General features: G+C 37.6%; 3 protein-coding genes across 10 annotated transcripts; 1 reads left to right on the forward strand and 2 right to left on the reverse strand.

Annotated features, from left to right (window-relative positions):
* Positions 1–78,781: 78,781 nt before the first annotated feature.
* agtpbp1.S (ATP/GTP binding carboxypeptidase 1 S homeolog) lies at positions 78,782–147,999 on the reverse strand. Of its 5 annotated transcripts, none has more exons than XM_041580156.1 (26): positions 147,590–147,999; positions 139,581–139,646; positions 126,326–126,456; positions 124,491–124,558; positions 123,353–123,416; positions 122,249–122,395; positions 120,984–121,115; positions 119,966–120,059; positions 118,621–118,658; positions 117,597–117,805; positions 115,004–115,181; positions 114,069–114,175; positions 112,923–113,039; positions 110,336–111,021; positions 109,286–109,369; positions 107,677–107,763; positions 107,449–107,597; positions 105,450–105,537; positions 102,617–102,761; positions 101,993–102,146; positions 100,826–101,006; positions 99,839–99,968; positions 96,464–96,595; positions 95,650–95,826; positions 90,569–90,729; positions 78,782–79,514 (listed from the first exon to the last, which is right to left on the reverse strand). In XM_041580156.1, the coding sequence occupies exons 2-26, from the start codon at positions 139,610–139,612 to the stop codon at positions 79,322–79,324; spliced, it is 3,684 nt and encodes a 1,227-aa protein (XP_041436090.1). In that variant the 5' UTR covers positions 139,613–139,646; positions 147,590–147,999; the 3' UTR covers positions 78,782–79,321. The 5 variants fall into 5 exon arrangements, with proteins under 5 accessions (XP_041436090.1, XP_041436089.1, XP_018099358.1 ...); XM_041580155.1 differs by having other exon boundaries at positions 112,914–113,039; XM_018243869.2 differs by having other exon boundaries at positions 114,069–114,163; positions 147,590–147,997.
* A 10,631-nt stretch (positions 148,000–158,630) lies between these two features.
* naa35.S (N(alpha)-acetyltransferase 35, NatC auxiliary subunit S homeolog) lies at positions 158,631–186,297 on the forward strand. The gene is made up of 23 exons (XM_018243870.2): positions 158,631–158,787; positions 162,755–162,888; positions 163,208–163,241; positions 163,675–163,789; positions 164,134–164,208; positions 164,384–164,551; positions 164,639–164,705; positions 165,035–165,078; positions 166,762–166,812; positions 167,714–167,797; positions 167,979–168,093; positions 168,307–168,485; positions 171,853–171,912; positions 175,390–175,496; positions 175,590–175,656; positions 175,737–175,835; positions 177,214–177,392; positions 182,854–182,990; positions 183,309–183,376; positions 183,937–184,077; positions 184,447–184,569; positions 185,159–185,239; positions 186,042–186,297. Exons 2-23 carry the CDS (start codon positions 162,765–162,767, stop codon positions 186,099–186,101), a joined length of 2,178 nt encoding a protein of 725 aa, XP_018099359.1. The 5' UTR covers positions 158,631–158,787; positions 162,755–162,764; the 3' UTR covers positions 186,102–186,297.
* An 839-nt stretch (positions 186,298–187,136) lies between these two features.
* On the reverse strand, positions 187,137–226,105 carry golm1.S (golgi membrane protein 1 S homeolog). Of its 4 annotated transcripts, XM_041580158.1 has the most exons (12): positions 225,452–225,493; positions 210,297–210,443; positions 206,728–206,907; positions 203,874–203,928; positions 202,494–202,587; positions 198,791–198,920; positions 197,381–197,447; positions 196,277–196,516; positions 194,938–195,063; positions 193,905–193,940; positions 192,544–192,685; positions 187,137–189,442 (listed from the first exon to the last, which is right to left on the reverse strand). In XM_041580158.1, the coding sequence occupies exons 1-11, from the start codon at positions 225,476–225,478 to the stop codon at positions 192,546–192,548; spliced, it is 1,242 nt and encodes a 413-aa protein (XP_041436092.1). In that variant the 5' UTR covers positions 225,479–225,493; the 3' UTR covers positions 187,137–189,442; positions 192,544–192,545. The 4 variants fall into 4 exon arrangements, with proteins under 4 accessions (XP_041436092.1, XP_018099362.1, XP_018099361.1 ...); XM_018243873.2 differs by lacking the exons at positions 187,137–189,442; positions 225,452–225,493 and adding an exon at positions 225,915–226,105 and having other exon boundaries at positions 191,855–192,685; XM_018243872.2 differs by lacking the exon at positions 187,137–189,442 and having other exon boundaries at positions 191,855–192,682.
* Positions 226,106–235,577: the final 9,472 nt, after the last annotated feature.

Below are 235,577 nucleotides of genomic sequence, written 5' to 3' on the forward strand. Positions count from 1 at the left end.
ATCAGTGACATCAAATTTTTTTTTACAAAAAATTAATTAGTATACATAGAAAAAAAACCACCAAGACAAATTAAACTTTAAAAACATAAGCCTTTATTAAGAAATAACTTACTGAAACTCCTCTTCAGAAAAGGACAAAGTGACGATCCATCGCGCGCTGCTCGATTTCCCTCCCTGGCTATCTCCTATAAGGAGAGCAGGGAGGAGAAATTGAGTGCCGCACGATGGATCAACCGATCGCTTTCTGAAGCGGAGTTTTGGTAAGTTATTTCTTAATAAAGACTTTGTGATTTTAAAGTTTAATTTGTCTTGATGTATTTTTTCTTTGTATACTAAAGAATTTTTGATGTTACTGGTCCTTTAAGTTTAGAATATGGTAGAAGCCTGAGTCTGAAGAATTCTAGTAGTCATATATTTACTATATATTATTACATGTGTATAAATATCTCTTTTCTTTACCAGGAGGAGTCAACACCGTGAGACCAGCTCAGTCTCTCTGTGCTGGGAACAGGAGTCTTTGGCAAAGTGAGTAACTGGTTCCCATTAGGCACAGCTCTTTTGTGTAAGTTTTAAATACTAAATGATGTAGGAAGTGAAAGGAATGAGAGTTCAGCGGACTATTTCCAATAATGGGACAGATTCAATTCAGTAAAAAGAAAGGTATCTCTTGGTTTATCATGTGAAAATGTATATACAATATTCAATTTGAGGAGAAAAAATGTTTCTACTAGTTTAGTTCCAGTGTGTACCATCGAATTCAATAGAGTTATAAATAGTGACATGTTTTTCTGAATTAAATTGCATCTCAAATTGAATTTCACCCATAGGTTTTCATGCAATAAACCTTATTCTTGCTGAATTGAATCTGGCCCAATGTACACAAAAAAAAATGCAAAACTTATTTGCAACTATGTATCAATGTATTTTCCATCTTAGTGATCTAAATTCAGTATATATTGACTCTTTTCTTGCCTTTCTCAAGTAATGCTGGCCAAGTTAAAAGACAGGGGGCCATATGTGGCTCTCAAGTACATCAGAAAAATAGAGACAGAATACGAGAGCATTGTCATGGAGGTATTAAACATCTTAAGGAACTGAGAATTCCTTTGCCAAGGCTATGCCGCCTTTTAAACCCAGGTACAACATTGACTCAGTATTTACTATTTAGTCCCATAGATACAGGATTGTATTGGTCTGCCAGACTAGCAGAGGATCACCCGGTTGGTCCCAGGCAGGTTACCCATCAACTGCCCATAATATTAATGAACTGATGCAATTATTCATATTGGATATTCAATTCACTGCATATAATATATATAACAATGTTTGTTTTACTGATAAAACCCAAAGGCCTCTTTGTTCAATCCTATTTGGTTTTATATATCTGTGTACCAACTTGTATGTGTTATTTGTCTGTGTAACCAGTGGCATGCCTTTTTCGTAATGGAGTTCCTGAGCGGGGGAAGCCTGGAAGATGAGTTGTAGCAGCCTAGACATGGAGTCCTGTAAGTAGCACATGTGGTAAATGGTACTGATATAATATCACTAAGAAATACTTTTATATCAATTAAACCTATAGGAGTTAAATAATAAATGGCCTAAAGTTTGCAACTTGGCTAAAACTAATAACTAGACAGCAATAGCTAGGCAACACTTCTGATTGGTTGCTGTGAGTTACTGGATCGGGAAAAATGCTTTCTATTACCCCATATATATTTGCTCCTTTTTTATTCCATAAAGCACATTTAGCAATACTGGGCAAATGTGCACCTGGGCATTTACCCATAGCGATCAAACCGTGAGGGTTGAACAATAAAAGCAATAATTTGATTGGTTTCCATGGGTTACTTTCAGGTGCAAGTGATCAGAAAAGTCTCTTTGCAAGAAGGAAAGAATAATATATGTACATTTTCACTCTAGGAAGCATCATATTCAAATTTAATAGTCATTTTTTTCTGAAATGAACATATTATAGCATAATCTTTATGGGGTTAACCATTATTTAATTGTTTAAAAGTTTCTATACAGTAGAGATGGTATGTGCCCTGCAATCAATCCACAGCAAGGGGATCATCCATTGGTCAGTATAGATTTCTTCATCTCTGTAACATTCTACAGCAGAGACCACTCTCAGCTTGCTCTGCAGATCAGCAGCACTTGCCTTCTTCTGTGTAACTCCTTTAATCTCAATATTACAGAGACATCAAACCCTCAACACCTTATTGGATCTCCAAGGCCATGTTAGGATCTCAGACTTCAGCCTGGCTGTACAAAATGTCTTCAAAGATGATACCATCATGGCCGGGCCGGAACTATGGGATACATTGCCCTAGAGGTGAGACATGTAAATACAGTATATTTACAGTGGAAACCAAGGCAAAGACAACAGAGCTGTATTTAGCTGATAATGACATATATACTAATATGTTAAACAAATAGGCACATTTGGCTTTATCAATAGCAAAATATCAACTGTCATACAGTGTGTAGTAAAAGGCACAACAATTGAACAGGTCCGTAACCCATAGCAACCAAAGAGATGTTTAGTTTTAGTGGCTTCTGCTGATTGGTTGCTACAGGTGACTAGACTATGCTTTTTACATCATATCACATTACTTTCATGATAATTTATAGTTTTATGCCAACCATGTTGTGTCAGTCATTGTCCACACTGCACGTGACAATACAGGTGTTTCTACTCATACCCCTCTTATTGGGACACATGCATTTCTCATTGCACACAATGGTCAGCTAAATCTATTGACTTCTGTTGTTAAAGGACCAGTAACATCAAAATTAATGTAAAAAAATTCGTTAGTATACATTGAAAAAAAACACTAAGACAAATTAAACTTTATTAAGAAATAACTTACTGAATCTCCGTTTGCGCTCCTCTTCAGAAAAGGTGATCACGATCCATCGTGTGGTGCTCAATTTCTCCTCCCTCTCCTTCCTTATAGGAGATAGGCAGGGAGGAGAAATCAGCGTCGCACGATGGATCATCGCCCTGTTACCTTTTCTGAAGAGGAGCGGAAGCTGAGTTTCAGTACGTTATTTCTTAATAAAGGCTTTGCGATTTTAAAGTTTCATTTTCTTGGTGTTTTTTTTTTAATGATCAGATTGTGGTTCTCTGCACAGGTTCCTATCAGCAACAGTGGGCCATTCTATCTGATTGGAATTCAGATATAATAGGGTACAACCAAATTCAACAAAACATGTACCTTGATGCTGACCTTAATATGCAACCTTTTTAAAGGGATACTGTCATGGGAAAACATGTTTTTTTTCAAAATGCATTAGTTAATAGTGCTGCTCCAGCAAACTTCTGCACCGAAATCCAAACTTAAATCCATTTCTCAAAGGATCAAACAGATTGTTTTATATTTAATTTTAAAATCTAACATTGGGCTAGACATATTGTCAGTTTCCCAGCTGCCCACAGTCATGTGACTTGTGCTCTGATAAACTTCAGTCACTCTTTACTGCTGTACTGCAAGTTGGAGTGATTTTACCCCCTTTCTTCCTTTCCCCCAGCAGCCTAACAACAGAACAATAGGAAGGTAACCAGATAGCAGCTCCCTAACACAAGATAACAGCTGCCTGGTAGATCTAAGAATAGCACTCAGTAGTAAATTCCAGGTCCCACTGCAACACATCCGGTTACATTGAGTAGGAGAAACAACAGCCTGCTAGAAAGCAGTTCCATCCTAAAGTACTGGCTCTTTCTGAAAGTACATGACCAGGCAAAATGACCTGAGATGGCTGCCTACACAGTAATATTACAACTTGAAAAAAATATACTTGGTTCTGGAATTAAATTTTATATTGTAGCAATAATTATATGCAGAATAAAATTTACACAAAAAATAGACAACGCAGATAATTTACTAATAACTATCTCTATGGGGCCGATTCACTAACTTCGAGTGAAGGATTCGAAGTAAAAAAACTTCGAATTTCGAAGTGTTTTTTGGGCTACTTCGACCATGGAATGGGCTACTTCGACCTTCGACTACGACTACGACTTCGAACCGAAGGATTCGAACTAAAAATCGTTCGACCATTCGACCATTTGATAGTCGAAGTACTGTCTCTTTAAAAAAAACTTCAACCCCCTAGTTCGCCATCTAAAAGCTACCAAACTCAATGTTAGCCTATGGGGAAGGTCCCCATAGGCTTTCCTAAGTTTTTTTGATCGAAGGTTATCCTTCGATCATTGGATTGAAATCCTTCGAATCATTCGATTCGAAGGATTCAATCGTTCGATTGAAGGAATAATCCTTCGATCGAACTATTTGCGCAAAAATCATTCGACATCGATATTCGAAGTCGAAGGATTTTAATTCCCAGTCGAATATCGAGGGTTAATTAACCCTCGATATTCGACCCTTGGTGAATCGGCCCCTTCAAGTGTGTTTTAGTAGAGGCAATTCTTTCAATGCTACCAAACTTTACTATACCATACACATTTCAAAATAACTGCATTGACTAAAAACAACACAGGTTTCAGCATAAAATTAATTAAGACACTATAAAGAAAAATAGTATTGCATCCCGGAAATATTGCCTTTTTTTAAGCATCTGAACTCCACTTTTATATGGAAAACATGTCTTATCTATACTTTCTGTACTATAAAATTATTGCCTTTATTTTTCTACAGTGCTGAGAGTTTGCCCTTTTCTACTTCAAACGTTTCATTATGTTCACCTACACAATAAAAAAAAAAAAATTCCAAGATGACTCAGTGTCCTTTTCTGCCATGCCACAAGCTGTTGCTTAGTTGCAAGTCTGAGTCCAAGCATTTAACAATCAGTCATGCTTATGTAGTTAGAAACAAGCCTGGACTCTGTTCAGAAGATTTCTAGTGGAATTTAAGAGCGATATTTCCTTGGGAATCAATGACAGATGGGAATTTAAGTAATGGACCTACCAAATTGCTTATCAGAGATGAGCCATTAATATTTCTATAATCTAGTATATAGCATTAGTAAACAAAGTAATTCGGAAATAAAATATTGATGTCTTGATCATAACGGCTCTAATAACTTAGTTTGCAGACTATTTTTGTATGCAGCAGTTCAATATAGATGTATTTCCAGGAATTCTGTACATCGGTATTCTAATCGCATTGCAATATTTATAGAATAGAATTAACCCTAACGCATTATTCACTAACATATTTTAAGCAATAAAAGCATAAAATAGTGCGATGATTACAGTGAAATTTAACACCTCCCAGGAGTAGGCGTTACTAAACAACATCAGATGGATTAATAGAGGAAGATGTAGTGAGGAGCTGTAGGGCAGCAATTAGTGATGGACGAATTTGCGCGTTTCGATTCGCCGAAAAATTTGCAGCGAATCACGAAATTCGAGCCTGTCGAATAAATTCGTCCATCACTAGCAGCAATTAAAGACCTTTATGAGGAACTGGAGCCTTACCTACAGCCACTAACACATTTTCATGATACCTTGGGCAGATCCAGAATGCACTACTTCTGTGTCATGGAATTATATTAAGTTTCCCAGGGAAAGGAATGGCTAGAATACTGTAAAAAGAGACTTCTACTATGCCAGTGGCATCCCGAATGTCTTAGGTAATAATAATTTCGCCTGGCACAAATTTGCAGCAAATTTCCAACGTTCGTATTCTCAGTTTTTTCGTGAAAACTTTAGAATTGGTCGATTTTTTTGTGAAAACGTTCGAATTGCTTGATTTTAGTGAAAACTTTCTTATTGCACGATTTTTTGTGAAAACGTTCGAATTGTACGATTTTTTTGTGAAAACGTTCGAAATTCACGATTTTTTCGTGAAAACGTTCTAATTTCACGATTTTTTAAATCACAAATCAACTGCAAAAGGAACAGGGTGGGAATAAAAGGTATGTCTTGTGAGATTTATTTACTTATATATGAGAAGCATTTAGCAGCTCCTTGTCACAGCCTTCACATCAGTCAATTACAGATGATCCCAAAATAAAACCGTGCCCAAAAAGTTAATCAGCTGATCCAGACCCAAGTTAATTTCAGATTATAGAACAACTGCTTAAATTAAATTAAAAAAAATAATTTAATCACCAGGGTGTCAGGCATTTTGGGTGATATTTTAAAACCACTATCATTTTATGACCACATTCTTAATTCCTTATGCCACAGCACATTGTCATTACAGTGTACTACCCTATGCAAAATAATCAGGAATCTATGCTGAAATAAAGCTACACCAAGCCTTTTGAAATACAAAGAATTTTATTTTTTCATTTGCATTTATTAATTTTCTATGTATTCCAGAAGACTTGTTAAATAATGTCTGCTAACATATTATTAATAAATCAAAATGGCACTGTTTAATAGAGGTATGAGATCTATTATCCAGAATGCTCAGGATCTGGGGTTTTCTGGATAAGGGACCTTTCCAAAATTTGGATCTCCATACTTTCAAGTCTAATATAAAATAGTTTAAACCTTAAATAAACCCAATAGGATTGGTTTCCCTCCAATAAGGATTAATTATATCTTAGGTGGGATCAAGTACATGCACTGTTTTTGAGAAACAGGAATAAAGGAAACATGTTTAAACATTTTGAATTATTTGATTAAAATAGAGTCTATGGGACATAACCTTCCCGTAATTCAGAGATTTCTGGAAAATGGATCCCATGCTTGTAATAATAAAACAACGAGAAATAACTTATACATTTGAGGTATTTGAGTGTTTTCCCACAATTTTATAAATTCGAGGTTTTTTATATGTGCATTTTTTAATAAATAAGCAAACATTTAAGTTTTTTTTTAAATTTTAGTTTCTGTGACGTAGAAAAAAACACTAAAATTACACAAATTTGAATTTCGATAAATGGGCCTCTATATGTAAGCAAATAAATTGCATTCCTCTAGGTAGAAAGAAGCAATATACTTGACAATATATATATTTGGCAATTTAGACATCCTAACAGAGCACTGGCATTTTAAATTCCAAAATTTCTTGCTTGGATGAGGCATTATCCATAGACACCAAGAGAAATATGCCCATGTGGTCAGCAAATGCCATAGATACATAGGCAATACGTACTGATCCATAATACAGTTTGGTAAGATTCTTTAAAAATTTATTTAATATAATATAAACTATCTCTTGTTCAGTATTAATTCTGGGGGTATAGTTTTACTTTAATACTAAAGCAGTACCTTGGTGATAACTAAACTGTTATAAATTTATTTTGTTAGCAAAACAATCCTGCTATGTTTTTAATGTTTAAATGTTTTTAGTAGCCTTAAGGAATGATGTTCCAAATGACAGATTTTGTATCTGAAAAACCCAAGTCCCAAGTATTCCAGATTATAAATCTCATACCTGTATCTAGAGATGAAGGTAATAAAGGTACCACTTTCATTTTAAATGTTGTCTTGGAAGGACAACCACAATTATAGTATAATAATAAGCACAAAAACAAATTTGCTATATTTGTTAACTGGCACTATGACAGTTGTAAAGAAATGTCCGGATGTCATATATTTGTTCTCTCTGTACTTGAAAACAAAGAAATGGTATTAAACCCTACTAATAAATTAGTCATATTTTCCTAAAATTAAAATAGTTTCTTTTTTACAATTCACATGCAATGGGTTATTCACAAGATTACAACAAGCAAAATCCACATCTATTTAAGTTTACCCGTCCAAGTAATAATTCAAATGTCAACATTAATGTCATGTTAAGAGTCTTTTAAAAAATAAAATTTGTTGTCTGGTGGGTTGATCAATCATTCTTACTCCTGCTCTTAGACAGGCATTGAAAGACAATGCATTATGACCTATATTTGTCGAACTAAGATCTTTGTGACCACATATATTATTTAAAAAGAAATAAAATGATTAATAATAGATATTTAGCTACACGGTTCTATAGAGCGATTGGCACCTTTTATTGCCTTGTGTCTATGCTTTGTAATATTACTCCTTTGTTTCACTTTGCACATTATTTCTATACTTTTATGGAGAAAATATTAAAGTTAAGTATAATTTAGCTTAAAAAAAGTTACGTTTAAAGTTAAAGTTTTAACAAGTTAAAAAAAATTATATGATGCCATCTTAATCTCACAAGCCCTATGACAATGTCCCTTATGAATGTCCCCAGAATATAAACATTTTGCAAGTATACTGTAACAATGGAATCCACCGTAAGACATGTAATGGAGTATGTGAATCAGCTCATCTTCCTCAAGGGGCACTAATAGAGGTTCTAATAGATTTCATAGTGGCGCCCATAAATTTCTAGCTATGCTGTAGAGACAAATGATCGATATGATAAACAGACAGATACCCAGGATCCAGCAACCTATTAATTATTTTTAAAAAGTTGGCTGGCATCATGGCTTCTCACTTTCTGAGAGTGAGTGCCTATATGTTCACAAGGATAAACCAAAAGCATATCAGTATTCTGATTTCTCATATAACACAGCCAAATGCAAAAAGTATCAGCAAACACATTTTACGAAACTTTGTTCCCATCATTTCATCTTAAAAAAAATCTATAGGGAGGTTAGTTCCCTTTTAAATAAAAAATAATAAGTGAAAGGGATTCTCCTGAAGATGAAATTAAGAGAGAATTAAAGGCTATAATACGTTTCATGTAAATACTGAAAAATGCTTGTGACCTGTTTCATGCCTCTCAGAAATCTCCTGGCTTGGAAGCCATCCCATCCAGCATTGTAAGCCTAGGGGTCCATTTACTTAGCTCGAGTGAAGGAATAGAATAAAAAAAACTTCGAATTTCGAATGTTTTTTTTTGGCTACTTCGACCATCGAATTGGCTACTTCGACTACGACTTCGACTTTGAATCAAAAAATCGTTCGAATATTCGACCATTCGATAATCGAAGTACTGTCTTCAACCCCCTACTTCGCCACCTAAAACCTACCGAGGTGCAATGTTAGCCTATAGGGAAGGTCCCCATAGGCTTCCTGGCAATTTTTTGGTCGAAGAAAAATCGTTCGATCGATGGATTAAAATACTCCGAATGGAACGATTCAAAGGATTTAATCGTTCGATCGAACGATTTTTTGTTCGATCTTTCGATCAAACTATTTGCGGTAAATCCTTCGACTTCGATATTCAATGTCGAAGGATTTACATTCGGCAGTCGAATATCGAGGGTTAATTAACCCTCGATTTTCGACCCTAAATCTGCCCCCTAGTGTTGTTGTTTTTTATAGCTGTACCCCACCCCTAGAACCCACTATATATATATATATATATATATATATATATTTGATGAGCCTGAAGTGGAATAAAACAAAATACGATTGTATATAGACTTATTTACTCTTGCCAAATGATCTGAGATATTGAATTATAGGTTAATGCACTGATTATAATTTGGATAAAGTGCACTGATATTTGGTCAAATACCCCAGTTCAGCATATCACATGGCCCAAAATAAAAAAGGGCCAGAAACTCCCATGCTGCTTATCTTTAGGCCTCCTAAAGTGTAGTGGTTCCGTTTCAAGAAGCCAGGAGTGGTCTATTGGTACCAGGCCCAAATTTCTAATTTTGCTGCCCCTAGGCTAAAGGGTCCCTCCCCCCCTCCCCCACATGCCGGAGTACTGGGGATTAGGTTCTTCAGAGATTTAAAGAGCTGTGCATCCCCAGTGCTTCCAACAAAACCTATAATGTGGTTGGGCTGCAATTCGCCCCTTACTTCTTGCCGCCCTTGTGCTTTCCCACAAATCTGGGCCTGATTGGTAAAGTGGGCATGGTCTGATATCACTGGTAACATGACCAGTTGTGATCTCAGAAGAGAAGGTCAAAATAAGTAAAGAACTATGTTAGTGTGGACCATGCACAAACTGTCATACTGGATGTAACCTTCCTTCAGTTCAACATGACTATGAAAAAAAACAGAGACAACAGAATTTACACACCATAAACATAATTGTTTCAATAGAAAACCTCATACAATTATTGTCTAAACCACAAAGCACTACAATTAGCTGTAATCCCATTAGGTTAGAATGCTATTGCACAGTAAGCATCACTTTAGCATTTTATTTACATTGTAACTGAAGTAAGCATAGTTTTATTTATTAGACAATTGAAAAACAAACAGCTAATAACATGATTTACACAGTTCCAGTAAAAGGCATCACTACTATTGTTTCATTTATTAGGTCTCAGTGGCTACATATCAAAAATAGGTGGAGTATGCAAAGAGTAATATTGGGCATATGTTTTGCCAAATATTTTACCATGTTTTTACCCACAATGCATTATTTCCCTTATAATTTCAGCAAAATATCCTCATCCTGCGTGGTCCACCATGTGTTGGCAAAATGGGCAACCGACTATATTGTCTGAAGGCCAAACGAAGAAATTTCACAGTATATGACCATTTTATGTGACCAAAGGGCAACATTGCTGCTGTGGATAATTTTAAAAAATCATTTAAAATGTCATGATTTTTTTTTTAGTAGCAAAGCCAAACTCTCTTTCTTTTCATGAAGTGGTTTTGGTTATCTTAATAAAAACATTTTTTCTTTACTGTATTCTAACAAGAGTAGGCTCAATGCAATTCTTTGTTACAAAAAGTTGGTTTATCCTAGAAGAATACAGAGCACATTCCTTTGTGCATTAATGACATGCAAGTGATTGCATTTAGGCAGCTTTCTTTCTGTCTACCGACTTGTCCAGCTTCTAAATAAACAAAGCAGGTACATACTAAATTGTTTAGGAATAAAAAAGGCCAATATTTAAGAAAAAAAAAAACTTGTGAGAGCTGTTTCACTCAATATGTTCCCAGAACACTGTAGTATTTCTAATTATCCTGTTCTCTGCAATCCTAAAAAACAACAAATGAATAGCAGATGTCAACGTCTATTGAAGGCTACTTACTGAGTACTAGCAGCTCTTGCTATTGGAAACCTGTTTTAAGTGATTCCTTTTCTTTCTGTTACCATGACAATCTTTGGACTAATCCCATGGTTTCTCAGATCTAAAGAACACTGTGTAGGCAAGTGGAATTATCATTAAAAAGAATGCCATTCACAGGTCATAATGAAAGTCTTACTCTTAAATCTGTTATTCTTAATATTGTCTTGCCACTCTGATATTTTAAAGTATAACGATAAAATAACTGTATAAGCCACTAGAATTTGATACGTTATCAGCAACTGTAGTGTTTGGTTAATCCTTTTGGAAAATTTTGCTATGACATTTATAGCTGTGAAACGTCCATCGTAAACAAGTGTGGTCATGCTTGCTTGGTCTTGAAAGGAGCTGAATTTGGAATTTCTCCAGTTTATACAAATGACAGATTTGAAAAACATGAACAGTCCAAGTTCATGCAATTACTGGATATATTTTTTCATATCAAAGGACATTTTAAAAAACTATTGCAAATACAATTATTTTGTGTGTCTTATGAATGGGATGTTAAATTGTAAGCTCTACTGAGGCAGGCATTGATGATGACCATCTATGTAAAGCACTATAAATGAAGCATAGTAAACACATGTGCAAGTAAAACCAAATAGCCCTCCCTGCATCTCTAAGGGCAGAGACAGACAAGAAGATTCAGGGAGATTTAGTCGCTGAACCTCATGAGCAAACTTCGGACGACTTTGGAAAACAAAGCACTCCTAGTTGCTTCCCGTTGGCAATTTAGATTCTAGACTGTGGGGAGGCATTTCGGGGATATTAGCCGCCCGAAGAAGAGGCGATTTGTCGCGAATAATCTCCCCGAATCTTCTTGCCTGTCTCTGCCCTAAGGATAGAGGCACACAATACTATTTGGGGAAGATTAGTCCCCCGATTAAGGGGCGATTTGTCACCAGGCGACTAAACTCCCCTAATCTCTACGTGTGTCGATTCCCAAAATTCTCCACCTATGGGTGAAGGTAAATTGAAAAACAATCAAATGAATGCATTCTGTCATTGCTCCTTGCTTTCCTGGCTGAAAAGCAGAAAATAAGCCTGCTAAATTTATCTAGTACAAGTATTGCCGTTTAGGTTTAAATATCTTCTTAAATATCAAGTGTAAATATAGCAAATATACAAGGTTGTTTTTAACACTACTATTTATTGCTCTAAAATCACCAGACAGGTCAAAATTAACTTTGTATTTCTTTTAATTTATGAAACGATATACATTTTTTTAAGTAAAACAATTAACATATAGGGGGTTATTTATCAAAGTCCAAATTTATCTCAATATTTCCTTAAAAAAACTCAGACCAAATCCGCACAGGTTTTTTCCAAAAAATTTGTGATTTTTCTAAAAGTCCGATTTTATTTAAAAAAAAATTTTTGCCTTCAGAGTTTAGTAAATAACCCCCATAGAGTCACTAAGGAAGAGACATGAAAGATATTGCCCATGACTCAGACCCCCAACCCAATAGAGATAAACTTATGACTTTTAAGAGTGGTCATCAGTCTTCAGTGCATCTCTCCTCTGTGACACAAATGATTTATAGAAATACAGTACTTTTAGCTAAACAGAAATTATGATTCTCTCAATATAAATCTCTGTTCTCTGTTCTCTTATTTGAGCAAACCATTTCTGAGAGTGGTTTATTATAGTGGTTTGTTAATTATGAGCTTTGATTTAATATTTGGCAGCACTTGAATATTTACCTCTTAACTGATGAATGCTTACTTGACTTTTGTCTAAATGTCACAAACTAATTTTATGCTCAGATTAAAATGCCCCATTTTTGCATTTCCAAGATGTATTTATTTTTTGCCCTTAAGATATGTATAAATAACTTGATAAAGAGAAATTGGCTAAAATAACTAGCAAATTTTTCATTTTTATTCTGTGTTTTAGCACGTTTTACTTACGCATTTTGATTCTTCTGTCAAATGAGCTACTCCCAATAAGTGTTTTTTTTCCTAGTGATTACAGTTTTCTTCCTAATCCCCCTTAGCATTAGTCATATTTTACAGCACTCCTTTATGTAATGTATCTTTGCATTAAAAGAGACCACTGTATTTGGTATCAAATATGTTTGGAATACAAGCAGCCAGAACACTATATCTACAGTCTTTGTATAACAGCCTCTATATAACTCAATTTGTGAGTAAATGTTACATGTGCCCAGTTAGGTGTAGTTTTTGGTAATTAGTCTACAAATATTTAAGTAAATAACTTAAGGAGGCCAAAAACAGATTGCGCGAATTTAAGAAGGCAGACTACAAACTAGTCCTGTGCAGGTCCCATCAGGCAGATCAGTACCTGACTCAGACCCACTGACCAGCAACTCAACCTGCACCTGCCACCCACTATTTTTCCCTACCTAGACCCACTACTAGACCCAGCATACAAATAGTTAAAATACCTTCTGACAGGGCACGTGAAACTGGAAGTTGTGGCACTGTGAACCGGAAGTAACGACATACAACAGGCTAATTGGATCATCAAGGGGGAAAATTGTACAATGAACTCAGAAGAAGGGTGGAAGTAACCAGTCCCGAACCTTGAAACCCAAACGGGTTGCCGGCAGACTATCCACCTGCAAAGGGAATCTGAACTTTCTGCCAAAAACCTGGCCACTTTGTGAGTATTCCGTGGGTACCTGACCAGTGGCAAAACTATAACACAGTAAACCCCAAAGTCACGTGGGGGGATCGAGCAGGGGACTAGGGGGGGGCTGGGCACACTGTTAGAAAGATCAAAGATCACTACCCACCACAATTAATTGAGCAACGGGGGTGGCTTTCCAACAAGATCTGGATGGGAGGATAGGGTGGCATGTGTGCATGAGATTAAACTAGGCCCCCTGAAGATTTTTTTTTTGAAGGGGGGGCTGGTTAGCTCTTGTTATGCCCCTGTACCCGAGCTAATGCAAGACTTTACTACAAACCCATTAACTCCCATAAACTGTCCTTTATAACCCCTTTTGGTAATATATGTCTTCTTGGAAGCAATAAGGCACCCAGGTTGGGATTTAAAGGCCAAGCTTTATTAACAGACAAGATAAAGTAATATACATAATAACAATATGTTTCCACTTACAGAATGCTCCGCAAAAATTACAAAATTACAGGCACCTTCCTCAGCAGCGCTGGCTGAGCAAGTAGAAGCAAGCAACTATGAATACCATACTCCTGGGACCCTAACAGAGGAGCTAAAACCCACCACTGACACAACTATCGAAACACTGGCCCCAACCCTAGCAAGCATTTTTTCTGCAAGCTATGACTAGTGGGATTTAGCTCATCCCTAGCAACCCTATACCTAGGGTGGATGGGGGGATGCTGCTCCTTCCACCAGTGATAACAAAGGGGGTTACTTCCATCTATCTTACACATACATATATATATATATATATATATATATATATATATATATATATATCTTACACTGTCTCCCTACATAACATCCTGTTATGACCTACTTCCCCTTTCACTCACCCCAACTACCTTGACCTAAACCCTTGATCCCCCTTCACTTCCTGTCTGCCTCTTCATAGCTCTGCCAAGGTTCCTTTCTTCTTATAGAGACAGCACCTCTAGTCATATATAGAATTTTTTGCCAGAGTTGTCGAGTTCATCATTTTGTCTACACAAACTACACCATGGCTTATTGTGTGCATTGTTGGCGTAGATAATACCCATTCCTGTATTATCAGATGTTAAATGGCGTATTACCAACTCCACACCTATTTATATATGCATATAACAACACGCAGTTCAAAATATTCTTAGTCAGTTATCTAGAAGTATCTGAAACCCTGCCCCACAGCAAAATTAGGAAAACCTAGTGAAAATGATGCATATACCTTTCTAGCAACACTAAGTCAAGGGAATTGAACATTTTAAAGGAAAAAGAAAATATGAAACATTTTTTGTTTAACAGTGAGTTCGTAAACTATCTTATTCCAGAAGCATCTGAGACAACAGCAGAAAAATAACTGCCTTTCAAATAGGTATGCGTCTTTACAGAGGACATTTTTATGCTGATTCACACAAGGGAGTAAGCTATAAATATTTCAGCATAACTTTATGCTATAAAGCCTCTTCATTTATAAGCAGTTAATAAAAAAAGCATAACATCATTGTGATACATCAATACATATAATAGCTACAGCCATTATTGGATATTATGCTGTTTTATTTGCTTTTAAGGTAAGGTTACACTGCAACAAATGCCCAGTTGTTTATTTTACATTTGCTCTTGAATCAGAAGGTGATTATTTGCTGAATATGTTGAACATTGAAGGGGGCCATTTCAATGAAAGAAGGGAGACATCCCACGGAAAACTATGGTACACTAAGTAGGCCATATTCATGAGTGCTTTCACAATTGCACATTGCCACTCAGGCAAATAAAGTGCAACCTACAACACACAATGAGCGGGGATACATGCTCAGAGCATATACATTTATCTGAACCAAAGTCTTTGGGCGTTATTTACTAAACTCCAATTTTTTATTGTCAGAGATTTAAAGAGGAAAACACAATTTTTTGTAGGATAAGAAAAACTCGATTTTTCATGAATTATTAAACCCCAATGCTGTTAAAAAGCTGTCAAACCTGCTGAGGTCATGTAGAAGTCAATGGCAGATGTCCCGTTCTACAACTGGAAGATGGAAGAATAGGAGCACTGGCCCAGGGTATCAGGTAATTAAATACAGTCACTTGGGGTGCCTAACTTTTGGAATGACAACAGGGATATGAGCTACTCTAGTAATTCTATATCCTGACTCACTGCACTAACTCAGGTATGTGCTGTATAATGATATCTGCAATGAATGATATCTGCAATGAATCACATTATTATTATTATGTACTTTACAAACCCATCAAAATAATGTGTTTTACAATCTTAGGTCATCAAGTTTTCATCCAAGTTCCCACCCAGTTCAATTCCCAAAGTCAATGTTGAGCTAGATACCCACAACATTTCAAGTATTACATAGAAATTATTGCGAAAAAAGTTTTGCAATACAGTTTTTTGCATTTCATGTATAAATCAAAGCACCATTATTTAAAATGTCATAATCAGACATCTCAAGTGCTTTTAACAAGCCATTATATTTTCACAGTTCCTCGTTTTCATTTCGATGAAAAAAAAAGGTCAGCAAATTGTTCTCTTGATGATAATTGAGTGGTGAAAAATCCATTCTGATGACAGAGATTCAGTTAGCAGCATCATGCTCTAGTTTCAGAGAATAATGGGGTCTATTGAGATGATAGATGTGCCTTGTGTGGTCAGAAATGTTAATCTTCATGTGGCACTCACTGATAATGCTGAAAAGTGATTTGAACGAAAACAAAGGCTTCTAAACTCTTTTATTTTCTATAAATATAGACCCAAGTATAGCTAGCAACTTCTCATGGATTCATTTGGCTACAGTGGGTACAGTGGTAATATTCTTTAACATAAGACAACTTGATGGGTGCAAATAATTTGACATTTCCAACAGAGGAAATATGATGATACATTTTCCCAAGAAATGTATCCGAAATGTGTCAGCCTATAAAAGAATGAACAGAGAGGAATAAGTAGGACCATAATATGGGGTTTATTTTTATGTGGTGTATTAGCCTCACAACATTATAATACTAACATTTTAACTAAAAACTTGTTTGGTTTTTTAATGCACTTGTAATGAATGAATACTAGTATAAAATGGGGCTATGAAATATCAATTGATTGATTCAATTTTTCATATGTTGCATATATGTTTTAACTGAATTGGGAATACAAAACTGATGATCAGCTGCCATATTAGTGGGAGATAAGAGGGAGGCCCCTTTGCCTTTGCATCTTTTTCAAAAGATTTTTGTTTTTACTCTTTTTTCATTTTGTGTTTCACTGGGGAGTGCGAATAGTCATGTGTTTGGAAAATAAAACCAAGAATATTATAAATATGCATGTCAAATATTTCCAATTCAAAACAATGTTTAGGACACAAAGCATTGTATGCATATGCTGCTTGGGTTTATGTAAGGTTAACACAGAACCTGGTTTGAGTCAGTGATTATCACCTTGGGTTCATATATAGATGACAGATCCCACTGATTTCCAAAATACAATAAAATCCAGTAAAGCCTACTGGACACTATAATCGCAAACAAAATGTCTTCAGCTTAGGGGAGAAGACAATCGCAAACAAAAGCCTACTGGACACCATACTTCAGCAATGAGTGAACCCAGGTCTTAACTTAACTTGCAGCAGGAAAAAAATGAATTATTAGGATATCAGCCTGGGAATTTTATTCAGACCCCAGCAGTAGTGCTGAGTGGCCTTGATATAACCATATCATATTAGCAGGGCCCTGAAAAGAGTGCCCTTGGCATTAAGTAGAGGGCTCTGGCCTGTGAGCATTGCTACAGCCATATCTGCCTCATATGCCAATTGCTCTAGACCCATTTAAAACCTTTGAAATTGATGCAGAAATGGGTGCAAGAACAGGCCGCTGTTGATATTAATAAACAGTATAAAATATAGGACTACATAAAGGGGCCGATTCACTAAGCTCGAGTGAAGGATTCGAATGAAAAAAATTTGAATTTCGAAGTATTCTTTGGGTACTTCGACCATCGAATTGGTTAAATTCGTTCGATTTCGAACGAAATCGAACGATTCGAAGTAAAAAACGTTCGACTATTCGACCATTCGATAGTCGAAGTACTTTCTCTTTAAAAAAAACTTCGACCCCCTACTTCGGCAGATAAAACCTACCGAAGTCAATGTTAGCCTATGGGGAAGGTCCCCATAGGCTTGCTAAACTTTTTTTGATCGAAGGATTTTCCTTCGATCGTTGAATTAAAATCCTTCGAATCGTTCGATTCGAAGGATTTAATCGTTCGATCGAACGAAAAATCCTTCGATCGATCGAACGAACGTTTAGCGCTAAATCCTTCGACTTCGATATTCGAAGTCGAAGGATTTCAATTCGAGGGTCGAATTTCGAAGTATTTTTTACTTCGAAATTCGACCCTTAGTGAATCGGCCCCCTAATATACTGAATTGAACTATATGCTGGTTTCCAGAACCCCAATATTAAACTATCTTTGTAGATATAATATAACATAAATAATAATAAAATCTTAGCTTTCTGTTAAAACTAAATGAATTGGCAATTTTTACAGAATTGCACAGAACATATCAGCCCCAAATCTCATTTTAAATGTAATCTTGGTAAAATCTTTATTCTAGAGCTATGTTGAATTCCTGGTCCATGAATCAATTTTGCGTTTTCTCCTGGGTTTTTCTCATGTGAAGCTGATTCCAGTAATTGATTGTTATAGTCTCATCTGGAACAGAAGTATGCACTCATTGTTCTATAGCTTGCAGTGGTCCATCATGAGCACTTAATAGCCGACGTCTGATTAGACTTCATAAATTGCATTGTAAAATTTCATGCTCATTATTGTCATGTGATATATTTTAGCATTAACTTGTCTAGACCTTAGATATCTAACAATTCTTCCAGGCCTTTAACTGGACTACAATTTCTTGGAACTCACTTAGGCAGTAGGGGCCTAATGCTAAAAAAATGAAGACATGATTTTAATAGCAGTAGCATTTTACACACAATACAACTTTAGTTGTAATTCAAATGAATAGATTAAATTGGTGAATACAGGCTTTTGATTTCATTTAGTTGTCTCTGTGCAGGCTGGTGAAGCTATTCCTCTTCCATCTAAGCCAGTGCTCCCCAACCAGTGGTTGGGAAGCAACATGTTGCTTAACAACCCCTTGGATATTGCTCCCAGTGGGCCCAAAGAGGGCCTCCTTTAGGCTGCCAGTCTACATAGAGCTACCAAGTAGCCAATCACAGCCCTTATTATAAATCACCCAGAAACATTTTAATGATTGCGTTTCTCCCCAGCTCTTTTTATATCTGAATGTGGTACATAGGTAAGAAAAGGTTGGGGACCCCTGATCTAAGAAAATCAATTCTGTTCTTGCTTTTTACTCAGGGGTCTCATAATGCTAAAACAGGGAAGGTCCTTCTTCAAACTAGAAGAAGCCAGAAATAGTTAAAGTGGATCTGTCACCCAGACACAACAATCTGTATAATAAAAGTCCTTTTCAAATTAAACATGAAATCCAATCCTATTTTTTATTAAAGCATTCATAGCTGTTGTAAGCTCATTTAAAAATCTCAGCTGTCAATCAAATATTGTCTGCCCCTCCTCGACAACTTAGGCATAGAGTTGGGGCAGACAATTACTTTACATTCAGCACTTCCTAGATGTCACTGCTCTCCACGCATTCCCCCGTTCTCTTCACCATTTAATTGTGTAGCCAGGGCATGGGGATGGACATCGGTCCCCCATTCTGGTGCACAAACAAGATTGTGAGATGATGCAAGACTTGCCTTAATAACAGTGTCCACAAAATGGCTCCTGACTGCTTGCTGTAATTATGAATTCCCAGACTGAAAGAAACAAGATTCAAATAATTTATATTGTGTGATTAAAGTTCATTTTGATTAACTAATGTGATTAAATCGAATTTGGAATTTTTTTTTGGGTGACGGATGCCCTTTAAGAATGAAATTATATGGTGTAGGTTTGAAGATTGCTTTCATGGGAACCAGGGAGTCAACCCCAAACTATGAAGAACAACCGTCCTAAGGCAATGATTCTTCCTCCACCAAACTTTACAATGAGTGTTACAGACAGGCAGCATTCTCCAGGCATCCTTCATATAAATACAGACTAGGTGAAGCATGGCAAGCATGAATTACTTATTAGCCTTGTTTTGTGAATTTTATATTGTATATAAATATACTGTATATTTTGAGTCAGTCCTTAAGCTCAGGTAGCGGACACCAGCCCAAAGCATGTGTTGCGAATCAGTTGAAATGAAAATGCAGTGTATCTTTTAAAGGACAGATTGTTACTGGTACATTGCTGTGGCTGTCATGGGCTCGGACAGAATTTCAGACTTAAGTGTAGCATTTCTAATCTAATTTATTGTTAAGCACTTAGTCCTTTAAACCATTCATATACACTTCATTCATTCAGAGGCTGAAGGTTGCTGTGTCATACATAATTTGCTTAGCACTACACATAGTGGCAATTTTGTCTTGCACAACCAGTAATGTTGCATTGTGATGTGAGAATAAAAGGAAATAGAGAAAACCCTTTGCACATTCATTAAACTAAAGTAATTTAGCTGCAATTAAACTTAGCAGGAAGACACCAAAAATCAATAGGTGGTCAACACAAGGCCAGGGATAGCTAATTAGAGGTCTTTTCTAAGGCTGAGTTACCCTTTAAGATTGCCTAAAGTTATCCACATTCTCTCTCATGCGTCCGGCATCCATTTCAATGATATGTTCAATGATATGTTGAATGATACTTTATTCATACTTCGGTGTCAGTGCAGACAGTTACAGCATCTGTTATATAACTTCTAGAGTTGGATTGAGCTTTCATGTCCTATCAGACGTTACCATTCATTTGAAATATTTTTTGATAAAATACAAAAGAAGTATTTTATTTAAAGGGGTTATTCACCTTCCAACACTTTTTCATTTCAGTTGGTTTCAGATAATTCACTGACTCTGTAACTGTTCTAAATTGATACATTTCTTATCTTTGTCTCTGGGTTTCATTACAGGCAGGTGTTAGAATTGATCCAATAGTTGCTAATACTCCACAGATGCTGCTGAGAAATGTATCAACTAAATGTTGCAAAATTGTAACAGTTCAGAATCAGCTCCTGGATCACTGAGCTGCCAGACTCAAACACCAGAGACTTGGAAATTAAACATTATAACAACACCTCGTATAGCCAAAGTGTCTACTTACAAACTAGCACTTGTCAATTCACCTATCAAAACATGTAACTTAAATGAACATTAAAACATAGGCACATGGCCCATAGTGCAAAAGCTTTAATTTATATAAAATAACGCACTAACAATTATTCTTTTAAAATCAGATTTAGAGCTGAAGCGATGCCTTCTGGGAGCAACCTGAGTAATTTTAGACCACTGTTGGCAGAACGTATTTTGATGGGCGAATTGAAAAGTGCTAGTTTGTACGTAGGTACTTTGGCTATACGAGGTGTTGGTGGAAGTAATTTTCACCATGAGGATACAAACATTTAACACTGGTTCCCACACAGTGCATGGGGTTTCCTCCTGTTTTTGAAATTAATGCCAATTTAAAGGGCAACTAAACCTACATTTATTGAATGCTTTCGATTAAAATTGACACTGTCTGCAAAATGAGTTCAACCATAAGAACTGCACTATATGCTCCTACTTTTTCTGTCTTGTTGTTTATTTCTCTATTAGCTTTAAAGGACAAGGAAAGTTAAAATAAAAAAGTAGGCTAGAAATTTTGCACATTATGTTTTGGGCTTCTGTACCAGCCCCAGGCAATCGAAGCCCTTTAGCAGGGAAGTTGTGTGTCTCCAAAGATGCCCCAGTAGCTCCCCATCTTCTTTTCTGCTGATTCACTGCACATGCTCTGTGCTGATGTCAGTTACTGAGCTTAGGGACCCACTCACAATATACAGTACACATAACCATCACAGTATAAGGCAGATCAGTAAATAATATGAATAATTACTACATGACAGCAGAGAAACCAGTGCAACTAGCATCAGAATTGAATAATCAGCCCTGTAACTTATGACAGGCCAACCTCATTTTGTGCTTGTTAATTTGCGATGACCCCTAAGTTCATAGCTTCTCAACAGCTGCTCAGAGCCCACTGAGCATGTGAGTGTCACAGACACTTTCCAAGATGGTGACCTCCTGTGACAAGTTTGAAGCCCTGGATCATTGCTGCTATTAAGAAACTGAAACTTTAGGCTGGTGCAATAAGTTCAGTATATAAAACATGGCATTTTAAGCCATATAAAATTTATTTCTCCGTTAGCCTCATAGTTGGATGTGCATTTTGAACCATAGTAAAGAGACTGTGAAGATCATCAGGGAAAAGGACTGTGATGCTTTAAAAAGTGGCATGTTGCATTCACAAAAAATGCTAAAACGCATGAAGGGATATTACACAATTTATTACAGTTGCACAATTAAGAGATTAAGAAAGGTTCAGTTAAAAACATTTGTACTTCTGGGTCCTGTCACCCAAAATAATTATCCCAAATACTATTTTATCATGTTAGTCAAGCTAAATGAACTTTAATTACACTGTATAAATTACTTGAATTTAGTTTCCCTCAGTCTGGGAAATCATAATTATAGCAAGCAGGCAGGAGCCATTTTGTGCACACTGTTATTGAGGCAATCCTTCCAATTCCTTCAGCTCAGAATCTTGTTTGTGCACCAGAATGGGCGACCTGATGTCCATCCCCATTCTCTGAACTAGGGAAATGTGGGAAGAGCAGTGACATCTATGAAATGCTAAATGAAAAGTGAAAGTAATAGCACAGAGGAGGGGCAGACGATATTTGATTGACAGCTGAGATTTTTACAACAGCTATGAATGCTTTAATAAAAAAAAATTAGCATTTCATGTTTCATTTGAAAGAGACTTAATTCTGTGACAATTTCATCCTATAATGTATTAGCAAAACATATTGCATTTAAATAGTAATTGTGATATTGCATTTAAATAGTAATTTGTGATGAAAAGCCCATTATAAACAATTAGGATAATTTAAAAATGTTCTGAGGTTTGTTGTACTGGCACATTCAAATAAGCCATACTTTCTAAAAAGCCGAACTATATATTGTGTTTATGCATTATTTACAACTAATACTACTGCTACACTGAGTCCTGTACCTGACTTACAAAACAGTGTTTGACCCCAATAGACTATGTCCTAGTCCAACAAAATGTTGGCCAAATGTTCGGCACCCCCAAGTGATTGTATTAACTTACCTGAAACCCCGGGCCATTTCTCCTCTCAGCAGAAAACTGCACCAGCCAGGTGTTGTTCCAGTGAGCACAACAAAGTGATCCTCTTCCGGGTTCTTCTTTCTTCTAGGGGCTGCACATGTGCAGTAGAGCAGAAAGCCATACTTTATCTTAAAAAGTCTGCTATTTCGTTCTACTGCGCATGCATCTGTCCTGGGAAATTTGAAGCAAGAAGAATACGGAAGGAAGAGGATCACTCTGTGGTGCTCACTGGAAGAACCCCTGCCCGGTGCAGTTTTCTGCTGATAGGAGCACCAGCCCAGGGGTTTCAGGTAAGTAAATACAATCACTTGGAGGTGCCTAACATTTGGCAGCCCCAAGTGGAAGTAGACTTTCCTTCTCCTTTAAGCACTGAATTCTCATTTTTCCATTATATGAAGCTATAGACTATTTCTTAGGTCAAGGCCGGGTATTTTGTGTAGCTAAAAATCCTTTAGTAACCCATTTTGCAGAATCATGCCTGCAGTCACAAGAGTGAATGTTACAGGTAATGTAATAGGCCTTTTTTCTTTCAAAAGGAAGTAGGAAAAATGAGGCCACATAGGAAAGGCCATTGCCTAGCTGGAACTAGGTACAATGCTGCCCATAGCTGGTTATAGACATAAATAATGTGTGGCTTTCCCAGCAACAAGCAGCTGTGTGACTGTGGGGAAATGTTGCCTGTGGGATTTACTAGCATGTGCCTCTAATGACACTTACTAAGGCTTCAAGGATGCAATGATCAATAGGGGGCCGGCTACAGACAATTGAACTGCTTTCCTATGTCAGCTAAACACAGTAGGAAAGTAGCTAATCTGGCCACAGCCCTACCCTTACATAGAACCCAAAATAAAATCTATCCCATACACTGTTTTGGTTCAACTGCCATTGTACATGGGGACACAATTTAATTACAGAAAGGATTTTATGGATTTTTCCATGTGTCTAGACTATTCAGTTCATTATTTACTCTGTCACTTTTCAAATAGCTTTTACAATGATTGATTCCAACTGTTTATTCTACAAAAGAATCATAGGCGGAGATGTATTAGATACAGACTATTTAAGAAAAGTTTAATTTCTCTTTCTGACTATAGATATTTATTGAGCTCATGATTATCCTATAGAATGCAAGCATGTACACATCCTTTTGAAAATCATGACTCAGCCCTTGTCTTCTGTAGGCCATTAAAATGCTTATAGTACATTAAATACTACTGCAATATTTTCACCTGTGCACAGGCGCAGGGATGTGCATTCTTTTGCGAATTCGCTGCCCATGCGTGTGTCTAGGTGTGCGTGCGACTAGGCATACGCCGGTGCAGCTCATCTGACGCAATCATGTCATGCTCTGCACAATTGATGCCAAGCCCTCTCCCTTAAATAGACGCCAAAGGAAACAAACATTGCTTGCTTATATTGATTCTGACTTCCAGCCCGTTTTTGACTACACTTGTACTCAGACTGCCCAAGACCTCAGCTTGCCTCTGACCTCAGCTTGACTCTCCATACACTAGACTCTATCTGCCTCCTGACATAGAGATAACCTGAAATTAAGTAACATGATCTCAAATTTAACCTGATATGAAAAATGTTATAATCTCAGGTAATGAAGTGAAATAGTTTACTAGTTTAGGTATAACCTAAATAACCAGATCAGGGCAATGGGGCCTTTCATATATAAGACAGGATTATTCATTAGGGAGTAGTTATCTCATTTAGACTTTAGTTTAGAACCAAATAACAGTTTTGCCATTCAATGGCACAATTCTTTTATAAATGATATTATATATTTTAAATAGTGTTGTTCTTTATCTTCTTGATCACTAGCAGAAGCCTCAGGGATATTATCTTAAATGACTATTATATTTGTATCTCAGGGCAGCATTTAATTTTTACTGTCTTTAGTTCAACATGTCAAAAATAATCTGCGTACTGAATATATCTATCAGAGTTGGCGGATTTGCATTGCCTCTTTGTACTGATAAAATGCTAATTACTGATGTATTGTAACTGAGACCGCATTTTAGAGGATGCAGCACATATTGTCCCCATCCTCTTTTTTTCTCTCTGAATGTAAAATCCTAACATTAACATTTTGCCAACAATCCCAGAAGCTGTAGTACAGGAAGGAAACTGATAGTAGCCATCATGAGCTATGTTATCTGATCTGCTTTTGCTCTTGCCAAGGGCAACTTAACCTTGAGCTTGGCTGACAAGCCTCAGGGATGCACCTCCAAGTTCTTTTTTTTTTTTGTTCACTGCAGCTCTTTTTTTCTACATTAATATCTTTCTCATCTCACCTTCAAGGAGACCTTTCTGCTATAACCTTTCACTGGGATGCATTTTACTTTAAAATCCACTTGTTCTAAACTTTTCTTTTCTTGATCATTTGTCTGTATTTTGTAAATTATAACCAGCTCATGAAAGTAATATATGGGATTATAAAAGCAAGCTTTCTTGGAGTTTATTTTCCCCAAGGTACAAAAGAACACATACAAATATACCTGTTTATCCTCTAAGTGGGATTCTTGAGATCAAAATTAAGAACCACATCTTTCCTTGGAAACTGTCATAGCCTTGAATAACCTACTAATTACAACACATAATAAACTGCAAACTAGTAAAATTAATTGTTTTAATGTACAAACATTTCAGCCTCTAGTCAAGTGGTGCATAGTCAAAGGAAAAATATAGTTAGTTTCCCCTTACACCATCCCAGAGTTCTATAAATGTGTGCAAAATGTATATGAGCTCGGCAAGGTGTACACAAATATTTGCAACATGATCTAATGCCTTGATACAAGATCATTTGTTCTGGAGTAGAAAGAATATCTGAGCCCATAAACTTCCAGGTTAACATTAACCTAACATTAACTAAAGCTTTTAAGATCATGAACTTTAAGAAGCAAGTGAGGCCTGGGTGAAAATTCATTGAAAACCCTTTGCCTTGTAACATGGATTGTTGAAAAAAGTATCAGATTCTACTGGAGTGCATGTTGTAGTCTTCTTGCTACTTTGGTGTAAATGTGTTCTTATTTTGTGAATTTTTACTTCTACTAGGAGTATTGCTGTTTTCAGCATATCTAATTAATTCAACAGATCTAAAAACTTCTATATTATCAGTGAATGTACAATGTTCAACACTCTGTATACTATAATGGTGTACTTATATACAAAGATCCATTTATTGTACAAAAAAATTGCTTTGGTTAAACCTCAATTTTAAATTTCCATGTTTCAAACTTTTATTATTATTATTTACAATTGGCCTCTGTGAAAAATATTGTTTGTGCCATGTATTAGTTTCTACTGCTATCCACATGAATATATTGCCTTGGGCCTTTCTGTAAACGATGAGTCCAGCTAGTTGGCACCTTTTATTACCATTCATAAATTACAAATTGTGCAGAGTGGTCCTGCAAATATTGTCTCAAATTATACCATTAATGCTAAACTTCTTTAGCCTTGTCATTAACACAGACATGTATTATTTTTCTTATACAAGAAACATAAGGAAGATATAAAGAAAATTGATTCTGTGCTTATATAATTTGAAAACTTAGAGGCCCGTTTATAAACATTCTGATTTTAGTGGTTTTAGAAACAACAGAAATAACCCAATTTTCTCTAAAACCACAACACCAAGTGATTTATTATAACAGCCTAATATAAAAAGCACAGCAAATAAAAATGTGGAACTTATCCAAATACTAATATGAAAAGCTTGAATACCTCTAAAAGCTTGAAATAAAGAGAGATTTTTCAATTGGAAAAAGGCAAATCCCACTGACATCTACACAACCTGATCAGCTTTTAGGTGGCAACGTTCTGTATTAATTTTTGTGGCAATTAGAGTATTCCAAATACTAATATGAAAAGCTTGGAGTCCTCTAATTGTAAAAAAAAAATACAAAAGTTGCTTTATAACATTTCCTAATTTTAAATTTTGATAGATTTTACAGCTTTTTTTTCCTGGTCCCCTAAAAAATAATAAAGGGCTTCTACTGTACATTCTACATTTTCAGTTATTAAAATGATAAGTGATAAATAAAATATGTTTGACCCCCCCAAATGTTTGACCCTAGAGGAAAGACAAAAGTGCTGGAGAGATAAATTGTTGAGGAGACATACTGTGGGGAGAATGTTTAGACAGGCCTCAGGGGAAACAGCTGCAGGGAAAACAAAATGGCAAGAAAAAAACACTCATATTAGAACCAAATGATGGTGGTGAGCTGAAGTTGAAGGAAGATGGGGTTGCGGGCACTAATGCTTTCATGAGGTCTTTGGAAGGAACATATGAGAAGAAAAGAAATAAGGTAGAACTGAATATAGGAGGATGTGTACAGAAAGACACAGCCGGGTTCAAGGACGCTGAAAGATTCTAGAAAGAGCAGTGACAAAAACATGAGTGATTTTTTTTTCAGTTTTTCACAACATCTTGAAAAATAGCATATTTATCACAGTGACACATAACATCGTGGCTTAAGAGTGATTTACCTGGAGAAAAGTAAGAGTGATTTACCTGTAAGGGAGAAAAGTCCTTAATTTGTTATTGATAAAGATATTAGAAGTAATCTTAAAGTAGTGTATACTGTACTTTATACTATACTTTATTTAGTCACCTTGTTATAAACGTTTGCAAGTGCCTGAAAAAACAGTATGCTTAGAAAACCAGAAATAATATAGCAGTGTGTTCTAACTGTATAATTCTGTTTCCAACCACAACCACTGCTATTGATTTTTTTAGTTGCAATTATTGTTGTCACAATATTTATGCTCTAATTATAACATAATGCAATTATAATGGCCTCTGATTGAAGCGGTTCTTGAGATGCTAAAAAGATACTAAAACATACCAATAGTGCTAGGTGTCAGGTTTTGTCTGCAGTTCTCTGCTAACTATCCAGGGAGAACATGATACTCTGACATATATTGGTTGCAGAGTATAAGAAAATGAACATTAAGGGAGATATGAGAAGCCACATTTTATCACAGAGACAAGGATCTTCCATATGTAAAATTATTTAGCATTAGCAGGATTTTGCATGAAGTTCCAAGAAATAATTTACCCACTGTTCCTATGTTGAAGCTTCATTCTTAATGAACTAATTCTGAGTCATTGTGGATAAAGGGGGCACAATGTGTATACTACTGCTATTCTCCAGCCAAGACTTTAGTTCTAATGGTGCATTGTACTAAAACCCTAAAGGCCCTAAATGTGTTCTACTGCTTAAAGTAGCTCATTATTAATGATGTATGTCTGTATATTTATTGGGCCAGATTCTGTTTAAAGTGCATGGTGAATGTATGTCTTTATCCTAATTACCATGCAGGGCTGCCAAAATGAATTTGGCCATTTTTAGGACTATACAATTTATCAAATTTTAGATTAACCAGGTCCTCTGTACCGAGAGATTACTGATGCCGGATACCTAAACCAAATACTGATTGTTTAAATGCCTCACATATCTGAAGATCAACCCTGCTACGTGTAAAATTCCTGTTATTTTAATCATGTGTTTCAGGCTACAGTATTATTCATAATCCCTCAATGGAAATGTTCTTTAACCAGACATATGTGGGGGAAATTAGACCTGATTTACAAATTCAAAAAGTTCTAAAATGGATGCAAAAGTGCTGACACTATTCAGATACTTGTGTCTATATGTGTTTCTTTGTAACTTATAATGAGTGGCAATGCATCCATTCAGCCTGCTTTAATGAATTATGAACAAATGCAGGTCCTGGTGCAAGGGAACCCTGGAATTATAAGCAACCTGGACTTTTCTATATACACTTGCCTATATGGGTATATATGGTAAACATGACCCTGCAGCTAAAACTGAAATGTGAGAAGAAATGAACATAGGAAACTCTAACATGTATTCTGGAGTCAAACAGTGCATTCGTGAGGAAGGTCCCTGTGGGGGACTGAAACGTTGACTCAAATAAATCTTTATCATTATTCAGCAAATCTTGTGAGTACTGTTCTTCTGCTCTTCTTCTGTTTATGTTTATATATAGATATATAGCTATATATATATATATATAAATATATGCACAGACACGATGCAATAATAAAGTAATTGGCTTTTATAACAGGGAGTGCTGGTCTCAGAATAATTGGTATATATATTTATATATATATATTGAAATAGGGGGTTGTGGGAGCACTCAAAAGGCTAAGTTAAAGTATATTTAAGTTTAATGGAAGTGCTACTTTTCAATGCACATTCCCTGGTCCCCTGTCTCATAAGTAATTCAGTATAAATGCAAGTGCATATGTTTACGAAACAGGGGTAAACCCCATACGATGGTCATTGTATAAAAAGTCTTTTACTTCTCTGCATATTAGCATTACTTGTAATCAGTGTCTGTTGAACCTTGGTGCAAGAAAAAATATCCATTGAGTCCTATACAAGAATTTGCAAAAAAAAAAATGCTGCATATTTGCTCATCATTAGGAACACTAACTTTATAGCTATTATAGTTTTATTTTTGTGTAGATGTTTAAAATGCAAGATGTTAACAGATGTTGACAATACAATTTCAAGAAATATATTATCATGGTATTATCTTAATTTCATTGTTCTTATAATTTCCATATTTCTACATACAGTAGATGAGTGGGCTGCCTCAGAGATCAGATCAAGTTTTTACAGAATTAGAAAATACAGTATAACTAAAGTACTGCAAATGTGTTTGCTAGCCCTAGTTATTTTTAAGAACCTTTTCAGGCTTTGAGTAGATAACATTGTAGTGGTCAACCATGCCTACACAGAATTTGTTTATAGGAGATAAATACACATCAAAAGCCCTTTTCATGCAAGTATTAAGGCCAGGGCCACACAACACAGATCTGCTCTGCACCACTGCTCCTCTTCTGTTCAGCTACCTACACTGGTGCAGGCAGATACGGCAGATTTCGGCACCAAAACACAAGATTTTGCATTTCATGCCGAAATCCACCCCTCCTGCAGTGCAGCAGAAGAAAAAAAGCAGTGGGCAGAGTATCCGTGTCAAAAAGTTTATTTTACAACAGGCTCCAGAACTCCTCTCATGGTGCTTTTTCATTTGCCTTTACAAAATGTAAATTGTAAAAATTGCTTGGAAGGAGGGACATGTTTTACATTTTTCAGTCTTGGTCAATGTTTACACCCTTTGTTAAATGTAGCCCTAAAACCTTTTAAAATGTATTTCCATTTTCTGAAAGTTTTGTCAGAAAACAACTTAAGAACTACATCAACAGGGGAGTGGCCTATACCCACTTAAATGACAAGAGGGGAATTTTGGCAGCAGTATTTAATACAGACTATAGAGGGGAGAGATGGGAGTTAGTGAGGCCAGTTAGTAGCAGGTTACAGTAATCTAGTCAGGGTAGTCTTGGCTGTAGCAATTGAAAGAAAGGGACGGATTTTGGCAATATTGCATATGAAAAAGAGACAGGTTTTGACAGTGGTGTCAATATGATCAGAGAAAGAGAGAGAGGAGTCAAAGATTACCCCCAGACAGCGAGCTGAGTTGGCAGGGTAAATGACCATGCTATTAATAGATATAGTAAATGGGGGAGAAGGATCAGGCTCAGGAGAAAAGATGATACGTTCTATACTTCAATATAAATAGCAGCTGTATTAAACTTATACCAGCTTCTTGGGGGTAATTATGGCATAGATTTAAATAGCTAAAATGGGGCAGAACACTCACTTCATAAATACAAGGGCACCAGTTTCAAATAAAGGACAGATTGGTCTACTACTGACAGCTTTATTTTTATTTCACATAAGAGAAATAATATTGTTATACCCTTGTTTAGAATTCAGCATAACTGTCTGTGTAGAATGTAGACAGTTCTTGGTAAGAACCAGAAATATCATCCCAGTTTTAGGTAACTACATGTAATAATTATGTGGTGTCTGAAACACAAGATCTCCGACAAATAATATCTTGGTGTACCCTCTACTTGAAAGTTAATTAAGGCCAGAAAAATCTTAAAAGCCATTGAACGAACTGTCTCCTCTGTATCAACTTCAATGAGCTGGCCGGCTCTCCTTGCTGTCTGGCTCCCTTGAACTGTACTTCCTTCCATATTTACAGTGACTGTATATACATTTCCTACAACTGCTGATGTCATCTCTTTAGACTGCCCTGTCTAACTGCTGTTTTGTACTATAGAATGTTACTAGGTATTGAGAATTATTTTTTTATTATGCTTATTTGAACATAGTATATAGTTTAAAAAAGAACCAAATATATATATATATATATATATATATATATATATATATATATATATATATATATATCTTCCAAACGAGTATCCGCACTCCAAGATCAATCTTGATAAGGGCAGGGGTGCACGGTAAATCTTGCATGCACCAATATTTCACAGACCAGCACTCCCTTTGATATAAGACAAACAATCTTTTATTGCATCTTTAAAGATGCAATAAAAGATTGTTTGTCTTATATCAAAGGGAGTGCTGGTCTGTGAAATATTGGTATATATATATATATATATATATATATATATATATATATATATATATATATATATATATAATATCTTGAGAAAGGTTCTAGACAAGAGCCGATACTGACATGAATCAAAAAGTGTTTTATTATATGAAGATGCAGGAGTGCACTAATAACTTGCTTGTCTTTCTATGGTATTTACCTCATTAAACAGCACAACATACAGCATATTGCTTGTTTTACTAAAGGGAGAAATGGCCATCGCTAGCAGAAATTTGCCAAGAAGGCAATTCGCAAGGACGTCGCCAATTTACTAACAGGCGTAGAGGACAATTCACAAACGACAGAGCGCTAACAGACAGAGTGCTAACGAAGTTTTGCATCCTTTAGCCAGACAAATTTTCCCTCAGGCGAATGATTGTTCATCAAAGTGTGAATTTTCCACTACTATACCCTTTTTGGCAGAGTCTGCTTCGCTTCATTATCAAAACTATATGAATAAATGAGCCCCCATGGTATTTATGAAAATGCACAAATAGTAGTTAATTATTTAGGATCTGGTTTCATTTCCAATTAAACACCTACTTAGGAATCTATTGGAATATACTACCTTCATTATCTATCATCTATCTATCTATCTATCAATCATCTATCTATCAATTATCTATCTATCTATCTATCTATCAATTATATATCTATCTATCTATCAATTATCTATCTATCTATCAATTATATATCTATCTATCAATCATCTATCTATCTATCTATCAATTATCTATCTATCTATCTATCTATCTATCTATCTATCTATCTATCATCTATCATGTATCTATCTATCTATCTATCTATCTATCTATCTATCTATCTATCTATCAATCATCTATCTATTATCTATCTATCTATCTATCTATTATCTATCTATCTATCTATCTATCTATCTATCTAGTATCTATCTATCTATCATCTATCTATCTATCTATCTATCTATCTATCTATCATCTATCTATCTATATATTGTGCATTATCATCATCATCATCATCATCTATATATCACTCTCTTTTCTGTTCTTATTTATTTCTACTATTCTTGAGGAAGTATGCATAAATATAAAATATCCATCTAATTGCTCAAATGTGAGTGCAAGCAATGTAAATGTCCATTTGTATCTGCTAGGCAGAAATTAGGTCTTTCTCAGGTGTTTGTAGAAGGATAATGGGATCTGTAGTTCTACATCAAATGGAAGGTTGAGGAATAAGGAGCTTTACCTTCACATATGGAAAAACTATCTTGGAGTACAGTGATGGAAGACTGGTGTATAAATAGAACAATTTATTCTGTACAACAGAATTTTCTTTCTATGAAAAATACAATAGCCTTTATATTGTAGAATCATGTGCAATAATAAAGCTATATATTGTTCCATTAGAAATACAATACATTGTGCCATTAGGACTCCCTGCACTCTAAACTTTCATTAATGATTGATTTACTATTTTTTTCACTGAAACCACCATTCCATCCATGACTTTAAGTGCATGTTCCTTTTTTTCCCATCTGTAGTTTTTGCCATGTAAGCATGTTAGATTCCCCCAGCTTCTTTCCCTCTATTACATATACAGTACTTTTGTCTCCTGCAGTATCAAACTGCAATCCTTCCTGCAGGAACATCATTTTCTTGGCAAATAAGCAACAGAACCATCTACTACTTTGATATTATTTGTTTCCAGTGTAAGTGGTGTGTTTATTGCCATTTTCTTATTGCATCTTTCCCCAAACATATACATTTGTAGTCATTAGTAAACTTTGGATGCTTTTTGTTGTTATTTGTGCTTTTTGTTGTTATTTGTATGTGTTATTTGAAACACGATAAAGGGCATATACTAACCAGAGGCAGTGTGCAAAGTTTACATTTTGGAGGGAGAGCACTTTTAAAAATCATTTAAAAATTATTTTCTTTTTCTCTGTAATAAAAAAAGGACCTTGTACTTGGGATTATTTCATGTCTATTTTAATTTCTAGTAGACTTAAGGCATGAAGATCCAAACTATGGAAAGATCCGTTATCTGGAAAACCCCAGGTCCCAAGCATTCTGGATAACATGTCCCATACCTGTACTGGATTTTTTATTTATGCATTTATTTATTTTAAAAATCTCCCACTGTCATTATCTGTAATACCTTTCAAAATGAGCTCCTTGGTAACACGAATACATATTTTTTTTGGTGTGACAATGGGTTATTATACTGTACATACAAATTTTATTTGTTTCAGCCCAGTAGAACAATTTAACAATGATTTATCTGGAGAGGAGTATTTATGCTATTCCTCCTTTTAGACCCATGAAAAGTTATGAATTTCATTTAACTGTTAAATATGATCCTCTCCGTAACAAACTTGGAATATTGGACGGCACTTCTGGAGAAGGCTTTATTGTAGCAGGCTGCTGGTCAAACACCTTGGTGCGCTGACCTGGGGAGCTAGAGAATGATAGAATTGTATACCTGCACTAATACCCAATAGATTTATAAGTTCTTACCAACATATTCAAGGACATATACCCCCTCCCCAAAGAAATTCTCCAAATCGTCTATATTTGTCCAAATATTGTAATTGTATTTATCCCCCTGGATGTGTCTACCTCTGTCTACTTCTGCAGCTCCAGAGCAGGTTATTTGTGGGAAGCAAAGACAACAGACCATGTGGACGGTTTTAACTTTTAATGAAGAATAGAATGTCATGTCCTATACATTTCATATCTGAAGTTAGCATCCATAGCTGTAAATCTAATCTCTAGTAATGTTACCTAGTACATCTGCAACCTTGCCTCATTGGGAAGTACATTTTAAGAAATCATAGGAAGAAATCCCCTTGGGACGTGTATGATACATGAGAAGTGAGAAGTGAGAACCTAATATTTACTTATCATGATGGATTTTCAAAGTTCGTCATTTATGCATTAGCCAGCTTAAAATATCCAGCAATCATATCGATCTCTTGAGCAGAATAAAATAACTAATGTAATGCAATATTGAGCCTTATACATTTTAAAATGCATTTTCTGGCTTCTAAATCATCCCTGCAGTTTACAAAGTCAGACAATTCCAACCAAATTTCCTGGCACCAAAGGTGCAAATTTAAAACCTAGAAGAATGAGCTGGGGGCTCTTAATATTCTAATGTTGCTGCTCACCTCTTCTAATCCTGATACTTGGTAAGTAACCTTGTACAGGATAACTAAAATTGAGTGATAAGCCTAGATAGGTAGGTTTCAATAACATTGGAATCTGAAGAAATTAATTCAAATACCCTTAAGGATACCGTCATGGAAATTTTTTCAAAACACAACATTCTATTGGTCCAGGGCCCGCACCCCCTCAGGGCCCCCCGGCAGCTCATGTGCCACTGAGTTCTTCAGTAATTGCGGCAATTTCTGGGCATACGGAGGGGGCGGGGGCCTGGCTGCACGTCCCGAGCCAGGGCCCGTCCCGAGCCAGGGCCCGTCCCCTCTAGTTACGTTACTGTACGTTCCTAACGCCCCCCTCAATGTTGTGCCCCAGGAGTGTGCCTCTTCTGCCTAACCCTAATTCCAGCCCTGTACATACTGCTCCAATATGGCTACATATTCATATCCAGTTTGGTAAACTACATGCATATTATAGCACATGTTTTTTCCCCCTGCGCTTATGTTTAATTGTGCCAGTTTTTTGTGTGCAGCATTAACAACACTATTCGCATAAGGATAGGATATGACCTGTCTCGTAAAACTGTGTTATAAAACTGGAAATAAATTGCATTTCTTTACTTTCTGGAGTTTGGTACAATTTCCAGAATTAAGGAAGGATGCAATTTGTTGTAAAAGTGGAATAAACTATCATTCTGTACTTGGGCAAACAGTATTCATGAATGAGTTGCTGCAGCTAAGAGGACCTTCCAGCTTCAGGGACTCTTGGAGAAAGTGGAGCCTTGACATTCACTACAGATGAGACCACTTTCAACACCCTTTTGAATGAGTCTATGTCTGACAGGCACTTTACCTTGTTTAAGCAGTTGTCAATCTCTCCCTAAATACCATATACTTAGCAGGTAGCAGCTAAGTGGATTTTGTGGACTTTGTTTCTTCTAGAGGAGCTTCCACACATTTTGTTTGCTTTTTGCAACAACAAACTTTCAGGAAGAAAGTTTATTGTGAAGTAGCTCAACCTTTTTTTAATGCTGGTGGATACATTGTTAGTTACCTTTAGGAGAAGGCCAGACGTGGCGTTTTTGCAGCGTTTTTACGTTGCATTTTTAAAAAAGAACAGCCAGGCGTAAAGACACCACTGAAACCACATGCGACCATCAACATGCGTTTTTCATGCGTTTTTCAGCACGTAGGATTCTTTTCCCACCATGCACTTCTCATTGTTCTCATTGTTTTCATTGAGAATTTGGACGCAATGTTTAAAATACGCTGCATATTTACGCAAAGTGTGATTTGGTAGTTTCTTGACGTATTGGCGTTTCTGCTAAAAAACGCCAATACTGGCGTCCTGTGCCGGATTTCAGCTTGCAAGCGCCCTGTGTGAATTGCCATAGTGCGTTTTCCATTAGTTTCAGTGGTAGTGCAGTTTATATGTATTTACGTCTGGCTGTTCTTTTTTGAAAATGCAACGTAAAAACGCCACAAAAACGCCACGTCTGGCCTTGCCCTTATAGGTACGCAAAACTGTAGCAAAAGCTGAATGGTCCAATGTGTTTATGTAAGAAACCTCAGCCTCAACCTCAGTCATAGGGTTTAAACAGCTCAGAGATGTTTAAACCCTATAGGAGCAATATATTAATCTACAGTAACCTACTCAATGTTTGCTTTCAAACAAGAGACCTGGTTAATGCCACCTGCTGATTGGTTGCTTTTCTTTTACTATATTACTATACTATTTTTACTATATTACCTTTACTATATTACACTCAATGAAAAATGTACAGGTCTATAACGGTCTTTGGCTTTAGGACTGTGTCATATAAGTTAAGCGCAACTTTAGTGGCAGTGCCTATAATTACATTAATTCACCCATTAATAAACATAGGCTCTATAAAGCTGTTCAGCAGCCTTAGACTGATATTACTCAATAGTGTGTCAAAAAGAGCATGCAGAAAAGGACTTTCTTTATGTGCTAGGAGCCTGACAAAGTTGCTTATTTTAATTTGTAATATCTAGGTGTGGTGAAAGTGTAACGTTATAGCTAACAAGCTCACTCAATGATTTTTATTACGCCTGAATAAAAAAGGATTTTTTAGTTTAGCTAAACACATGGACCTCAGCCACATCAAATATGTGGAGGAAATAATGAACCAATTGATCAATTAAAGGATCAATAGCTGTGTTTTGACATTCTGCATTAAGCAGAAACTAATTGCTCGAACCTAAAGGCTTTTTAAAACATATCTGTGAAATCAATAATGCAGTAGCTGCATCTTAAACAGAAGGACTCCCTGTACAATGGCGGAAATGGACAATAAAAATAAACTGCGCTAACAAAGTCCTTTCCTCTTTTCGTATTATAATCCCTTTATACGGTAAGAGTGTATCTATTTCGTATTTGTTTTTGCTTCTGTCTGATAAATAAGTTACTGTAGATGTTCCTGTTGCTCAATAAAAGGTGTGTGCTAACTCCTAAAGTAAATTAGTCGGGTTTTAAAGAAAGCTTAGTCCAGATTTTTTTTGATGCAAGATTTATTTTCGGCTAAAATTCTAACTTCTGGCCAAAGTAAGACAAAATTCATGTTATCTAGTGACTTTACTTTGCCGAACAACTAAAGAAAACATTCAGAATAGTTTTGATTATCACATTGCATATGCAGCTGAATTTTGTTCAGTATTGAAATATTTTTTATTGCATACAACTTTGTCATTGTTTGAATATAAAAATGATGGATTTGGTGCACCCCTTGGTGTTCATTTAATTTCATGGTATAGTGGATATCAGACACTAATAATGAAAGATGAAATAATGTAACGTGGGGGAAAATCTTTTGCCCACAAACATATAAAACTTGTTTGCCTAGTTATTCTGAAGTGTGAGCATGCCTGTTTACTGATTTGAACCTGACTATTGAAACAGATATACATCATATTCCTGCATTTTCATCACCAAAGAAAGACACAAGGCTGCAGGCCAAGAGTTTTGACACAGGTTAAAGAATTCAGAACTTCTAACAATCATTATATTTTTATACAAGGTTTTATTATTATTATTCCATAGATAAGGTATTTTTTGGTGTAGGTATGTGTTGTGTGAAGGGGTGGGCTAAGAGTGTTTAAAGTCAAAGGGCTTCTCATTATGCACAATCATGTTACAGTCCATAATCTGCATGCATGATATTGTACACATCACACATACTGTACACCTATTTGAAGTAGAGTTAGATGGACTCCCTTACTCTATATTTAGGGAAACCTTGTCATCTGTGATATACATTTTTATATTTCTCACACGTTAACATGTATTATACAGCAATAATTCTTCCTCCCTCGTACATCAGATAGGTATATTAATCATGATCAAGTGTCTGCAAATATAATTTACCTATTGCACTACATCTCAATCTAGAAACCTGTTGAAATCTTTATGACAATTGCTTGTGACCCTGATGGGGAGCAAGAGCTGTGTTCTGCACTGAGTGCTGGATGAAAAATCCATTGCTCAGTACAGAAAGCAGTGTCTGGACACACAGCACAGCCCTGTCATTAATGTGTGCTTTAGGACAAGCTGGTGCGGGTTGCATGTCTTTTGCTCCATACCCTACACAAATGACACACAAGATAGGGGCAGTCAGAGGTGCACAAGGTAGAGAGGGGCAAGGGAGTCCCAACATGCCTCCCCCTGCTCCCCTTTCTTAGTTCCTGTGCTTACTGATGGAGTCAGTGCTGGATACAACAGCACAGAGGCCTGCCAAGGTCTTCCAAGATCTTAAATGAGCCTCACAAGAGGTAGAGTGGGCTTGCCATACAATGTGTACAGATAGTTGAAATATCTTACTATAGGCAGACAGTTAACAGCCATAGTTAATTGAGTATTGCAGCTACCTGGTACACTCACTATGTTGTTTTGTATTTATGAACTATTAGAAGAACATCATGCTGTATTATTCATCAAGTGCTTAGAATTGTACTGATTTAAAATACATGGAAGCTTCAGTTTTATAACCAGTGAGACAGCATTTTGGATTTGTAGGATAGTGATTTGTTGTGAAAGAATGACAGCACATACACCAACAGATAATGGACTGTTATTTTTTCTACTGTCAGCTGCAAGACAAGATGTAACTTCTCCTGTATTCCGTCTTAATGCAGGTAGTTGTGAACTATAAGGGTTATTTATTACGACCCTGGAATCAAGTGCTGCAACAAAGGCACAAAAGCATTCTAAAATAACTGCACCTAGTCGCTGGAAATAGATGGGGCAGATTCCCTATAGGGCAAAGTGACTAACGCTATCGAAAATTCGCCAGCGTGATGTAATTTCGTAAATACGCCGATTCCCTAACGGGCGCAGGCACCACTTTACTAGCAAAGGAGATAGATGCTAGCATTGCTTCGCACTCTAACGCCACAAATTCACTAAGATGCTGATTTTATTGAACGTTACCTCTTGCGCCAGACTTGCCTTCGCCACCTCAGACCAGGTGAAGTGCAGTGGAGTGGATAGGACTTCCACTTAGATTTGCTTGCCTAAGTAACGCTAGCGTAACTTTGCATTTTATGGAATTAGCCTGGTGAAGTGTTGCGAATTCGCTAGCAAATTTGTTCCGCTTAGGGAATTTGCCCCATGGTGCTTGGTGCAGAGTTAGAGAAGGTGAAAAGTACAGGGCTCTGTTGTGACATGCAGGGCCGCCATTAGAAATCACGGGGCTCCACCCCATATCCCGCCCACTCCACATCGCAGTTAAAAGACCACACAGACGTCAGCACTAAAAAAGAAAGCCCCCCCACACAAGTTGTAAAAAGCTATTGATGGTCAGGGCCCCCTTATAAAAAATTGGGGCCCCAATTTTTTTTTTTTTTTTTTAAAAACATTGGTGGCAGGGGCCCCCTTATAAGTTAAAAAAAACTTGGGGCCCCAACAAAAATTTTTTAAAAAAACTAAAAAATAAACAAACATTGGTGGCAGGGGCCCCCTTATAAGTTAAAAACAAATTGGGGCCCCAAAAAAAATTTGAAAAAAAAAAAAATTTTTTTTGAAAAAAAAAACCATTGGCGGCAGGGGCCCCCTTATAAGTTAAAAACAAATTGGGGCCCCAAAAAAAATTTTGAAAAAAACATTTTTTTTTGAAAAAAAAAAAAAACTGGTGGCAGGGGCCCCCTTACAAGTTAAAAAAATTAAAAAAAATTTAAATTTAAAAAAAAAAAAAACAATGGTGGCAAGGGGCCCCTTACGAGTTAAAAAAAAAAATTGGGGCCCCAAAAAAAAAGTTTTAAAAAAAAGATTGGAGGCAGGGGCCTATAGAATATTAAAATAATACATTGGTGGCCAGGGGATTAAAAAAAAAAAAAAAACACAAACTGGTGTTCAGTAGGATTGAACTCATGGCTTCAGTACTTCCACTTCGCCTCCTTTCGTGACTTCGGGTCTTTTCACCGCTTCAGGACTTCAATTTCGGCTCTTTTCGTGACTTCGGGTCTTTGCGCTGCTTCAGGACTTCGGCTTCGGCTGTTTTCGTGACTTCGGTTCTTTTCGGCGCTTCGTGACATCGGCTTTTTCCGTGACTTCGGGTCTTTTCGGCGCATCGGCTTCGGCTTTTCGGCACTTACGCATTCGGCACGCAAGAGGCAAGACGTACGGCTCGGGCGCTCGTAAGGGGGGCCCGGATCTTCAAAAAATGCAGCGCTGCCGGGCCACCCTTCATGCCCGGGCCCGGTACGCTTGTCCCCCCTGTCCCCCCCTGATGGCGGCCCTGGTGACATGCGCCCAATGCTGCTCCCTATCTTGTGCATCTGGATGACATTAGCAGGATGTAAAATTCTTTAGAAGGGGTGTGCATGACATATTTCAGAACGATAGTTTGGTCATAATTTCATCTTAGACCTTGAAGTTACATCTTCAGCAACTTTTTTATTATGTTCATGTAATGAACCTTTACGTTAAAAGCATTGTCCCTCTCTGACAGAAACCCTATAAATGGCTTGGTCACCTCCATATTTAGAACTACAGTCAGACATAGTTTTACAGGGTGCAGTCTATATACTAAATATTATCCAGTGAAACATCCATAATATGCAGTGTCGGTATTTTGAATAGAGAAGTAAATATCAATCTGAAAACAAATTGTGCTAGGTCAGTGCTGCCTTTCCTGTTCATCAAGAAGATTTTAGAAAACTCAGAACGGTGTGTCTAAATATATCGCTGTGTAGCCACGAGGGCAGACATTTAATTTGTAACAGGAGAAAGGGCACAGGAAACACAGAGATAACAGATAAGCTCTGTAAAGGAATACAGTGAAATTCTGCAGATTGCATCTGTTATCTACTGTGTATCCTGTGCTTGTTTAAATAAATTATAGTAGAGTTTCTTAAGCAAACCCAGCAATTGCGCCAGTGCAGGGCAACAGAGCATTATATTTGAATTACTTTAATAGACTTTTGGTGTTACTATTACTTTAACAACACCACTGCTCTTAAAAAGACAATTCCCAAGGGCCGTGCCCATGAGTAAGTCCATATTCTACATCCAACTTCACCATGGCTACTGACCTTAGGGGTTGCAATAAAATACCTACCGCCCAATAACACACCACCACACCAGCAGACTGACAAGGAAGCTGCCATGCAAAGCTGTGACTAAAAGGATAAGCTATCCAGCTGTCCTAACTCAACGCCTAATTTAAGACATTTGCTGTGACTAGTGGATCCGGGACTATCTTGTTACCTAATTAACAACTAATATTAACCACAAATGGTAACCAGTCTTCTATCCCCAAACTAGGAAGAGTGAGTGTGGAACTTGTGATAGAGTTGCCCTTGCCTAAATGGAAAACCATTTCTTGCTCTGCATTAACCTTATTTAGGTATCCAGCCCACAAAATACCAATACCATTTTAATTTGAAAGGACAATTATTAATGGCTTTCTGGTCACATTTTCCTCACTGTATTACATATCTGGAATAAAGTGATTTTACTGAAGACTATGTGGAAACTCCACACTATCATAATATTCCTCGTGCTATCCACCCAGTGCTGCAGCTTCCAAATGATATGACTAAATCACTTCCATTACTAAATCAAGCCAACACAGGGACCTACGCCAGACAGAAATACACATGGTCTAAGCTGAGCCAGATTACTGAAAAACAACTCAAACCTTCCAAATCCTAAGTGAATATAAAAACATGATCATGTCATTTCTAATTCACTTGATGGCTATAGCATACTGGTTGTCTAGTGTGACTTCATTTCAATGGAAAAAGATTAGCTTGTGTGATTACTATTAGTAATTGAAACCACAAAGTTAGTGTTTTTTTTTAAATAAAATGAAAATCAGACATATACAGTGATAGATAACCCACATGAGTAGGATGGAATTCTTAGTATTAAAGAAACAGTAACACCAAAAAATGAAAGTGTTTTGAAGTAATGATATCATAATGTGCCGTTCTGCTGCACTTGTACAACAGATGTATTTGCTTCAGAAACTCTAAACCAGCTGCTATGTAGCAATGGGGGCAGCTATTCAAAGCTGAAAATGAGAAAAGACACAGGATACACAGCAGATAACAGATAAACTCTGTAGTATACAATGTAAGTATTTAGAATGTATCCGTTATCTACTGTGTATCTTGTGCTTGAATAGCTGCCCTCGTGTCTAAACAGCAGCTTGTTTATATAAACTAAAGGAGTGTTCTGAAGCAAACACACCAGTTTTACCAATGCAGGGCAACAATACATTATACTGTCATTCCTTTAAAACACATTTATTTTTTTGGTGTTACTGTTCCTTTAAATGGACCAGCTCTCAGCTGAAGTCATATTGATAGACAATTTTTTTCATATTGATAAAAATGTAAATAAAATAATTCATTAAAAGTAAATAATTAATGTGCCAATTATTACTCCAATCAGGTAAATGCAGAATACAGACCCTATGTTGTATAATTCAGATCCCCAACCTAATATACATATTCATACCCTATCATAACATATTACTCAGATTTGGTTCTGTGTTGCACTGAGCATATACACTACTTATACCATTATCATTAGAGGTTCCCTCATTTTAAATCAGAGAACATAAGATGACTTTTACACTATAAGTACACTGTTTATTCAGACTGTTCTTGATACTAGTGTTGGATTGCCCCACTAGGATACATTGCAACAGGCAAATTCGTATTCACAAAGTTTAGCTCTTTTTGAATTTATATTACATTCCCCCCTATGAGTACAGCAGATAATGGTTCTGATCTGTTACCAAGAACAGTTTTAATGGTTGTGTGTTTCATTCTATAGCATGTGCATGTCATCTTATAAATATTTTCTGACTTGTATTGCGGCTGCTTCTTGGATATATCAAAATTAAACTCACTTTAAGACTCCTTGCTTCTCCACATTAAAATGGTTGCCCCAAGGTTTGAATACAGCAAGTAACCCTGGACCTAAATGGGTATAGGAAATTGTAGCCAAAATTGTTAGCATACACTATTTTGTATCACAACTTAAAGTATTATTTGCTAATATTCTCATATATTTTGGAGGAATTTCTCTCTGTATGCATCTGTGAAAATAAAGAGAAAAAGAACCATAACTTAAAAATTATCCATAAAGAAGTAAAGCAAAGAACTGTTCTTCGTGCTATTACAAAATATGGAGGCTGAAAAATATATTAGAAAAATTTGATGTGTTAACTGTTTTGGTTGTTGCTGTTAAAGCTTATACAGTAAAATGGTCCCAGATTAATAATGCATGGAAACCAAAACAATGGTTGTAATGGGTTCTATGTCCATGAGAAAATCAATTTGTATCAAAAGCAAAGCAAAAAAAGTGTCTTTTTTTGACAATTTTTTTTTATTTTTTCAATATCAATAAAGAATAAGGAAACTTATTATAACAAAATCTGTTGCAGGGACATTATCACAAAAATAATGTCAAAATAGCAAATCCTGTTAAATGGAATGTAACTATAGTTTGAATATATCTAGGGTGTAAGTATGTATTCCTTAATTTGTGTGTTCTTTCAGTATTTAAAGACAAGCTCACTGCAATTTTTTTTCTGATTATGTTGTTGTAGCTTGCAGTGTAAGGTAGAGTCCATACACTATTTTGTATCACAACTTAAAATATTATTTTCTAATATTCTGATATATTTTGGAGGCATTTTCTCTATGTATGCATCTGTCAAAATAAAGAGAAAAAGAACCATAACTTAGAAAAATAACCATAAAGAAGTAAAGCAAAGAACTGTTCTATCTAGGGCGTAAGTATGTATTCCTTAATTTGTGTGTTCTTTCAGTATATAAAGACAATCATAATGACATTTTTTTCTGATTATGTTGTTGTAGCTTGCAGTGTAAGGTAGAGTCTTGCAGTGGGTTGGGTACCCGCGAGTTATCCCTCAAAAAAGAAGGCACCCTGCGGAATGAGGTGAGGATTTTCAGGTGCAGGTATAGATGCTGGTCTGAGGGTCGCGGGTCTGCAGGTTGCGGGTCTGCAGGTCGTGGGTAGGGTTGGGGGTCCCATCTAAATTTCTTATCTTATGTAATATTTTCTATATTTTACTTGTTTTAAAGTTTTACAAAACTTATTTCTGTCCCCAAAAATACATCTATGGTGTTAGGGTCTCCAAGGAGTATGAAGGTTACTCACCACTCAGGGGAAGTGGCCCAGGTGCACCACCCTGAGCCCTCAGCACGGGGGGAGGACAAACCGACGAAACCAATATGGAGCAGGCACTCAATAAGGCAAACTTCCACCAGGCAAATGTTCAAAAGTGAAAAAGGTTTATTGTGTCCACAACCTGACGCGTTTTGTGTCACCAACACTTAATCATAGGCTAAACTCCTAGAGCCATGCCTCAAATATGCAAACAAAAGGGAACCAATCAGATCAGCACATCAATTAACTACCCACCCAATGCGTCAGGCTGTGGACACAATAAACCTTTTTCACTTTTAAACATTTGCCTGGTGGAAGTTTGCCTTATTGAGTGCCTGCTCCATATTGGTTTCGTTGTTTCTGTCCCCACCCACTTTTGATGCCGCCACTTCCGGTTTGCGGCACCATCACTTCCTGTTTGATGGTGGTCGGCAGGTTGCAGGTTGGGTTGCGGATAAGGCAGTTGCGGGTCCGAGTCAGGTAGCAGATAAAAGTGGGTAAATATGCAAGTTGTGGTTTTGGGTCCGGTCCGGGTCTTAGAAATTGGTTCCGCGATCAACTTATAGATGAATGCTTGCAACAGGATAAGTTCATCTGTTTGGCCTTACGTCCACAAGGGGATTCCTCTATAACATATTATGGTGTATTGTTGCAGTAACATACCGGAATCCAGTGGCGCACGAGCTGCCGGGGGGCTCTGAGGGGGTGCAGGCCCTGGCCCAATTGCACCCCCTTCTCCCCCGGTAGTTACGCCACTGTATTGTTGTATTTTGATCCTGTAGGGGTATCTGATATATTTTGTAATGCTGGTGATTGAAATGGTTCTATACATACTTGATAAATAGCACTTTTATAGAAATGCCAAGCAATTTTTGCTGCAAGTTACACTTTTACATGTTCGGGTTTTCCATAAAATAACTGAAGCTTATGTCTATCCAGTTATCGGTCTTACTAACATGGTCACTAAGGGATATATGTGACATATTTTAGTCTGCAATATATGTCTGGTAAAAGCTTTTTGTGTCGCCATAAGCCATGTGATGCCCAACAGATTGCAGCTGTAACTCTTTTTCCACTGCAACACAAGGAAAAGCTGTTCTATCATGTGTCTTGATTTTATCCTGCTGGTTCCTCTCTATTGTATATGCTGCAATAGCAATTTGAACATAAAATACTCTATAATGATAATTCTTATTATAAAAATACATGACCAGCATACTCCCTTTGAGAAGATTATCATGTTGCCATAGTAATATATTTTTTTCAAGTAATTACAGTATGTTATAGGCGTTTCTGCATTTATAACGCACCCTAGAAATATTCTTTCTTCAATCTGTCCATAATTGTGAGCTCTATATATCTTAGCAACAGGCAATTAAGGCATGATGGATTCATTTTTTCTGTAAATATGTGTTCATGTGCATGCCAACAGTTATGGAAATCTGAATATTAACCATTAATTGGATTATTTGATAATAATGGAGTCTATAGGAGACAGCCATTCCGTAATTCGGAATTTGGATCACCGGTTTCTAGATAACGGATCCCATACCTGTACCATTAAAAGTACTATGAAGAATACAGCTCCAGTGTACATTCACCCATACTTCACAATAACTAAATATGCATTCTGAATAACAGCTTTAATGCATATTGCGCAAAAGATGAAGATGACATATGGGGAAACAGAAAAAAAGGAGGATAAAAATATTTTGTAACTTTCTCCTGCTTAAATGATATAGAATATAATCTAAGACAAACACTTCCATTTGGCAGGTGTACACAATGCATGCAGTCCTTTCACATCAACAGCAGAAAGTATGAATATATATTTGTGTATAAATATACATATGCTATATTTATTCAAATAATGTTTGATGAGCCATTTTGAGCAGCCCTGAAGTTATTGGTAACCCACATGTCTACATTGTAATTAATCAACAGCTGTATGTCGTTAAATCATTTGCATAACATTGCCCCCCATAATGTAAATAACTCTTTGCAAACATAGCTTGTTTCAAGTATGTTAATGATAGGTTGGAGAGCATTCAGAAATCAAATAAAGGAAGGATGAGATTCTTATAATAATTAGAATGAATGCTGAAATCAGAAGCATTTGAGCACTAGGCTTCTTTGTGTGGTTTGGAGCCTAAAGTGTGCTGAGCATTTCCACAGTGTAATCCTGTGGTCAGCTTTATCATATAAATGGGACAGCTAAGTAAACCCTGGGTGCAAAACAAAGATAATGTTAAATAAGTAGATGAGACCACAAAGTGGATCCTTAAGGGTAGTTAGTGCAAGTATTGGTTTATGGTTCTTTTCCAGGATGAGAATTAATATTGCATTATTCCCCCTAGCACACTGCTCCTTATCTGTCTTGACTAGATTTGGCAAAGTCAGAAGCATTCTGGGATCTCAACTTGAAATTTAGGAGCAATGAAATTAGGTCGTCATTCTGCACTTTGATGTCAGAGGGTTTAAATCAGGTTCTTTTGATAACCCAGATAATCTCTGTACGTATATGTAAGTATATATAGAAGAAGAAAGTTATGATAAATGCTGCCTTTGTTTATAGTATATATACAGGTGTGTGTGATCCATTATCGTGAAACACATTATCCAGAAAGCTCAGAATTATGGAATGGACATCTCCTGTAGACTACACTTTATCCAAATAATCCAAATTTTTAAAAATGATTTTCTTTTTCTCTGTAATAATAAAACAGTCCCCTGTACTTGATACAAACTGATATAATTAATCCTTATTGGACCAAGCCTATTGGGTTTATTTAATGTTTACATGATTTTCTAGTAGATTTAAGGTATGAAGGTCCAAATTAGGGAAAGAACCATTATCTAGAAAATCCAAGGTCCCAAGCATTCTGCATAACAGGTCCCATACCTTTATGCGATCTCTATACTTCTTAATGGCAACTGAAAACACCCTCAACCCCCCCCCCCCAAGTAAACCATATTTTAAACATTAAAAAACTAACTCAGTCGAGTTAGCTAAAAACTTTAATGAAACTTTACTGCAGCTCAAGTATATAGAGAACTGAGATATTTAAGTCCAGTTTAATCCATTTTGATACAACCTTCGTATCTTTAAGTCAATTGCTTTTAGCAACTAGACAATATTATTAATAATAATATTATTATTATTATTATTATTAAAGGACAAGCTGCAGAAGATAGGGAGTTTTCTGGAGGACCACACTGATGGAGGGAGAGTATGCTCTGAAAGATTTTAGCTAGCATAATTCTAATGATATTAGTAGAGCACCTTTGCACTGTAGAATTTAAATACCTTAAAGTAATACTGACACTTCGAGGGTTATTTATCAAAGTCTGATTTGATGTGAACATTTTCTGCTACAAACTCCGATCAAATCCGCTCCGGTTTTTTAAGCTTATTTACTATTACATTCTCCCGAAAATTAGGTTTGCAGGGAAAAATCTGATTTTCAACTCATATTTTTTCACCGAAAACTCAGATTTCTTATGCTTTTTGCCTGAAAACTTTGGGGTATTGCACAAAACCCAGCGCACATCAAAAAACCATTTGGACTTCTCCCATTGACTTATATGCCGTGTCAGTATCGCTTTAAGTTATTGACAATAACTTAAATAAGTATGCAGGCTGGAAATGCTTGCGGCATTCTGGAATAGACTTGATTAGAGGAAAATATGCACAGATCTAAATGGTTACCTTGTGTATAATAAAATCAGCACATTCACTGGCTGTATTGCTATGTATAAGGCAGTAAACTAAAATGAAGATTTTACAGGTTTTATTCTTAAAAACTACAGTATATGACCCTACCTATCGGCCCCATTTGAAAAAAATCTAAATTACAGTGAACATCACGTACTGTATTCCATCCCTGGCTGAAGGCCAATGGGAGGAAGCTATAAATAATTTATACAACTTCTTCATATCCTATAACATAGACTGGTTCAATTCATGATGATTGATCAAAAATATTTCATACCAGCAGCCTAAAGGAATGGTTCAATGTAAAAATAAAAACTGGGTAAATAGATAGGCTGTGCAAAATTAACAATGCTTTAAATATAGTTAGTTAGCCAAAAATGTAATGTATAAAGGCTGGAGTGACCAGATGTCTAACATAATAACCAGAACACTACTTCTTTCTTTGCAGTTCTCTTGGTTGTTACTGATTGATTATCATGCAGTAACCAATCAGTGACTTGAGGGGAGGCCACATGGGTCATAACTGTTTGCTTTTTGAATCTGAGCTGCATGCTAAGGATCAATTGCAAACTCACTGAGCAGTTATTGTGTCCCATATGGCCCCCTTAAAGCCACTGACTAACTCCATCTATATTTTTGGCTAACTAACTATATTAGAAACTCTATCTATTTACCCAGTTTTTATTTTTACACGGAACTGTTCCTTTAAAGCTATGGGAAGTTTGGAGTATGCCATATGTATAAGATGTAGCAGGTCAAGGCTGGGTTTCTGCATCTGATTTTAGAATTCCCCCATGATAGCAGCATTTTGGCAGAGGTCCTTCGATATCTTAAAGGAGAAGGAAACCGAGTCGGCGCAAAAACCCTCCCCCCCTCCCGTGTGTTGCCCACCCTCCCCCCTGGCCTACTTGTCCCGCTGGGCAAATGCCCCTAACTTGTTACTTACCCTTCTGCGCAGGTCCAGTCCACGGAGTTCACAGGCGACATCTTCTTCGACGCGATCTTCTTCCTGCTTTGACCGGCGTTTTGGCGCATGCGCAGTAGGAGCATTTCGCTGGTACGGATCTACTGCGTATTGCGCCAAAAGTCATGAAGTTTTCCGATTTCACATGACTTTTGGCGCATGCGCAGTAGATCGTACCGGCGAAATGCTCCTACTGCGCATGCGCCGGTCAAAGCAGGAAGAAGATCGCTTGGAAGAAGATGTCGTCGGTGAACTCCATAGACTGGACCTGCGCAGAAGGGTAAGTAACAAGTTAGGGGCATTTGCCCAGCGGGACAGGTAGTTCAGGGGGAGGAGGGAGGGTGGGCAACACACGGGAGGGGGGGGGTTTGCGCCGACTGGGTTTCCTTCTCCTTTAAGGAAGAGTTATCCCATCCTTGGATAAAATGCCCTACAACCTGCCTTTTAGGCATAAAAGACAATATGGTTCCCCTTCAAATGACCCAAATATTGCTAACATCCACCATTTTCTATGCAAAGAAGTTGGTAATTGTGAAATGGATGAGTCCCTCCTCCCCTACATTCCAAAAATGTCTTGATTTAGTAAATGCTGCTCTTCCTTTGGTTAAACTAACTTACATTGCTACTAATTGGCCTACTAACTGGCCTACCCAACACCTGTTGCCTGCAGTCTGTCCTAAATTGTGCTACTAATATCCTTAAATTCTCATCTAAGAGAGAAAAGGTGCTTCCACTGTTGAAATACATATCATGACTGCCTGAAAAAAGGTGCATATGACATAAAAAGCACCAAAAATATTTGTTCCCCGGATGGGGAAACAATACATGCAGGTATTTTTATGCAAACTCATGTGCACTTATCAACATGTCACATTTTACTTTTAGTGATATGTGAGCTGACCTCATTTCATGGTAGGTGGCGGTTACTCTAGGGTACTACAATATTTTGTTATTTTATTGCTTCCAGTGCCTTTCCTTGTGATATAGCTTTTTGAGACTCGCACCACTAATGTGCAGGTGCAGGTCCTACAATGAAAACATGGATGAGGGTTATGGTTTTGCGGGTTAGAGTCTGGGTTGAGTTTTTTTCTGACCCGCATATCACATATTACTATACATCTTTTCATGTGTTTCGATATATTTTTGGTGATCCCTCTATTCTTCCCAGAGCCCAAGCCTCCTCATATTATCATCCCTTGCTGTATCTGACCTTAAAAGTCTCTCTCTTGCTGCTCCCTACTTCTGGAATTCCATCCATTATCCCTCCATCATTCCCTCCTCGTGATAAATTAAGAAATATGTGTTTAACATTTTTGTCTAAGTGAAATCTGCCTAACACTTAGCTGATCCAGAGGAAGGCAGAAAATTATCCAGCCTCTCCAATTTGTCTCGAGAAGGGGGAAGAATTTCTTCGACTTCAGGAGGACAATTGGACCATTCCATGGATCAAGTTTGTACTCGATTAATTTCAGTAACTTTGTATTTTATGCCGTGATTCTGGGTTAGGACGGGTTAAGACGACCATATGGGGTTTACCTCGGTGTGGTATGGTGGCTTGCCAATTTAATGATCCTTTTGTAACTAAAAAAAACCTGTTTTTGAAAATAAATGCACTTGCACAGATACTAATAAAAAAGTGGACTAGGGAATGCACATTGGTCAATCCTCTCTTTTTTCACATGATCCCTGCTGGATTTGTAAAGCAGGGACATCAATGTATATTGTGGTTAATGTGTAGCATATAATACAAAAAGTAGCTGTGACAACTGGTGACAAATACTTCAATTAAGCCTGATCCATCAGTATTTGTTAATGCAGACCATCACTGTGGAAGAGAGGAGGCTGATATCAGTGTGCTGAGCTACTCCAAACCATATCCAGTCTGCCCAAAAAGAGTGAGATTACCAATGGTCGCTTTCCTAACAGTTTATACAAAGCTAGACTTGCAGCTACAATTTGTGCAACTACTTTTTGTGTGAATTATGTTCATTTCTGGTACCAGCAAAAACATTGGTTGAGTACTCATCCTAGGAAAAATATCTGTGTGAAATAAATAAAATATGTGGAACCAAGTAGAACACCTAGGGGTTTATTTATCAAAGTACGAATTTATTTCAATATTTTCTGATACAAACTCACGTCAAATCCGCTCGGGTTTTTTAAGCTTATTTATTGTTACATTTTCCCCGAAAATTTGCTTTTCAGTAAAAAAATCAGATATCAAGATTTTTTCATCTTATTTTCACATTTTTTTTTTTTTTTTTAATTTTCACCCGAAAACTTCAGGGTATTGCACGAAACCCAGCGCACATCAAAAAATTATTGGGACTTCTCCCATTGACTTATATGCAACCTCGACAGGTCTGAGTTGCCGGATTTTCAGATTTGGACTTTTCCGTCCTCTGGGTTTAATAAATTCCGAAAATTTTGTGATTTTTTTAAAAGTCGGATTTTATACAAAAATGTTCATTATTTTTGCTTTCGGAGTTTAGTGAATAACCCCTTAGTAAATCAATATGAACCACTACACCATCATACCAAAGGAGTGTATACTTTAACCTCTGTGGATTTAAATGTGCATTCTATAAAAGTCCAGTAGCTGCTGAACTACTGAATATGACAGGCTTGTGCTATAAACGGAAAATATTATTTAAAAAAACAGAATAATTTAAAAGATTAATGTCAGTACATGAACATTCCTGGTCTAACAACAAATGTTCAGATAAAATTTCACATTATACATATTTTATTCCTTTTTTATGTTTTTCAAAAACAGAAGATAAAGTTTTATGTCGGGGTTGTTACTGGCAATTATTGTGCAAAGGAACTTTCCAGACATGCTATGGTCAAGGAGATGAGATTATTTATCTCTCGGTCTGTGTATTAAAAAAGGAAAAGAAAAAGAAAGAAAGTTTCCCAGCAAATACATCTGGCTTTAACCCAGTACTGAGCCCTGAGACCTCTTTTGAGCAGTAACTTCTGGCTGACTTTCTCTCTTGCTTTGAGAACATGTATTTTTTTATAGAGAGAAAACATTTTAGGGTTTACCAGGATGTACTGCATGTTCCTGATTTTATCATGCTCAATTTATTCTGCTCAGACTTAAAATTCTAGACAGTGACACTCTAGAATAGAGAATATGCAAATCAACAAAAGAGCTGAGAGAAAGCAAACGAAGAGGCAGAACTTGCTGCTAAGTGCTCTTTATTGCACACAACATGTTTCGGGCCCAAAGCCCTTTATCTTCTCTAGAATAGAGAAGAGATAAACAAATTAGCTGATAGTGACATGGGGGCAAATTCACTAAATGGCGAAGTGGCTAACGCTAGCGACTTTTTGCCAGCGTTACCATCCGCAGCGACATTGCCAGTTCACTGAAGGTCGTTACTTCGCAAATTCAGTAAAGTGTGGATTTTACTGAACGTTACTCTTTGGCCAGAGTTGTCTTCGCCACCTCAGACCAGGCGAAGTGCTAAAAAGAAGCTAGAGCTTCCTCAATCTTCTGTCACTTACATCATATTATGTGTGCTGAAAATGCAGTAAAGTTCAAAAAACACTGGCGACTTTTCCTTTTTTTAAGCAGAATTGCCTGTAACAGTCCTGACTTGAACTTTTTTGGGGTAACTGGTTTTCTCCAGACATTTCATAACATATGGAACATTCATTTTACAGTGGGCTCATGTTTAGGGCATTATATTAACTCTCTTGTCTTTATTAAGGTTCCCTGGACATGTTTAATAAAAAGTGGTAACTTCAAGCATTTGCACCATTTATAATAAAGACATCCCTACAACTTTAAATTACCCGCCGCATGCAAATTGACCTAAGCGCAAAATCACTAGCGGATTTTCGCTTGGCACAAATGAATGCCAGCGCATCTTTACTATGAAATGTTCGCACTGCCGAAGTAACAATATCGAAAAGTTCGGCGCCCAGGACGCAACTTTGCATATTAGTGAATTAGCGTAGTGGTAGAGAATTTGCACCTGGCGAAGTGGTGAGATGTGTGCAAAGCGGTCACTGATAACAATTCACCCTTTAGTGAAATCCCAATGTTTGTTGCCTTTCATTTAAATAGTTTTTGCCTTAAGGGGGAAACAGATTACTTCATCAACCTATATCCCAGCCAAGGGGTACTTAATATTATCATATAGATTGTGGTCTACTAATTGTGCTTTTATCTTGACATTGTCTTTGTACAGTAGTTTTTTCCTTAAAGGGATACTGTCATGGGAAAATATTTTTTTTCAAAATGAATCAGTTAATAGTGCTGCTCCAGCAGAATTCTGCACTGAAACCCATTTCTCAAAAAAGCAAACAGATTTTTTTATATTTAATTTTGAAATTTGACATGGGGCTAGACATTTTGTCAATTTCCCAGCTGCCCCAAGTCATGTGACTTGTGCTCTGATAAACTTCAATCACTCTTTACTGCTGTACTGCAAGTTGGAGTGATATCACCCCCTCCCTTCCCCCCCCAGCAGCCAAACAAAAGAACAATGGGAATGTAACCAGATAACAGCTCCCTAACACAAGATAACAGCTGCCTGGTAGATCTAAGAACAACACTCAATAGTAAAAACCCATGCCCCACTGAGACACATTCAGTTACATTGAGAAGGAAAAACAGCAGCCTGCCAGAAAGCATTTCTCTCCTAAAGTGCAGGCACAAGTCACATGACCAGGGGCTGCTGGGAAATTGACAAAATGTCTAGCCCTATGTCAGATTTCAAAATTGAATATAAAAAAATCTGTTTGCTCTTTTGAGAAATGGATTTCAGTGCAGAATTCTGCTGGAGTAGCACTATTAACTGATGTGTTTGGAAAAAAAACATGTTTTCCGATGACAGGATCCCTTTAAATCTAACAATACTGCACAATGACCAATACAAACTAATCTGTAACTTTTAACCTTGATGTTCCTGTTTGAGTTTTTTAAACGCCCCATTTCTAAGTGCTATGCTAAGTGCTATGGGCTTTTGTTCTAGCCAAGATAAAAACCATTACTGTGCATAACCCCAATGATTACAGTAAGGTCATTTTAACTGGGAGCTAAAAACAAACCTTTCTTATTGTATTCATTCAAGGTTTGCTATGATGGTTCAGTTCATTTCCCTGCGCACACATTGCTTTCTGTTGGTAATTAATTTATATAATACTGATATCCTATCAATGTTTGCTCTTTTGATGGTTCAGCATGTAAATAATGCAAAAAACTATGGGAGACCTACATGCACTCCTGTGATTTTTGAAAGCCCCAGTGCTCTTTAAAGGAAGTCTATCATTTTCATGTGCAAGTTAAAAGCCTACCATTGTCTAGATTTTTTTTTAACGTTATGTGTATTGTTTTTCTAGGAAGTGTTTCACTGCCTTGCATTGTAAATGACTGGTAATGTGCCATAGTCAGGAATTTTAAGAAGCATGTTAAGATCAATATAATGTGTTTCATATACTAGATAAACTTAATTTCAGAGTCATTTATGATAAGATCGGTATCACTGGCCTGCAGCATAGCTGCTAAACTTCCGAACAGAATAGATCTGCTACAATACAAAATGCAAAAAGGAAAGGTTGTGGGAGCACTCCATGGCACTGTCACCATGCTGCCCAACATTGCAAACTGTTTTGAATGTCAGGGTCATTTGTTTGAATTTTACCCTGAAAGGTAGCAGAATCCATTGAAGAGACTGGTGACATGGCAGAGGAAAGGTGTATGAGCCTGGCAGAAACATTCATTATTGACTGGTGAGGCAAGTGGAATGGAAGGCCGATCAACAGACAGTTACAGTCAAAATAGGGAAAGGGAATCATTTATATTGTGTTTTTCTCCTGTGGGACATGGCTTTACAGTAAGTGAGGCAGCCACTTTATTCACTATACATATGCTAGGACATCAGGAGATTAAGTGACTTGGGTGACAAGGAGTTGCCACAGGGAATTGAACCTGAGTCTCTAGCATGAGATCCCACATTAAAGGCTGATCACAACCTCTAAACCAACTCCAAAAGACATTATGAAAGAGTCAAATTGAATTTTAGTTTCATCTTGGGTGATAACGGATCATATTTTAGAAATATTCTTGAGGTAAAATTGAGTGGATCTGAAAAGCAAAGAGAGGATTCCCTTTGCAAAAATTCTCTATCTAAGGGCAATGACACACAGAGCATTTTAAACAAAAAAATGTCCTGTTAAAGATCATTGACATTTTCACAGGTATGTCAGTATAAACAAGTGCATACAATCTCAGAAAAGTGCACAGGAGAGCATTTTTGTGCAATTATGTGGTTTTTTTTCAGGAATACCTATAGAAATTTTAATACACCCTAATGGAAGGTCATTTTCACGTGTTTTTCATCCATGATTTCATAAGTGACAAAATAACTTGTGTCATTGCCCTAAGGTGAAATTCTGTAATGACTTTACTTAGTGCTGTACGTTCCCACAGTTCTCATGCACTGCTATATCTATAGTCCTTGTTCATCTATTCTCTTGACTTTTTAGTGATTTTGTTTACCAAGCCAACTTTTGTGCTTCTGGCTAAATCTCCTCTTCTTTCAACGGAATAAATACCATCAATACAATAGACCCTGATACTAACAGATTACTACCATATTAAGGGTATGGCCACACGAGGAGATTCTGGGAGATTTTGTCGCCTGGCGACTAATCTCCTCTTCTTTTGAGCGACTATCTCCCCGAACTGCCTCAGCGTTTTTCCCCATAGGCTACAATAAAAAGTCGCCTGCACTAATGCACACGCGGCAATGCGTTTTGCAAAGTCGCCCAAAGTTGCCTCAGTGAGGCAACTTTAGGCAACTATAGAAAACGCATCGCCGCTAATCATTGAGAAACCTATTACTCATAAAGCATGACTATACAGTCATATGAAAAAGTTTGGGAACCCCTCTTAATTCTTTGGATTTTTTTTTATCGTTGGCTGAGCAACTTTCTTTAAATATATAACATGCCTTATGGAAACAGTAGTATTTCAGCAGTGACATAATGCTTATTGGATTATTAAATATGCAAAATGCATCATAACAAAATTAGACAGGTGCATCAATTTGGGCACCCCAACAGAGATATTACCTCAATACTTAGTTGAGCCTCCTTTTGCAAATGTAACAGCCTCTAGACTCCTCCTATAGCCTTTGATGAGTGCTGGATTCTGGATGGTGGTATTTTTGACCATTCGTCCATACAAAATCTCTCCAGTTCAGTTAAATTTGATGGCTGCCGAGCATGGACAGCCTGCTTTAAATCATCCCATAGATTTTCCATGATATTCAAGTCGGGGGACTGTGACGGCCATTCCAGAATATTGTACTTCTCCCTCTGTATAAATGTCTTTGTCTTGTTGGAATATCCAACCCCTGCGTAACTTCAACTTTGTGACTGATGCTTGAACATTATCCTGAAGAATTTGTTGATATTGGGTTGACTTCATCCGACCCTGGACTTTAACAAGGGCCCCAGTCCCTGAACTAGCCCCACAGCCCCACAGCATGATGGAACCTCCACCAAATTTGACAGTAGGTAGCAGGTGTTTTTCTTGGAATGCAGTGTTCTTCTTCCGCCATGCAAAGCGCTTTTTGCTGTGACCAAATAATTAAAATTTTATCTCATCAGCCCTAAGCACTTTGTTCCAAAATGAGGCTTGTCTAAATGAGCTTTTGCATACAACAAGTGACTCTGTTTGTGATTGCGCAAGTGCAGATAGGGAGGGCTTCTTTCTCATCACCCTGCCATACAGATGTTCTTTGTGCAAATTGCGCTGAATTGTAGAACAATGTACAGATACAACATCTGCAGCAAGATTCTTGCAGGTCTTTGGAGGTGATCTTTGGGTTGTCTGTAACCATTCTCACAATCCTCCGCATATGCCGCTCCTGTATTTTTCTTGGCCTGCCAGACCTGGGTTTTACAGCAACTGTGCCTGTGGCCTTTCATTTCCTGATTACATTCCTTACAGTTGAAACTGACAGTTTAAACCTATGAGATAGCTTTTTGTAGCCTTCCCCTAAACCATGATACTGAACAATCTTTGTTTTCAGATCTTTTGAGAGTTGCTTTGAGGATCCCATGCTGTCTCTTCAGAGGAGAGTCAAACAGAAGCACAACTTGCAATTAGCCACTTTAAATACATTTTCTCGTGATTGGACACACCTGCCTATAAAGTTCAAGGCTTAACAAGCTAACACAACCAATTTGGTATTGCCAGTAATCAGTATTGAGCATTTACGTGCATTCAACAGCAAAATTACAGGTCTCCAGGTCTCTTTAAGCCTATTATTCTCTGCTGTTGACAATTAATACGTTAAACAAAGATTAAAAGTAACCTTTTTCAATAACTCGAACAGATTAGTTAGAAGGGAAAGGAGAAAATGAATGTGTCTGAAGTTCTCTATCCCCAATTTTACTCCAATAGTTTATTGCACCATCCCCTAGTTAACAATGCAAGTCTATTCGTTGAAAACAAAAGCTTTGTGACAAATTATATTTTAAGTTAATAAAGTTTTATTTTTAACATAAAATAATAGTATAATTAAATCATAAAATTATTTTTTTTTAAAAATGTTCATCATATGACTTCTCAGGTTTCTGGATGTCTTATTGTGTGCACCAAGTTAAATCGGCTTTGTTTCTTCACAGTCCAAATTACTTTTCTGAAACAACTTGGTGAGATATCTGGGCCTGGGCCCACCTCCTCTTCCCTAATTCCCATGGCCAATAATACATCCACTTTGTAACTTTGTCTTGTAGTCGCTTATATTTTTCTACTGCTTTATTCTGCTGCTCTTGCCATTGCTGAGCAACACTTTTTGCATCCCTTTGCTATCTGCTTGAATGGAATCTTCTCGCAGCACTTTATGCACCACTTTAGTCCCAAAAAGCAATTCTTTGCTCCCTTCCAGCATGCCTTTCTCAGTTTGTTCAAACACCCTTTGCACAACTTGCACAACTTCATCATCTTTTTGCAGCATGCCTTGCATAGCTTCCATGCCTTTTTGAAATCCATCTTGTGCCAGCATTTCTTGCAGAGCTTTATGATGTGTATCTTCTTACAGAGGTGATAGCACTTCTTACCACCAGTTTTGCACTTCTTTGCTCCCTTCCTGCATACCTTTCTCAGTTTGTTCATGCAGCCTTTGTACATCTTGCACAACTTCTTCATCTTTTTGCAGCCTGCCTTGCATAGCTTCCATGCCTTTTTGAAATGCATCTTGTGCCAGCATTTCTTGCAGAGCTTTACCCCCTTCATGATATGTTTCTTCTTACAGAGTTGATAGCACTTCTTGCCACCAGTTTTGCACGCCTTTGCTCCTTTCTTTAAGTTTTCTTTCTTGCAGCCAATTGCATGTCATATTCCTTTTGTTTTCTTGGCCCATTGTACCTTTTTACATGTATCCTTTAATTTTACCAGAATTTTCTTTAGTTTTTTCAAATATTTAACCTTCCCCTTCAGGAACCTGCAAACATAAAACAAGTGTTAAGTTGGCAAAAACATCTAAAGGCTGGGGCAGAGGTGCGTAAGGTGCAGCGCACCCCAGGGTGTCCCAGCTAGAGAATTGTCACTAGAATAATATTAGAAATCAGCTAAAAAAATCATCAGATCTGCTAATATTTTTAGTAAATCATAGCTTTGGAAGAAACAACAGTCAGCTCAAACAAATCAATGTGAACAAAAGTTGCTATTGTTATTATTCTAATGTATGTATGCAGTCTGATTATATTGTATAGGTTCAGCAGAATGACATCAACAAACGTACTTGTATATCTTTGGCATCATTTTAAGGCATTTCCAAGAACATTTTGCAACGGACATCGCCATATCTAAGGAAGGTACAAAGGAGAAATCCCAATCTCCGGAGTCTGAAGAGTCGGTTTCAGAAGGTGAACTTTCCACTTCATGGTAAGCATGGTGACTGGAAAAACAAAAGAGAATTACACTTATTAAAATATTCATCTGACGCATCACTTTAGTCACATAACTTCTGCTAATACCCAAAGTGAAATAATACTTGCAGCCCACCAGCAGTTCATGCCAACATCATTGCCCATATCATTCCCATATTTGTTCTAGAGTCTAGACTATTGCCGTGTATCACTAAAATAGCATCATGCAACAATGTTGTAAAAACAGTCGCTTACCCTGGTGGTCCAGTGGTGCGTCCTTCCACTTCTGTGTTCTGGGATCCTGTGGCACGCACGCCGGCGCGCTTCCTGGCTTATGCGCTGACGTGATGACGTCATCACACATGGCGCGAAATTCAAAATGTATAAAAGGGGAATTCAGATATCAGCACACTGCCCTTTGTTAGGTTCAATTAGTTGTTCCTGGTGCTTTACTATATTGAATCCTGTCTATTGATCTGTGTATTGACCCTTGCTTTGCCTGACTATCCTGATCTCTCCAATACTGACCTTTGCCTGCCTGATTATTCCAACTTCTCCGATCATGACCCTGCCTGTCTGTGACTACTCTGATCTCTCCAATCCTGATCCTTTGCCTGTTCTCCGACTATTCTACGCTCTCTAATCCGATCCCGGCCTGCCTGACGATTCTCTGCTAGTGCTGGCCCGGCCTGCCTGTTCCTGGTGGTTTTCTTCCTTCCAGTATCCTGGTGAGACAATAGTGCCCCTTTGCTCATCCAAAACCGTTATCTTAGCTCCTCTCTCAAATAAGACCTGGCGGCATCCGATTAGCCGAGGGCTCCTCCCGAGGTGAAAGGCGGCGGTTACAGGCAGAAGTGAGAGCCAAGACCAAGGAGCTTAGCTTGGCTTGTGGATATAGGGTGGTGAACGTGACAAATGTAAATGCATTCTGCACACTGCTATTATATTCTATTTAATACTAACAGTTTCTCAAATAATATTTTACTTTCTTATTAAAGCCAATCAATTCTGTAAGCCAATGCTTATAAGGTGTATGTGTGCGGCATATCTATCTGTATAATGTCCACTAATAGCAAGTTGACAACTTGGTAGATATGTTTGTGGCACTTATATCATGTTAAATGTTTATAAATGCAAATCTATGGACTGTATTAACAAACTTACATTGTCACTCTTTTAGGCTTCTTCTTAGTCCTGAACTTCTTTTTGGTTGCCTTCTTATGATCATGCTCATGCCTGCACAAACAGAAACGTGCGTACAGAGGGTAAATCAATATTTGTATCCGTAATGCATTACTTCTTCTAGAGGATTTATGCAATAGTTATGGGTACTAAGTGATGTGTAAATTTAATGACCCCTAAAAGCGCCTAGTGGTCTAGTCTCAATGCATCATCAGCAGGAACTAGTATGGAAGCAATGCAATCATTGATGCAATTGGGTGGATGCAAATAAGCACAATATAGTATAGAAGCCTATTAAAGTAAAAACTTTGTAGATTGGGGATGTGATGGATGATAAGCAAGATGATAATGCATCTTTGCATTTTTATCATCACGCTTTTTCTCTTGACCATGCTCGGCCGTGTCTTGCTTTACCTTTCATCTTGAAGGGAGGGTGAAACCCCACCCCCCCGAAACGTTGATGCACATGAGGTGGCAATAAAAGGGGCAAGCTCCCCACCTGCGAAAATACTGGTGTTGTGCGACTCTTTTCCTACATCCAATACATGTGATTGACTTGTGCTGACCTTCTAGAGGGATCTGCACCACCAAGCAGGGAACATAGGAGAGGCAAGGAGGTGTGGCAATCCACAATATTGAACCTGTAACAAGCAATGCCAGACAGCAGCTGCAAAGGCAAACAATGTAATGAGTTGTAGTAAAAGATTAAAGGTTGGAGAGGGTTATTCTTCCCTTTTACAAAGAAGTGGTAAGGCCACACCTGGAATATTTTGCTCTCCAACACTCAAATAGGATATTATTGAATTAGAGAGTGTTCAAAGAAGGATAATTATGTTAAGTTTATGGAAAGTTTATGGAAAGTCTCAGTTATGAAGAAAGACTTGCCAGTTTGGAAACTGGAGAAAAGATGCTAGCAGATGCCCAAACTTTTTTGACATGTATGAAAACTCTCCCAGTTATAGTAATATATAGAAAATAATATTAGTTCCCATCATACCACTACAGCAATGATTTTACCGGTATAAACTATATGTCAATATTCAATACCAACAAAGTGCAGTTTACAAATATAGAACGTTAGCTACCAACAATTATGTGGAGAAGCGGTAGACAGGTCTAATCTTTAATAAACCTTCAAATATAATGTATGGTGGTCAATTACAAATGATGAACGTTGCTAAAATAAGTGATAATGCATGCGTTTTCCACAACTTGCATTGTAAATTTTCCAGAGATCTGCAATAATTTATGCAGCATGGCATTTTTTATGCACAGCAGTCTATTAGTAGCACATAAAGTATTTGTGCAACGTAGCCAATATGTGAATGTATGTTAAAGGCGCGGTTATGTGGGTAGAATTCGTTTTAATTTATGTTGATTTGTAATAGCCCTAAGGGGGAACTGACTGTGTATAGGTTAAATAACTTAACTCAGTGTAATTGTTACTCTTTATTTATGTCACTCAGCCCTTGACAGGAATTCATAATTTACATTTGTCCCTGCTCCAGTGGAGCTTGCAATCTAATGTCCCTATCAAATTCTCATAACACACCCACACACCAGGGTCAATTTTATCAAAAGCCAATGAACCTGCTTGTATTTCATTAGTTGTCATGGAAGCAGTTGCCAGCTACCAAAATGGTTCTCACTTCAGATGAAATTGTGACAGCTCTTAAAGTATTAGCTTTTTCATACAATATCAGACGTAACAGGAACAGGACAATCCTGCAAGAGATTGAATTAGTAGATATTCTGTGTCATTTTGTAGATATTCAGTGGGAGAGAGAATACAGGAGCCACCCTGACTTGGATTCTGTTCTCAAGCTAGTCTTGTTCACTGGTAATCTGGTCTATTGGGCAGAGCCACCTACTGGGCTGTAAGAGCAGTTCTTTGTTTTTCTGTGCTGTGGAACAATATCTCTATGGTCGTCCTCCAGTAACTCCCTTTTTACATGTTTATGAAAATTCTGTGATTCCTTTGTTCAGGGTTCTGACTCTTTAAATTTTTTACCTGAAGTGATCTCTGATATCTGAATTTCCACAACACAAAGGGGTATATTTATCAAAGAGTGAAGTTAATAGTGAAGTTCCGCCACTAGAGTGAAATTCCACCACTTCCCATTCATTTCTATGGGGTTTTTAAAGGCGTATTTATCAAAGGGTGAAATTTCACTTTCACCCATTGATAAATACGCCTTTCAAAATCCCATTGAAATGAACGGAGAGCTGTGGAATTTCACTCTAGTGGCGGAACTTCACCCTTTGATAAATTTTCACCTATATATCAGTTTAGTGCTTTTTATAAGCAAAGATTGATTCAAAAACCAAACAATAAGGTGTTTCCTAACTTCATAGCAATGTGGACTCTGGTACTGATGTGACCAATGCTTCCACTAATATTTAAAAAAAAAAAATCACTTTATTTTAGGCAGTAAACTCAGTAAATTATATTGGTGTTTCCATAACATTTTTTGCAGATATGAGTGAAACAGAAGTGAACGAATGTCACGTAGCCTTTTCAGCTATATGCACAGGAAAATATAGATTTGCTGAATAGGCAATGGTTGATGGATTGAAAGGTATTTATTTAGCTGGTCAAATTCAGATCCATTTATGGCTATTAACAGAAAAAGGCAATATTATGCAATTTTCTATTTCTTTTGAAGCTTTCAGAACCTTAGCATCTGCAGCATTTTGCATTATTAAAAACAAACAAGTAGCTGCCACACACACATATTCAGGAATTTGTTTTCTTAAACAAAACAGGGAACAATTAGATATTAACACTTAAAACTCTGCAGATCTTGACTAAAGCATTGTACAGGTATGGGACCTGTTATCCAGAATGCTCTGGACCTGAGGTCTTCTGGATAACGGATATTTCCGTAATTTTGATCTTCATAGGTTAAGTCTACTAGAAAATCATGTACATTAAATAAACCCAATAGGCTGGTTTTCTTCCAATAAGGATGAATTATATCTTAGTTAGGATCAAGTACAAGGTACTGTTTTATTATTACAGAGAAAAGGACGGCATTTCCATAATTCAGAGCTTTCTGTATAACAGGTTTCCGGATAATGGATCCTATACCTGTCACAGTAGGTACAAATCTATGGCTGCCACTACTAAAGAATACTGTATATGTGGTGCTTTGATGCAGGTACCTGGGAAAGCCTTATGTCTCTCCGGCAAGCTACTTTATATGAATAAAGTATAACAATTATAATGAGATGTTTGTAGAGAATGGAATCATGGTAAATTCTTGAGGATATGGCTCCAATCACCATAGGTCTGTTAATATGTAATGCATACAGGTTTTTTTTTTGCAGGGAAAATATTATGATTAAGACAAAAAACAAAAAAGCAAAGAGAACAGCAGCAGACTAAGTTTTGCATTCGCTGCATACCATTGCCTAAGAGAACCAGTCTGCAATGCAATACCAGTTCATTTATGACAGCACAGCTCAGTTAGTCATTATATACCTAAAAGTTCTGATTTATTACCCAGGCACTGCTTCCTGTACCCAGTTATTTCCTTTCTGGCTTAGTATAAGCTGCTGAAATGTATTAGGCCTGGTAGAAAGCTATGTTAATTTTCATTTGTGGGCTGGTTTGGATGTTGTGTAGTAGCTCTTCCATTTCCTTGAGCAACAATTCAAGACAGTCACTTCTGGCCACTTAAGGTAAAATACATTGTTCAGTATTATAATGAGAGATATATCAATAAAGTAATATAGCTGCACTCTCCTTTCAAATTGAGGCTATGGGATTACAAAATGGCTATATGACAACAGTCAATGGATACAAACTCAATATTCAGGCTCAAAACATCCTACATTATTGCATCGTTTCCTACTGATGAAGTGTAAGACGCCTTGGGAGACCGGCGCACACTCCTACCTTTAGACGTTCTGGTCCCTGGGTTCCTCTGCGCTCGAGCGGGCGAAAGCATGCATATGCGGAAGTTCACAATGCGTGGTAATGTCAGTGGACATGCTGACGTCACATGTTAGCACCAAAATTCAAAAATGTTCATTTGTTTTCAAGCTGGTTCTCAGTATTCCTGACTCTACTAAAGCCCTTTACTACTTTGATCTTCTGGAGTTGACCTTTTGCCCATCTTCTAACCTCCGTTTTCTGCCGCCTGCCTTAGTCTTCTTGCCTGTCTATGACCCAGCCTCTGCCTGACCCTTTTTTACTATGACTTAGATTACCTTGGCCGGGTTAAGATTCCCTGCCTGTTTAGCAGCAGAAAGTTCCGGGGCCACAAAAGGGCATCGGTGAAAACCGGAGTAGGTAGGGCTCTCCTGCTACACCTAAGGGGTAATTCTGACTATACCTACAGATCATAACATAAAGTCTTTCTCAATTTGAACAGACAGAAACTTATTTACTAAGGTTTTTAAACTAACATATTGATGTAGCAAAATTCTCCCTAAATATATAGCAGAGTGCTTTGTGCTCAGTAGGGATGGGCGAATTTATTTGCCTTGTTTTGCCACGGAAATGATGCCCATAGACTTGTAAGGCATTGTGCGTCAAAAAAATTACGCACATGAAAAAAAACTTTGACGCCCATAGACTTTAATCAGCGTTAGTGACATTTCGCCGTGGTGAATTTCTGGCGAAGTGAAATGGGTCAAATTCGCCCAAGCCTAGTGCTCAGTATTGCTAGCGTTTACACCAGTTTGATAAGCTAAAAGCAATCATTTCATTGGTTGTTCACTATTAGTCCTATCTAAATATACAGGTATGGTATCTATTATCCAAGTTCTGAATTACGGAAAGGATGTCTTCCATAGACTCTATTATAATCAAATAATCAAATTTTTTAAAAGTGATTTCCTTTTCCTCTGTAATAATAAAACAGTGCCTTGTACTTGATCCCAACTAAGATATAATTAATCCTAATTGGAAGCAAAACCAGCCTATTGGGTCTATTTAATGTTTACACAATTTTATAGTTAGATTTAAGTTATGAAGGTCCAAATTAGGGAAAAATTATCTAGAAAATCCAAGATCCCACACTGAAAACATTTGGGCTGTCAGTTAACAACCATGGAACTGAGTGCGGCCTGAAAATGAAGCTAATTGGTGCCTTCAAATTTTGGAATGTCACTCAACTGCAACATGACAATTGCCCTAAACATACTTCAAAACTACCATGAGACACTTGAAGAAAAGGGGAAAAGGGGGAAATTTTGAATTAATCATTACAATCGCCTGACATCATTAAAAATCTGTGGAACATCTGTGGGAACATCGTCCCAAGTAGATATCAGAATTAGAAGTGATCTGCAAGGAAATATAAGCAAAATGATGTACAACAAGAACTGAAATACTGTCCGTTGGATACAAAAGGAATTTACAAGCTGTGATCAGTGCCAAAGGGGGTGTAAATAAAAACTTAGCAGGGTGTCTCAACCGATACAAATATAAGTGAAATAAAATGTAGCACTGCATTAACAATTGCAAATATGTTGCTTTAAGGCAATAATTGCTGTAGTAGCACTTTCCACAAAATACGTAATTTGGTCACGGGTGTTCAACTGTATTTATTACAACATCAAGGCCCAAAGGAAGCTTCTATACGGATGAAAAACACCAAAACCAGGGTTTTAATGAAAACCATATTTCTGGCATCCAGTCTGCATTTCTCCTAAAGCATGGCTTCATCTATAACACATTTGTCAGTGTGCCAGAAGAACGGTGAACTTTTATCACAGGGGATGTTCAGTGACTGCGGTGAAGTCTTCCTTAAGGCCAAAGAGCTAAACATAACAAATATTGGAGAGCACCTGGATCTTGGTGTGCAGCACATTAATGTCTGCTCTTGGCCAGAAACATCTGTCCCTGTCTTGTTGCCTTGCCCTCCTTACTCTCCCTGGATCTCTACTTACTCCATGCCTCCTCTTACGCAAATGTGCTCAGAAATGATAGTCTACCAACAATCAGCTCAGCCGTTGCTGGGGTGGCTTCTCACGTAGTTAGCTGTGAGCATGACAACCGATGAAAGAAATGCAGCTAAATCTGACTCACTTCTGCGTGCGTGTTTCTTTTTATAAACGCAGGGAGACTTTAAAAATAAATCTGATCCAAAGTGTTCACCAGAGGAGTGCACAATTTGTGGGGGAACACACATTGTTGTTGACTGGCAAAGTTTCACAGACCTTGAGTTACTTGCTTCCTGTGTGCGGAACTTTTCTAAGCACAGCCCAGAATCTGTGTTCATTTTAACAGCTATTAAATAGTACTTAGTAATAGAGACTATAATCAAAATGTATTTATTTATAAAAAAAAAGAATGTGCATATAAGGAGTATGCAAAGTCAAAGTAAAGTGCCACACTCGCACTATTCTCTGTTTGGAGCCTCGGTTTCGCGCTGTACTCCTCTCTGCACAGGTTCCTTCCACATGAATTAAACAACTGCAGCAGCACTCCGATCTTTGATCAAAATTTTTATTCGTGCAAAAACGGCAACGTTTCAGGCTATACCAGCCCTTTATCAAGGCTAAAAATTTGGATCACAGATCGGAGTGCTGCTGCAGTTGTTTAATTCATGTATAAGGAGTATGCAAATATAAATATAATAAGAGAAAGAGAGATTAATTGCTATTTTACCTTCATTTTTTTCCCTGTGCAAAACAAATAATTTTAATTATAATCCATTGTAGTTGTACAATAATTATCACTAGGATCTGACGGACTGCGCCTATTACATATCATTGATAGTTTTCTTTAATTTTGTCCTTTATCATATTCTTCAATGTTTATTTACATTTTTTTTCATGAAGACTATGACACACTTACGGGTCCATTTACTAACAACTGAATTGCAATTTTTTTTCCAGGAATCACAAACAATATTGTTTTCCTATATTTTTAAAAATCTCTAAAAATTCGAGCTTTATTAAATACTTCCTGCTCTCCTAATGGCTCTCCAACAAAAGCTCAATCACATAGGTGCCTTTGCTTTTCATTTCCACCCTTGTTGCTGTGTCCCTGGGATGCTGAGAGTTAATGCTGAGTTAAGGGTCAGCACCTGCTTTCCCTTGCTTTCATGCAATAACTATTGCCTTTTGTATGTCTATGAAGATTCTCATTTATCCTGGTCATGATATACAGTATTAAGGGGGTTATTTACTAAACTCTGAATGCAAAAATCATGAGAAATTTGTGATTTTTGTTTTATAAAATCAGACTTTTAAAAAATCACAAATTTTTGGAAATTTATTAAACCCAGAGGATGGAAAAGTCCAAATCAGAAAATCCGGCATCTCAGACCTGTCGAGGTTTCATATAATGTAATAAGTACACTGCACACCCAGAATCTTCTCACTCTTCATTAGTGGTGCTGGTCCTCCGTTGACCCGGCACGGTCCCTTAGCAATAACAACTTTTTGTTTCACTGATTCGCACACACAAATTTCTGCTGTGGGGAAAGTGCCCCTTCTTTATTGATTTGTATCATCACAAACATCAATGTTTCGAGGGGTACAACCTCCCTTCATCAGGATATAAATCAATAAAGAAGGGGCACTTTCCCCACTGCAGAAATGTGTGCATATCCGTGAACAAAAAGTTGAGGTTGCATATAAGCCAATGGGAGAAGTCCCAATGATTTTTTTGAAGTGCGTTGGGTTTCGTGCAAGAGTTTTTGGGCAAAAAACACATGAAATCAGAGTTTTCGGATGAAAACCCAGAAAAAAATTAGTTTTTGGGTGACAAATCCTGAAAAAAATAGCAAAAATAAGATTTTGTCCCGCAAAGCAAATTTTCGGGAAAATGTAATAATAAATAAGCGTAACGAAAACAAGCGAATTTGATCAGAGTTTGCAGCAGAAAATGTTGAGGTAAAATTGGGCTTTGATAAATAACCCCCTTAGAGTTTTTCTTGAAAACATTTCACCACTCATCCGACTGGCTTCTTCAGTTCGACTGAAGCGGTAGGAAATTTCCCCCGCATTTAAACTCTTGAGGTTAGACACAGAAATCCAATCACAAGGGTTCCATTGAATATCAGTAAGGTGTTGGCTGTAACTCACAGATGGTACCATGATTTTCAATGATAACCAAAATAGAAGAGAGAATCCATCAACATAAAGTAACTCACCAAGTGATGAAAGAGGCCCAGGTGTACTGCCCAGGCAGTAGAGTTCTGTAAAATTCTTTCATTATGCCTTTTTAAGGTTTTTTTAATTATTTTCATTGAGTCCGTTGTTAATCTTTCAATGTACATGAATTGAAGTGTGAATTGTTGTGAAGCCGCCGGGGTAAGGATGTCCAAGCAGAATTGTATATTGCCTATTGTAAAGAAATGCCGCTGTATTAATTAAAGGCCTGATGTATTGGTTAAGAATCACAGTTACATTGTCGTTGGAAACACAAAAAAAGGATATAATCTTTCCATTTCCTGTACACATGTTATGTACAATAAAAGCAAATGAAACTGACACATGAATCTAGACTTGGATTTCCAGCACTTTTTAAAATATATATAAATATATTATTGCCATATAAGGTTCTACAGTAGATCAAAAACGTATCACAGATTTTTTTTCCAAGATAAATTTATAATGATAAATGCTGTCTGAGTCTATCTAAAGACATAGCAAATATAAATCCTGCAGCATCTGCAAATATAATCTATGTGCTATGAAATCATCTCATGCTCTTTGCTGGCACCCAGAGGTTATTGATGCAATTTCACTGATACTACCAAACCTTCTATATGACTATAAACAATGTGATTTAATTACCAGTAATGTTGTTATTAAAAAAAAATATATATATATATATATAAAAAAAAAATTTATTTATTTATGTCTGTACTGGAAGGATTCGGCTTTAATTGCCCACCCCAACAAAAACAAGTATATTTAAGTGAGGTGCTTGTTGTAACCATGGCAACAACTGGAGAAGGAACGTGAAATCCCAAGATATTTGCTAAATATGTATTTTATCATATTTGGATGTGCTTAAAACACACTGCCATGAGTCGTATCATTAGATGCTGTGGAAAAGGACTGGATTCCCTCTGATTTCTGGAAGTTTTCGTTGCCAGCCTTGTGTATCTGATCAGAATTTTAATGGTTGTTTACCAAGTGAAATGAGCCACTGAAAGAGCAAGATGTTTTCAGCCATACAAGGTGTGAACGTCATCCAGGGCTGGAAATAGAATCCTTCCCATCATGAAACAGCTCTGTTCTCTTGTTTTGCCGAGTCTTGGTCGGAGCATCTTTCTGATTCAATGTTGTGTATTTGGATCCTATTAACTCAGCATTTGCCAGGGTGCAAAATATCAGACAAAAAAACAACTCTTTAAAAACAGGCAGAATGGAGAATGATGTTACTGGCTGAATTTAAATTAAATGTAATGTTATGGAAATATATGTACAATATATTAAAGCGTACATATGTAAAGACATAAAAAACACTGAAAAAAAGCAGAAGTCAGGCTACAGTAGTGAATTGTACAAAATAATATTCTGAGAGCAAACCCCAGTATGTTTATTGACAACAAGGTTGGACTGATAAAAGCACACAGGTGCAAAAGTGCACATGTACAGTAACCAACCAGCAATAAACATCTGTTTAGTGCAAGTGAAGGTTCCCATACAAAGAAGCTGCTGGCTGTAGCCTACTCTTACTCTACCTTTTAAAGAGCCAGTAGCCTACTAGTTCAAGTATGGACCTAAAAAGCTGCCTTGTCACCATGATACCATACCTTATCATTGCTCCTCTAGTTATTAAAGGAATACAGCAAAAACTAAAAGCATTGCAAAGTAATTAATATACAATGTACTGTTGTTAAGCATTGGTAAAAGGTATGTGTGTGCTTTAGAAAGACAAGAATGGTATATGTAAATAAGCTATTGTATAGATATGGGGGCAGCCATTCAAGCTAAAAAAGGAGAAAAGGCACAGGCTACTTAGCAGATAACAGATAAACTCTGTAATCGAATACAATGGGATTCTACAGAATGCATCTGGCATCTGCTATGTAACCTGTGCTTTGAATGGCTGTCCCCATGACTATACAGCAGATTGTTTATATAAGCTATAGTAGTGTTTCTAAAGCAAACACACTAGTTGTACCAGTGTAGGGAAACAGTACATTATATTTTAATTACTTTAAAACACTTAAATCTTTTGTTGTTACTGTTCCTTTAATTGGGCTGTGAAAAAAAAAACCAACTTCCTAGAACCAGTGGCGTAACTACCGTGGACAGCTTTCCACAAATCACAAAAACGTGTGGTTTTCTCAGTTTTTAGAATAACTCTAAAAATTTGAGATTTATCAAGTGAAAAACCATGAAAACCTTTCATGTCAAACCTAGGCAAGTAAAAGTTGTCGAGGTGCTTTAGAAGTCCATGGAAGGCGCACTGAATCTTTTGGACCATTTTAAATTTTAATTTTAGAGTTTTTCAGATTTGTCTGAAAATCTCCAATTTTTAGATGTTTTCCTGGTAGTCAGATTTTTTTTTGGATCGTTCAGCGCATTTTTTCTTTGGATCTTTTAATAAATTAAATGACAATTGTGGTTTTAGAGTTTGTGAGTTTAGTTGTGGTTTTCAAAACCTCTAAAACCACTAAGATCTGACCTTTAATAAAAAAGCCTCTAAGTCTGCTAAAAATTATCTAAACATTAAATAAACCCAATAGAATTGTTTTGCCACCAGTAATGGTGATTATATATGTATGCAGTTTAGATACCACAGGTATAGGGTGCTTTCCTATTAGCACAGAGAAACATTATGTTTTATCCTTCAGAATATCTGACCTTGGCAGACATCTTGCAACAGGAAATCCTAATTTTCTGTCTAACACATAGTAAGTTACTGAACTAAGCTGCAAACATCTAATGAAATACGAGGCTGTAATTTTAGTGATGATTACAATATTTTGGTTGCTACATTCTGGCTGTGACTCTGCTCATCTCTAGCACCTGTACATTAACTACATAGGTGTAAATCAGCATAACATGATCTATAAATCTGTAACAAGACAAGTATAAGAAATGTCCCATAAGTGCTTTTTCACATGTGCATAATAATAACATTTATTAAAATACTCTTTCCTAGGTAAACTAAGAATCCATTGCACGTATACTGGGAATGATGTATCTGTTTAATGTCACAGTACTTTTAAATTCTAATGGAAATAACATCAAGTTCATCAAATTAACGATAGTAAATAGATTAAGATTAGAAATAATTTATCTAAAAACCTTGTGTTTGCATTATATATATAGAGTAGTGAAATGTTAAAAGCAAAATAACTTGCCATTAAAAATGTAATTGATCTTTACAGCTTCATTGCTCAGCCTGACTCATACTGTGTTAATACATTCTCATGTCTAGTAGAGAGTTTCTCAAATAAATAATGTAGCTATCTTTTTAAACCATGCCACCCCTCTACTCAAACTATTCTATCACACTAAAATTGCATCCTAGTATTAATTAGAGTTTTTTCAACCAAGAATAAATTCACATTTTAAAAAACCAAGAATGTCTACTTACAGTATTTTTTTTAAAAGATTTGAATATAAAAAGTAGGGATGCACCAAATCCATTATATTAGGATTCTGCTGAATCCTGAATCCTTTGTGAAAGATCCAGCCAAATACCGACCCGCATCCAAACCATAATTTGCATATAGAGGTGGGAAAGAGAACTGAACACACAACAAATTGTGGAGTTCCTTGTTAGCGTGACAAAAAGTCAAGTGATTTTTTTTGATTTGGTTGAATCCGAATCCTACTGAAAATGCATGAATCCCGAATCCCGCTATAGTATAAAGGTCTAGGCAACCATGCGGTCTGGGTCCTTTGCTTTAGCCCTTACCAAGCAGGCAGGAAAGGAATGGGTAGTGGAACCTAGGAGCTTCGGCCCTAGTAATGTGGATAGCTATACTCTTTCATAGATCAATCTAGGGGGCAAATTCACTAACCAGTAAAAATTCACCAGCACTGGCTTCGCGCACATTGCAACACTTCGCCAGGCATAAATTTGCCTGGACAACGCTAATTCACGAAGATCCGAAGGTAACGAACGCTGGCGAAATTACGCCAGCGAAATTACGCTCAGCAGCTCGAAGTTACGCTAGCGTTGGCTAATTAGCATAGGGCGTGCAGTTAAAGTACAAAGGCTGTAAATGCTGCAGCAAATACATTACACTACACAAGGCCAGGGAACCTTGGCCTTAATACAATTATATAAAGTTGTTATGTTGCCCTACACATGTGCCTACAGTATAGTTTAGGTGCCATATGTTAGCAAATGTAGGGGGGAAGGAGGGTACCCCAAAAAATTATGATCTTTTTCAGTCTATCACCCTTTAAATAGGAAAAAACGCCAGCGTTTTTTGGGGCTTAGAAAAATTTTCAACTATTTTTTGAGGAAGTCCTATCTACACTATTGCACTTCGCCTGGTCTGAGGTGGCGAAGGCAAGTCTGGCGATAGAGGTAACGATCAGTAAAATCAAAAACTTAGTAAATTTGTGTAGTAACACTACTGAAAATTCGTCTGGCGTTAGAGGGCGAAATTACGCCAGTGAAATTACTCCAGCTACCATTAGTAAATCGGCGAAGTGCCGAAATAACGTCACGCTGGCGAATTTTCCCTCTAGGAGTGATAGATAGGTTATATACTTGAGCAGCTCAAGACTCCTACAAGGAGAGTCAGAGGGATTAAGATCCCGGGTACTAATAACCCAGAAGTAGGTACTAAGTGCATAGACTTAGGGATGGTAGAATTTCCCCTAGGTTCCACTTAGGGCACAGGCTGAAAGCTGGAGTACCTTCTCAATTGCTGCTTAACGACTGCTGTAACTGTTCACTTGCCTGCAGGGATCAAGCTGTGTTCTTGGGTGCTGTGAGTATATTGCTATCCTTGCTATCTATATATATATATATATATTTATATATATATATATATATATATATATATATATATATATATATATGCTATATGTCCTATGTACTCCATTGTGGATTGTGTTGTAAATAAACTCAGTTCCTGGTTAAGCATAAAAGAACCACTGGTGCCCAGTTCATGTGCATCAGTACATTGTTACAGTTGGAATACACCCTGCTTCCACATCGTTGCAAGGGCTTGCACCTGAGAGAAAGGTCTCATCCATGGCATAATTATATTTGAAAGTAAGCTCATAATAGAGACGGTGCCACTCAATTTATTATAGCACTACACAAGGTTGAACTTGATGGATGTGTCTTTTTTCAACCAAACTTTCCATTACTTTGGTATGCCATGTAAATGTTGTTTGAATTCTCCTGTGACACTGTATTTGCCCAGATTTTTACTGTTTAGAAGCCTTGTTACTCAATTGCACCTGTCTAGCATTTTACAAATACCCTCATATGTATAGCACACACAAGGGCTTATTTTAAAGTTTAAGTGGTCTGGAATATAATCCATGTTTTTCTGGTGTAAACCCTAAAGAGTACATATATTTATAAATATATTTGTATTTTGTCATTGGTGTATTTTTCCCAACTTGCAGTTAAATCATTGTGTATGCATTGGATAGAGTAACATGATTCCTACAGTGTCTTACTTTAAAATGAAAATTAATCTATATAATCAACACTTGGATCAATAGAAACAGTTAACAGTAAGTGTTTACATAAATCAAAACATTGGTAAGGCTGATTTATATTTAAATCTTAATGGCTAATTGTATTCCCAAGTATACAGTTACATACTCTCATTCTACTATGAAAAAAAATCACATTTGTGGAAAATTAACATCAATCTGTGTTTATTTACATAAGAGATTACTGACTACACTCATAATATCATTCCTGCACTCAGACTATGGGCTTGGCAAATGCAATTTAGCTTATTTTGTTGGAAAACACACAGGGGGTTATTTATAAACACTGGGCGAATTTGCAACTGGGCAGTAACCCATGGAAACCAATCAGATGATTGCTTTCAGTGTTCAACCTGCAGCTGGCTGAAAAAAGCTAATCATTGATTGGTTGCTATGGGTTACTGCCCAGGAGCAAATTTGCCCCAATGTCTCTATGAGGTTACTTACCTGCGTCTGCATCCTCGGGTGTGCTCCCATCTCCAGGTTGCGTCTCTCTGCAGACCACATGCGCAATCATTTGAATCATATTCCTCTATTGGTTTCCTATTGTGACCCTTCGCCTGCCTATTGGATTTGGCTGCCTTCTTCCTGCCCAAACCCTTGGCCCGACTCTGACTACGAATTTATTCTGCTCGCCTCCTACCTCTGATCTGCTGACTATGAATCTGCCTGAAACCTTGGTACCTCGCTCCAGCTTAGTCTCACCAGCTACTCTCCAATCCACCAGCCTCCTGTCAAGATTGCAGATGGGTTTTGTGTTGTTTGAGGTGTTGTGGGTCTTCTTTGTCAATGACCACTGTTTCTTTGTTGCTAGATCCCATTGATAATCCTGACAATCTCTTTCCTCTGCCTAAAATTAATTGCATTTTTTCCTCCATGTGTGACTATTTTGTGCAATGGTCTACTCTTCAGATCCTAGTACCTTTTCTTAACCAACTTGGGCTCGGGTAGCCTCAACTCCCAGAATGGCAATGATTAAGTGACTCCTCTCAGGTGGGCCCTTTGCTGTATTGGTGAAGAAGGGTTAATAGACCTTCTTGTCTCCTTATTAGAGCCTCTGGATGCTTTTCTTACTACACTAACCTTTTTCTCGCTACTGCAGCAAGCTATTACAGAAACTGAGAGTATCTTATTAACTGATGCCTAGCTCTGCTCTAAGCTCTTATGGCACCAACCACCTCCTCCAGAAAGTGGGGATCCACAGAAAGATGCCACACACTAATCACCTAACCCAACTCATCCCCCTTTACCCTCTGACTCTTTTCCACTGTCAGTAAAGGTTATACAGCAAGCGTTATTGAGGACAGCAGAGGCATGTATCTAAGGCCCTAGCACCCCACTTTGTTGCACCCTAGGAACATGTCTCTGTTGTCTAGCCCTAGTTTCAGCCCTGACATTTAATTCTGTAGAAAAAATGACTGTTTTAGCAAAAGCCCATAATGGTTAATGCAAAGAAATGTCTGCACCAATAATAATGCCATGAAATTAAAAACTGGTAATAAAAATTATTATTATTACTGTAATTGTCACTTTTTCCATTTAGGAATATCTTTGTCTTGTTAACATGCTCAGTAAAATACAATTGCTATCCATTTAGTTTGAATAGCGACTGTATGATACAAGACACCACGTAAACAAAGAGAAAATTAGTTTACAGAGAAAGAAGCACAGCTCATCTAGGACGCCACAAGGCCAAATCACATTATATTTTTTTTCTTGATTGTTCAGATTATCTTTTTATTGCAGACAAATATTGTGTCTGGCAAGTAAACCGCAAAGTCAAAAGACAGTTGATTTAGTGTTCTGGACCATCAATTTCATATGTAAAAACATTAATTTATACAAACTTTAAAGCACAGTACCAACTTCTGTACAACAGAGATTATATTCTGATTCCATTGACCACTTGCCACACATCACATTAGTTGTGGGTGGAATTGCGGGTAAACCGGTCTTTGGCAAACTGGAAAGAAACATTTAGTAAAAGTTGTGCATGCACTTGTAGGGGACTGGTAAATTAGTTCCCCAGAATTATTAAGCAGGCAGTGCCCTAGTGTTATAGACACCTAACTGGGTCCTAAAATACAGTTAGGAGGGGGAACTGTTTCCTATTCCTGCTTTAAGCTATGCCCCATGTTGTTTCTCACATTGACCAGTAGATGGCACTGTGCTAAAGTATAAAAGCCTTTGAAGCCATGTTTTCAGTGTCCATCTTGTGCTGGCTCTAGCCTGAGCAGGCAGGCAGAGCTTGAGTGGAACCTAGACAGGTCAGGTCTAGCTAGGATAGACTAATCACCTTTATAGGTCACTCTAGGAGTGACAGATAGACAGGATATTTAGCTGAGCAGTTTGAGGCTCCCCCGAGGATTGTGAGTGGGATTAAGATCCCGGGTACTAATTGCCCAGAAGTAGGGACTAAGTGTACAGACCTAGGAATGATAGTTTCTCCTCAGGTTCCACTTAGAGAAAAGGTTGAAAGCTAGGTGTACCTCCTCAAGGCTGCATACATTGTCCTCGTTCACGAGGGGACTTATATTGACCAAAGGTGCTGTCAGCCTATCCACTGTTTATGTATGATCCTGCATGCTCTTCTTTATGTACACTCCATTGAGGATTGTATGTTCAATAAATGTGTTCATTGGTTAAGTTATAGGAACCACTGGCGCCCAATTATTCACCCTGAATTCAGTTACAGTTGCACTACACCCTGCCTCCACACTGTTGCGAGGGCTTACTCCCTAAGATTTTAAGGTCTCATCTGGAGCACAATATTTGGAGTGGAGCTCATAGTCAGAGAAAGGTGAACTCATTTTACTATAGCACTACACACTTAAGCAGGTATGGTGGACAAATCTACTAATTAACTTTATGTCATTTTATTCTGCCATATACAGCGAAAAATGTTGTCATTTTAATGGCACCAACAGCACTTTTCTTATCTGTTATAAGTTTACTTCCAAGAGTGGCATTGATTTATTTTAGAAGGAAAATTTAAATTCAATAATATTGGCTGTTTCCATTTGGTCCTTACACTTTTCTAAATAATTTTTTCCTGTAATCACAACTTTAAAGAGGAATTCAATCCATCATATAAACCCCTTTGTAGGAGGTAGGAGACCTCCCACCTCCTACAAAGGGGTTTATATGATGGGTGTTGCTTCAGGTTTTATGCAATTATTAATCTTTGCCGGGTTTTGTTTTGCTATCACAATTTAACATGACTGTTAAATTCTTATTAACAATAGCGCAGTTCCCCATATAATCCATTCCAGATCTAGTACATACAACTCATGCATCATTTAGCTGTAAATGTATTTTTTTTAAAAAACGAATTTCCTGAAATTCAAGCAATATCAGTAAGTAATTCAAGTCTAGTATAATTGTCAAATGTGTAAATACTGATTTGTTGTATGTATAAGTTAAGGGCTAGATGACATTATATATGTACATGACAATGCCTTCAGAATGATGGTAGTAATTAAATGCACTTCTATTGGTACCAGCTTTCTATTAAAGGACATGTAACTGTATATTTTCCTACCACGTATATAAATTGGGCACATCTCCCCTACCCAAATGGCATAATTTGTACTGCAAATATTTCCTCAGTTTGCCAGCACTGTCACATTTTCCTAAATGCAGCTTTACTAAAGTAGCAGACAGTGAGACCAGAGTTTTTATGGGAACCAGCAATGGGTGTGTTTAGTAATCTGAGTTAAGAAGAATTGAGCATGTTCAGTAGCCAACAGCCAAAGGAAATTCTTAAGGAAGGGGGACAAGTTGGTTAGAGGAGGAGAAGAAATCCTAAGTGATTAAGTGGATGCTGCAGTCTTACTACTAACATTTGAACAACCGGTGTCGCAGGTGTTTAAAGATTTATAGATCCAAATTTTTATGAAGGGGGTATACATGTCCTTTAAAGCAGACTGCCAACCAATGCCTCCTGCTGGACAAACATTGCAGCATGCCACCTGAAAACCTCAAATTTTTCGACTTTTTCAACCAGCCCAAAACCCTAGGAAATCATGAAGGCAAAAAACATTTTCCAATTATAAAAGGGACATCTGCCATTGACTTTTACAGGTTTTAGCTGGCGTTTCAGTTTCGGATTTTTAGCAGCTTTGGAGCATAAAAAATTGGAGGCTTAATAAATAGGCCTCTAAAAGCACAAGTACTGTATGTATATATGCTAAATGACTAATATGCGATTGTTATGGCTATATCAGTTGTTTTTAGCTGCAGACTTTTCTATTACAAACAGGTCTGTATACTTTTTTGATTGGCACAACACATTAAAGGAAAATAAAAGCCAAATGGTCTTTGATGAATTCTGCTTACTACTGGGTAATAAGTATTTTAAAGCTCTCTAATGTTATTTCTCTATACAGGCTATAAACAAATGTAGACATTCACCTCTGCGAATGAGGACATGGCACTGAAAATTAAAATGCAGAGTCTGCTAGCAGTCAGACTCTGGCAGAAACACTTTTCCAGACGCAAGGAAGCCAGGAACAGCAATATCTGTATTGTTAACTTCTCATATTACCTTTAGACAAACACAAAATAAATAAAAAGGTTTGGTGGACATTTAAAAGAGGAAGGACAGACTGTTGAGTAAACATCAAAACATGTGGCATAATTAAACATACAATAAAGACTATTGGTAAATGTATAGGGTATATTGTTCTATAATCTGGCTTTTTAGTTTATAAACTCTTTATAGCAGGAAGCTCCTTCATCTTGTGTCTCAACGCATGTACTTAATCTTTTTAACTGTATAAATCTATATTTACTGAACTGTTTGTTCTCCCATCCAGTGTCGGGATACCAGGAAAACTCCCGGCTCAGGTGTCAGTGGGCCTCTTGCTTCTAGCCATTTGGCCTATTTCATGGTCATTCCATATTTCTTTATGGGGCTTAATAATGGAAAAATAGAGTATAGTATGTAGAGATAAAGACTAGGAGAAAAAAATGTTGAAAGAGAAGAGGAGGAATAATAGTTTGTTAAGTGGGCCCACAGCCTAAGGGTTTCTGGTGGGCCCCTGGCATCCCAGTCCTACACTGCTCCCATCTGTACTATTAATGTATTGTACAAATGTACAACATTGCATATATATTGGTGCTGTATAAGTAATAATATACATACATAAATACAAATATTATGTTAATTTTGAAGACAGTCCCACTTGAGAAGCAACTGACCCTTACATGATAATTATATGATGATAAACAACTAGTTTGTAGACATTTTAAGAGTTTTTAATTCTCAAGAACAAAAGGAGTATAAATACTGTGGAGTGGATGTCATAGTTTTTGTTCTGGGTACACTATTTCATTCTAAATGTTGGGCTTTAGTAAACAGAAAACTATCACAGAATCAAGTTAAAGCAAGATCGTAAGAAAGGTCATGCAATAGAAACAAGATACAGAAAACTTGGTAACCATTGTACCTCTCTTTCAGGTCTGTAACTTACAAATTAGGTAGCAAATTAAAAGTTTTCAAAGCCATCAAAAGCCTGTGACACAGTTATTGATTTACAGTACTTTTGGTATTCTCTGTAAGGTGCTGCAGAAACCCCTAAATGGAAGGCACACGTCATATACTGCAACATAAACTATTAAAGGAACCACACAAACTTTACAAATAACATGCAGATGGGGAGCTTGCCCCATTTATTGTGATTTATTGTGTGCGCATCATGATCTTTTAATATTTTATATTGCAGAAAAGAAGCTAATGGCATCAGCCGATGCATTCAAATCTAAAACATACATCCTTTAAAGGTTATGTGAATTGTCCGCTCATGTATGTCCTTGTGACCTCTGAATCCGAAAGGGTTTCCTCCTCCAGTGCACTGTTTTCAAAGTCACCAATATCTTCAGGTAAGTCAGGATCCGCATCATCATTGCTTTCTGCACTGTAGTCAACATCCTCAAGGAACCGAGGTTTGTCATCCTCCAAAGCACAGGTGGTGGGACTAAAAAGGAGAAAAATAAAAGTTGAGTTGTTAAAGGCCTATAGTTCCTCAGTTAATCTAAATAAGGCTGCTCCAAATGCGCTCTGGTAACTATTCTAATCCAACGGCATACCTCTACACTAGAAAAAAGCCAGGGTGGATCCAGTAGGTATCTAGCTGTCCCTTTATTTTTTCATGTAATTGCTGTTTTGAGTGGCTCCAGTTTCAGTTGAATATTACAATATAATTATTATCGCTGTAACACTAATTAATACAAGTTTTTGAGAGGGTGATTTATTAACAGCAAGGTGATTTTGCATGATATTAAGATTTGAATGTATCTGTAACCGATGGACGAACTGATTTTATTGAAACTTGCTAAACATAATACCACTCCTGTCAGTAGTGAGTTTCTGGTTTTACAGTATTTTTTAACTTAGAGAGGCAGAAAAAAAACAAGCAACCTCCACCCAGTTTTATTGCTCTCCTATGGGGCTGGAAAAACATATTTGCAGAGAATACTTTAAGTGCTTCTAAATATTTCATCAGAGACAAGCTTCTACTGAATGCTACATCTCCATTGTTATTCCTAATCATATAATACATAATATATTGCTATACAATTTTGTGCATATCCAAGTTTTATTCAACATTAAAAACATTGGCTTGAATCCAAATAAATAATTGAATGTAACTGTCCAGGCGAAAAGGACTTAAAAGGGATCTATAATTTGCTTTATGTAGCCTGATGATGACATTTAGTCAGAGGCAGCCTCATGGTGCCCATCCTGGTAAACAGCTGACTGAGTGGTCTGAAATAGATCTCTCTGAGAAAGAACAGAGAGCAGTTACTTGATAGCACTTAGAAACAAGCGAGTACTGATGTGCGGGCCATCTGGAAATCTGCGGGTCAGATAGGTTCAGGACAAAACATGGGTTGCCCCTATGGCTTGACATGCCTATTATTTGAGTAGGTGGGGTCCAAAAAACTAGCCTTATTGTTTATGACATAGGGATTCTGAATGCAAAAAATTATATCAAAAAGATATAAGTCCCATAAGTGCCAGAGGGTACGAAACGCGTAAGGTGGGCCATGTGGGGTCAGTATGTACCGAAAACTTTTTAATGTGATTACCAATAAATGACTTGTTTTTACTTTTAAGAAGCCTTGGGACATATATCTTTTTGATATAATTTTTTGCATTGTGATTGCCTTTGGAACTGGAGCGGGTCCCTCTGGCTCAGTTAGGGATCTACGGAAATCAGCCATATGGACTCCCGACCTACAAATAATAGGGATTCTGAAGCCCACTCCCTTTTGACACCAAATAAGGGGGGATGGCAGGTTTGGGTCAGACTCGAGTCTACAAGTTTTCAACCTAAAACCGAGTTGGACCCAGGTTAAGAAAGGATGGATTTACAGATCAGAAAATGTACGACCTGCACTTCACTAAAGCACAGTTTAGGAAATCTAATACAATCTAATACAAACCCCTGGACCCCTGTCCAGGGGTTTTAGATTGTAGGTGTCCTTTAGTAGAATACCCCTTGTAAGAGCACAGTCAGATCCCAGACAGACAACACCCGAAAATATCTCAGCAGTTTATACTACAGGAACTGCCGTATTAAAAACAGCAGTTCTCAAAATGAATAAAAAATGCAGAAAGAGGCAATTTTGGACAATTATGTGATTGAGCTTATTGGTTGTTTTGTTGCATGCTAGCAAGAATCACATTCTTCCATTCTTATTAAATAAGGATGAGGACAACAATAAGGTTGTAAAAGACAATTCCCACTGATGTTCTATAGACCCTTGCCAGCTTTTTGCATTTCTTACCTTTAAATATTTCCTATTTGAGGTTTCAGAAAATACTTGTGTATTTTCTACATTTTTTGCTGCATTTAAGAAAAAAAATGCTGACTCATTTTAATAAATAACCCCCAATGTCTTTTATTACATACCCCCCAAGGTTCTTATGTAGAAAGAAACATAATCTACATGGGATAATAAAGAGAGAAAAAGAGGGATGCAAACCATTTAAGACCCCAAGCAGTTCCACAATACACTAGACACAGAACTTTTACATCCAAATCAACTGGCAGGTATTTAATATCATATTATAAAGTATTACAGGAATAAGCTATTATTTATCCATAAATCTCTGATATTTAAGAATATTTCCCACACAGCACATTTTAAGCAAACAATTAATCTCCTTTTTAATGTAATTTTCCTTTTCTCTTAGTAACCCAATTAGCACAAATTCATATATTTTTTTTTTCTATTTAAATGTTTTTACCTGTATCTCGAAAAGCTCAGAATTACATGAAAGTCATTTTCAAACCAGTACCTTGTGCTTGATCCAAACAAAGCTACATAAATCCATACTGGATGCAAAACAATTTAAATTATTTTTAATAATTTATCTGGAAAGCCCAGATCCCAAGCATTCTTCATAATAGATACTATATTTGTGCACTGTTTTGTATAAGCTTATTTATAGAAATGATGCTTAGTTATATCATCAGCTTTGAAAAAATATGTTATTTATGACACAGCTCACTGAATTTTGAGTATTATAAGAAATAAATCAACCACCCTTGGCCTTTGTCTTTATATGGTTATAGAACTTCTTTTTTAATTCAACAACAGTGTTCACAATATTCCCAAGAGAAAATGTATATTGCACATGTACTAAATAGAGATGTGACAGAATAAGCGGCAGTTACAATGTATAACGCCTGTGAGCACAATTTATAAGGACATATATCATATCATACAGTACTGTGTATGATTAAAAAAAATGATGTAACCTAATCTTAGGTTAATTATACACTACAAAATGCTAAATTGCTACCAATGTGTATTAACAAAACAGTTAAATCCTGGCATCTTAAGAAAAAGCAAGTATAATCACACGCTTAACACTTACATAACCATTTATAAATCACTTTTCCATATTTTGCATGATAATGTATAAAGAGGGAAAATCAAGACTTGGGGGTAGATTTATTAAGGTTTGAAGTCGAAATTCAAATTCAAATTTTCAAGTTCGGTTTTTGGTTAAAACAGACAAATTTGAGTTGGGAATAATCCAAACTCAAGATTTATCATACCTGGACCCTGGGAACAATTCAAATTGGACTATTCACCACCTAAAACCTGCCGAGTTCATGTGGAGGTCCAGTGACCCATTTGAAGATGATAATAGCCTTCCGAACATTCAAGTTTAGTGGAATTCGATTCGAGTTTTCAGGTCGGTAATTTAGATATTTGATTTTTTTTCTTAAATAAGATACTATTCGAATTTCGAGGTCATTTGAGTTAGAAAAAAAACTCAACCTTTGAAAAATCTGCCCCGTGTGTGGTTTGCTGGTCAGCATGACATTAAAAAGCACCAAACAAATGGGAGGGAGGAAACCTGTTGCTTTACCCTACCCACCCTGCAGTCTGCACTGCTTCGAAGAAACTTATATTTAACACATCTTATTCATCTTGTTTAAGAAACAGATACGTCTTCAGCTCTAAAGGCTCATTAAGAGGCAGTAAAATAGCCAATTATTGTTTTGCTAAAACAATGCCATGCAATTTTTACTTAAAGTGTAGGCTGTTTTAAACTTCATACATCAACATCAACGTCATAAATTAAAAGGCTAAACATTTGCAAGCAGTTTTTATTAACAGACATTTTAAAAGACTACGACTATAAGAATAAATTAGAGTTCTAATTACTTACTCAGGCACAAGTCTCTGTGTTTAAGCTAAGATACCGTTATACCTTGTAAACAAAATCATATGGCTAAGTGACAAAAGAGCAATCAGTGCATTAATTATTTGCATGTTACCCAATACTTACCAGAGTAAATGGGGACTTGGCATAGATACTAACAGCCCAGCTGTTTTATACTTGTGGTGTTTCAAAGGAACAGTATACACATAAATTCATTCTCTGCTAAGGGTTGCAGAAGGCTGCTAAGGATATCAATTCCCGCAAGCATCCCACTATGTCATAATTTCCCAGTGATAGTTGGCTTCTTTTCACAACACAATATTATTCATGTGTGTCAATGAAAGAAAGCAGGCAATAAGGGAATTCACGAAAATCCCAAGAGTATGCATATTATAGTAAAAATAAAGTTTATTAATACATATTCAAAAGTATCAAACAAGTCCCCACATGGCCTTGTGATGACTTCTTTGATACTTTTTAATATGTATTAATAAACTATATTTTTACTATAATATGCATACTCTTGGGATTTTTGTGAATTTTTGAGGCATGCAATTAGTGATTTACTGGTGTCTATTTCCAAGCAACCAGGCCTGGATTTGTGGAAAGGCCATCTAGGCCGTGTCTAGGGCGGCAAGATTTTAGGGGGGCGGCATGCTGCCCAACCACACCCACATTGGTTCAGAAACACTGGAGATACAATCATTTTTAAAATTTCCCGTGCTCCAAACCCCATTCCAGTCCAGATGATGAAAATTTGCACGAGTAAAGGGGAGGGGACAGGGGTGATGAACGGCAATGGGCCTAGGGGTGCCCACTATGTAAATCCGGCCCTGCAAGCAACTTTAATATAAAAGGCAATAAGGGAAGCCTGGATTCTTCCATAGGCTTCTCTAGGTAATACTAAACGGTTTATGTATAATAAAAGAGAGGGGTTTTTTGTTTAAATTGTATAATTTAGTGCTGGTTTGCACTACTAAAAGGCTGCTTATGAAGCTGTCCAGGATCTTGCTACTTAAATGAATTCGAAGGGTTTTATACTGCCTTATTAAATTGAAACTCTCAGCATTCTTTTTTTTAGGTGTATCTAAACATTGGCTACAGGCCAGGCATTCGTTTTTTTTAAAAAAACATTGCAAAATACTTTATTTCCTTTTCCTGTTGTTCATTTTCACTGGATGTACCGGCCTCTGCAGAGTAGGTGTTCCACATCCTTTCTTGTAGATTAGTAGCACGTTGTTTGAATGACACTAAAGAAGAACTAAAATAAGATGTGTAGCTGTACAAGTGCGGGGGTCAGTGTGAACTCAAGACAGTCACCCCTCTGTCTCAAAGGGTATGGAGGACTGAAAATATCCAGAGAGGTTCCACCAGTCATACCCCTTTGGGACTGTCCAGGAGATCAGGGTGGCACTTTCTCTAATCATTTCACATGTTTTAAAGCAATCCCCTGACTTCAAAGAACAAGAGAACAAAAGGAACATATTAGTAACTAAAACATAATATTTTGTTCTGCCGCACTATCAATTATCCTGACCTAAATTGGCAATCAATGCAAACATCATTGATCAGGCTCAACAAATGAGAGGTTTGTAAACTGAAACCAAATGACACATAATATAATACTGCAACATTTTACAGTCCATCACATAAACAGTTTACATTAGGCAGAATGCCATAGTTTATGGTAAAAGTCCCTAAAATACTGTAGGCCACAAATAAACATATAAGCTAGAAAATGATGTTAACATTTTCATAGCGTTTTGTCTCCTTCAGTTAGAATAGTAACTGTGAAATCTGCACATCTTAAATTATCACAATTCTAGCTGTTATTCTAATAAAGTGATATTCATTACATTTAATGATCTGTAATACCCCAAAAAACCCACACAAAGAATCCGTTGACAGTAACGTTTTATGTATGTTTTGAAAGCTACTACCCTAGTGAATGTTAGATTTTTTCTCTAATTTTTAAAACTAAAACTGGTGTAATTTTGGTTCAGTTTGATTGCTTTATTATCAAAACAGCATATTCCATTGATTTCTCAAACAACATTTAGTGATAAAAATGGCTAAGTAGTTTAATCTCAAGAATAGTTGTAAATACAGAATTAAATAGATATTTTTATTTCAAACCACTAAAATTCAATTATTATTTGTTTTAAATGTATTTTAAAAATGGGATGCCATTTGTAATTTCACTTTTAAAAATGTATTCAGGCACCTTCTACAGCAATAACAGCTGTAAGCATTTTGGTGTAATGCACACTGTTTGGAAATGATTTTGGTACCTTTCTCTGGGAAATTTTGCTATTGGTTGGCCAGATTAGTCAGACAAAGCTTATGTGCTTTAATAATCAAATGGTGCCACAGGATCTCAAGTAAATGGACATCAGATCCATAACTGCAATGTTAGCCCTTATTTATTGAAATTTGAGTGCAGTAATTCAAATGGTGGTGTGTGGCCCTGCTCCTAGAATCAAGTGAGAAAGCATAGTCTTAAGGATTGATAATAATAATAATGTGATCTTATCAAAAGACCGCCAAGGGTAGTCAGAATTCAAAAATTACAATATAGATTAGAAGAGATCCAATAGTAGTAATGCAGTAGCCAAAATACTGTAATTATAAAAGTAAAAAGATCTTTATTAGGAAGTATATATAGCCTATACAAGTCCTGATAAAGATTTTTTATCTTTTATAATTATTTTGGCTACTGCATTACTACTATTGGGTCTCTTCTAATCTATATTGTAATTTTTGCAGTAATTCATGCACATCAAGAAAATGCAGGGCTTAGTAGAAAAGAAGCAGAATTTTTTACTTAAACATTGGGGTCGAACTTATGGTCGAATATCGAGGGTTAATTAACCCTCGATATTCGACTGCCGAATGGAAATCCTTCGACTTTGAATATCGAAGTCGAAGGATTTACCGCAAATAGTTCGATCGAACGAAAAATCGTTTTAATCGGATTTTAATTCATCGATCAAACGTTTTTTCTTCGACCCAAAAAAGCTTAGACCTTCCCCATTGGCTAACATTGACTTGGGTATGTTTTAGGTGCCGAACTAGGGGGTCGAAGGTTTTTTTTTTAAAGAGACAGTACTTCGGCTATCGAATGGTCGAATAGTTGAACGATTTTTAGTTCGAATCGTTCGATTCGAAGTTGTAGTCGAAGGTCGAAGCAGCCCATTCGATGGTCGAAGTAGCCAAAAAAAACATTCGAAATTCAAAGTTTTTTTATTCTATTCCTTCACTCAAACTAAGTAAATGGGCCCCCTCATGTCACAATTTAGCTGCACTTATGTGGATTACAAGATCTTAGTGATCATGGGCAAAAGCTCTGTTATTCAGCACTGGCAATAATTGTGCATTTGCTTCAGAAACCCAACTAAACTATTACAAAGTAGAAACCAAAATTTTTAGCTCTCATACAGAACAAGATCAACATGAGTCGAGCATTATTCATGGCTGTTTAAAGAACAGCTGTTTAAATGACGACCTTTCTCATTTAAAATAGGACATTTATGGCTAAGACATAGTTTATTAGTAGGCACTAGATAACAAATACAATAATGTGTACAATGCGTGCATCTTTTAAAAAAGCTTTGAACCCAGAATTAAAATAATTTCCAACCAAGAATTAATATTGATTGCAAGCCAACTCAAGGCTGATGTCTGCATTGCAAGGAGTGAAATCCAAAGACCACAGCAATACTTTTTATATATTGAATGCCTTGTAATCATTTTAAAGCCAGGTTTTAACATAATTGGCCAACGATTACTTGCTGAATCTCTGAGAGTGCAATTTTATATGTGTTTAAATGGAACTGATCTGATAGTGTGACCTTTTGGCCTTTCTTGTTATACCTCCTCCATCAATCCTGTCAGGAACCACCCCCGATACAAATCTCCAATTATAGTCCTCCTGCTACAGAATTAATGGGTGTGTTCTAGTTAAGCAGTATAATTTATTTGAAATTTCCACTAAACAGATAGCTCTCAGCATTTTAAAAGCGTCACTGCAATTGGAGCCACTTTGCTGGGAAAGCATTTTGTAGCTTGTGGAGTCTGATTAGCCACTGGTTCTACGGTACTGGCAAAGGCATAGCAATAAGGACATTCCTGCTACTGCATTTTTAAGTAATTAAAGAATATTTCTCTTCTATTTATTTTATTACTTGTTCCCAGAACTTTACAGCCCAGATTTACTGTGCTTCTTCTAACTAGGTTATCCACTTTACAATAACTGTCCCCACCATAGACTAGAATGAATCAGTCAGAAATAGGGATGCGCGCAAATATCATGTGAGGAATCTCAAAAACTTCCATATATGGATAAATGGGAACAGGAGCTTCAACTGCAATTTTCCCCAGCTCAATGGTCCGCATGTATCAATAGTCCTAAAGGCGCTACCCACTGCACTAACCACCTGGAATCTCACATTAAAGTGGTTGGTAGATGGTACCTAACGCCCTCCAGGATTGCAAAGATTTCTCCAAATTATCCCAACATGTGTTGGAGACAATGTGGACAGCCAGGTACAATGCTTCATATGTGGTGGCAGTGTGTAAAAGTTACAGTTTTTTGGACAGAGCTTTTCGATTTAATAAAGGAGATATTCCACAGGGAAATACCCCAACTGCCCCAGATAGCACTACTCCAAATCTACCCAGTGCTAATTTCAAAAGCTGAGAGGCGCCTTCTGTTTAAGATACTCAATGCAGCATTAACTCTTATAGCGAGTACTTGGAAGACGCCAACTACTCCTTCTATACAGCAGTTGATCAAACGGATTGAATCTAGGAAATGCATGGAATTTTTGACGGAAACCGACCCGGAGAAGAATCTTCAAATCATACAGACATGGGAACCGTGGACTTCCTACCAGCTTTCCATATCCACCCAATCTGTTTAGCCCATTCTTACAGTTGAGAAGGCCAACTCGCATCCTCTGAGGGCCACGCATAAGAGTTGTGTTAGTCTTTTCTAATTGCTTGATCAATGTGTTCCTTAGATGTCAGTCAAATCAGGGTAGTACTATCATTGTATACTGCTGCACGTGAACCATTATTATGTACTTGCTCATTATACCTTGCAAATGTCATTGTATGCCACTACTTGCTCTTTCTGTTTGTATTTATGCTAATAAAAGCAGTATTGAATTAAAAAAAAAATAGGGATGCGCCGAATCCACTATTTTTGATTCAGCTGAACCCATGAATCCATTGTGAAAGATTTGGCTGAATACTGAACCAAATCTGAATTTGCATATGCAAATTAGGGGTGGTCACACGATTTCCCTCCCCACCCCTAAATTACATATGCAAATTAGGATTCGGTTCGGCCAGGCAAAAGGATTCTGCCGAATCTGAATTCTGCTGAAAAAGGCTGAATCCTGGCCGAATCCTGAACCGAATCCTGGAAAAGTTTACCCCAAAAATGTATATTTAAGCAACAGATTTATATCACATAAAGTGACATATTAAACAATCTTCCCAAACTGGTATATATATGTAAGTAAATATTGCCCTTTTACATCTTTTACCTTGAACCACCATTTAGTGATGGTCTGTGTGCTGCCTCAGATCAGAAATACTGCAGCTCTTACTGTAATAGGAAGAAGTGTAGGAGCAAAAGACAGAACTCTGTCTTTTAATTGGCTCATGTGACCTAACATGTATGGTTTGTTTGTGTACACTGTGAATCCTAGGATCCCAGAGGGCGGCCCTTATTTTTTAAAAGGGCAATTTTCTATTTAGGATGACCCAATGGCACATACTACTAAAAAAGTATATTATTATGAAATTGGTTTATTTACATGAAGCAGGGTTTTACATATGAGCTGTTTTATGCAAATTTTTTTATAGAGACCTACATTGTTCGGGGGGTATAGTTTTCCTTTAAATTTGTTTCAGTTGCTTTTATCATTATTATTTGTACCTCTATCATTCAGTATTTAATAATAAAAATACAAAGTTTTACATCAACTAAATCCTACAGTAAAATTTTACAAAAAATGAAGTAATGTGCCAGTTGTGGTACAGGTGTGCTGGTCTATAATATTAATGCGTCATTTCCATGTTAGGAAACCCAAAACATATGGCAGAATACAGAGGCAACCTCCCATTTAGGGGCTGAGCAGGCAGCATTTGCTTGTGACATTGGTCATTGCAAGATGCACTCTGCAGACAGAAGTGCTGCCAGGCACAATGGAGCTCAACAACACCTACAGCATTCTCTGTATATAGCGACACAGAACATATTGACCGCAACACTGCACACAAATTGAGTTGCCGCTGTTTATGCTCTTTTCTCTTAGTTACACCACAGGATCCAAACTGCAAATTCAATTGGGCCACTTTTTTGCACCATGCACCTTTCACGTGCTTTAGGAGCCCCATTGTGCCTGGCAGTACTTCTGTCTGCAGAGTGCATCTTGCAATGACCAATGTCACAAGCAAATGCTGCCTGCTCAGCCCCTAAATGTGAGGTTGCCTCTGTATTCTGCCATATGTTCTGGGTTTCCTAACATGGAAATGACGCATTAATATTCATGCCCTAGACCACATGGAAGAATAAATCAAATATTATTTACAGTTACTGCAGCACTATATTTCTGTGCAGAATAACTGTATCAGTGCCCACTTCAAGTTGCCATTTAAAACTGGTTAAACACAACAAGATCTGCAAGGTAGCCAAAAGAGGGATGGTTGTAGGCCAGACTGGGCTGATCCAATTTTCTGGCACCCAGGCCAGTGACAGGATCCTAATAGGGTTGAACCATAGGGGAAGTACTGCATCAATGGCCCTGTGCTGTCCTTTAATTTTTGACTGTGTCTGAAAGGTTCCCAGACAGCTTTATGTCAGGCAGTTGCACTGTTCCACAAACAATCAATAGCTGCTGACTCTACCTGGATTGGCCAAGGCTGCAGGCAATGTTGGCCCATGTATTGCCATCGCAATTCTTTCTACCATCAGTGTCACCATTTTTCCTCTTAAACGTGTTCTTCCCTAAGATAATTTTTTTCCAAATCTGTATTTCATTACTACCATGTCATTCCTGCTTCCAAAACATATCTTTTTTCATCTGCCATCCCTTTATCTCTTCCCCTTTTGTCCCTGATGTTCTATCCTCAATTCTCATCTAATTTATTTCCTGCTATCCTCCTTTCTAACTTGCAATTTCTACTCTGCCTCCACTTTTTCTGCTCTTCTGTAATTTCATATCATTTTCAAATGAATGATGGGCTTTACAAACTATGTGTGCTTCCTGAATAAAATGCTACTACACATGACAAAGTTGGTAAATATATCACATAAAAAAAGGTTAGTGTTACCTTGCAACTTTGTGACTGGACTCAATCAGTTCATTTTCTATGTCAATTAGGCTTGGAGGCAGAGTGCATTCCATAGGTGAGGTTAGTCTGTTCAGACGTAGTAGTCCTACACAGAACTTGGCACCCATCTCTTCTAATTCTTTAGTTCCAATTTGCAAATCCTACAGACAGAATAAAGGGTAAGAAATATACAATCATCTTGATAACTTCTATAGCATTTAAAAAACAATGACCTTCAATAAGCACTGTTGTTGTTCATTTGAAGGCAATGATCGCCTTTTGAAAACTTCATTAAAAATAAGCCATCCCCCTATATAAAACCTGTTTTTAATTAGTATTAACTAAAAATTCTTCCAATTTCCATTTCCAAATGCACAGTCTAAGGTACTACAAACATTTGTCCTCCTCACAAGAGAGGGAGGTCGTGACCCATTTTGCACCTTTCTTGTTAATTTAACATCACTACAGATCAAGTGATCGGGATTTCACACTTTGTCGCACAGTGTCTTTTTTTTAGTCCTGCCTCTAGCTGGTATACAGTGTAATTTTTCAGTACATTGTTTCTGATGGACTAAGACTATTGTACTCTAGCACCATCAAGAGGCAGGATAGCCATTGACACAGTGCAACAAAATATGAAATCCAGATGGCTTCATCTGTACATCATAGCAAAGTGAATACATTTCTGGTTTTCTGTGTAATTGTGCATGCTTAATCTGCCATAATTCTAAGAAGTACTCATTAAGTTTATTTGATATAACAGCCAATAAAAAAGGACAAGGGTAAATGCTGTGGACAATGATGTTGTGCCTATATACCTTTTCCAGTATATTTTCAATGTGGGAAGTGTATAGCTGCTTTGGTTTAGATTTTGCATTATACTTTGAAAAGGTGAACATCCCCTTTCATTTAATTTAAATGTAGGGAATGGGGCAGTTGTCTATTCTAATGAACCTATACATTGTTAAACTCTGAACAGGAATATAATAGCTTGTTCCATATCTATTTACAGATGCATCATGTACCATAAGTTACAAAACTTTCTACAGCAGATTTTTAAATACACAACAAAGCTCCTCTTTCCATCAGAAATTGTTAATATAACATGTATAGAACATAGTGGACATGCTGAAACATTTTCACGATTACCAGCAAGTCCAGTTGCTTTAGTCACTACAGATATAAGAGCTATTATCCAAAATGCTCAGGATCTCAGATAAAGGGTCTTTCTGTAATTTAGATATCATTGTATACTACGGATCTTTATCTGTTACCTGCTGTAAAACCTGTGCCTTTTCTCCTTTATCAACTTTTAATGGCTGCCCCCATGGCTACACATCAGCTTGTTTTAATAAACGATATTAGAGTTTCTGAAGCAAACACACCAGTTTTATCAGTGTAGCACAACAGTACATGATATTTTCATTACCGTTTATACTCGAGTATAAGCCGTCCTGAGTATAAGCCGAGGTACCTAATTTTACCTCCAAAAACTGGGAAAGCTTATTGACTCGAGTATAAGCCTAGGGTGAGAAATGCAGCAGCTTCTGGTAAGTTTCAATCAAAAAATTGAGGGTTTCTGCTCCCATTGGAAGTGCCGGCGTCTCGTTTTTGGATGCCGGCGACCATTCTTGGAGTATATACGGTACTTTAAAACATTTTCATTTTTTGGTGTTACTGTTCCTTTAAATAATTTGAATAAGGCTTCAGATAAGCGGCATGATGCAGAAGGCAAAGAAAACAAGCATGGTTAAAATGCCCTTAAACAAACAGAGCATAACCGACTTTGTCAACCTAATAATATGGGGCATTTTACAACTATGTAATATACATTATGACAAACAATGGTATGTGCACAAGGTTTTAGTTAAAACTAACGTAAAGACTTCCTATCATTGTCATGTCCATAACACAAACAAGCAATGACAGAAGCATTTGTTTTGCTTTGGTTCTACCTGATAGATTTAGGTGCTTTAACAAAATAATTCAAATTTATGAGACTTCATTTCAGAAATGTATGATGGTTCATCAATCAGATGGCTGCATCAAGTATGATCAAGAAATCAATTTGAAAGCGGGATAATAATTTGTCTCTGTCAAATATAAAACCACTTAGTGACCAGAGGGCTATACAGTGCCAATATAATACAAAATGTAACAGAAACCAGGGTGTGCCTGAATGGTTTGATACTCTATTAGATGAATACTGTCATTAAGGGGCTTGTAATAGTTCTATAAAAAGTGTTAAGATTATCTGAAGATCAATAAACAAACCCTAGGGAAAACAACTCAGAATCCCATAAAAATTCCTGCCTTGGTAAAATTACAGGGATTGCTCTTCTAGGATTTCTTAAAGCACTGTTTTAACATAGTTCAGTATAGAGAACAAACATGTTGAACTGAGAATTCTTTCAGATCACATCTCTGCTACTATTCTTTTTATTTGCTTCTGCGTGATTAGATTTATAACAAGTAGATTTAAAGGTTTTTATTTGTATACAGTTGATTTGGTATTTAGTGAGTGTAAACACTACAAACATGCGATCATCAAAAATTGGCTGTTTGTTATATTCAACATTATCATGATGTCCTTCTTAATATTTTTTCAATGCTGCAATAATTTCCCACCTGTCATTATTAAAAATAGGCATGTACCAAATCCCAGATTCAGTATGGGGTTCAGACAAACAGGAGCCTTTTTCGACAGGATTTAGCCAAAAGTGCCCGGGCCAAACCAAATCCCAACCCTTAAAATCATATGACTACAAGAAAATGGAAGGTCACACACTGAATTTTTTTATTGGGATTTCAATAATTTGCATATGCAAATTAAGGCTTGGATTCAGAAAAAGTATTTTTGGAGGATTCGGTACTTGGTTAAAAATAGTGGATTTGGCTTATTACTACATAAAAAATTAGATTTTTATTCCTGCCATATGGATTAAGAGTACTCAAGCTTACAAGGCCCATCAAGGCAAATTCCTGTGGTAATACAGTATACAAGGTGTTCTTTAGGAAGACTGACAGATCCTCTTTTTGCAACAAAGTGCCCCCCATACATTATTGATTAATTGGGGTATTTTAGTTGTCAATCACATAATACATAACTTCCAGGAACATATAACATGAGGTGTAACCTTACAAAGCAGACGTGACTTAATCAGGATAACAAAGTGTGTGTGGAGGGGGATATAGATGTCACTAGACCCCAGAAACAAAATCATTAAGGGTCTAAAATTTAGAAAAATTACATTTTAATAAACATATATTAGAATTTGTTAACAGTATGTGACCTACTGGGCCCCCTATGCCTACATTAAATAAACCCAATAGACTGGTTCTGTTTCCAATAAGGATTAATTATATCTTAGTTTGAATCAAGTACAAGGTACTGTTTTATTATTACAGATAAAAAGGAAATCATTTTTAAAAATTTGGATTATTTGATTATAATGGAGTCTATGGGAGATGGTCCTTCCGTAATTCGGAACTTTCTGCATAACGGGTTTCCGGATAACGGATCCCATACCTGTACAAGAATAAGCATCTTATAGAATTTAAAACAACCATACACAATGTATGTGAATCAAATTATTTTGATTAAAATGTATTATGTAATGTGTGTTGGCAGCATAGGAGCAACTCTAAGTACCACCCACTCAAGATTGCCTAAGGTTTACATTGGGCACATACATTTAAATTAAAGTGGTCTTGTTGTATCCATGGAAACATGAAATACAAATATCAGCTATAGCTTGGGTTATTCTCTCGTTTGTTTTCTCTGTGTAAATGTATTACACTCTCTTTGTGGCTTACGTGTACACTTGAGGCATATTGTAGCTTGTGCATTGACTCTTACTTGATTTTGTATATTTTACATGGTGGATGTATTTTGTTACAAACAAATCTAAGTACTTCCAGTTACTTTCATTTTTAATAGGCAATAAAACATAAAGTCATAATATAACATATATATATATATAAAATGATAATGGCCATTGTAAGTAGGGCAAATAATAATGACACGTTTATTTGAGCTTAAACTAAAATATTTCCAAATGTATGATCTAAGTTCTGTTGGACCAAGACACAATCTTTTCCATCCTGGATAAATGAAATGTTGCTTAATCATTTGACTGGCATGAATTCAATAGAAGAAGATAGATTTAAGGACCATGGTACCAATCCAAGCATTTATATTTAATTTACTCTATGGACAGCCAAATAGTGCAACAGCACCATAGTCTGTGGTGTAAATGAGTCATTTGGGAGCTGGCTCATAAAATACTCTTAGCTGACCCAAGTAATACACATCAGAATCACTACCTGCACATGACTATTTGGCTTAGGGAATGTCTGGCAGTCTGGGCATACAGAATATCAAGAAAGGTAATACACATTATTTTTTCTTGCAGCGTCTGCAGCACCTGGTAACTGATATATCAGCATTTTGTACTGAGATCCAAAAAACTAAAAATGTTGCTCCCCCACCTTGCAAGCTATGTGAATTGTGCTAAAATGCTTGAATATTACCTTTACTGTTTCAACTTAAAGGAACAGTTCAGTCTGAAATCAGAAAACGTGTAAATAGCCTCTGCAAAATGAAAAATGTTTCTAATATAGTTAGTCATTCAAAAAGGTATAAAGGTTGGAGTGACTGGATGTCTAACATAATAGCCAGAACACTACTTCCTGCTTTTCAGCTCTTTAACTCTAGTCAGCGACTTTAAGGGGGGCCACATAGGACATAACTGTTCAGTGAGTTTGCAATTGATCCTCAGCGTGAATCTCAGATTCAAAAGCAACAGTTGTGACGCATGTGCCCTCTGTCAATCAAGTCTCTGATTGGTTACTGCCTGGTAACCAATCAGTGGAAACCATGTAGTGTTCTGGCTATTATGTTACTCATCCAGTGACTCCAGACTTTTTATATTACATTTTTGGCTAACTAACTATATTAGATACATATTTATTTTGCACAGCCTATTTACCCAGTTTTTATTTTTATAAACAATTTATTTAAATCACACTGAAAAAGGGTTAAATAAGGCACTTTGACTGCATATGTCAGTACTATTTACCTTATACTTTCCTTGATCACAACCACATAATGTGCTTTCCATTGTGTAACTTCGCTGGACTCCAATTTCTCTCCAGACTACAACACGGGCAGTCGATTCCTTGGATTTTTCCACTACAAAACTACAGCTGCTCATGGAAAATGCTGGCGCTATCTGGTTTAGAACCTTGGGAAGTGTCTAAAACAAGGTCAGAAAAAAATGTATTCAAATTGTATTTTATCTACACCACAAGATGGCAGTATTGTCTATCTATTTCCACAATAGAAAACCATTGACAAGAGTGAAAATTACTTCTGTACATGCCAAAATCATATTAATTTTGAACACAGGTTTCTAGACTGTTGGATTAAGTGGCTAGAAAAGCAGTGGATGGAGGGTGACAAGGATTCTACAGTGTTGTGATGGTGAGTATTGTGATAAATGTTTATGTGTCTTTCCCAAAAGCCCAGTTTCAAACAATTGGAAACACGTATTAGCTGTAATGTATTTTTGGAAATATATTAGGATGACAATGTTTTATATTCTGTATACATTCTAATAAAGACCAGGGGCTGTTTCATTAATCATCAGTTTATTACAACCTTGTATGTGTTCTACAAAACTACAACCAATACGATGTTTCTATACATTTAAGTATTTCTTGTAATGTACTACAGTTTATTACAAGCTGCCACCAGTCTAGTGCCTTTTTTCCATGGTCTGAAAATACTTATTTGCATTACAATTTGGCACCCTCCAATGAAATGCCCTCTACATACTGTAACATAAAACAAAATTAGAACATTTTAAAATAATTCAGGTAGTTGCTTCTCACCCTGTATCCACTTTCTTCTACCATGTCACATGAGGAGGCATTCACATTAGTGTGCCAGACTGTCTCTTTAATACTGCAACCATACATAAAAACATTTTTCTTGCGAGAATGTCCATGGTAATCACAGTAAACCTAAAAATAGGAACAGAGGATCAAAAGTAATGAATAAAAGTTCAAGTGTAAACAAAAAGAAGACATTTAAGGCGTAATTATCATCTATGTCTCATGTGGTTCTATTCAAAGATGGTGCCTTGTGCACAAGAGAAACAGCTGTTCCCATTCAAATGAACTTTTAGCATGATTTAAATAGTGGTATTCTAAGAATATCCTATTCTAAGGAAAAAGTCCTCCTTTATTCTTAGGGCTATTGGTCTATTGCAACTATAAATGTCAGTCAAAATTTAGGGGCATGTTTATTAAAGGTCAAATTTTCTGGTCTGGCTTTATGTCTCAAAAAGTCTAAAAAAGTAGCAGGGGGAAAAAAAGAGCAACCTTTTCGAGATTTATTATGAGACAGAACTGCAACAAATCCGAAAATAGTCCAGTCATGTAGAAGTTAATGGCAGATGTCCCTTTAATAACTGGAAGATGTTTCTTGCCTTCATGATCTTTTTAGGGTTTCAGGCATTTTCATGCTGTTTTTTGTACAAATACACAAAAGGTCCACACATTAAAATCTTTGGGGTGTTATTAAAAAGTAGGTCATACTGGTTAACAAGGTTTTTGGAACATTTTAACATGCAGAAAGGGAGTTTTTACAGTGAGAACGAGAGATACTGGCAGTTTCAGGAAACTGATTGATGGCTTTTTAGCACAGGAGTAAATACAAGTTACTGATATTAATAATGTAAAACAATGCTCATTCAGGTACTGGTCAAATTGCATTTGGATGTAAGAAGTAGTTTTCCTTCTTCTGAGCTGGTACAAGGCCAGGGACTTGATGGTCTCAGGGTACTAAATGAGCTTAGCTTTGTGATTGCCAAACCTCTTTGCTTACTTTTCAAGTATTCCTTGAGAAAGATTGGCTAATTGCGAACATGCCGCCACTATTCAAAAAGAGATCCCATTCTCAGCAGAAAAACTATAGGTCAATTAGTCTGACATCAGTGGTATGAAAGCTTTTGGAAGGGGTTATAAGAGATAAGATACTTGACTACATTGCAAATAACAATACTGTGAGCTTGTGCCAGAATAGTTTTATGTGTAATAGATCTTGTTAGACTAACTTATTTGCCTTTTATGAGGATGTGAGAAGGAACCTCGACTCTGGGATGGCACTGGATGTGATCTTCTTAGACTCTGCATTTAAAACAGCACCACACAAATTGTTACTGATTAAATGAAGGAGTACTGGTTTGGAACAAATTTATACTTGGATAGAGAACTGTCTGAAGGATAGATTACAGAGAGTTGAGGTAAATGGAACATTTTTCTATTGGACCAGTGTTCTTGGTGGCTTACTGCAAGGGTCTGTCCTTGGCCCTTTGCTTTTTGACTTGTTTATTAATGGCCCAGAGGTTGGCAGTAAAATTACTGTTTACATTTTTGCTAATGATTCTAAACTGTACAAACTATACATTCCATGCAGGATGTTGCCACTTTGCAGAGCAATTTGACATAAATGAAAAACTCAACAGCAAATTGTCAAGTGAGCTTCAATGTTCATCAATACAAGGTGCAAGATGCACTTAAGTAAAAATTACATAAAGATGAGTTATGCACTAAAAGGCAGTGGGGGGTCATTTATAAAGTTCGCGCAGCGCATATTTTTCACAAATGGTTGTATTGTGCATGTTTTTTCCTGAACGCTAATATATTGCACTGCTCTGCCCATCTTTCCGGTTTTTGCGAATTTGCAGTGTGAGTAAATTTTCGCAAATGGCGCGCAAATGAGACGGTTGTTGTGCGCGAAAATAACGTCGACAGTAACTTAAATCTGCAGTTTGCAAAACTGTTTTGCGAATATTTTATCCGCCACCAAAGTTGTGGCGTAATTGTGTCGCAGAGTGTGAGCATAAATATTCGCAATTTGCGAATTGTGAAATATTTAAAAAGCTCCTATAGACATTCGCATTGTGAAAAAAAAATTCGCAATTCTGTTTGAACCCTCTTATTCAGCTTTATAAATGTAACCATGCGCAGGGCAAATATATTCACTTTGCGAATCTGCCCTGCGCGAAGTTTATAAATGAGCCCTAGTGTGTTGGAGGTGTCCTTAACTGAGAAGAAGCTGAATAACTCTGTGCAGTGTCATTCTGTGGCCACTAAAGCAAATAAAGTACTATCTTGCATTAAAAAAGGGCATAAACTCAAGGGATAAAAAAATAATTTTGCCTCATTATAGGTCCCTGGTAAGGGTTCATCTGGATTATGCAGTGCAGTTTTGAGCTCTAGTCCTTGGGGTTAGGGTAGTACTCTGGAGAAAATGTGCTTGGGATGGGACATGATTGCTCTTTATAAGTACATTAAAGGACATTAAAGATTGATGGTTGTAATAAAAATACCTCACCCTGCCGCCCCCTCGGCGGGGACGCCCGCCGCGCTGTTCTTCCTGTGCCGGCTCTCTCCTAGTGCGCGCGCGCACTTCTGGATTTAAAGGTGCATGCGCACTGACATAATGACGTCAGCGCGCAAAGGGGCATTCGCACAGTTGTCATTGCCCGTGATTGGATTGTTCCTGGTGCTGTTAGCTATTGCTATTCTGTTCAAACCTGTTTCTGCTTACCCGTTTTGACCCCTGCCTGGCTGTTTTGACTACTCTGATCTCTAGAACCTGACCTTTGCCTGAAACCGACTCTGATTCTGCTTCACCCTCCTGTTTGACGTTCTGGTTTGACCTCTGCCTGTTATTTGACTCTGATTCTGCCTCAACCCATCTGATTGATTACCCGGTTTTGACCCTTTGCCTTCCTGACGATTCTGATTTCTGCCTGCCTCGATCCAGCCTGTCTGACCATCCGCTTGCCTTGACCTTTTGTACCGTGACCTTTGGCCTAAAGACTCTGCTAAACAGCCGTGCCCCTTCGCCAGCCAGAAAATCTTGCCTGCACTCTTCCTTCTTTATATTTTTTTTAATTATTTGTCTTCTTATGTTTCTTTCTAGCTTTCAAATGGGGGTCACTGACCCCATCTAAAAACAAACGTTCTGTAAGGCGACAGATTGATAATTATTGTTGCTTTTTATTACTCATCTTTCTATTCAGGTCCTTTCCTATTCATATTCCAGTCTCTTGTTCAAATCAATGCATGGTTGCTAGGGTATTTTGGACCCTAGCAACCAAATTGCTGAAATCGCAAACTAGAGAGATGTAGGGTGGGTGAAGTAATACAAATGCATATTAGTGAAAATAAACAACTAGCTTAACCACAACTTACCAGAGGTGCACGTTTTATAGCTGACAAGTACTGCAACAGTCCCTTAGTATGATAAATTGTAGAATGCAGATCAGAATTCGGATTTTGCCACTGTCTGTTTAGATCTTCCCCGCTTAATGAGCAACGATGGCTAAGGATATTAAAAAAAAACGGATGCCTTAGTTTCCTTTTATTTTCATTTAATTACATCCCTCTTTCTATGGTATATGATATATATTATTTCTAAGTTGAATATGGATAGAAGTATTCTGCCAATTAACACACCATTGCTGCACCAGCATCTTTGGAGTATTAGCAACTAACGTATCAATTCTAACAGCTGGGATAAAGCTAAGAAATGTATTAACTAAATGTATCAATTTAGAAAAGTTAGAAGAGTCGAAACCCCCCCCCCCCCGACCCCCGAGCTGCTTTAGAAGGTGAAAAATTTTACTTTATACTTCAATATTAGAAAAACACTCACACATAGAAAATAGAAAGTGATTAGGAAAAGTCTTTATTTCTGAAACCAACTGAACTGAAAAAAGTGTTGGAAGTTGAACAACCCCTTTAAGTGTAAAAATATATTCAATCAAACCCCCTGGACTTGCAGGACTACATATATAACAAACTAAAAGTTGTTTTTAAAAATGTACTATCCTTTAAGATGAAAGGTAATATAATTAGGCAACTACTAACTGTAAGCAGCCTGAAATTAGTTGCACAGTAAGCTCCAATATACAAGTAAAAATGTTGGTGTACAAAGTTAAATTCCCCCTGCCATACAGATATTCATACAGTTTTACCAATTACTTTGCTAATCAGCCTCAGTATAGTACAAAATCACAGAGCTGCTAGATTGGTAACCAGTTTGTTTGGCTATGCAATCTCATTCCCATATGATATTCCCAAGAAAGGCTTGTACTGGAATTAGCAACATGGAAAAAATATCAATGCATCTTGCATTTATAAGTAACATACCTATAAATGAAAAAGTAATGTACTCACTTTCCATTGATTACACCATCCGGATTTAGCATAGGAACTATTTTGAAAATATAAGATTCACGCAACCTTTGTGCAGTGGCACTACTCCCCATTAAATATTCTAAAGTGCCTTTCATAACCCAGCTTGCATTTGTCTCTCCGGGATGAACACGGGACGTAAGGAAAATGTAAGGCCGGTTACCTAGGAGAAGAAAAAAAGACTTTGTTATGCATGTAACAAAATAATGTACAGTAATATCTAACATATCTAAAATTGATAAATTATATCCCTGTACAGAAGATTATTGAATAATCACTGACTAAAGAGGCTTATTCAGTGTACTAGAAACTACGCATTCTTTCTGCATCCTGCCTCTTGACTCCTTTTTAAAGGGTGGTATTTCTTCTTGACTCAATGTTCACCTAAAATTAACGTTCACTGCCACTCAAAGCAAGCACACTGTGTTTAAAGGTGTTAACAGATACAAAGAAGTAACAGGCCTAAAATGGTAGTGGAACTAAGTACATTTTAGTAGCAGTGATAATAACTTCATACTGGTGAAAATGTCTTCAAATGAAACCTAGACTTCTTCACAATTGTATGCTGTAAATAATTTGCCTTCCTACACATAATGATTTAATTTATGGCCCTAAGGCTAACAATGCACCTTTGAGCTCCTGTTCCATTATACCAATTCAAACTGCTCTTCGTGCCTTCTAACCCTTGACAAATGTAATGTGAAATAAATGTGAAATGAATGTCATCTGAATGTCAAATGTTTTCAGTACTATGAAAAAACCCTAACATACTACTTGCCTTAGGAACCCAACCAGTTCTTTTTTTAAACCCAACTAAATAAAGGCAGGAGGCAGACCTAGAAAGTAGGAAAGGAGAATTCTGGTCATTGGTGAACACAACAGGTAAATTGAATTCCCTTAATGCAAGTGGTAAATCAAGTCCTTTAAGGCTTTTCAGCTCAGAGAATATCGTAGCCAAAAATCGTCCCCCCATAACAAGTGAAATGTCATGATGTGTATTAAAGGATATGAAACATAGCACTACTAAATATATATATTTTATCACCTAAACTTTCAGCAGCCTTTGAGGAAAGAATTTGTAATAGGATGAATTAGAAAACAAAATAAAAACCTGTTTGAAAAGTAGACAGGCTGCTGTGAAATACTTACGGAACTGATAAACATGCTCATAATACTTGGACTCTGGCATAGCAGTGATGGTGATTAGAGGACATCCATTTCCACCTAGTGTTTCACATAATACTTCTTGGCGGAAATAGATTTGTTGCGGGTTGTGCAAAGACTCAAGCTTTTGAAGGTGCATCTGTAAACAAGCAAAACATAGTTTAAGTATAGTTTAAGTATTGAGCAACATACCTTGAAGGCTAAATGCAAAATAATGTATTAGGTAAGGGATTCTTTATCTTAAAACTGCTACCAGAAATCTCCAAATTACATGAAGGCAATTTAAAAATGATTTCCTTTTTCTCTATAATAATAGAACAGTTATTGATCTGAACTATGATGCATAAATCCATATTGGTGGCAAAACATTCACATTGTTTAGGTACGGAGATCCAAAGTATGTACATGTATGCAGAAAATCCCAGGTGCCAAGCACTCTGGATAATAGATCCTATACCTGCATATTTTGGCTTCATGACTCATTTAACCTCAATAAATGCTAGGCAGACTGTGGAAATGTGGATCTTTCCTAAGAAAGACCTTGTGATGTGATCAAATTAACAAATGACTCACTTATCTTGTTTGTCAAACAGGAGACAACCATCTTACCTTTAAAGTGGAATACGTATAGGGATAATGGTAGGCAAAATAACAGACATCGTCTTTATGCTCAAATGTTACGGTAAATGTGAGAGTATAGTATGACTTTCCCTTTTGACCTCCAGTTGCTAGTGAACTTCTCGAAAAGTGATTCCTATCAGAAAAAAAAAGCATTAATCTCACTCTTAAAGCAATGCAGCAGAAGTCAGTTCTCCTCCAAGTCAGACAGCTTCTGCTAGATTGTTTCAGGAGTCAGAGACATAGTTGTGGAGAATATAAACATCTAGACACATACTACTGTCACTAGGAAATACATTAACAAAATAACTATGAAAACAATCAGTATCCGTAATGAATGTGTTGGGGACTGGTAAATTAGTCTCCCAGTATTATTAAGCAGGCAGTCCCCTGGTGTTATAGATGCCTAGCTGGGTCCTAAAATACAGTTAGGAGGGGGACCTGTTCTTATTCCTGATTAAAGCTATGCCTCTTGGTGTTCACAATAGTGACCAGTAGATGGCACTGTGTGAAAGTATAAAGTCTTGGGCAGCCATATGCTCAGGGTCCATCTATAGTAGGTCCATCTATAGCTAGCGCTGACCTGAGCAGGCAGACAGAGCTCAAGTGGAACCTAGACAGGTCAGGTCTAGGATAGGCTACTCAATTTAAGAGGTCACTCTAGGAGTGACAGATAGACAGGCTATTTAGCTGAGCAGCTTGAGGCTCTTCTGAGGAATGTGAGTGGGATTATGATCCCAGGTACCAATTGCCCAAAAGTAGGGACTAAGTGTACAGACCTAGGGATGTGAGTTTCTCCTCAGGTTCCACTTAGGGAAAAGGCTGAACGCTGGCTGTACCCCAATCGGTGTACCCCAAGTGTTGTGTACATTGTCCCCATCTCTGTGCAGACAGCTACTGACCAAAGGTGCTGTGAGTATATGCCTATCCACTGTTCTGTATGATCCTGCTTGCTCTGTATGTACACTCCACTGTGGATGTTCTTGTACAATAAATTTGTTCATTGGTTAAATTATTAGAACTGGCACCCAATTATTGCACCCTGTATCAAGTTACAGTTGCACTACACCCTGCCTCCATACGGTTTGCAAAGGCTTACTCCCTAAGATTTAAGGTCTCATCCGGAGCACAGTATTGGGAGTGGAGCTCATAGTCAGAGAACGGTGCACTCAATTTACTATAGCGCTACAAATGTATATTGAAAAGCTACCTTGACTTACATTGTAAAAGTTTTTCAGTGGAGGACCCTTTTAAAAATAAAATAAATGTAATTAAACACATTTACAAAACAAAAATAAAAATTGGGTAACACCACACAGCCATTGGCTGCCTCTTATTAAGCAATTACTTTCTCGGCCCACTTGTCCTTTGGGTGCATGTCTTTGAGTCTGTTCACAACAGCTCCCCCATAGTGTACAAATGTATATCCATTGACAGCACTCCAATTTCTTTTAAAACCGCCTTTAATGATTGCAATTATTTGCATAGCAGAACAGCAACACAATGCGTTTGGAGTTGTACACCACATGCTTGACAAAGAGTGGAGTGCTTCTCGAAACGTTGCATCGTGTTGCTGTTCTGCTATGCAAATAACTGCAATCATTATAAGTGGTTTTAAAATAAATTGGAGTGCTGTCAATGGATATACATCTGCCTCTTATTAACACAGATGGGAAGGGCCTGACAGCATCTATAATGTTCTAAATATGTTCTAGTTTTCTGTAAGGCTTATCTATTCAAGTGAATGGGAGGCAAGTAGGGTTACTTTTGGTTGCTTGCCCACCAAATGAAATGTGCCAAAAGAAGAAACATAAAAAAATAAACATACAGTATATTTGAACCTGAAACTTAAAGGGATACTGGCAGTGCATCAGTTAATAGTTCTGCTCCATCAGACTTCTTTACTGAAATCCATTTTTTAAAAGAGCAAATTGATTTTTTATATGTAATTTTGAAATCTAACATGGGGCTAGACATATTGTCAGTTTCCCACGTGCCCCCAGTCATGTGACTTGTGCTCTGATAAACTTCAGTCACTCTTTAATGCACTGCAAGTTGAAGTGATATCAATCCCCTCCCTTCAATCCCCCCAGCAGCCATCAGCATAACAATGGGAAGGTAGCCAGATAACAGCTCCCTGGTAGATCTAAGAACAGCACTCAATAGTAAAAATCCATGTCCCACTGCAACACCTTCAGTTACATTCAGAAGGAGAAACAATAGCTTGCCTACAAGCAGTTCCATCCTGAAGTGCTGGCTCTTTCTGACAGCACATGACCAGTCAAACTGACCAAAAAATTGCTGCCTACACACCAATATTACAACTAAAAAAAATATAAACTTGTTCGTTAGGAGTTAGATTCTGCATCGTAGAGTGAATTATTTGCAGTGTAAACTGTAATTTAGAAATAAAAACTACACCATCAAAATCATGACAGTATCCCTTTAAAATGAATTATTAAAATAGGTATAGCCACAAGAGAGCACTCAGATTGGGTAATGTATTACTTGTTCAGCAGGAGTTGAATGAATATGACTTGTGGGGCACATGATTTTTGCCTGTTGTTTTAAGAAAAACCTGTTTTTTTAATTTCTTGACATGGGTGTATAATGCAACTCTAAACAACCTAATAAGTACAGTTTAAGTTAATTGTTATAAACATCTCTGTGTTATTTATTTTTGCACCAAAGCATTATCATTTTAAAATACTAAACTAGGATAAGATAGGAAAGAATAGGATAAAATAAGTAATTTTAGCATAAATTTATAGGGCAATTAAAAACTTTTTAAACCCTATCCACTGGATAGTAAATGCCAACTTACTTGTAATAACAGATATCGGTACCAACACGATACCACCAAGGCCTGGATGCTAATGCTTCCTGCACAGAATACATTAGAGGCTGCATACCTTAAAAGATATGAATTGTAAATATGGTTGTTAGTCATAGATCCAAAACAAAAGCCCTAAACAAGGTGTTGATTGTGTAATGTTTGCATCAATGAATTTGCTTGACTAAATCACGTAATACAAGAGCGTTTTCAAAAAAGAAATCAAGTTGCACGATTGAAATTGATGCTCGATTTTTAGCAACTTTTTGTTGCTAAAATTATATTTGGGTTCGGGATTTCGGTCAAATTTTTTCAAGAAAAAGTCAAAGTTTTAGTAAATAAGCCTTCCCGTGTTTTTTTTTTTTTTTTACATAACATAGATACAGTCTGAAAGTTTGAAAGTGAAATACATATTAAAGGGGTGCTAATCCTTTTTTATTAATGGCCATATTTATCAAGGGTCGAAATTCGAATTTGAGAAACTTCCAAATTCAAAAAGACCAACTGAAATTAAGTCAAAGTTTTTTTTTGGCCAAATAGGTCCGTTTTCGATTGAATCGGTCCATATTCGGCCGAATTCGAATCATACGAATCGAGTTCTTCCCAAAAGTCCACCAATTGACTCCAAATAGGTTCTACGTGGAGGTCACCCATAGGCTACAACAGCAATTTGGCTTGTTTAAAAAGTAAACTAAAAATAGCTCGAAATTCGAATTTTTAGAATTCAAAAATTCACCTCGACCAAGTAAGATATTTTTTTATTTGCATTTGCATTAGACATTGTCTTGCAAATCATTTTTAAGTCTGAAAATATTGGCTTAACAGCTTGTTCCAAAGTAATGCAAAGTTACATAAAATAGCAGAAGAGGAGCACTCCAAGTGAGACAATATAAAAATGTGTTTATTTGAAAGTTAAAATGCACTCACATCAAAGCTAATGAATAAATAACTCTGAACATCCCTTCTGCTTCATCATGTTTGGCGCTCAAATAGTGCTTAATCTAGAGGCACTTTTATTCATTTGCTTTGATGTGTGTGCATTTCAGCTTTCAAATAAACACATTTTTATATTACGTTGCACTTGGAGTACTCCTCTTTGCAGTTTTTAGGTTCCTTCCTTTGTGGAATGGAAAAAGGTTGCACAACTATCACCTGATCAAGTGTAGCAGCTTCCAACCCAGAAGTGTGCCAGAGCTTAGCTGGAAGGAGTTTGGTGGGCCATTTGAAGGCTACAGACATCTATTTTGTTGTACAGTTATAAAAATAGAAGCATTACAATAGGAAACTAAACAGCACTCCCTATTCTGCAGTACAGGTATCAAAATGTACAGTACATTCAAAAGTTGGCCATTGTTTATGAGTTTTCTCTAAAATAAAAAAATAACAGTTTACTGACCCCTTGAAATGGTCTATACACAACTTGGGTCTATAAAAAAGCCTTTTTAATTGGAAGGAGTTTTCATTTTTTTTTGTGTACATTTTCTTTATAACCAAACAGCACTCACACAACTTACCACCACACAATCCTTCTCAATATTATTGAAATCCCAGCAAATGATTCAAGGACAACACCCTTCGAAAAAAAGGGTTGTCCCTGAAAAGTTTGCTGGGATCTCAATAAAAAAAGAATTACACAGTGTAAAGTTGTGACTGACAATAATTTGGTTTATGCAAACAAAGTAGCTGAAATAGCAAACAGAGCACCACCTACACGTGGACTAATCACAACAGCTATACACAGGGACTAATGTATTATTCTAATATGAATGTAGCTTTTATTTAAAATAAACATGACATAAATAAACGCAGACATGAGATTCCCATTTCCAAAGAATATTCTGTCACGGAACAAGTGACAGGTTAGTAAAATTCAGTATAGTAAACATTTTCTGAACAACTTATATATTATACCTATTATTCTAAAGGTTCTGCACGTTGAAAAGCCATAAATGATCAATAACGTTTTTGATCAATCTTGTGCAGCACCTACCATAGTTAAATTGGCTGTTGGACTTCTCGCAATTGATTATGTTGAAACGATAAGCAACGCCTGGCCTCATGCTGCTCACTTCAAAGTAAAACCATTGATGGTAATGGTTGCTGTTTATATCCGAATTCAAGGTAAGATCATATTCATTTCTGGAAAATAAACCATATGTGCAGTTTGTGTCTTTCTAACAGGGCTTTTAAAACTGTGAAGGTTGCAGGGTGCTCTTACTTTCTTATTTGAATGACTTTCCGTAAGTTTCCAGATTCAAATTTTGAGTTAAACTTAAGAACGTCAATCTCATCCTGTGCAGAGCAACTAGGAAGCAATGAGAAGAACAAGGCAGTTTAATGCTATCATTTTATGATGGAGGTGTATGCAAAGGATTCATATTTTTTGCAGGCAAATTCTACATTCTGAATATAGTAGATTATCCTATCCTTAAATCTATAAGGGTAATTTTTCTCATTGGTGCGGTGCAAGAGCGTTAAGGGGCACAAGAGCATGCCCTCGCAGACAGCAAAATGCAGCATGTACAATGCAAAAAAAATGGCAGTTTTTTTGCTATTTGCACATGGCATATGGCTCTGTAAATTAAACTTTACACCTCACGGAACAGTCTATGCTTTGCATATGTGTCAACTATTTGTAACTGGTATAGCAGCAAACTTGGTGTTGGCCAAGTTTTTAAGACACGGCAAACCCCATCTAGATCTAGGCCCCTAATTAAAAATATAATTATGAGTGGTCCCAATCTGACATTTCTAATTATTTCCAGGAACACATGATGCTCAAAGACAAATAACTATTAACTATATGTTTCAGCTGAACCACAAAGCATAAAAGAACCTAAATCATTTTTACACAACTAGTTGGACCAACGATTGCAAGCAGGAATGCTTTAAAACCTGGGGTTCTCTGGATATGGGCTCTGTCCATAATTTGGATTGCCGTGACATAGCTCCACTAGAAAATCATTTAAGCATTGAAAAAAACTTGATGGGATTGTTTTATCCTCCAATAAAGATTAATTATATCTTAGTTGGGATCGAATACAAGGTACAGTTGTATTATTAAAAAGAAAAATTAACTCATTTTTAAAAATGTAAATTTTTTTACTAAACTGGATTCTATGGGAGCTGGCCTCATCATTCTGAGTTTTCTAAATAACGTGTTTTCAGATAACAGATACCATACCTGTAATAACATCTGTCTTGACTATCATTATGTTGAATTAATATTTAAATGACATTATATGTATTTAGGCATGTAATCTTATCTATTATTATTAGACTGTGTCTCTTTCTTGGATACTGTTCAGCTCAGCTGAATATATATGTTATCGTATGTAAGGCACATAGAAAAAAATAGCTTGTAAATATTTTTTGAATTTTTTTGGTTAATATCAATGTATTTTCAGTATGTATTACAACCAGCGATGCATTTAGGTCTGGTGCCACCCTAGGCAACACTGAACTCTTCTAGCAGCGACCCCAAGTTATGGAAGTGAAGTCACTTCCTATTTGAGCGCAGCTGGCCCTATATCTCTCACACCTCCAGCTCCGCCAATGGAGGGTATTTTTTTATATTCCCCAAACAAATGTTTTCAATTATAGAGGCTGCCGCCCTAGGCACAGGTCTCGCATGACTATTAAATATGTCACAGATTACAACCACAACACTGTCTAATATCATTTGAATGAAACATCCTTTCTATATCCTGTAACATGTGCCTATCATATATATGGCCCTGGTAACAACCAATAACACTGTTCATATGATTGTGATGCCAACACTGAACTCTTCAAGTAACTCGGAAACAAGTAAAATTGGCACCTACCTTGGATTATCCAGATCATATACCACCCTGTCTATAATATCATTTGGATGAATCATCCTTTCTATATCTTGGAATATTTTTGACCTACCGATAAAAGAGAAAAATTTTCAACATATAATTTATATCAGGTTAGAAATTAAATATACAATACATATTTTCTAAGAAACAAAGAAAAATGGCCCAAGAATGCATATCTCATGTTTTAAATTAAGAATTGCCCATCTAACATCCAAGGGTTTTTAGGTCCCTTTATCACAATGAAAACAATGCAGCTTTGATTAAAATGGAATATGTCCCTCTGAAAGCAAAGAATATACATAGCATCAGTTCCCAAACGACTTACATTAGAGCTCTTTATTTCAGAACTAAATACAAAAAAATACATCATATAAAGCATTATAGCCTGACATTTAGGGGGTTATTTATCAAAGGTAGAAAAAAAATTTGAATGTCTAAAATTCGTTCAAATAGTCCCAACCCGAAAACTCAAATCAAATTTTCCTTTCAAAAAAAAAAACTTTTGCTGGTCAAATTTCTTTTGACGAGCAACAAATCTTTTTGATGTGCAACATTTTTTTTCTCCCATTAGTCTATGGGGCTTAATTTTCGCAGCAAAACTTGGCAAAAAGTTGTCTTATCACTACTATTAACATCTTCAAATAGTTTAAGGGACCTCTGTCAATGACTTCTACATGAACTATGCAGTTTTTAGGTGGCAAATATTTGAATTAGAACTGTTTAGAGGGTCAAGGTGTGATAAGCATTATTCCCCAAAAATGTATTCACTTTCTGATATCCAATGCTTTTGGATAATCCTTTATTATAAAGTGAGTAATATTTCAAACATATCAAAATAAATAAACATTTTCTATATATTGTGCACACATATAAACATATATACATAAACGTATATCTGGCGTTGATGATCTGTCCACTACTAAGTACTGGGTCTATATTTTTTGAGTCAAGGATGTGATGCAGAACTTGTAATGGTTCGCATTTATAAAAACACAGGAAGTTGCAGATACTGAGACAAAATTATCCACTAACCTTTGAACACCATACGGTCTTTCCAACAGTCGCTCTTTAAAAAATGGAGGCACATGGCCAAAATAATCTGGATAGGCCACTTCTGAGTATTTTGGAACTGATTTAGTATTCTTTACAATCTCAATATAAAGTTCAGGGTCATGAAGAGGTAGTAAGTTGTCAAAGTCTGTCATTTCCATCATGACTTGTTCATCCAGTGGACTTGATTCTTCATCATCAGGTGCTATTCCAGAGCAACCGAATGGGCTGAGATGCATAGAATTTTTCTCGAACAAGCTGTTGCTACAGGAACTAGATGTTGACTTATTACATGAGTGAGGGAAATAATTAAGCTTCTCTTTAGCTGAAATACATCCATTTCTACATGGGTGGTTTCCAGAAGCTTTGTGCAGCGACAGTCTTTCAAGATCTCTCACAATATCATTACTGAAGTAGTAACAAGATGTGTCTTTGTTCCCAAGAATTTGTTTATCTAGAGTGTTCCCTTGGTTGGTAAAATTTTTTGGCATATCCAAAACAGTTGGTCTTTGATTACATTCATCTTCTAAAGAGATATTACTACTTCTCCTTGCCAAATTTTTCATGAAGTTTTTAGGCACCTCTGGCTGTTCTTCACCAGCAGTCGGCACAATAATAGGCCCACGCTTTGCCTCAGGCTTTGGTTTATTTGAAACCAGATCAAATTCCTTAATAAAGAACATAAGATTAATTTCTAGGATGCACAGTTGAAGTAATAATGCTTTCTTAACCCAAAATTATTTGTATCATCTGGACATTAAAAATAAGACCTTAAAATGGTTAAACACACCATTGCAAGGTCTGATTTTCCATATGTAGACAGCTCTAAATGTTTGCCTTGTCACTGTATACCATTTGCACATTTTCTTCTTTACATATAACCACAACACAACAAATGACAAAATTAATTCTAATTTTTATTGGTGGGGGGGGGGTAATGATATGATCTGCCTCTGCTGTGGAAGATCCAGTACCTGAAACAATATCTAATGGTTCAAAGTTGTGCCTGTGGAAATGTAAGCAATAATTAAGTTTGTAGAATGCCTGTGCAGTCTGAGAATACGATGATTGAATAACTACCTATTACACTCTCATTAAAACACCTAATCTCTCTAACATAGTACAGGTATGGGATCCATTATCTGTAAACCCGTTATCCAGAATGCTCCGAATTATGGAAAGGCTGTCTTTCATAGACTCCCTTTTACCCAAATAATCCAAATTTTTAAACATGATTTCCTTTTTCTCTATAATAATAAAACAGTACCTTGTACTTGATCCAAGCTAAGATATAATTATTTCCCTACTGGAAGCAGAACTAGCCTATTGGGACTATTTAATGTTTAAATAATTTTCTAGTAGACTTAAGGTATGAAGATCCAATTTATGGAAAGATCCGCTATCCGGAAAGCCCCAGGTCCCGAGCATTCTGGAAAGCAGGTCCCATACCTGTATTACAAATGTGAAATGGTAATAAGCACTTGGGGTGAATGATTTGAACAACAAATTAATGACTGTTGTTTTGAAAATCACTGAATATCTGCAACTTTAGACCTAATTTGTGATGTTCAACAGTGTGCAAAGTGGGGGGGGGGCTGGAATGGGCCATTTATTTGCACTTTGCCCACTATGTGGGGATTGTGCAAATAGCCTCAGGCCTCTGCCCTCCATTCCAGAGTTCAGAGACCTGTGTACTGTGGTTTGAACCAAACACTGCCTTGTGTCATTCAGACGTGCAAGTTACAGAGCGGCAGACATGTCTAGGGCGGGTAGAAAGGACATAGCTGTACTGTGCACCCTGATGCTGCTCTCTGTACTGAGTGCTAGATTTTTCAAGGGGGTGCACTTCTGTCCCTTAGTACTCTTGCACTTGGGCACCCAGGATCAAGAATGACCCATTTTGTGGGTTTATATATACCTCCACAGAAACACACACATACACATTTAAACACTTTGATCGCAGCATATCCTCCCTTGACACATATTCATTTTATGTCAAGTGAAATTTTATCAAGTTATTTTGGACATTTCAGTAAAATATTTACAGTATATTCGTCATTAGAGACTTTTGCTCACTAAATTTGAGATTTTGCATTTAGAATGCAGTACTGCAGGGCTGAGACAGAGGCGTTCAAGTAGCAACATATGCACTCAATATGAGCCCCACAAAAAATAAAATACACATTTTATTAATGTCCTTGTCAAAGTTGCTAACAAAGCTCAGCCAAACCCTTTCTGACAAACATTTTCAGCAACTCTGTGGCAAAGAGTACCCTTATCTATTTAAGAATGGAAAGCATTGAAATAGTCATTAAGTCTTGTCATTATTACAAACTGGTTAATAGTACTCAGAGGAAATGCCTTATTAGACAATAATCTCTAGAGTCAGAAATTGTAGGGTTGAAATAGGTAGGCACTTCATTATTTTTTTAATACACATATTGTTAAATTCTGTTTATATTAAAGTGTAAAGATGAGTTGTTTATGGAACTGAATTATAGTGAAAGCCATACCTCTACAAATATTGGAAACAGTGCAATAGTGTGTATTTCAGTCTTACCAGTATTACCTGGAAATCTTCTGTCAGCTCTGGGAAGAAGTGCTCGTACATTTTTAAATCCTCCAATGTCCGTCCCAATGCTTGCCCAGGTATGAGCTTAGTGATATCTGTTTCTATATCATCATTCTAAAAGAATAAGAACCAGGAAGATCCTTGACACATATAAAGGGTTATACCCATTATCAACTGTTAGAAATATTATTAGGAAACACAATATTAAAGCTAAAACTAAACCATAAAAATGAATATGACTAGAAATTCCATATTTTATATACTAAACTTTCTGAACCAACCTAAAGATTCAGCATCTCTATGGTAGTTATGATCCAGGCCAACAAAGTTTTCACAGGAGTTCCCTATCTTGGATTTTGTTAGGACTGTCTGTGAAATGCACATGCACAGGCTGCATGGCCTAAAAAACATTGTTGTAAGAGTGCAATAAAGGCATTTTAATTTAATTTATTCCATGATGCGGATGCACTTTGCTTCTGTGAAACGCACACGTGTAGTATGCTTGAGCAGCTGCTGAAAAGCTAAGCTTATGGGTTGTTGCAAATCATCAAGAAGAAAATGAGGGTTGTTTGTCATATAAGCTGATGCTACAAAGGTGATTATTATCCTAATGCTAATTGTGCTGGTTTCTGAGCTGCCATGTACCAATAGTATGAATTATTTACTAATCAGCCTTATATTGTCACACTATATATATTTAGTATATTGTGTGATGGTCACCAAGCTCAAGAACTGACAGCAGCACAGAATATGCTGTTCAGCAGAAAAGAAGATCTTTCCTGTTAAAGGGCTGAGGTTGTATTCGGCTGGTACAGAAGCCCAGAACATAATGTACAACATTTCTGTCCTATATCTTTAGTTAAACTTTAGTCCTCCTTTAATTCGGATTATCATTGACATTTACAATTTTTTAGATAATGGCCAATTCATCATTTTGAACTACAGTTCTCAAGTATCCGTCATAAAATGAAGGTTATATTGTTACTTATAACTTATAGGCATGATAACACTTCAGGATATGCCATTACTGAGGCTGGGCAAGTAGGAGTACAAAGGGAGAATTACTTAGGACTGGAAGTCCAACAGTAACTTACTAAAAGTGCAAATTTGTGCATATTCATGGACATTCATATGATCACTGACCTTACAGATCTGGTCACTATCTTCATTTTCTGCCTCAGCTTCTGTCTCTGCTTCAGTGTCCTCATTGTCATCACTCTCATCTACCACATCATCCACTAAGTAAAAGGCTTGGTTAGATAAGCAAACATTCAAACAAACAAAAGGGCATTCCCCTTAAAGTTAACTTTTTTTGTAATGTAGAAAGTGATATTGTAAGGCAATTTACAAATGGTATGTGCATTGTTTTGTTTTTAAGTTATTGAGTTTTAAATCATGACTTCATGACTTACTAACACTCACTGAAACATAATTAAAAAGCTACTCTGTATCTTCAACAATGTATTAGTTACTAATGTTAATGGTGACTTTTACTTTAAATATATCCAGATATGTTCCCAAATGTAAAAAAAAGTCAGATATCGGATGTTTATTATGTGAACCCATATACAATTTAAGTAATGCTCCTCTATTTCTATGTGTAGAATAAGGTACTTTATGCTTTCAGTGTTCAGTAGAGTGTTTTAGAATGTCAGGTTGATTTGGCTTGCATATTTCTGACAAAACACATTGCAATACTTTTTTCCTTTTGGTTAGTGTTGTTACAAATAAAAGCAGTTTTAGTGTGCACACATTCTACAAAGGCAGTCAGTTTAGGAGGCTAAATTGACTACATGTATTTACTTTTAATATAGAAAACACCGAATAGAAATGCCTTATAACCCTATTAGAAGTATATCCATTTGAAGAAAAGTACTAAACACTGATTGTTTTCCCCATAAAGTTTTCTGTCTGTTAATCAAATGACAAACAGTAGGATGTCATTCAGGGCCTCAAAACACATAACAATGAATACTGGTTTTCAGTTGTGAATGATAGATTTAGCATTTTGGATTTAGCTGTCCTTGTAAAGAGGTTACAGTGGCCAAATTATTCAAATGCAGCTAACAGTGAGTTACCTTCTGGAGGCATGCTATAAAGCAGTGCAACAGGTCCACTTGTAGGCATGATGGGGAGTTGAAACTGAAAAGCACTTTTGATTGTTGGCAATGGAAGACGGTTTTTTGGAAAACATTTTCTCATAATTAAGCTTGAAGTGTTGACAAGTGGATCTAATGTTCTAACAGTCTGGCATTCCTAAAAAAAGAAAAGAAATGTGCCATGATTCAGATAAGTCCAGTGTTTTCTGCAGATCCATAGTTTAGGGTGAAGACACACAGAGCTACTAGCAGCAGCTACTTGTCACCGCAACAAAATAGACAATAATGATAATTGGCTTTGCTAAGACACTATGGGCAGATTTATCAAAGGTCGAAGTGAAATTTCGTAGTAAAAAAACTTCACATTTCTAGCTATTTTTTGTGTACTTCCAATTTCGATTCGAAATTCTAATCGAAATTTATCATGTACTGTCTCTTTAAAACTTTGACTTCGACCATTCACCACCTAAAAGCTGCCGAAGTGCTGTTTTAGCCTTTGGGGGGCCTCCTAGAACCTATATGGAGGCAATTGGTGGAGTTTGACAGATCAAAGTTTTTTGGGGGAAAACTGAATCGAAGTAGATCGAAGGTGCCATTCCTTCGACCGTACGATTCGAATAAGGACCACTTCGACCCCCAAAAACATTCAACCTCTATTCGGTTGGTCTTTTTGAATTCGAAGTTTCGAAGTTTTTTTTAACTTCAAACTTGGACCCTTGATAAATATGTCCCTAGGTATGTTTTTTCAGAGGCAATTCTCAGTAGCTCCGGAGGCACTAGTAGCAGTATTTTTTGGGTCTACAAAATTCCCTGCCATAGACAATACTGAAAACTGCCTCTGCTAAAACACATGTAGGGGCAGATTTACATAGGGTCGAATATCGAGGGTTAATTAACCCTCGATATTCGACTGACGAATGTAAATCCTTCAACTTCGAATATCGAAGTCTAAGGATTTACCGCAAATAGTTCGATGGAACGAAAAATCGTTTGATCGATCGATTAAATCCTTCGAATCATTCGATTCGAAGGATTTTAATCCATCGATCGAACGATTTTTCTTCGACCTTCAAATTGTTAGAAAGCCTATGGGGACCTTCCCCATAGGCTAACATGGCACCTCTGTAGGTATTAGGTGGCGAAGTAGGGGGTCGAAGTTTTTTTTAAAGAGACAGTACTTCGACTATCGAATGGACGAACGATTTTTAGTTCGAATCGTTCGATTCGAAGTCGAAGTTCGAAGTAGCCAATTCGATGGTCGAATTAGCCAAAAAAATCATTCATAATTCGAAGTCTTTTTTCTTCTATTCCTTCACTCGAGCTAAGTAAATGGGCCCCGTAATGTCTTGGCAAAGCCAATTATCACTATTGTCTAGTTTGTAGCAGTGACAAGTAGCTGCTACTAGTTGCTCTGTGTATCTTCACCCTTAAAATGAGAAAGAGAAGTTTACATTTCATTGGTTCTAACATTTCTCACATATGCTGAGTGCAGTTTACTCTGCGTGGTGTTTAAACAATTACAAAAATAAATTGGCCTTCTACATTTTTTGATATAAGCTTGTCCTCTTTCTTCTGGATTGAAATATTCTGCAAGAATTAAGGCAGAAAGGTGCACTTATCTTAATAATTTAACAATTTAATAATTAATCAAGGTAGGAGAAGCATTTTATCGTGCTTATTTTATTAACGAACACAACAAAAGCAATGCATAGCAAACAGATTTTTAGTCAAATGTGTATTTAGCCAATCAAATCTGTCGATTTCACTATAGGCTATTGCACTTCTACACACTGGTCCTATATTAGTGAGTTTGAAAGGGGCAGATTTATCAAAATGTGAGTTTAGAACTCACCACAGAAAAACTTACTCAATTGCTATTTATTGCTATGGGATTTTTAGAATCGTTTTTATCAATGGAGTTCACCATTTAATAAATATGATTCTAAAAATCTCATAGGAATGAATAGAAAGAGAGTTTTTCTGTAGTGAGTTCTAATCTCACATTTTGATAAATCTGCCCCCAAGAGTCTTCATATATAATGATGGACGAATTTTGATCCAATTCTCATGGCCAAAAATTAGCAAACTGCTTAAATTTGCCAAAATGCATTGAAGTCTTTGGCCGAAAACTTTTTGAATTCAATTCCTGTTTTGCAATCTCTGGATATGTCAAATTAGCTAGCAGATAAGTGTAAATGTATATACCAAATAAATGATGTCATAAGATGCAATATATAAATCAACTTGCTATATATATCTGACAGTAGTACTCTGTGAGTGCAAAGTATTTGTATTCAAGTCATAGTCTATCCAATAAATATAAGAAATATATCAAAGTAAGGTATCACACTCTCCAAAGCGCTTTCAATGTGCAGAAAAATCCAATTTTTTTTGTGAGCTTTACAAAATAAACAAAAGATTTAAAATGTATACTTTTTTCAGAATTTAGAGTGCAGCCATTGTATATATTTTGGCACTATATAGCATTACAGATTAGAGGCATATTTATGCCATAAAAAGGTACATTTTGTACCAACAGCTAGAAGTGAAGTTATCCAAGAGCAATGCCTACCTGGGATGTGTTATACAGAGTTTTCATGCCGTTAGCATCAACAAAAGCTTTTCTGCCTATTTTGATATTTGTAATATTTCTAAGACACTGTAAAATTCCTTTCCTGATCAACATGTGCCTGTGCCTGGTGTCATGGCGATGCCAGTCCGTATAAATAGATAGCAGTGACTGAACATATCCTCGGTCAACAGCTTTTCTGGCATTTGTTCCTTTATCAATGAAAATAGAAATAATGGTTTAGCTTGTTCCTTAATTTGATATACTATAGACACTATAGACAAAAGTTTAGTATCTATCTCAGTATCACAGTATCGTATCACATATGCTGATAGTATATATTGCATAGGTGCACATTAAGAAGCCCAATAAAGCACCTCCATCAAAACTTTTTTTATAGGTCACAACCATTAAATGTAATAGTTCAATTGTTCATTATACACAGAAAACAATCCTTTCCTACATTGTAAGAATCTTTGAGAGACACGATAGTAAAAACATAAAAATACAATGTGTGGTTCTCATAAAAATATAAAAACATTAAAATACAGTAACCTTAGTGGTAAAATGTGACCTTACATAGGGTTTAATGTAAAGGGTCAGTGCAAAGCGGTCTGTTGGATATGTTCTTTGATGAAAGTGATAGAAATAAGCATACCCACAGGGAGGTTCAGGATATTTCAATAACAAACCTTAACTTTGCAATCTTCTATTTGAACACAAAAAAACAAAGAGCTACTGTATACCTTAGGCGACAACAAAACAAATTTGCAGAAAACCAGGTGATATATGTGTTACTATAGTACTAATAATATAGTACTGTATATTTTTGTGGTTCTTTAATAAGCACCAAAAGGACAACATTTTATCCTGTAAGACATTAAATACAACAAAACACTATGTAATACATACAATACAATATGCAGCCTTCCCATAATTTGGTTCTTCCTGGATAATGGATACAGTTGCATGTACTAATTGTGCATGGTAAAGAACAATTTTACAAAACAGGAAACACTACACTTACTTGATTTTAACAAAGCAGCAAGAGTATCTAAAGAAACCCTGAAAAAAGAGAGAGAAAAGTAATTAAACAACTTATGCAGAATTGATTAAAGGGGATGTAAAGGCAAAAAAGTAAAATCCCATTTTTACTTTCTTTAATGAAGAAGACATCTATCTCCAATATACTTTAATTAAAAAATGTGTAAAAACCTGACTGTATACAGATAGGAAACTTCAGACGGTCCCTAACTGCTCTGCAGGGAAACAATCATACTTTCAAATGGCAGGGGGGAGCCCACCTTACTTTCCTGACCTCGACCAGCTTTGTGTGTTTCCTTATAAAGCAGCCAGCAACTGTGTAGAGTTTTTTTTTTATCCAGAGACCCAGTGCAGTCTGCATATCCTGATTATTAATAGTGTAAGGTTGCGGGCGAGGAGAGCATTAAGAAGAGCTCAACCCAGACCCGCCCGCGAACCGGAAAGGTGGGTAAGAGGTCGGCCCAAACCCGCATGACCCACGGGTCCCATGAGTGTACAATTTATGGCTGTGAGAATAAATTACATTTAAACGTATTACTCTAAAAAGTCTAACATTGTATTGGAGCTGCTACTGGAATATAAGAGTCAACTAATGATTTATAATGAGACCATTAGAACATATGCAAGACGACTAGCTAAAAATGAAACTGTATGATATAAACCAGCTAAACTAGACAAAATCTGCCCAGGAGATCCATTTATCATAAGCAGAATATAGAATATAGTTTGTGAGAAGAATTTCCAGCATTGTGACACTTTTTATGCTGAAACCGTTACAATACTGTTATATAAACAAACACTCTATGAACAAATATCAAGTTTTCTGCTTCACCCAACCTTTAAAGAAAGACCATTCTATGCTTAGATATCATTTGTGTCTTGAGTTTTGGGGAAAAAAATAAAATAGACAGTGAAGTGACATGGCAATGTCTAGAACAATGACAAGAAACCTAGTAGGCTTTTTTTTTTTTTAAGAAAAAAACACCAGGTACTATGTTTAATAAAAAGTTGGACAATTTTGCAAAATTATGCAATTTTGCAAGTCAACAACCTGGTCGTAGCCAGGTATATTGGTGTGGTTGCTTATAGTTGAACCAAGGGTACTCCAATAGAAGAAGATGGCTGCTCTTCTTTCTGAAAGTATACAGAACAACTTGTCTGCCAGCCTGGCAAACATCTGGAAAACTTGACAGAATTAGAGAATCTCAACTACTTCCCAAATTGCAGTATTATTGCATATGAAGAGATGTCAGAAGAAAAGGTATTTAGATGCATTTAAACATGTTATGCTATATAGCAATTTCACAAGAGAAAATACATATACTCACTTTATGAGGCCTGTGTTCCTTCTTGTAAATGGTCCAATTATCTTAAAGAAAATCTCCACTGCTCCATTTTTGCCAAGGTATGCAGAGTTAACAGCTTAGAAAATGTTTTAAAAACAATATAGATCACCAACAAAGCTTGTTTAGTTTTTTCCCCAAAAGAATGAACAACATTTCCCATAAGAATGAGCATTTAGCCAAGATACAGTATATGTAAATGGAAAATTTATATCTTTTAGGGAAGAATTACAGCTATAATTATTTACCCAAACAAGTTACTAAATCAGTTATTTAGAGTTTTTGAGTGTACAATTCTGAGAAACAGGGATAATATCCTTCACTTGCTAAAAGAGGTATCTCCAGCTATGAGCTGCTGTAAAAGTTTTAAGGATTCCCCCAGAATTTTTTTAGGCATGCACTGAGAGATGTTGGAACTTTATTATTGGCCAGGGGTGTCAGGTGGTAGTCCATAAAAGGGAGGGGATCCCTACAGTCACTTTTAACTTTTTATTATCAATACTTTGTAGTCCGACGTTTCCTAATGAGGACTGACTAGGGAATAGCTCTTATTTTTATTAACCATAATTAAAAGCAAAAGAGGCCATATTTAAACCAAAACAGGTACCACATTCATTTGGACAGTAGTGGATATAAGTTATTTATTGAAAAAAAGCCAACATTTCGAACACTACTGTGCTCTTTGTCAGGGACCCTTTTCATGTGACGAAAAGTCACGTGATTAAGGATTTGTACTTCAAGGCCAAAACCCTAGATTTGGTGCATCCCTAATAACATATTTATTAAATAGTCCATGCAGTTGTTAAATATGCGCAAATATGCCCAAATAAAATATTCTTCAAACAAGAGGTTAACTACTACCATTGCACATATTTTTTCTTTCATTACATTCCCCAAAAATATAGTGACCAGGATGCCCTGTTCATACTCTCACCCTCTCCTGCTTCTCTTGCATACATAGAATAGACCATCTTAAATGCAAATTTCCCATCCAGTTACTTACAGTTCATACAACAGACACGTAACACTTGCAGACAGGGAAGGATTAGCCTTGGATTTAGAAAATTCTGTTTCACCAAATGTAAAGATATATTTAATGCTCCACTAACACGTGCCTTTATTCCAAACTTCTTATCTGTGTAAAAATTAAAAAAGCAGACTTTTTACAACTATTTCCAGAAGGAGAATCTAATAAATAAATAGCTAAGACATTAACAATATCTTATTGTGTATACTATATACAATAATATAGACGGCATGCACCAAACCAAAAATAATCACCTTGGTGGCTTATGAAGATTCAGCATATGATCCACATGAAGCACTTGCAGTGTTTTGTGATCAAAAGCAACAATATTTCATTGGTATATTGACGTTTCAGTCTCCATCTTGGAAAGGTCTAAGTGGAGACTGAAATGTTGATCTACCAATAAAAATGTTTGCTTTGATCACAAAAGCCTGTGAGTGGTGTATTTTCGAGTGGAGAGTATACATATATATATACACTGTATTGTAGAAGGAACAGAAATACCAAAAAATTAAAGTGTTTTAAATTAATGAATAAATAACTTGTGCTGTCTGGCACTAATAAAACCAATTGCTTCAGAAAACTACTATAGTTCATATAAACAAGCTGCTTTGTAGCAATGGCGGAAATGGAAAAAGGGCATAGGTTAAAAAGTGGATGACAGATATCACTATTATGTTCTACAGAGCTTATCTGCTACAGTATGCAATACGAGCTTTTTCTCCTTTGAATGGCTGCCCCAATTGTTACACAGCAGCTTATTTACAATAATAATACTGGTGTTTCTGAAGGAAACACAGCAGTTTTACCAGTGCAGGGCAACACTGCATTATATTGTAATTACTTTAAAACACTTTCAATTTTGATGTTACTGTTACTTTAAAGGAGAATGCATAGTTTTGGACAGTGCTTCATTCAAACGTTATAACAGTAACATTTCTCTTCTATCATGGCCAGAGCCAAATGACTGCTATGATCTGTGATGCAGACAAAACAGCTGTTTGAATTCTGCTAATTACTGAGTAAAGTATCACCCAAAAATGTGATTAAATCAAATTAAACATCACTCGTTAACGAAAAAAAAAAGTTTAAACATAAACCTTTCAGGTGTGATTTAGACAGATATGTTGCCTGGGGAGGCCATACACTGCCTCCATATTCCTCTCCTTTGGTCTGTCCACAGAAGGAGTTTTCAGTAAGAAGGGATCATGCGTTCAATAAAACACAATAACGATACCAACCTTTTGGTCCAACTTTTGCAAGTAAACTATGAAGAACAATCATTAGCTCTTCATTTGAAGGAGTCTCCTTGCTGGCACTTAGCAGAAGTTGTAACAGTATCCGTGCACCCCCTTTTGATATCAAGGCATTGATTCGACGGCCCCCAGCTTTTCAAAAAAAGAAATGAAGATATTACTAAAATCTTGTTTATGGCACCATACTTCATCCTAATATTTGGTGCATTCATTCTTATGTAAATTAAAAAAAATGTGTCTAATAATCAAAAAGAGAAATAATAAGCAGGCCTGGATTTCAGTTTGGGTGCCACTAGGTCACAGGGTCCTTGCGCCCTTCCGTGTGAGTGCTCCCAAATGTGTACAGAAGAGTAAAAGAGCTGGGTGTCCCCAGTGCTCCTTAGAATGCAACTGGGCAGCAGGCCGCCCCTAAAATCTTGCTGCCCTAAGTATGGGCCTTTGTGGCCCCACAAAGTGGTGTCGCACCCCACATAACATTAATATCTAGTGAGGTACTCACTGCTGGGGTCACCTGTAACATCCCCAAATATCATAAAATAAAGTAGTAGCAGGGCACTCAAGTAGAAAAAACAACAATACTTAGAATTACATGTCAAAACACAACGTGTTTCGATCCCTCAAAAGAGGGGGTCTTCATCAGGGGAACTGAAAAAAATGCAGGCCTGCTATGTGAATAGACTCACATGAGAAAGCTTCGCCCCACCTTCCCAAAACTCGCTGAAGGGCCACAGACATAAATATCCAAACTTATACTGTAGCATAACCAGAAGATAACAGAAAAATTGAGTTCTGACATTTCAGGTAATACAGGTTCTTAAAAAGCAGAATACCGCAGCACTCAGAGATATGTATAAATCTGCTTTTATTGTAACTTATGGCAAGATCTCCGCAATGATTTGGACCATGTTGGTCATTTATTAAGCTAGCTTTGCTTGGTGATTTTATACATAGTCCTGAGTGCTGGATATGTGAATGGTGTTGGTGAACACAAATGAACTGCGGGCACCTGTTTCTGTAATCTATTTAATCTATTTTATGAATGATACTGCAATTATAGATTTATGTCATATGTTTCCATGATAATCTTACCAGTTGATGTCAGTTCGTTTAGAATGTTTAAAATATTCAATATTGTTTGAAAATCCCTGGTGTTCTATAAGATAAAAAATAGTTATGACATATTTGGACATATAGGATCATTTCTGCTGATATAATTGTATACATTTATGTACTTCCAGAATGCCTGTGTTTTCCTTCTAAAGCAGTTAAAGCTGCCTAAATTTCACAGTAGTTGTATTTTACTAGTTTGTGCAGAGGAAAACTGTATTGCTTTTATAAAATAATAACCTCTCTATTTACAGCTTGGGACTGCTTACTACCAGCTCTGGAGGTCCAAAAAAAATCCCATAAAACTTTGGTTTAAAAAACCTCAGTAATGTCTGTGCGAATTTCAAATACAGCAACAAAGCCTTCAGACCATATACAACATGATCTAGCTTATCCCTAAGCCTCTACAGGGTCAAACATTTCCTCTGCATTATAAAATTGGGTATCACTAGATAAAATCTAGGAAACCTTATAGGATCTGACCATTTTTATGTAAATAATATACTGCCAGTGTCACATAATGATACTGTGGGTCCGAAACGTTGCATCCGCAATAAACGAGCAAGGTTAAACCTGCTAGTAATACCCATGCTGTGCCGGTGTGTTCTGTGTCTACTACACACTAGGCCACAACATGGTGTCCCACTTGGAGACTATCCTAAAGCTGGCCATAGATGCAAAGATCCGATCGTACGAATCATCGTACGATCGGACTTTCCCATCTCCTGACCCGCCACTAACCATTCAGATCAAAGTCTTACCAGTCAGATCAAATAAAGTAGTTAAAGAACAGATCAGCAATGTTCTGCCCCTGACAGCAATCGTACGAAAGTTATGTCCAACCAAAGCTAGTGACAGTCTCCCACTGAAAATCGTACGATCGGCAATACACGCAGAGATATTATCGGCAGCCGACAGAAATCTTTTAACCGGTCCGATCGACCAAACGACTGATCTCCGACGGACGAAAAATGTCCGGACTCTCCACACACGGTTCGAAAATCGTACGAATCCTCGATTCGTACGATCAGATCTTTGCGCCTATGGCCAGCTTAAGTCTTTAATCCACCTTACTTTTTAATATTTTAGGGGGCTGGAGAAATAATGTTTTTTTCCTCACCTCCAGCGTATAGAGTATCACTTCTATACCAGTTGAACCTTTGGCTGTCATCTCTTTTCTTGTTTTTTCTAAGGAGAGGCAAGAAGCATCATTTCAAAAATCTAATTTTAGAGCAAGTATACAAGTAGAGAATACGATAAAAAAGGTATACACACACACACATATTAATACTTTCCTGTAAACAGTTACCATATAATTAGTTAATTCGGAAGAAAGAAAGAAAGAAAGAAAGAAAGAAAGAGAGAGAGAGAGAAAGAAAGAAAGAAAGAAAGAAAGAAAGAAAGAAAGAAAGAAAGAAAGAAAGAAAGAAAGAAAGAAAGAAAGAAAGAAAGAAAGAAAGAAAGAAAGAAAGAAAGAAAGAAAGAAAGAAAGAAAGGGCACTTTTCCTAACACCAAAATGTGGAAGTGTGTCTGTCCCTTTTAATGACATTCTTGAGCCTATGGCATAAGCAGCTTATGACCTACCTTGTTTTTCAGCCAGAAATTGCCTCTATAAATCTGTATATTATTTAGAATATTTCTCATTCATACATATACATATGTTGTTTAATGGGGGCCCTCTATACTGTAAGGGCACAGGCACAGTTCTGAGCATTTTCTCAACTGCTGGTCAAGCTTGAAAAATCCAATGCCCCATGTGTAAGTCAACGTTATGCAAACAGAAAAGGTTTACAGACAGAAGGGAAAATACTGGTTCTCCCAGTCTGAAGCTTGTCGCAAGCAGACAAGAGGGAAAAAGTAAGACTAGGACTAAGGGTAAGCAGAAGACAGTTTTAGAGGTAGCTGCCCATCACCCCCCTATTATTGCACCCTAGGCAGCTGCCTCTTCTGCCTACCCCTATTTCCGGCCCTGCAAGCAGTACAGAATGGTCAGTGTATTCTTTACTAACCATAAACCCCTGCTTAGGCTATGAGGCACTTGCAGAATTATCTTAAGAAAAAACGTAACAAGATAATTATAATGTGATAGTGATTCTATAAGCTGCAGTGAAATATGTTTGATTTTGCTATTTCTAGTAAATATTCTGTTGTAAATATAACTATTATCAAACAGAAATTCTAAAGTGCAGACTCCAAAATAAAGTTTCCTTTCATACTTACCTCTAAGATAAATAGGAAAATGGATATCAGGATTAAAAGTCATTACTATCAGCCAGGGAAGGTGCTGGACTGCATACAGCTTTCTGCACACCAGTTATGACATCCTGATATGTTCTGACAAATGCCAGCAGTCAAGCCCCACCTACTACTAATGGCACATAGCTTCTATCTCAAGTGAAATTATTTTTAGCTAACAGTTCATGTGATGTTTACAGTAAGTTGTAATGTATATAAGAACTTTATACATTTGTTCTCTATTAACTTTTTATATTTGCTTACTCTTTTATTTTTCAAAGACTTGAAAATTTCCCCAAATCCATCTATGTAACTTTCCAGTATATGTTTTCTCTTAAATATTTGTATTTTATCTATTACCACAGAGACTTGCATGTTCAGTAATTAGAAAGGAGAATGCTAAGATTAAGAAGAATTTATTTCTAAAACAAAATTTCTATATAATATATGATACATACTGGATTATTATGATTATTTTCATTATGCAAAGAAATAAAAAATGTTTGGGATTTGAAAAGTTTACTATGTGGAGTTCAGTGGCTAGTACTATTGTTCTTTTATGAAGAGAAGTTGATGAGGAGGAAAACTTTCTTCGGTAAGCAGTTCTACTGGATGTCCCAGCTGAAATGCTGTCTTACTAAGTAACATCCAAAAATACTTTCAAAATGAGGTTAATGCCAAAGTTTCTACCAAGTTAACAAAAGATTTACTCCTTTTACCTTGAGTTTGTGCCAAGTGAAGAATCTTTGCAGTAACATATCTTGTGTTATCTGTATCAAATAATGGAGCTTCTGCATTGACCTTTTCCAGCTGGGATAAAAGACTTTGAATCCGGGAATTGTTTGACAGGCTGAAAACAGAACAAAATGAAAATGTTAAACACAAGCAACAGAGCATAATTAGATTTTTACCTATTGTTTAGATAGGTAAAATCCTAGATGTTTAATTACAAAACATCTGTGGGTTTTTGTTATTTCATGAGCTATGAAGGCCGAACAGGGAAACTGAAGCTAATCCATGTTTGATCGTTGCATGGTGGATACTGTAATTTGATTAAGATGGCACGATAGGTTGTTATCAATGAGCATAGGCCATTGATACACTGTAGTACAACAGACCAACCTGTGCCAAAATAAAAAAAATCTAATTATAGCACCTTATGTGTGGTTACAGTTTCAGATTGAAAAGATTAGGGGGCCCATTTAATTAGTTCGAGTGAAGGAATAGAATAAAAAAAACTTTGAATTTCCAATGTTTTTTTTGGCTACTTCGACCATCGAATTGGCTACTTCGACCTTTGACTATGACTTTAAATCGAATGATTTGAACTAAAAATCATTCGACTATTAGATAGTTGAAGTACTGTCTCTTTAAAAAAAAACTTAGACCCCCTACTTTGCCACCTACCGAAGTCAATATAAGCCTATGGGGAAGGTCTAATTACCAGGTTAATTTTACAAAATTTGCCAAGTTATGAAAGTTTGAACACATTTCAGTGGCTTTTATGTGTTATTACAGTTTTGCTAATGAAGGTGAATTGCCCTTTAAGCAGCAGTAAGTTTCCCAAAAGACCTGCTTGTTACAATTACTTCTTTGCTTATCTTAAATGGTTACAATTGCTTCATTGCTTATCTTAAATTGTTACAAAAGTATAGAAGTGCACCTGCCATGTTTTCTGGGCTCTCTGCCAAAAGCCAATTAAGTTAGAAATTTTGTATCTTTTTCTGGCTGTTCAGAGCAGGAGATCAAAGAGAAAGTCGGGACATTTCAGTTGAGCCGCGAAAAACAGGACTGTTGGGAGGTATGATAAAGTACAAAGTTACATGTTACAGTGTTGCATAGCATGTAACAGAAATTATTTATTACTAATATCAGTTTCAGCCCCAATGGAGCATAAAAATGCTCATTAACTTTGATGTTGTATTCCTCTGGAGTTGTGTGAATATTTAACTTTATTTATTTGTACGTACTGTAATCTTGTAAAATACAAATTTATTCCTTTACGAGAGGAATGGAACATTCATTTGTGCAACAAACGCCCTTTCGGTGCATAAAATAAATCAGTAAAGACCCTTAAAATGGAGCATAGAACACAAGTGTAATACAAATTGTTCTTAGTTTAGAAAGCCTACAAGTAAAAAAACAAGAGTTTTGTTCTCAGGAACATATTATGCAGCCTTGGCAAAGAAAGTTCATTCTCTAGGAGTCTTTTGCTCACTGAGCAGGACCTAGCGGGGTCAGATAGTTTGGGGGGAACAGAACAGCAGCAGGATGTTGAGGCAGCTAGCTGGGTGACAGTTAGAAAATCTAAGGTGGGCAAAAGGAAAATGGAGGCTGATCCGGAGTTTATACATCGCAACAAATTTGCCAGATTGTGTGAAGATGATGGGAGTATGAACTCTGGATTGGCAATTCTAGATGGGGCTGATCTCTCTAACAGCCGGGAGACCAGTTTCTCTAGTAGTGGTGGGGAGGAGAGTAGAGTCAGGCCTAAGCAGATTGTGGTTGTAGGGGACTCAATTATTAGGAAAGTGGATAGGGTAATTTGTCGTCCGGATCGCTACAACCGAACAGTTTGCTGTCTTCCTGGTGCCAGGGTTCGGCATGTGGTTGATCGGATAGACAAATTATTGGGTGGGGCTGGGCTGTCTTAGTGCATATCGGTACTAATGACAAAATAAATGGTAGATGGAAAACCTTAAAGAATGATTTCAGGGATCTAGGCTCTAAGATCAAGGAAAGGTCTTCCAATGTAATCTTTTCTGAAATTTTGCCTGTGCCACGTGCAAGTTTAGGAAAACAGCGGGAGTTTAGGGAGCTAAATGCGTGGCTCAAGTCTTGGTGCAGGAAGGAAGGGTTTGGGTTCCTAGAGCACTGGGCTGATTTTTCGTTGGGGTACAACGTATACAGCCGTGACGGTTTGCACCTCAATGGAAGGGGGTCCGCGGTGCTAGGGGAAAGAATGGCTAAGAGGTTGGAGGAGTGTTTAAACTAGGCAAGGGGGGGTGGGTGAGATAAAGGATTATGGGGAAGCTAGTGTAGACGGGGCAGTGGGGTTAGTAAGGGGTCATGGGGGAGGAGTGAGGGGGGCATACAGTTTACCAGCTAAGGAGGTCCCTCTGTTACAAGGAAAACAGAATAATACTAACTTAACATATAATTCTTCACTAAGTAATGCACATTTCAAAAGTAAAAGTAGTAACCTCCGCTGTATGCTGGCAAATGCACGGAGTTTGTCAGGTAAAATGGGAGACCTAGAATTAATTGCATGCTCTAAAAATTATGATATAATTGGTATCACTGAGACCTGGTGGGATGAAACATGTGACTGGATTGTGAATTTAAATGGTTACACCCTTTTTAGGAGGGACAGAGGGATTAAAAAGGATGGAGGAGTGTGTTTGTTTGTAAAGCCTGAATTAAAGCCATGCGCTAAAGAAATAAAAATAGCTGGCACTGGTGAGGGTGTAGAATCACTCTGGGTAGAGATTTTGACTGGGCAAAAGGTAACAAAAAGAATTATCATTGGTGTATGCTATAAACCACCTCGTATAAGTGTGGAGTATGAAGCCCAGCTACTCTTGCAGATACAAGCGGCTTCACAGCTGGGTCAAGTTGTTGCTATGGGTGACTTCAATTATCCAGACATTGACTGGGGTAATGGGGTTGCTAAGACAGAAAAAGCTAGTAGGTTTGTAAATATGCTGAATGACAACTTTTTATTCCAGCTCGTGCAAGAACCTACTAGGAATAACTCTCTTTTGGACCTTGTAATAACTAACAATACTGAACTCATCTCTAACATTTGTGTGGGTGAGCATTTAGGGAATAGTGATCATAACATGGTCTCCTTTGAGATTCTGTTGCAGAAGCAATTCTATAAGGGAGTAACTAAAGCACTAAATTTCAGACGTGCAAACTTTGACAGTATAAGGGCATCTCTGCAACATATTAAGTGGGAAATGCTTTTCACAGGGTTAAACACAGAACAAAAATGGGAAGTCTTTAAAATGCTGCTTAATAAATATACTTGTCAGTATATTCCACTTGTAAGCAAGGAACGTCGTTGCAAAGCAAAACCTTTTTGGTTCAATAGAAGCGTTGGTGTTGAGGTGGGTAAGAAAAGACGTGCTTTTAAGGCTTTCAAGTTAGCTGGTACAGCCGAAACATTTATAAGGTACAAGGAGGCCAATAAATCATGCAAAGAAGCTATAAGGCAAGCTAAAATTGCTATAGAAAAGGATATTGCAGCAAGCAGTAAAAAAAATCCAAAATTATTTTTTAAATATGTTAATAGTAAAAAAATGAAGCAGGAAGGGGTGGGACCCTTACTATCAGAGGGGGGTCAGCTGGTTGATGAAAACAAAATAAAAGCGCAGATTCTGAACTCATATTTTTCATCTGTCTACACAAATGAGGAACCAGTAAGTGAAGGTTTCCTTCTTAACAGTCCCAATTCTAGTAATACAGCTAATGATGCATGGTTCACACATGAAGAAATTCAAAAGAGACTTGAACATGTTAAGTTTAACAAAGGTCCAGGGCCAGATGGTATTCATCCCAGGGTAATTAGCGAGCTTAGCTCTGTGATTGCCAAACCTCTTTACTTAATTTTTCAGGATTCATTGAGATCTGGCATAGTGCCGAGAGACTGGCGAATTGCTAATGTGGTGCCTCTATTCAAAAAAGGATCCAGTTCTCAGCCTCAAAACTATAGGCCAGTTAGTCTGACGTCAGTGGTAGGAAAGCTTTTCGAAGGGTTAATAAAGGATAAGATACTGGACTTCATAGCAAATCATAATACTATGAGTTTGTGCCAGCATGGTTTTATGCATAATAGATCTTGCCAGACTAACTTAATTTCTTTTTATGAGAATGTAAGTAGAGACCTCGATTCTGGGATGGCAGTGGATGTGATTTACTTAGACTTTGCTAAAGCATTTGATACAGTGCCACATAAAAGGTTACTGGTTAAATTAAGGAATGTTGGCCTGGAACATAGTATTTGTACCTGGATAGAGAACTGGCTAAAAGATAGACTACAAAGAGTGGTGGTAAATGGAACATTTTCTAATTGGACCAGTGTTGTTAGTGGAGTACCGCAGGGCTCTGTACTAGGTCCCTTGCTTTTCAACTTGTTTATTAATGACCTGGAGGTGGGCATTGAAAGTACTGTTTCTATTTTTGCAGATGATACTAAATTGTGCAGAACTATATATAGGTTCCATGCAGGATGCTGCCACTTTGCAAAGTGATTTGTCTAAACTGGAAAACTGGGCAGCAAACTGGAAAATGAGGTTCAATGTTGATAAATGCAAGGTTATGCACTTTGGCAAAAATAATATAAATGCAAGTTATACACTAAATGGCAATGTGTTGGGAGTTTCCTTAAATGAAAAGGATCTAGGGGTCTTTGTAGATAACACGTTGTCTAATTCTGGGCAGTGTCATTCTGTAGCTACTAAAGCAAATAAAGTTCTGTCTTGCATAAAAAAGGGCATTAACTCAAGGGATGAAAACATAATTATGCCTCTTTATAGGTCCCTGGTAAGGCCTCATCTGGAGTATGCAGTTCAGTTTTGGACTCCAGTCCTTAAGAGGGATATAAATGAGCTGGAGAGAGTGCAGAGACGTGCAACTAAATTGGTTAGAGGGACAGAAGACTTAAATTATGAGGATAGACTGTCAAGGTTGGGGTTGTTTTCTCTGGAAAAAAGGCGCTTGCGAGGGGACATGATTACACTTTACAAGTACATTAGAGGACATTATAGACAAATGGCAGGGGACCTTTTTACCCATAAAGAGGATCACCGTACCAGAGGCCACCCCTTTAGACTAGAAGAAAAGAACTTTCATTTGAAGCAACATAGAGGGTTCTTCACAGTCAGGACAGTGAGGTTGTGGAATGCACTGCCTGGTGATGTTGTGATGGCTGATTCAGTTAATGCCTTTAAGAATGGCTTGGATGATTTTTTGGACAGACATAATATCAAAGGCTATTGTGATACTAAACTCTATAGTTAGTATAGGTATGGGTATATAGAATTTTAATTAAAAGTATGGAGGGGTGTGTGTATGGATGCTGGGTTTTCATTTGGAGGGGTTGAACTTGATGGACTTTGTCTTTTTTCAACCCAATTTAACTATGTAACTATGTACAGTAACTATGTAGTTAACAGTAGCAAGATGTGACCCTTGCACATGATAATACTGCCAGGACCAAGGGTAGATGCCAAGCATTTATTAAAATAGAGTATTTTCTTGCTGTTAATAGAGTACTGCTATTCAGACATTTCCATCATGTTTGGTGTAACCATTATTAGAAAATGTAGTCATTTAGGTGTCTTTCTCTATATATGAACCGGAGGATTTGTTTTTAATAGTCATTTATTTTTAGTTTACTGCAGATGGAAATAATCTCTTTTAAGATAGTTATAAATTGGTTTGTAAAATCATCATACAAACTGATCTTAACTAGATTGATTAAATTATGTGGTAGGTAATCGGTAATATGAACTGATCTGAATGTTTTCACCCCTAAGACAATGATGAGTGCACACTGGAGGCTTATGTGGACGAGTCAAGAGAGGACTGCATTTTTGGTTTGATGCAGTTCTTGACCCTTGAATTTTTTCAATAACCTAAAATATACCTGCCTATGGCCTCATTTGTTATTTCCATTCCTATCTGATTTGATCAGTTGCATCCATACAGGGAGACAGGTGGGTGGTTCATATGTATTTGCCCTAAACAACTAATCTCAACTGACAGTTCGGTGGCCCATAAAAGCGGCCATTAACTAAGCAGGAACAATAGTTATCAAGTTGGTCATTTTTCTACTAGTGGTAAAGTAAATAAATGTTAAAAAATATATATTTATGTTTTATTAACATGTATTGAAGGTATTAAAATGCTTATTCAGCATTGACCACAATAAGTGACACCATATATAGATATTATTGTGAGTAGTTTAGATTAGAAGACATATTACTTTATAAGGACTTTTAAACCATCTCAGTGATTAATGCAAGAGTGTGCTGCAAGCAAGGTGAAATATTCTAAGTCTTTTTTATGATACTGACATTGTCAAACACGTTTTAAACAATTTATACTCTTGCAGTTGACACTGCTAGGAAGATCTTTTGTTAGGAAACTAAAGACTGACACTTGAACTATAAACACTGACAGAAATGTACTCCAAACACGCCAAACCTTAGATCCATTACAAACTGGAGAAAGGTTCTTAGCTAATGTTTCCAAAATGGAACAAGTTCAATAAAACACACTCACCGTCATGGGTGTATTAGAAATATATAATAGAAATACAATATAATTAATTTGCTAGGGGTTCTCTGCCCTAATGCAGCCATGTTAAGAATCACACATTCAACGTGGCACTTTTACGTGCAATTATGCTCTCACACCAGCAGAAAAGCATACAGTTTCTAGGACCCTGCTGATCCAGCAGCTTAAAGGGGAACTATCGGTAAAATTTATATAATAATATAAGCTAAGTAAGAAACTTTCTAAATACAATCAATTAAAAATTGCATTGTATCTGAAATAATCAAGTGTATATTCAATATTTCTCTCTCAGCATCTGTTTCTTTTCATTCTGTCTTCATGCAGCATTTGGGTGTCAGATGCATGATCCAATATATCTTATAGGGGGTCTCCCTTTCCTAGCAGATGTATTAGAACTCACTCAAATAACTTATTCCAGCACAAACAATATCTTACAAAATAACTGCCTTTTGTACAAATTCTGCATGTAGAGAGACAAGATGTTTGGTGATTTTAATAGAGTGAGCACTAATACACATTCTAGGCAAAAGGAACCCCCTATAAGATATATTGTATCATTCATCTGACACCCAACTCCTGAATGAAGACAGAATGAGGAGAAACAGATGCTGAGAGAGGGATAGTGATTATTTTAAAAACTGTACAGAATTTTTAATTGACTGTATTTAGAAAGTTTCTTATTTCAGTATGATGAAGCTTATATAAAATTTTCATTTTCGTGATAGTTTCCCTTTAAAGGGCATCAGTCACCTTAAAATAAATTCTCTTAATCAGAAGTGTGGGCTAATAGAGCCCACACTTCAGATGGGCGGAAACAATAGTTTAAGCAAGTTAGGGATATTAGTCAACTGTCTGTACCACCTGCCAAAGAGTGTTTCATTCAAGTATCTTGTAAATATTGATTTTGGTGACGACAAAATGTGTAATACTAATAAGTGTTTTTAAATAATTTCTTTTGACAATATATTTTCTAAATATACAGGTATGGGACCTGTTATCCAAAATGCTTGGGACCTGGGGTTGTAATTTGGATCTTAATACATTAAGGGGCAATATGACTATGAAGATTTTCATTCATCCAGGTCATGGTATGTATCTAGTATAGGTAAATCTAAAAACAACTGGACTTGCTGAGTAATCAATGAAGACGTTTCACTACTCATCCGAGCAGCTTCTTCGGTTCAACTGACTGGTGTGGGAAGTTTTCTTCAGATGTCACCTCTTTGAAGAGTTACAATGTGCCATTGTAAATGGATTAGTGGAAGAGTTTATATGCCGAAAACTTCCCACACCAGTCAGTTGAACTGAAGAAGCTGCTCGGATGAGTAGTGAAATGTCTGAATTTAAAATAAGAATTTACTTTTTGCTGCAATGTCTCATGTTTGCTGCAAATAAGTTATTTGGTTAGATAACTGCTATGTAAAGTAGAAATATTATACAGGAATAGCAGGTGTACCGTGCAAATAAATCAGAGACCTCTAATCATATCCAAGCAGAGAAATATACGAACAGTCACACTAACCCCAAAGAACTCCACAATTCTGTTTACAGCAGAAAAGTGTCTGCTAGTTCTTACGTTTGGTGGGATTGCCCTACTGCACAAGATCACTGGATTAAAGTACAGGTATGGGACCTGTTATCCAGAATGCTCGGGACCTGGGGTTTTCCGGATAACGGATCTTTGCGTAATTTGGGTCTTCATGCCTTAAGTCTACTAGAAATTCATTTAAACATTAAATAACCCCAATGGTTTTGCTCCAATAAGGATTAATTATATATTAGTTGGGATCAAGTACAAGCTACTGTTTTATTATTACAGAGAAAAAGGAAATCATTTTAAAAAATTTGGATTATCTGGATAAAATGGAGTCTATGGGAGACAGCCATTCCGTAATTCGGATATCGGGTTTCCGGATAAGGGGTCCTATACCTGTACATTCGTTGCTGCAAGAGATATTTTGTGTGTCATTCCCATTGAACCCCTGGGAACTATTGCATAATTATCCAATTAAGGATTTACATAAACAATCCAGGCAGTTAGCTAAGCATATTCTTTCGGCTGCAAAATGGAGTTTAGCCATTAGTTGGTTGTCACCAGACATAACATGGCAATGGACTTTGAACAAAATACAGGTTATCTTTACAATGGAGCAGTTATCAGCTCGAGTCCAGGGAACTTTGGACAGATTTACGGAAACTTGGGCTCCGTGGATCAGTTATATGGCAAACAAGCAGCTTGTTTTATAGAACTGTATGCTAAATTGGTTTGTATTGGGTGTTCAATGGGTATAGCAGTATTGTCCGACAGCGTATGTGGGGGACCCTACTCTCTGATCCTTTTTCTCCTTCTTATTCTTCCTTTCTTACCTGTTCTATGCCTGAATTTCTCTTCTAATTGGAGTTTATTGCTACATTGCTTAAACTTAAAATATAAGATTGCTTATGCCATTATATTGTTTTGCATACAGTATATATGAGGCTTTGTATGGAGCAATGTAAACTTTGTTATTGTGCCTTTATTTTATTTTTATTTATTTCATTTGAAAACTCAATAAAAGATTTTTGAGTAAAAAAAAATGTCTGCTAGTTTTCAAGTCATTTTATAATTAATCATTCAAACAAGGTTTCCGTTTAAATATGTTCATGGTAGCAATCATCTCGAAGACAAACAGTGCAGATTCATTTTCCACATTAACTGCCATGTGAGTAATGCATCTGACCTCTTCTGCAGTTTCTTCATTCTAATATGGATTTTAAAAGGTGTTCCAGTATACTGTGAATATATTATAATCCCATATTTTACTACATGTATGGGATCTGGTATCTGGAAACCAATTATCCAGAAAGCTCATAAATGCAGAAAGGCCATCTCCCATAGACCCCATTATAATCAAATAATCCAGATTTTTTAAAATTGATTTCCTTTTTCTTTGTAAAAAATAAAACAGTACCTTGTGCTTGACCCAAACGAAAAATATAATGAATCATTATTGGAAACAAAACCAGCCTATTGGGTTTTTTTTAATGTTTAAATGTTTTTCTAGTAGACTTATGGTATCAAGATCCAAATTACGGAAAGACTTCTTATCCAGAAAACCCCAGGTCCCATACTCGTACAGCAATTACTATTAAACCAATTCTGTTATACACTGTATTTTAGACAGCTAAATTTGCTCTGAAAAAAAAAAGAATAAAAAAGGTATGTGATCTTTTATCAATAATGCAGAGAACCTGGGAGTTATTTACTAAATTATATGAGCGTCTCTTACATTTACTTTTCTGCAGTCAATATTATTGGGCTCCACAGCAATACCAATGAACTTTGGGAACAAGACATTTTCCATGAACATATATTGCAGCTGCTTATCAGTCCCTCAGGGACCCTTATATCCTGAACCTCAGCAGTTGCAGGGTCTGTTTCGTCTATAGTCAATCAGTGCTGTATGGGTATACGTGGAAAGAACATAATAATTTGCATGTGCATTATGTCCCTTCTGCTTGTTACAGCCCAGAAAGGTACCTCTACCCCTCACCCCCTCTCCTCCACTGCCAGATATAGTCTGAAAGTATCCAGGGGCAGCAAGGGAAGTTTTCTCTGAAAGATTTTTGAATATTTTTATTTTATCCCCCCTAAATCTGCCACTTTAGGCACAGGCCTTGGATTGCCTAAGGGTAAATATAGCCTTGTAGTTAATAGTTTTGCTAAAATTATTAGTGGGTTTGTTTCATAGTAGCTGCTGTGGTTGAAAAAAATATATCCAACAAGGTCTAGCTTTTGTCCCAGCAAAACCTACCTACCTGCTAGCTGACCATCTGGGCAGGGCCGGAGCCCTATATAAATAATTTGTGCAGGGCCTTAAAATTTCTAATGGTGGTCCAAATACTATGGATTAGCCATTGGACTCACTATGCATATACCCCCAATTCTATGGGACCCGCTGTTTTACCCGTGGGTCAACCCCTTTAAACGCATGCTGTTCTGTCTGGTTCCCATCCAACTAAACAGCAGTGGGTGCTCCTGCAATGCATTCAGTTAGCAGAGAAAACTGATATAATAAAAAGTAAAAAAAAAATACAATAGGATTCGCTTTTACATTATCCTGGGGACCTAAACATATCTTATTAAAACCCGGACATACGTAAAAGCAGTCCTACTGCAATATATATTGAAACAGTGCTCAGAAGAGCGCTCTGCATTTTCTCATAAAGTAATACACTGAGTACAAGTCCCCTTCAGCACTAAATAACTTTGTATTTTCAACCAGGAAATGCTGTTTCCACATTTAGCGCACACTGAATACTGTTTTAGGGAACACTTTCTAAACATAAATCTCTAGGATTATTAGGAAATATGACTTTACATATGCTGCCAAGAAAACTTCAAATAGGTTGCAGAAATACTGTTAGGAGGTTTAATGCATTGGTTAATAATAGAAACACCTTCCTTGAAGATGCAATAAATCCCATGGTCTATGTTGTTTTTAGGTATGCTGCCAGTTGGTTTCAAACTCGCATAGCTTACTTAATAAGGTTATTTCAAGATACAGTATAATTTAGAAGAAAACTCTTAAAATATCTTACAACATTTAATTCATTTTACACAATGCTACAGGTTTGCAGGTTTACTTCTCATCTAGTAAGTTTGCTGAGTAGCAGTATTTGCATATTTAATTAAATTATGTGATATGACAAAGTGTTTATATAATCCTAATGTCTCAATTGTACCCTGACCTTTAGTTTGTAAACTCTAATCTCTAGGTCCTTCTAACCCTATTGTACTCTGTAATCCTTGTGTTATCCACCATTTATTCCCTGTTTGCTATTACTGCAGTAAAGCACTGCGTATCTTGACAGCGCTATATAAATAAATGATGATGAAAATAAATGATGATGATTCAAAGATGTCTTTTATTTTGGGGGTCCTGTACAGTATTCTTGCCTCTATAGCATACAGAAGAATGTAGTTCAACAATAACTGTTCTATAAAATGGGATACATATGCAAAATGTAAGTCACATTTGATACTGACTGTAATTTAGTGTTTTGTAGTTAATGGTATTAGTAACTGGTTCTCCTTCTAAGAAATTATTATACACAAAATACAAGCATGTTCCTATCAAATACAGGAATTGTGAGAGTATGATTTATATTAATTCCTTGCAAGGAATTACCTACCATTAGACTGAAAAGTGGAAGCGTGGAATTCAGTTCAGTTCAGTTCTTACCTGTCTATAGGTTTTGCTTACCTGTCTTAGGTGGCTTTTGTTATAATACAATAATATGCTATAAGACAAAGATGTTTGTATCAAATTGACCACATAGAGCACTTACTGACTTTGCAAACTGCATTAACTTAAATTTATAATAGCAGAATTGTTGTTTTTATCAAAAAAGTCTCTTCAATGGGCATGGTGTTAGAGAAATTGAAATGATACATACATATTAGTATATGCGGTGTGTGATTTTGGCTTCTGTATAACACTATTATGAAAAGAGCTTTTTTAATTGTACAATGGTCCTAACATTTCAGCTTAAAAAAAAAAAGATTTCAGTTAAGTATTACCGTACTTTCATTGGTGGATTTTCAATAAGGCTAGGAGAGGCTAAGCCTCCCCCAAAGCATTCTAACACCTAAATAGGAGTTAAAAATGAAAAAAAAAAACTATTTGCAACTGTTTCTTCTTTCATTATGAGACTTTAGTGCAGGGATCGTCTATCGTGCCTGCAAGCTGTTTGAGTCCTGGTACAGCTAGGCATCTGATTGGCTGGAGGTCATCTTTGAACCTCCCCACAGCCCCAGCCAGTTGCATGGTGCATGGTATTGGTAATTCATTAAAGGGGTGGTACACCATTAATTTAACTGTTAGTATGTAACAGAATGGCTAAATCTCAGCACATTTTTTTTTTTTAAATTGCCTTCTACTTCTGACTCTTCAGCTTTCACATTTTTTACCTACATGCTAGCTGATCATCTGGGCAGGGCTGGAGCCCTATATAAATAATTTGTGCAGGGCCTTAAAATTTCTAATGGTGGCCCTAATACTATGGATTAGACATTGGACTCACTATGCATATACCCCCAATTCTATGGGACCCGCTCATTTACCCGTGGGTCAACCCCTTTAAACGAATGCTGTTCTGTCTGGTTCCCATCCAACTAAACAGCAGAGGGTGCTCCTGCAATGCATTCAGTTAGCAGAGAAAAACTGCTATTATAGTAAAAAAATACAATAGGATTCGCTTTTACATTATCATGGTGACCTAAACATATCTTATTAAAACCTGGACGTACGTAAAAGCAGTCCTACTGCAATATACATTGAAACAGTGCTCAGAAGAGCGCTCTGCATTTTCTCATAAAGTAATACACTGAGTAAAAGTCCCCTTCAGCACTAAATAACTTTGTATTTTCAACCAGGAATTGCTGTTTCCACATTTAGCACACACAGTGATTTAAGTGCTTGACTGCTTGTAATTCAGAAGGTATTTTTGAAAAAAAAATCAAAGTTACTTGAGAGCTTTTGGACCCATGGGTGATGGGTCCAGCCGGTGTATGGTCAACTTTAGCCTTCCCAAACAAAACAATCACCCTCCACCTATGATTACTTTATTTCTCAACATTTAGTAAAACTATGAAATAAGCAAAAAAAATAATACTTGAGTGCTCACCATTTTTCTGTTGTTGCTTTTACTTTACTCATCTTGAAGAAGTCATTGATACTATAACTTAACTTCCTGGAAACAATTGAAATATGTTAATACAATGTTGGAAAATAAACAGACCTACACAGTCATTGTTTTCCTGGGATGAGTTAAGTGTACAAATAAAATCCTTCATGGCTATTGGTGATGCCCAATTAATTAAATCCCTACCCACAAAGCAAAGTATTTTACCCAGTGCAACTTAACTTTTGACATAATTTAGTCAATTAAAATTGATCTGATTATGTAGCAGCATATCCTTAATGTTCAAAATAAGTACAAAGAATAGGGCTAAACTCACATACAAGTTATTATACAAAAAATGATGCGGTCTGCATCGGAGCTCACCCAATGATGCTGTGTCTTCCTGGCCGCAGCCTGTGCGAGACGCCAGCTACTTCACGCCGGTATTCAGTGCAGGACAATCAGTACTCTCGCACACTCTGCGCCAATCCAGGACACGATGTGAAGGCAACAGCGTTAGTGCAAAGTATTTGGCTTTATTTCAACACACACATAGATGAGGGTTACAGCGGTGGGTGTACAGGGCTGACTTACAGGGCTGGCGTAAGTCAGCCCTGTACACCCACCGCTGTAACCCTCATCTATGTGTGTGTTGAAATAAAGCCAAATACTTTGCACTAACGCTGTTGCCTTCACATCGTGTCCTGGATTGGCGCCGAGTGTGCGAGAGTACTGATTGTCCTGCACTAAACTAACATACACCTACAGTTTTAATCACTAAGAATCTATGCTTTTTGGTTTTCCTTGAGGTAAACAGGGCAAACCTTGAAACTCCATGTTTGGCCTTCCGAGCTAAGTAACTAGGTTACTAGTGTATATAAACCCTTCTTTTGTGTGTTAAGTGTTTGGTAAGTAGAAGTCCATTATACAGAAAGATTATCTGCATGCTGGTAATCAAATTATCTACCTGGAAAGGAAACTTCAGTTTGCCTCAAGAAATTAATTTTTTTGTGATTAAAGCAATAGGCAATAATTATGGTCAGCGCTAGGCCTTTTCATTGAGCACATGTTGAACAATAGGCTATACTGTATGGGGTGCCGTTTGTCCCAAATACATTCTGTATACAAAACTATCCCTAATACACAGAATGAATGTCTCTCGTGGTATATAAGTATTTGTGACCATACACAGATAAATATAATATACAAAAGACTTATTTCTATTAAAGAATGAAAACAACATCTGGTTAGTGCACAAAAGGATGTCATTATATCACAAACACCATTCTGTACAGTTTAACAAGCAATCTGTCTCACAAATGTATAACCTCCATGTAACGGACACACTTATGTGCAAAGTTACTTATAGAATGAATTATGTAAAAACAAAGTTGGACATAATATATAATAGTGTAACTAACGAGTGCTTGTCAAGCTAGATTTGAATGACAAAATAGATATCTGTGACAGAAAGCAAGATTTTATAGCACAGGATTCATTCTTTCCACAAAATGACAGTTTTGTTTCACAAAACAGATAAAATAACCATTCTGTGAAGCAACACTGTCAGTCACATTCCTGAACCAATAAGAACAAAGCTTATTGCCATATACAAACAAGATGAGAAGTGGCCAGCTCTGCTCCACATGGCTAAGGCAAAGTATGTGGCCTGCTATAGAGGGCACCCTCTAATGTCCCCTGTGCTGCATAGTAATAAACATGAACAAACCTTTCCTAAAAGAGCTGCTGTTAAACACTACAGGTTCATAAATGGAAGTTTTTACAAATGGCTGAGAAATATAATGCTGCACTTATAATGATTGTAGAGAAAGAAAAGTATGCAAAACATAAATATGATCATTTTAAGTGATATGGCTATTCTTATTGTAGTAACCTGTTTGTGTGGCCATTTTGGTTAAGGGCATTCCTGCTGTTTTGCCATTATTTTATGACTCACTCCTGTTCCTCTTCCTGTCTAAGCTGAGAGCAATAATGGGACAGGCCACACCCACCTGCCATCTTCTATTAAATGTACCAGAAGTTACTGTGCTTGTCTGGCTGCTTTGCCTGACTCTCAGAGTCAGTTATAAGTTTTGTATATGATAGTTAGAGTCCAATGTCTCCTCCTAGCTGTAATCTTGCACCAATTAGCTTGTAGTAGTCTCTTAATAATGTGCTTACCTATAGTTCAACTACTACATAATAGATTTAGCCAGAGACTTGGGACTGATCATGTGCATTGTGTATAGTATGATGTGTAGGTTATATGAACATCCACTCCTGAGTATTGTGTGTAAACAAAAGGCTTCAGGACTTCAACTTCACCTCCTTTCGTGAATTCGGTTCTTTTCACCGCTTCGGGACTTCAGCTTCGTCTTTTCGGCACTTCCGCATTCGGTAATATGTGCAATGGCCGCACGGCTTGGGCGCTCTTAAAGGGGACCCGGCTCTTTGAAAAATGCAGCACTTATGGGCCCCCCTTCAGGCCTGGAACACTTGTCCCCCCCTGTTGGCGGCCCTGGACATGCATGTGACATGGGCGCAGTTGTGCTCTCTGCTCTAGTGTTGTGCCCCCCTTGACCCACTCTGATGTGAAAGGGTTAAGCACTGGGCAGGTAAGGGGACGGCATCATTAGAGTCTTTTGTTATAAATAAATATAAAGCATTGTATAGCTTCTTGCTTCTATATAAATAGATTATGATCCCCCTTAAATTGCCCCTGCCTAAATGACCCCCTTTTGTTTACACACAGTACTCAGGAGTGGCTGCTCATATAACCTACACATCATACTATACAGAATGCATGGTCATGCCTCCCAACATTTTGGTAATAAGTAAAAGGAGGGACAAAAAATTTTTTGTCATGTAGCGCGGCAATTTTTTTTGACCACACCCATTTTTGTGGCCACACCCCATAATTACCATGTTCATTTTACAAAGTTTGGCAGGTTATAAAAGTTTGAAAATATTTCTCCTTATCTAAACTGTTAAAATTACTTATTTTCTTATCTCAAAATTGTTACAAAGTATCTTAGTTGCACCTGTTAGCTGTACTGGCCTCTCTGCCAAAAGCCAATTAAGTTAGAAATTTTGGACACAATAAAGATCTTTACAATTTGAATTGGTGCCTGCTGGAAGTCTGCATACATTGAGTGCCTGCTCCTTTTTACATTTCGGTTTGTCCGCCCCCTATGCTGAGGGCTCAGGGCAGTGCACCTGGGCCACTTCCCTTACGTGGTGAGTAATTTGTTTACCACATTGAAATACCCATACTACAGATGACTTCTTGTAAGTTAGAAATTTTGTTTCTTTTTCTGGCTGTTCAGTGCAGAGAAAAGAGGGACTTTCCAGTACAAATGAGGGACCTCAGGTTGAGCTGTCAAAAGAGGGACTGTCCCTCTGAAAAAGGGACAGTTGGGAGGTATGTGTGCACATGATCAGTCCCAAGTCTCTGGCTAAATCTATTATGTAGTAGTTAAACTATAGGTAAGCACATTATTAAGAGACTACTACAAGCTAATTGGTGCAAGACTACAGCTAGGTGGAGACATTGGAGTCTAACTATCATATACAAAACTTATAACTGACTCTGAGAGTCAGGCAAAGCAGCCAGACAAGCACAGTAACTTCTGGTACATTTAATAGAACATGGCAGGTGGGTGTGGCCTGTCCCATTATTGCTCTCAGTTTAGACAGGAAGAGGAACAGGAGTGAGTCATAAGATAATGGCAAAACAGCAGGAATGCCCTTAACCAAAATGGCCACACAAGCAGGTTACTACAATAAGAATAGCCATATCACCTAAAATGATCATATTTATGTTTTGCATACTTTTATTTTCTACAATCATTATAAGTGCAGCATTATATTTCTCAGCCGTTTGTAAAAACTTCCATTTATGAACCTGTAGTGTTTAACAGCAGCTCTTTTAGGAAAGGTTTGTTCATGTTTATTACTATGCAGCACAGGGGACATTAGAGGGCGCCCTCTATAGCAGGCCACATACTTTGCCTTAGCCATGTGGAGCAGAGCTGGCCACTTCTCATCTTGTTTGTATATGGCAATAAGCTTTGTTCTTATTGGTTCAGGAATGTGACTGACAGTGTTGCTTCACAGAATGGTTATTTTATCTGTTTTGTGAACAAAACTGTCATTTTGTGGAAAGAATGAATCCTGTGCTATAAAATCTTGCTTTCTGTCACAGATATCTATTTTGTCATTCAAATCTAGCTTGACAAGCACTAGTTAGTTACACTATTATATATTATGTCCAACTTTGTTTTTACATAATTCATTCTGTAAGTAACTTTGCACATAAGTGCGTCCGTTACATGGAGGTTATACATTTGTGAGACAGATTGCTTGTTAAACTGTACAGAATGGTGTTTGTGATATAATGACATCCTTTTGTGCACTAACCAGATTTTGTTTTCATTCTTTAATAGAAATAAGTCTTTTGTATATTTTTTTCTCTGTGTATGGTCACAAATTCTTATATAACATGAGAGACATTCATTGTGTGTATTAGGGATAGTTTTGTATACAGAATGTATTTGGGACAAACGGCACCCCATAATACTGTAGCTATGTGTGGGCATTTTGTAAAATAGTAAAGTCACAGGTGGTGTGGGCCATGTACAATATACAGAATATAATTGCTGTTAGGTGTGTTTTTCCAGAGACATGAGCCAATGAGAGTTCTCATTAAACAGAACCCCACCTATAAACTCTACATGGCATTGGTAACAGTAAATCTGAACAAGGGAACACAAAATACAACTACATATGAAGAATACGTTCAGTTTCTTACAACTATCAAAATTGCTTTCCCAGCTTCAAAAGATAAGTTGGCCATACACAGGCAGATTTAAGATGCCGATATGGGTCCTTTACACCGATTTGGCAGCGTTCCTACCCGTGTATGGGGCCTTCCGACAGGCCTACCGACTGATATCTGGCTGAAAATAGGTCAGATATCAACTGGGCAGGTTTGATTTTCTCAGCAATCAAGGACCGTATCGGCTAGTTGATGCATTCCTTGTCCCATTGACGCCCATTCCCATCATTGTAATCCGATTACTTGGCCCTGGGGCTGAACAACTGAATTAGCCCCATTTTGCCGTGTCTTTGATGGGCATATCGGGAGAAAATCCACTCGTTTGGCGAGGTCAACACAGGCCTCTTTTATGAGAATCAGGTAAATACATTCTACAGAAAACATTTTCCAAAAAATGTAGGACAGTAATAAAATTTTGCATTAATCTGATCCTTAGACAAAATAGTTCTTAACATAATAAGATCATTTTCTAATATGAACACAAACAAAATAACAATATCCACCAATTTGCAGCTTTTTACTTTCTATGTCCAGTTAAAAGAAGCTTTGTATGTTGAATTTGTGTGTGCTTAGTCACAAAGTGATTTAGCCAAAGCCACATGATATTACTGCATATGATATTACTGCAAAACATAATCTCATGGGAAAAAGATTCTTTGTGTAGATTCTTTATTTGTAATCAATGACCATGTGTGAATTTAAAACTATTATGTAATGCTAAAAATCCTAGTTGCAACAGTGCCATTTTCTGCATAATTACACACAAACATTGAACTTTTGCAAATATTACTGACGACTACAAGCCACACACGATGCAAACATGTTCACTATCAGGGTTTATTGCTTTCCCATGCACCTGTTCGCTCAGTCCCCAAGCCCTCCATGGAGTAGGGAGCCCAGTAACTTCCATCAATAAGCCATTAACTCAGAATACACATTCTCCAAGGGGCCTCATAACACCATCAATGAGTTAACATAAGACTGGCTGGGACAGTAAACTGATCTGTTTCTAAGCACAAATATTCCAAAGTCAAAGCTGCATGGTTGACTTCTGTCTCACACTGTATGATGTGTGGTGTGCAACTACAGTATATATACAGTATGAAGGTTTTTCTTATAAGACATAATTTTAGATGGTGGCTGTATCACTAGCAGGGGTGATTCTAACCATTATGCCGCCTGAGGCAGACTTCTTTTACCGCCCCCACCCCTCCCCATGGCACTCACCTTTATAGTGCGCCGGAGAGGGCAGGGGCGGTCCATGTCGCTTAGTGCAGAGAGCGCAATTGCACTCTCTGCACTAGAAGAGCCGAATTTCCGGGTTGAAAACCCGAAACTTGTCTCTTAGTTACTCGGAGCGGCATTTTTGCCACCACTGGCAACCAGGGGGGCGCTGCCGCCTGAGACGAGTAGCTCAACTCGCCTCATTGGTGGAACGCCCCTGATCACTAGATGACTATTGGGTTTGTTTGATTTTTACATGATTTTTTCATGGACTTAAATTATTAACATGCAAGTTACAGGAAGATCTGCTATATGGAAAACCCCAGCTCCCGAGCATTCTGCATAACAGGTCCCGAACCTGTACTAACTTGGTGCGATTCAAGCATCTACCACTAGGTGAAGTCTTCAGGTAACCTGCTTGTTACAAGTGTAACATTATAAGAAGCTGTAAAAAAGCAGACAGACACAGCAGCGGCAATAAAACAGCTCATCCCTCCAAGTGCTGTAGCCCTAAGAGCAACTGCAGATAGTGCCCACAGGCAATCACACTCATAACAAGAAACAAAGTGCCCACAATACCTATGAATTGCTCCTCATGTAAATCCTAACTGGTGAAACAGATTTCTTACATGTCTGCATGAAAATGCTCCCTTTTTCTACATGTTCCACAATTATGTGAGAAGTCAGTTTTACCCACTGTGATTCAAACAGGTAGGAGTTCAAAGGTATGTTTAGGTACTTGGGTGTCAGCAGGGACAAGTGCCCAGTTTGCTATTGCCATTAAAGTGAATGAAGGCAGTATGGACCATTTGCCTGCTTTCACACTCGCTAAAAAACTTACAGGTCTTTTTCTCTACCCGCATGTGTTTAGTCCAAATCAAAGCAACGATAGCAAAAAAAAAACATGACCCATGACATCACACTATCCCTTTAATGTAATGCCATAAGATTCTAATGCCATTTATCTTCATATCAGATTAGGAAAAGAACTTCTCATGAGTTACATGTAACACTAGTATTACTCTAGCCCCTTGAGGTCCAGCATTTGTTCAGCAATCCCCCGACCACCAAAGCAATGCTGGAATTCTGAGAAAAGATATTATGGTGCCTGCGAGCAAAATCTTACTTTGAACACTGCGCCTGTGGTAGGTGTGTGGTGCTCCATGACACTCTCTGTTCCTATGCCATCACATACTCTTCTTTTTATTTATTTCTGGGTACATTATTTATACAGCGCCAAAAGCATTTCTGCATCACTTTACAGATATTATACAATATTCACAGCAGTCTCTGCTCCAGTGGAGCTAACAATCTAAGGTCCCTGTTACATTCACTAGGGCCAGTTTTATCAGGAGCTGATTGTCTTGCATGCTTGTTTCTGGAGGAGGAAACCCACACAGACATGAAAAACATACAAAGTCCTTGCAGATGGTACCCTGGATAGAACCCTGAATAGAAGAGACCCCATCGCTATATCACTATACATTCCCAACCCCCACATGTCTAAACTGACCATTATTCCCGATCATTTTTATTCCCAACACACCCTTTATCCCACACAATAAGCTTCACGGTGGCTCTCACTTGTCTCCATTTGCTATCATCTCACTCTCTCAAACCCCATCAATTCCCAGCCACTGGCTCACTTTCAATTCTTATTTAATTTCTTTCACACTTAGTCCCAGCATCAACCCCTTCTCCCTAGTTCCTTACCCTCCGGTCTCCCAATCACAGGCACATATTAGCCCTCATTAGCCCTTGCCCACTCCCTCCCTTCCTCTACTGCTTCCACTCAGCCTTTCCTCTTCCCCAAGTCCACTGCAACTACTTCATTCATTTCTCTGTACCTTCGTGACAGCCTGTGTTATCTCTTATTCCCCCTAGCACACACTACTGAGAGCACAACACCATCACCCTTTTCCCTAACCCCATCTTCACCCAGTTCACTCACCTCAAGAGCCAGTCAGTGTTTAAGCCTCAGGCTTGACGCTACACAGTGTAGCCCTGCGCGCTGGCGACAAGGGGCGGAGTCAGACAGTAGAAGCACATTCAATAGATAACATTAGGGCTGCACACTGACAGCGACCCAGTAGCAACAAAATAGCAGAACGGGCGCTGCTCTGACACAGATCTGGAAGGTTAGCGGCTAGTGGCTAGTACCTATCATCTCTAATGACATCACGGTCACATGACCGTCGTGATAATGTAGCGTGTGACCGTCTGATGTAGAGCTGCTGAGTGGCAAAGTTAAATGGAAGAAACACGGCTTAGCTTGAGAGATGGACGGCCATTTGATTCTGGGGTGGGAGATGTGTCACTTTATGTTTGGGTGGCAGACACGTGTCACTTGGTGCTGTGGGGTAGTGGTACACTGTGCCACTTAAAGGAAAACTATACCCCCAAAATGAATACAAAAGTAAATATTGCCCTTTTACATCTCTTGCCTTGAATCACCATTTCATGATGGTCTGTGTGCTGCCTCAGAGATCACCTGACCAGAAATACTGCAGCTCTAATTGTAACAGGAAGAAGTGTGGAAGCAAAAGACACAACTAAAGGTGGCCATACACGGGCCGATATAAGCTGCCGACAGACCGTGTCGGCAGCTTATTGGCCCGTGTATGGGGCCCCCCGACGGGGGGGACAAAAAAATCCCGTCGGATCGCGGCCGCATCTATTCATTGATGCGGTCCCACGATCCGACCGCCCATTGCTATTCGTTAGGATCCGATCGTTGGGCCCTAGGGCCCACGATCGGATCAGCCCGATATTGCCCACCTCAAGGTGGGCATATCGGGGAGAGATCCGCTCGTTTGATGACATCGTCAAACGAGCGGATCTCTCAGTGTATGGGCACCTTAAGTCTGTTAATTGGCTCGTGTGACCTAACAAGTATAGTTTGTTTGGTATGTTTGTGTGCACAGTGAATTCTATGATCCCAGGGTGCTGCCCTTATTTTTTTAAATGGCAGTTTTCTATTTTTGATATGATGACCCAATGGCACATACTACTAAAAAAGTATATTATTATGAAAATGGTTTATTTACCTAAAGCAGGGTTTTACATATAAGCTGTTTTATGCAATATATTTGTATAGAGACCTACATTGTTAGAGGGGTATAGTTTTCCTTTAATGCTGGTGGGGGATACACAGTCTTACTTGATGCTGGTGGAGGGTACACTGCACCTGTTTATGCTGGTGGGGAATACACTTCACTACTTGATGCTGGTGGGGAATACACTGCGCTGGAGGGGATTGTTCCATTTGACTCTGGGGTGGGGTATACTCTGTGCCACTTTATGCTCAGGTGGCAGACATGTGCCACTTGACACTCTGGGTTGTGGTATGTGCTGTGGGTTAGGGGTACACTGCTACACAGCTACTAAAAAGTTAAATAAAAGCTATTTTTTAATACAGCAATATTTTGATTTACGTGTTAATTACAGAGGGTTCCATACATGGGATGGAGTATGTATGACAATGGCGGACCCAGTAACAGCTGTATAGAACTTAGAATATAGTTATAGCTCTGAATATATTAGACAAATATATAGGGCAATTTAAAAATTAAACTATTATATACATTTATACATCCCTGATAGCTATTGTTGTGATGCCCAATAATCCATCTGAAACTATAGTTACAACAACTTGGTTTATAGAGGAGTAAAAATATATATATTTTTTTTGTTTTGCTTCTGTACAATCAATTAACAGTGAAGGGCTGTTTATACCTTTTAGCTTACTCACCTCCAGCCAGTAGTGCTTTATCTTAAGAGTGAAAATGCTGATTGAGCATTCCTTTCTGGTTTATTCAATAACATAGCAGTTGAGATAGCTGCTTGTTTTGTTTCTAGATTATCAGTCATAAAAGGCTAGAGACAAGTGTATTCTTGTTTTTGCAAGGTCACGAAGAATTATTTCCAAAGTCACCAAAATAACTATCCTCACAGAGCTTCCTTTCTTCATTAATTCCCTAGTGACACTATTTCAGCTTCAAAAATGGTAGTGGTAGGGCATTTAAACTAAGACGTGATGCATAAACAGGTACTGTAATGCTCTGTAATTACATTAGCACAATTAACAATACAATTCACAGAGAAAACTGTGTAGATTTGTTTGTTTATAGCAACAGCATCTGAAATCCATCTTTTAGGCTCTGATCTTAAACCTGTTGCATAACTACAGCCTTCAGCATCACAGTGTGTTCACAGCTTTTCCAGGACAAAGAAAAAAAGAGAAAGTCTTCTGTCTTGGTACCTTGCAGATCAGAGGCACTTGAGCCCTTGAAGATAACCACAGTGACAGATACAGTAAAGAGAATTGTTTCTGCTAAGACACTCAAACCGCTTAATGACTCAAAAATGCCTTTTTATTTTCTATGGCAGGGTATTGTATAACATGTTTCCAGTTTACAAGTTGCTGGCTGATTCCAGCACAAGCCAGAAATTTACAATTTACTGCTGACAAACAGCATTGCCAAATATTTTTCAGAAGAAAAAACGTTAGGTTGACGACACACAAAATAAACCAATTATAAGCCCAAGTAGCTGATGGTACAGATTTTTGAAGTGTATAGTCATATATGAATATATTTGAGCAGACATAAGGGAAAATACACCTTAAACTTCAGCTGTCCAGTGACTTCAAGTAAAATTAATTCAATGGTTGCAATTTGGCCAAATCCAGCAAAATGTGTTAGGATTCCAAGTGTCCATAATGTTTTGTTTGTAAAAGAAAAAAATATTTTATTCATTATTACTTGTACACAAGTTGTGGGTTTTTAATTTATGATGCAAATGTTGCTAAGCTGTACAGGAAATTCCATCTCCATTGAAGAAGGTGAGTCACTGAGATCACAAACAGGTGCAAATGAAAGTGGCTTCATTGCTTCACACATGCATAGATACAATCAGCGAAGTAGATCAAGCCTGGCAACATTATACCCACCCCTTTTTGCTGTTTATGAAGACTTATATATGGACAGTCCGTCTTGCTATAATGTCATATCTGGATAAGTTATGGCTTATATGCAAACTGAATTGTTTGCATGTATCCAAGCAATCCACTTAAAAAATGTATCACTAAAACAAATAAGTGCTTAACCCTCCATAGAAACAAAGGAAGAGAGCATTTAGGAAGCTGTTAAACTAGTTTTACAGGAGTCTAGCTAGAGATGGGAAACCATGTAACAGAATGCAGTGACAACTACAGGATACTGTTTAGTCTAACTGGATTTGGGGAATTTTTGAAACGAAAAAAGTTTGACAGTGACAATGACCGAAATTTTTATCACCTGGATACATATTGTTCTAATAGAGAACAGAAAGTAAGAACTAGGAACATTTCCACCTGCTTATCATAAGGTAAAGAAGCTATAAAGCTGGCATAATAGGAGAACAGATTTATCACTAAGAAAAACTACAGGAACACACATGCCTGGCTTTGTAGAAAGACCACAAAGGTCCAAGCCTAGGACAGCATGTTGCCCGCTGCTGCTGCTGCTGCACTGGGGACTGATCAGGAGATTTAAATAGCTGTTAAATTCTACTGCTAGCATAGCAGTTGAAGGTAGGATGCATCGAACATTAGTCTAAAACTATAAGTGCTATACTATAATATGCTAAAGGCTGTGCAAAATAAAAAAAAAATCTAATATAGTTAGTTAGTCAAAAATATAATATATAAAGGCTGGAGTGATCGGATGTCTAATATAACAGAATAGAAAAACTTCCTGCTTTTCAGCTCATTAACTGTGAGTTAGTCAGCGACTTTAAGGAGGGACCCATGGGACATAACTGTTCAGTGAGTCTGCATGCAGGTCAGATTCAAAAGCAAAAGTTATGACTCATGTGGCTCCCCATCAAGTCACTGATTGGTTACTGCCTGGTACCCAATCAGTGAAAACCAAGAGAGCTGAAAAGCAGGAAGAAGTGCTCTGGATATTATGTTAGACATCCAGTCACTCCAGCCTTTATTTATTACATATTTGGCTAACTATCTATATATGAAACATTTTTTTTACAGCCTATCTATTAAACCAGTTTTCATTCTTACATTGAACAATTGCTTTAATATGACACTGTGAGCAAGTGCTTATATGTTTCACAGGTTTCTTTTTGGCTTCTGAAGGAATTAACCCTTGTGTACTGCAAATTAGTCTGCAAGGTCCATTGTGGCTGGGATCAATGTGAATGATGAACAATCACCAGACAGCTCTGTGTAAAGGTTATTCATAGTTATTGTTATTATAGATAATAGCTGTGAGTTAATAATTTGATCTGCACTAAGGCAAATATGACCCTTTTTCCTGGTTTCTTGATCTCCTAAGGCTTTGATTCAGAGTAGAGAATTAATAACAATATGAGCACAGCCTTTTGCAAAAAAGCAGAATGCTATAGCCTGGCTCAAACTGCTGTTTGTGTTCAAGCCACCTGTTGGCAACAGTTTAGTTTACCAAGTACTATACTGTAGAAAAAGTACCTTCAAGTACATCAACAGTTGTCAAAATAAATACACGTTTATTTGTAAAGTGCTCCATAAATATGCAGTGTTATACAATTTTACAATGCAGAAAGATATATAGAGGGAGGGCAAGCATTATCATAAATAAAATAAATAATTACTATTTGGTAAGAGACACAGTAAGAAGATAGGTCCTGCAAATTAGGCTTACAGAGTACACAGATAAAGTTCCATTTGAACAGAGTTTGTGTACCAGTGAAGTCCAGTAAGTTTATTTATACTATATTACCACTACAATATAACAACATTGTGTAAATAGTTTAAAAGCACTGTATTTCAAACAATTTGATGCTGTATTTGCCTTATATTTAGTCAATGATTAAAACCATTTCTAGTAACCACTCTAATGAAGTGTTCAACGTGGTATGGGAAGAGACAACATTTTGTGGACGTGATGTGCAGGAGGTGGCTTTTAATCCATGTATCAGTAGTTTCACCACAGGGCACCATGTACCACGCAGAATTTTTTTCGAAAGGATCCCAAAACAAGTTAAAAAAAACAATTGGTGGTCAGCCCCCCCCCCATATAAGTTTAAACATTTTTTACTGCCGGCCAGGCCGCCCCCTTACACGAAGACAATTGTGCCCCCCCCATAAAAGTTAGAGAAAATCCATTGGTGGCCAGGGTCCCCCCCACAAGGTAAAAAAAACAAAAACATTGGTGGTCAGGGGCCCCATAGAAAATTAAAAAAAGTGGTGGCGAGGCTCCACAAATACAATGTGTGGTCAGCAGCCCCATAGAAAGGTCCCCTTAAATACAAATTGAGATGTTTCTAGCCAGGTATTAATGCGGAGCTAAGAGAGTTGACATAATAAAGAACCCAACCCTATTCTGCTCTCTGTGTGATTTATTTAGTACAGGTATGGGACCTGTCATTCAGAATTCCCGGGACCTGGGGCTTTCCAGATGAGAGATCTTTCTGTAATTCGGATCTGCATATCTAGAGTCTACTTAAAAAATAATAAAAAAAATTAATTAAACCCAATAGGATTGTTTTTCCTCTAATAAGGACTAATCATATTTTAGTTTGATTCGCATACAAGGTACTGTTTTACAGTTTTAAAAACATTTGCTTAAAATGGACTCTATGGGAGATGGCCTTTCCCTCATTTGGAGCTTTCTGGATAATGGGTTTCCAGATAACAGATCCCATACCTGTATATTAACTCATCCAGTTTACTAGTCCCATGGCTAAGGGATCCTTTAGAAGACTACACATACACTACACAGCATACCAACACATGCATTACACGGCACACAATATGTCAAATGGCCCTCTATCTTTAGGGTGATATGATCCATAGAGCGATAGCAACTTATCCTGTGTCATTTGGGAAATGAATATTAAAGACCAAGGGAAAAACTGTTTGTTAAATATACAGCAAAAGTGAATAGACAGTGACAAATAACAATGCAACTCAGATATCAAGAAAATGCACCAGTAAGCAAAACAGATTATGCTCACTGACTTGTAGTTCCCAATTTAAACAGATAATATGAAATGTAACTAAAGAACATATGAAATACTTGAACAAATAATAGCACAGAAGGTCTAGGACCTTGAATGATGTATTTCCCAGTGCATTTAATAGTGTAAATAAATCTGGCTGATCAATACCAGAATACCAGATTTTTAGTAAAAGTTAATCGCTTCATCAGCTACGAAGGAAAGCTCTATTAAACAGTATATCGGTTGTAATTCTAAATATGTTTTCTATCTATCTGAATATAAAAAATGCAATGAACAATCTGTAGGTCAAACCAATAGGCCACCAAAAGAGTATATCCAGGAACGTATCAAATATAAAAAATAAGAATGTAACAAATGTACCTTTAAATTTTAATTATTATGCAGACGGCAACATGATTTTTTCTGTAATAGGTATTGATCAAGTAACCATGAATAACAGAGGAGACATCAATTAAAAGCTGTTGTTAAGGAAAGTAAAATGGATTTTCTCATTATGAACTTGAATACCAATAGGTATGATTAGCAAATTTGAAAACCTTTTATCATGGTAATTATGCTCAAAAGAATCGAAAATGCTTAATAATTTTTTATGTTTTTGTTTGTTTTCTAGTTTTGTCTACTTTAAAGGGGTTGTTCACCATCCAACACTTCTTTCAGTTCAGTTGGTTTCAGACAGTTCACCGGAAATAAAGACTTTTTCCAATTACTTTCTATTTTCTATGTGTGACTGTTTTTCTAATATTGAAGTTTAAATTTAAATTTTTCATCTTCTAAAGCAGCTCTGGGCGGGGGTCGCTGAACTGTTCCAAATTGATACATTTCTTGTCTTTGTCCCTGCTGAGCAAAATTCCTGCGTTTCATTAAAGGCAGCTGTTAGAATTGATACAATAGTTGCTAATATTCCATCGATACTGCTAAGCAATGTATCAAGTAAATGTAGCAAAATTGTAACAGTTCAGCATCTGCACCTGAATTACTGAGCTGCCAGACTGGAACACCAGAGACAGGAACATCAAACTTATATTTTGGAAAAACAGTAAAAAATAAAAAATGGAAAGCAATTGAAAAAAGTCTCTATTTCTGGTGAACTATCTGAAACCAAACTGTACTGAAAAAAGTGTTTGTATGATGAACAACCCCTTTAAAGAGGTGTGTGTGTGATCCTTTACTATGTTACAGAGAACTATTGACCATGTAAAGCCAAGGCTGGTTGACAGTGATTAGTCCATATTTAAAGCAATGCTAGTGGTGGTTGTAGGTATAAACAGTCTCTGTATTTTCTGTGATATTTGTGCCTGTAAGGACTAGCTGTAACAATAAACAAGTATGCCTGGGTCTGTGCTTCAATAAAGATTATTTTTAAAGCATGGACTGGAGTCTATCCAGCCTGCCTGCCATAGGAAAAGTTTCTGCTAAAATTACCAAGCATTCCACACTTCCCCTACTCTTCAGGATTTTTGTAAAAAATACAAAAATCGGATAGTGTCGCAGCAGGGCCGGAACTAGGGGTAGGCAGAATAGGCACGTGCCTAGTACCCCTATTGCATTTGAAAGAACTCCAATCAGCAATTCGCGTATGCTATGCCAGCGCCGCGATTGCCCTGCTTACCTAGGGCGCCTGGCCAGTGCGCCCGGCTCTGTGTCGCATCGTTCATCCGACAAGACATGACTGTCAGTTGCAGACGCAGCACACTGTGTCTGCATCCAACAGTCGTGTCAGATGAACGCTGCGACACCATCCGACATTGCTATGGCTTACCTTATTATCCATCACATCCGACTTGACAAATGCGTTTTGGCGCACCACGTCGGATCCGCCGGAATCGCATTGAAGGCGCCCATGTAGTTGTAACCTTAACATAGCGGTAGTTGCACTTGAACACCATTGCCACTCTAAAAATGCTATGTGCAACTTGCACCCAATTCATTGCAAGGTATAACTAACTTGCATTTTGGTTTTTTATCCACAAACTGCACTCACCACAACTCAGCTTGTGGCTGCAATGACTGGAATTGTAGTCAAAATGCTACATTATTGGGGGGGAAAATGGTGAATCACATCCAAAAACTGTGCTTTGCATATGATGAAGGCATGCATTCACAGCAAAATTCCATTTACAATGTACAAATATTTTTGTGAAACCACTTCAAAAGATGTGGTGACAAAATTTCCATTGACCCCAATGTATTCTGCACAAAAGTCACTGCGGAAACGCCCATTACAATAATTAATTCATTTATAAATACAGTCAAACCTTGATTTCCCTATTATACAATGGTGCTTGAAAGTTTGTGAAACCTCAAAAATGTTCTATATTTTTACATGAATGTGGCCTAAAACATCATCTGATTTTCAAGCAAGAACTATAATTATGTAAAGAAAACCTAAACAAATGAAACAAAAATTATTATATTTGGTCATGTATTTATTGAAAAAAAATGATCCAATAATATATCTGCGTGTGGCAAAAGTAAGTGAATCTTTAGGATTATCGTGTAATTTGAAGGTGAAATTAGAGTCTGTTGTTCTCAATGGGATGACAATCAGGAGTGAGACCCTGATTTATTTATAGAATGGGTATCCAGCAAAGCCTGATCACACATACAACACATTTGTGGATGTGTATCATGACTCATACAAAGTCGGTGTCTGAGGACCTCCCCCCCACAAGTTAAAAAAACATTGCTAACCAGGGACCCTACACGTTAAAAAAAACATTGGTGGCTAGGGCCCCCTCCACATTCAAAAAAACATTGGTGGCCAGGGCCTCTTACACATTCAAAAAAACATTGGTGGCCAGGGCCCCTTACACATTCAAAAAAACATTGGTGGCCAGGGCCCCCACAATTAAAAAAAAATGGTGCCAGGTGGCGAGAAACCCCCCCCCCCACAAGTTAAAAAAACATGGATTACCAGGGCCCCTACAAGTTAAAAAAAAACATTTGTGGCCAGGCCCCCTACACATTCAAAAAAACATTGGTGGCCAGGTTTCATCACAAGGTAAAAAAAAATAACATTGGTGGTCTGGGACCCTACAAATTAAAAAAAAATTACGAGTAGAAGCTCTGGCGACAGGTATTGTTGTTAAAGAGATTCTGTCATAGGAATACATGTTTTTTCGACAAAATCATTTGATAGTGTTTCTCCTGTAGAATCCTGGATGAAAATCCATTTTTTATAAGAGCAAACATGTATTTATATTTAATATTGAAATTTGAAGAGGCTAGCCATTTTCTAACTTTCCCAAGTCCCCTCAGCTACAGTATGTGACTTGTGCTCTTATAGACTTTAGGCTATGGGCACACAGGCTGAAGGCTGTCACCCTGCACATTTTTGTAGGCTGAGAGAAGTTGGCGGGAGGATGGGGAGTGTGCAAGGCCCCTCTGAAGATATTTTTGCAAGGGGGCCTGGCGCACTCTTGTTATGCCACTGTCCACCAAGCACCAGGGAGTGATCGTCTTCCTGATTCTTTTTTGTTTGCATCTGGATGCACATGTACAGTAGAGTGAAAAGCGAAGCCAGTCTACTGTGCATGCATCTGCCCTGAGAAATTTTGAAGAAAAAGAAAGTGGACGAAGAATATTGTCACTGAAAAAAACCCACACCAGTGCAGTTTTCTGTTGGTAGGAGCACCAGCCCAGGGTATTGGGTAAATAAATACAATCACTTGGGGTGACTAACTTTTGGAACCCACAAATTAAAAAGAATTTCCTTCTCCCTCAGCTCCCTGAACTGATAGTACCTCCATATTTCTATGCTGCTATCACTGCTCTGCTTTTGCCTTATAGCACAGCTGATAAGAGATGCCTGGGGGAACAGGCAACACTGCCCAAACTGCCTCCCAATCACTTTAGGGTGATGCCACGTGGGGACATGTTTTGCCCATGTCAAATCGGCACTACTCACAGGCAACAGATCTCCTAAAAAATTGTTTTATTGGTGCTAGTGAGAATGAATAGCATAACCGCTAAAAATTGCCTGCTGCTGCTGTCATATATAAAAATACCAACGACTTCCAGACACATTGTTCAAAAATCCAAGTATAAGCCCATTTTTTAGTGAACAAACCTAAAAATTGTGAAGTATATTAACCTAGCTTTCACAAACATTGTGGTGTAGTCTAACTCCACGTTGACACAGAGTAAACCCTTGCCAGCACCAGTCATCTCCTATGCCCTTTTGGAGTCCCAGAACTGTCTCCTGCATAACGGACAAGGAACCTGCACACTTGGATTTGTGTGCCTGAATTGTGAAAAAAATACCCCTTGTTTGCACCAGAAAAAGAGCCTAAAATCAGTTTCACCAGTTGTCTACGACGAAACTAACCATTGTGCCTAAACTGTAAAAACAAATCTGGTCCTTGTTTACAGAAAAAAAACTGTACAAACATACTAAAAAGATATTTAATTTCACCTGGCTCTAGTTTGCACAAAAGCCTTCCTCTCTGGTACTATTGGCAACAAGGAAAAACAGCATTGTGTTCCTTGACATATGGTGGCGCTCTACACAGAGACAAAAAAATGAATTGTACTTTACATAAGAACAGGAAGCTCTGGTAGCATCGACCCCAAGGAAAAGAGTTTCTCTCTCTTTCTTCCCTGGCACACGTAGGGAACAAAATAAATGGCAGTTTTAATTCATTATTGGGCAGTTTTAATGAACTATTGGATTTGGAAGAAAAGTGGAAGATGTTGGGCTACTGCCCTCAACCACCAAGGAAAAGAACCGAGTGGGTCTTCTCCTCCCTGCATTAAGAACACAATGTATTACTTTCTTGTAGCCAAAAATTGGGAGGCGAGTGTCTGGCAGCGGCTGACCCCCCTGGCAACCACTACTTTTTCACTGTCAAAAGTATGAGCGGCGAGATAAGGAAAAAATATTACGAACACACAGTCGGGTCATACGCTACACTACCCACTATAGACTACCTCACGCTTCTGCGTTATCTTTCTTTGTGACCCCTAAAGGAGGCGCGTCACTGTATTTATATATGTGCAATCGTGACGCTACCATCTCGCGAGATGTGATTTGTGACGTTGAGATTAGCTGTCAGGCAGAAGCAAAGGAGCTGGACATTCAAGGCATTGCAGGATTGTGCGGTTTTGTAGAGAAATTCGGGACTGTCTCGCGAAGAGCGGAACACTTGTGCGGTATGTCTCATACGGTGTGTGCTATAACTCGGCCAATATGTCTGATAGAACGTGGGTATTAGTTAGGGGGAGAGGGGAGCCTCTGGGGCGCAGATGGGACATGTAATTGTAGGGAGTGCTGCACAGAAAGCCAGAAGAGCAATACTGGAGGGCAGCAGAAAAGGGAAAGTATTGCAACTGAAGGACTGAGCAGGAACAAAGGGCTAGTGACAGAGCAACACTTTAGGTAATGAGTATTTAGCGGTTTAGATGAGTGTGAGTGGAGGAGTACAAGTAAATGAATGAGAGTGAGTGAAGGAGTACAAGTAAATGAATGAGTGCTAGTGAAGGAGTACAAGTAAATGAAGGAGTGCAAGTGAAGGCGTACAAGTAAATGAATGAGCGTGAGTGAATGAGTACAAGTAAATGAATGAGTGTGAGTGAGTTAGTACAAGTAAATGAAGGGGTGCGAGTGAAGGAGTACAAGTAAATGAAGGAGTGTGAGTGAATGAGTACAAGTAAATGAAGGAGTGTGAGTGAAGGAGTACAAGTAAATGAATGAGTGTGAGTGAGTTAGTACAAGTAAATGAAGGAGTGTGAGTGAATGAGTACAAGTAAATGAAGGAGTGCTAGTGAAGGAGTACAAGTAAATGAAGGAGTGCGAGTGAAGGAGTACAAGTAAATGAAGGAGTGCAAGTGAAGGCGTACAAGTAAATGAATGAGCGTGAGTGAATGAGTACAAGTAAATGAATGAGTGTGAGTGAGTTAGTACAAGTAAATGAAGGGGTGCGAGTGAAGGAGTACAAGTAAATGAAGGAGTGTGAGTGAATGAGTACAAGTAAATGAAGGAGTGTGAGTGAAGGAGTACAAGAAAATGAATGAGTGTGAGTGAGTTAGTACAAGTAAATGAAGGGGTGCGAGTGAAGGAGTACAAGTAAATGAAGGAGTGTGAGTGAATGAGTACAAGTAAATGAAGGAGTGCTAGTGAAGGAGTACAAGTAAATGAAGGAGTGCGAGTGAAGGAGTACAAGTAAATGAAGGAGTGTGAGTGAATGAGTAAAAGTAAATGAAGGAGTGCTAGTGAAGGAGTACAAGTAAATGAAGGAGTGCGAGTGAAGGAGTACAAGTAAATGAAGGAGCGCGAGTGAAGGAGTACAAGTAAATGAAGGAGCGCGAGTGAAGGAGTACAAGTAAATGAATGAGTGCTAGTGAAGGAGTACAAGTAAATGAAGGAGTGCGAGTGAAGGAGTACAAGTAAATGAAGGAGTGTGAGTGAATGAGTACAAGTAAATGAAGGAGTGCTAGTGAAGGAGTACAAGTAAATGAAGGAGTACAAGTAAATGAAGGAGTACAAGTAAATGAAGGAGCGCGAGTGAAGGAGTACAAGTAAATGAAGGAGCGCGAGTGAAGGAGTACAAGTAAATGAAGGAGCGCGAGTGAAGGAGTACAAGTAAATGAAGGAGCGCGAGTGAAGGAGTACAAGTAAATGAAGGAGCGCGAGTGAAGGAGTACAAGTAAATGAAGGAGCGCGAGTGAAGGAGTACAAGTAAATGAAGGAGCGCGAGTGAAGGAGTACAAGTAAATGAAGGAGCGCGAGTGAAGGAGTACAAGTAAATGAAGGAGTGTGAGTGAAGGAGTACAAGAAAATGAATGAGTGTGAGTGAGTTAGTACAAGTAAATGAAGGGGTGCGAGTGAAGGAGTACAAGTAAATGAAGGAGTGTGAGTGAATGAGTACAAGTAAATGGAGTGCTAGTGAAGGAGTACAAGTAAATGAAGGAGTGCGAGTGAAGGAGTACAAGTAAATGAAGGAGTGTGAGTGAATGAGTACAAGTAAATGAAGGAGTGCTAGTGAAGGAGTACAAGTAAATGAAGGAGTGCTAGTGAAGGAGTACAAGTAAATGAAGGAGTGCGAGTGAAGGAGTACAAGTAAATGAAGGAGCGCGAGTGAAGGAGTACAAGTAAATGAAGGAGCGCGAGTGAAGGAGTACAAGTAAATGAATGAGTGCTAGTGAAGGAGTACAAGTAAATGAAGGAGTGCGAGTGAAGGAGTACAAGTAAATGAAGGAGCGCGAGTGAAGGAGTACAAGTAAATGAAGGAGCGCGAGTGAAGGAGTACAAGTAAATGAATGAGTGCTAGTGAAGGAGTACAAGTAAATGAAGGAGTGCGAGTGAAGGAGTACAAGTAAATGAAGGAGTTTGAGTGAATGAGTACAAGTAAATGAAGGAGTGCTAGTGAAGGAGTACAAGTAAATGAAGGAGTGCGAGTGAAGGAGTACAAGTAAATGAAGGAGCGCGAGTGAAGGAGTACAAGTAAATGAAGGAGCGCGAGTGAAGGAGTACAAGTAAATGAAGGAGCGCGAGTGAAGGAGTACAAGTAAATGAATGAGTGCTAGTGAAGGAGTACAAGTAAATGAAGGAGTGCGAGTGAAGGAGTACAAGTAAATGAAGGAGTACAAGTAAATGAAGGAGCGCGAGTGAAGGAGTACAAGTAAATGAAGGAGCGCGAGTGAAGGAGTACAAGTAAATGAATGAGTGCGAGTGAAGGAGTACAAGTAAATGAAGGAGTGCGAGTGAAGGAGTACAAGTAAATGAAGGAGTGCGAGTGAATGAGTACAAGTAAATGAAGGAGTGCTAGTGAAGGAGTACAAGTAAATGAAGGAGTGCGAGTGAAGGAGTACAAGTAAATGAAGGGGTGCGAGTGAAGGAGTACAAGTAAATGAAGGGGTGCGAGTGAAGGAGTACAAGTAAATGAATGAGTGTGAGTGAATGAGTACAAGTAAATGAAGGAGCGCAAGTGAAGGAGTAGAAAGCAAGAGGCAGTTGTTGCATATGTTGGTAATTGAGAATAGAAGGGTTAGAAACAGGAGGAGTGTGGAAGAGGGGGGACTGAGGGGTGTATGGAAATGGAGGCTTAGGGGCAAAAGGGAAATGTGGAAAGGAAGGTTAGGCACTCTGGCAATGGAGGGATAGGAAGTGTCCCAAATGAGGGCAAACTGAGGTATCTGAGCTTTGTGCTGTAATGAGAAGACTAAGGCAAGAATAAAGGGAATGCAAGGAAGGATTTATGCATGTGTTGGATTCATTGGAAGCGAGACTACATTTCTGCTTTTATTTTTCATCAAAACCCAGTAAATTAAAAGCAACTAATCTCATTTGCTGTAAGGTGTAAAACAGCTTTCACGCACATTAAATTGTTTATATCTAGACTCCTAAGAGGTAGACATGAGATGCTCCATCTGTTTAGCCAATGCTCACTTTTTTATAAAACACACGCTAATTTATTACTTCCCAATCTTAAGAGTACTTCACCTTAAAGTTAACTTTAAATATGCCCTAGTCCAAGCAACTTTGCAATTGGTCTTAATTTTTTTTGTATAGTGTTTGAATTATTTGCCTTCCTCCTTTACATTTTCACTGCTTTCAAATGGGGGTCCTGACAATGGCAGCCTCAAATCTATTGCTCTGTGAAGCGACACAGTATTGTTACTTTTATTCCTTATCTTTCTATTCAGTCCCTGCCTTATTGGTATTGCCATCTCTCGTTCAAACCACTTCCTGGTTGCTAAGGAAAACAAGAACCTACAACCAGATAGCTGTTGAAAATTCAAACTGGAAAGCTTTTGAACAAATATCTGATAATTTGAACAAATATCTGATAAACCATAATAAATGAAAAAAATATGCAAATTGTCTCAGATTGTCAATGTCTATTTCATACTAAAATATAAATTAAAGGTGACCAACCCCTTTAAAGGGAATATAAATCCAAAAAATCTGAATACTGAAGCAAAATGTAATTCTAAACAACTTTTTTTAGTGAACAGGAGGCAACCTGCTTTCACTTTGTTATAAATCCCAGGACCGATTCACCCTTTGCCTTGGATAGCTGTTTGTTAGCATGCTAATTAAAGGGCAAGGAACCCTAAAGGAAAGTGCCAATATGTGCTCCCACAGTAATTTCACTTTTATTATTTGATTTATACCTAGGTTTTATACCATGGTTATGAAAGCATCCATGGAAGATGATGACTCAGGATGGCAACTTTCCATGCAGGACAAAATGGGGAAGAGCAATACCAACTGGATAGACATAACACAGGAATTCAGAGATGCTTGTAGTGGTAATTATGTTTACATGGTCAACAGACTTTAAAGTAGACTGCACTTACACATTTTATCCTGTCATCTACAATAGCTAAAATTTAGAGCTGCATTACTAAATCATCAGCCATTAAACTTGGCGGGAGGTAATTTTTATATGACATTAGTACTACTTGAATGCAAAATGCTCTAAGTAAAGCCTTATTGGATAAATTATAATATTACTATAAAAAATAATATCCAGGATTGGATTGTCAAGTTTTATATTAGGTAGCAATAATATTTGTGTGGGTATAAAAATATATGAATCTTTTCCCATAAATTTAACCTGTTTTTCAGAACTGAAGCTGGGAGAGCTGCTTCATGACAAATTGTAAGTATACAATTGTGCAGTGTATAGATGTGTGTGTGTGTGTGTTCAAAACGTCAGATTTTTTTCAATACATTACGATTTTTCTCAAGTATTCAATATCAGCACACCAACTGGCATCGCTACTGTTAATTTATTTTAATTCTCTGTCTAGGCTATTTGGGACAGAGAGGGGATGTTATAGTTCTAGAATTTGATTGGTTATTTATGGATAAAAACGTGGGCAGTTTCAACATTTTAGTGCTATTTGTTTTATGCAAGTGTGAAATGTCTTTTTTTTCCTTTAAACCATGTGCTTATACACATAATTGGAGGTATTCACAAATGGAATTGTGGCATGGATTGAGAATTTTGTGTAAAGACTTGCAGTGACAGAAATTCTAGAGATGATTGCTTTATGGGAATTTCCTGACAATTTATTAATTTTACATTTTAGGTTTGGTTTGTTTGAAGCAATGTCTGCAATTGAAATGATGGACCCAAAGATGGATGCTGGAATGATTGGAAATCAGGTCAACCGAAAAGTCCTTAACTTTGAACAAGCAATAAAGGTAGGGTTTACACCTATTAATGGGGCAGGTCTATATAAAGGTTTATATTAAGGGATTCTGGCACTTTGGTAAAGTTATTGCTAAAATTCCATATGCTTCATAACCTGTCGCTACATAATACCACTACTTAGCTAGGGTTTAGAAGGTCAAGGCTACGATATCACATGCAGTGCAATACACAGAAATTTGTTGCTGTGACTTCTTTAAAACAGAGTTTATAATACTGCAAAATACAAGTTTTACTGGTTGCTTTCTAGTCATTGATCAGCATTACATGATCTAATTTATCTGGAAACATATACTTATGCTATAGTAATTATGCAATTGTTTATTTTTATTTTAAGGATGGTACAATTAAAATTAAGGACTTGAGTTTTCCTGATCTAATAGGAATAATGGATACATGCTTCTGTTGCTTGGTGAGTATGCTGTTTTTTTTAATACATTGTTTACTTTGGGTGATTTTTAGGCTTTAACAGGACATACTGCAAATAAACATAATCAGTGAAACCTTTTTGTAGCCTTAAGATTTGTTATGTTAAATGTATTTTCCCACAAAATGTAAATGCATAATGTGTTTTTGTTTCTTTCTAGATAACCTGGTTAGAAGGTCATTCCTTGGCACAAACCGTTTTCACCTGCCTATATGTTCATAATCCAGACTTAATAGAAGACCCAGCAATGAAGGCTTTTGCTTTAGGCATCCTCAAAATCTGTGACATTGTTAGAGAAAAAGTCAACAAAGCTGCAGTCTTTGAAGAGGTAAAAATAACAACCCTTGTGTATGTTGTCACCTTTCCAATAAAAACAAATCATTAATGTATAATTACTCTTACATCTCCCTTAAAGGAGGATTTCCAGTCAATGACATATGGATTTAAGATGGCAAACAGTGTCACAGATCTTCGAGTAACAGGTAAAACGGACATTTGTGTATATGTATCATAAAATAATTTTATGGTCAGAGAAGCAAATAAATATTACTCGAACGGACAAATGATATACCACGGTATATTGATATTAGTCCATTAGCATCTACAAAGTGTCAATAAAACAAAGTTAATGCTGCTCATGAATACAAATTTGATGACCCCATTTTACTAGAAATTTTTTATTTTTCAAAACATTTTTTTTATTTCTCAGCAATTTCTTATTACTCAGAAAAGGAAATTCTACATATGCCTGTGTGTTGCCTCCTTAGCTTTCAACACTGTTACAGTTACAACACTGTCATTGTCTTTTCAGGCATGTTAAAAGATGTAGAAGATGACCTTCAACGAAGAGTAAAGGTACTTGGATGGCATCCACTGATGTGCTTTTAATAATTGTTTATTTTACAGCAAATTAAAACCTTTTGTAAATTAATATTTCTTAATTGATATACAGTATTAAGCATTTATTATTAAGGATGAAGAGAAATACAAAAAAGGCTAGTGGTGTAATTGATTAAGTATCTGGAGCCCAATAGTAGGGGGGTTATTTACTAAAACTTTTCTCAATGTTTGGCAAAAAAAAAAAAAATTACCAAACCCGAATCTCCTTTATTTAATAATAAAAGTGTTCGAAACAAATGCGAGGCAATGCTACCGCATACTACTATTCTATGCAAAAAAAACAATAGCCACCCACTGGATGGGAGCACATCCCCCTTCCATCAAAGCCTGGCTGAAGATGGTAAACGCCATGAATCCACTCTACAAACTCACTTACTGTACGAGAGTAGATGCTCCCCAGGCAAATTTGATAAAGTGTGGGGCCCCTGGTGCGACATACTCCCAGAGGCTCTCCAACCACTGGACCCTTGAAACTATTAACTCCAAACCCCGAAGGAAATATTAAGTTATGCCCGATCGCCACTTGGGGATATACATAACAAAGTAACTCTAATGCTATGTTAATGCCTTTGACAATATGACCGACCTGATATATGTGTATTGTTATCATACTGCTTTATGAAAATAAAAATCGAATCGAAAAAAAAGAGAGCGGGAGAATAAAAGTTGGTTTATTTGGTTAAGGGGTCAATGGTGGAAGAGTAATGGTGCTTCCTGGCCTAAGGGTTATATTTAATAGATATATTTAATGCATCTATTGCATTCTTTCTTGGAGAATAAAAAGACCACCCTTTAAAAAAGTGTTGAAAAAATGTTGCGACAAAATTGAGTGTCCTTTTGAATCATGCGACTAATAAATCTAAAAAATTCGAGTTTGCTCAATTAAACTCGATCTTTGATAAATAGACCCTTAAATGTTGAGAAGAGCATTATGATCACAATGTCCTCTTTATTTTATGAGCAGCATAAGTATAGGATGCTACTTACAGGGCTGCAAAATATGTTGACATTTTATAAATGCATGTTAATAATTCTATTAGTATAGCATTATGGGTCTAACATAAGAAGTGATCTAGCGATTTGTGGACTATGAGTGACATACATAGTAACATCATAAGTTAGGTTAAAAACAGACAGGTCCATCAAGTTCAACCTTTTCAGTCTATATTGCTAGTTGATCCAGAGGAAGGCAAAGTACCCAATTTGAAGCCTCTCTATCAGAATCCTTTATCTTAATAGAAAGACATTATATCACCTTTAAATCCCATTTTCAAACATGCACTGTTTTGAAACTAAACATGGTGTCATAATAAGCTTCACCCTGTCTCCTTCTCCCTAACCTTCCTTTTTTTATTTGCATTATAAGGAAAGAACTTGAAAGGGCAGTATGATTAAATGCTTTTATGTCCCCCAGGGCCTTGGAGTTCTTTATTAATAGTTCATGCATGTATATGTTTGATCACACATGTTGTTTCAGTAAACATTTTCTATATAACCTTTTTTTAACGTCTGTTTTATCCACTGAAACTGTAATTACATCTTCCAGCTTGTTTTTTGAATGACAGGCAGCAATGTGTCAGTGTAACTGCAGCTGCGTCTTACAGTGAGGCTCGTCAATAATTATATTTTTTACACTAGAGCACAAGGAGTCGCCAAGGAGAGGCAAGAAACCCTGACGTAGAGCTTGAAGTAAGATTTATATATCTTAAATAAAACTAGAACACGTTTGCGCCAGAAGGATTCATGAATACCAATTTATCCATTTTGATATTCTTTATTTACAGGTGGATTTAGGGAGACATATAGCAAAACTGAGAGTCTTCCCTCAAACCCGCCTCCCCCCCAATTTTATTGAAAATAGTGAATACTGTATGGTGCGAGTTTCACTCTGGGCTAAAAATTGTCATCTTTAAAAATGGCCCCTTTGTTGGAGCTCCCCATAGATATGTCCATATTTCAAAATGAGGTGTGCAGTGTTCAAAAGGGCAGTAGACTGGGCCAGCCGATCACCGCCCTGCAGTATTGCAAGCAAAAACAGTCTTCAGTTCAGACCAGCCTAACTGCAGCCTGGGAAAGGAGGTAGCAGAAAGTGGAACTCATGGGTGAGGCTAGTAGGGTTTTTGGAGAACCAACTCTGGAAGCTTTAGTTTTGACATTACTTCACTTCATCAGAACTCTGTATAATCCTTACCTTTTTAAAATGAGCTGTTACAATTGATACATATATTTTTTACATTCTGCTAGTGCTGTTAAGAATTGTATGTATATTAAATTGTAACAGTTCAGTATGTGCACTTTGATTATTGAGTTGCTAGTCTGAAAAACCAGAAAAAACAACTAAAAACAAAACACTGCAAAAACAAAGCGCAAAATTAAATTATGTAGAAATCAATTGTCTTTATTTCTGGTGTTCTCTGTTGTAATCTGAAAAAATGTGTTTTAAAGGCATACAACCCCTTTAATGAGATCATCTTTAGACTTACTTTTGAAAGTATTGACTGAAGTTCATTGTTTTACAGTGCATAAAAATGTAACTCAATCTAAGATTTAATAGCAATGTTAATTAATTTCTTCTGTTTTTTTTCTTCAGCATCAACAGTGTTTGGCAGTATTTAGCAGAGTAAAGTTTACACGCATTCTCCTGACTGTATTAATTGCTTTCACAAAGAAGGAGGTAAAAGAATATTTTTTTAATATGCAAAATTGTAACCATTTACTTTCTACCATTTGCTAGATGGGGATTCTGCAAAGTGCAGTTTTAGAACAGCTTGAGGAGCTGCAAGATAGTAAATCTTTTCTGTATGGTATTATCTTGTAACCATTAATTCTGCAATACTCTTACTTGTGTTGCCTAGACAAGTGCAGTGGTTGAAGCATCAAAGCTTATTGGACAAGCAGTTGACCTTCTATCTGCCATTCACAGTTCTCTTTCACATGGTATTCAAGCCAAAAATGATACCACAAAGGGCGGTAAGAATTCCTGCTTTTTTTTCCCTTTACTCGTGTTATTTGCTAAATTTTAGTAATTTTGCAAATGTAGAATTGTGAAATGTTTATTTCTTTTGTATCATATAACACAACATAACATTAAAGATTTTTTTTTTTAAAAAAGCATCTCTACATTTATTGCAAATGTACCATATGTTAAAAATATTTATAGTATTTCTATTTATTTTCTGTTAGACCATCCAATTATGATGGGTTTTGAGCCACTTGTTAACCAGCGGTTGCTTCCACCAACCTTTCCTCGATATGCAAAAATAATTAAAAAAGAAGAAATGGTCACCTACTTTTCTAAACTTATAGATCGGATAAAAACAGTGTGTGAAGTTGTCAATTTAACAAACCTACATAGTATTTTGGTAAGTATACTATCTGCATATAGCCAATGCGTCTTGTAAAATAAACACTGTTGGATTTTTTGCTCCATTTCACGCCGTCTTTGTGAACAAAATCAGACACTACTAATACCTTTTTAAAGAGAATTCTAAACTGTAGAAATCCAACCCCGGATGGGGGTAGTGATATTATGGCTCTTCAGATTTTCCTATAATCATAGCCTGTAGTGTGTTCACTCAGGCCCGGATTTAGGGAAAGGCCCCCTAGGCCCGGGCCTAGGGCGGCAAGATGTTAGGGGCGGCAAGATGTTAGGGGCGGCAAGAACAGGGTCGGACTGGCCCCGCCATTGGCAGGCCCCAGACCATATAATTACAATAAGCAGCCTTTATTTATTTTTTTCTCTTGCAGCGTTTTTTTTTTTTTTACAATTTTTTTACAAAAAGTACCGGCTCCCTCCCCCTGTCCGATCCACTCAGTGACACGCGCACACTCATCCCCCTCCACACACCCACCGAAATGACAGGTGATCCGTGATCGCACATTGGTGGTTCAGTGAGGTGGGCGCCTTTAAACTCTTTGTTCTGCGATCGGTTTCTCCTCCTGGCTCAGGCTTGTGCTGCGTGCGTGACGTCTGTCTCTGTTATCTTGTGAGAGAGATAGACGCACGAAGGCACGCAAGCAAGCAGGCTCCTACCACAAATCTGAGCACAAAGAAGGAAAGAAAAGCAAAGTATAAATTATGGCTGTCCGCCCACTAAACCACCAATGCTTCACTGAAGATAGGACCAAAACTTGGGGGGGGGGGGTGAAAGTTTGGAGACTCTAGGAGAATAAGGAGAGCAAAGGACAAACTGGAGAGAATGCCATGTACTGTAAGTAGCAGGACAGAAAAAATTGTGAAATAGAAAGAGAGGGATGTGCACATAGAAAAGTAATGATGTATAAAATAAAAAAGAAAATGCTAAGAAAGGAAAATATAATAGGCTTGCCTCACTCATGTATTTTAAGGGATAAAGTCTGCTGAGAAATAGGAACTACAAAAATGATGCTGCTGCCAAGATTTGACTTTTTTATTTTATAATAAATATTTAACTGATGCTGTGGCTGCCCACTGGAGCACAATTGACAAACTTATCAAAACATGGGACATATCTCTCTCTGCATCTATGTATAAAAAGGTGTCTATATATAGAGAATATATATAGATATATCTCAAACAAGCCTAACTGCTAGTTGATCCATCTGATCCACTTTTGCATAAATGTCCTGATTCGAAAAAGATTCACATCCAGAAAATGCGCGCGGGTGGGGGGGGGCGTCACAGTAGCTGGGCCTAGGGAGGCAAGGAGGGTAAATCCGGCCCTGTGTTCACTGATTTGATCTAGATTATCTGGGATACAGTTATAAAGCCATTACAAACTTTAAAACTAGTGCCAGACAGAGGTGTATATCAGCCTGCCAAAAATTAGCCCCTACATGGGCATTTGCCACTTCTCCCGCTTGTACTTAGAACCCTGTCCACTCGGGTTCTTTTTCGGGGCTTTAGAATTATGAGGCAACCCATATCTAACGCTGTTATATTGATATAGTTATTATGTTGATGTGAGTTACATGTGCCTTAACTAAGGAGATAATTGACCTCTATGTATAGGATTGGGAATTGTTTATGGCACTTAATTGCATATGTATAAGATGGGTGTGCCTAATGCCTGCATAAATGTTTGTTTTTGCTTCACAGAAAATTTGTGTCTGGACTTTTTTGAAATATATATATATATATATATATATATATATATATATATATATATATATATATATATATATATATATATATATATATATATATATATATATATATATATATATATATATTAAGGGCTTCCTCTACTGGACATAACTTTACAACAGAAATGTATTTGTTGGATTTACCTCTCTGTGGGGCAATTTCATTAAGATGCGAAGTTGCGCCAGGCGCAACTTCGCCGCACTTCGCCAGGCGTAGTTTCGCCAGCGCTCCGCAAATTCACTAAAATCCGAAGTTGCGCTCAGGGGTAGCGTAAGGTTGCGAAGTTGCGCTAGCGTTGATTCGCTATGTAAAGCGAAGTTACGCTAGCGAAGGCTAATTTGCATACGGCGCCAAATTCAAATTTCAATGGAGGAATACGTATCGGCACTACAAATGCCAAGAAAACCTTCAAATCATCAAATAAAAAATTTATTTTGCCCTACACATGTGCCCACTGTCTAGGTAAGTTGCCATGAGTCAGGAAATGTAGGGGGGAAGGAGGGGAGCCCCAAAAATTTTTTCGATCTTTTTCAGCCTATCACTCATCATGTAGAAAACACGCCAGCGTTTTTTGGGACTTAGAAAAAAATTTGACTTTTTTTGAAACAATCCCTATCTACTCTATTGCGCTTCGCCAGGTCTGAGGTGGCGAAGGAAGTCTAGCGTAAAAGGTAGCGTTCAGTACACTGCACAAGTTAGTGAATTTGCGTAGTTACGTCGCTAGCGAAAATTTGCCTGGCGTAAGGGTGCGAAGTAACACTAGCGAAACTACGCCAGTGTTCGTTAGTGAATTTGCGCAGTAACGAAAATGCCAAACGCTTGCGAATTAACGCAAGCGTTCGGCGCTTAGTGAATTTGCCCCTGTGTGTGCAGAAGTGGGTTAAATTTTGCCTTATTTTGTAATAAAATTTCACAATAGGGCATAATGAATTAGACATGTTAGCAATAACATACATTCAGCTAAATTGTCTGATATTCTTCTGCTGCCTTACTGTACTTTCTATTCCTGGTTTATAATTCATACCCCTCTATAGGGTAAGAGTAAATTCATATAATTACACTTTATTGTCTATGCTAATTAAGCTATAGATTTTTCACTGAATTTAAATATTCTTAGGAGTAGGGGTATGTGAATATACATCAGTTTTTTGTATTTGTATAAATTTGTGAATTTTATGTAATTTATTGTATCACCTTACACAGCATTGATATTTATTGTATTAATATCTTGCACCAATTAAGTACGACACACTAATTGAATAATTTATTTGTCTATATGTTTGCACTTTTTTTCTGAATTCGTATGCTTGACAAAGGGGATTTTATTCCCCGAAATGTTGTATTTGCAAATAAAATTTGGAAGAATTCCTTTAGTCCTGTGTGCCATCGGATTTTGTTGAGTTATAATTCATGCAGTCACTTTTCTGGTCCAGTCACTATCATGGTGGTTATTTATGTAGGATTAAGATAGATGTTCAAGAAGCAGTGGTCTTTCTAAATATATATATTATTTTAGTGCTGGTACTTGTATTAGGCTTATACATTATTATTGTACTGGTTTTATGCTTTGACAGATAATACCCTTTGTCTCTGTTATCTGATAGGATTTCTTCTGTGAATTCAGTGAACAATCGCCTTGTGTTCTCTCAAGATCCCTCTTACAGGTAAAATATTTTGTATGGCATGTGTACAAGTTGCATATCTGTATAGAGAATCACTGGCAATCTATTGTGCTGAGAAGCCCTGTGAACAAATTGTAGACACAATTAATTTCCTGCATTCATGTTTAGTACTCTCTGAAGTCTGAAACGTGTTCTTCATTTTAGGGTACTGTTTGTAAAATATCCCATGTTCCATTTGCACTACTGGTGCATTTGTTTCTGCTATTGTATCTGTACAATACAATAGAATGGCTGCACTACAGTTACAACAGAGGTTAAAAATGTATTAATATTTAAACAAAACATCTCTTAGAGTATAAGGCAACTCATTCTTACAGGGCTGTGCTTCATATAATTTTCTGTGTAAAAGGCAATACAACCATTTTAATTTGCTGTTCAACAAACTTATTCCAACATCTTGAATTACTGTAGTTCCAATTTTCTTATATGTAGACCATGGCTCCCATGGTCCCACCTCACCTATCATTTTGCTAGCTCACCTCAACATGTTGCTGTCCCTCCCCATCCTGTTGTGCCTTGGCAGCAGTTATACCTATAGGCATCTTTTTTTTTTTTCCAATATACCGTATATACTCGAGTATAAGCCGACCCGAGTATAAGCCGAGGTACCTAATTTTACCTACGAAAACTGGGAAAACTTATTGACGCTAGTATAAGCCTAGACACAACTACAGCCCTGTCTCCCAGCAGCGCACATTCTGCCAAAGTGACCCCCCCCAGCGATCAACCGGACTTCTTTGCAAAGTTGATGGTGACAGAGAATTGCCAAATGGATTACTGTGTGCATTGTCCCACTGTCCCACTACCATGTGCAGAGGGTGCTGTTTGATATTGCCATCACTGTTAATCTTTCGTATAACCAACAGAGGGTGCTGTGTGATATTGCAGTCACTGTTATTCTTTCATATAAACAACAGAGGGCGCACTGTTATTCTTTCATATAACCAACAGAGGGTGCTGTGTGATATTGCAGTCACTGTTATTCTTTCATATAACCAACAGAGGGTGCTGTGTGATATTGCAGTCACTGTTATTCTTTCATATAACCAACAGAGGACGCTGTGTGATATTGCAGTCACTGTTAATCTTTCATATAACCAACAGAGGGCACTGTGTGATATTGCAGTCACTGTTATTCTTCCATATAACCAACAGATGGCGCTGTGTGATATTGCAGTCACTGTTATTCTTTCATATAACCAACAGAGGGTGCTGTGTGATATTGCAGTCACTGTTATTCTTTCATATAACCAACAGAGGGCGCTGTGTGATATTGCAGTCACTGTTATTCTTTCATATAACCAACAGATGGCGCTGTGTGATATTGCAGTCACTGTTATTCTTTCATATAACCAACAGAGGGCGCACTGTTATTCTTTCATATAACCAACAGAGGGCATTGTGGGATATTGCAGTCTCTCCCCAAGTGTACTGTTGGTATACTAATGATTAAAAGTGACTGAAATCTCAGCTACTCGGGTTGGGTACCGCTGACCCCAGTATAAGCCGAGGTAGCGTTTTCAGCACATTTTGGATGCTGAAAAACTCGGCTTATACTCGGGTATATACGGTAAGCAAAATAAGTAGAACGCATGATGAAAAAAAAAAAACATTTTTGCCTATTCTTTTGATTATATTTTTAGTTACAAAAAAGTAGGTACAACATTAAAATACAAATACAACAGTAAAGGAGGATTATATTGTTATTTCAGGTATTATCTCACTATTAATTAGTTGGCTTAGCTTAACTAGTGATAAAGAGCTAGAGTTGTGTTCAGAATAATAGCAGCCTGACATCACTAACCTGATCAATCACTGTTTTGGTAGAAATATATTTTTCATGGCAAATAACAGAGTAATAGAAAACCAACATGACATGCATGCTAATGATTCTGTGTAATTGTTCCAAATCATAGGAAGGAAGGCAGCAAATGTGCATGCTGGTTTTAGTGCATTTGGGTCCTTCCAGACATTGTTTAGAAGAACAATGTACTTTTATTAAAAAGTTGATGGAGAGGAGAAAAACATATAAAGAAGTGCAGAAAATTATAGGCTGCTCAGCTAAAATGATGTCAAATGCTTTAAAATGACAACCAAACATTTCCCATTGACGTATGTTATTTATGCTTATTCTGTTGTATGGACTGTTACATGTGTGTATATGGACTAACTTTGCTTCCATGAACAAATTAAAGCAACAGAGGCAAACAATCGAATGATAGACGCTGGCGGCAAAGATAGGTGCAAGCAGTATATGGGTTAACCTTTTACTCACATAAATAATAGAGTAATACAACCATTGCCACAACCACTGTTATATACTGTATTGCCAATTCTGAAATGATTTTGTTTTGTGAGAATGGGTAACCGCCCAATCTGCGAGTTGGGACATAAACTTACTTTTGCTGTCAAGTCATCTGTTATGCTTTAAGTCTTCAATAAAACTCACTTGAACCAAAAAAAAAATGACAACCAAAACATGAAAGATGTTGAAAAAAACTACCATTTGAATGGATAGAAGAAGACTCCGCCAATGATCAGCTCCAGGAAGATCACAAAAGGTCTAAAGTTACCTGTGAGTACGGTTACAATTAGAAGACGCTTATGTGAAGCCAAGCTATCAGCAAGAAGCCCCTTCAAAGTCCCATTGTAAAAAAAAAAAAAAAAACCTGTGCTGAAGAAGTTACAATTTGCCAAAGAACACATTTACTGTTGGGCCTGTTTATCACATACAAGAGATTATGGATCAAAAGAGGTCATGTTGCCTTATGTCGAAGCAGAATTGCCATTGAAATGGGCGTTTGAACAAGACAATTACCCCAAACACACCAGTAAATGACCTTAATCCAATAGAAAAATTGTGGGACATCAAAAATGCAGTTTCTGAGGTAAAAGCAAGAATTGCAGAAGAATTGTGGAATGTAACAGGTGGCAGAAGTTGGTGGACTCCATGTAACCCAGATGTGCAGCAGTTCTTAGAAACACTGCTTATACAACTAAATATTAGTTCAGTGAAAGGAAAGCAAAATCTTGAAACTTTGCTGTGACCATTGAGGCTTACGGATAATCAGAAGTCCATTGGGCTTTATCTATGCACTTGTAAACTAATTATCTACCTTGTAAAGACCAAACATGGAGTAGCTTCAATCTCCCTGTGTAGTTCAGAAATAATAAAACACACAGATTTTATTAAAACTAAGCAAAACAAATGTTCAACACAAGCCCTATTTATTGTACTCTGTTTGAACCGGGGGTTATGCTATTTTATTCACTGTATGTAAACACCATTTCTATACTATTGCAATTCAAAATTCAGTGTTATGCATTTTTGGGAGCTTTTATTATTATTAACATGTATTTATATAGCGCCAACATATTGCGTAGCATTATAAAACAAAGAACCTATGCAGCTCATACAGCAATTTCCTATTTTTTAATATTATTAATTTTTTTTTTAAGGCTACATTTCTAGTGGATAACAAGAAGGTTTTTGGAACTCATCTGATGCAGGACATGGTGAAAGATGCACTGCGCTCTTTTGTCAGCCCTCCTGCTCTTTCTCCTAAGTAAGATATTTGATTAGTCACTTAAAAAATTACTTTTCAATATCATTTTCTATTTAGCTGCTTAGAGCTTTGTTTTTTTTTCTCTTTTTTTAGATGTTGTCTATATAATAACCACCAGGCAAAAGACTACATTGATTCCTTTGTGACTCACTGTGTTAGGGTAAGAATTAAAGGTCTGACGAGTGTGTTTTTTGATTGTGTAGTAGTTGCAGTCCTAAAGTAAACATTTGTCTTTTCAAGCCATTTTGCAACCTGATTCAGATCCATGGACACAACAGAGCACGGCAGAGGGACAAACTTGGACACATTCTCGAAGATTTTGCCACTTTACAAGATGAGGTACCAAATAATTTGTGTTTGCTACTTTTACAGTGACGCAGGGAGGCCTATGCCTACCACTGCCAAAATAGAATATTGACTGTATTGATGTATTTATTTTTTTCGACACACCAGAGAATCATAATGTGCAGTTCATTTTCCACGAGGCTGAAGATCTCAAATGTTTTAAAAAAACTTGATATATATTGTTGTTAAAGACAATTCCTATTGACATCTATGGAAACTCATCAGCATTAACTTTCTGGTGACTTTTTTCTATAATAGATCACAATTATATGAGGTTTCATTAAAAACTCTATACCCCCATATATTTGTGGGGGTTTTCCTCCAACTGAGACCAAACACCCATTTGACTATGGATAAATCTACCCTTTTATTTACTGTGGCTTTGTGTTTCTTTTGTGTTTTTCTAAATTAAAAAACAAAATTGATAATCTAGTTTGCATTGTATCTAGTATAGGTCAATCTAAAAACAACTGGACTTGCTGAGTAATCAATGAAGACGTTTCACTACTCATCCGAGCAGCTTCTTCAGTTCAACTGACTGGTGTGGGAACTTCTCGGCATATAAACGTCTTCATTGATTACTCAGCAAGTCCAGTTGTTTTTAGATTTACCTATACTAGATATACCATGACCTGGATGAATGAAAATCTTCATAGTTTGCATTGCATTCCCCTAGGAAACAAAATATTATAACATACATTATAACGTGATGTAAAAATTGTTTAATATTGGAAATCAGAAGGATAAGAAGTTGTTTTGAAAGTAAATAAAACGTTGTAAGGGTCAGGCGACACGAGCAGATTCGGGAAGATTAGTCGCCCCAGTGACAAATTTTCTCTTCTTCGGGGCGACAATCCCCCTGCCAGGCATACGTGGCGCTTTGTTTTCCGAAGTTGCCTCACAAGGAAACTTCAGGCGACTTCGGAAAACGAAGAGCCGCAGGGGGTAGGCAGTTTGGGGAGATTGTCGCCGGAAGAAGAGGAGATTTGTCGCCGGGGTGACTAATCTCCCCAAATCTGCTTGTGTGGCCAGACCCTAACAATGAACAGTATCCCTGTCTGTAGTGTAGCAGAGCAGAACACATTTTGGGGCATATTAGGGTCAAAAGTTAAAACTTTGCATATTTTTACCAAAAATAAAAATGCGCCATTCAGCAATTTACTAAAGCACAAGTACGACAAGTTTTGACAAATTAACTTCACGTTGGCAAAAACACACAGGACTCCTTTACTTTCACCTAATTTTGGTATTTGAATCTAGACTTTGAATCTATTTCACTTTCCGTATTAGTTTTAAATGTTGTCTTTTTACAGTACATTGACATATTAGTTGTACTTTATAATGACATTTATTTTCTGGCTGTTTTTGCCAGGCAGAAAAGGTAGATGCAGCCCTTCACAGCATGCTACTCAAACAAGAACCACAGAGACAGCATTTGGCTTGCCTGGGGACCTGGGTTCTTTACCATAACCTGCGAATAATGATTCAGTATCTACTGAGCGGCTTTGAGTTGGAACTTTATAGCATGCATGAATATTACTACATATATTGGTAAGTTTAAACCTATTCTGAAAGCTATACTTGGTTTTGTATAGGTAATCTTACAAAGATAACATTTTTCTACAGTAATCCAATATTTACGGATATTTGATTACTGTAGTCTGCAGTGAACTGTGTTACTTTGGCACCACTGTTGCTTACAACATTTGATTTCTTTTCAGAGTTAAAGCCTTTAATAATGAAGGTCATTGGCCATTTTTGCTTCACTTACTATTTTGGTGCAGGCATGCACTTCCCTAAATGTGTATAGTATAAAATTATGATCGTGATTTTTATTAACATTTGTATTTATATAATGTCTGTATTTCTTGGTACCTGGAGTAATTTCATAATTCAAATACCACAACTCCTGCCAAGTGTGGTTGGGTGGAAACCCGCTCAGTAGGAAGCGGGAGCCACTTTTCGGAGCTCTTTTATGGTTTTTGGGCCTGAATGCTGTAGCCTGAAGGTGAAGCAGCCTGAACAATAGCCTAATCAAAGGCTTCAGCATTCTTTTAATAGGGCCTGAGGTCTCCTAAAAATCATTTATGCATTAAATTAACCCAATAGCATTGTTTTGCCACAAATCTCTATTATGTGTTTCTCAACAATTAATTGCTTCATTTTAACTGTATGGGAGAGGGCCATAGAGGTTTCTGAATATCGAGCTGATGAGAAAAGTCCTAGGAAGGACCAAAGCATAGGACAGTGTGTTAAATAAAGAAATGTGGTTTTAAGGAGCTCTGGTTCTGACATCCTTATCTTAGATATATTAATTCTTTGACTGTTCACCCCATTTTTTGGAATTGGATAAGAGTAAAAGCATTGACTGGACATACATACATATATATATATATATATACATATATATATACATATATATATATATATATATATATATATATATATATATATATATATATATATATATATATATATATATATATATATATATAAAAACTGGCACACTTCTGGTTTTTATACTATGCAAAAAGGAGATTTTATTTCAAATTCAATATCAAATTGTCCTTATAGTGGTTATCCGTGTGTTTAGTGCTTCTCAACGAGCCGCAGTCCCCATGCCAGATTGCAAAAGATTCCAAGTAAATCAAAAAATAGCCGGAGAGCACACCTTTATGTATTAAAAGGTTTCCATTTTTATTTCGCAGACAATCCTGCACAACTTGTTTCGGCTACAACTGCCTTCATGCACCTGATGAAGGCAGTTGTAGCCGAAACATGTTGTGCAGGATTGTCTGCGAAATAAAAATGGAAACCTTTTAATACATAAAGGTGTGCTCTCCGGCTATTTTTTGATTTTATTTCAAAGCCTTTTTGCATATTATACAAACCCTGAATGCGCCAGTTATTACCTTTTGCTTTACATATTTGTCACTTGGCACCCAGCTCACAGACTCAGTTTGTCTTTGAATGCACAGGCACTGTCTATAGTGCAGTGGCTTTTGAAACACAATACAGTAAGCAGTGCAGTTGTTTCCACAAGCCATGCCAGATACATTTCTCTGTTTAGAAATGTGAAGCAGCCTGAACAATAGCATGCCTGAGATATTAGCAAGTACTGTTTCTATTTTTGCAGATGATACTAAATTGTGCAGAACTATAAGTTCCATGCAGGATGCTGCCACTTTGCAGAGTGATTTGTCTAAACTGGAAAACTGGGCAGCAAACTGGAAAATGAGGTTCAATGTTGATAAATGCAAGGTTATGCACTTTGGCAAAAATAATATAAATGCAAGTTATACACTAAATGGCAGTGTGTTGGGAGTTTCCTTAAATGAGAAGGATCTAGGGGTCTTTGTAGATAACAAGTTGTCTAATTCTGGGCAGTGTCATTCTGTGGCTACTAAAGCAAATAAAGTTCTGTCTTGCATAAAAAAGGGCATTGACTCAAGGGATGAAAACATAATTATGCCTCTTTATAGGTCCCTGGTAAGGCCTCATCTGGAGTATGCAGTTCAGTTTTGGACTCCAGTCCTTAATGAGCTGGAGAGAGTGCAGAGACGTGCAACTAAATTGGTTAGAGGGACGGAAGACTTAAATTATGAGGGTAGACTGTCAAGGTTGGGGTTGTTTTCTCTGGAAAAAAGGCGCTTGCGAGGGGACATGATTACACTTTACAAGTACATTAGAGGACATTATAGACAAATGGCAGGGGACCTTTTTACCCATAAAGTGGATCACCGTACCAGAGGCCACCCCTTTAGACTAGAAGAAAAGAACTTTCATTTGAAGCAACGTAGGGGGTTCTTCACAGTCAGGACAGTGAGGTTGTGGAATGCACTGCCGGGTGATGTTGTGATGGCTGATTCAGTTAATGCCTTTAAGAATGGCTTGGATGATTTTTTGGACAGACATAATATCAAAGGCTATTGTGATACTAAACTCTATAGTTAGTATAGATATGGGTATATAGAATTTAATTAAAAGTAGGGAGGGGTGTGTGTATGGATGCTGGGTTTTCATTTTGAGGGGTTGAACTTAATGGACTTTGTCTTTTTTCAATCCAATTTAACTATGTAACTATGCTAGAGAGAGGGGCCTGGAATTAACTAAATATCTTTTTATTAACACAAGTTTTTAAAGAACCAACAAATTCTGCAGCAATATTCTTCTTTAGTAGAAGGGTGCATACATTAATTGATGCAGAAGATAGAGATCCCAGTTTGGATTGGAGGGCCCTGCTTTACAGCTGGTTGTATTCAGAACAGTTGTATTCTCTCTTCATTTCTAAACCTTGTATTATCTGTTTCATAATTCAAGAATTGAACAAATCTTTTCAAGATCAAATCTTAACAAAATGTGTTCTTTTCAAGAAGCATGAGTATGCAGTTAGGTTCTTAAATCTGCTCTGTGTGTGCCTATGTTTATCCGCAAGCTGAGAATCAGCCTGGTGTGTACTTTGCCTTATGCCACTATCTAGCATAAGGACCATATTGATTATCTGCAGGAGGCGAATCTGCTGCTCCCCTTCTCTTCTGCAGGCAGGGTGGATTTCAGCACAATGCAAAATGTCGGGTTTTGCCGCAGAAATCTGCGACATCTGCCAGAATCCAAGCAGAGGCTATGCTTTTGTGTGCAGGAACAGCAGGGGAGTGGATTCTCAACCATGATTTCTGCACAGGCCAACATCCGCAATCGTCTCGCCCTGAACAGCTTTCTGATGTTCCTGCATCGGGGCTGATACAGTGGTTCCAGCACAGTCACTGATTTGAGAGTAGGGGCTGATTCTCAACCTGTGTTTATTTGCAGACTGACAGTCATCCAAGCGTGCCCTTAGCCTAAGCCTTAAACATATTGCTTTATTTCAGTGTATTTTCTATAAACTGAAGGTCTTTGTTGGGTAGAAACTTTTTTTTCTTTTACCCTGCTGATCGGATCACTTATATTTTAAAGCTTCAGTTATTTAATTTCAGTGAATTAATGTATCTCTAATGAATGAATTAAAAAAAGCAGTCCGTTTGTGTAACCAAACTCACTCAGGTTGGAAATTCTGGGCACAGATGCAGATGACTAGCTTGTTGCCACATTTCCAGGATGTTAACCTTTTATGCCAATAGCGCCACATCACAGAATAGGGCTCACCATAAATGTAGAACATTTTCAATTTATCCGTTTAATTTGGAATTTTATATTTCCAGAAAGCTTTCTCAAAAAAAAAAACCCCTTTGTTCATCTTTTATCAGCTGATAAATGCTGGAATTTTAATATTGCTCCCTCATCAATGTGCCTGCGGTAACATTCAATCTGTGATGCTGGGCCTGTCATGTCGGCACTGTAGGTTGTGCTTTCTGGCACATTAAATGCTTCCGCAATTTTTTTTCTCCTTGAATCACAGGCTAGATTTCCTGGTTTAATTATCTGATTGCATTGTGAGTCAGACATATCTAATAAGGAAAAAAATCACAACCTATTTGTGAAAGCAATTCACTGCAGTTGGGGTGCATATGTATAACTGTACAACCATTTCCCTTTATCAAGTATCCCAAGTAGGTTTACCCGCGGGTCGGGCTGGTGCAGGCCGACCTTGCACCCCCCTTTCCAGGTTGCAGGCGGGTTCTGGTTGAGCTCTTCTGCCTGCTCTCCCTGCCCGCTACCTTACAATGCCGGCTTCTGACTTCCAAGTTCAACTTTTACAGCTGTGTGCCTGATTGCCCCGCCCTTTTTGTGATGTCACTGGCAGGGCGGCACGGTTCTATTAAAGGAACACGGTAGTTGGGCGTGGGTGGAGGGAGGGCGGATATCGTGCAGGTGCATGTTGTTATAAACCCCACCTGCACATCACTAATCCCAAATTTCCAATCACACTTTCTGTAACTTCGTTTACTTACATTCTCTGAATGTGGCTACTGAGGATATAGAAGCAACTGACAATGTGGCATTCATACATAATGTTCTGTACATTTTTAATTCTCTACTATATGAGCAATGTGATCTGCCTTTAAAGGGGAACCATATACCTTTTTTTTATTATGTACTCAATGAATAGGCCGGTGCAGAACACTCTTTTCCTCCCTTTTATTTTAATTAAGATGTTTAAATAAATGAAGATGAATTAAGAAAATAAAACCAGCTTCATTTTTCCAACTTCCTGTTCTGCCAAGTTACTCTTTGTAAAAAAAGGAAGGAGATTAAATAAAGGTAGATTAAATAAATATGTAGATTAGCTCTGTGCATAATCAGCTGCTCCTTATTTCACAGGCTACAGTTTAGGGAGCTGCTTATCTTCTACCCTGTTTAAAGAGGACGGGAGGAGTGAGTTCAGTGAAAGATGGCAGAATACATTTTCAACCCTAATCATATTTATTGTGCTCATTTTAGCAAAACTATTTATTGGTGTATATTACATGTATACAGTCCTGTTTACTATTCCTAGAACAAGTGTGGTTTTTATGTGTCTTATAAAGCAATATGCTGGTAGAGTGAACAATTGGGTATTTAAAAGAAAAGGTACATATAAGAAACATTATCCATATATTTTTTCTACATTTAGATATTCCCTATTGAATTGGGTATCATTTTGTGGAGCTTGCATTCACTATCTTTAGCTCTGACGTAACTTCCTCCCAGAGCTGATGCACATTAAGAATATTTATTTTTTCCACATCATACACATGATTAGACAGCATGGCAGAACAAATGGCTGTGAACTGCAGTGTGCATGCAATGGCTCAGGCTCGTCAGTACGGTGCTTTGGGGAAATATTGCTCTAAATAATATACCTAACAGACATAAAGATAGTTGTTGAAGTTGCACCGAATAGCAAAGAAATGATTTAGGGGAAACAGCCATCCTAATACAAACTCAACTCTGGATATGTAAATGAAAAAATAAAAATGGCATCCTGTAGAGAACAATAGTAGATTTCAGCTGCCAGGTACTAAGTCACATGAACTTTAGTATTGGGGGGGGGACTCTAACTGGATGGGTGTAATGTTTGAACTACTTTATGCAGGTACCTCTCTGAGTTCCTCTACGCCTGGCTTATGTCCACACTGAGTCGAGCAGACAGCTCCCAAATGGCTGAAGAGCGTATAATGGAGGAGCAACAAAAGGGACGCAGTAGCAAAAAAACAAAGAAAAAAAAGAAAGGTAAAAGCACTGCTAAATCACCAAAAATCCAGCATGCAAGCCCCTTTACTTTCCTGCTCTTCTCATCTTTTTAATTTTTCTGTTGTTGTTTTAACAGATGTAAGCACATAATTCTATCTTTTTTTTTGTTTATTAAAGTGATATAATAAAGTAATTGGTACCTTCTGAGGCTGTAAGTCAATTGGACTGTTCCTTGTGAAATGAGCCTGTGCTTGGCATGGGATACATACATGCAACATGATAGGCTTGCCTCTGAACTCTTCCATGCAGTACTGTCCAGTTTGTAATGACTTTTTTTTAAAATAAATGTTCTCACAGTTCGACCTCTGGGTAGAGAGATCACACTAAGTCAAGCGTATCAGAACATGTGTGCTGGAATGTACAAGGTAAGGTACTCTTGTAGAGAGCAGCTTTTCAAATATGGATTTGTAAAATAGTCTAGTTCTGTATATACTGATTTTGCATTTACTGGGCTTGCTGTAATGATGTCTATTGTCCCCCAGAATTGTAATAGGCATCAGTTAAGGCTTCTGCACTCAATTTAACTAGGGTCAATCCATTGGCATAACTCTTTATTTGACTGGGACCCCCCCACAAAACTCCATGTTGCCATATGCTTAGGGACTTTTAAAGACTGAATCATTACTGTTATAGAAATTTAAAAAATTTGGCTAGTACGATAGGTTCAGTATATAAAATATGAAATTTTTACCCTTATTTGTATAACCCTGTTTTGGGACACTCACTCTTAAATAGCAATAAACCCTTTGCAATCCAGAGCCCTGAATTCTCTTTACGTATGAAAGATACTGGATTTACAGAGCAGTGCCTCCACCTTGTGGGCACGGAGAAGCACACCTCAGGGGGGATTCCATAGGAAAATATAACACACAGTTTGAAGTACAACAATTTGAAGATGACATTTGTTGGGTTCTCATTGTTTCAGACTATGATTGCTTTCGACATGGATGGCAAAGTAATAAAGCCAAACTTTGAACTTGACAGTGAACAGGTTCGATATGAGCACAGGTTTGCACCATTCAACAGTGTGATCACACCACCGCCAGTGCATTACTTGCAGTTCAAGGTTAGTTTCATAATGTCAATCCTGCATGAAATAAAGTAGGACTGACCACTGGTCACATGAGGCATGTTCATAGCTATAGGTGGTCTTCCCATTTTTCGCTTGTATTTTGCATTGTTGTGTGCCCCCATAGAGATGAACATGTAGTTGCTGGTGCTCAATTTTTACAACAGAGAGACTGGGGGCTATAGAACTATAAATAAGTGTCCTACTCAAGACATCAGAATTGCAAAATGTTGTCCCTTTAAGGGCTCTTGTCAGTTAAGTAATTAAACTTCATTAGTAAGTACTGTTCTCAGTAAACAAATATTTGTTTCAAGTGATTGTCTGTAACATCTCTTAATTATTCTCCTTCATACTATAAAATGACAGGAAATGTCAGATCTGAATAAGTACAGCCCCCCGCCTCAGTCTTCAGACCTGTACATGGCTGCTAGCAAACACTTCCAACAAGCAAGGATGATTCTGGAAAGCGTTGCCAACCAAGATCAGGAGGTGACGTTTTTTTTTTTTGTTTTTTTTAAAATATTTACTACCTTGTGGTTTAGTAAGACAAAGAAGTGGGGGAATACATTTCAGTATATTTAGTATATTCAGTATATTTACTGAAATGTTGAACATTTTTCTAGCTAGCCGTATAGCAGAATATACTGTGGTGATATAGAGCTTGTAACAGGATTCCTTTGTAGTCTATAATAATGTTACGCCTATAATATATATTATTATTATTATTAACAGGTATTTATATAGCGACCAAACATATTGCGTAGCACTGTATATATAATATATAAGAATATTATAAGTCACTGAGTAGTTCAATGACCATATAAAGGCTGAGTACTTATATACAGGTCATGGAACTCCGAGGTGACTTAAAATATTTACATATTTTACAACAGGAGGCACATTATTTATTATAATACACAAGAGTCATGTGACACAAAGCACAGATTATAAATTATATCGCTTAACACTGATGATAAAAATATACCATTTTATTTATCATTTAGGAAGGAATGGGCTGATGATAATTGCCATAAAATCTGCATAATTGTAAATAACAATGTATTTGGTGTCAATTTAGGTCAATGAGATACTGAAGGTTGCTAAAAACAATATTGTCGTCATGAAATTGCTCGCTGGTGGTCACAAAAAAGACTCTAAGGTATGTTTGTGGACCCATTTTTATGCTGACAGTACTAGTTGGACTAGTAGATCAGTCATCACTGGTATAACATGGCTTTGTTGTGGAGATGAAGAAACTGAATGAGGCGACTTCATTTAGTTCTCTTGAGGCCGAAGTATAAATGTGAATGGGAAACACCAGAAACCACTGGCACAGCTGCTTTTCAGACCATAAATGGTTTCAGACACATCACATTGAAATGAAAAGCAGCTGCAGGAGGTGCTTATTTACACTTCACAACTGGTCACGTTATTAATGTAATACATAATCTACATTTTTGTTGTGCAGGTAAATGTGACCTGGTTTCAAAGATAATTAGAGAACTATAACTATTTATGTAACGGTTTTTCAGATAAAAGATCTTTGCGTAATTTATACCTTAAGTCTACTAGAAGATCATGTAAACATTAAATAAAGCTGGTTCTGCTTCCAATAAGGGATAATTAGATCAAGTTGAAGGTACGGTTTTATTATTACACAAAAAAGGAAATCATTTTAAAAGATTTTGCATTATTTGATTATAATGGAGTCTATGGGAGGTGGCCTTTCTGTAATTCTGAGCTTTCTGGATAACTGGTTTCCGGATAACGGATCCCATGTTTGTGTATATAATATACATACATATACACATCACTCAGACAGATGCTAAAGTTACCAATTCAAGCAAGCCTCCGCTGAATAAAGCAGCATAGATCGTTATATCTCCATATAAGAGCATACGTATTTTTCATTTATGACTTGGGGTGATGTCTGTAATCATTTGTTTTCTTTTTTCCTTCAGGTTCCACCAGAGTTTGACTTTTCTGCACACAAGTATTTCCCTGCTGTCAAATTGGTGTAAAGTCTTTGTAAACAGAAGAGCATTTCATGCAACCCCTACATGCAGTGTTTCATACGCACCAACAGTAGAGCAACCATTATTCAAATGCAGCTGTTTCTTCAGTTTTGTACAACCCATTGTGTAGAAAATTGTTTGAATATTTGTGTTTAAGCCTGAATTTTCGGCGGAAAAAGTATTAAACATTTCAGAAAATGTTTTTTATTATTGCTACATTTTAAGCATAGCTGTCTTTCCTGGTTTCTAAAGTTGGATACAAAGATATGAGTGCAGAAATGAAGACTAAATTGACACTGGAAGGATAACACATCTGATCTGTGTATGGCAATTCCCTAGGTTCTCTTCACTTTGCTTGACAAATGGTCCTTGCTTAGGCACACATTATCCTATTCCTAGCTGGCACTGATGTTACGTAAAGATTATTACAAATAAGGGAACATTTTCGACCCCACCTAATGTTTTTAGAAATTAGTGGTGAGCACAACTTTCCCTTGTTTGTTATAGTTTATACAGGAGCAGTGACCAGCTCCATGTTGTAGCTCCCATCCTTCCCAGCTATAGTCAGGTGATCCCACTGGTGTCTAATAAAAGGGCAGCCAAGTTTGGGAGGTTTACTTTGAAAGCAGCAAGTAAGTTGCAGGTAAAACTTAGTCCCTTTGTAAAATGTATAATGAAGCAATAGAATTCTTAATGAATCAGATGAAAATTAAGCATAGGACTGGCCAGATATGGGATGACTTTGACGTAGTTGGCCAGCTTAAATATATTGCAATATATGGACAAGCAATCCCTGTTTTGTTTAAAGGGTAAGGCATTTTTCAGTAGCAGTATGCACAAAATGTCTCTGTCTTAAATATATTGATAATGGGTTGAGTGCAGAGGACCCCTTGTATTTGTAAGTAAAGATTATTATCATTTATATAGTGCTGCCATGTTCCACAAGGATTTTGCAGAGATTGTGTTGATCATTCAAGTCTGCTTCTGCCCCAGTGGAATTTATTTTATTCATGAGGTTGTTAAAGCGGCAGAGTACCACAATGTAACATTCTGCATTATAGTGAATAGGTTTTTAGTTAATTGTGATTGAAAGCAGTTTGTCAGTTTTTGCCTACTTCCATCACTGCTGGACCTGGCTATCTGTAAGCAGGGCAAGATCTCAAACGAGTGCGTCCTTAGGCTACTCGACCCCACCACGCATTACATGTTTGGTGATTCACACACGTGTAAAGTATTAGCTCTAGCTTCCTTGTGAGGCCTGGTCTGAAGGCTAGCCAGGGGTTACATATGGGCAGAATGTCTCTGCTAGATCCTTCTGGAAGAGCAATGATCAATATTTAAATACTGATTTGTTCTTTTACAAATTCTTAAGATTTTTACTTGCATCTGTAAATCTTATCATTCATTAAGTGGGACACTGACCAAATATTTTCTCTAAAAGGGCACTTGAGCTGTAAGCCCCTTCTTTATAGCAGAAGTTTTTAGTCTGTATGCAAAGCATTGTGGGAATTGTCTGGAAAAAAATGCTTAGTTCAAAGGCAACAAATACAAGGATTTTTTTTTTTGATTGTGTATTTAAAAATTCTAAGACAAAACAAAACACGTCATAATTTAAAAATAAACCAAATGCACAATTTCATCAGTGAGGATACACAGTACCATCCCCGGCTGCAAATCAGTTCTTCTCAATATTAAACACAGTCCCTTTTACCCCCTAATAAATAACAGCTGCACACCAGTCTCTCTGCTTTAGGGCAGGACTACACAAACGATTCCGACGCGCTGTGACAAAATGCCTGCAACAAAAATTTGGTAAGAGATAGAATTGTCGCAGCGTTGATCCGACACGACTGTCCGGTGCAGACACCATGCGACAATTCTATCACTTACCTTATTTTTGTTGCATGTGACCTGTCGCAGGCGTTTTGTCGCAGCACGTCGGATTGCGCCGGAATCGTTTGTGTAGCCCTACCTTTAGAGGCAGATATCACATTGGGGGATCCTCCTTCAGCACTACCAGCCATTCAGTCTACTGACTGATTGATTAAATCAGAGCTTCACACATATGTTATCTGTGAGCCCCAAATAATAATTAATTCACAATTCATATTGATATGGATGAGCTATTAGCCATGATACACCCCAGAATTGTTATGGATCTATCAGGAATGCTAGTGAATCTGGCCTGTAGTGTTTAGATGTCAACTACATTATCACAATTTCAGAGTGTAAAGCCAGGCACAGAAAGGGCGCAACCCTGATTAGTCAGTGGTTCCATTAACTGCCTTTCCTTTCATAAACTAAAAGTCAGAACAAAGTAGGGATGCACTGAATCCACTATTTTGGATTCGGCCAAACACCGAATCCTTAGCGAATGATTCTACTGAATCTGTATTTGCATATGCAAATTAGGGGTGGGAAGGGGAAAATATTTTTTACTTCCTTGTTTTGTGACAAAAAGTCAAGCAATTTCCCTCCCCGCCCCTAATTTGCATATGCAAATTAGGATTCGGTTTAGTCAGGCAGAAGGATGCAGCTGAATCCTGCTGGAAAAGGCCAAATCTTAGCCGAATCCCGAATTCAATGGACCCCTAGAACAAAGTAGTACAACAGAATACAGTAAATTAATTAAACAAACAAATTAAATCAATAATTCACATAAAAAAAATCAGTCCTAAATTATTGATTTTTTTCCCCCTCTATGGTCTATAATGATGCATACACCGACAACTGTAGAGATAGGAAGATAGCCAGTTAATTACTAATATCTTTGTCTCTCGTTCTTTTAATTGGGCTGTTCCAAAGCTCTTTTCTCTACAAGTAAAGCCAGGAGTTTAGTTCAATGACTGTTCCCCTTACTGTACTCTTCCACAGTGAGGCACTTCCCTTATACAGACAGCAATACTTTGCTAGAATTTGTATCTATATAGAACAATACACATTAAAGCACCCATATACCTTAAATGACAAGAAAATACAATTTCTGACTTTAGTACACTGCACCTACACTGGCCCTGAACTGCAGAGGAACCTTGGGAAAAACAATGAAATCTGCAGCACTTCAAAGAAAAGTAGATTTTTTTTTTTTAAATAGACGAGTGCTAGCCCAGCACTCGTCTATTACATTTGTACTGAAAATGTTGAATCCCCACTGAATTTAGCACCTGGTAGTTATGCCACTGATAAAAGTCTGCTTCTAAATGATTCCCCATAAAAAGCCTATTCAGTGGAATATTCTTTACTAGTTTTTCTTTTCTCTGGTTTTTGAATGGTTTGCCTTTCTCTCCTGCCTTTTACAGCTTCTAAGTGGTTTCAAGGTTGAAAGTGCTTGATGGGAGTCCATGACCCTGTAAATCAAATGCTTTATTAATTCTATGCATGTCCTTTACTATTTCACTACAAGTGTGTCAGACAAACTGACAGTGTTTTAAAGTAATACAAATATAATGCAGTGTTGCCCTGCACTGGTAAAACTGCTGTGTTTGCTTCAGAAACACTACTATTGTTTATATAAATAAGCTGCTGTGTAGCAATGGGGACAGCCATTAAATTGAGAAAAGACTCAGGTTACACAGCAGATAAGCTCTGTAGAACATAATGTTATCCACTGTTTAACCTGTGCCATACAGCCTTTTTTCAATCTCCGCCATTGCTACACAGTAGCTGGTTTATATGAACTATAGTAGTGTTTCAGTTTTACCAGTGCAGGGCAATAGTACATGATATTTTCATTACCTTAAAACACTTTCTTTTTTGGTGTTACCGTTTCTTTAACAACCGGACAGCTGCTGAAATTCCAGACTGGAGAGCTGCTGAACAAAAAGTGAAATCATTTCAAAAGCACAATTAGCGGAAGTTAATCTTAACTCATTCACCTATATTTTATACTTGGAGTAGAGAACTTGCTGTGAGTATAAAGAGAACATCTGTTGCTTTTCCTAAAAGCTCCAAATGATGTAACGTGAGGGGCGTAGTGCTGTCCATGCCAGCCAATGGAAATCTAACAAGCAATAACTGGAAGCACCCTTCCAATGGATTTGTCTCTCAGCACTGCTGATTTTGACTCGCAACAAAGCAAAAATCAGGTCTCCAAGACTGTTTTCTACAGTACTTTGCACACGTCTTCTGCTGCATTGATTCAATGAGCAGTGTGAATATTAAAAGGGGAATGCATTGTTTACAATGGCAGTATATGTATAGTCACCTTAAATGGGTTGTTCACATTTAAGTTAACTTTAAGTATGTTATAGAATGGCTAATTCTAATCAACTTTTCAATTGGTCTTCAATATTTATTTTTTAAAGTTTTTGAATTACTTGCCTTGACTCTTACCAACTTTCAAATTGGGGTCACTGACCCCCTCTGCAAAACAAATGCTCTCTAAGGCTACAAATGTAATGTTATTGCTACTTTTTATTACTCATCTTTCTATTCAGGCCTCTCCTATTCATATTTTAGTCTTATTCAAATCAATGCATGGTTGCTAGGGGAATGTGGACCCCAGCAATCAGCTGAAATTGCAAACTGGAGAGCAGCTGAATAAACAGCTAAATAACTCTATAAACACAAATAATGAAAATTGAAAACGAACTACGAATTGTCTCAGAATATCCCTCTCTGCGTCATACTAAAAGTTAACTCAAAGGCAAACAACCCCTGTAAGGTGCGGTGCCCAAACGAAGATTGTGATCTACCAGTTTCTCTGAAGCTGATAAGTATTAGACTACATCTGTCCGTGGCCAACAAACATATCTGTTAAACTCTTTTGGTATTCCCTATTAATCGGGTTTAAAATAAAATGGTTAGGGTAAAGGGTAGCAATTGTTTGCATACCCCGCAGGGTCAGCTTTGCAACTTGGCCCCCGTAAAGCTCTCTAGTCTAAGCACTGCCAACAACCGTGTCTGCTCATGCTCAGAGACTGCTTGACTGGTTATGTGCAACTAACATCAAGTGCTTAAACTGAAAACAAACAAAAAAAAATGCTGTAGCACACAGATCTGAGAGATACAAAATTCCAAAAAAAAAAAAAACACAAACAAAACCCACAACTTTAATCTGTAGACAGAGACACCTAGAGGCACATTTATCAAAGGTCGAATATCGAATTCATGCGAGTTCTCATAAAATTTATTTAAAAAATAGAATTTTTTTGAACTCAGATGAATGGAATCGACCCAAAAACTCTAATCAAATTAGATTGGAATTGGAAAAAAAATATAAAAAAAAAAAACTCGATTTGAGTCAGTAAGGCTGCACACAACTCAAAATTGATCCCTGGACCTCTGCAATTCACTTAAACAGCAATTCGGCAGGTTTTAGGACTCTTACACACGGCTGTGTTTTTCTGCGCTCCACTGCGTTGCGCTTTCTTCTGTTCATCTGCAGGGGAGCGCAGGAGTAGACGCAGTCAATTATTGTGAAGGGGCTCTACTCACACAGACACATGTAATCGGCAAACGCAGGTGGGACGCAGCATGTTGCATTCACCTGCGTTCAGTGCATACATGTGTCTGTGTGAGTAGAGCCCCCTTCACAATAATTGAGTGCGTCTACTACTGCGCTCCCCTACGGCTGAATGAAAAAATGCGCAACGCAAGGGAGCGCAGAAAAACAGCCGGGTGAAAGAGTTCTTAGGTGGCAAATACTCGAATTACAGTTCATAAAGGGCCAGCGTATGATGCATCTCGAATTTGAATAACTCCCTAGTCGAATTTGACAGTTTTGACCATAAAAAAAACTCAATTCAACCCATGATAAATCTGCCCCCTAATGATTGCAATTTTACTATACAGATACAGCAGAACAAATCGTTTCTAAACGACACACTTATTATTGCATTGAGCTGTCCTATGGAAATGCGCCAGTACTGATGGGGTATCACAGTGCAGTCCCAGCTGTGAGAATCGTCCTTCGTTTCTTCATTCACCCAGTTACTGATATGGCTTTACAATTTAAAAGCAAACCAAAAAGAAAATGAAAAATGGCTTAATTTGTAAGGGCTCTTACAGACGAGTGTTTTTAGCCGAGCACGGGTTTCATGCATTCAGCCGCAGGGGAGTGCAGGAGCAAAAGCACTGAAATCTTTTCAATGGGGGTGTACTCCCACAGACGCATGTAAGCAACGAATGCAGGAAAAATGCAACATGCTGCCTCCCAACCTGCGTTTGGCGCTTACATGCGTCTGTGTGAGTACAGCCCCATTGAAAAGAATTCAGTGCGTCTACTCCTGCACTCCCTTTGCATGAAACCAGAACGCAGGGGAGCGCAGCTAAAAACGCTCGTCTGTAAGAGCCCTTAAAATGATTGAAGTTGAACTTATCACTGATGCATTAATCTGCATTTTTCTACTTCAGCTGGTCCCCTTGATTGCATCCCTGTTGCCAAACCACACCCTGCTGTGCTACTGAGCTGCTTGAGCATCCCCAGGGAACATCAGCAAGTGCTTGCCTTTATTTCCTAAGGAGTGGATTATCCTCGTTTTTAGATTCTTCAGGCACCACAGGATTTGGAGCATTTGGAAGTTTTAGCAGGTTTGGAGCATTTGGAAGATCTGGAGCGTCTGGAAGGTTTGGAAGTGGAAGATTATCTTCTGGAAGGAAGGAAATGAAGTTACTGTACATTTGTTTTATAAAATCATGTTAGACAAACTTATAATTATTACAGCTTTGTAAACTTTGGCCCACAGTGTTAGTACAGGGAGATCACATATACCATTATGGGGTTTATTATAATGCAATACAGTTTGAAAAAAGTAAATCATACACAACCATTGCACATTAATTCCTTACTAAACTGTATGAAAAGGGACTCCTTTGATTTTTGTAAAGTTTTAGTCCCATCGTTTAAACTGGTAACAGCCCATATACTGACATACATCAGTAAACAAGTCGCAATCCAGTTGGCCCATGTATAGAACCAATTACCATCACTTTAGAACAGTTGCGTCTCATCACAATGGAAGTGCTAAGGGGAGATGTATCAAAGTGTGAGATTAGAACTCATCACAGAAAAACTCACCCACTTTCTAATTATTCCTATGGGATTTTTAGTATCCTATTTATCAATGGAGTTCACCATTTGATAAATATGCTTTTAAATATCCCATAGGAATGAATACAAAGTGGGTGAGTTTTTCTGTGGTGAGTTCTAATCTCACACTTTGCTACATCTCCCCCTTATAAGTGTCTGGGCCTGAGCGAGTTTAGTATTCTATGGTTTTGGTTTATTCCTAAAGGCAGGACTATTACACACCATGTTCATCTAAAAGTCTTGCAAGCAATCAGCCAGTGGCGGAACTACCGGGGGAGCAGGGGGTGCGAGCGGGCCAGGGCCCACACCCCCTCAGGGCCCCCCCGGCAGCGCGCCGTACGGAGGGGGGCGGGGCCCGGCTGTGCATCACGCACCAGGGCCCGCCCCCCTCTAGGAACGCTGCTGCAATCAGCATTAATCAGCCAATGACTTGATTTTAAATGCAGTTTCATCTCCCACAGCAATCAGACTGAGGCCGTAAAATAGAGCATGTGTGTCAATGAAGTTTAAAGGAACACTAACATCAGAAAATGAAAGTGTTTTAAAAGTGTTTATATGAACTATAGTAGTGTTTCTGAAGCAAACACATCAGTTTTTACCAGTGCAGGGCAACACTACATGATATTTTCATTACTTTAAAACACTTTTTGTTTTACTGTTCCTTTAAAGTGAACAGTTCCAGTAGGAGTGCAGGCAGATGAACAAAGCTGGTTGCTGCATAGCATTTTAAAGCACGCTGTCTGTCCCTGGCATAAGAGCTGACTTTGAATTATTCTCACCTTGTTCAGGTTTCTTTTCTTCTTCTAGTTTATTCTCTAGAAAAAAACAAGCACAGGGAAAATAAGGTTACTGATAATCACATGTACCAAAGCAACCCCAGGCTTAACAAACATTTTTATAGGCATGTTTAATCTAAATAGTTACATCTGTTGTAGTGGGAACAAATACAACATGCCTTAAAATGTGACACAGCATGGAAGCTATGGATTAGCTGGGCTCCTATGGCGGCATTTCACACTGCTCAGCTTTACAAAGTTAAATCAAAGTCCTATGCTTTATAACCCCTGCTATAAATTACATCATATATAAATATTATATATACCATATTGCTTCAACTGCAGAGATAACATTATATATGTTCTACATGCTTACTCTTTGGATTTATGGAGTAAATTGCTGATGAATGAATGCCGCATTAAGGGGCAGATTTATCAAGGGTCGAATTGTACATTCTAATTTGAGTGTCAAATTTGAATCCCCCTATTCGAAAATAAATTTGAATGTGAGATTGATCACATCTCGACCATGGAAACAGTCCTAATTCAAATATTTGCCGCCTAAACCTGCCAAATTCCTGTACAAGTTAATGGCAGAGGTCCGTTGAGCCATTTGGAGATGTTAACAGCTTTCCTTACATTCAAGTTTTTTTGAGAGAAAAACTTGATTTGTAGGAATCGAATACGATTCGAATTTTCGGGTCGGAACCATTTGATCGAATATTAGACATTCGGTTTTTTTTTTTAAATAACCTTCCTGTTATGTGAGTATATTCGAATTTAAAAAAATTTCACATGAATTCGAATTTTGACCTTTGATAAATGGGCCTCTAAATGGTTTCTGGTCTTTGAACAAAATGCAACATTAGACAAAAGGGAACCTGAGAAAACACATAAGACAGCTCTTCAATGGAGATTGCTAAATCCAAATAAGGGTAAGATTGCTGTGCCAAAAAGCTGTAATGACATGCTTGCTTCAGTATACATTTACATACTTGTATTGTGCAGCTTGGAAGACAGAACAGTGCACACCTACCATTTACATTCTGATCATCTGCAAGTTCAGCCTGTTTGTCTGCCTCTGGCTCAGCTTCATTCCCTTCATCCCCATTGTAATCATTCAGCCGACCTTGCTCTGCACCCTGCTTAACCGGATTTGGAGCTGTAAGGAAAAAAGAAAAAAAAAAACAAAACAAGGGCAATGCCTCGCCTCCATTTACAAAATAACAAATTTTGAAATTTTAGTAAATAGGTAAATATTCAGTTCATACATTTCAGGGGAACTTCAGCCTTAAGCTAAATGTTAGCTGTTACTGGAGTTACTCTGCCCGGATTCTGAACAAAAAGCTAAACAATTAAAAAACCAAGACAAAAGGAAAACGAAGACTACTTGGAAAAAATGTCACAGTCTACATCATACTAAAAGTTCATGTAAAGGTGAACTACCCCTTTAACATTCCACAAGGAGAAACTTTTCCAGAAACAACAGCTTGTGTCTTTTGGGATACATACCAGCTAATTTGCATTCAATTCTTTAGCTTGTCCCCTTTAGATTTTACTCGTACATGTCAGTTTTACAAAAGCGCCACATAAAACAGAGGTGCACAAACTTTGTCCAACTGACTCAACAATAAGTTCACCAGTGTGCTAGTATGTACTTACCCCAAAGACTTACAGCTGTTATTGTTGCAAAATAAGCTTTATGAAAAATTAGTGTGGTAAATGAATATTTATGCGAGCAGAATGTTTTGGATTTTGCTCTTAAAGTAACAGCTCAGTGTAAAAATAAAAACTGGGTAAATAGATAGGCTGTGCAAAATAAAAAAATTTATCTAATATCGTTAGTTAGGCAAAAATGTAATGCATAAATGCTGGAGTGACTGGATGTCTAACATAATAGCCAGAACACTACCTCCTGCTTTTCAGCTCTCTAACGCTGAGTTAGTCAGGGACTTTAAGGGGGGCCATTTGGGACATAACTGTTACATACAGTGAGTTTGTAATTGATCCTTAGCATTCAGCTCAGATTGAAAAGCAACAGTTATGACCGTAAGTAACCAATCGATGGAAACCAAGAGAGCTGCAAAGCAGGAAGTAGTGTTCTGGCTATTATGTTAGACATCCAGTCACTCCAGCCTTTATACATTACATTTTTGGCTAACTAACTATATTATTTATTTACCCAGTTTTTGTTTTTATACTGAACGATTCCTTTAAGCAGCATAGCAATCTGCATGGAACACAATCATAGTACTTGTTACAGCTCTGTTGGTAGAAGGCTATTCATACTGTATATTATTCATCATTTGCCAATTTCTCTGGTTGAAAGTCTCATTTTTGCTGCCAAGCAGAGGACATGTGGTGCCCTTACTTACCTTGTTTTTTATCTGCTGCATCCTCCGTTGGAACTTCTATGTCGAGCAGATGCTCCCTTTCCACTTCTTCATCATTTGTTTCCTCCACTTTGTTTTCTTGTGCCACTGCTTCTTTGGCCTTTAAAGGCTCCTCTTCCTTGGCCTTCCCTTCCAATTTATTTGCCAACTCATCATCTGTTATGGAGACCTTTGCTGGCTCCTGCTTTAGGTTTGGGATTGCCCCACGTGTATCGTTTGTTTCTGTAAAATAATTTCTCATTTATTCTTTTGTATATGAGGGTTGTTCTATAAATCTATTTTGCAGACATGTAAGACATGAAGGACCGCTCATTGCAATGGTAATTATCTCTTCACTACTCTATTAGATATTCACTAACTGCCCTTTTGCCATTTCTGTGCCATAGAGAGTGCAGATGCATCATCTTCCTGTCCTGCTCAGATCCATTTATCATAGTGGGCATATTATTTGGGTACTGTACATACAATGAGCTGGTCACTTATTAGTTTCATATTTCACTGGCTATTCCCTCTGTGGTGCACACTGGCCCTTTACATAGTCAATCATTTCCAAATCTCTACTTCTCTTTTACATCTACTTCCATTCACAGCTCCTCCAAAACTGCTAATATGTTAAGCCCGGGAGATAAAAAGCGGAACAGGAAATCAGCGACCTGCTAAATTCCAGGGTTATGTTTTTTCCCGATATCCACTGAAAATGTTCAAAATAAATAAGACTTATTTTTTTTTAATAAATCCAAAAGTTTAAAGCATGTAAATGGTGGTAACTGCTGAAAACACTTTCCATTATTATAGCTCCCTCAAGTATGGCACATTTGCATGATTGCCTTTTAAACAAGCCGCTTATTTTCAGAGCATAATCACACAAATGTGCCACAACTGTTCCCAGCATAATGAGGAGGTAATAAGAAGTGCACTCCTCAACTATTTCATAACTAAAATTACTCTACACTTTTTAGATAACATAAATGAACTGTTTTTTTATTTATTTGTTATGTTGGTGATTGTGCCCTTTAAATAAGACACAGGAAGACAGCATACGGCCTTGAGAGATCCCATACCTGTCCGAGACAGAAGTTAACATACCTTTGGAAGCCACTTGCTGATTTTCTTGGTTGTCTTGTTTTTGTATAAGATCTTTTAGTAGAATTGGCTTAGAAAAAAAAAGGGAGATTGAATAGTATTGTCAGTAGAACCAAGCCAAAAGTCCCTTTTTGAGGAAACACATAATTATAGATTGGGACTACTAATGAGTCAAAGTTTAGTAAACATTTTATGCTATAATTAACAAGACTACAGTTTCAGAGTTAATACTGTGTACATAAATATGTGCCCTACGTCTGGCTTTTTTGGTGACTTTCATGATTTAGTGGTGGAGGCAAGCTCTAAGGCAACTGTGTCCTTCTAAGGGCAAATTGAAAGTCTTTTAAAGAAATGATATTATGTGGTGTTGCGCTGCAATGGCAAAACTGGTGTTCTTGCTTCAGAAACAGAACTATAGTTCACAGAGCTGTCAACTTCCAAAGCTTGTTTCTAGGGCGATACGTGATGGCTTCAATGGGTTTTACCTGCAAGTACCGGCACAGCATGGAAAAATTGTGGAGGAGGCAGGGACAAGCACAGAATTTAACACATACTGGCTGCTGACCAGGAAGGAAGTGCAAGTCAGAGTATCCTTCACCTTTAAAGCTAAACAAAGTTGATGGCACATGGGTTTATTCTCTGCCAGCATTTTTCAGTTACATTTGCTGTGACCCTAAGTCTAGGGCCACATTGGGCTGAAATCAGGTAGCTGAAATATGCTGGCTGTTTTCAGCCCCTACCACAGACAGTAGCCTCATTTCTGTCTCATTAAGAAGTGTTGAATTGGCTCCTGCGCAAAAAGACTTTGGCAGATTTCAGCTCAAAATGCAGAGCTTCACGGTTCTGCAGGAGCCAATTCAACACATCCAAATGAGTAAAAGAGAGAAGGCTACTGCCTGTGGTAGGGGCTTAAATCAGCCTGCATATTTCAGCCCTGTGTGGCCCAAGCCTAAGGGCTCTTACTCATGAGCGTTTTTACCTGCGCTCCCCTGCGTTCCATTTTTCGGCGTTCAGCCGCAGGGGAGCGCAGGAATAGACGCATTTCATTATTCCAAATGGGGCTGTACTCACACAGGCAAGTGTAGGCGCTGAACGCAGGAAAAATGCAGCATGTTGCGTCTCAACCTGCGTTCGGCGCCTACATGCGCCTGTGTGAGTACAGCCCCATTTGAAATAATGAAATGCGTCTATTCCTTCGCTCCCCTGCGGCTGAACGCAGGGGAGCGCAGGTAAAAACGCTCATGAGTAAGAGCCCTTAGTGTTCAGCCTGATTGAATCCAGTCCCAGGCTTTCAATCCCTTGACAACTGAAGGCCCCCTATTAGGAGATGTCATGGCTGTAAAAATGTTTGAGTGCATTTTCCCTTGCCTATAAGGCAATGTATTCTACAGGCCTGCTTTACAGCTGACTTACCTTGGGTTTCTCGTTTTTAGGGGTATCAGCATTTTCTTCTTGTGCTACAGTCCCACCTTTTCCCGAAGCTCTGCGCAACTTTTCCTCACACTGCTCATTGAGTTCTTTCATTTTATAGCTGCACTGGGCTCTTTGTGTAAGATACAATAAAATGTCATTGATTAAAATATTTAAACCATATCTCAGCTCAGTAGCCTAAACATCATCTAAATTGTAATAAAAATATAAATTATATATAAATCGACTTTCAGTATGATGTAGAAAGTGATATTCTGGGACAATTTGCAATTGATTTTCATTTTTTATTGTTTGTGGTTGTTTATTATTTATCTAATTATTTATAGTGTGCAATGAAAACAATCTGGTTGCTAGGGTCCAACCATTCATTGATTTGAATAAGAGACTGGAATATGAATAGGAGAGGTCTGGATAAAAAGCGGAGTAATAAAAAGTAGCAATAACAATACATTTTATAGCCTTAAGGAGCATTTGTTTTTAGCTGGGGTCAGTAACCCCCATTTGAAAGCTGGAAAGAGTTAGAAGAAGAAGGCAAATGGTTAAAAAAAACTATTAAAAAGAAAAAATAAAGACCAATTGAAATGCCGCTGAACATTAAACATCCCTTTAAATTAACTTTTGGTACGATGTAGAGAGTGATATGCTCAGACAATTTGCAATTGGTTTTTATTTTTTTACTGTTTGTGTTTTTTTGAAGTTCTTCAGCTTTTTATTTGGCAGATCTCCAGTTTGCATTTTCATAAATCTGGTTGCTATGGTCCAAATTACCCTAACAACCACCAAGACTGGAATATGAATAGAAGAATGTCTGAATAGAAAGATGAGTAACAAAATAATTTGTAGCCTTACAGAGCAATTGTTTTTTTACATGGGGACCCCCCCCCCATTTCAAAGCTGTAAAGAGTCAGAAGAAAAAGGCAAATAATTCAAAAAATATAAAAAAATAAATAATGAAGACCAATTGAAAAGTTGCTAGGAATTGTACATTTATACTGTATATATAATATACTAAAGGTTACCTCAAAGGTGTACCACCCCTTTAACTATGAAATATGTGGCATGATCTACAGAACAAAATGTAATGTTAAGCAAATTTCCATCGTACATGTATTACAAATATGTTAATAGTTTTAAAGCTATATGTAAATATCTAGCTTTATGTTAATTCTGATATACTATAATTAGAGCTGCGATTGTGGAGGGGTATTGTTGTGCCAGGCTGGAGAAATCCATGTTGTGACAGTTATGTAAATTGCAGAAGTTCTGCTAAAACTTGCACAATTTATGTTACTGATACTACCCGGACATGCCCAGAAACCTAGCAGTACAAAAAAAAAAAAAAAAAACTAGAAGTTACATAAGAAGCACTGGCAATGCAGAGACGGTGAATTCCACTGACATTAGCACATTAATTATTTCATTAACTGTTTATATGAACTGATTATTATAGAGTAATCGCAGTGGTTCATAGTGGGGTCTATTTACTGAATTATATGAACTTTCTCCTACTTGAACTTTTCTTCAGTGGAATAACTAGTTATTAGACCCCACAGCAAGATCATTTGGCTCCCTAGAGGAGAGGAGTGGCCAATTTTTGGAACTGCATGCTTGTGTTCATGGGGGCCCCATAAAAAGAACCTGTACAGGGCCTAAAGTTTATGACAGCCCTAACCATAGTAAAATATTCCCAGTCTCACTTCTCTTTTGGCAATGCACCAGTTTATATTTGGCATTGATACTAGGAAAAGGTGAGGTTCCCTGTTAAACTAGGTAAGGCTAGATTCCAATACCTACAATTTACAGCCTTGGGTAGGTCACTTTTCGTCACTCAAACAAACAAACACACCAAAAACCTCCCTAAAACCTCTACCTCTAAGTGGCTCTTGTCTGTACACAAAATCGCATAAGTAAACCAAAATGTACAGCCTTTAGTATTACCATTTTTACGACCATTGTATCTAGTTAGCCCTGGGCAGTTTCTGTCACTATACTAAAGAATTTGCCAAATTGTAGTGAATGTTTAAAAAATATGGTCATATATTTAACCATTTATTGGTGAGTGCCTTGACCTATATTTATTTATGTATTTTTGTGTGGCTCAATCTTTATTTTGCAGCTGCACAGACTGATGCTGTGAGTCAATGACAGATTTCACCTGCTCTAATTGGTTGGTCCCAGCATGAGCCATAAATGTGCAATGCAATACTTATAAATAGAATGGTTGGGTTGTTTGTAGTAGGATAAAAGTTAGGTTAAGGAAGCACATTAAAATCAAAGATCCAAAATAACAAAAGAGAACAAAAGCCGTTTATATAATTGACTTCCTATTTAGTTTTTTCCATCCTCTGGTAGCCAGGACCATGAGCAGTTGAAGCTGATCTTTGACCATCCGAAAACGGTTTAAGTTTTATAAATAGTTTTCCTTTTATAAATACCACCCTCCCCCCCTTTTTGACATGAGCTCATTCAGTTGGGCTGCTATAGAAAATGTGCATAAACATCATCTGAACTTCCTGAAAGAAATACAGAAAGTTTTACCCTGACATATCTGATTGCACAGAAAGGAAGAAAACTGTGATAATCTGTCTCTGATTTGCTTAGGGCAGGGGCATACGGGCAGATTCGGGGAGATTTATTCACCTGGCGACTAATCTACTCTTCTTTTGGGGCAACGAGGAAACTTCGGGCGACTTCGGAAAACGAAGCGCCGCAAGTGCATTACCGCAGGCGTTTTTTCATTGAAGCATGCGGAAGACACAGAGAAGCAGTTCAGGGAGATTAGTCGCCCCAAAGAAGAGGCTATTAGTCGCCGGGCGACTAAATCTCCAGGTGTGCCCTTACCCTTAGACCCCCATTTGGCTCACAGTGTAATGCAAACTGTGCCTTGTTCCATTGTAAAGGGTTTCTATTTGCCAGAGAATCTGTTCTTCACCCACTATGGAAAGATGACCTTATTTATTAATAAAAAAAGCATTATTTAATCAGAACAGGGAAAACACAATAAAATTGAGTGAAAATCAGATTCATATGGATTTTTTTCCGAGTTTTTTCAGATTTTTGCCTGAAAATATTGGATTTTTGGCCTAATTCCAGCGAAGACCACAGAAACTTCTAAATAGGATAAGGACCTCTCCCACTGACTTTTATACAACCTTGGCAGGTCTCAGATGGTGGATTTTCAGATTTTGACTTTTTGCAGCCTCGGGTATGATAACTTGAAAATTGTAGGGTTTTTTTCACTAAAAATTTGGATTTTATAGTTAAGAAAAAAAAAACTAACATTTTCGAGTTTTTGGCATTTGGACTTTAATAAACAACCCCCTCAGTCTCAGAACCCATAATTTCACATTGGAACAAGGTGAGGGAGTAGTTACATTACACTGTAAGCCTAAAGCTAATGGCACAATACGAGTTTTAACTATATCATTAATTGTTGGTATTACACACTATTGTGACATTATTTATCCCAGTTATCATACAAATGCAAAGCCTCTGCTATAGTGAGTCTTAACCAATATGACTGGGTTCATCTGCCCCATGCAGTGAGCCACGCTAACCAACCTGATAAAGCAAAACACTCCTCAATACTACTCCATAGGAACGGGTGTAATCGCAGATCAGGTAATTATCACTTGAAAATGCACTAGAGCACATCTATTTTTTTTTATGAAGGGGAAACACTTACAACTCAAATGTGGATTTCTTTGCCTGGCTCTCCTGTAGCTGGTCATAGTCAAGTTTCAATTTCGACAGGCCTTGTTCCTGAGACTTGATTTGAGCTGGAAAGACAAAACCATAACTCACCAATCTATATTTCTGCAGTCACAAAGCTTTACAAATTTACTATAGAAAAACCTTTTGAACACAATTTATAAAAAAAAAGCTTTGGGTGATCAGAAAACAAATTTAGTTTATTAATGTCTAAGTGGTATACTTTAACCCTTTACATGCTAGAAGATTTAACACACATATGATCTGCTCATTTGGCAAACTCAAGTAAAATGGCAAGCCCATATTTATGTATATGCCTGTAAGTGAACAGGGGTATTTGCCTTGAAGCCCTAGACTCCCAGGAAAGAAAATGACTTCTCAAAAAGTGTAAAAGACAGATTCTGGCTTCAATTTCAACCAGAGTACTATCTGTTCAGTGAATATTCTCACTGTACGTGTATGGGTTTACACCTGGTACTCCAAACAAGCACTCCAGATAAAACTGACCTGTGTGTTCCTAACTACTATAGGTTATGAAACTAAGCACAGTCTTTACCACTTTTATTACATGACCCTGTTAGATTGTAAGATCAGTTAAGGCAGTGTCAGATACTACAGTTTCTGTAAAGCAATGTATCATTTGTTGGTGCTATATAAACAGAGGATAAATAGCAGCACTCTGGTCATGTTTTAAAAAAGTGAAAAAACTTTTAATTAAATGCCACAGGCCCATTAAGTTCCATAGGCTTGATAAAGCCTGAAACGTTGCCTGTGGCACTTAATAAAAAGTTGCTTTTTTTTCCAAACATGACTGAAGTGCTGCTGTTTTTTTTTACTGATTTGCACTATCTTACCCTGGCAGAGGGTTCAGCTTGCACCTGGGGCTGCAAAGAGCCTTTTTCCTACTGTGTACAACACTTCAAATGATTCTATATAAACAGAGGGTAATAACCCTGCAGCAAATGGTTACATATAGTGGCAAGAATACGTATATGCAATGGCATGATGTATCTGTTAAATATAAGGGGAAGGTCCTTAATCCAGGGCCGTAACTAAAGGTAGGCAGAGAAGGCACGTGTCTTGGGAGCAGCCGATATGAGGGCACATTTCGAGAGGGAGCTGAGTAAAGCAGTGAGGAGTAAGCTCCAAGCTACAGAAGAGCAGTGTACACTGAGCAGTGCCAGCAGCAGCAGGTTTGTTGTTGGCAGTGGACCAAGTAGTATTAACCTTGGCTATAAAAAGGAAATTTGCTCCTTGCACTAGAGTTACTAAAAAAGCCCAATAATGTAAAGGCCCAAACCATCCCAAGCATTATAATTTAATAATAAAAGTAAATGTTTTATACAAAATTTACCGTATAGATCCTGCATAACCTTTTCTTTCTCTGCTATGGTATCTAATAATGTATCCTGTGAGCAGAAAAAAAATAAGAAAAATTATTACATTTGATAAGTTAGAACAGGGGTCAGCAGCCTTTACTATCAAAAGAGCCATTTTGCCCCCTCTTCCGCTAAAGAAAAATAGTCTGGAGCCGCAAAACTTAACACAGCTTATAAACTTTTAAAAAGTTTTAAACCTTTTTTTAATTTTAACTGTTACAACAACAGAATACAACCAACAGAAGTACAGTGTGTATGTGTAGGCTTACTTTGAAATAAATTAAACACTGACTAGCCCTATTAAATGCTAGTGTTCTCATCTGTTTAATGTGACTTCTGTTTCTGAAGCTCCATGCTGATCTTCCCTCTCTTGTCTTGAGTGTGTGACCGCAGTAAAGACCATGATGAATTATCTTGCTGTGGCTCGGTCTTGCCTGTCACTCCTGGGACGTCTATACAGACCTCACACCTGCTGGCCACTTCCTGAGTTTGTGACCGTGGTTGCACACTCAAGAAGCCGCCAGCAGGTGCGAGGGCTGTATAGACTGAGCCGCAGCAAGCAGGATGAAGCAGGATGAAGAGCCGCATGAGGCTCCGGAGCCGCGGGTTGCCTTGCCTACCCCTGAGTTACAATCATTAAAATTAACTTTTGGAACAGGTTAATAATATAGATAATTAATTTAGAACTGTGGGACTGGAAGAAAATGGTCACCAGTAGATAATCTCATTGACTAGACACATAAGAATCCAGTGCAGTACAGTTTTAGAATGTGTACAAATGTGTACGATTAACTTTGCAGCATTTCTTTTTGTTTTTCTGTAAGCATCAGAATTTCACAGGCAAGTGTAATAAACAGACTTTAATCTTCTATTACATATTTTTTATATTCTGGGGTATTCATTAGAGAAGTCTGGTATTAATAGTCCCTATTGCCTTTGATGGCCTACTCATTCATTATCTAGTACCCAAGTTAAAACTACAGCTATTACTGAGGACTACTGCATTAGAGCTGACCAAGCAGAAAGCATAAATGAAGAAATGACCTAATTATGCTGACTAAGGGGGGGAATTTACAAAACTGAAATCATATTATACCGGAGTTGAAACACAAACTGTCCATTCAACTGCAATAAGACTAATGAGAACAAACCTATTACCTGCTCTAAAGTAAACCTTACTCCAGTTGTGCAAGTACTAAAGCACACTGTCACACTAATCAGCTTTCTAGTTGAGATGAAAGCAGAAAACCAGAAATTGTGAACAGTTTGCAGATCATTGCTACAGATGGCTAGAACAGTAGAGTGTTCAAGAAGGCCTATCAATCCTAAGCATTATAAAAGGGATGGAAACATTTGTGCAAACATTTTATTAGATCTTTGGGTAAAAATGAATACCCGTGTCACATATTGCATACTAAACATCCCCTGGGGTAGAATTGAGTGGTTATGTGTAAAGAAATGTATCCATTTATGTGAAACTGCAGATTAATTTATGTATCATGTAGATAATTTATATTTACCATATTTATTGACCTCCTCTGTTTATATGTGAGGAAATGTATTTATAATTGTAACGGTGTACATTCTGCAGATAAAAATTCTAACGATTAAAATAACCTGTGTTAAAATATTCTGCTTTTTTCGGGATCAGGTGATAAATGAGTTGTTATTCATCACCTGTCAATTTCATGATGTCTTTATAGTAGGGTTTTTGTGTAGAAAAACCCAAATGAAGCTAGGCCAGGAGAACGATTTTAATGGAAGATGAATAAATAATGAAAAGTAAAAAGTTTTACATCACTCACTGTGGAGTCTGAGGCTTTATTCACATTGGAGACAAACATCACCAGTGATGTTGCCCATAGCAACCAATCAGCAATTAGATTTAAACAGTCTCCTACAAAAGCAAAGATCTGATTGGTTCTCCAATGTTAATAAATATGCCCCTTGGTGTGTGTCTTCTATACTCTGATTTCACATAAATCACCAGTCCTTAAAGGAATAGTTCAGTGTAAAAATAAAAACTGGATAAACAGATAGGCTGTGCAAAATAAAACATGTTTCTAAAATAGTTAGTTAGGCAAAAACGTAATGCATAAAGGCTGGAGTGACTGGATGTCTACTATAATAGCCAGAACACTACTTCCTACTTTTTAGCTCTCTTGGTTTACACTGACTGGTTACCCTGGTTACCAGACAGTAACCAATCAGAGACTTGAGGGGGGCACATGGGTCACATCTCTTGCTTTTGCTGTATGCTGAGTACAAACTCACTGAACATGTGGCCCCCCTTCAAGTCGCTGACTAACTCAGAGTTAGAGAGCTGAAAAGCAGGAAGTAGTGTTCTGGCTATTACATTAGAGATCCAGTCACTCCAGCCTTTATATATCACATTTTTGGATAACTAACTATATTAGAAACATTTTTTATTTTGCACAGCCTATCAATTTACACCGTTTTTATTTTCACACTGAACTGTTCCTTTAATTTCTGCAAGTTTCAGTATCTTTTTCCATTTCTGCTATCCACAAGCAAACAAAATGTACTAAGTATAGAGCCATGAGTATCATAAATTATAACTTTATAAACAATGCTTAATGGTGTCATCAGTTATACATCAGTGATTCAGTCACAAGATTTACTGAAACTTGTGTATTATTATAAAAATTGTGTACCCTCTGTTATAAAATATGAGGTTATTCGAAATCACCTGGGAGTTCCATGACCTGTATTAAAGCATTGTGCATTTTCTATTATAACAGAGGGTATGCTGAAGTAGCTAGCTGTATTAACAGTAAATAAGACATTGGTAAGGAAAGTATAGCTGACCTTTTCACTGTGGCATGCCTCATTTGCACTTTGCAACTGAGAGTTATGCAAGGACTGAATGTTGTCAATCTGTTTGTTCTGTCTTTCCAGCTTGTCCTGGAATTCATTCTTCTTCAGTTCCACTGCTCCACGTTCTGCAGCTACCCTATGGATTCTGCTCTCCAGTTCTGCCAATTGTTTCTACAAGAAAAAAGACCGGAGGTGATGCTGCTATATAGGGAATTCAAACCTATAATTTAATCTAAACTAAAAGTACAACTATAACAACTTCCTAAATTACACTTCACCTTTTCATAAAAATCTCATTGGAACTATTAGAAAGTGGGTGAGTTTTTCTGTGGTGAGCTCTACTTTCACACTTTGATAAATCTGCCCCTTAAAGTGTAGAAAAAAGTATTGTTTTCAAAAAAGTAAATAATGACTTTTTATTGTATTCTATTTTATTACCACATATTTAATTGTAGTTGTTGTTGGTCCCTGCTCTTATTTGTAGCTAGCTGCTCGGTAAGGCAGAACGCCAACTGTTAGTTTGCTACATTCGTTTCTGCCATTTTTCAACATCAGAAGCTTTAACCCCTCCTAAGCATAAAACTAGATACAATATATCTAATTGCAACAAATACTCTGAGAAATATTTAAAGAGTAAGTTCATTTTTAGTATGTTATAAAATTAAACATTATACCAGGGCCGTAACTATATAGGAAGCAGAATCTGTAGGGGGGTACAGTAATTCCAATAGATCTTGGTATTATAGGTCAACTTAATTGGAGCCCTAACTTGAGGGACCCATTTACATCTAGTTATGCTAATGTAATGTAAATATAATGATATACAGGTATGGGACCCGTTATCGAGAATGCTTGGGACCTGGAATTTCCAGATAATGGATCTTTCTGTAATTTGGATCTTTATACCTAAAGTCTACTAGAAAATCATGCAAACATTAAATAAACCCAATAGGCTGGTTTTGCTTCCAATAAGGATTAATTATATATCTTAGTTTGGATCAAGTACAAGCTACTGTTTTATTATTACAGAGAAAAATACTTTTGGATTATTTGATTATAATGGAGTCTATGGAAGACCGTCTTTCTGTAATTCGGAGCTTTCTGGATGGGTTTTCCAGATAACGGATCCCAATACTGCATAAAGATACTTACACATATCAAAATCAAAGGGAGCTATAGTATATTTTAGTGACAGCACTATCATATTTTTAACCATAGGAGTACAGGAACAAGTTTGGGTTGATGAAAAAAAGGGAGAAAACAAAGCAGAATGAATGATAAGTCAGGGTGATTTTGTGCAACTTTTTACATGTAGTGGTCTGATTAGTTCTCTTAACACAAGTGTATGGGCAGATTATGTTAATAAGAGAATGTCATACAATGAGGCCTAAGGAGCCCTTAAACAGACTAGGCATAAAAATTCCTTTAAATGGCAGGATTACCCTTTGTTCAACAGGAGTTCATTGAATATTGCTTGTGCTGAACATATGTTTTGGCTACTGTTTAATAACAAAAAAAAATCTATGGTTTTTGTTATTTCTTCAGCGAAACAGGGAAAATTAAAAGCTGACTTTAGAGGTCCATATCTGGTTGTAAAGCCATCTTGTAAAGCCAAGAAAGGGTTAGCTATATGTGGTTTGTTCCTCCTAATCTGCTTCCATTTACTTTAGTAAACATTTCTATAGCTTGAATTGTGCAGTTATAATCAAAATGCTGACACAAATGATTAATCATCATCCATCAAATGATGCGCATTATTAATGTTATATAAATGAATAAATATTGCATCAATTTCATAAAGATCAATCTCATTGATCTTATACTACACCCTGTTACCCATACTCAAAGCTAACCCCCCCAATACAAAGTTTGCCCATTTATATAAAATATTGTACAGTTGTTTTAAGGTAAGACTCAGTAAGTCAATTAAATACAAAAAGTCATCAAAATTATATAAATAAATACAGTTTAGCAATTATCACCTTAGTGCATAGAAATACCAACATTTAGGGGCAGATTTATCAAAGGTCGAAGTGAAAATTCGAATTTTAAAAATTTGAATTTCGAGCTGATTTTTGTGTACTTCGACTCGGGAATAGTCCAAATTCGAATTTCAAAATTTATCATGTATCATGTCTCTTTAAAAATAATCTAAAACCTACCGACTTGCTGTTTTAGCCTATGGGGGACCTCCTAGAAACTATTTGGAGTCAATTGGTCGACTTTGAAAAACCTAAGTTTTTTTTTAATTGAATTAGTTGAATGCGTTATTACTTCCATTCGTATGATTTGAATTCGATGTAAAACTTTTATTGTAATCCTTCAATCGAGCTAAGTAAATGTGCCCCTTAGTTGATACAATTAATTGATATATTTCTCAGCAGTATCTGTGGCATATTAGCAACTATTGTACCAATTCTAACAGCTGTTTTAATGAAACTCATGAATTCTGCTCAGCAGGGACAAAAATAACAAATGTATCAACACAAATGTTTCAATTCAGAACAGTTAGGGCTCTTACTGACGAGCGTTTTTACCTGCGCTCCCCTGCGTTCCGTTTTTCTGCATTCAGCCGCAGGTGAGCGCAGGAATAGACGCATTACATTTTTTACAATGGGGCTTTACTCACACAGGCGCGTGTAGGCGCCGAACGCAGGAAAAATGCAGCATGTTGCGTCTCAACCTGCGTTTGGCGCCTACATGCGCCTGTGTGAGTACAGCCCCATTGAAAAAAAATGTAATGCGTCTATTCCTGCGCTCCCCTGCGGCTGAACGCAGAAAAACGGAACGCAGGGGAGTGCAAGCATAAACGCTCGTCTGTAAGAGCCCTTACAGAGTCGGTGACCCCCCCCCCAGAGGGGTTCATCCCTTTTGGAATGTGAACATATCAATCAGATAAACTATAATTAAAAACAAGGAAAAACAAGGATTGTATGAATTTCAAATAAAAATGGCACTGTTATTCATGCTACATAATTATCTTGTGAGTTTTTGCTTTATCACAGTGCCCATTGGTTGCAGACAACATCAGCTGCCAGAAGCAATTGTTTTTTTTTCAGATTTATAATTCACAATATTTAACAGCTTTTCAAAATTTCTGGTAATTAATGGCCTTCCGTGGACATTTGACAGGAGGCAAGAAAATCAGTTATAGTTACTTACAAGAGATCCCAGGCTTTGAATATGACATTGTTTGGCTACTATGAATTCAAAAGCCTGTTTTTTCTGTTCCATTCTCACCAGCGCTGCACAATATATTGGAGCTTTATAAATACATGTTAATAATAATAATAATTGTGCCTTTAAAGTTCCAAACTGCTACATGACAGACACACTGACAACCCAATATGGTCCTCACCAAACAGTATTTTAGAACCCTAAATAACAATAATGGAACAAGCCCTGATTAGATCAGATTGGATTACATAAAGTGAATGGTGTGGTGCTACATGAAAGAAGATAGCAGAAAGCTGAAATGTGCTGTGTAATAATGAACATCTGATATGCAGGGATATTAAAACTATTATAGAACGTTAGGAAAGTTAGTAGTAAATACACACCTGTAATTCGGCACATCGTGAGCTTGTGATCCAGTAGTTTATTGTTAAAACAAAAATACATGCCAAAAGGACGGCTATAAGAATCGGTGGGGACTTCATTCCTCTACGACCATTGCCCGATCCCATCATTCTGCAGCAGCTCCAAACCTGTGGGGAAATCCAGCACATAATTATTGGAGAAAAAAAAATGTGCCAACTTTGCTTGCATGCAAACTATAAAGTAATACAAGTATGGGACCTGTTATCCAGAATGCTCGGGACCTGGGGTTTTCCAGATAACAGATCTTTCCGTAATTCGGTCTACTAGAAAATCATTTAAACATTAAACAATCCCAATAAACTGGTTTTGCTTCCAATAGGGATTAATTATACTTCATTTGGATCAAGTTATTTTTAAAAGTTTGGATTATTCCGATAAAATGGAGTCTATGCGAGACGGCCTTCTGTAATTCGGAGCTTTCTGGATAACGGGTTTCCAAATAATGGATCCCATACCTGTATAAGTAATTATTTCTTAAAAATAAGAGTAAAACTGCTCTGTATTCAGGAGACTGGTTAATTCTAAAACAGCCCTTTCCGAGCTGGAAACTGACTGGAGATCCAGATTGAGATTCATTTCAGGTACTCAGAGGCCCAATAAATAATGACAGCCAATGGCATCTTACAGCAGCCGCTCTGGCATTTGCCAGAATTAGGGATGGGTGAATCTGAGCCGTTTTGTTTCGACAAACGGGCGTCAAAAAAATGTTGTCACGCGTCTTTTTTTTTTTTTTGACACACGCTGCCATACAAGTCTATGGGCGTCATTTCCACTGCGAAAAAATGTGCCCATCCCTAGCCAGAATCCACAGATATTATCTGCAGCACCAACAAAATCACTGGCCTGTTAAGCTCAAATATCAGATAAGCAATTAACTGATGCAGTGTCAGCAAGGAGGTCAGAAATCACAATTTGGACTTTGCCTGCTGGCCCACCCATTTCCCTCCTCAGCAGGCAACTAACAGAGTACTTGCTCTTCATTACTGGAGTGATTGTTGTAATGTCAAAATAGTTCACATTCCTGTGTGACTTGTGCCTATTCATGGTTTTGTTACTATATTATCTTTATAAAGCCTTTGTAGCATTGTGGGAACCTGCTCTTCTGTCAATACTAGCATAGACTGGGTGACAGATTTAGAAATGTTTAAACACAAATAGCACAAGACATTTGCATCTGCACTGTTCCAATTGACAGCTATTTTATGCAAACTGCTGCATTTGCCAAGCCTGAATGTAGTACTGAGCACTGCCACATTCAACAACATGAATTTAAAGGGATACTGTCATGGAAAAAAAAAAAAAATTCAAAATGAATCAGTTAATAGTGCTGCTCCAGCAGAATTCTGCACTGAAATCCATTTCTCAAAAGAGCAAACAGATTTTTTTTATATTCAATTTTGAAATCTGACATAGGGCTAGACATATTGTCAATTTCCCAGCTGCCCCAAGTCATGTGACTTGTGCTCTGATAAACTTCAATCACTCTTTACTGCTGTACTGCAAGTTGGAGTGATATCACCCCCTCCCTTTCCCCCCCAGCAGCCAAACAAAAGAACAATGGGAAGGTAACCAGATAGCAGCTCCCTAACACAAGATAACAGCTGCCTGGTAGATCTAAGAACAACACTCAATAGTAAAAACCCATGTCTCACTGAGACACATTCAGTTACATTGAGAAGGAAAAACAGCAGCCTGCCAGAAAGCATTTCTCTCCTAAAGTGCAGGCACAAGTCACATGACCAGGGAGAGCTGGGAAATTGACAAAATGTCTAGCCCCATGTCAGATTTCAAAATGGAATAATAAAAAATCTGTTTGCTCTTTTAAGAAATGGATTTCAGTGCAGAATTCTGCTGGAGTAGCACTATTAACTGATGTGTTTTGAAAAAAACATGTTTTCCTATGACAGGATCCCTTTAAACAGACGTCTGTTTCTCAATTGAATACATACTGTCGGATGTAAAGACATGTAAACAAAAAACTATTCAACCTTATTTTACCAGATTTTACACAACATGATTGAAGATCAGAATTTGTGCAGATAAGTCTATCTGACCACAGTATCTTGTGTAGTTCAGCTCTAACATTTTGCTTTTACGCTGTACTGTTCTCTCTGTTTGATCAAACCTAAACAGGGATTTGCCCCTTTTTTAAACCAAATCCATGTGGATGGAATCGTGTAGTGCATGGCTTGACACTAGCTTTTTCACTTTTATTACTGGTAACTAATCATTTACAGTTATGTTGAGAATAATAGCTGTGTGTTTAAAAAAAGCGAATAAAGTTCAAAACCCATACCATAAATACATTGGGAACACATTGGAAACATAAAGAAAAATGTCAAATCAAATTTGTGTTATTCCTTTACAGAGAGTGAAGAAAACGGAATATAAGGCTGTTCCAAAAAATAGTGCTGTCTGCATTCTTCTTTACAAACTCAAACATTCACTATATCAGTATAAACTGAAAAAATGTTTCAAGGTATAGCTTTCCTTTGAATAACTGAACTAATATTTAGTTGCGTTTCTGAGAACTGCTGCACATCAGTGTTACATGGAGTCGACCAACTTCTGTTACATTCCACAATTCTTTTTTTTTTGCAGAAACAGCATTTTTGATGTCACCCCGCAAGTTTTCTTTTGGATTAATGTCCAGGGATTGGGCTGGCCACTCCATAACATCAATCTTGTTGGTCTGGAACCAAGATTTTGCTTGTTTATTGTTATGTGTTTGTCTTGTTGAACCACCCATTTCAATGGCATTTTATCTTCAGGCATAAGGCAACATGACCTCTCCAAGTATTTTGATGTATTGAAACTGATCCATGATCCCTGGTATGTGATAAATAGGCTCAACACCATAGTATGAGAAACATCCCCATATCATGATGCTTGTGCCACCATGTTTCACATCAGTATTTGGGGGTCGTCTGACAAACTGTCTGTGGCCCCTAGACCCAAAAAGAACAATCTTGCTTTCATCACCTTCTCCATTAAAATAAGCTTTTTAGAACTAGAAAAGTTAATATGAATGTAAACTTCCATTTCAAATAATCTGGTGATGTGAATAACAACAGTATTTGAGCCAGTTCAATTAGTAGTAGTTAAAGGGGGTCTAATCCTCGAAAATAAAAACTTAAGTCATGGTGTGTCCATGAGCATTATTATTTCACAATGTTTTACTATTTAAATTGCAAAAGGGGCTCAGGGGACCACTGTAAGCAAAATTAAATCTATTTATTTTTTGTGGGTTTAGGTCCTCTTAAAATTAGTGCATATATGCCCACATTTAGCCTTCCCAAATAATAAACTCACCCTTCACCTGTACTCTTTTCATTATATACAGATCCGTTATAGTAACATAGTAAGTAAGGTTGAAAAAAGACACACACGTCCATCAAGTTCAACTTTTCAAGTTTGTATAAACCCTGCGTAACTGCTAGTACATTCAACAGGATCACAGTATTTCTCAAAAATCAGCAGCATAATCCTTAGCATACATCCAGTAAAATCTTTATTAGAATTTTTGTAGTTGACTGGGGATGCTCTTGTGATAAACAGCACCAATATAAAGAAGAAGATACAAAAGAGTTGTTGGCCAAACCCTAAAGCAATATATTTAGTGTGCTTATACAGACAATTATCAGGCTATTTTCTTGGTAGAGGATTCCTATCTGGTATACACTAAATAGCCAGGTTTCTGTACTGCACTGTACATAGACTACAGGTATAGGATCGGTTATCTAGAAACCCCTTATCCAGAATGTTCTCCGGAAACCCATTATCCAGAAAGCTCCGAATTACGGAATGCCTGTCTCCCATAGACTCCATTTTATCCAAATAATCCAAATTTTTAAAATCGATTTCCTTTTTCTCTGTAATAATAAAACCGTAGCTTGTACTTGATCCCAACTGAGATATAATTAATCCTTGGATAATTAATCATTGGATGCACAACCAGCCTATTGGGTTTATTTAGTGTTTAAATTAATTTCTAGTAGACATAAGGCATGAAGACCCAAATTACGGAAAGATCCATTATCCGGAAAACCCCAGGTCCCGAGCATTCTGGATAACAGGTCCCATACCTGTAGTTAAAACTCCTATTGTGCCATTAGCTTTAGGCTCACAGTGTAAAGTAACTGTCTCCAATAGACACCATTTTATCCAAATAATCCAAAATTTTTTCTCTGTGATAATAAAACAGTACCTTGTACTTGATCCCAACTAAGACATACGGTAATTAATCACTATTGGAAGCAAAACCAGCCTATTGGGTTTATTTAATGTTTACATTAAAGTACACTTTCTAGTAGACTTATTGTATGAAGATCTAAATTACAGAAAGCCCAGGTCCCGAGCATTCTGGATAACAGGTCCCATGCCTGTAGTAAAAGTACACACAGGGTGGGCAAACACTGCAATAAATCATAAAGTTTTGCGTGCTTAGAGGTACCTGATCTATAGAGATTGCAATCTTGTAGTTTGTTATTCAGTGGAGACGGAGCATGAGAGGACCTGCAATTATGTACTGTATGTGCTGCAATTTACCATTCAATTGTTTTTGAATCAGCATAATCCAGTGTTGCAAAGATGCAAAGGAATAATGGGCATTGCTGTTTTAACAGCTGGGCTACTAACGTCAATGCTTTAAATAAAAAAAAATCTCTCTGAAGGAGGTGCATATGGTTTGTTTGCAATTGGCAAAGTTAATTGACAGTTTACACTGGTGACTGTTAACAGGTTTTCATATACTCATTCAAGAAGCAATTCACACCCACCCAGCAGGGAAACAATGAAGGATATAGGTAGTCACAGTGGGTGCAGGAAGCAATACGATTTATTTGCACACCAAACCGATTTAGGTGTGAAAAATAGGATTATGTGGCCTTTTTAGTTGATTGTGGGCCATCAATGTCTGCCAGTTCGTGTTAATATGGCCAAAATTAATGCCTAAGACTAATGATTAGCCAAATTTTACCTGGGCTGATATAAAAATCACATCAGACATTGGGCAGGATTGCAAACGCCCTATTGGGACTGATCAATGACCTGACTGGTGTACATTTCTCTGTGTATTCTGTAAACCTGTTTTTCCTGCTGTTAGTAAGCAAACACACAAAGCAGGAACTGGTCATATAAATAGGATATTTACCCAATACAAATGCCAGTATAGAGGTAAACTGAGCTACTTTGATAGAAACACTTTGCTTTATTTCTCATGCTAAATGTACACACACACCAACACCTTGTTTATATTCTAATTAATTAATCAACAGACATACAACAGTTTCACCTCTGACATCCTCAACCCCCCCCCCACCTCACTGTAATGTGAAATGAGGACTAACGTTTTTGTCCAACTAAAGGGATCTATGAAGTGGAGAGGAACATCCTTTTTACTGGAACATAAAGAAAATAAAGGGAAATTTACTCTGACTCTGGCCTATAGGTCTAAGACCAAGGACACAAATACAAATGGCTGCATTTCCTTCTCCCACTGAGGAATGCAAATCTACCATCATGCATGCCTTCCTGTAGCTCCTTTGACAGGCATGGTATTAGCCTGTGTGGTGCAGTGGAAAAACAACCGGCATATGCTCTAATATCTGCTCCACGCATAATGGAGCTACAAGATGGACCACATTACAGCGCATTTGCTTTCCTCTGCCTGCATTTTGTACATAGGCAGAGGAGGATGATCCAGCAGTGGCATAACTAGCCAGAGCTGGGCATGAGTGCACATTCTGCATTACCCTTCAGAATCAAGTGCAAAATTCTTTGTGTACCCAACAATTTGTTGTGTGCTGGGCTCAAAATTTGTGTGCAGACTACTTAGAGGCAACATAGGATGGCTCTCTTCCAATGCATGCACTGAAAACATTTTCCTGCCATTCCACCCACGATTAGCTTTTGTACTTTGGTGAACCCCAAGGGTTCAATCACACCCCCAGCAGTGGGTTCAATCACAACCGTTGGATATTGTACAATTTAGCCACCAACACATGTGGCCATATAAATCTTCTTTATGGCCAAAAAATCTATTTCTATTCCATTGGGTAGATTTCATTCAAAGCATCATTCAAAGCATCAGCAAAGCAACAGAAGAGACTTACTGCTCAATACAGTGCAATGTCAAGAATCCACAAAAACAGGTTTATCAGGTGCACTGAAATTCATTGCCTTGTTATTATTAGACTATAAAAGAAAATGGGTATCCATCTTGGACTGGGGCCCAGTAACATCTAGTTACAGCACTACCAAGCAAACTGCTCTGCAAAATCACTTGGGTCATTTTGGATACAAAAATATGAATTTTTCTGCTCTTACCCTGGGATTTGCTGGTGTCCTGACAACTGTAGACATCCAGAACTCCAGGCATTGAGCGTTTCAACCCCCACAGGGCCGTCATCAGGATAGTGCAACCAAGTGAAACACCCATTTTAACTAGTGATAATCGATCACACATCACTGATTGGATTATCACTAGTTAAAATGGGTGTTTCACTTGGTTGCACTATCCTGATGACGGCCCTGTGGGGGTTGAAACGCGTTGATCTGATGTGGGTTCAATAAAGAAACCTTTTAAACTTTAACTCTACAATGGAGCTGTGAGTGCTTTCATCTACTGGACTTTATAATTTTTTGGTTAGCACCCAGCCTTGACGCAAATGAGTGGTGAGTGCAGTGACGGCAAGTATTTCTCTCTCTCTCTCTCTCTCTCTCTCTCTCTCTCTCTCTCTCTCTCTCTCTCTCTCTCTCTCTCTCTCTCTCTCTCTCTCTCTCTCTCTAAAAATAAACACACACAATGTGTTACAAATATAAAAATGTGTTACAATTATAAGTCACATGGACATTTGATGGACTACTAAAAATATATTATGGTGTTTTGGGAGACCTGCTACAATGTATTGATATATTGGGATATCATTGGGAGATGGGAGCTAGTTTGTAATCCCTCCCTTTATACTACACATTTAAGCATGCTTGTTACACAGTACACTTGGCTTAATAAAGGGCTGGTATAGCCCGAAACGTTGCTTTGCTGATGGCACAAATAAACGTTTTATTCACCTATCGGAGTGGTGCTGGAGTTATTATATAGCAAAGCAACAGAAGAGACTTACTGCTCAATACAGTGTAATGTTAAGAATCCACAAAAACAGGTTTATCAGGTGCACTGAAATTAATTTCCTTGTTATTATTAGACTATAAAAATGGGTATCCATCTTGAACTGGAGCCCAGTAACATCTAGTTACGTCACTGCCAAGCAAACTGCTCTGCAAAATCATTTGGGTCATTACAGGTTTGGCAGCTTTAGTGCTATATGTATACATTACAGAAATCATGGATAATATTTTTTCTTGATGGCAGATTAATTACTAATTACATACCCATTGCCTTACCAAGCTAGATATTGTTATTAAACTGGAAATACAACAGCCAGTGTATTTATAGTAATATATAAATGGAAACCGTGTCATACCGTGAACCTATTTGGAGCAAGTTAGAGTGACACACCAGCTCAGTGAAAATATCTGGAAATGTCTGCAACTGTATTTACACCAGGACTAACTGGCCATAGGCGCACAGATAATATTGTACAAAAAGGAATTTTCGTACGATATTCACTGCGTGTATGGTAGGAAAATGGCAGAAGACTTAGATATCAGTCAGCTCGTCGATCAGGCTGATCGGAAAATTTTGATCGGGTGAGTATGACGGCACCCAAACATTGTGCCGAATTGTCAGAAACAGGTATAATTCTATTGTTTCTATCTGTATATCTGACAATTCAGCTCTGCACGTGTATTGAAGCGAATGGTATTTCTTTTTCAGGAACTAGGGGTAGCAGCAGCAAGAGAGCCCAGACTAAAGGTAGGCACAAGACTCTTCAAAAGCTACCTGTCCAGCGTCCCCCATCATTGCATCCCTTCAGGTGCCTCTGCTGCCTACCCCTAGTTCCTGCTCTGGGTGACAGGAATGAATAAGAGCCATCTGTCAGTTCACAACACAGTACACAGCTGTCAGTACACAGCTTAAATGGAAAGCACAAGATGTATTCTGTACATTTCTCACTAGAACAAACATATATAAAGCTGTGTGCTATTCGTTTCTATTCAACCATTATGGGACAACGTTCAAGGTACAAGACAGATTGGCCTGCCATGCATTGAGCATTTTGTCCAAAACAAGCCAGCCTGCTGGCTGACATTCCTTCATGTTGAAAGTGCCCTCTCATCTGATAATCTGGGCACCAGGGTTAAAGGGGTAAACAGTGATATTCTCAGATAATATGGTATTGCTCTTCATTTTGTTTTGTAGTTTTTGAATTATTTAGGTTTTTGTTCAGCAGCTCTCCAGTGACATTTTGACATCCAATTTACCTTAATGACCAGGCTGTGGTATAATCGACACACTGGAATATGAATAGGACAGGGCCTAAACAGAAAGAGTTATACAAAGTACCAGTAAAATTGTATTCTCACAGAGCTACAATTTTATCATAAAGCACATTTGACTTGTCTCATGTTCTTGGCATTTCTGAGAAGCAAAAGCCAAAGAAGCAAGTTCACCTGACTGAAGATGATTTCTAGCATTTACCTGCCAAGTGAGCTACAAATTGCTGCTTATACAAAATGCTTAGAATTAACCTGTGCACTACTGAGCTAAACAGCTAATCTGTTATCTTCGATGCAAATATGTGCCTTCAGCCATAACGAAACTTGAATGACACCATCATAGTTTATTTACATAAACTATGTTAGGGTAATGGCAAAAGCTCAATTTGACATCTACTCTTCTCCTTCTATTTTTTTTATATTTGACATTTTCTTGATATTGAACTCTGGTCTGTCTGGTGTTTCAGTCTGGAAGCTCAGGAATCCAGGGGCACATGCTAAACTGTTACAATTTGCTACATTAGTTGATACATTTCGGAGAACATTTGTAGAACTCTAGCATGTATTACAGTAGAACCTCAATTTTACATCCCCTAATTCAGGGGTCAGCAACCTTTACTATCAAAAGAGCCATTTTGCCCCCTCTTCCGCTAAAGAAAAATAGTCTGGAGCCGCAAAACTTAACACAGCTTATAAACTTTTAAAAGTTTTAACCTTTTTTTAATTTTAACTGTTACAACAACAGAATACGACCAACAGAAGTACAGTGTGTATGTGTAGGCCTACTTTGAAATAAATTAAACACTGAATAGCCCTATTAAATGCTAGTGTTCTCATCTGCTTAATGTGACTTCTGTTTCTGAAGCTCCATGCTGATCTTCCCTCTCTTGTCTTGAGTGTGTGACCGCAGTAAAGACCATGATGAATTATCTTGCTGTGGCTCGGTCTTGCCTGTCACTCCTGGGACGTCTATACAGACCTCGCACCTGCTGGCCACTTCCTGAGTTTGTGACCGCGGTCACACACTCAAGAAGCCGCCAGCAGGTAAGTGTTTGGAAGTACAGTACAACATTTATACACTGCTAGATAAATACAAGTCACTGCTAAAGTTACATAGGACATAACAAAAGAGGGACAGGGACCCGGCTGCCATGAGGTAAATTGAGAAACTAGCCTCAGGAGGCAGCAGCCCACGGGTTACTAGGGGCAGCAAAAAGCCACTCCTGGTAACAAAGAACTACTGAAATTCTGATTTTTAAAGGAGAACTAAATCCTAAAAATGAATATGGCTAAAAATGCTATGTGTGTGTGTGTGTGTGTGTGTGTGTGCACCAGCCTAAAGTTTCTGTTTCTCAATAGCAGCAATGATCCACAGGAAGTCACCATCTTGCAAAGACACCGACATGCTCAGTGGGCTCTGACCAGCTGCTGAGAAGCTAAGCTTAGGGGTCGTCACAAATTATCCAGCAGAAAATGAGATGGTTGGTCTGTAATATAAGCTACAGGGCTGATTATTTGATGCTAATTGCACTGGTTCTGTACTGATATGTAGATATCTGTATTAATTACTAATCAGCCTTATATATTGTGATATTTATATTCTATGTGTACTGTTTATTGTGAGTAAGTGACAGCAGCACAGAGCATGAGCAGTGAATCAGCAGAGAAGAAGATGGGGAGCTACTGGGGTATCTTTGGAGGCACAGATCTTCTCTGCTAAAGGGCTGTGGTTGTCTTGGACTGGTGCAGCAGCCCAAAACATAATGTACAACGTTTGTAACCAACTTTTTTGGTTGTGCTTTAGTTCTCCTTTAAGTCGCCTGTTGTGAGGGGGGGTTAGCATCTGAAAGACGTCTCAGGCGAAAAGAAAGGTCCCTGAAGAGGGACATTGATTATATACCAATGCTTATCATACATGTAAAGATTTGCTCGTTTGTCAAGGTCACCAAACAAGCATATACTTGCCCAATTTATTTACCCATACACTTTGGGGTGGACCAAATTGGGTTGATCCTTTATTAAAGGCAGCAATGCAGCCCTTTTGGAAGAGGACCCCATTAACAAGCAATTCTGTCCATGCTGGCCACAATTTTTGACCAGATATTTATCAGAGGGCTGGCTGGGCAGGGCCTATACACAGCTGGGAAATCTGTCTGAAGGGTCTGAATAGCCAGCTTAGATCTGCATACTAGTCTCAGTTGGCCTGGCTCTGCAGTCAAGCACTGGAAGAACATGCAAACTCTGGGCAGGCAGTTGCCTGCTTGGAATAAAACCTAGAACCCAGCACCTCAGGGCAGCTATTCCCCTGAGGTACTGCCCCATTCCTCTCACATTACTTCCAAAACACCTTTCTTTAGACCTTACAAATGTGTGCACACCCAACTATAATGCAACATTCTCTTAGTTTAGGGAAAAGAGAGAAGCACTCTCCTCCACAGTTGAATAGGAAACAGAGAATATTTTCATCCACAAGAACATTGAAAAGAATATACTGCAAGTGTCTTGGGTTTAGTAAAGAAAATGATTTAACTTACACAATACACAAACAAAATGCTCAGAGAGAACCAGCTTGCCATTACATCATTTCCCTTTAAAAGTAACTGATGAAATACCCCATTATACTCAATGGAACATACTGGTGTATCCAATTGCTATGTGCTACAATAGCTCTCTGTCGTACTGTCACACAGAATGCCAAACCACTGCAACTACTCAGTTGCTGTTATAATTCTCATGTTACTGTCTAGCATAAAGGCAGCATATTAAGTAAGTTTGATTAAAGGCAATCAGAAGAGAAAAAAAAAACATTTGAAGTTTTTTGCAGTATAATGAAATTTTAGCTCAACCAAAGGGAAAAAAAATAATGCCTATATTTTATATATATATATATATATATATATATATATATATATATATATATATATATATATATATATATAAATAAATCCATTCTACAAATATTGACAGCACTCCAAGCTTTGCATCGAGTGCACACGGCGAAAAAATCAAATGCCCGTGTGCTGGTTCAAAAATAAATTACATTGTATATCAGCCAAAGAACCGCACCTACCAGGACTTGGTATAAAGTTTCAAAATACAAAATTTATTTTCAATGTTTCAGCTCCATAACTGGAGCCGTCTTCAGTTCCTTGGTTCCTGAAGACGGCTACAGTTATGGAGCTGAAACGTTGAAAATAAATTTTGTATTTTGAAACTTTATACCAAGTCCTGGTTGGTGCGGTTCTTTGGCTGATATACTAGATATATATATATATATATATATATATATATATATATATATATATATATATATATATGTGTGAGTGCATAGGAAGACTGGGACTATAAAGAATGATTCTGAAAAAAAAAAAAAAAAACATTTCACCATTTCTACACAGACTTAACTTTGGGATTTGTACTTGCAACATTGATACATATTTCATAAATATGATATCATATTTTGATAAATATGCTTTCACATATCAGTTAAGGCTGTGTTTTAGTCCCAGCAAGCTACATCTCTGTCAGCAGCTGGGACAGTCCATATATGGGTAGCTTTACCTTTACTGTAAATACTGAATCTTTCCTGTTACTTGATCTTGCTCCAATCAGTGGTGATTATTTGGAACAACCCCTGCAATCAGGTCCGGACTGAGAATTAAAAAAGGCCCTGGCATTTCAGGTACACAGAGGCCCAATCAGCCCACAAAGAGGCCCAAACAGACCCCACTAAATACTGACTTTCTATGGCACCTTATAGCAGCCCTTTTGCCATTTGCCAGAACCCACAGATTGCCAGTCCGGGCCTGCCTGCAGTCCAACATTGACAGGAGCTGAAAGCACGTTGTGTTGGTATTAATAATTCACTAAATTCTGACAGAGGCCTTGGCTCAAATACCAGGTTACTGTTTTTGTAAATAAATATGCATAAACTAATTTGAAAAGGCTGAGTAACACAATTAAGGAAATGAGAGCCTTAAAGGGCAAATAAAGCGGTAACTGTTTTAGTGTGGATTCAGCACAGCAGCTGCGGTTTCTTGTGTATAATATACATATATCTCATAAAGTAGCCTTATGCAATTAATAGATACAGGTATAGGATCTGTTATCCAGAATACTTGGGACCTGGGTATTTCTGGACAATGGATCTTTCTGTAATTTGGATCTTTGTACATTAAGTCTAGTAGAAAATGATCAGGCTGGTTCTGCTTCCAATAAGGATTAATTATATCTTAGTTTTGATACATACAAGGTACTGTTTTATTATTACAGAGAAAAAGGAAATCTTTTTTTAAATTTGGATTATTTGGATAAAATGGAGTCTATGGAAAACAGCCTTTCTGTAATTTGGATCTTTCTGGATAATGGGTTTCTGGATAATGGATCCCATACCTGTACTGCCTCCTGTTTAGCTTTAACTGGACACTGCACTGGCTCAGTGCTTACAGCTAAAGATACATACATGACCCAAATATACACTGAGGAACACAGGACAACCTTCTTTGTGTGTTGCCTTAGTGATAATGGGCTGTGGAGCTTCCCTCTGGAGAACCCTTTTAATAAATATGCCGCTAAAATCCTATACAAGTGTGTAGAAAGCTGTAGAATTCCCCTCTGGTGGACTCTATTCTTAGTCTTTGATAAATATTCCCAGAATAGTTTAGGGCTTTAATTACCTTTAACGTAAGGCTAGATCGTTTAATGAGAAAAAAAGCCTTGAAAAGTATATAATCAACATATACAAATATAAACAAGGCCATTACAACCATCTGTCAAATTGAAATTCCATGAACAGTGCAGGTGACAAGATGGAGGAAAGGGTTTTATTATATGCATTCTAAAGTTTAGTCCGTTCAAGAGGAAGCCACTACCTGGCCTGGCTTTTTAACTTGAATAGGAAATGCCTGAATATGTTAGTACTGGTTCTTTAGAGCTCTAGTGGGCATTTATAGGCTGAATACTGTCTGTACTGGTGCTGTAAGCCCTTCCCATTAAAGTCAGTTGGGGTAGCCTTGGGTCATGGCCACAGGAATTCACTTTGTTATTGTCATTTTAGCAAGATGAAAGATTCTCAGGAGTTGTTTTAAAGACATCAAATCTAATGAAGCACAAGTCATTAGCATTTTAACATTAGCTGCTTTGCAAAGTCGGAGCTCACACGCATATGTATCTATTTTGTGTTAGGAATGTAGTTTGGCGACGATACAGAAGATGCTGTTTAACTGGTCTTACCTTACTAAGACAATGCGCATTTAAAGAGGAAATAAAATGCTCAGTATTCTTTATATAATGCCATAGAAACTGCCTTTCCACAGAAGACGACTGTCAGGAGTCCAGATTCTTTCAGATAATTTGTCTTTACCTTAATAACACTAATCTCTATCCTCAGTTTGCATTGTTCCAGCTCCAATACAGGTTAACCATGGCCACTGGCAGACCATTTGTTTATGTGTATGGAGCCTATATGTAAAGGGGTTGTTCACCTTTAAATTAACTTTTAGCATGATGTAGTTATATTTTGTAATAATTTGCAATTGGTTTTCATTTTAATTATTCGTGGTTTATTTATTTATGTTGTTCACCTTTATATTAACTTTTAGCATGATGTAGAATGATATTCTGTAATAATTTGCAATTGGTTTTCATTTGTATTATTCGTGGTTTATTTATTTAGCTTTTTATGCAGCAGCTCTCCAGTTTGCAGTTTCAGCTGTCTGGTTTGAATAAGAGACTGGAATATGAATAGGAGAGGTCTGAATAGAAATATGATTAATAAAAAGTAGCAATAACAATACATCTGTAGCCTTACAGAGCATTTGTTTTTAGATGGGGTCAGTGACCCCCCCTTTGAAAGCTGGAAAGAGCCAGAAGAAGGCTAACAAATAAAAAAAAACTATACTTAAAGGGATACTGTAATGGAAAAACATGTTTTTTTCAAAACACATCAGTTAATAATGCTACTCCAGCAGACTTCTGCACTGAAATCCAGTTCTCAAAAGAGGAAACAGATTTTTTTATATTCAATTTTGAAATCTGACATGGGGTTAGACATATTGTGAGTTGTGAGTGGCTTTTACTATTGAGTGTTGTTCCTAGATCTAGCAGGCAGCTGTTATCTTGTGTTAGGGAGCTGCTATCTGGTTTACTTTCAATCGTTCTTTTGTTAGGCTGCTGAGGGGAAAGGGAGGGGGTGATATCAATCCAACTTGCAGTGCAGCAGTAAAGAATGACTGAAGTTTATCAGAGCACAAGTCACATGACTGGAGGCAGCTGGAAAACTGACAATATGTCTAGCCCTATGTCAGATTTCAAAATTGAATATAAAAAAATCTGTTTGCTCTTTTGAGAAATGGATTTCAGTGCAGAATTCTACAGGAGCAACACTATTAACTGATGCGTTTTGAAAAAAAAAACATGTTTTTCCATGACAGTATCCCTTTAATAAAAAAACAAAGTTCAATTGAAAAGCTGCTTAGAATTGGCCATTCTATAACACAGTAAAAATTTAACGTATATTGGGGGAGTCGTCACACAAGGGGATCAGAGGCCAAACTTGTGCACCCACATGGGACCAAACCAACAGAAGGGTAATTTACCTGTTGTAATCTGATTTACAGAATTAACCAATAACCGACACACATATAAAACAATATATAGGGTGCAGTCGCATTTGACCCCCTTTTAAATTACAATAAAAGTAACTCAAATGACTTACACTTATTCTGTTGGTTTGTGAAAGCATTAGGTTCTACCTTCTTTAGGACATAGGTACCAATTCCCCTCTTCTGATACTGCCCCCCTGAAACTTCATTATGTGCCAAGAAATGAATAAAACAAGTTCACATTATGCTGCTACGAAAAAAAGGAAGGAATGGAGTATGTGGTGAATATGTTCAGCATAACTCAAGTTACAGAGAGTGACAAGGCTGCGACACGAAGGTTTCCGGGAGTTTGTAGTCCGACAACAGCGCAGATTGAGCGCAAGACAGCGCAGGTCACGTGTACAGAAGCCAACAGCTCCGGCAAGTTTGAGTGGGCCGAAAAGGGTGCGCTGTTAGGAGAACTGACAGCAGCGCTTTATCCTCTATATAAGTGCCGTGTGTAGACTTCTCATAGCAATGAATATAATACAGTATGCACATTCTATTCCGGGATACAAAAAAAATACACACACTCACCTTGGGCTGTAAATGAAAGGCCACACTGCTTGTTTTCGTCCAGTAGCAGTTTACCTTTAACTAGCTGCCAGCTCGTTTCCTATACCCGACACCTCATTCTTAACTAACACACACCCCTTCTCTTCCTCACGTTCCAGACTCCAGGAAGTTACTCTGCTCCGAGCTTTTCACTTTATGCCGGTTGCCGGGCAACCATCAGTCACCTTCCCTAAGGAGGAGGGAGGGGACGGAGAGCTGTAGGTGTGTTCCTAGTTCTCTTACCCCTCCCTTCAGCGCATAGCCCTGCGTCTTTCATCTCTCTAGCTTGCTTTTTTCTTAGGCTTCATTAACCCTTGTTTCTGCCCCTAGAGAAGCAGCCAGTGAGTTTCATATGTAAGAACTTTGAGAGGAAACACAAAAAAAGTTAGCGAGGCTGATAATGTGCAGATTTCTGGCAATAAATATAATGTTGCTACTTTCTGGGGGAAAACGACTTCGTTTTTCTTTTACAACTGCTTCACATTTATATTGAGCAAAAAAGTTAGCAAAAACTGAAATAACACCAAGAAATGTCGCCATCTGTTGGGTTACACTGTAAATAACTGTAAGCTGTGGAACCAAACATAAGTGGGCCTCACAGAAGAAACAGTTTTTATTGGCAAAAATGAAAATATATAGGCACCGCCAAAGGCCCGATGTGTTTTGTGCCTTGTAGGCATATAGTCAGCCCTGAATATGGAGAGACAAATAACATTGCAGTCCAGCGACAAATCACCTCTTCTTCTGGCTACTAATCTCCCCACAATGCCTTCCCGCCGGGTAGAATCTAAACCGCTGGTGGGATGTCACTCGGAGCAATTAGTTTTGTGAAGTCACCCGAAGTTTCCTCGTGAGGCAACTTAGGACAACATCGGAAAACGTAGAGCTCTGACTGCCATCCCACCGGCCATTTTGATTGTAGCTGTTGGGGAGGCAGTTTGGGGAGATAAGTAGTCGAAGAAGAGGCGATTTGTTGACGGGCAACTGAATCTCCCCAAATCTCCACATGTGTCTCTGCCCTAAGGTGTTTTTAGCTCGGTGATAGTTTATATAGGGATGCACCGAATCCACTATTTTGGATTGTGCCGAATCCTTTGCATATGCAAATTAGGGGAGGGAAAGGAAAAAGTGGGAAAAACATTTTTTACTTCACATGATTTTCCTCCCTCCCAATTTGCATATGCAAATTAGGATTTTGATTTGGTTGCCTAGGCACAAGGCTTCAGCCATATCCTACCGAAAAAGGCCGAATTCCGAACGAACCCTGGATTCGGTGCATCCCTAATATATAATGCCCTTGAAGGGAAGATAGCTATTAACAATACAAAAATCTCTACAATTATCTTTAGGGTTGCCACCTCACCCCTTAAAAATCAAACACATATGGAATCCACAGCCTGCATGGCTAATTAGCAGTTCATTTAGATGCATGCTGCAGATTTATGTGCAGCCATGCATCATGCATCTAAATGAATTGCTAATTAGCCACGCAGGCTTTGGTTTCAATATGTGTTCGGTTTTAAAGGGATAAGGTGGCAACCCTAATTATCCTTTGTGTATGATCTTGGTGCCCTATATCACCACAATCATTTAATCACATATAGCATATTATTTAAGGCATCAGCCATAGGTTGAAGCAATTTTTTTGTTTGGGTAGGCTAAGTTTAATGGTACATCAACAGTGATTTTCCACTGGTGGAGAAACAGCTGATTTAGATGTCCCATATTATAATCATTGACAAAAGTAATTCACCTGTCTGAACACACAGGGTGCACTACATTCTGAAATCTGGGTTGAATTACGAGCTACTAACTGATGGGCCCACAGACTGCATGGTTAAGTACTAAGTAATATTTCAGATGAAGCCCAGACTATTTTGAAAATAATATGCATGGCGCTCTCTTATTATCATCATAATTGTAAAAAAGGTTCAGTTTAACCACATTACTGGAAATCAGGACTAATGATTGACTAACGTTTAACCATGTTTATTGGTCTACTTTCACATGATATGCAAGGGATATGCTAAATATTTTATTTATGGAAAATTTTACATATTGAAAGTATAATGCAGATATATATTGGTCCTAGGGTTGCCACATTTTCCCAAAAAAAATTCCGGCTGGTGGGGGCGGGTACAAAAAGGGGGCGTGGTGTGATGTCAAAGGGGGCAGGGTTATGCCGCAAAGGGGCAGGGCCATGGCGCGGCCAGGACAAGAAAAGGAAGGACAAGGTAAGTTTTACAAGGGATTGGGGGCTGGCCGAGGGGGTCTTTTTAAGGGTATTACAAATTTACCGGCAGCTACATTGCCGGTAAATTTGTAATACCAGCCCCGGCCTTGGCAGGTGTTTTACCAGCTAGGCCGGTAAAATACCGGCCGGGTGGCAACCCTAATTGGTCCCCTTGCAAAAAAAATCAGTAGCTGCCTTTTACTGCAGTTTCAAAGTTATACAGTAGATGAGGTTGAACAAATGACATGCAATCAACCACCAACTCAAAATTTGAGTTGTGAAAGTCAAATTTATCTGTAGCCGGTCCAGAGTTGGTGTAAATACAATAAAGGCATAATGCTGCAGTCTAAGCTGTGATAAAAATGAAGGTAGCCCTCTGGTATGAAGGAACGGCATGTTTATTTGGTAGGCAGCTAAGGATACAAGGCCTTTCACCCTTTAACGAAACAGTCAACAATATCCAATCAAACAGGGGTGTGCAAGTGTGATCTAATTACTATGGTAACATAAGGACTGGATCACACCTTCACACTTTTTTAAGTTTCAGCCAACACCTACCTGAATAATTCAATGGAACTACCATTGATAATGGTAATAATTTTTGTGCCAATAACCCCTTGCAATAACGCCTCCCCAAATCACCTATCCAGGTGATCCCCCATACCAGACAAGCAGGATCAGCAGCTGCTTTGTCTCTTGGCCCTGATTGCAAGCACAAACAAAAGCTCAGTCACACCTACTCCCTAACTGTGCTAGGCATGCAGATCAACCGGTAAATTTTTCCATCCTTAATCTCTTGAGATTTTCAGAACAAAATCTTGTGATGACATCACTGGAGTCACTTGTGAGCTGACAGGTAGGGATTTTTTCTACCGATTTTTTTCTATTAGCCAGGAAAACATCTAGTATAAGTAATTCTAAAACAACTGGACTTGCCGCGTAATCATTGAAGACGTTTCACTACTCATCCGAGCAGCTTCTTCAGTTCAACCGACTGGTATGGGAAGTCCTCGGCATATACTGTAAACTCTTCCACTAATCCAATCACAATGGCACATTGTAACTCTTCAGAGAGGTGAAATCTGAAACTCACAGAGGGCTGATTATGTGGGGTTAGTAAAATAGGATTACCAAAGTATTATGCAACTCCTAAAAACAGGTGTTAAGGTGGCCATAGACATGCAGATTTACCTTCCTGTCGGAAAAACGATTGTTCGGTGCCATCTCTTGACCTGCCACTAACCATTCAGATCAAATAAAGTAGTATAAGAACAGATGAGACGATGTTCTGCCCCTGACAGCAATCGTACAAAAGTTATGTCCGACAAAAGCTGGTGACAGTCTCTCACTGATATCGTCAGATCGGCAATACATGCAGAGATATTATCGGTAGCCAACAGAAATTTTCTAACCTGTTTTTACAACGACTGGTTGACGTGGCGTGAAAAATGTTGGGACACTCCACACACAGCCTTAAAATCTATCAAATCTTTGCGTCTATGTCCAGCTTTACTTGTGAGAGTTGCATGAATGGATGTTTCTCTTTTTCTTTTTACATATCATACTGTATATTACAACTACATTCAAAGACATATACAACATTTAAAGGAACGTCAACATCAAACATTTAAACTGTTTTAAAGTGATGAAAATATAATGTAGTGTTGCCCTGCACTGGTGAAACTGGTGTGTTTGCTTCAGAAGCCCAACTATAGTTTATATAAACAAGCTGCTGTGTAGCCATGGGGGCAGCTATTCAAGCATGGGGTACATAGTAGATAACATAAGATCTGTAGAATCCCATTGTATACTACACAGCTTATCCGTTATCTGCTGTGTAACCTGTGCCTTTTCTCCTTTCTCAACTTTAAATGGCTGCTCCCATGATGACAAAGCAGCTTCTTAATATAAACTGTAATAATGTTTCCAAAGCTCATGCAACAGTTGTACCAGTGCAGGGCAATAGTCCATTATATTTTCATTACTTTAAAACACTTTTATTTTTGGTGTTACTGTTCCTTTAACATTCATAGGAGGGTCCCCCTAAAAGGAGGAAACCTTTCTAGGACAATTTGAACACTGTGAACAACGTCCACACCTATATAACCCCCCAAAACTGAAGGCCTCTTTTAATACCTAGATTTATACCTTGATTCCAGGGTCATTGGCCAAAGTAATCCTCCCTTGACTAGTTTTGTTCTTATCACTATTTTTAGTAATGTCCACAATAACTTTCCTATGATTCCAGTGTCGGACTGGCCCACCGGGATACCAGGAAAACTCCCGGTGGGCCCAGGTGTCAGGGGGCCCTTGTGCTGCTAAATATGTGGGCTATTTCATGGCCATTTCATATTTCTTTGAGAACAAAGAGGCTAAATAGATGGAATAATAGATTATAGTATGTAGAGAATAGGAGACTAGAGGTTGAGTGAGGAGAAGAATAATAATAGTACTGAGAGTGAGCCCCTGGTCTATGGTTCTTTGGTGGGCCCCTGGTCTAAGGTTTTTGGGTGGGCCCCTGGTGTCCCAGTCCGACACTGTATGATTCCAAAGCATGGATGGTGCCAATATCCCCTTCAAAGATTAATTCTTGCACTGGTACTTGATTTGGTATTAAACCTTGCAGAATTGGATCTAATTTTTACTTATAACCCTGTCCAACTGACAGTGGTACTTTGTCACGAACTTCAACTTGCCAACTCCTACTGTTTGCTCATTTACTGTCCCTGCAACGACCCCACAGTCATTTGCGCCCTCGGTCAACTCCTTGTACGTCTGGATACTTGTGCTCTGCATTGCTCAGACCTTCCTGCCTTCTGTTCCGAATCAACCACGGCTGTGCCTATTGATGCAGTGGAGCTGTGGCGCTACCACCACCTCCTAACCAGGTGGTAACTTCCCTTGGACACCAAACAAAGGAAAAGACACTAGCTGGACTTCCATGCCATAAAGACAATATGTATGTGCAGTTGCATTCATTTTGGTGAATAAAAAACAGCAGTAGGCACAGCACAACTGCACCAAGCATATTGGTTGATTTCAATTCATATAAACAGTTTTCCTTTACTGTAAATTCATTACTGTTAATGGCAATTTTTTTTCTTTGCAATACCGCCATCTAGTGTTTGTTCCCCAAAATAATACTATTGCATTGAAAGTGACTCCATATATGATTTCCCTGGTATAGAAAATAAAAAATCAGTAGGCATATTTATCAAGGGCTATAAGTTTACTTTAGTTTGCCAGAGGAAAACTGTATTCTTTTATATACAGTATATATCCTTATTTCAAAGGGTGAGCTATTTTCAGTCAGGTGGTTGATGGAATCAGTTGGATGCTTATAGACAAACATATAACCGCCTGCTTGCAAATTAAAGAATAGGACTGTGGTGTCACAGACAAGCAGGGACATGGCCAAAAGAGAAAGTATGAGGAAGAGCAAATAAGATAGTCTAAGAGATTTTTATTTTTTATAAGTAAACAGAATATATTTCCAAATCTAGAGCACTCCTTATCCATCCGTAAAGGTTAAAAATGTAAACTTTATTTTAAACTTGTTAAAATTATCAATTTCCTGACACGTTTCTTATCAACAGATACATAGTCATAGGTATCGGTTGATAAGAAACGCATCAGGGAATTGATGGTTTTAACAAGTTTAAAATAAAGTTTACTTTTTTAACCTTTTACGGATGGATACATAGTGCTCATTTAATACTTTTCACTAATCGTGACCCACCTATAGCTATGGGCTTGGGGCGATGCATCCGGCCACCTGCTAGATCTGGTGAGTTCCTTCTGTCGCTTTACCTTTGATACTGTTTAAGACATTTGTGAACCCAAGAGCGGGACCCGTTTTTTACACCCGGGTCACCTTCACTTTCGGGTGAGCTGTTCAAATGTGATATGTATAACTGCCTGCCAAATTATTAAGGGCACTTTACAGCAAAGCTTTTTCTGTATATGAACCTTTAGTGCCCTAAATTAGTGGAGTTCACTTTCTGAAATATTTAGTGAACGGAACCAAATTTAGCATACACTCCATTTATCAATTGTTACTGGTAGCATTAAAGAAAGCACTGCATGTTTGGTAGTGAAATGTGTGGTACTGATGCTCGGCACTAAACTGTGTGCTAACTAGACTTAACAGCATTTGCAGGTGCATGTCACTATAACACCCATCTTGGTCTTCACATAAAAAACTTGAGACCTGCAGCCTCATGATAGGTGTAGTGTTTAGTTCTTAGGTGAGGTTCTCCAATCTGCATTCTAGTTTGACTTATTATCTGCTTCTAGAGGTACTACTGTGAGCTGTTGTGGTTCCTTTGCCAGTAAAGCCAGCAGTTTACCGCTTTTGTCCCCTCTGTCATACCAGGCCGCCCGTCTGTTGATTTCAAATTGGGAGTATTTATCAGTTAGTAAAAGGTCTATTGATCTCTGAGCATTTGCCATGGCCTGTCTATGAGGAGGGCTATTACCATTTACTAGGTTGAACTCCGCCTGAAAGAGATCTGCTTTCGCTTTATCTATGCGAGCATTCTCTTTTGATAAGTGAAATGTATGTGCCTCTGGTCCAGGCTTTACAAGAATCCCATACCACCGCTTCTTGGGCAGTGCCTCTGTTTATGTCCCAGTATTCTATTAGTTGGGGGTGGAAGCTTTCTTGTATGGATTGGTTGTGAACCCACTTAGAGGCTAACCGCCAAAGGCTAGTTTGCTCAGGGCCTGGGAACGTAAGGGTCAATTGCAGGGGAGCATGATCAGAGCATACCCTGGGCAGAAAGTTGGTCGATAATACCAGGCGAAGCGCTTCCTTGTTAACCAGAGAGAGGGCAGGTTTTGCTAGTGAGTAGCAAGAAAACTGTTTATCAGTAGGGTGTTTGCTTCTCCACACATCAATTAGGCCAGCTCCCACAACCCAGTTCAGGAAAACCAAGGTGTCATAAGGTAGGGGCCTGAGCCTATCCATAAAGGGATCCGGGACAGCATTAAAATCCCCTAACCATAAAGTTGGGTATTGTCCCATAATCGCTACCATCGAATCTCGTCTAGGAGAGTTATAGAGGATGGAGGAGGGACATAAACATTAATTATGATCAGGCATTTGTTGAAAAGAAGACATTTGATAATTACATATCTACCTTTTGTGTCTGTTATTAAATCTTCCACCCCCAGGCCCAACCCTTTTCTAGTAAATATCGCTACGCCTCTAGAGTGGGAGGAGTATTCTGCATGATAGAGGCTGCCCACCCAGGCCCTTCCCAAGGCCAGGACCTTTTTTCCCAGTTAAATGTGTCTCTTGAAGTATACAAATATCAGACTTGGCCTTTTTCAGGTAGTCTAGCACAAGAGAGTGTTTTATACAATCATTTAGTCCCTGCGTATTCCAGGAGACTATTCGTATTGTGTTCTGAGGGGTCGCCATATCAAACCTTGAATCGGAGATACTAGAAAGGTGCCTGGGAAAAGGCCTAGGCTGAGTGTGATGTCTGAAATCCAAAGTGCCGTTTTAGTTGTAAGACAAGACAAATAGAAATATGTACATACATTACAAATCCCAACTTTGGTTACCAAGTTATCCCCCTCCCGGTATCCCCCCTAACTCAGGGATACTTCAGTCCCAAAAACTGAAAAGCAATCAACTAACTGGAGGTGTTATCCAAAGCAATTCCAAAATACAGCAAGTCCCAGTTTTTATTTCTTGTGGCTGCATGCGCTCCTTCCCAGTCCTTGATTTTTAGGGAGAAGGGCGGATTTGGATCTGTGGCATGAGACCAGCAACAGGCTAGGGAAAGGGGGAACTGGGAACCAGCTAGGAAATAACTTTTTTGCCTCTAAGGAGTAATAGTAGAGGCTGCCGCCTGGTCGGTGAAACAATTTGTGGGAGTCTCAAGGAAGTAGCTAAGGTTTTAAACACTGGAGAGACTAGTGAGGAGTAACGGGAATCCCTCCTAAAAATGACATGCCAAACGTATCAAATACAACCTGCCAACATTCTGGTCTCTGGACTACACCGTTGGTCGTCCTACTGTTGCGATTTTCTAGGTTGTCTGCTCTGGAGGCCATACTTGCATAGTCCCTCTGGAGGTAACATAGTAACATAGTAAGTAAGGTTGAAAAAAGACACATGTCCATCAAGTTCAACCTTTTTTTTTTTTTTTTATTAACTACCTATCTGCCAGTTGATCCAGAGGAAAGCAAAAAAAAAACCTATCTGAAGCCTCTCCAATTTGCCTCAGAGGGGGAAAAATTCCTTCCTGACTCCAAAATGGCAATCGGACTAGTCCCTGGATCAACTTGTTCTATGAGCTATTTCTCATAACCCTGTATTCCCTCACTTGCTAAAAAGCTATCCAACCCCTTCTTAAAGCTATCTAATGTATCAGCCTGTACAACTGATTCAAGGAGAGAATTCCACATCTTCACAGCTCTCACTGTAAAAAACCCTTCCGAATATTTAGGCGGAACCTCTTTTCTATTAATCGGAATGGGTGACCTTGTGTCAGCTGGAAAGACCTACTGGTAAATAAAGCATTAGAGAGATTATTATATGATCCCCTTATATATTTATACATAGTTATCATATCACCCCTTAAGTGCCTCTTCTCCAGCGTGAACATCCCCAATTTGGCCAGTCTTTCCTTATAACTAAGATTTTCAATACCTTTTACCAGCTTAGTTGCCCTTCTTTGTACCCTCTCTAATACAATAATGTCCTGTTTGAGTGATAGAGACCAAAACTGTAAAGCATATTCTAGATGGGGCCTTACAAGTGCTCTATACGGTGGAAGAATGACCCCCTCCTCCCTTGACTCTATGCCTCTTTTAATACAGCTCAAGACCTTATTTGCCCTTGATGCTGCCGACTGGCATTGCTTGCTACAGCCAAGTTTATCATCTACAAGGACTCCAAGGTCCTTTTCCATCATGGATTTGCCTAGTGCAGTCCCATTAAGGGTATACAGTAAGTGGCTTGGATATTTTTACATCCCAGGTGCATGACCTTACATCCCAGGTGTTGAACTTGTTGTGCGAGCGGGCGCACTTCGTCATCCAGTTGGCCCAATCTATGCTCAACCTCAGTGGTGCTCTCCTGGACCGACTGCAGGTCCTGCCTTAAGAGGGACCTGGAGGTGAGGGTCGTGCTAGTGGTCACGAGCTTGGTGGCTAGTGCTTCTTTAGAGTCAGCTATCGCCTGTAAGAGGAGCTGGATGGCTTGGGCCGCCGGGTCTATCCCAGGCGGTGCTGTCAGGTTTTGTCCCGCTGCCTCCTTCCCTTGAGCTGCGTCGCCATCTTGGTTGGCCTCACGCGGTGCGGTTGCAGGCTTTGTGAAGCCGACAATGCGTTGCTGACCGATTTTATCCATCCCGGCACAGTTCCTTGCTTCCCTTACTGGACTCTTGTTGTTTGGG

The sequence above is a fragment of the Xenopus laevis genome, chromosome 1S (genome assembly GCF_017654675.1).
Source record: "Xenopus laevis strain J_2021 chromosome 1S, Xenopus_laevis_v10.1, whole genome shotgun sequence".
NCBI classification, from domain to species: domain Eukaryota; kingdom Metazoa; phylum Chordata; class Amphibia; order Anura; family Pipidae; genus Xenopus; species Xenopus laevis.

Excerpts from the sequence above, each read along its gene's own strand:
- naa35.S (XM_018243870.2), top strand. The coding sequence starts at position 162,765 with ATGGTTATGAAAGCATCCATGGAAGATGATGACTCAGGATGGCAACTT. Across the intron at positions 164,706-165,034 it reads CACAGATCTTCGAGTAACAG|GCATGTTAAAAGATGTAGAA; the intron begins GTAAAACGGACA and ends TTGTCTTTTCAG. Across the intron at positions 167,798-167,978 it reads TTGCTTTCACAAAGAAGGAG|ACAAGTGCAGTGGTTGAAGC; the intron begins GTAAAAGAATAT and ends TGTGTTGCCTAG.
- golm1.S (XM_041580158.1), bottom strand. The coding sequence starts at position 225,478 with ATGCTTTCACAAACCAACAGAATAAGT. Across the intron at positions 210,444-225,451 it reads CACAAACCAACAGAATAAGT|GTTTGGAGCTGCTGCAGAAT; the intron begins GTAAGTCATTTG and ends ATTTCCCCACAG. Across the intron at positions 206,908-210,296 it reads CACGATGTGCCGAATTACAG|AAACAATTGGCAGAACTGGA; the intron begins GTGTGTATTTAC and ends TTTTTCTTGTAG.
- agtpbp1.S (XM_041580155.1), bottom strand. The coding sequence starts at position 139,612 with ATGAGTAAAGTAAAAGCAACAACAGAAAAATG. Across the intron at positions 120,060-120,983 it reads ACGTGTCTGTTGTATGAACT|CTGTTAACTCTGCATACCTT; the intron begins GTAAGTAACTGG and ends ACATTTTCTAAG. Across the intron at positions 95,827-96,463 it reads TAGAAGAAAGTGGATACAGG|ACACTTCCCAAGGTTCTAAA; the intron begins GTGAGAAGCAAC and ends ACCTTGTTTTAG.